The sequence below is a fragment of the Macaca nemestrina genome, chromosome 3, assembly GCF_043159975.1.
Source record: "Macaca nemestrina isolate mMacNem1 chromosome 3, mMacNem.hap1, whole genome shotgun sequence".
In the NCBI taxonomy this organism is placed as follows: Eukaryota; Metazoa; Chordata; class Mammalia; order Primates; family Cercopithecidae; genus Macaca; species Macaca nemestrina.
The window spans coordinates 94,414,211-94,702,568 of record NC_092127.1 but is presented as its reverse complement, the minus strand read 5'-3'; the positions used below and the strand labels follow the sequence as shown (position 1 = coordinate 94,702,568).

The window sequence follows — 288,358 nt, the reverse complement described above, 5'->3', positions numbered from 1 at the left end:
AATGATCAGGGAACACTCCTACACTGCTGTTGGGAATGTAAACTAGTACAGCCACTGTGGAAAACAGTATGGAGATTACCGAAGAACTAAAGTAGAACCACCATTTGATCCAACAATCCCACTCCACTACTGGGTATCTACCTAGAGGAAAAGAAGTCATTATACAAAAAAGGATACTTGCACACACACGTTTATAGCAGCACAGTTCGCAATTACAAAATCATGGAACCAACCCAAATGCCCATCAATCAACCAGTGGATAAAGAAATTGCGATATATATATATGATGGAATACTACTCAGCCATAAAAGGAATGAATGAATGGCATTTGCAGTGACCTGGGTGAGATTGGAGACTATTATTCTTTTTATTTATTTTTATTTTTATTTTTTGAGAGAGTCTCGCTCTGTCACCCAGGCTGGAGTGCAATGGCACAATCTCAGCTCACTGCAACTTCTGCCTCCCAGGTTCAAGTGATTCTTCCACCTCAGTCTCCTGAGTAGCTGGGATTACAGGCACCCGTCATCATGCCCAGCTAATTTTTGTACTTTTGTAGAGACGGGGTTGCACCATGTTGGCCAGGCTGTTCTTGAACTTCCGATCTCAGGTGATCCACCCACCTCAGCCTCCCAAAGTGCTGGGATTACAGGCATGAGCCAAAATGCCCAGTCAGAGACTATTATTTTAAGTTAAGTAACTCAGGAATGGAAAACTAAACACCGTATGTTCTCATTGATATGTGGGAGCTAAGCTATAACGATGCAAAGACATAAGAATGATACAATGGACTTTGGGGACTTGTGGGGAAGGGTGGGAGTGGGATGAGGGATAAGAGACTACAAATAACCTAATACCATAAAAATCCTAGAGGAAAACCTAGGTAGTACCATTCAGGACATAGGCATGGGCAAAGTCTTCATGTCTAAAACGCCAAAAGCAACAGCAGCAAAAGCCAAAATTGACAAATGGGATCTAATTAAACTAAAGAGCTTCTGCACAGCAAAAGAAACTACCATCAGAGTGAACAGGCAACCTACAGAATGGGAGAACATTTTTGCAATCTACTCATCTGACAAAGGGCTAATATCCAGAACCTACAAAGAACTCCAACAAATTTACAAGAAAAAAACAAACAACCCCATCAAAAAGTGGGCAAAGGATATGAACAGACATTTCTCAAAAGAAGACATTCATGTAGCCAACAGACACATGAAAAAATGCTCATCATCACTGGCCATCAGAGAAATGCAAATCAAAACCACAATGAGATACCATCTCACACCAGTTAGAATGGCGATCATTAAAAAGTCAGGAAACAACAGGTGCTGGAGAGGATGTGGAGAAATAGGAACACTTTTACACTGTTGGTGGGATTGTAAACTAGTTCAACCATTATGGAAAACAGTATGGCGATTCCTCAAGGATCTAGAACTAGATGTACCATATGACCCAGCCATCCCATTACTGGGTATATACCCAAAGGATTATAAATTATGCTGCTACAAAGACACATGCACACGTATGTTTATTGCAGCACTATTCACAATAGCAAAGACTTGGAATCAACCCAAATGTCCATCAGTGACAGATTGGATTAAGAAAATGTGGCACATATACACCATGGAATACTATGCAGCCATCAAAAAGGATGAGTTTGTGTCCTTTGTAGGGACATGGATGCAGCTGGAAACCATCATTCTTAGCAAACTATCACAAGAACAGAAAACCAAACACCGCATGTTCTCACTCATAGGTGGGAACTGAACAATGAGATCACTTGGACTCGGGAAGGGGAACATCACACACCGGGGCCTATCATGGGGAGGCGGGGGGGGGAGGGATTGCATTGGGAGTTATACCTGATGTAAATGACGAGTTGATGGGTGCAGCACACCAACATGGCACAAGTATACATATGTAACAAACCTGCACGTTATGCACATGTACCCTACAACTTAAAGTATAATAATAATAAATAAATTAAAAAATAAAATAAAATAAAATAAAGTAGTTTAAACACTAAAAAAAAAAAAAAAAAGAGACTACAAATAGAGTGGAGTGTATACTGCTGGGGTGATGGGTGCACCAAAATTTCACAAATTACCACTAAAGAACTTACTCAAGTAACCAAATACCACCTGTATCCCAATAACCTATGGAAAAATTTAAAAATTAAGTAAAAATAAACTTTATTCTTAAACTTAGGTTTTTAAAGATTTCCTTAAGATGTCTAAATATCCAAATATTATCTATATTTTAACTAAGATTTAGTCGGGAAAATATATTAAATGGTGATTGTATTTTGAAACACAATTGATCAAAGAAAGTTATTTTTCCAAAATATTATTTGGATTCATGCTTTGAACAAAGTTTTCTGTATTAAAACAGTAAAGATTTGGGACTTACAATAGTATTTAACATCATTTAAAATCTACAATTTTTCATTTCTGATTTTGGTTACAGTTGGAGAGAAGAAAATATAAAAACAGCTATTGAAGTTTAGTTTTTCCATATTACTTGGAAAACATGAGGCATATAATTATAACTTTGGATATATTATAGTCCATTTTCAGAATCTTTCAGATATTATTCTGCCATATGAAGTAAATCACTCATAAAAATATTCAAGCCACAATGTTTTCTATGACAAAAGATGGAGCTGACATCTTGCTGTAATCTTACCTAGCATACCCAATATTACATGTAATATTTTGGATAGAAGGCACAGAAATAAAGTTTCCTCATGTTCTAGGCATTATGTTCTTTGATGAAGATCCTCTTGTTCCTCAAAGTTAAGCCTCATTAGAAGATACTCTATCCTGGTTTGAACCCTTGCTGTTTGTTCTGCAGCTCTGGTAGCTTGTCCCAATCATCCAGCGTGGTATTACCCTTCTCAACACATCATGTCTTTTGCAGAGAATAGTTGTCTAATCAGTCATATTCTTGGAACCAGAGAAGATGCAGGTGTTTTCCAGGAATTATGCCTTTAAGTAGATTTATTTTTTCAAGAAACTGAATTATATTTCTCTTTTGGAAGCTTGCTCACAGAATGAAACTCATGAGTCCTCTTTTTATTTTCAAAACAAAGGTTTACATTTCCATGAGTTAGTATTGATTTAAAACATTTTATCTAAATGGAAGTAATAGAATATTTTTCTAACTCATATCTGTACATATCTCTATCGAAGTTAACAACTTGGTTTCTTCTTCAAAATTTAAACCTTTTGTAGAAAACCTATTCCAAGAGAAAACACAGAAATTTTGGAAGAATATAACAAAATTACAGAAAGATAATACAAACTCCACTTGGTGAGTTCTAGGTAGAATAAGATGAACATGATATAAGAAAGTAGAAAGATTAGGCTGGGCGTGGTGGCTCACACCTGTAATCCCAGCACTTCGGTATGCTCAGGCGGGTGGACCACGTGAAGTCAGGGGTTCGAGACCAGCCTGGCCAACATGGTGAAACCCCATCTCTACTAAAAACATAAAAATTAGCCGATCATGGTGGTGCACACCTGTAATCCCCAGGTACTCAGGAGGCTGAGGCAGAGAGCTTGATCCTGGGAGGCAGAGGTTGCAGTGAATGCCAAGATCGAAACTGAGCCACTGCATTCCAGCCTGGGTGACAAAGCGAGACTCTGTCCTATTTCTAGGAAGAGTCATTCATTGTTCCTCACATATTTAAATTTCAAAATGCAGGCAATCTGTATTACTAGAATTTCAATTTTAGTAATGGGAAAACAAAAATACCTTAAAACTTAAAATCACAGACACACACACAAATATATATATATATATATTTTTTTTTTGAGATGAAGTCTCACTCCGTAGCCCAGGTTGGAGTGCAGTGGTGTGATCTCAGCTCACCACAAGCTCCGCCTCCCAGGTTCACACCATTCTCCCACCTCAGCCTCCTGAGTAGCTAGGACTACAGGCCCCTACCACCATGCCTGGCTAATTTTTTTTTTTTTTTAGTAGAGATGGGGTTTCACCATGTGTTAGCCAGAATGGTCTCAATCTTCTGACCTCGTGATCTGCCCACCTCAGCCACCCAAAGTGCTGGTATTACAGGCCTGAGCCACCACTCCCGGCCACAAAAATGATATTTGTTAAACAAAGACTTCTTGAGAATATATACTAAGTTTAAACAAAAATACTAAAGGTTATTATTGAACTAATATTGTAACACATATTATTTTGCAAGAAATTGTTGACTTTCAAAAAATTAATTTTTTAGATTGTCAGGTTAGTACATGTGTATTGCAGAAAGTTTAGCAAGAAAGAAGATAAGAGATGTTCAAGTAGGGGTCAAGGGGAAAGGGAATGCCCTGCAAGTCTAGGGAAGCAATATCTTCAAGGCCTAGGCCATTAATAAGCATGAAGGTAATCCTTGGTGTGCATATTACTTAATCCCATATGATATCAAGATTGGTGACACTGGCTTCAATTGACTTCCTTGGCACCTTAAGTTTTCCTCGTGTCTCTTTAGACATTCCCTCTCAGTTTGTTTTGCAGGTTCATCTTGTGTATTAGGCCATTCTTGCACTGCTGTAAAGAAATACCTGAGACTGGTAATTTATAAGAAAAGAGGTTTAATTGGCTCATGGTTCTGCAGACTGTACAGGAAGCACAACGTTGGTATCTGCTTCTGGGGAGGCCTCAGGATGCTTAAAATCATCTCAGAGGGTGAAGGGGGAGCCAGTGTCTCACATGGTGGGAGCAGGAGCAAGAGACAGATAGCAAGGTACCACATACTTTTAAGCAGTCAGATCTCTTGAGAAGGCATTCTCTATTGTGAGTATGGCACCAAGAGAATGGTGCTAAGGTATTCGTGAAAAATTCACCCCTATGATGCAATCACCTCCCACTAGGTCCCACCTCCAATACTAGAAATTACAATTCAACATGAGATTTGGGTGGAGGCACAGATTCAAACTATATCATCTTATTCAACTCATTATTTTAATGTTGGTCTCTTTTGTGGTTATGTTTTAGGCCTTATTTTCATTCTGCCCATCCTCCTGGATTGTTTGTTTGTTTTGCTTTGAGACGGAGTCTTGGTCTGTCACCCAGGCTGGAGTGCAGTGGCACAATCTTGGCTCACTGAAACCTCTGCCTCCTGGGCACAAGCCTCCCCAATAGCTGGGATTATAGGCGTGTGCCACCAGGCCTGGCTAATTTTTGTATTTTTAATAGAGATAAGGTTTTACCTTGTTGGTCAGGTTGGTCTCGAACTCCTGACCTCAAGTGATCCACCCACCTTGGTCTCCCAAAGTACTGGGATTACAGGCTTGAGCCACCATGTCTGGCCTTCTGGATGGTTTTATTCATGCTCGGGATTTTAATTACAGTCTATATGCTGATGACTTTCAGATCTTTTTCTGGAATCTGAATTTCTCTCCAGTGTGCCATATCCACATATACAAAATAAATCTTGCCACCATCCACTAGTTGGCCTGGAAGGAATTTCGGCATCATCTTTCACTCTCCCCTCTCTCTCTCTTTCCCCAGTAATTGCCTGGTCTTTTAGAGTTCACTTTCCAAATCTCTCTCAAGTCTGTCAACTTCTCTCAATCTCTTGATTTAAATCTCCAGCATTCTTTCTGGGATCATTGCCACAGCTTCTTAGCTATACACCTATCAGTATATCCCTTCTCTGATGTATTTCCAAAGGCAGACAGAGTGATTTTTATACATCCACTCCCTACTTAAAAATCTGCAGTGGCTCCTCATGGTTCCCAGGGTAAAGCTCCAAATCCTAGTGAGGATGAGCATTGCCTTCAATACTTGACATCTCCAACCTCATCTCTTCTCACACCACCCCAGTCTCTAGGCTCACATCATGCTTTCTCTAACCTTTGGGATCTTGTTTATGGTCATGTCTCTCACCAAAATATTTTCCACCTTTCTTTTGCCCCCTCTTCCCTCCTCCATTTCTGATCTTGAACTTTTAACTCCTACTTATCCTTCAGCTCTTAGCTCATATATTACTTTCACTGGAAAGTTTCCTGGGCCCAAAGATTGAGTTGTATGTCTCTCTTATATGCTTCCATAGCGCCTTGCACTTAATCTCATCCTAGAACTGATCATACTCCTGTACTGGGTTTATTATAATTCTCTACACACTTGTTTGTCGTCTACACAAGATATAAAATGCTGCACAGGAGTAAGGATTGTGTGTTTTTTACTGTAACTTCTCTAGTAAATGCCTAGCACATGGCACATAATGAATATTTGTTATATGAATGAATGAATGAATGAATGAATGGTAAAATTCAGAGATCAGCATGAACTTTTAAAAACATATAATCAATTGAAATGAAAGAATCGATATTCTTTCACTTAAAGGATGGCATTCTAAGCCTGGTAATAGGTGAACAAATTCAGACAGGATGATAAATTAACTTTCTTCTTTTCTTTTTAATTGTTAAAACTAAAAAACAAAATTTTAGAGATGGCTCTTGCTACATTGCCCAGGCTGGAGGGCAGTGCTATTCACAGGTGTGATCATAAGGCACTATAGCCTCAAACTCCTGAGCCCGCTATCTCAACCTCCCAAGTAGCTAGGATTACAGGTGTGCACCACTATGTCTAGTCTCTTTCTTCTTATATAATTGTAAAATGTTAAAATTAAATCATTAATGATTGAGGCTGCATCGGGGGTAGAGGGGAAGTTCCCTGAATAACAACAAGAATATAATAAACTTCACTTATTTTGAGTTTTGCAATTATTTAGAAGTTCTTATTTAGTATGTAAGAGAAGATAATTTGCCTTTGCCAGTTTTAAGTACATATATAGTTGATTAATAGAAATGGGTTAACAAAGGAAATAGGAAAGTTAATAAAGAGCCCACTCCTCATTCTTGGCCTGGAGCTCCAGAGTTGAATTTAAACGCTAACTAACATAAGCCCCATCTGTCATTTCTGGTCATCGCCTCAGTTCTATAAATAGGAAGAAACCGGGACATACCTCATTACTTCCAACCAGCAACTGGATGAAGTGCTAAGGAATAACGCTGAACCAGGGACAGTTAAGTGTGTGGGCCCCTGGGCTCTGCTGGAAAGAGTAAGATCTACATTAAAATAACAAGCATTGCAATTTAGTTCTTTTATGTATACAAGGGGGAAAACTGCAAAATCATATAAGAAATTAAATTTTTGAGCATTTCAAGGAAATATTTTCCTCCTCTACCCCAGTTCCAGTTACAGGGTAAATATTTTTTAAATCAAAATGGGAAACACTATTTTTTTTCTTAAGAGAGTTTTCTTTGTATACTTAATCATAGCTTATTCTTATTAGAGCTACATACTTTGGACTTGTCTACGTTAAGAGAGTTTTCATGCAAGTGTGTTCTGATTATGATTTTGATAACTGATGCTGAATAATGATTACAGCACTTTCAAAGCTGTTTGTTTGCCTTTGCGTTCAACACAAGGCGTAGATAGAAAAGGAACAGGAAGGTTTTATCTGATCTGGCTATATTTTGCATCAGCAACTGACAGCATAGCATACTTTTAAAGAAAGTACCATTTTAACTGGAATTTTCTCTCCCTGACCTTTATTTAACCAACAATTTTATTACTGGGCTATACATTTGTCCATTTTCCCCCCAAATTGTGTCAACTGTGGTGAAGCTTAATATTTCTATCTTTTAATTTAATTTTTATATTTAAGAATATCTAGGAAAGAGACTACTATTTCTGAGTCCAGAATACACAAAATTAATTCATCCTTTAAATCTGTACTTCCTGCTAAAATCAATACTTTAAAAAAGATGTTTAAATCAATGCCTAAAACACCTAACATAACCATTCATCCTCTTACAGCATTTGAAACTGAGCATTTGCCTAATTTCAAATTGTTTCGCTTGTTTTCATTGTCTATTTTAATAAAATAGTATTTTTAACAGCTTGTAATTAAAGTTCCTGTAAAACAGAAAATGTTTCTCTTGAAATAGTAAATATCTCAAATTAGTCTGTAGCATTCCAGAGTTTTCCCAGAAAATGGTGTTTTCTTATTTGTACACAAATACAATAGTAATGAAGTCAGAGAATGTCAGATACGTTTTAAGTGAGGACACTGCTATATTCCAGAGGATCCCATAGCTCAGTCAGCAGAGAAAAGTGCTCGTAACAAAGGAGATCACTGAATGGTTTAAATTTAAATTTTGGGTCTCCTACCCCAGGGGAAAAAAAAATTGCAGCACCATTTCCCTCATCTTTTATCACTTACTAATTGCCAAGTAGATAGCTCTCCACTGCAGTGAGACATCATTTTAGAGCAGAATAGTAGGTCAATACTGCACTATTTTTTGAGACAGAGTCTCATTCTGTCATCCATGCTGGAGTGCAGTGGCTCAATCTCGGCTCACCACAAGATCCTCCCACCTCAGCCCCACAGGCACGCGCCACAAGGCCCAGCTAAATTTTGTTTATTTTGCAGAGACGGGGTTTCGCCACGTTGCCCAAGCTGATCTCAGATTCCTGAACTCAAGTGATCTGCCTACCTCGGCCTCCCAACGCAGTGAGATTACAGGGGTGAGCCACTGCACGTGGCCTAACACTACATTATTTCTAAGAATAATATTGGAAATCATTTATTCTTAGAATCTACTTGTAAATGTTGCATGTGTTAGAAAATCTGATAAGCCTAAAGATTCCCACATTCATTGCTGGCTACTCAGTCTACAGCACTCACTGAACACTTCCCTTGCTTTTTCCTCCCTAATACTCCACAGTGAACTGAAGAGTAAATGCTTTCGGTTAATGAATGACAACAGTGGAGTTGATGGAGTAACTGGCAACTCATTCTTGGTGTCCAATAGACCTTTCATTTTGAACAACAGTGACCTAGATCTTTTATAAATGAAATGCTTAAATTACTTGGTGAGTAGTGACTCTTCCTTTTTTTTTTTCTTTTTCTTTTAAATAAAAATTCCAAATAACACTGAGAAGGTGCAAGAATAGCACAACTCATCTTTCATCTTTTACTTAAGATTCACCAGATTCTTAATATTTCATTATAACTGTTCTTTCTCTTTCCTCTCTCCATATATATGTACATATATGTACATATATGTGCACTTAGTAGTAGTAAATTTAGTATGGTATCTTCTTGAACCTTTCTTTTACATCATCATGGTATAATTACAAAATTCAAGAAATTTGACATCAATGAATTACTATTATCTAATATGCATCCCACATTCAGATCTTGCCAATTGTCTCAGTATTGTTCTTTATGCCAACTTCTTAAAAATTGGAGGTCCAATCCAGGATATGCATGTCATGAATTCTATATCTTTTTAAAGAAAAAAAAATTATCTTTTTTTGTTTTTGGCTTTTCTTTTTTAATATTTTAGGTTCAGAGGTACACGTACAGGTTTGTTAGATAGTCAAACTCGTGTCATGGGAGTTTATTGTACAGATTACTTCATCATATACTAAGTCTAGTACCCAATAATTATTTTTTCTGCTCCTCTCCCTCCTCCAACCCTTCATCCTCAAGTAGGCCTAGGTGTCTGTTGTTTCCCTCTTTGTGTCCATGTGTTCTCATCTTTTAGCTACCACTTTTAAGTGAGAACATGCGGTATTTGGTTTTCTGTTCCTGCATTAGTTTGTTAAAGATAATGTCCTCCAGCTCCATCCATGTTCCTACAAAGGACATGATCTTGTTCTTTTTTATGGCTGCATAGTATTCCATGGTGTATATGTACCACATTTTCATTATCAAATCTGCCATTGATGGGCATTTAGATTGATTCCATGTCTTTTCTATTGTGAATAGTGTTGCAATGAACATACGTGTGCATGCGTCTTTATGGTGGAACAGTTAATATCCTTTGGGTACATACCCAGTAATGAGATTGCTGGGTTGAATGGTAGTTCTGTTTTTAGCTCTTTTAGGAATTGCCACACTGCTTCCTACGATGGTGGAACTAATCTACACTTTCACCAATAGTGTATAAGCGTCTCCTTTTCTCTGCAACTTTGCCAGCATCTGTTATTTTGTTTTGACTTTTTAGTAATAGCCAGTTATAGTGAGCAGGCATCTCACTGTGGTTTTGATTTGCAATTCCCTAATGATCAGTGATACTGAGCTTTTTTTCATATGCTTGTTGGCTGCATGTATGTTTTCTTTTGAAAAGTACCTGTTCATGTCCTTTGCCCTCTTCAAAAATATTTATCTTATCTAAAATTAGAAAACGCAGGTGATGGCCAGCCACGGTGGCTCACACCTGTAATCCCAGCACTTTGGGAGGTCAAGGTGAGCAGATTAACTTAGGCTTAGGAGTTTGAGACCACTCTGGGCAACACAGTGAAACCCCATCTCTACAAATAAAAATAAAAATAACTAGCCAGGTGTGGTGGTATGTGCCTGTGATCCCAGCTACTCAGGAGGCTGAGGTGGCAGAATCGCTTGAGCTTGGGAGGCGGAGATTACAGTGAGCTGAAATCATGCCACTGCACTCCAGCCTAGGCAATAGAGTGAGACCCTGTCTCAAAAAAAAGAAAAAAGGAAAGAAAGGAAGAAAGAAAGAAGGAAAGAAAGGAAGGAAGGAAGAAAGAAAGAAAGAAGGAAAGAAAGGAAGAAAGAAAGAAGGAAAGAAAGGAAGAAAGAAAGGAAGAAAGAAAGAAAGAAAGAAAGAAAGAAAGAAAGAAAGAAAAAGAGAAAGAAGGAAAGAAGAAAAGAAAGAAAGGAAGAAAGAAAGAAAGAAAAGAAAAGAAAATTCAGGTGATATTATGTGTAAAGATTGTTAATCTAATCCTCTTGGTACCAAGAAAACAATATTAAAATTATTATTTATCAAATATCAATTTGATAAATAATTTATCAGATGTCAATTGTGAGCCTAGCACTGTCTAAAATCCTGAAATTTTAGAAAAGATGTCATGGTTCTTATCCTCAAATTTCACACAGTATAGAAGCTGAAGCAGATCTAATACCCCAACAAAAACCGGTTAATAAATAACCCTTACATTAGTTATATTTTGCTGCAAAATAAGCCACTCTTAAACTTAGGACTTCAGACAACATTTATTTTTCTAGCTAGCAATTCTGTGAGTTAGCAATGCCAGCTGGCAATATCAGTTGGCCAGTTCTGCTGGTCTTTCCTGGGCTCAGACATTCAGCTGCATCTGCTGGTTCGGTTGGCTGTGGGTTAGTGGTTCTAGGACAGCCCCACTCAAGTCTGGCAATTGATGCTGGCTCTTGGTTAGTATTGGCCCTGAACTGGGAGACAGAGATGGCTGGGCTACATGTTTTCATCAGCTTTTTCATTTAAGTGTCTTAGGGTTCTCACAAGAAGCAAGAGAAGGCAAGCCCCAGTGTATAACACTTTTCAGGTTTTTTGGTATCACATTTGATTGTTGTCTCTTTGGTCAAATTATGTCAAATGGTCAAGTCCAGAGTCATTATAGGAGGATCTATCCAAGTTCATGGATACTAGGAGGCTTGGATAAATTGTGGCCATTACTGCAACAAAATACTCTAAAAGTAAAACATTTGACTAGAATGAGATTGATGTGCAATGTCATGGAATAGGTATTATTTTGTAGTTATATCTTACTAAAAAATCAAGTATTAAAAATTATGGTATGGTCAAAATAGGCTATAGAAATTATGAGACAAAATTATTATGACGATAATAGTTTAAGAAGGCCTGAGGAAAACAATGACATGTGATGGCTCTCCAAGAATAGTCAGGAATTTGATGCATGAAGAGGAATCTCTGGACAGAGGTTTAGAAGTGAGTAGTTAAGGGATACAACCCCGGGAAAAGGCAGAGACTGACAAAGAACATGACAGGTGTGGGATAGTGAAGGAACAAACTTAGAGTAGATAGCCCACCAGGAATTCTAGAAAATAAGACTAAGTAAAATCAGCATCCATTATGAATAAGGACATTTAAAGGTCAGACATAAATTCAAATTATACTTTCATGATATCAAGAATATTTTAGGAAGATCATTTAGTATCAGAATTAAAGCTGGATGAGGGCAGAGATGAGCAGTAAAAACCAGATATACATTTAATACAGTAATCCAAATTAAAGTACGAACATTGAAAATAGGGGGACTGGGACAAATATATGAAACATATTACATGAGAGGAATGGAAAGAAACAAATTCAAGACAAATTACACATAGAAAATGATGAAACTTTAGGCCGGGCGCGGTGGCTCACGCCTGTAATCCCAGCACTTCGGGAGGCCGAGGCGGGCGGATCACGAGGTCAGGAGATCAAGACGATTCTGGCCAACACAGTGAAACCCCGTCTCTACTAAAAACACAAAAAAATTAGCCGGGCGCGGTGGTGGGCACCCGTAGTCCCAGCTACTCGGGAGCTTGAGGCAGGAGAATGGCGTGAACCCGGGAGGCGGAGCTTGCAGTGAGCAGAGATAGCGCCACTGCACTCCAGCCTGGGCGACAGAGCAAGACTCCGTCTCAAAAAAAAAAAAAAAAAAAAACAAAAAAAACCTGAAACTTTAAAACGATAGATTTAGACTCAATACCTGTTTCCTCCCACATCCCGTTTCCCTTTCCAGCACAGTCTTTCATATATTTGAAAAGAGCTAAAGCATCACTACATCTTTAGTATTTTAGAAGTAATTTCCCCAGTTTAAGTATTCTCCATATGGCTTCCCACATTTCCTGCTACTGAATACTATGTAGTTTGTCGATATCATTAAACTCTGATGCCCAGAATAGAGAACAGTATTTCACATGTGTCTGACCAGGGTAGAGTACAGCACTGATCTAAATACCATACTTATATTAATGCGGGCAATGTCTACATTGAATTTTTTCCCTGTAATATCACACAATCAGTTCATATTTATCCTATAAAATCAACTAACTTCCTCAGAAACTTTATGAGGTCTTTCAAAGTCAGACCATATTCTAAGTCAGTTTACCTTTAAATATTTTTCCCAGTCCAGGCTCTAAAAATATTTAAAATTAAGTGTGTGTGTGTGTATGTGTATATATATATAAATTTTAAAAAGACTCACTCTAGACGTGGGCCAAATGTTTTAAATGTTTAGGGATATTTTGAAATCTGTTAGAGTGACTTGTTTTAGGATTCTCTTGCCGCCATTATGCAGGCCTGTCATATGTGGATACGCAAAGGAATGTGGTATTTAGCACAATGATGCTCTTTCACTTACACAATGAGAATTTACTGATCTTGGTTATAGAAACAATTCTAAAACCTCTATTCCTGTTCCTAGCATACACTTCACCCTTACAGATCAAGGACTTTGAAGTCATAAGATATAAATCGACTGGAAATCCAGACATTTTTCTGGACACTCATGTACATGACAGCAGGCTCGTTAATAATTAGGTCATTACACTGACAATTAGTCATGTAATGTCATTTTAATAACATGGAAAATAAATTAAACCTATCAGTGACAGCTTAACCACCTTTCATCTTCTTACAAGCAAGGTAATAAGTAAATATGACAGTTTAAGAACAGGTGTAAATAAGGGACACGGCTCAGACAGGAATCTTCTCCTCCCCCTTTGCCAACCTCCCTCATCACACACACCTATGCTAGTTTTATTTAACACCGTAACTCCTCTCACATTATGATTTTCTTTTTAAAAAATTGCAGCTGAAAGAACTGAAAATCATCCCAATAACCAGTGAGTCAAGCATGTAAGATCAAATGATTATTTTTCTACTAAATAAGATATAATTACTGGCCAGGCACAGCAGCTCATGCCTGTAATTCCAGCACTTTGGGAGGCCAAGGTGGCAGGATTGCTTGAGGCCTACAGTTCAAGACCAGCCTGGGCAACATAGCGAGACCCCATCTCAACAAAAGTTTTAAAAATTAGCCAGATGTGGTGGCACGTGTCTGTAGCCCTGCCTACTCAGGAGGCTGAGGTGGGAGGATCACTTGTTACCCCGGGAGGTTGAGGCTGCAGAGAGCCAAGATCATGCCACTGCACTCCAGCCTGGGTGACAGAATGAGACTCTGTCTCAATATATATATATAATTACTCTTTGACCTTGATGGGAAAATATGTACCATAAATTTTATCTTTGAACTTATCGTCACCTATATTGCAGGCTTCTTTGGGAGTAATAACTAGAACTATCTTACTACTTTTTATATTTTGTTAAATGTAAAAATTTTTTATAGCAACGAACACAACCCACCAATATACAAAAATACAATGAGAGTATGTGCCTTTTAACAAAGGAGATGAAAGCCTTTTGTGATATGAAGATGGGATTGGCAATAGATGGTAAACTTTATAAAAAAAAAAAAAATAAGTAAAAGAGGCAACTTCTCAGGGATATGCTGAAGTACCTGAGGTGAAAAGTGGAAAGGACACCACTAGAGGGTGGTAGCCTCCTCACTTGCCATTACTAGTTTCTCTTATGCGAAACTTCCTATACCTAAAGTTGTTCAGTATTTTGTCCAGCTAATACTTGATTATTTTCATCCTCCCACAACAAATATCTGTTATGTTGTTTCACTAACCTTGAAATCCCAGTGATTCAGAGGTATAATATAATGCCTAGGAGTGTGAGCTTGAATAGAACATTTAGAATCTATTGTATTTTTATTGCTGTTTTAGCCAAATAACTTTGAAACGAGCTGACACCTGAGATTTGGGAGAGATGTCATTTCTCACACCAAGTACTATGCACACAAGTAAAATTAATCTGTGGCCTGGCAAACGCTAGTTAAGATTGCTTCTTCTCAAGTCACACTTTGCCCTTTATCTTAGCACACAGGCAGCTGCGACAAGAGAGCCCCTTTGCCCAAAATAGCTTTCCGGCAGCCTGTCACTTTACCCGAATCCATTAAGACAGTGGTTCCCAACCTTTCAAAATGAGGACCCTTTACAAACAAAGTTTCACAGACATCTATGTGATAATTCTTGAGCTCTTAAAATTGGAGGTTAATATATCTATAACATCAAAAAGACTAAAAAAGATACTGTAATTTCAGTACCACCTTTTAATGAATTAGTATTGTATTAACCACAACAGCATACATTTAAAAGATAGATAGAAGTACAAATATACAAAATATAGTATTTAGCCAGTTAACAGTTGAGGCTCATTGCCTAAGCAGGTTCATGAACCCCTGATGTAAACTCATGGGCTACCTTTTACGTACCCCACAAGGCCGGGGGTGTGCAAAGAGGGAATGGTTGAATTTGTGTATTATCCCACCAGACCTCCAGTTTTAAGAGGGAACCATCCTATTTTCTCATTTGACTTTTTAAAAATAATCTCACTAACTCTCAGAAATGGAAAATGTGTATCTTTCTGCATACAATTAAGAAAGACCACAGTTTCTGGCATTCGTCAGTTAACAAACCTATGTTTGTGTGTAGCTGCTTACATAGGATCTTTTTGTGAAGATTTACCAGGGTTCACGTTTTTAAAATATCCATGAAAGTTTGATCTCTCAAAGACGTCAATTCCACATACAGTGTGTCAGTATGACCTGAGAAAATTTCTCTGGTGTCCTAATGAGTACGTAACATGCATTCTTTAGCTTGAATTTCCTGCAAGTTTTGACATCATAGATTAAATATCTCCTGGCATACTGAAAGAGTATCTGGAGTCATGTAGCTCTGAAAAGAGCCAAGATTCCACAGCTCATGTTAGCTGACAGTGAAACTCTACCACTTAATTCTGGGAAAAGTCAAATTCTATCTTGTACCAAAGTCACTTACTGTACATACACTCTGCTCCTGCTTCTCATTGGAAGTGATCAACTGAAGGACAAAATTTTAATTAAATAAAATAAAATGATTATGTGTTTTATTTAATTAAACATTCATGCTAGTTTAACTGTTATCAAGGTAAGCTTAAATATAATAGGATCCTATACAGTACTAAACTGAAGAAAATAAACTTACTCAAAAGACATCATTCAATTCCTATGTCAGTTGAGAAGCCATCATATAAGATAGGGAAAATTCATTATACTTTTCTATGTGTTGCTACTTTTCCATAAAATAGAAGTGATTGTTCTTATCCTTGTTAAATATATATATTCTTGTCAAATACAGAAGAGGGGTCTATGAGTCAAAGGCTGACAGAGAGATATAGAAGCTTGTCCGGAACCTACATCAATGCTTCCCATCTTTTTAGGTACAAGGTCCTCTTTTGAACATGCTAACTCCACAGTCTTTCACACTGGCAAGTCTGGTTTACATATGTATCTATGGGCCCTCCGCAGTAAGTAGAACTCTCTGGAATTTGGAGGCCAGAGTTGGGAAGTGCTGATCTGGACTAACCTTCATTATCTGAGGTCAGGAGAAATTAAGTGATTTGCACAAAATTACACAATTAACTAGGGTAAGCTACAGTTAAACTACAAGTCTCTTCAAGCTCTGTCTCATACAATTTCCACCACTCTCTAAATTATAGATGAAAGCACACAGAGTCACAGAAAGAAGATTCCTATGCTAATCCAGAGCACTGTATTTTCAGGCAAATTTTTCAGCTAAGTGCTGAGAGTGCTACTACACTTTAGATCTGGAAATGCAGAAGGGTGCTCAGGAAACTTATAAATAGAAGGGTTACAGAGAGTTTGATGTCAGCCTCAGGACATAAATAATGTTTAGCAGGTGTAAAATCAAGGCTTGATTCTGTCTGACATTTTCATCAGTGACCTAGATAAGACATTGGCAATCTATGGAGCTAAAGTCTCTCAAAAGAATTTTACATTTTAGGAATCCTTCCGCTGTCTCCTGCCCACAACCTGCCACTCCTTCTCTTCTCCCATAATCGAGCCCCATGCCATTCCCACAGCTCAACTGATCTCAATGAGTAGTTAAATTATTTAATTAATTACTACTAAGTTGTCAGTGACTAATATAACAGTCTTTCCAAACATCTTAGAGGCCTTTAATTTTTAAAAATTAGTCTATTTATCCAAAATAATAATACTCTTTAGTGGGTGACACATGTATCTCTGCGCTGACTGGACTATTTCTTCCTGCCAAGCATGACCATAACTCCTCTAAATTCATTTTTTTCAATTCTTGAAAATGTTGAAAGGATGGCATTTTTTTCTACCTGAAACTGAACTAAACCTCTGAACTTTTCTCAATATGATGCTTCAGACAGCTACTAGCAATTAATCAGTGAAGATCATTTGGCACTTGCCATGAAACTTAATTTGCCATTTCTGATGTATATGGTATAAATACATTCCTGTTTAGAGGTACAGAATAATATTTTATAACCTTTCAAAAACACCCCCCATAGCTCATTTTATTTGAAAAAGATAAGGCTACACTTCTTTTTGTTGTTGTTGCTCTCCACTTCTTGCACAGAAACCGTGCTAAAGCTTGCAGAAAAAGAAGATGTCTACAACTTCAATTTTATCAAAGTGACGGCAAACCCTTCCCTGAGGATCACTTAGATATAACAGTTATTTCGGCCGGGCGCGGTGGCTCACGCCTGTAATCCCAGCACTTTGGGAGGCCGAGGCGGGCGGATCACAAGGTCAGGAGATCGAGACCACGGTGAAACCCCGTCTCTACTAAAAATTACAAAAAATTAGCCGGGCGCGGTTGTGGGCGCCTGTAGTCCCAGCTACTCGGGAGGCTGAGGCAGGAGAATGGCGTGAACCCGGGAGGCGGAGCTTGCAGTGAGCCGAGATCGCGCCACTGCACTCCAGCCTGGGCGACAGAGCGAGACTCCGTCTCAAAAAAAAAAAAAAAAAAAAAAAAAGAAACAGTTATTTCTGGAGGTAACAAAAATGCCTGCAGTGGCATGGAATTTTGTAAAGTGGAATTCTAGCCGTAGGTAGTGTATTCTTAATGAATATACCACTACATTTTTAAAAATAAAAATGACACCAATTGGACAAAAACCCACAAGGCCTTACAAATGAGGCTACTTAGAAACAGCCATGAGTATCTGACAGGTCAGGAAAGCAGACCGTCTCACACAGACTTAGCTGTTAAAAATACTCCAGTGATGTGTTTTTATAGGCAGGCAAGGGAAAATGTCCATAAATAACTCCGGAAAGTTTAGCCAAGAATTTAAGTTGCCAGTAAAAATATTAAATTGACCATCAATAGAAATATGTCAAATTTAGTGAATACTTAAAAAGGCAAAAATAAGAAGAAACGGAATTATAACAATATTTAAATTTGTAGAATTATTTTCTCTTTGCTATATTCTGTATTTTTCTAATATTTCAATGTTTCTTTCCCTATTTTCATATCCTATGATTTTCTTCATCCCAATTTATATTTTCATTCATCATTGATTTAAATGCTTTAGTTCTTTTTTGTTCCTGAAGGTGGATTTTTTTAACCTTATTCCGGAAACTTTCCCAACTGAATTTCAAATCATCGTTGCTTAACAGTCAATTTATTTTCAAGGGATGGGGGGTTACTTTTTAACGAGTGTGAGGGGTTGGGAGGGAAAACTGCACCTTTCCAACACTGTAAATTCAAATCAGTAAGATGTCCTTCATCCCGATACACGCTTTCTTGGGTGTTTACTGTCGGCACTCAACCATGAACTATGACTTGGCAGCTGTAGTCTCTAATCCTAACTCAGGTTTGTGAAGTTTCACAATTTTTCCCCTAGAGAACAGCCAATGCTGAGCTGGCGCAATACCACGGAGCACAGACCTTTGAGGAGCACACTACTGGCATCCATATAAGGAATACAGGACTTAGTCATGGCAGCCCAGGGCAGCGGGAGGAGTGCACCCAGCTCTTCGTAATTCCGTGCAACCACGCAAGTGAGTTCGAGGCTGTCCAGCCCTCTCTGATTACCTTCTCCCGCATTAGTTTGAGAAGGAGGCCTTGGACAGCACATACACTAAAATTTGAACAATGCAGAGAAGATCAACATGAAGTGTAAATTAAAAAAATAAAAATAAATAAATAAATAAATAAAAGGAAAAGAAACAGATGTTGGTCGGCAATATTTCAGAATGATAGTCTGATTCATGGTAACTTCTAACTTATTAATAAAGAATAAATATTTTCTTGAAAAAGCAATTCAGTGGACAGTTACTTAACTAGTTATACATTTTAAAGTTGAAAAGCTTCTTAAATCAAAGTCTTAATATGTTTCATCTCTCTCCTCTGATGAATTTAGAAGAGTTACTGTAACTCTTAAGCTATGCCTGAGTCCGAATTCAGAAGCAGGATCAGGGCTTAGCTTGAATCATTTGTCTAGGCTTTTTGATTTGGGGAAGCCATTTCATTTTTATTTCCTTTAGACACAGAAAATGTTTTCCCTTGTGTTAAAGTGGACATTTTTGTCCTCACTAATATTTTTCTTTTCTTTTTACTTTTATTTATTTATTTATTTATTTTGAGACGAAGTCACCCAGGCTGGTGTGCAATGATGTGATCTTGGCTCACTGCAATCTCCACCTCCAGTGTTCAAGTGATTCTCCTGCCTCAGCCTCCCGAGTAGCTGGAATTACAGGTGTATAATCTGCTAATATTTATATTTTTAGTAAAGACAGGGTTTCACCATGTTGGCCAGGCTGGTCTCAAACTCCTGACCTCAAGTGATCTGCCCACCTCAGCCTCCCAAAATGTTGGAATTATAGGCGTGAGCCACCATGCCCACCCTAATATCATTTTTAATATTGTAAACTTGTCAGTTCTCTCTTATATTCCAATTTTCTTCACGCTTCTACTCTCATTGTTTCTTGCCAGTTACCATAGTAGGGGTAATCTTATCTAGCAATTGTAGACAATGCATTAAATTTTAATGTTAAAAACATTCTTCTTAAAATTCTCAACAAATGACCTGTGTTATTACTTCTGATACTCCGCCACTGAAAGCTACAAAAGAGGGTAAGTGTCTACAAAAGCCCGCTTTTTCTGTTTTCCTCAGTTATTGCAATTCCAAATTTTTACTGGGAATTTTAATGTAAACAAGTTTGCAATGATTTTCATACCATCCTTGAAACCTCTGAGTCTCGTAAATATCTCTAGGGTTATGTAGAGGTAGGTAGAATGATCGCACATGGATTGAATTTGTCTTCCCCATTTCTTCTATAGCCTAAGTTAACGTGACTGAGGTTCAAGGATATGGAAAATTAACCTTACAGTTTGGAAACACAGATCGAGTGACATAGACTCAGTTTAAGAAGGTCGTTTCATGACTCACTGATAATTATTTCAGGACAGATTTGATAACTGAGAGTGAGCCATGTTAGTTTTCACAACAAAGTAAGAAAAAGTTACTGCTTTGCTTTTGGAAGAGCATATTCATCTTACGTAGGTAATGGGAAGGAAAATGGTGAGGCTCTTCGGGATTGCTTATTTTTTTATGTTTGCCTTTGGCAAGTATATCATAGGTTAATAAAGCCTTTTGGAATTTTGATTTTTGAAACACTAACACACATAAACTTAAAAGCACTACCAGTTGATTAGGAGGTGGTACTTTTGGGTGTGAATGCTGTCTGTTTCACATGCAAACTGCGTCCGGCAAACAATACTGGGAACAGAGCCAAGAAATGTCATTTCTGTCACTTCGTACTTCCATAATAAGTCTTCATCCCCAAATGCTTTCCCCTGTTCTGTCTGCTGACTAATCCACCCACTCAAAATCTTTCCTGTTTACACTGTAAAAGAATGATATTTTTAAAACCTTTACCTCTTTAGCAAAACCACCCAACATACAGACTTTCTCACAGACACACGTAATAAATGTCATTTTGAAAATCTTTTAAAATAGATATCCCTTTATGAACTTCACAGATCATGCAAAGGAATAAGTCAAAGCTAAACCCAGCAACTTCACTCTCCTTTCCAAATACATTACCATCAGAAAACACTAGAATCTGAGTGCAAGACTGAAACTCTGAAAGATTCTACCTTATTTAGCATGCACGTTAATCCTCTAATATGTAGAATCAATATCAACTCTTCAGAAGGATCTGTCCTGATTTGGCACAACATTTGATTTTTCTTAGCTTGTGAAATTGATCCTCTCCCTAACCTAGATTGTTAAACCTGACAGAAGACATTATTAGACATGAGCAACAGTTTATTTCTGAAATCTGAACAAAAAATAGACATTTACTCACACAGTAGGTGACAATCCATGGCCATTTCCCTCATGTAAACAAACTGCTCTCAACTAAGTCCAGAAACCTCTTTTAATGATAGTTCTTGCAAAAGGCCAACTAAAGTTTATTTTACTTTCTTGCCTTTGTTGGAATTTTAGAAAACATGTTATCTTTTTAAAAAAGATTTTATGTAGCTCTCCATAAATCAGAACTGTTTGGCCATCTCTTCAGAGGCACAGCACTGAAGCAATTATAGTGTTTTCACTTTTCTCTACCGAGGGAACATTCTCATCCTGTGGTTTAAGAGAACATTTAGAAAGATAATCAAACAAATCTGCTTGTCTTCTTTTCTGCCTCCAACATAGACCCAATTTTGCAACATATCCCCATCATTGGGTCAAACTGACCATGGCAAACACAAATTTTGTTGAATCAGTTTTAGTCTCCACCAAATCTACCACCCTCTGCCATCATTCATTCTCGACAGTTATGCCACTGTCCTGCCATTACACATTGTAAAATCTTACAACAGTCCTATTTCTTACAAAAGTCCTATTTTGCCTCCCCACTTACCTTTGTGGTTACCAGACCTTGCTGGTTCTCTTTATAGGTATCTTTCTGACACACCAATTTCCATTTGGAGCCATTCCTATTATAAGCCTTTGTAATTCACCACTTGACTAATATTTTGCCCTCTCACCTTTAATCATCCTAAACGCTATTTGTCTTATAGTAAGATACCAGAAAATAATTGTAACTGTAAGCCACAGGTAACAATACATATAAGATATCATTACTGTACAAACTTATCAAGTAATTAACATCAACTAAGCTTTGTTCTTACTCTAACACTCAGCACACCTGAGGCCAGGGCTTGGGAGGTGAGGCCTGGGTGCTCTGCTCCCAGCTCAGGCTTCTAGCATTGTTGGGGTGGGGGGTCACATGAGGAAGGTCATTTCTGAAGACATACCAGAGTTGGTTCATTCAATAACAGAGATCAGTGACTGTACCAAGCCAGGAGGGAATCTAGCTGTAAGTCTGTTCAAAGAAATGAGGGGACAAATGCAAGTACAGCAAGGCGCCAAAGCTTGAACTCACACTTCAGCAAAATCAAAGGCAGTAGGATAAAGCAGGAGGGGAGCCCAAATCAGGAAAAGATGAGATGAAGTGTGAAGAACAGGCCAGCCTACCCCAAGTAGTACCCCTACACTTTGCAGATCCTCTAGACCTTCGTTTCCCCACGACTCACTCAACCTGGATACTTGGTTCAAAAAATTTTGTTTTTCCCTCACTTCTTTTCTTTCTCTCCCTCTTCTTGCACATTTGCTTGACTTGATATAAGCAAAACCCAAAATCCAGTTTTCCAAATACATAGTTTTTCTTACATGGAAAGGAGAAAGGAAGGCTGGGACTAATAATTTCTTTTCCTTTGAATAGATACCCAGCAGTGAGATTGCTGTGTCAAATGGTAGCTCTATTTTTAGTCCTTTGAGAAACTCCAAACTGTTTTCCATAGAGATTTAACTAACTTACATTCCCACCAACAATGTATAAACATTACCTGTTCTCCCCGTCTACACCAACATCTATTATTTTTTAACTTTTTAATAACGGCCATGCTGACTAACGTGAAATAGTATCTCATTAGCGGGTTTAATTTATATTTCTCTGATAATTAGTGATGTTCAGCATTTTTTCATGCGGTTGGTGGTCACTTGTAGTCTTCTTTTGAGAAATGTCTGTCACTGTCCTTTGCCCAGTTTTTAATGGGGTTGTTTGTTTTTTTCTTGTTGAGTGATTTGGGTTCCGTGTAGATTTTTGGATATTAGTCCATTGTTAGAAGCACAATTTGCAAATATTTTCTCCCATTCTGTAAGTTGTCCATTTACTCTGTTGATTATTTCTTTTGCTGTGTAAAGCTTTTTTTTTTTTTTTTTTTTTTTTTTTTTGAGATGGAGTCTTGGTCTGTTGCCCAGGCTGGAGTGCAGTGGTGCAATCTCGGCTCACTGCAAGCTCCACTTCCCAGGTTCACACCATTCTCCTGCTTCAGCCTCCCGAGTAGCTGGGACTACAGGTGCCCACCACCACACCCGCCTAATTTTTTGTATTTTTAGTAGAGACGGGGTTTCACCGTGTTAGCCAGGATAGTCTGTATCTCCTGAACTCGTGATCTGCCCACCTTGGCCTCCCAAATGTGCAAAAGCTTTTTAGTTTAAGTCCAATTAGTCAATTCTTTTTTTTTGTTGTTTCTTTTGCTTTTGGGATCTTCATCATAAATTATTTCCCTAGGTCAATGTCCACAAGAGTTTTTTCCAGGTTTTCTTCTAGGATTTTTATAGTTTTGGGTCTTACATTTAACTTTTTAATCCATCTTGCATTAATTTTTGCATATGGTGAGAGATAAGGGTCCAATTTCATTCTTCTGCATATGGCTAGCCAATTTTCCCAACATCATTTATTGAATAGGCTATCATTTCCCCATTGTTTATTTTTGTTGACTTTGTAAAGATCAGTTGGTTGTAGGTAAGCGGCTTTATTTCTGTGGTCTCTATTTTGTTTCATTGATCTATAGGTCTATTTTTGTACCAGTACCATGCTGTTGTAGTAATTATAGCCTTGTAGTATAATTTGAAGAGGGACAATGTGATGCTTCCAGCTTCATTATTTTTGCTTAGGATTGCTTTGGCTATTCAAGCCCTTTTTTGGTTCTTCATGAGCTTTCGGATTTGTTTTCTTCTGTGAAAAATGACATTGGTATTTTGTTAAGGATTGCATTGACTCTGCACATTGCTTTGAGCAGTATGGTCATTTTAACAATATCAGTTCTTTCAAGCCATGAGCATCGGATGTTTTTCCATTTGTTTGTGTCATCTATGGTTTCTTTTATCAGCATTTTGTAGTTCTCCTTGTAGAGATCTTTCACCTCTTTGGTTAAATGTATTCTTAGGTATTTTATTGAGTGTCTGTATGTCCATTGTAAGTGAGATTGAGTTACTTATTTTGTTCTCAGGTCGAAAGTTATTCATTTATAGAAATGCTTCCGATTTTTGGATATTAATTTTGTATTCTGAAACTTGATTGATGTCATATATCAAATCTTTGGAGAAGGCTTTAGGGTTTTCTAGGTATACGGTCATGTCATCAGCAAACATATAATTTGACTTCCTCTTTTTCAATTTGGATATTATTTATTTCTTTCTCTTGCCTGATTGCTCTGGCTAGGATTTTCAGTACTGTGTTGAATAGGTGTGGTGAGAGTGAACATTCTTGTCTTATTCTGGTTCTTAAGAGGGAGTGCTTTCAACTTTTCCCCATCCAGTAGGATATTGGCTGTGGGTTTGTCATATATGGTTCTTATTATTTTGAAGCAATGATTTTTAAAGGCAGGAGAATATGTTGAAGCAACAATTTTTGAAAAGAATTTTATTTCAATGAATTTTGTGAACTATAATGCATTATTGGGGAATTCATACTATGTTCTAGGTATTCTTCTAGGTGCTTTATATGTAATGTCTTATTTATGCTTCACAACATTAATAACAGTATGAGGTAGGACCCATTGTTATCCATAATTTACTAATCAAGAATCAGAAACACATAGCAAAAACTTGTCCAAGATCACCATGAATAAGTTAAGGAGACAGGATTCAAACACAGGCAGTTTGACAACTTAGACCATGTTGTAACTATCCCTCCCCCTGTGCTACTGCTACTGCTTCAATGCAATGGACATGTGAGTGGAGAAAGTGTGATCAGTTACTCCAGTCATCATACTTGTTATGGCTGATTTTATGTGTCAACTTGACTGGTCAGATATTTGATCAGACATTACTCTGGGTGTGTCTGTCAGGATGTTTTGAGGTGAGATTAGTTTAAATCAGTAGATTGTGTAAAGCAAATTACCCTCCCTAATGTGAGTGGGCCTCATCCAATCAGTTGAATATAACAAAAGACCAACCCTCTCCTTAGTAGGAAAATTTCCTGCCTACCTATCTTCAAATTGAAACATCAGTTCTTTCTGTTTCTCCAGCCTCTCAGTCTTCAGATTGGATGACACCATCAGCTTTTTTGGTCCTCAGGCTTTTGGACTCAAACTAGAACTGCAACATCAACTCTCCTGGGTATCCAACTTGCCATCTCACCCTGCAGATCTTGGGACTTGTCAGCTTCCATAATCTTGTGAAGCAATTCCTTATAATAAGTCTCTTTCTATATACATATACATTCTATTGGTTCTATTTCTTTGGAGAACCCTGACTAATACAATACTTCATCTATGTATGCCATGGGGAATAGAGGTTATTTTTTCAGATTCTTGAACTTTCTCTTGAAGAAAATTGGGAGACTATGACATTATTATCCCCTTAAAGTCATTATTTTTAGTACCTTATACTATAACTCACTGTTCTAAGTTACAGGTCTTAGATGTTCACATGAAAAATGACCTTGGTTTTCTGTTCTTCACTCATAGGTGGGAACTGAACAGTGAGATCACTTGGACTCGGGAAGGGGAACATCACACACCGGGGCCTATCATGGGGAGGGGGGAGGGGGGAGGGATTGCATTGGGAGTTATACCTGATGTAAATGACGAGTTGATGGGTGCTGACGAGTTGATGGGTGCAGCACAGCAACATGGCACAAGTATACATATGTAACAAACCTGCACGTTATGCACATGTACCCTAGAGCTTAAAGTATAATAATAATAAAAATAAGAAAAAAAAAGTAAAAAAAAAAAAAAAAGAAAAATGACCTTGAACTTCAATTTTCAAGTGATCAACTTAAATACTTAGGAGCTCAGCAACTGACATTCATATGTCAATTTAGTCATTTAATTAACACTCTAGAAGTGTAGTTCTAGTACTGATCTGTTGTGATCTGCTTAAGTCTACGAAAATGTGGAAATAATTTAGGATTTTTAGCTCTTAATTGTAGTCCATTTTAAAGGAAAAACTTATTTTTTCACTATTTATAATGTTCTGCCTCTAAAATATTTAATCTATTTATCTATACCTTGATTTTGCTCTTAGTCTCAAATGGAAATACTGCGTTCAGGTTTTTCTTCTTAAACAAGTCTCAAGTATTTCTCACACACTTTGCAGTTTTTATTTGTGCATTTGATTGCCATATGAGCTTTTGATTTTTCAAATTAAAATTTTTACACTTGGGAGATGTGCATTCATGTAGTTAATTGATCAAGTATATTTGAAACAGCATTCTAATTTCAATAACCTGTGATTTAATTCCTTTTATCAAGATATTAGTTCCCTGCTATCGATGAGCAACTTTTGACATGAAACTTGTTCTTTCATTGTTAACATTCTGAAGTCTAATTTAGGTAAAAGGCTAATTATTTCCTTTGCTTTATGGTCTCTTAAAGATTGCTATTTGGAAAGGAAGACTAGATAAATCTGAATCAAAAAATTATGCTGTGCACTGTGACTCATGTCTGCTAATCCCAGCACTTTGGAAGCCTAAGGCTGGAGGATCACTTGAGGCCGGGAGTTTGAGGTTACAGTGAGCTCTGATCCAGTCACTGCACTCCAGCTTGGGCAACAGAGCGAGACACTGTCTCAAAAAATAAAAATATAAAATAGAACTCCTTGGGAATACAAACTAATATGTTTATGTTTTCCTAAAGCTATTATTCCTCTAACACAATAATATTTATAAACTGGAACCTCATTAGCTCTAATTACTCTCATCTTTGTCTTTTTAAAACATTAAATCAACTTAAAGCCTTTTCTTAGATTTTGAAACATTTAGATCCCCTCCCCCAATAACAGGAGTTCAAAGCAAAAGCATTGCTTGGCAGTATAAAGTAGAAGTTAAAACAATTAGAGTTAGTCAATAGAATTGTTTACTCACTGTAATATCTGAAAAAGTAGAAAGAAAAAGTTTTCTGTTTCCATGACACTAAACAGTAACATTCTGTGTGGTTGGTTGGCCCACGATGGATTTGTGGTTTTTAAACCTTATATTCACCTCTCTGAACTTCTTTATAAAATTATAAATACATACAACTGATTAATAGTTAAACATAGCTAGTCTAATAAAAAAGTAACTATGAAAATTTAAATGTCTTCTATTTAACTGCTAATTTATTTGAATAATTCCCACAATTATTTGGGGGAAGGGAATATCTACATAAATTAGAGTAGACTCTTATTCAGCCTTGCTAATTATTGTACACCACAAAGTCATCCAAATTACATAAATTTCTAGAATCACTAGTTGATTACTCTAGTATTTCAGTCTCTTCACATGAGAGTTATAATGATATTGTGTTCAATATCAAGGATATAATCTTAGCATGCTCTTACTTTTCTTCAGTCATAGATTTTTCAAGATGCGGTCCCCTTATAATTCATTCCTATTCTTTCTCTCTTTCTCCTCCCACTCCCAACTTTCCTGCCTGCCCCCAACCACTACCCCAAAAGCCACATCCTAAACTTATGCTTTGCTTCAGACCATATATTTTTCCAAATGAGTATTTTCTTTCAGGTGCAATTTGTTTATTTTATAACTTCTGTAACTAAGTTGTTTTTCATTTGCAAAACCCAAGTATTAGCCAGATAAAAACTTTATAGCAACATGTAAAATCATAGAGGTGCATATATGTGTGCTAAGAATACAGCTGCAGTTTTCTTTCAAGTTGTTCTGTGCAGAGTAGAGTCTACAAGAGAAAGAAGTTGAAATATTAATCCAGTGTCTATTCATTACTCTAGAACTGGATCCCTCCTCAAGTCACAAAGGAATAGTTCTGGTACTGAAAATGAAACTAGGATTTTACTTCGTGATTAACAGGAACAGAATGATATGCTTGACTATTTTAAAAATTCTTTTTTAATGCAGGAAGGGAGATCTAGACTCAGTCATGTGAAGTTCAATTCGAGAAATAGTTTGGAAAAATTACTAGCATAGCTTGACTATAATCTGAAGTTTTTCAACATTCCATAGGACTTTAACCTTAATGACTAGCCTCTCTGACAATTTGTAAGATAAGACCCATTAGTAGTGTTACAGCCTAAAGGCGAAAACACAGAGAACCTTTCCTTACTCTGGTTTTCTATTCTCTGACAAGATTAGGTGGGTCATTGGGACCTCAGCAATCCTCTGTATTGAACTACAAATCAGATTGCAAAACACAGGACTATGAATACCTCCTCTGAGTTTTCCTTTTTGTTTCAAAATTGAGAGATTTGTATGGAAAGAAGAATTTTTTTTTTTTTTACTTTGTTAAGTTTATCAAAATTTACTAATGTAATCTGTGTAGAAAATATTCTGATATATCTTCAGAAAGAAATTATTACTAAAAAATGTTAAAACTACCATTACTCTTCAGAGATGTTGCATTGGAGGTATAATAGCACGTTTTTAAAACCATTAAATGGATTGCGTCAATAACATATGTACGAGATCGAGTAATAGTACTTGCTGCTAGTCATTCTTACTGGGTCAGGTGCTAAGCAAGGTACTTTATATGGTATCTTATGCAAGCCTTATAAAAACTTCTAATAAAAAGTACTAATAAAGTACTTTATATGGTGTCTTATGCAAGCCTTATAAAAACTTCTAACTAAAATTCTGATTGTACCAATAAGAAAACTATGTTTTGGTCACACTGTTAGTATTTGGTTGATCAGGGACTCAAACCAAGGTCTGATTAACCCCCAAGCCCATGTCTATAACTTTGCCCTGCACTGCCTCATCACATTAAATGTTGCCATCATCAGACTCGTAAAGAAACACAAATAAAAGAAAAAATACAAATATTTTTGGTTTTTAAATATATATCATTTGTGTGAGTGGTTGAAAAAGTACTAGGAGTTTGGGAGGGAAGAACAGTGTGTTGAAGAATTAATAATATTTGCTAAGGTACCAGATAAATTCCCCCAAATCAGTGGTTTTCACATGATTTTTTGTTTTTAATTTCTTCCTCACATTCAAAACAGGAATTTCTGATAAGTAAGCAGCTTTAGTACAAGTAGTCCTTCAGTTCACTCCTTATCATGGCATTGTCATCTTCAATATGTGATTTTCAAGGGCGTCAAAATAGTTTCAGTAAAAACTGAAAGTGTAGTGGATTGTGAGTTGGAGGTTTTTATGGGCCAAGCTTGGTGGTGTCACCCATCTCTTCTGCTTGTTTCCATTGGCAAAAATTTAGTCGCATCACCTAACTTTGAAAAAATTTAGTTGCATCACCTAACTTTGAAAAAATTTAGTTGCATAAACCTAACTTCAAAGGAGGCTGAGATATAATCTAGTTAAGTGCTATGGTCTGAATGTGCCTAAAATTCATATGTTGAAACTTAATCACTGATATTATAGTATTAAGAGATGGGGCCTTTAGGAGGTGATAAAGTGATGAATGGAATTAGAGACCTTATAAAAGAGGTATGAGGAAGCTGTTTGTCCCTTTTGCCCCTTCCACTATGAGAGGACACACAAGAAGGTGCAAGCCATCTCCAGATGCAGAATCTGCTGCATCCTTGATCTTGAACTTCCCAGTCTCCAGAACTATGAGAAATAAATTTCTATTATGTATAAATTAGTCAGTTTAAGGCATTTTGTTATAGAAGCAGGAATGGACTTAGACACTTCGTGACCATAAAAAGGGGGAAAAGGGATCAAGTTTGATGCTATGGCATGGTGTTCTGGAGATTAGAACTACTGAAGTAAAAACTGCAATTTGATCATATTAAAAAATTGCTGACCACTCGCAGAGTTGAGAAACCATTATCTTTAATTTTTTTCTTTATTTATTTTTGTTAATATGTTCCTCTTTAGTCTTTGATTTTTATTTTTTAGTTATGGAGAGGGACCCACAAATAGCTATTTCAACACCATAAAATGCATAAGGACCATGTATATGTGTACACATTTGTGCATTTGAGTTTGTCAGAGTTGCATGAATAGTATAAAGACCTGTTTTGCATTTTGATTATTGCAGTTTTTTTCTTTCCCACATGACTTGTAAATATACTACTTCTATTGAATATTGAATTATTATGTTATACCAATATAAGTATTAATGGGACTTTCACTTCTGCTATGGTGGAATATCAGGGGCCAAATTTGTCTTCCACCTTAAACAATTAAAAACTGGACAGTATATATAACATTATGCCTTTTCAGACACTGAATAACTGGCAATGTAGCACTGTTTTCCCCAATAGAAGAAAAACAAAAAGGCAAGGTTTATAATTGCCCCATCTTAATGTCTGGAGGTATTTTCCAAAACCACAGCACAGGGAAGTGAGTCCCTAACCGAGCCCAGAGACATCAATGCATTGAGGAGGCAGAGATCAGAGTCCTGGGAGGCTAAAGCAGCTAATTTTGTAAGATAGGAGTCAGCGTGGCCGGGCGCGGTGGCTCAAGCCTGTAATCCCAGCACTTTGGGAGGCCGAGATGGGCGGATCACGAGGTCAGGAGATCGAGACCATCCTGGCTAACACGGTGAAACCCCGTCTCTACTAAGAAATACAAAAAATAGCCGGGCGAGGTGGCAGCGCCTGTAGTCCCAGCTACTCGGGAGGCTGAGGCCGGAGAATGGCGTGAACCCGGGAGGCGGAGCTTGCAGTGAGCTGAGATCCGGCCACTGCACTCCAGCCCGGGCGACAGAGCCAGACTCCGTCTCAAAAAAAAAAAAAAAAAAAAAAAAAGATAGGAGTCAGCTGCACAGAGGGAGAGCAGCCATCAGCGATCAGAAGAAGGCTTTCCTGAACTTTCTAGCTGAGAACTGATCTGAACATGTATGTGAAGAAACTACTGACACATAGCTTGGGGAAAAAGCTATCAGAAAACAATAAACCAAACAATTCCTGGGGTTCTCATAGAGCTAGGAATAGTTTGTGTTCCCAACAGCCAGAGTGAAAAAAGCCTTCTATTACACAGTTATTGGGTAGAATCCTCAGGAAGAGGTCACCTTAATAGTGGAGATAACTTAGACTTAGAATAAAGGCTGCTCTCTATGTATCTTAACAAAGTTAAAAGCAAGCTTGAAAGAATCAAACTACTTCCAAGTAAATTAACTGTTCTCAAATTTCTATATGATTTACAGGAGTACAATAAAATATAGCACCCAACAGTATAAAATTCACAATCTTCTGCAGTCAAGCAAAATTTACTAGGCTTACAAAGAAACAGGAAAATATGACCCATAGCCAGGAGAACACTCAATCAATAGAAACAGACCTAGAAATTATAGAGATGATAGTATTAGGAGATAAGGACATTAAAAGAGCTGCTATATGGTCTATATGCTCAAGAAGGTAAAAGAAAACAAGAATATGATGCAGAGAGAAATGGAAGACACACAAAAGATTCAAAAACACCTCTGGAGATTAAAAACACAGTATCTTAAATTAAAAATACACTAGATGTGATTAATTGCAGATTACACACTGCAGAAAAGATCAGTGAACTTGAAGACACAGGAATAAAAACTATCCAAAATGAAAAACTGAGAAAAAAATTAGAAAAAAAATGAACAGAGTATCATGACATGAAGATCAGTATCAGTATTCCAACATATATTTAGATGGGGGTCCCAAATGGGAAGAGAAGCACAGAAAACTATTTATGGAAGCATTGGCTGAAATTTTTCCAAATTTAATGAAAAATATAAATCTATGAAACAAAAAATATCAACACACCCCAAGCAAAATAAAGATGAAACCCTCCAAAGCACATCATAAATGCATTGCTGAATCAGATACAACAAAGGTGACATCACAGCCAATCCCACAGAAATACAAAACATCCTCAGAGACTATGATGAACACCTCTATGCACACAAACTAAAAATTCTAGAGGAAATGGATAAATTCCTAGAAACACATTACCTCCCAAAATTGAAAAAGGAAGAAATTGAAACCCTGAAGAGACCAATCCTGAGTTCCAAAATTGAATCAGTAATTAAAAAAACAACCAATCAAAAAAAGCCCTGGACCAGATGGGTTTGCAGCCAAATTCTACCAGATATACAAAGAAGAGCTGGTACCAGTCCTACTGAAACTATTCCAAAAAATTGAGGAAGAAGGATTCCTCCCTAACTCATTCTGCAAACCTAGTCAATACCAAAATGTGGCAAAGACACAACAAAAAAGAAAACTACAGCCCAATATCCCTGCTGAACACAAATGCAAATATCCTCAACAAAATACTAGCAAAGCAAATCCAGCAGCACACCAAAAAGTTAATTCACCACAGTCAAGTGGGCTTTATTCCTAGGATGCAAAGTTGTTTAAACATACACAAATCAATAGATGTGTATTAAAAAACAGAATTAAAAACAAAAAACATGATCATCTCAATAGATGCAGAAAAAGAATTCAATAAAATCCAATATCTCTTCATAATAATAACAAACTAGGCATTGAAGGAGCATACCTCAAAATAACAAGACATGGGGTCTTGTTATTCAAACCCAGTTCAAACTCACAGCCAACATCATACTTAATGGGTGAAAGCTGGAAGCATTTGCCCTAAGAACTGGAACAAGACAAGGGTTTCCCATTCAGCATAGTACTGGAAGTCCTAGCAAAAGCAATCAGGCAAAAGAAAGAAAGAAAAGGTATCCAAATTGGAAAAGAAGAAGTCAAATTATCTCTCTTCACTGATGATATGATTCTATACTTAGAAAACCCTAAAGACTTCTTTAAAAGACTCCTAGACTTGATAAACAACTTCAGTAAAGTCTCAGGATACAAAATCCACATAAAAATCATTAGCATTTTACACAGCAATAATATTCAAGTTAACAGCCAAATCATGAATACAATCCCATTTGCAATAACCACACACAAAAAATAAAATACATAGAGATATGTCTAACCAAAGAGATGAAAGATCTCTACAAGGAGAACTACAAAACACTGATGAAAGAAATCATAAATGACACAAACAAATGGAATAGTATCTGATGCTGATGGATTGGAAGAATTAATATCATTAAAATGTCCACATTGCACAAAGCCGTCTACAGATTCAATGCAATTCCTAACAAAATACCAGTGTCATTTTTCACAGAAGTAGAAAAAAAAGATCCTAAATTTGGAAACAAAATGGGGCCTGAATAGCCAAAGCAATCCTAAGCAAAAAGAACAAATCTGGAGGCATCACATTGCTCCTCTTCAAATTATACCACAGGGCTATGATAACTAAAATAGCATGGCACTAGTACAAAAATAGACACATAGATCAATGGAACACAATAGAAAATCCAGAAATAAAGCCACACACCTACAACCAAATGATCTTCAACAGATTTGACAAAAATAAACAACCCAAAAAAGGCACCTTATTCACAAAATGGTGCTGGGGAAACTGGGTAGACACAAACAGAAGGACAAAACTGAACCCCTATCTCTCACCATATACAAAAATTAACTCAAGATGGATTAAAGATTTAAATGTAAAACCTTAAGGTATAAAAATTTTAGAAGAAAACACAGAAAATACTCTTCTGGACTTCAGTCTAAGTGAAGAATTTATGATCATGACCCCAAAAGCAAATGCAATAAAACAAAAAATGACAATTGGAACCTAATTAATCTAAAGAATATATGCAGGCCAGGCACGATGGCTCACACCTCTAATCCCAGCATTTTGGGAGGCCAAGGCAGGAGGATCACTTGAGGCCAGGAGTTCAAGACCAGCCTAGGCAAAATAATGAGATCCTATCTATAAAAAAATTTAAAAATTAGCTGGGCATGGTGGCATTTGTCTGTAGTCCCAACTACTAAGGGGGCTGAGGTGAAAGGATCACTGAGCCTACGAGTTTGAGGCTGCAGTGAGCCATCGTCTTACCACTACACTCTAGCCTGGGCAACAAAGTGAGACCCTGTCTCAGAAAAAAAGAGACAATAATATATACACAGCAAAAGAAGCTGTCAACAGAGTAAACAGACAGCCTACAGAATGGGAGAAAATATTTGCAAAGCACATATTTGACAAAGGACTAATATCCAGAATTAACAAGTAATTTAAACAAACCAACGAGAACGAGAGAGAAAAAAAAAAAAAAAACAGCTCCATTAAAAACTAGGCAAAGGGCTGAGCACAGTGGCTCATGCCTAATCCCACCACTTTAGGAGGCTGAAGTGGGTGATCACTTGAGGCCAGGAGTTTGAGACCAGCCTGGCCAACATAGCAAAACCCCATCTCTACTAAAAATACAAAAATTAGCTGGGTGTGATGGTTTACACCTGCAGTCCCAGCTACTCAGGAGGCAGAGGCAGGAGAATCGCTTGAACACGGGTGATGGAAGTTGCAGTGAACCAAGATTGCTCCACTACACTCCAGCCTGGATGACAGAGCGAGACTCCATCTCAAAAAGACAAAACAAAACAGGTCAAAGGACATGAACAGACAATTCTCAAAAGAAGACATACATGTAGCCAACAAGCATGCAAAATGCTGAACATCATTAAGCATCAGAGAAATGCAAATTAAAACCACAATGAGATACCATCTCACACCCGTCAGAATGGCTATTATTAAAAAGTCAAAAAGCAATAAATGTTGGCATGGATGTGGAGAAAAGGGAATGCTTATATGCTGTTGGTGAGAGTGTAAGTTAGTTAAATCTCTATGGAAAACAGTTTCGGTATTTCTCAAAAGACTAAAATTAGGACTATCATTTGGCTCAGCAATCCCATTACTGGGTATATATCCAAAGGAAAATAAACTATTCTACCAAAAACACAACTGTAGTTATATGATTATGATTTACACAATTATATATGCACTATTTATGCTAGCAATGACAGGAATCAACCTAGATGCCCATCAATGGTAGATTGGATAAAGAAAATGTGGTAGATACACACTATGGAAAACTACACAGCCATAAAAAGCAAAATCATGTTCTTTGCAGTAGAATATCCTAAGTGATTTAACACAGAATCAAAAACCAAATATTGCATATTCTCACTTATAAGCAGGAACTACTCATTGGGTACAACAGACATGAGGATGGGAATAAGACACTGGGGGCTCCAAAAGCAGGGAGCCAGGGAGGGAGAAAGGATTGAAAAACTTCCTAATGGATACTGTGCTTGCTATTTGGGTGATGGGATCAATAGAAGCCCAACCCTCAGCATCACACAACATACACTTGTAACAAATCTGCACATGCACCCCATGAATCTAAAATGAAATAATAAATAAATAAATAAATGTATTACTGAAAACTACTGATGAAGACAAAAATCTTAAAGGTAGCCTGAGTGAAAAAAAATACAAGGGTACAAAGATAAGAATAACATCAGACTTCTTGTCAGAAACTGTATAAGCCAGAAGACATGGAACAGCATCCGTAAAGTACTGAAAAGGAAAACAACGAAAACAAAATAAAATCTGCCAACCTAGGATTCATACTGAGTGTAAATATCTTTCAAAAATGAAGATGAGCTGGGCATAGTGGCACACACCTGTAGTCCCAGCTGCTTGGGAGGCTGAGGTTGGAGGATAGCTTGAGCCCAGGAGTGTGAGTCCAGCCTAAGCATAAAGTAAGACCCTGTCTTTTGAAGAAAACAAAATGGAAGATAAATAAAGACTTTTTTAGGCAAATAAAAGCCAAGCCACCTTAACACCAACAGACCCACCTTAAAAAAAAGACATTAGAGGAAGTTTATCAGGCAAGAAGAAAATGATACCAGATGGAAATTTGTTTCTACACAAAGAATGATGCCTCCCTGATCCAAGCAATGGTTAAAATAACAGGATGTTATTGAGATGGAGTCTGACTATGTTGCCCAGGCTGATCTCAAACTCCTGGGCTCAAGCAATCCTCCACCTCAGCCTCCTGAGTAGCTGTGATTACAGGTGCATGCCACTGTGCCTGGCTGGAAATCCTTTTAAACTTAATTAAAGATGATTGGCTAAATTGTGGTGTTTATAATACATGTGAAGTATTGCATAGGACAAAAATAGCACAAAGATGATGGGAAATGGAAGACTATTGTTATCTATTTTAATATTATGTGTGAAGCAATATTACATTATTTGAATAAATACTGTGTAGTGTCTCATGCCTGTAATCCCAGCACTTTGGGAGGCAGAGTTGGAAGGATTGCTTGAGCCCAGGAGTTGAAGACCAGCCTAGACAACAAAGTGAGACTCTGTCTCTACAAAAAATTAAAAATTAGTCAGGTGTGATTGTGCACACCATAGTCCCATCTACTTGGGAGGCTGAGGTCGGGCGATAGCCTGAGCCCAGGAGGTTGAAGCTACAGTGAGCCATGACCTCACCACTGCACTCCAGCCTGGGCAACAGAGCGAGACCTTGTCTCAACAAAAGTATATTGTAGATCTTTGGAGAAACCAAGAAAAAAATAAAACAAAGAGCTGAAGCTAATACACTATTAGTGGAGACAAAATGAAATACTAAATGTAATTAAACCAGAAGAATGCAGGAAAATAGGCCAAAAAAGGACCAGAAAACAGATGGGAGAAATAGAAAATAAATAATAAGATGGTAGATTTAAACTCAACCCTGCAATCCTACTTCTTAATTCACACAAAAACTCATAAGCAAACTTATGTAAACTATAAACAAATATCAATCAACTGGTGAATGGATGGACAAAATGTGGGATAGTCATACAATGAAATATTACACAGCAATAAAAAGGAACAAACTACATATACACACAAGACAGGGATGAATCTCAAAATTATTATGTGAAGGTAAAGAAGCCATCCACAAAACTCTTGTGATTCCATTTATGTGAAGTTGTAGAAAAGGCAAAACTACAGCAACAGATAGATCAGCAGTCGCCAGAATCTGAGTGTGTGTGTGTTAGGGAGAGAGGATTAACTACAAAGGGGCAATGAAGAAACTCTTTGGGGTGATGGAATTGTTCTATTTCTTGACTATGAGGGGAGTTGCACAGCTGTATACATTTGTCAAGACTCATTGAATTGTACATTTAAAATTACCCTTCAATAAAGCTGACATTAAAATGAATTAATGATTTAATAATCACATCTTTAAAAATAGCAAGTTGACATTATAAGTGAGCTAGTAAACACCCTTGAAATAAGACCCCAGTATGGGGAGATAAAGGGTAATTCATTGGAAGAATGTGAGGGAAAAAAAATCAGTAGAATAGCCCATGTTCCAGGAATCCCAGGACTGAGTATATTAATAGAGACCCTAATCCCTTCTCTATAGGAGCCTGTGAAAGTGTCCCTGAGAGCTTTGGCTACTGTCTTATATAAACAGAAAGAGTGACTTCATTACAGCCACTGTGCTAACTGATTTCATGTTGAAGGCATCAGGTAATATGGCAAGTTGGAATACCCTTGTATTTGCTACCTAGTTCCAAAGAGCAAACAAACAGGCCTCATTGAGCTAATCAAGGCCAACTGGTTTGGGTCTGAAGCAGTCACTGGATTAGGGACAGATGACACATGCTTTTGAGAGAGATGTGTATAAACCATTTTAGAGCCTGAGGCAGGGCATATCATACTACAAGTGGAGCTGTGTAAAGCATAGCTGGGAAAATGAAGCAAACTTTAAACTAAGGAACAAGTTGGAGTTTATGTCAAATGTAAAGTTAGAAGGAAGCTCTGAAGACACACTTGTCTTCTTGTAAGGCTCATGAAAGAGTTTAGAGGTTAGATAGTTTTAAAACCAGTAAAGCAGGTAAATGCAGTTGACTTTTCATTCTATCTGCTTTTATAGGATCTCTCATTTAACTTATTAATTCTTACTACCTTGTAATTTGTATATTGAATTTTTAAAATAAGAGTAATTCATAAACAAGATAACAATCCTATCTGCTTACATAACATCTCTCATTTAACTATTAATTCTTATTACCTTGTTATCGCTACATTAAAACATTTTTAAATGAAAGTGATGCATGAACAAAATTTTTAAAAACTTGAACAGGCACTGAAATGTATAAGAAGGAAAAGTTAAAGCATCTCTGCCCACACTTATCCCCCTTCTAGAAACATGAATAATATTAAAGTCTCCTGACATTTGCATAAATATGATCTTTATGTTGTAGCACCTAAAATTTTGACATTTCTTATTGAGTTTTTATATATGTTTATATCATCAGGCATCACTCTGCTTTTCTCTTAGAAACCTTTGCTCTCTCATTTGCCTTGATTGCTATCTACATTCCAGTAAATGACACCCCATTCATTCATATGCTCAAGGCCAAAATGTTGGGATCATTCCTGGTTCTTCTTTTTGTTTTAATTACTCTCTACACTTAAGCCATCAGCAACTCTTTTCAAATCAACTCACAAAATATTTGCAATATTCTACAGCTTCTTACCATATCTGATGCTACCACAGCTAGATCAGAGCCACCATCCCTCTCCTAACTGATCTCTCTGATTCCACTTTTGCCTTTTAAAGCCTTCATATATGAAATTATGTCCTACTCATGTCAAAAACCCTCTAATAACTTTCTGTTGCACTACAGTGAAATTCAAGGACTTTTTCATAGTCTACAAAGCCCGCAATCATCTGGCCTTTGTCTACTTCTCTGACTTCCAACTTTTCTCTAGTTCGTTTTAGCAAAACCTGCCTCCGTACTATACTAAAAACAGCTTCAATACATTTGCTTCTCAAGATATTTTTTAGCTTTTGTTTGTTTTTTGCTTTTTATTCTGCCTGAAGTGCTCTTCCTCAAATTCTTGCGAAGCTCACTCTTTTATATCACTCAGTAGTCTGCTTAAATGTCACCTCCTCAGAAATCTCTTGCCCTAAATGTCATCTCATCCCATCACACGATTACTCACGATTCCCTTGCCGTGCTTTATCAGTCTTTCTAGCATTTATCATCACTCGAAAATAATGTATATACGTGTTTTATTGCCTGTGATACACATCAAAATGTTAACTTCCTGAGGGCAAGGACATTTTTTAAATCACTAGAGTCACATTCCTAAAGCAGCGCTGGGGTTGGGTGTGGTGGCTCATCCCTGTAGTCCCAGCACTTTGGGAGGCAGAAGCCAGAGGATCATTTGAGCCCAAGAGTTTGAGACCTGGTCTCTACAGAAAGTTTAAAACTTAGCTGAGCATGGCAGCATGTGTCTGTAGTCCCAGCTACATAGGAGGCTGGGAGGCAGAGGTTGCAGTGAACCAAGATCGTATCACTGCACTTCAGCAGCCTGAGTAACAGGGTGAGACGCTATCTCAAGACAAATAAACAAACAACACAATGCCTATCATAAAGCAGGTGCTTAATAAATATTTTTTGAATGAATGAAGCTTGAGCATCTCTACCTATCTAGATAATTTAACGAAGTGTTTCCTACCATTCGTTTTCCTATAATCTTTCTAGACCCTATTACGCTTAACTACCAATAGTCAAATGTTTGGAGACACCCATTGTTTTTCCCTAGCAGAGGCACAAAGAAAGAGCTAATCAGAAATAATTGGACTAGCTCTAGTACTGGTTTTTAAAATATTGCCAACAATCTAACACACTAGAATAGGTGCTTAATTATGTGTTGTAAAAACTTTATCTCGATGTAGGTAAAGAGAAAAACAAAACAAAATATTGTTAATATTTGTATTGTTTGATGTATTCTTTTTAGATGCACAATGCTTTTCTTTCTTTCTCTCTCTCTCTCTCTCTCTCTTTTTTTTTTTGAGACAGAGTCTCACTCTGTCACCCAGGCAAGAGTGCAGTGGTAAAATCATAGCTCACTACAACCTTGACCTCACTGGCTTAGGTGATTTTCTCACCTTAGCCCCGCAGATAGCAGTGACTATGGTGCATGCCACTACACCCAGCTAATTTTTTGTGTTTTTAGTAGAAATTGGGGTCTTGCTATATTGGCTAGACTGGTCTTGAACTCCTGGGCTCAAATCATCTGCCCACCTCAGCCTCCCAAAGTGCTGGTATTACAGGCGTGAGCCACCTCTCCCAGCAGTACAACTCATTTCTAAGGAAATCCTGACAAGTGTCTCCCAGTGGAAGGCTGGGCCTATTTGTATTAACCACACATTTGGTTGCTCCAGACAATATCATGGCTTTCACGACTTCAGGGCTGCGGCATTATGGATTAAGTGGGATCACTCTGATCCACTGGATCGCTCGGCTGCTTCTGGAACACTGCCAAAGCTACAAACATCTTCAAAGGCCTTTTTAAAATTACAAGGTGAAACCATTTTCTGAGTGCTTATTCATGTTTTTCATGATATAAATGATGATCTTTTCTTCAGACATTATTGCTAATAGATCATTTCAATCCATTTGCATCTGTAAGAATCCATCATACAACCCTTAGAGAAAAATCTTAACCACTTTTTACATTCTCCAATGTGAGCAAATAAGATATGAGATTCAAAATCACCCTTAAGATATTCCATCTTTCTCCCAGGGTTATGTGACAATTTAATTCATTGCCCTGGCTCCATCATTTATTTGGCTTGATGATACCTAGTAATCAAGTAAGACAGCTAATTAAGAAAAAAAAATGTTTCAAGACCATCCTGACTGACACGGTGAAACCCCGTCTCTACTAAAAAATAGAAAAAATTAGCCGGGTGTGGTGGTCAGCACCCATAGTCCCAGCTGCTCGAGAGGCTGAGGCAGGAGAATGGCATGAACCCGGGAGGCGGAGCTTGCGGTGAGCCGAGATGGCATCAGGGCATTCCAGCCTGGGTGACAGAGTGAGACTCCGTCTCACAAAAAAAAAAAAAGAAAAGAAAAAAAGAAAAAAAAATGCTACTCTGTTCATGGTTTCCACTGAAATATAGACAATTTAAAAGAATTTAGGACTTCAGTTAAAATATCTATAAGATTTGGGGTTAACAAAATATATGTTAATTTGGACGTTGCTTGCAGGTTTCACACAATAAAGTGATTCTCACTTAACAAGGAAGACAACATAAATTCCTACAAATATTGTAGTAATTGAATGCTAGTAATCACATCTTTACATATAATGCATAATATGCAATATTTTGAAATGCCTGGGTAAAAAGGGGCTAGGACAGCAAGAATGGACACACCAAAGCTGAGTTGTAAACTTCTGCCTTAAGTTTAAAGCATAATGAAATCTGCCTAAAATTGCAATCGCAATAGTACTGGAAGGAAGCAAGTGACGCAGTTGAGAATTCATGGAGATTATTTGTAATAGGTTTAAAACCTAATAAAAAAAAACCCAGACTATTTTATTCATATACCTGTTATATCTGGAGACTTGTCAACCGATCCATGTCAAAATTCATGTAATAAATAGGACTTATTAAAGCTAAGCTCTAATGTACTTATGCAATACTCTCATTTGATGTGAGATTAGCTTGGATGTCTGCTTTAATCCTTCTTTCTCCTGGTTGTGGCCCATGCAGACCACTCCTTAAGCCTGAGAGTGTTCTGGGAGCTTGCTGAAACTGTGTGATAAAACTAGGGGCTTCCTTCTGAGCTAGGTACACAACAGGGACTCTATAAATCCTATTCTCTTTCATTATAAATCCCATTCTCTTTCATTTTATATGCCATATAATTCTGTTTCTGAAGTCATGCTTGCATTCAAATTTGGGTGCGGTATTGTCTAATAGTTGCTAGAAAGTGCCTTGAGATAAACAGAACATAGCCAGGTTCAGTGGCTCACACCTGTAATCCTGACACTTTGGGAGGCTGAGGTGGGCAGATCACTTGAGCCCAGGAGTTCAAGACCAGCCTGGGCAACATTGTAAAACCCTGTCTCCACTAAAAATACAAAAAAAAAAAAAAAAGAAAATTAGCCTGACATGGTTCTAGACACCTGTAGTCTCAGCTACTCAGGAGGTTGAGGTGGGAGGATTGCTTGAGCCTGGGAGGTAGAGGCTGCAGTGAGCCAAGGTTGCGCCACTGCACTCCAGCCTGGACAATAGAGCAAAACCCTGTCTCAAAAATAAATAAATAAATAATTTAATTAAAAAAATAGAGCAGATAGAAAAGTTTCTACCCTTGGGTATTTCTTTTGCCTCATATATATTATAGCTTTCATTAAGAACTTGTTTTTAACTTTCAAAGGAAATAGGGAAAAGTAGCGAGTAGTGGAATAAAAAGATTCTTGGCAACGTTATTTTGAAGAACGAGTAATTCCATACTAAAAATTCATCAGGTTTGGCCAAATATATAGCTTCTTTCCACTATATAGCACATTACTTCTCTTTCAATAAGGTTCTATTGTTTTTCTTATGTTAAGGGATTTCACAGTTTAGAGAGATTAAGTAGTGAGTCCCACTTGTAATTCTTGGACAGGCCCCAAAAGAAGTAATCTATCTGAAGGAAAAAGAAAAGTTTTGTTTTGTTGATCCATGATTGTATTTATTTAACATTTATTTAAGGATCTATGGGCAAATGTAAACATCACTTCTCTCCTTTTATAAATAAATGTAATTGCACTATATCCCCTCTTATTACTTCGTTCCCTATTTTTCTTTGCACTCTTAGGAAAAATAAACATCAAAAATATCATTTATCTCTTTGAATGTACAGAAATACAGACACCATTTTAAATACTTAGGTAGATGATATATGAAAATGGGAAAGAGAGGTTTGAAATCTTTGGCTTTTACCCATAGACATAAAAGCCAAAGTGCTTGCTATGGTTTGAATGTGTCCTCTAAAACAGAGGTGCCCAGCCCCCTAGCCTCTGACGGATACCAATCAGAGGCGTATTGGAGCCAGGCCACAGAGCAGGAGGTAAGGGGAGGCCAGAGAGCATTACCACCTGAGCTCTGCCTCCTTTCAGATCAGCAGCAACATTAGATTCTCACAGAAACACAATCCCTATCATGAACTGAGCATGCAAAGGATATAGGTTGCATGCTCCTTATGAGAATCTATCTAATGCCTGATGATCTGAGGAGGAAGAGTTTCATTGGAAACCATCCCTCCCCTCATTCTACTCCACCCCATCCCCATACCCTCGTCACCACTGCCCCCACTCAACCCTCACTGTCTGTGGAAAAATTATCTTCCATGAAATGGGTCCCTGGTGCCAAAAAGGTTGGGGACTGCTCCTCTAAAAAGCATATTTTGAAAACTTAATCCCCAATGCAAAAGTGTTCAAAGGTAGGACCTTTAAGAAATGATTAGGGCATGAGGGCTCTACCCTCATGAATGATTAGTGTCACTATCAAGGGACTGCGTTCATTATCCAAACAGTAGATTTGTTATAACTGTGAGTTAGACCCTCTCTTGCACTCTCTCTTTGCCCGTCCACTATGGCGTGATGCACAAAGGCCCTCAGAAGGCCCTCAGCAGATGTGGCCCCACTTCTTGGACTTCACAGCCTCCAAAACCATAAGCCAAATACATTCCTATTTAATCTAAATGACCCAGTCTCAGGTATTCTGTTACAGCAGTAGAAAATGGACTAAGACAGTGCTATAGTTGGAATCTGTAACACAGGAGTCAAAATGAAAGAGTTTGACTCTGGGTGATTATACGGTAAAGTGGTGGTTTCATTTTCCTACCTTTTATCCAGTATGAAAAGACAGGAGAGATTACTCTTTGAATAAAGAAAACTATATTTTTCTTGCATTTAGAAAATTTCCTAAATTCCTACAGCAATCAAACTCCAGTCACTAGTCAGGTAACCTTGGATAAATTACCTAATCTTCCTAAACTTCAGTGTTCTCATTTGTAAGTATGAACAAAATGTATAGCTACTTCATAGGCTTATTGTGAGAATACACATGTAAAACACCTAGCCTAGTGTATTGGACAGAGTAGGTATACAATGAAGAGGACTATTATTCTTTATTATTTCTCTTAAGCCAGCTATGCGAAAGCTTATGTAGTTACCCTGAGAAACACATATGTTTGCTTATTACATAAATATTTAGTGAATACCTACCACGTGTCCATCACTTCCTGATGCTGGGGACATATTAGTGAACAAGACAAACAAATTCTGCCTTCACAGTGCTTATGATCTGAAAGGTAACTTGACATTAAACAATAATTACTCAAATTACCATGTATTTACTAACATAACAAGGGCTGTGAAGGAAAAGTGCAGGTGCTATAAAAGTATAAATACAGTGTGTGGAAATAAGTTTTTCTGAAAACTCAGAGAAGCCTGCCACAGGGAAATGACATTTATACTAAGATCTAAGATCAACAAGACAAATTTATAGGGGTGGCACTGATGGAATATAGTGAAGTAATTAAAATGTATAAATAAAACCACACAAAGGATCTGATTTTCCTGAAGACATTTTTATTTTTTGAAAATGGTAAGGATTATTTGTAAAAATTTCTAAGGGTTCTTACAGATTGAAACTATTATAGGAGTTACTGAGTTGTTAGATTCAATATAAAAATTTTAAAAATTAATCTTACTAAACTTTAGCTTCAATGATGTAATTTACGATATGGAAATGGATAAGGTATTACTTTCTTTGGAGAGTTTTTAAAATTCATTTATATTTTTAGGCATCGTTGTGAAGTGGAAAGAGCATTGAATCACATGTCAGGAGGTCTGGGTTCTATTTTTGACTGTCATTGGTTCACTGGGAAACCACAGGCAAGGCATTTAAACTACAGTTTCCTGTTTCGTAAAAGAGGGTATTACTTTCAAAAGCCTGACTTACAGAAGCTAGGTAGAGAAGCACTGACTGCTTAGGTGACAATAGAGTGGGTTGGGGTCAGAGGGTTCCTGATACCTCATTCTTTCACCTAAATATTTGTTTGCTCTTCTTTTCCGGTTTTGTGACAAAAAAAGGACCAGGAGTCTCATTAAGATTGAAAAGAAAGAAAAGAAAAGAAAAGATCAGTAACTTTTTGTTGATAATAATGGGACAAATTAAAACCAAAGTGAACAAAACAACCAAAGCAAAGATCTATCATAATAAAAGCCTTAAAAATAGCCTTAAAATTGTAATCAGTTGTTATAACAATGTAGTGCAATAGCAAATTTACCAACAAATAACACCCAGAGTTTCTTCCTCATGTCAGTTAGTACTACTTGCAGGGTTTCATTTGTTAGAAAGTAATATGCTAACCACTCAGATGTTTGTACTTACAATTTTTTCAATGGAAACATTATAAAGAATGATAAGCATTGCATATATGTTCAATGTGTAGGCCACTCTGAGCTAAATATATCATGCTATGATATTGTCAGATAATTTTATTGTCACTTTGTAGGTGGGCTCTACAAAGAAAGTACTTTTCAATTGACTTAGCCAAAGAATTCATGACTAAGACCCCAAAAGCAAGGGCAACAAAAAAATAAATAAATGGGACCTAATTAAACTTAAAAGCTTCTGCACAACAAAAGAAATAATCAGCAGAGTAAACAGAGAACCCACAGAGTGTGAGAAAATCTTCGCAAACTATGCATCCAACAAAGGACTAATATCCAGAATCTACAGGGAACTCAAATCATCAAGCAAAAAACAAATAATCTCATCAAAAAGTGGGCAAAGGACATGAACAGACAATTCTCAAAAGAAGATATATAAACAGCCAACAAACACATTTAAAAATGCTCAACATCATTAATTATCAGGGAAATGCAAATTAAAACCACAATGAGATACCACCTTACTTCTGCAAGAATGGCCATAATTAAAAAGTCAACAAACACTAGATGTTGGCATGGATATGGTGAAAAGGGAACACTTTTACACTGCTGATGAGAATGTAAACTGTTATAACCACTATGGAAAACAGTATGGAGATTCCTTAAAGAACTAAAAGTAGATCTACCATTTGATCCAGGAACTGTACTACTGGGTATCTACCCAAAGGAAAGAAGTCTTTATATGAAAAAGATACAGGCACATGCATGTTTATAGCAGCACAATTCACAATTGCAAAGATATAGAACCAACCTAAGTGCCCATCAACCAACAAGTGGATAAAGAAAATGTTATGTATACACACACACACACACACACACACACACACACACACACACACACCATGGAATACTACTCAGCCACAAAAACAAATGAAATAATGTATTTTGCAGCAACATGGATAGAGCTGGAGGCCATTATTCTATGTGAAGTAACTCGGGAATGGAAAACCAAATATCGTATGTTCTTACTTTTAAGTGGGAGCTAAGCTATTAGGATCCAAAGGCATAAGAATGATATAATGGATTTGGGGACTCGGGGAAGAGGAAGAGGTTGGGGGGTAAGGAATAAAAAAGTTACATATTGAGTACAGTGCACACTGCTCGGGTGAGGGGTGCATCAAAATCTCAGAAACCATCACTAAAGAATTTATTCATGTCTAACATTTAAGTCTCTAATCCATCTTGAATTAATTTTCGTATAAGGAGTAAGGAAAGGATCCAGTTTCAGCTTTCTACTTATGGCTAGCCAATTTTCCCAGCACCATTTATTAAATAGGGAATCCTTTCCCCATTTCTTGTTTCTCTCAGGTTTGTCAAAGATCAGATGGCTGTAGATGTGTGGTATTATTTCTGAGGACTCTGTTCTGTTCCATTGGTCTATATCTCTGTTTTGGTACCAGTACCATGCTGTTTTGGTTACTGTAGCCTTGTAGTATAGTTTGAAGTCAGGTAGCGTGATGCCTCCAGCTTTGTCCTTTTGACTTAGGATTGTCTTGGAGATGCGGGCTCTTTTTTGGTTCCATACCATAAAAATCCTAGAGGAAAACCTAGGTAGTACCATTCAGGACATAGGCATGGGCAAAGACTTCATGTCTAAAACACCAAAAGCAATGGCAGCAAAAGCCAAAATTGACAAATGGGATCTCATTAAACTAAAGAGCTTCTGCACAGCAAAAGAAACTACCAACAGAGTGAACAGGCAACCTACAGAATGGGAGAACATTTTTGCAATCTACTCATCTGACAAAGGGCTAATATCCAGAACCTACAAAGAACTCCAACAAATTTACAAGAAAAAAACAAACAACCCCATCAAAAAGTGGGCAAAGGATATGAACAGACATTTCTCAAAAGAAGACATTCATACAGCCAACAGACACATGAAAAAATGCTCATCATCACTGGCCATCAGAGAAATGCAAATCAAAACCACAATGAGATACCATCTCACACCAGTTAGAATGGCGATCATTAAAAAGTCAGGAAACAACAGGTGCTGGAGAGGATGTGGAGAAATAGGAACACTTTTACACTGTTGGTGGGATTGTAAACTAGTTCAACCATTATGGAAAACAGTATGGCGATTCCTCAAGGATCTAGAACTAGATGTACCATATGACCCAGCCATCCCATTACTGGGTATATACCCAAAGGATTATAAATTATGCTGCTACAAAGACACATGCACACGTATGTTTATTGCAGCACTATTCACAATAGCAAAGACTTGGAATCAACCCAAATGTCCATCAGTGACAGATTGGATTAAGAAAATGTGGCGCATATACACCATGGAATACTATGCAGCCATCAAAAAGGATGAGTTTGTGTCCTTTGTAGGGACATGGATGCAGCTGGAAACCATCATTCTTAGCAAACTATCACAAGAACAAAAAACCAAACACTGCATGTTCTCACTCATAGGTGGGAACTGAACAATGAGATCACTTGGACTCAGGAAGGGGAACATCACACACCGGGGCCTATCATGGGGAGGGGGGCGGGGGGAGGGATTGCATTGGGAGTTATACCTGATGTAAATGACGAGTTGATGGGTGCAGCACACCAACATGGCACAAGTATACATATGTAACAAACCTGCACGTTATGCACATGTACCCTACAACTTAAAGTATAATAATAATAAATAAAGTAAAATAAAATAAAATAAAATAAAATAAAATAAAAAAAGAATTTATTCATGTAACCAGGCTGGGCACAGTGGCTCACATCTGTAATCTCACCACTTTGGGAGGCCGAAGTGGGCAGATCATTTGAGGTCAGGAGTTTGAGACCAGCCTGGCCAACATGGTGAGACCTCTATCTCTACTAAAAATACAAAAATTAGCTGGGCATGATGGCACATGCCTGTCGTCCCAGCTACTCAAGAGGTAGGAGAATTGCTTGCCGAGATTGTGCTGCTGCACTCCAGCCTTGGTGGCAGAATGAGACTCCATCTAAAAAAAAAGAACTTATCCATGTAACCAAAACCACCTTCTTTAATCCCAAAATCTGTTGAAATAAACATAAAAAATTAATTATAAAAGAAGGAAGTACTTGTCAATCCATAATGATAGTTATTATGTAGATAAGAAAACAGGCCCAGCAGGGTGGCTTACACCTGTAATCACAACACTTTGGGAGGCCAAGGTGGAATAACTGGAAGGATGTCCTGAGTACAGGAGTTTGAGACCAGCCTGCACATGGTAGCGAGAACTAGTCTCTCTCAAAAGAAAAGAAAAGAAAAGAAAAGAAAAGAAAAGAAAAGAAAAGAAAAGAAAAGAAAAAAAATTAGCTGGACAGGATGGCCATACCTGTAATCTCAGCTATTAGGCGGAAGAGTGAGGGGTTAGGGAAAGGGTATTAAGACTGGAGGATCTCTTTGAGCCCAGGAGATTAGGGCTGCAGTAGCTGTAATATCACCACTCTGCTCCAGTCTGGGTGACAGAGCAAGACCCTATATCAATCAATCAATCAGTCAATCAACCAACAAACAAACAGGTAAATCAGAATTTAAAAAAAAGAAGATTGCTAATCTCAGTCTATTTTGTGCTGCTTTTATAACATATACTTATAGATATATAATATAATAACAGAATATCTGAGACTGAGTAATTTATACTGAACAGATATTTATTTGGCTCACAGTTCTGGAGGCTGAGAACTCTAAGACTGGAGGGCCAGATCTAGTGAGAGCCTTCTTGCTGCATCATCACATGGCTGAAAGCAGAAGGGCGAGAGAGCTCACGAGAGAAAGAGAAGGGAAGGGAATCATGCTCATCTTTTTATCAGGAACCCAGTCCCTTGATAATAATATTAATTCATTCATAAGAGCAGAGCCCTCATGACTTAATAATCTACGTCCCACCTCTCAGCACTGCTGGATTGGGCATTGTTTCAACATTTGGGCTTCGGGGAACACATTGAAACCATAGCAATTGCCTTAGAATTTGTGGAACTAACCAGTGGATTTTTTAACTTCAAAGCTAAAAAGTGAATTATTTTTGGTGAGATTATTTATTTCCAACATTATATTTGTAAATAAGATAACCAAATGTCATTATTTCAGAGATGTTACTAATACCTAAATTCTACAGCAAGAAAATTCTTCCACACCCCCACGATTCTGTCACTACATAGTCTTCAGTCAACTGTCTTGGAACACACAAGCAGAAGAGGAAGCTATTCTTTACAAATGCGAGAATCAAAATGCGTTGGCAATCAATAAGGGTATAATAAAATGATCTCTAGTATTATTCCTTTGGATAAAATTAATTTTTAAGAATTTGTGTTAGTAGACAGTGATGGAGTTCAAGACACAGTATCCCAGTATATGGCACCTTGGCATTTAAGAAAGCAGCAGAAGCAGGAAGGACTCCTTGATCTTCTCCACACTCTTCTCCCATGAAGCAAGCCATAAAAGAATTATCTGACCTTCCTCTGAAGCAGGTTATAAGACCCTTTTGTGAGACGTGCCCTCCCTAAACCTAGAGGAAAGGAATGTCCTTATCTCTGAAGACACAGGGACACAGAGAAGAATCTGAACAAACAGGCCTTGCTAAGTTTCCCCCAGTTTATTACCATTGTATCATACCCCTTTTGTGCAGTCATCCTTCTCTACAACTATCCACTCTTTCATCAAACTTATCAAAAAAATACACTGATTTCCCTTTTTCTTTGGTTCTTCATTTCTGAAGGCTCTTGAGTCACGTAAAACTTAAATAAATTTGAATGCTTCTCTCTTGATAATTTGCTTTTTGTTATAGGTGCTTCAGTCATATTTTAGCCACTGGTGGGAAAAGAAATCTTTTCTCCTTCAGAACAGAGTGGTTGATCAGGTCAAATTCTTATGAATTGGTGAGGGTTTGGCTAGAAAGGAAGCCACATAGAACAAATGAAGGAAGTCATGAAACCTCCGGGCCTGTTGAAAGCTTCTCATTTATTCCTGTTCACAGTATGAGAGAGACCTAATGAAACAGAAATTTTAATACTATGAGAAGTCTTGAAATTGTTTCAATTTTCAATCCTTTGATAAAGAAAAGCTAATACATAATAATAAATTGATAACATACGCATGCACAAAGGAAAGACAGAATCTGTTTTTTTAATCTTACAGAGAAACAAATATTAATAGAGTCAACAAGCCCGGAAAAGATGAAAATGTGTTTTTCTGGTGTTCAACCTGAAAATCTAAGGAAGAACTTTGATTCTTTGGGAAGCCATCCCTTAGAAATTGGGTTACAGCCTAGTCTTTCTTTAACCATCTCATTAAAAACAAACAATCAAACAACTGTGATCTTTTCTCTGAAATCTGGAAAAACAGGAAAAATCTGCGTTTGTGTTTTGCCAGTGTTCAAATCTAAATGACCTGAGGTGTGGTAGATAGCACACCAGAGAGTCAATAGTTGCTCAGTCGTTTGCTTCCTAACCTTCAGGAAGGGGCCTGGGAGTTTCCCTGAAGATGGACGACATTAATTTAAAATGCTACTCGTGTAGGTAAGCTACAACCTTGGAAATGGTATCTCTGGCGGGGCGCGGAGGTTCATGCCTGTAAGCCCAGTACTTTGGAAGGCCGAGGCGGATCACGAGGTCAGGAGATGGAAACCATCCTGGCTAACACGGTGAAACCCCGTGTCTACTAAAACTACAGAAATTAGCCAGGCGTGGTGGCGGGCGCCTGTAGTCCCAGCTACTCGGGAGGCTGAGGCAGGAGAATGGAGTGAACCCGGGAGGCGGAGGTTGCAGTGAGCCGAGATGGCGCCACTGTACTCCAGCCTGGGAGACAAAGCAAGACTCTGTCTCACAAAAAAAGAAAAGAAAAAGAAATGGTATCTCTTCACAATAAGGTGTTTTATTAATAGAAAGAAATAGAAATTAGGCATTTCGACAAGGAAGAGTTTGAAACAGCCCTTGTTAGTGTTCTCCAACTGCAGCCTGTGGAAGGTGTGTTAGCAGCATCCTAAATCACTTGCTGAAGTCATCACCCTACAAGGGAATAGTCTATTTGGTTATCCAATGGGATGAGGCTTCTCCTTAACTTCTTGCGCCTCCTTTTACTCTGATTCTATACTCACCGAGCAAACTTCTGACCTAAATTTTAGTTTTCAACTAGACTTCCCTCCTGGAAGTAAAATGACATGAAGATTCAGATTGCTTCACAGGTAACCTTTTAGTGTAAATTAACAAATTCAACTTCTGGGTTTTGTTGTTGTTGTTGTTGTGACAGAGCCTTGCTCTGTCAGCCAGGCTGGAGTGCAGTGGTGTGATCTCGGCTCACTGCAACCTCCGCCTCTCGGGCTCAAGAAATTCTCCTGCCTCAGCCTCCCCAGCAGCTGGGATTACAGGCGTGTGCCATCACTCCTGGCTAATTTTCGTATTTTTAGTAGAGACAGGGTTTCACTATGTTGGCCAGGCTGGTCTCGAACTCCTGACCTCAGGTAATCCTCCTGCCTCAGCCACCCAATATTCTGGGATTACAGGCGTGAGCCACCGCGCCTAACCATCTCTGGGTTTTTTACAAGCTTCTATCTAGCAAGTTTGATTTTTAACATAAATGAGTCCCTGAACATCTGTCTATTTAGTAGTTGGACTAATAAAAGTGAATTTCTGAGCATACTCAGTTTTAAACTGATGGAACTTCACCAAGATTTACTTGCCCTGAGAGTTTCCATTTGGAAAAAAAAAAAAACAACCTGCCAAACATTTTTTTTAAAACCAACTTTTGAACTTCAATATGGATGAACTGAAACTCACATTCTTTCATTTAACCTGAAAAATAGTTTGTGAAATCTTGACATGTGTAATACTTACGTTTGTTTAAAACTATGTTTAAAACTTTAGTTTAAAGTAATACCAGCACGATCACTTGAAGCCAGGAGTCTGAGAGTAGCCTGGGCAACATAGTGAGACCTTGTCTCAACAACAAAAAATAAATAAAACAAAAATAGCTGGGTGTGGTGTTCCATGCCTGCAATTCTAGCTACTTGGGAGTCTGAGGTGGGAGGATCATTTGACCCCAGGAGATCGAGGCTGCAGTGAGCTATGATCACACCATTGCACTCCAGCCAGGGTGATAGAGCAAGATCCTGTCTCAAAAAAAAAAAAAAAGAAACCAAACAACAATAACAAAAACCCAAAAGTAAATTATATTAATGATGGTAATTATTGAGGCTATTCATTATATTATTCTTAGGTGTTCATTATATTATTCTATTTTGTGTACTTTTGAAAATTTAAAAAGTAAAACCAAAACAAAAAACAAACAAGAAGACATACCAGGAGACTTAAAATCCATCTTCAAAATACTTTCTAAAATGGAGGTAATGTGATTTGTTCTCTGCCTGGATTTTCGGTGTATTTGTCTCCACAACAAGTAAAACTTTAGCTCCAGTTACTTGGGTAATGCTATCAGGTGTCCACCAGCTCTGCCTCTGGCTCTGAGTTCTTTCTGTGCCAGAAGGCACTATATTTGGATCTGGGTATAACAGTTGATACTTTGGCTCCAGTTGTAATGAACCAACTCATTTCTTTTCTAGGAGGGATTGTTACTCATTTGCCCTTGCTAATCATATTGAAGTATTTTTAAAGAGATAGCATTTTTATTTTCCTAGGGGGAATGTGTTTCTGCTGTATTGATGAAAGAATAAGAAGCTGGATTTTTTTTTTTTTTTTTTTTTTTTTTTTATGCAAGGCCTGTATCCCCTTGCATGCCAAGGGGATCTCTTGTTCAAAATGTATATATATTTCCATCTTTGGGCTAGAAACACTTTAGTGTTACAGGGTCTAAGTTCCAAAATGATAACACACTGATTTAATTGCCACTATATATATACATTTAATAATACATTTCTAAATAACAAATTTACTAAATAATATAAATTATAAATTATATAAAACTATATTAAATATAACAAGACAACAAGAATTTGTCAAGCAATCTGACCAGATAAATATAAGGAAAACTAGAAATGTCTTTAGTTTTTTTCCCCCCTAAAGATTAAATCTTCCAGAGAGACTTATCAGTCCAATACATGTTTCAATTGATGTTAATTTGGAAAATGTGGTATTTATTTTGCCTATGTTTTTCACAGTACTCTTTTTGTATTACTTTAACTGGTGTGTTCAGGGTGTTTGTTTAAAAAATTATCAAAATTATCTTTTACCATTTAATATAACTGATTAAGACTGCTCTATGAAGACTAATTAAGGTGTGTCTATATCAAGTACTCAGGTTAAATTTTAAAATAAAATAAAATTACATAATTAAAATGTCTTGTAGTTTGGTTTTACCTAGACCAAACTTGTAAATATTTTATTTTTTAGATTTAATTCGGATGATTGGTATTAATGGAACAACCATATATATGTCCTCGTATTTTCCTTCCTAGAAGAAATTCATAGAGAAAACCAAACATTCTGTGAAGATTTAAATTTGGTTTTCCTGCTTTTTCACATACTGAAAAATAAGTTATTATTATCAAGAGCCCCCTTTCTGTAGGAAAGGCTATAAATCTTAAAAGAAATAATGATTTCAGCTTAAACTATTTGAGGAAATATTTTTCACAATCAGGTTTGGGGATTTATCTCCCAATCCTGAAGTGACTTTTATTATAATTAATCATTTTACCCTATTTTAGTTTACCTAATGCTGTGTGTCACTTATGCAAAACATAAAAACAGTCAAGAAAGTTTATGATCCTGAATTAGATCCTGAATCAGCTACTCGGGAGGATGAGGCAGGAGAATCGCTTGAACCCGGGAAGCAGAGGTTTCAGTGAGCTGTGATAGCGCCACTGCATTCGGGCCCGGTGACAGAGCGAGACTGCGTCTAAAAAAAAAAAAAAAAAAAAGAGAGCGAGAGAGAATTCCAGAGATACAAACTTCCATAATATACTCTGTAACAGCAGCCATGTATTTTAGTTAAGTTCATATTCATATAGGCAGATTGTCTGGTTTTAAAACCTGGCTTTGCCTATACTAGCTAGATGTACAACTGTGGGCAAGTTACATTAACGCTGTGTCTTCATTTTCTTATCTGAAGAAACTTTAATAGTAAGTACCTAGGTTGCTGTGAGGTTGAAATAAGTCAATATATATGAAGGATTCGGAAGAGTGTTTAGCTTTTATTAAATGTTATAAGAAATTGTTATGATTCAAAATTCCCATTTGTTCCACAGGTATTTGTTATGTGTATATGAATGTATATAACCAAAGTATGTGTATAAAACAACATTATGTGTATTGATATGTACTAATACTGCTACTCCTAATTTTTAGTTTATTATAAAAGTAAAATATTTTCATAGAAAATTTGGAAAGTATAAAAAGCAAATAGAAGTATAATAAAATGACAGCAAGCTTCACCAACTACAGGACAACTATTGATAACATTTATAGTTGCATTTTTCCATGAATTTTAAAATATAAGCATTAATGAGTAAGATAATATTTAACTGAAAATGGTTATATTTTGTTATTCATACCTAGTAAAACTCCTGTTATTTTGTTCATACCTTTAAATTCTGAGAAGAAGCAGGCATCAAACTTTGGCTAGAGTATTGCTTAGAAAACATTTTGTCATGTGGAATAATCAGATCGTGAAAATATTTAGATTCCAGTTTCATATCCCATAGTTTAAAAAATTGTCTTGCTTACTTCCTTCATCTGTTAACCTTTTCACAGTTGAGAGAAAGTGGCTTTGAGAATATTCCCAGAATTAATTTTACGAAATTAAATGTTGATAGGTATGTGCATATTGCACAGACTGGCAGAATTTGCTGTGATGTGTAAATTAAATCTTATCAGTGGGATAGTCTAGTTTTAGTATATGTTATTGATCCACAATCATTCTTTCATAGTATTCCTGATTTTAGAAACAATTCTATGCTTTAATCAGATTTTTAATGCATTGATTCATCACTCTTAGGACTATATCCCTTACATTTTGGCTAGGAATGACATGCCTTAATGCATTCCACTATGACTATAAATGTGGGTACCTTCCAACCAAAATATTGGTTTCCTTGCTTTCCCAGAGTATATAAATGGATTTTAAAACCTTCAGGTAGAGAGATTTTCCTGTAAATAAAGCATGTTAAGATTAGGTTTCTCCAAGGATCTTTCTAATCCAAAATGCCACTTTCTTTAAGACCTCATTTGTACATTTGTCTTGTTAATGATGATGTCCTCATAGCCCTGCTATTGATGGAAAGATTCACGGAAAAGCTTCAGAAATTCTAAACCCAGACATGAGAAAGACTATCTAATGAATCAGCAGAGATTAGATCAGTAGTTCAGGACCAAATACCAAATTGAGATTTAAAAGCCAATTAATGGCTGGACGTGTGGTACCTCACGCCTTTAATCCCAGCACTTTGGGAGGGTGAGGCAGGCAGATCACAAGGTCAAGAGATCAAGACCATCCTGGCCAACATGATGAAACCCTGTCTTTACTAAAAATAGAAAAATTAGCTGGGCGTGGTGGCACACATCTGTAGTCACAGCTACTTGGAAGGCTGAGGCAGGAGAATTGCTTGAACCCGGGAGGTGGAGGTTGCAGTGAGCTGAGATTGCGCCACTGCACTCCAGTCTGGCGGCAGATTGAGACTGTCTCAAAAAAACAAATTTGCGATTCAGAATATTCACAGTCGGTACTAGCTCTTTTATTGGTTAGAAAGTTGATGATGCAAAAAAAGAGAAGACATTTATTTCAAGATTTTAAATGATGGTGGCTTATACCATACCACTTTAATGAAAACGCTTCTAAAAACAATAAAGTGCCTAATTTTAAAAGTCAGCCATTTAAAAAATCCAAAAAGCAAAAATTTCAATATTTTTCCAAAAGATGAATTTGCTTTTGACATCACTTATATCTTTGGTGCATGATAGACATTAAATGAGAGTGCATAGCATTTTAGTGATTTATGAAAAGGTGTTGATAATTAAAAGAATCACCCATAATGTGTTAGTCACGGTCTTCAGAGGAAAGCAATGGTATACTCAAATGTGTTTAATTGAAAATAATTTAATAAAGGACTCTGTATAGTGGTATGGGCAGGGTGTTTTCTATTACTACCTTTTATGAGTAAGATCTTTCTAACTGAGCATTATCACAGTGAGCATTCTCTCTGGCCTTTTCTTTCACGTTTTCCTTAACTCCTTAGTAGAAATGTCCAAGGCATTATGATGAGTACATAATGCTAATGAGATAAATGAAAAGCTAATGATCTTCTCATTTGTCTCTTTTTGATATACTAATACAGTGCTTCTCAACTCTTTTCACACCAAGGCAAACTTGGAAACTGGGGAAATGGATGAGGCTTCCAATTCCAGTCTGCCCCACCTCCCAGGTTGAGAAGATTAATTTCTTGGCACAACCAACTAATTAGGAAATTCTGCTCCAGGTCCATTTCTTACTTTAACGTTCTTAAAATACAGTAGTCCCCCCTTATCCGTGTTTTTACTTTCTGCAGTTTCAGTTACTCAGAGTCAACTGCAGTCCAAAAATATTCAATGGAAAAATTCCATTAGAAAAATTCATGTTTTAAATTGCATGCTGTTCTGTGTAGTGTGATGAAATCTCACACCGTCCTGCTCCATCCCACCCAGGACATGAATCATTCCTTTGTCCAGCATATTCATGCTGCATAGACTACCCACGCTGTTAGTCACTTAGCAGCCATCTTGGTTATTAGTTCTACTGTCCCTGTATGGCAGTGCTTATGTTCAAGTAATCCTTATTTTACTTCACAGTGGCCCCAAAGCATAAGAGCAGTGATGCTGGCATTTCAGACATACCAAAGAGAAACCATAAACCGCTTTCTTCAAGTGAAAAGGTGAAAGTTCCCGACTTAATAAGGAAATAAAAAAATTGTGTGCTGATGTTACTAAGATGCATGAAATTATGAAGGAAAAGGAAACTCATGCATAGTATATGTAGGGTTAGGTACTATTCTGGTTATACGTGTCTACTGGGGGTCTTGAAATGTGTCTTCTGAAGATAAGGGAGGGGTTACTGTAATGTCTTCACATAACAGATTTTTACAATTATTGACACGCATGTTAGTTTCCATCTCATCTCCAAAATTATTCCCACATATTCTCTATCCTCTCAGCCACTCACCAGACTCCTCAGTGAACTGACTTTATTTGAGTAAAACATCTTATGAGGAATATTCCTTTACTTCTGAAATCTCAAGTTTGGGACTCTCTGATACCTTTTTTCAGTGTCCACCCTATGTATCCTTCTTTATTTATACCCCTCACTAACCAACCAATTGCCTTTTTTTTTCTTACTAGAAACTGCCAGTAAAATGCATAGTTCCTTGCTCCTCTTCATTCAATCAATATCAGTTATGAATACCACCCACCAAACTGAGACTTGAATCCCTGAGACTAGTTTAAACTTTGCCTTCTTCCTCAATTACACATTTACTCAGTTGCCCTAGGCTTCATGGATCTGCTCTTACAGTCTTTCTCATCCATTTCTCCTTTCCACTCTCTCCGTGCCTGATTTAGTTCTGCCCTTCTCCCAGGTTTCTTTAGTAAACTTTAGAATGACACTGTGCCTTCTATCTTTTCTCCCTAAATTATGAAATGTTTCTTTAGTTATTAGAATAGTTAATGCTTCCTTTCCATTCTAGATTTTAAACTTTAAATGCTCATGAGTGGTTTATTTACCTTCCAGGATTAGGACTTAAAAGATAAATTGACATAGTAATATAGGAACTTTAAAAAGACTGGCACTTTATAGTTTATTGGGTGCAACTGTAAAAACTTGTCACAGCCATGCCATGTTGTAATTAAGTTTCTGTTATTTTTGAAGTGCTACAAGAGGTTCTGAGTCATAGATTGGATAATAAAATGTTAGAGAAAACATTTATGTGCTTAGGTAAATACTGTGTTTAGATGGAATATTCTTAAAAACTCTTTTTGCTAAATAAGTTAATCTTTTGATCTCCTCCCGCCCGCTCCCCACCCCCCAGATTTTCTTTTCCTGGTTACGATAAAATGAAACTTTTCATATGGTTTCCTTTGTGTTCAGTGCCTCATTACTTAGCCCTGTAGCGTTAATGAGGCCAAGGACATTGGTTTGATTTCCCAATGAACCAGTAACTTCTGATCGTCTGTAGTCACAGGCTGTCCTTCAAACATGGCCTACCATTTCATAAATGTTAGTTATGAAGGAAACAGACAAGGGGAGTGAGAATGGCCCCGTGGCAATTTGTTATAAAACAAGTTAAGGCACATGCCCTCCTGGAAGTGGCTCAGGAGTTTCATCTTCCCTTATATACAAATTACTCAGCAGTTATTTTATTTCCATAATTTGGTATGGCTTACACCTCTATGGCCCTCAGCAGTGTTAGTTTCGAAAACATTCCATCTTCCTCAGGTCTTTGAGCTGGATGGCTTACTGAATTTACCAAGAGACAGTGTGTTGCGATGAAAATAACATGGTTTTTGGACTCAGACCTTTTGCTCTGCTACCATCACTGATTAGTTGTGTGCCCTTGGTTAAATTTCTTAATCTCCAAGTTTCTATTTCTTCCTTTGAAAAAACATCTACTTTATATAGTTGTAAGAATTAAGTAGAATAATGTACATAGGACACTAAGAACATAGTACTTGCATAATGAATGTCAAAGTTCTCTACTTGTTTTTTATAATACATAAATAAATCTAATCAATTGGTTAGGGAAGTTTTCATATGGCTACCATTTATTTAATCCTTACTTGGTGCCAAGCATGCTGTGCAGTGTTTTATATATATTATCTCTATTCCTCATGATAATCTCACAAGGTTATTTACAATTATCATTTCCTTTAAGATGAGGAAACTGAGATAAGTTGCTGCCATCTGTAATGCATGGTTCTTACCTGAGCACAGTTCACAGTAAACCAGAGACACAGCACTATCTCTAGGGAAGTAGTTTTTAAGCATTGCAGTTTAATAATTACCTGGAGGTGGGGAGGGAGTGTTTGTTAAAAATATTCCAAGGGCTCATCTACAAGGATTCTGAGTCCAGAGGGGACCCAGGAAAATGCAATTTTAACCAGCTGTCCATGTCATTTTTATGCAATCGGTCCTTTAGAGGACACTTGGATAAATATCAGTCTACGAAAGACACCTTAATTTGGTTAATTTACTGTATAGCCCAGGATTTAAACTGCAGTAGTAGGAGGAGTTTCAGAGACAGGCTAGCAATTGTGGGGTAAAGTAGAATTTGCATAAGTAAGCAACAGTCTGCCCATTCTCAACTCTTCCTCATCACCTCAAGAGGCTTTTCCTCCGGTGATAACTCCATAGGCTATCTGCAGTTGATGTATTTAAATTAATCTTTTTTGATCCAAGCTCAATTTAACTGTATCAACAGCAAACAGAAGAGGAGGGGCAGAGTTGGGACTCCTAGAGGTTAACTCGAGCCATGGCCCTGTGGAACTGGCGCAAGCTGTAATTGCTTGCAACCTAAATTTTATTATCTATAAATGAGGATGGCATTCATTTTATAAAGTTATTGTAAGGACTACCACATTTCATAGCACATGGTAGGTATTTGTAAATGTTAGCTATTGTTTTTTTTTTATTTTTGGGTGAGATGTCAAACATGATAACATATATGAGACTCTCTAAATCAGCTCTCACACTAGGAAATACTTTTCCCCAAAGCCATCTTTTGAAAAATGTGGTGAAAGCTATGGACTGGTGCTGTCCAATGAAAATATAATGTAAAGCACATATGTAATTTTACTTATTTTTTTTTTTAGAGACAGGATCTTGCTTTGTCACCCAGGCTGGAGTGCAAAGGCAAGATCATAGTTCATTGCAGCCTTGAACTTCTGGGCTCAGCAATATGAATAGCTGGGACGTGGGACTACAGGCGTATGCCCAGCTAATTTTTTGAATTTTTTGTAGAGATGGGTCTTGCTATGTTGCCCAGGGTAACCTCAAACTCCTGCCCTCAAGCCATCCTCTCACCTCAGCCTCCCAAAGGCTGATTATAGGTGTCAGCCACTGCACCCTGCTCACATAAGTAATTTTAAATTATCTAGTAGTCACATTTTTAAAAAAAAGGTGAAATTAATTTTAATCAAATCTTATTATTATTACTTTTTTTTTTTTGGATGCGGAGTCTTGCTCTGTTGCCCAGGCTGGAGTGCAGTGGCACAGTCTCAGCTCACTGCAATCTCCACCTCCCAGGTTCAAGTGATTCTCCTGCCTCAGCCTCCCAAGTAGCTGGGATAACAGGCATGCACCACCGCCCAGCTAATTTTTGTATTTTTAGTAGAGACAGGGTTTCACCATGTTGGTCAGGCTGATCTTGAACTACTGCCCTCAGCTGACCCACCCGCGTCAGCCTCCCAAAGTGCTGGGATTATAGGCGATAGCCACCGAGCCGGGTCATAATCATGTATCATTTAACCAAACGTAAAATATGATGATTTCAGCATATAATCAATATAAAAATTATTGAGGCATTTTACATTTTTTTTCATACCAAGTCTTCTAAAATCCAGTGTGCATTTTATACTTTCAATGTATTTCAATTTGGGCATTACATTTTCAACGGTAAAGTGAAATGTAGTCCTACATTTCACTTCACTTTAGTCCTTAAATGTAGTGCTTAAAAGAAATGTTAACGGCCTGGCGCGGTGGCTTACGCCCCTAATCCGAGCACTTTGGGGGGGCCGAGGCAGGTTGGTCACGTGAGGTCAGGAGTTCGAGATCAGGCTGGCCAACATGGTGAAACCCCATCTCTACTAAAAATACAAAAAATTGGCCGGGCTTGGTGGCGCACGCCTGTAATCCCAGCTACTCAGGAGGCTGAGGCAGGGGAATCGCTTGAACCCGGGAGGTGGAGTGGGGCCGAGATCGCACCACTGACTCCAGCCTGGGAGACAGAGCAAGATTCCATCTCAAAAAAAAAAAAAAAAAAAAGTAAAGAAATGTTACCCTGCTTCAGTTTTAAATGTTAAATTACTTAAAATTACGTAAAACAAAAAAAATCATGGTCTCAGTTACGGTAGCTACATTTCAACTGTTTGATAGCCACATGTGGCCAGTGGCTACCGTTAGGGAAAGAGCAGCTTTGGATCTTCACCTTTAGAATTTTGCTTGCACTTCCGGGGGCCGGGGGACTCACAGACCTCATTAAGTTCATCCTTGCTTTATATGCTCCTTGGTTAAGAATTGTCCTTTTCACGTTTTATAAGCCAATTCATAGTGTAAGAGTCTAGTTACTTTCCGTATGTTCACGGAACATTATTCAAGTTTTCTGATGAATGAATTCCTCAGGCGTATCAAGCAACCCTATAGAAGGCTGGAAGGTGGACTATTGATTTGGATTTAGAAAAATAAACTGAAGATACAGTGGTTGAATCACTTTTGGCCGCTGTTATCACTGTCTTCTGGTGTGATGTGTTAACTTCCATCTGTTAGGGTTACCGGTTTTCATCTTCCTGACAGGTAAACTTCTGGGTCTGCACTTTTCAGAGCATGTAAAGCTCTTTCAAAAATAAATAAACAAACAAACAAACAAACAAACAAACGCAGGCAGTAACCACTGAACTTGCATAGATAGAGATTTATCCAAAGTCCCCTTCTATTTTTAGGCAGAACAACTGCTTGCCAATTCAAATTTCTGGAGAGAAAAATGCACCCACTACAAAACGGACGCGCGGAGCCTTAGACCTTTGCCAGGTGGCGCTCAAAATCCGCTACGACTACTCCCACCGAAACTCGGTAGCGCAATTGTCTTTCCGCAGCTGCTTCAGCCAGCCCCAGCAAGCCCGTGCGCCCGGCTCCGCCGCCGCCTTCCCCGCCCTGGCGCGGCTCTGCTAGGAAGGGCCCAGAGGCGTGACCGGGAGCGGAGGGGCGTGTCCCGGGCCGGGGGTGGGGCGAGGGAGAGCCAGGAGGCGGAAGTTCCCGCGGGCGGTGGGGACGGCGCCCGCACCGCGAGTCACTTGTCAGCCCTTGTCTGAGGCGGAGGCAGCTCCGCGCCGGACCCGAGGTGAGTGGCGGCCGGCCGGCGATGCGCCTCTCGGATCTCGGGAGGGAAGAGGGAAAGAACCGGCCGCTGTGCGCCGAGCGCGAGGAGGGAAGCCAGGTTGGGGACGAGAAGGGAGCGCTCCTCGCGCAGGGATGGCTCCTCAGGTGCTTTCTGGGCGCGGAGCGGTTGAGGTGGGAGAGCGGCTTGGGAAAAGGAGCGCCCGGGAAAGGGCAGCGCTGGAGTCCGCGTGAGGCCAGAGGGCGAGCCCTGGGATCCCCGCAGCCTGGGCCGACCAGGACCAGCGTAGCGGAGACGGGGACGCGGGAGGGCGCCCGGGGGTAGTGAGGGCCGGCGAGGACTGGCTCCCGGGCACTGCCGCTCCCACCCACCCGGCTGCCGGCGTCGCCGGGCACCACCGTGGCGTCTGGGTGCCCCGTCCTGCGCCAGGCTCTTGGAGGGTAGGAAGCGGGACTCAACGGAAAAGGCGTGTTAGTTTTTCTTTGCTCTCAGGCTACTGAGAAGCATTTATTTCTCTCCCAGATATTTACAGTTTTGTGTAACCTGTTTGGAGGAAACTTCTGCGCGTCCAGAAATAAAGCTTGTTTAAAAAACACATCTGTCATGAACACGAGTTTTGTTAACACTTGAGTACTTGTTGGGGTTTTTGTAAGACTGTGCCTTCGGTGCGTTTGACAATAAGTGGAAAAAGGAAGGGCGTGTGGACAGGGCAGAGCTTGGAAAGAAAATTCGTGGCGGCGCTGGGCAGGGCAGATTTAGGGTGTGATCGCCAGATCCTATCCCAAGTCCGCCTTCCTGACGGGGAGGACGTCTGAACCCGCCTGCCACGGAAACGGCCCGTTCGGTAGCCTTATTTGGCAAACAAGGCTAGGCGTGAATCGCTCCTGGAAAACTGTCCTGTCGGCTGCTTTCATCCTGTGCCTGTGGCTTTAGTTCTTCAGCTCTACCTACATTCTCTCTCCATTGCGGGGAAAGAGAATCTCAAGATATTTCTCTTTAATTTCAGGCCTTTTTTTGGTCACTCTCTGTAGTTCATCTTGAGTTCTCCCCCCCCCCCCCCCCCCCCACTAAAGGAGCTGAGATACAAGTATGGGAAATACCAAGCTTCCTTCCCTAGTACTAGAGCAAAGACATTGTTTAGACTTTTCCTAAAAGAAAATCCATAACTATACAGAAATTCCAACCTTTTCTACGTGTTTGAAAGAGTATGCTGCTATTTCCTGCCTGCTTGGTATTTGAGGAAGGGCTTGGGCACTAATAACCAGTTGGAGGAGTCTTGGAAAGGCCAATAAAAATATTGCCATTGCTTGGGGCACAGACTGTTTTAAGCCAAATGAATTCCAAATGAAGCTAGCAGAAGAAGGATCTAGAAATGAACGAACAGTGACTAAAAATGAAATGACACTGGTTTTGTAGTGTGGCTGTGACCTTGCCAGTGCTAGGAATTTTAATAACAAATGAGAGAAGTTAGGAAGGGAATTCCCAAGTAAAGGGAAGTTGCATGTACATGGGTTGATAATCTAAATGAAATACATTTTCTCGTAGGGAAGAATGGGGTCAGAGGAAGTTGAGCCTAACTTTCATATCCTTCCCCAGACACAAGTTAAAGATTAATAAAGGAGGGCAGGTTGGCTGTGAAATATCAGTGGTTTTACACGCTTCTGATTTGTATTGTGTCAATATCAGGACAGTCCTTCTATTAGTTTTCTGAAAATCTTCTCTTTTTATAGCGGGAAAGCAATTGAATGATGTGTGGCTCATTATTAGCTTCCCACTAGTAGTTTTTCACCTATATATACAGTTTGACTTCCGGTTTGGCCTTTGGATCTTTTTTAGTGCTCTGTGCCTGTTACTTCAATGCTTGAGTAATGTGTTGTTGCCTTGTAGTTCAGTATACTACCACGCCAGTAGAAAAGCTGTTTCGGTTTCTGATACAATTTTCTGTAATTTTTATTTTCCCTGACATAATTTTTCTTTAAAAACCAGGTTTATTTGAAACTTTTGCCCCATTTTCCCTTTGTGAGAAGAAGGAATGTTTGCTTTAAATATACCTATGGCTCAAATATCTACATCTGCGACTATGAATTTGGGGTGATGGGCTAGAAATCTGAATGGGTTGAAAAAATTTTAAGACAGGTAATATTAGGTGGTGATTTGGTTGAATAGCTTAGATTTTTCCAAGGAAGCATGTTTTTAAAATTATAAAATTACATATCTGTTATGTTTTTAATATTTCTTAAAGAGAGAGAATTATTGTTTCTTAGTATTCCATTAAAACAAAATAAAACTTCATTCCTCTCCTGCCATTATAACAACCAATAGGAAACTCGAAGTTTTTTTTTTTTTTTTTTGCTTTTTAAAAATTATATGAAAGTGCTACTAGGAGAGTCATCACGCACACACAGCAAAACAGGCAAAAGAAAGCACCGAAGCACTGGTTCTTTTCTAAACTGCCAATTCCATTTGAATGCATTAAGGTTAACCCTGCACTTCTGCCGTATTTAGTCATAATCTTATTCACAGAGTAGCAAATGCTTACTCTCTGCCTGGTGAGGTGTGTGTATAAAATAAAAAGCAGATTGTGACTGACATATCACTGTACTAGAGTATTGCCTATCTTTGACTATCTGAAGGAAAAGTAGATATCACTTTAAGTGTGGAAAATACCATGTCCCTATAAGAGGAAATACAAGTTGTAGTTCTTGATTGGAGAGAATAGTTTTGTGCATTGAAAAACAGCTTCTCATTGTAAATAATTTAGTATTTGGAAAGCATGAATGGGAGCCTACTGGTTTGCAGTCTCTTTCACATGTTGGAGTAACTTAGAATTTAAGTAAGTGCGGTTGAAAGACTCTTGTCAATTACAGACACAAGAATACATGAAGTGGAGGGAAGGAGAAAATCATTTTGAATTCAACCTGAAATAAAATCTTGCTACATTAGTGAAGTATTATAAAGTACTTTGAGTTAAAGTTTGCAGGCAAGAAGCTGCAAAATTGGATTGTAGCAAGTTGTGAAACAGGTTAAGTATCTAGAAATGTATTCTGATACGGAATTTTTAGACCATGGAAATTGCCATGAGTGTAGAAATTTTAATATTAGCTCACAGATTGCTGTTCTTAAACTGAAATTAATGAAGAACTTAATTGAGACTTATTTTCTATATCCTCTCAGCCCCCCAACAAAATACTAAACATAATTTATGTTCTAGGGTTTCAAGTGAACATTTTTGCTAATCATCTGATTTTCTTTCACAGCATATTTCATTTTCTGTCATTGGACTTTGAGCCATTAGAACCATGAGCAACTACAGTGTGTCACTTGTTGGCCCAGCTCCTTGGGGTTTCCGGCTGCAAGGCGGCAAGGATTTCAACATGCCTCTGACAATCTCTAGTGTAAGTAAACTTTACAGATTTTGTTATAGATGTTCATTCAGTGCTTAGTCCTCGGGCTGAGTTGTTTAGTTCTCCGTTGACCTGTACTCTACTTACTGTCATTGTTCCTGGGATGTGATCTTGGCAAATTTGGTTATCTATAATAAAGGATGAGGGGAGTGGATTTAGCAAGGATAACTGATTTCAATTTAACTTCTTTTCTGTTTTCCCCCATGTTATCAATAATACAATGGAAAAAGCATTTAACTAGGAACAGACTGTAAATTTTTGAGCTGTCCCTAATTTGGGGAATTCTCTGAATCTTAGTTTTTTCATATATAATTTTCGAAGGTCGTGCTATGGGATTTTAATAATCTCTTTCAGTTCCAAAAGCTGTTTATTAAAAACTGTTGATCAAAATTGAATAAAATGATTGTTTTGGAATTATTTCCTCAGCTCACTTTCTAGTGGAGGTGATAGCCAACGGTAAGTTGGCCAAAAGCTACTTACCCTTGAAGAGGAAATGAAGGACTTAGAGCTCCAACTAGATAGTCAGCCTATGAATAATTGAGATTTGTTTTTTTACCTCATGGATTTAGTTTGAATGTATTCTGTGTATATATTTTAAGGATGTGTTTTCATGATGATGATGATAGCACTAATGAGAGGAGTAATTACAGCTTCTATTTATTGAGACTTGACTGTATGTCAGGTACTGTTTCGCTTTCATCACCAGTAGGTAATTATTACTATTAATTACTTATATAAGTTTCTAAAAGGTTTGTTTTTGCAGATTCACATAAATATGAATTTCCACTCTTCTTTTACTCAAATGGTAGCATATTATACACACTGTTTTTTTTTGTTTTTTTTTTTTGAGATGAAGTTTTGCTGTGTTGCCCAGGCTGGAGTGCAATGACTTAATCTCGGGTCACCACAACTTCTACCTCCCGGGTTCAAGCAGTTCTCCTGCCTCAGCCTCCTGAGTAGCTGGGATTACAGGCATGTGCCACCACACCTGGCTAATTTTGTATTTTTGATAGAGACAAGGTTTCTCTATGTTGGTCAGGCTGGTCTCGAACTCCTGACCTCAGGTAATCTGCCCACCTCGGCCTCCCAAAGTGCTAGGATTACAGGCGTGAGCCACCACACCTGGCCCACACTGTTTTATACTTTGCTTTTTTTGCAATAATTCACCCTGGAGATCATTCTCTATTAATATATAAGGAGGTGTGTGTGTGTTTTTAAACAACTGTATAGTTTTCTTTTATAGGGAAAGTGACATTTAACCAATCCCCTACTGAAGAGTATTTATGTCATTTCCATATTACTGTTACAGTGGTGCAGTGAATACCAAATATAAGTACATACATATATATGTGAATATATGTATCTATATCATTTTGAAAGGTTGTGCCAGTTTACACTTTTGTGCAATGCATGAAAATACTATTTTTGTGCCAGTCTTACCAACAAACTTTTGGATTTTTATCAAGTGTTATGAATGCATCATCTCATTTAATTACCATACCAACCTACAAAATAGTGATATTATTCCCATTGTATATAACTGTGCTGTGAGCTCACATGGCTGGTATGGAAGAGCTGGCTTTCCAGCAGTTATGCTGTGCTGCCTCTTTAATAATTCACTTTACCTTAAATTTAGTTAGGTTGTTTCTTTAATCAGATATTTAGAAGATTGTCATTTTGGTTAATAATATACATGTATGTATAAATATATATACACACACATACTTCTGCATCTTATATGTGTATCCAACTTCATTTTGAAAGATTAAAAATAAGTTTTTAATGCCTAACTATCCTCATTAAAATACTGCAGATCCCATTTTACTAATGGAGTTTCCTTTGTTTCTTGGCTGTGGATTTTTTGAAGGTATCTTTAATTTATCATCAATTTCTGCCTTGATTTCAGTTAATTAGATTTTATAAGGAAATATGTATGTATAATCCAGCCTGCAAGTTTTAACACCTTTCATGGTTGGATGAAATTTTAAATGTAAAGCATCCATGCGAAAATGTGTCATGTGATTTATTCCTGTTTGAGTGAGTTGGTATTTTATTCCTTCTACTGATGATCTATTATGGGAACAGAAGCAATCTTTATTATTGGTTTTTATGTTTTGTTAGCATTTTATATTTTAAATATTCTACTTTAGTTATCTAAATCAAGTTATTATTTAGTTTAAATGCTTACTTTTTAGCAGAAAAAAAGTTCAGAAACAAATTGACACCTAAATGAGCCAAACTTAATTATCACTTTGTTGTGTGGTAATAGAAATGCAAATAGAGTATGTATGTGAATTTTGTGGTACCGTGCCTTTAAAAAAGTTTCATGTGCTTCAGTTTCCTGGCAGACAGTTTGAGGTACTAGCTCCATGTTGTGATGCTGATACAACAGAACACTGTGTACATACATACGTGCCCTCCCCTGGCACAGAAGAAATGCTTTCCTTGTGTAGACAGAGTGCTAATTAAAGGATTTTGAACATACTGATTAAAAGAGACTATGGTAACAAAGCTGCTGAGTTATTTCTGTTCTCTTACAAAAGTCTCTGCCATCTACTGTGACCTTTTTGGGCCTTGTGCAGTGGGGCATGCAATTCATTCTGGACTGGAGAGGATTGGAAGGGGAGGGGGAGGAGAGAAGGGAATGTTGGCTCAATTGGGCTGCTAGGCTCTTGGCCTTTCATTATAGTTATTTTTAACCCCTTGTGTGGTTTAAATATGCCTGGTAACATTGCCTAATAAAGGTTTGTGTTTAATAACTAATTTATATTGTGGTAAGATTGTTAATGTTATAAATTTTTAACTTACTCTCAATTAGTTCTTTGGTTATACTTTTTCTGCCTTAATTATGTAAAATTACTGGGATATTACTGGTCATTGGGTTATTTAATTAATAGTATCAAGAAACAATTAAAACCTGAAAGTGTGCTTAAAACATGTAATTTAATGATTCACTTACTTTAATAATGCATATGAAATTCCTAGCAAGGTCTGGCAGTCTCTCAATTATCTTTTATAATAATATTATAAACTTTAAAAAGAAAACTATTTAGAGACTTAAAACATTAAGTATTTAACCCCCATAGTTGTAGGGAACATAGCAGTTATGTTTTTTTTTTTTTTAACTTACTGTCCATTAAAATTAAGAAAGGAAAAAAAAATCAGAAGTTTGTACTTAGCTAGGAATCTGCATCTTTAGAGTTCAAAACTACAATTTGTCCTCTGATTAGGTATTATTATGTTGAACTCCAAAGGGTCATTTACATTCCTTTGTAACATTGGAGCTCTGGTGTATCGAATTGTGTTTTGAGATAAATAAGCCACTAGCAGGGACTTGAACATTCCATTTTCTTTAGATTTTGTTGTATCAGCACGTGAATATGCTGAATACAACTTGTGTCCTAAAACATTACAAGCTATAACATTTTCACGTTGTACTCAAATTTCTTCATCATCTGTATTGTATGAATTTTGTGTACTGTTTTGTGGGTGGATTTCTAAGATAAGATTGGCAGTTCCTACTAGCTTTTTAAAAAGATCCTCAGGTTGCTGTAGCTGGATGATCACATGTCATTTAATTTCCGATCCTTAAAATGGAGTGCTGGCTACATAAGTTTGCAGACTGTCTTTTTATGACCCTGTATTTATGGAATTGCCCTGAAGCCATGGAATGTGAGGATGGGTTTCATTGTAGCAGTGTGGGTTTGTTGAGTTTTGCCAGTGTATTTTATAACAAGAAATAGGAGACTTGTTGGATAATTCAAGGCTACATTTTGGCCAGTTGATACTCTTCATGATGGAATTATAAGAAAGATTATATATTTGTGAGTAACATCTTTTAAGTTGTTATATCCTAAAGTTGAAATACTCTGCTGTGTGTTACTTTCTCATTATGTTTGGTCTCTTTTCTTCACTGTCAATATTTGGATTACCTGAAGATGGTCTCCCAATTCTCTGTAAACACATTTTAGATGTTTCTTTAAGAGATAAGAATTAGGTCAAACTTTTTAACATCTAAATAACAATGACTTTGATTCTCAAGAGTTAGGGGAGGATAAATTGTTATAAGCTTGGACAAAATTCTAATTGGATTTGAAAAGCAGAAGAAACTTATCATTGCTTGGATTATGGAGCCCTGTTTGGGAGTCTAACACAGAACAAAGAAAGACAGAATTGTGAAACACTTTGCTGTGAATTCATTGATTCAGTAGTTATAGTAATACTTCCTAGAAGCCACTGAAGAAGATACAAAGTGGGGAGTACAAAGGTTGGATGGAAAAGAAATAAGCACAGTGCGGTAGAACTAGACAGTGTTGTAAGACCTGTCACAAGTCAATATTCTATGAAATGACAGATTCTGATAAGTGTTTCTCAGTTTCAGTGGGTGTAAATCTATTGTTCATGGGGGTTGGTTTCCTCTAGGAGAAGTTAATTGAACTGATGCTCAAAGGATGAAATTTAAACACCTCAAAGTCAGCATTTCTCCGTGTTGTCCAGTGCATAGTGAAGATGAAGACTTTTCTTGCCATCGCTTGACTCCAAGTAAAGCTGTGAATATAGTTGAGTGATTCTCCAGACCTGCCAGCTGCAGAGTTTCCCTCCTAGAGGAAGACAGAAAGACTTTCAGTCCTTTCAAGCTGAAATGAGAGAGCCATCCTACCTTGAATAAATGGGCCCATTGTTAATTTTAAGCTCGAGTATTTTCTTTTATATTCCCTCCCAGCTACCCTGTCATTATGCCAAGTTAGAAAATTAGTTTGTACGACTATATGATGTATATTTCATATGTGTGTTCACTTTACTTTAAAAATATTAATTACTTTTTGTGTAAGGTTCAGAGACCTGTCTTTTCCCATGTGGTAGTTTTATATGTTTTGTGGTCACAAATGCTAGGAATCTCAGTATAATTCTGGATAAATTTTTCCGCTCTATGATTTGTAAAGAAATGAAAATCTTATATTTTTTAAATTGAAAATTAGTAGTTTTAGAAAATAGGGGCTTATTTGATTTTAGTAAATGTTGGGCATTTTGAAAAGTTATTAAGAGAAATGTTACTGGTAGGCAGGACTTTTGTATCTTGATGGAGAAAAACGCTGTAGGGTTAGGCTGGGTGCAGTGGCTCACACCTGTAATCTCAGCATTTGGGGAGGACAGGGTAGGAGGATTACTTGATACCAAGAGTTCAAGGTTACAGTGAGCTGTAATCATGCCATTGTACTCCGGTGTGTGCGACAGAACCAGACCCTGTCTCAAAAAAAAAAAGAAAGAAAAAAATAGCACTTTAGACCTTGGGAAAGAACATTTTCGTATAACCTATTCATCTACTCATGAGTTAGATATATCTACCTACTTAAGAATAGATGGACAATAGATAATGTACAGCTATATATTGGAATGACCTGGATTTAAATATTAGCTTGAAAATCAGTTCATTAATTTGAGCTTCTGATTTTCTTTGATGTATGGGAATGCTTTGTAAATTAAAAAGTATTGTATAGGTAGATATGATTGTTATTAATAATTTGGAGCCTATGAGTTTTCAATTTTTTTTAGAATTTTTGAGGCAAAGAGCTTTTCTTTATGATAGTTGCTAGTCACACTACATTTGAATACACAGTTGAGCAGTGGTCTTTCTCTGTGACATCCTGTTAGCAGTAGTTCTTACCCAGATTCCCCTGTACCACAGGACCAGTTATGTCTTTTTCCCCCAGTTACAACTGTATGGAGGACAAATCAGTTATTATTAAGTTATTTCTAGAAGCAAACGTTGCTTTAGACAAAAAAGGAGTTATTACTTTGACATCTTATGAGAGATAATTATGTTTCAGCTTTGGTAGATGAGACTCTAGGCCTTTATTTCAGTATCTGAGATGCAAAATATATTGAGTATTTGATATAAAATTTGACAAAACTAGATATTAGCATGTGAAATAACAATATGTGGATCTATTTGCAAATAAATGACCTAATGGGAATGAAAAGAGAAAACATTAAATAACTAAAGAGCAGTGACCATAGTGTCTACTGATTCTTTAGGTATTCTGTGTGTTGGGCCACTGTGTAGTCTTGTTGAGAATGCAGGTTTGGTTCCTTAATTAACAGAGAGGGAAAAATCACTTTTCTAGCATACTTTGTTTTTATTAAGAGGTTTTTTAAAAAGGTAATAAACTAAGAATGAACAAAGCAGAGAATATTGAATGAGTATTCCCTTATTCCTTCACCTTCTTTCTTATTTTTTTCTTTCCCGTTGTTTAAGTGTAGTTATCAACCCTTCTGTAAATACTTAGATTTCTTTTATAGCTGATGTTGTCACCCATTTTTTATGATAATTACTAAAACAAAGTTCACCAACCTTGTTGACATTTAGTAACCGGGCTCCCAACTGGGCTAAGCAGTTGTAGTAAATGTCCCTAATAGGTATAAATAGAGGAGAGTAAAATGAACTGGAAAAGTTAATAGGAGGGAATGAGAAAGAAAAAGATGAGAGAAGAAAATAAGGAGGACATTTTTAAAAGTCTGCAGCGTTTCAGATTTGTTACTTAAGAAATCTTCTTGATTAAGCCTTCACAAGCTCTCTTCCCTTTTAAAGTTTCTTTACTTTTTCTTTTTCTTTTCTTTTTTTTTTTTTTTGAGATGTAGTCTCACTGTCGGCCAGGCTGGAGTGTAGTGGCGTGATCTTGGCTCACTGCAACCTCTGCCTCCTGGGTTCAAGCAATTCTCTGCCTCAGCCTCCTGAGTAGCTGGAATTACAGGCATTCGCCACCACGCCTGGCTAATTTTTTCATATTTTTATTAGAGATGAGGTTTCACCATGTTGGCCAGGCTGGTCTCGAACTCCTGACCTTGTGATCCATCTACTTCAGCCTCCCAAAGTGCTGGGATTATAGGCATGAGTCACTGTACCCGGCCTAATTTTCTTTAGGTAAGACATTCATATGGTTCGAAATTTAAAAGATACACGAGCATATAGGGGGAAATGTCTCCTGGTGCCCTACTGTTCATTTCCTCTTCCTGGAAGCAACCTGTGTTAGTAGTATACTTCCAGAGATAATCTGTATAGGTATATCTCCTCCACACCCTCCTTTTAACACAAATAGTATGCTTAACAGAAATACTTATTTTTTTGGCGTTTTGTTCACTGAACCCAACATCAGTAAATATATCTTCATTCCTATTCTACTGCCTCACTGTGTTTGGATTTGTCATAATTTTTTAAATCAGTTCCTATTGATAGACAGTTAGATTTTTTCTAGTCTTGTGCTTTCACTGACACCAAAGTGTAAGTTTTGCTCGTGTGTGTGTGTATATATATATGTAAACATTTAGATTTTTTTCTAGTCTTTTTGCTTTTACTGACGTTGAATTTAAGTTTTGCTGATATGTGTGTGTATGTATGTATATTTGTCACATAAATTGCTTGAAATGGAATTGCTGAGTCAGAGTGTGTACATTTGTAATTTTGACTGATATTGCCATCTTTATAGAGACACTCGTGCTCACAGTATGCTAGCCTGAGTTTCAACAGACCTTGATCATTTCCAATCAGATAGGCCGGTTTCCACCTGTTTTCTTTTTACAGGGCTCGGTCACAAGTATTTTACAAAGGATTTTTTGTGTTTTTAAGTGGTTTGTTTTCCATTTTGCAAGGGAATCTAGGAAATAAAAACATGCTGCTCTTCTTTAAATGATACCATTTAATTTCTTAGAGATGCCATTTTCTGAATTCTTTCATCCAGAGCTTTTATTAGTAATTATCTCTATCATTTGTTTCCCATTTCCAAACTAACTTCCTCTGTATCTTAACCTGTTACTCCCAATTACGTGGCAAAAGATTTTGTGTTTTTGGCATAGTGCCCCGTCGTAGACTTTTTGGAAAATTAAGCAAATCACATTTAATAGATTCAAAGTTGTTACCTTTGGAGTCTGCTCAGTAGGCTGATACACAGTCGACCCTTGAACAACACAGGGTTTAGGGGCACCAACCCCCTGTGCAGTCAAAAATCCATGTTATAACTTTTGACTTCCCCAGAACTTAGCTACTGATAGCCTACTGTTGACCAGAAGCCTTACCCATAATATAAAAAATTGATTAAGGCAAATTTTGTGTGTTATACATATTAAATACTGTATTCTTACAATAAAATAAGCTAGAGAAAACATTATTTAAAAATCATAAGGAAGAGAAAATACATGTACTATTCATTAAGTGGAAGGGAGTCGTCATAAAGGTCTTCATTCTTGTCATCTTCACTTTGAGTAGGCTGAGAAAGAAGAAGAAGAGGAAGGGTTGTTCTTGCTGTCTCAGGGGATGGCAGAGGTAGAATAGGTGGAGGTGGAAGGGAAGCAGGAGAAAGCAGGAGAGGTGGGCACACTTGGTGTAACTTTTATTGAAAAAAAATCTGCCCGTAAGTAGACCCGTGCAGTTCAAATCTGTGTTGTTCAAGGGTCAACTGTATGTATGGTTTTGAATTCCAGTCTTCTCTACCTCCTTTTATATGATGTGACAAGGAGACTGACCATTATGAGGTGTTCACTATGGTCCGAGGAATGACAAATTTCACCCTTATGAGCCTCAGTGTGTTTTTATTATCAACCTTTATTAGCTAATGGAAGTTAACTGAAATCAGGTAGGTTTATAGAGTATTCTGTAGCATGATGAGTCAGGCATTGCGAAAGTATACTAATGTGTGGCACAAGGTAGTTACTCATTTTAGCCCAGTGTGAGCAGTAGAGTGTATGTGTTGGTAACTATAATAACAAAAAGAGTAAGGATGCCAGGGATGTTTATATTTTTTGTGGTAAAGGTGAGGGAAGGAGGAATTTCCCTTTAGTGTGTTGCTGTAAATGTTAAATATGATGAGAAGAGTTCTGAATTAGAGAAGAATTTGCAACACTTGTTATTTGAATTCTGTGAATTGTTAAGCATTTTTTTCCCCAAAGTCCAGAAATTGATTTAACAATGACCACTGTACTTCATGATAATTGTCCTGGCTAAATTTTAATAGAAGAAAAGAGAAAGTAGTTATTGTAATGACATTAACAATTCAATGCTGTTTACCATTGATTGGAAGGGATTTAAGTGTTGTGATTCAGTTCCATTGAGATCTAATTAACAGCCCAATATTTTTCAAATGATTTCTGGGATATTAACTTTTGGAAGTGGTAAAATTAAGAGATTTAGTAAGGTTGTATAACACTAGCCAGAGCAGACTATGAGTATGTTTGTTCTGAAAGTATTTTTCTTCTGAGAAAACAGTAGTGGAGGACAAATGTCCTTTAGAAAACAAATGTTTTGTCCCTTAACTAGGACCCCTTAGAAATGTTCTGGAGAAAGAAATTGTATCTAGCTAGCTAGCTAGCTAGCTATCGTGTTACATGTGTAATTTTCATGATTTTGGTCATTCCTTTGAAGTATCTTTATGCTACTCACTTGCAAATATCCTACAAATGGTTGTTTTGATCTTTTTAGGGTAGACGTCTCTGTTTTGTTTATCTGTACCTCTATCTATTCTGGAAGATTCTGTTTATTTGGTGTCCAGTTCTCTGAATGATTCTTTGATATTTTAGCAGATGAAAGTGTTTCCAAAATTCTTGAATGGCTTATCCTCCTTCAGACTGGTTCCTTATCCTCAGGCTAGCATCTTGACTAGGCAATAATTTTAGAAACCGCTATTTAATATATTACTGCCTTATTTAAGAACTGTATGAGCTTCCCATTATCTTTTGAATTATTACTTAATTTCTCTGGTTGGTTTTCAAGTTCCATATAAATGGGCTCATTTATTATAACTTAAGTTTATAGTCCAGAATGCCAATTTTGAACCCTGAAGTCCTTAGTCTTTTTTTTCTTTTTGCATACTACTTTTGTTTATTCTTACCATCCCTAAAGCCCTATCTCTCCCTCAAGGAACACTCATGTATCCTTTGCTCTTTGAAATGTTTGACTATTCCAGTTCAGTTCTGTCTCCTTTCTTTCCTGTATTAAATAATAACAATGATAATAATGAAAATATGCTAATGTTTATTGAACCCTTGTTACTGTTTAAGTCCTGTTCTAGATGTTTTGTACATGTTCAATTATTTAATTCTCATAACAGCCCCATGGGGAAGTATGATTTTATTTTATTTTATTTTATTTTTTTTTTTTGAGATGGAGTCTCGCTCTGTCACCAAGGCTATAGTGCAGTGGCATGATCTCGGCTCACTGTAACCTCCACGTCCTGAGTTCAAGCGGTTCTCCTGCCTCAGCCTCCCAAGTAGCTGGGACTACAGGCATGTGCCACCACACCTGGCTAATTTTTGTATTTTTTTTTAGTAGACACGAGGTTTCACCATGTTGGCCAGGATGGTCTCAACCTCCTGACTCCCGCCTCAGCTTATCAAAGTGCTGGGATTACAGGCATGAGCCACCTTGTCTGGCTAGGAAGTATGATTTTAAATCTCTGATTTAGAGATGAAGAAACTGAGGGGCAGAGAGGTTAAGTAACATGCCCAAAGTTACACAGCTAGTAATTGGTTAGGCTCAAGATTTGAAATCAGCCAAACTGAGTAGTAATAATGCATTTACCTATTATGCTCTTATTTCCGAGGAATAGATGACAGCTTTCACTAGGGATAGCCAAATTTGTGTGTGTGTGTGTGTGTGTGTGTGGGTGTGTGTCTGTCTTTTTTTATCCCCCCTTTGTTTTAGAGATGGGGTCTTGCCCTGTCGCATGGCCTGGAGTGCAGTGGCACTATCACAGCTTACTACATCCTTGACCTTCTGGGCTCAAGTGATCTTCCTACCTCTACCTCAGCCTCCCAAGTAGCTGGGACTGCAGGTGCATGCCACCATACCTGGCTAAATTTTTAACTTTCTGTGGAAACAGGGTCTCATTATGTTGCCCAGGCAACGAACTCCTGACCTCAAGTGATCCTCCCATCTCAGCCTCCCAAAGTGTTGGTATTATAGGCCTGAGCCACTGGGCCAGGTCTGTGTGTTTCTTAACCAGAGAATAGATCCTAGAGAATCGAAAACTTGTATGTATGGGGGTAACTGAGATTATTAACAAACAAACAAACAAAAAAAACTGGTTTCCAGACTGACGTAGTCAGAATCATCAGTGAGACTTTAAAAGTGCAGATTATAGGACTTTGACCCAGACTTTGAATTTAGGATAATTAGGGATTCATTAGTTTCCACATTTTTAACTTGCTTTCTAGATGTTTCTCCTACACCAGTTGGGCTCCATTTTGTGTACTTATGTTTGAGAACCATATATAGCTTTGTTTTTGTAAAAACAAACAAAACAATTTTATTATAGAGCTTTTGTTATTTAGATCATTTCAGCAAAAAAGTTAAGGGTAAGTTACTTGCAGTCTGAACTGGAGTTGAATAAATAATGTGACAGATCTGCTTTTCTCCAACTGCCAGCCTCTTCCTGGTTTTTCAGAGTTCAGTCACCATAGGTCAAATCTGTTTTAGAAGTAAATGGCAGTTTTAATAATATATGACATCAGGTGTTATGTTTATGATGCTGTAAACACCTTTATGACAAATCAAAGATCTGGAGGACTTTGAAATTGGCATGCTATTTATAATATTTTAATGCTTTAACACTTAATACTGAATGTTAGATTTACCAAAGACTTACAGAGAAATCCTTGGCTATACTAGGTTTTGTTTTATACCTAATGATAAAGTAGTTACATTAAAGTTAAACAAGTTACAGTCTTTTAAGGCCATTGCCAGAGAGAGCAATTCAAATATTTGTACTCCATATTAGATTTCACAGCAGTACAGTTTAAATATAATTAATAGTTCATGTATTTTGTTAGATCATGAGCCTCTCTTATCACTCAAGAAAACCCCCAAGTCTTATTTATTTGAGATTACTTTAGAATTCCTAGTACATGTTCAGTAACTATTGATTACTGATCACAGTGGTAATAGAGGACGAATGGGAAGCTGGATTGTGGTTGCAATCAAGTTTCTTCTAGATTTGTTAAGGTGCCTGATTGATAGAATTACCTGATGAAAGTTGTGTTTTTTTGTTTTGTTTTGTTTTGTTTTTTTTTGAGATGAGGTCTTGCTCTGTTGCCCAGGTTGGAGTGTGGTGGTGCAATGTTGGCTCACTGCAACCTCCGCTTCCCGGGTTCAAGCAGTTCTCTGCCTCAGCCTCCCGAGTAGCTGGGATTACAGGCACCCGCCACCACGCCTGGCTAATTTTTGTATTTTTAGTAGAGACAGAGTTTCATCATCTTGGCCACGCTGGTCTTGAACTCCTGACCTTGTGATCCACCCACGTCAGCCTCCCAAAGTGCTGGGTTTATAGACGTGAGCCACCGCGCCTGGCCTGATGAAACGTTTTAATGAAATGTTTTGGTTTTCCTTGCTTTCAATCCTAATCAGGATTTTAAGTTTCTAGGAAATACCCTAGAGGTTACATTATGTGATAGACCCTCACTTCCCAAGGTAGTCTTCCCATGTGTCAGCCAGGATTTGTTTTTTGTCTTTCTGACCCAACAGTTCTGCTTCTGTTCTTTAGTGCCCTGCACAACAAACATATATGTTTGCATATTACAGCCTTTCAAATAGGTGAATGAGTTATATTTCCCTTTGAGTCTTGTGGATATTCTTTTAAGAAGCCATTTCTTCAGATGTTTCTCTCATGACAGGTTCCCTATCTTCACATCCCTTAGCATTTACCTTTAAAAGTAGTTTAGGTTTTAATTGTCTCTTTAAGTCAGCTCCCAGAACTGAACCTAATAACTCAGATATGTTAAGACCAATGCAAAGTTTTAGTTATAAAGTAAGGAAACTGATTTTTGTATGATTCGGTAAGTGGGATTTAGAAGCTGTTCTGAACAATGGGCTTGATGGAACTTTCACTTTTTTCCCTCTGTGCACTTTTTTTTTTTGGTGATAGGGTCTTGCTCTGCCACTCAGGTTGGAGTGCAGTGGCACAATCAGAGCTCCATGCAGCCTTGAACTCTTGGTCTCCAGTGATCCTTCTGCCTTAGCCTCCCAAGTAGCTGGAGCTACAAATGCGCGCCACTGTGCCCAGCTAATGTTTTACATTTTTTTTGTAGAGATGAGCTCTCGCTTTGTTGCCCAGGCTGGTCTCAAACACCTGGGCTCAAGTAATCCTCTGGGATTACAGGAATGAACTATGGTACCTGGCATCTGTGCACTTTTGTACTGCTTGAAATTTTTACTATTTCTATGTCTTTTGTTTAAGAGAAGACATAAAAAGAGAAAGAAAACTAAACCTAGTTTATGCTCTGTACATGTGCATATTGAGGCTTGTCTGGATATAATATGGAGATTAGGAGAGCCTAAGAGAAGCAGGTGTTTTTGTTTGTTTTGTTTTTAGGTATGTATGTGTGTGTGGTGTGTGTTTGGATGAGAAATCAAAGGCTCATGAGAATAAATTTAGGAAAAAGATAATTGAAGTATAGTCAAACTTAGTCCTTGCAGATTTTACTGTTACTGCTTACTATCTTTTAGGAGAAGTGGGTAAATTCTCAGTATGGCAGGTTATGTCCTGTTGGTATGGTTTTCTGAATGACCCATGTCAGAGCCTTAAGAAGGGGTGTTAGTCAACATGTATTTATTGATCTCTTACCATGTTCTGGGCCTTGGATATAGAGTATGCTTTTCTATTTTCTGACAAAGGCCACATGGAACATGATATGAAATGTAGGAAGGAGACTGGGCATAGGAGAGGACATAAATGTCATCAGATCTAGGAAAGGAAAAGATGAGCGTTGACCACACAGCCTATGTCGAGATTGCTGGGAACTTCTAGACTAGGATTTATAGAACCCATAGGGCAGACACAGAAGTAGTAGTGGCAGACAGAATCATTTATTCTGTGTCTTTATTGAGTGTCAGCTATGTGCTCTGTATTGTTGTATACACTGAAAATACAGCGATAAACAAAACAAAGTTATGTACCTTATAGTCTAGTAAGGGGGAGTGGTAACTCACAAGTAAAAAAGAAAACACACGAGCAATGTAATTTAATAAGGTGATGTGCCAGAGAATAACTGGAGGAAAGGGATGGGTGTTTAGGGGTAAGAGTTTCATTTTAGATTGGTCAGTCAAGACAGGCCCTCTGACGAGGCAGCATTGACCTAAGAATGAGAACTAATCATGCAAAGAGCTGGGAAAACACATTGCAGGCATAGAGATTAGCAAGTGCAGGGGCCTTGAGACAGGAAAGAGCTGAGTGTGTTCAAGAAATAGAAAGGAAGCTAGTGTGGCAGCAATGCCGTGAGCAAGGAGGAAAGTGGAGTGAGAATAGGAAGTATGTCCGGTGCCAGGATGAGAGATAAAGAGGTTCCTGGTAATGAGGAGGATAACACTGGAGGCCATGGTAGGACAACTCCTGGGGATTTTAGATAGATTTTGATTCCTCTGGATTTGAGCTGGGCTAGAGAGAGTGGGTTGCTATTATTGTGATCTTACCATATCTCCAAGGGGCATGTTTCATAAATTGCTTTTGATAGAAATTCCAGGTCAAGAATTAAAAAATTTTTTTTTGAGCAAAGGAATAATTGTATAGCCTTCTGAGGTGACTATTTGGAAGTGAAACACTCATTTTAATATATGTTTGTCTTGAAAATTGTTATAGTTCTAATACATACATGATTATTTGTTGATTAGTTGCACACTGATTACATTTTTCCTATTTTGTGTTCTTTTAATTTTTTTCCTTTTTTTTTTTTTTTTTTTTTTTTATGAGACAGCGTCTCACTCTGTCACCCAGGCTAGAGTGCAGTGGCGTGATCTCGGCTCACTGCAACCTCCACCTCTCGGGTTCAAGCAATTGTCCTGCCTCAGCCTCCCGAGTAGCTGGTACTACAGGCACATGCCACCGCGCCCGGCTGATTTTTTTGTATTTTTAGTAGGGACAGGGTTTCCCCGTGTTAGCCAGGATGGTTTTGATCTCCTGACCTTGTGATCCACCTGCCTTGGCCTCCCAAAGTGCTGGGATTATATGCATGAGCCACTGCGCCTGGCCTAAATTGTGTTATTTTTATTGTAAGATGCAGCTTGTCTCCCAGATGGCTTCTGTTTTCATTTCCTTGTGATGTTATGACCTTTTCTACTTTAATAAAGAAATGTTGCATACACATTCAGGAGTTGTTTACAAATTATGCTGGTAACACATTTATTAGAATTTGCCTCAAAGACAAAGTGAGTGTTAGGGTATTTATTCTAGGTCAGATCTGTTGAGCTGAAAAAAGTTTTACAATATACCTATTTTTAAAAAAAATATTTTAGCCAATTGGTTGGTTAATATAGCCAATGCCAAGAGTTACATTTTGTATCTGTTTTATTATTTCTAGTGGAGGGTGTGTATAAGTTTTAATACGTTTTTCATTTCTGAACTTTCAGAGAGATCACTTGCTTAGAGTTAATGTCTAGTTTCAGTAAATTCAGATTTTCAGCCTGAAACATATTGTAATTGACAAAAATGTCATCAATATCATATAGTTCTTGGTCCTCAGTAGTAGATAATAATGTCTACATTATGAAGTAGTAAATTATATAACTTCATACTTCATATTTGTATTGGTCTGTTCTCACACTGCTAATAATGTACGAGAGAGTGGGTAATTTATAAAGGAAAGAGGTTTAATTGACTCACAGTTCCACATGGCTGGGGAGGCCTCACAATCATGGTGGAAATGAAGGAGGAGCAAAGTCACATCTTAACATGGCAGCAGTCAAGAGAAGAGATCATGTGCAGGGGAACTCCCCTGTATAACCCCATCAGATTTCATGAGACTTATTCACTGTCATGAGAACAGCATGGCAAAGAACCGCCCCCATCATTTGGTTACCTCCCACTGGGTCCCTCCCGTGACATGTGGGAATTACGGGAGCTACAATTCAAGATTTGGGTGAGAACACAGCCAAGCCATATCAATATTCAAGATCAGCTTTTTATAAATTCAGGGTAGCAAGTTTTTCTGTGAGTTTTGGAGTATAGTTGCAAAATACTACTTTAAAACCAACTTATAAATTACATGTTACATTAAACATAACATAATACACCATAAAGTCTACTTGAGCGATAGTTTTGTAAAAGATTTTATCAGATTTAGAGAGTAATCTAATAGTGCTTAACTTTCTAGCCTTAAAAAAAAAAAAAAAAACTTCAGTTAACCATGATTATATAGTGATGAATGGTCAAATATCTATAAACATTATATTATCAAAGCTCATATATTAGTATTGTATTTTGTATTGCTTTTTTTATAGCAGTCTTTTAGGATTTATAGTTTCTTTCAACATACCACTTTAGGATTACATTTTTAGTGAACTATATTCTACATGCTGTTGATTGTAGTTATTACAAGTGCCAGCCCTGGAACAGAATGCCTGTGTGTGTGCATTGTGCCTCTGTAATTTACCAGCTGTAATACCACTGATCAAATTATTGAACAGTGCCCCAAGTTCTTTACCTGTCAAATAAGGGTAAAAATATTTGCACCATAGGATTGTTGAGAAAATTAAATAAATTAACACTTGTAAGGTTTTTAGAAGTGCCTGGTACATGGTAAGTATTCAGTTAAGGTTACCTAATAACAATGTAAGTTACCTTAAAAGTATTTACTTATAAAGTCCTTATAAGTGCTTATACTTATAAAGACCTTATAAGTATTTACTAGTAATATGTAGTTGAAACAGTTTTGAAACTATTACTGAAATAATATTTCTAGATGCCTCGCTTCTTAGATAATACCATCTTCAAAAATAAATTCTGCTCTTCTTTTTTGAATGTTTTTATGTAGGATTTTCTAGAACCAATTTTTTAAACACACACACACACACACACACACACACACACCCTGTACTTTCAATTGAATTAATTAGGAAGTCTCTTCTTTATAGTCAGTACATAGTAAATATTTGTTGAATGAGTGGTCCATTTCCTTCTTCCATCTGTCATGGTCTGGCATAAACTCTCAAAGAGATTTGAAGGAGAGTTGGCACCAGTAGTACCTCCAATTAGACATTCTTTCCACAGTGATTGCCATTCAGTGTAGTGTTTTTTTTGTTTGTTTTTTTTTGTTTGTTTTTTTAGATTCTTTTAAGGTAGCATTATATACAATATTGCTGGTGTTAGGCAGTTGTTGTAGGGAACAGTTTTCTTCTGTAGTGAAGGATGAATTCACAAGAGAGAATATGTAAGTGGAATGAGTGTAGACTAGATGAACTAAGCAATGTATCTGCCATTTGTACTATTGCATTCTAGGTGTTTTTGCAATATCAGCTGCCTCTGGGTAGAGGTCACCATGCTCCTTATCTTGCCATCTTGTATCCCTGGTGGTGGCCAGCTGGACTAGGATGAGTGCCTCCCTAAATGCAGCCTTTATAGATAAAGTTGGGAGATTTGTATGTTGTCACACTAGTTACAACCTCTGTGAATTTTATGAAATAAATTATAAAATTTAGCAACTCTGAGCTTCAGTCATACAAATGTAAATTATTATTGCTCGCTCATTGATTTATTTACTCATTCCGCAAATATTTTTTGAACATTTATTATATGCAGGACATTGTCCTAGGAACTAAAGATACAGCAGTGAATAAAACAAAGTCTGTATCCTCTCAAATCTATGTTTTAGGGAGGTGAAGAAAAGAAAATAAACAAATGGTGATAAAATGGTATGGAGCAAAACAAAGAGGTATAGGGAAAGAGTGACAGTTGCATGGAGGTTACATAATTTGCAGAAGGTGAGCAAATAAGGTCTCACAGATAAGGTGACATTTGAGCAGAGATCTGGATAAAGTCTAGGAATAGTATTCAGGGCAAAGGGTAAAGACCTTGAGGTGAGCATTTGCTTGGCTTGTTCAAGGAACAACAAGGCTCCAATGGCTGGAGTAGACAGAATGAGGGTGAGAATGGCAAGAGATGATTTTATTTTTTGAGACGGAGTCTCACTCTGTCACCCAGGCTGTAGTGCAATGGCGCAGTCTTGGCTCACTGCAAGTTCCGCCTCCCGGTTTCAAGCAATTCTCCTCCCTCAGCCTCCCGAGTAGCTGAGATTACAGGTGTGCGCCACCACGCCAGGCTAATTTTTGTATTTTTAGTAGAGACGGGGTTTCATAATGTTGGTCAAGCTGGTCTCGAACTCCTGACCTCGTGATCCGCCCGCCTCAGCCTCCCAGAGTGCTGGGATTACAGGCATGAGCCCACACCCAGCCCAGATGATTTTAGAGAGCTGAAGGTAGTTACTTCTCAAAATTAGTTGTGTTAAAATCCTGCGCTATGGTTAGTGGATGGGACAGAAGCACTTTTTCCTTGGATTAAAATAAGGTCTTGTCAACATAGTGAGTGTTTTGTTTGTTTTTGGTAAGCGGTAAATATTTTCTCTCAAGTTTGAAGTGTCTGCTGATTGCAATGTTATTTTATTAAGGACTGATGTTAATTATTAATAGTATTTGAAGTTTTAAAAGGTAGTCAGTGGTGATACTTCCATTCTTGGTACTGTTTGATATGTAGGAAGAGTGATTATGAATGAGAAGTGGAGTCACATTAAATACATAGTTCAGTGATAATTTTTATGGAGTGGTGACTAATTTATCTTAATTGCCATCATCCTAACAATAATACTTTAAAAATTAAGGTGAAATAAAATTATTTTTGTCTTTACACCAAGATTTCAGCTTGAAAATGGAGGCTGAGAAATTTTACTATCTTTTGGGTAATCACCAAAGTAACAGGCAGATTATTCTAAGCATATTAGCATGCCGAATGTTTTAGTCTGTTTAGGGATTTGTCAAATAACATTTGAAATTGCTTTTTAAATTTTTCTTTCAGAAGCCTTTCTTGGGAAACTTTGGTGTCATTCAATGGATGATCATTAAAACATTTCATTTACACTTTTTTTATTGTTGTTTTTCTTTTTGTTTGAGACAGAATCTTGCTCTGTCGCCCAAGGTGGAGTGCAGTGGTGTGATCACGGCTCGCTGCTACCTCTGCCTCCTGGGTTCAAGTGATTTTCCTGCCTCAGCCTCCCGAGCGGCTGGGATTACAGGCATGCGCCACCACGCCTGACTAATTTTTGTATTTTTAGTAGAGATGGGGTTTCACCATGTTGGCCAGGCTAGTCTCAAACTCCTGACCTCAGGTGATCTGCCCACCTTGGCCTCCCAAAGTGCTGGGATTGCAGGTGTGAGCCACCATGCCTGGCCCATTTATACCTTTTGAAGACAGCTGATTTGTCTGGTGAACTGGTAGCCACAGACCAATTGTCTTGACTTCTGTGGTAGTCATTAGACTATTTTTATTAAAATTTTATTTCTTATTTTTATTTTTTAGAGACAGGGTCTTGCTCTGTCACCAAGGCAGTCATGACCACAGCTCACTGTAATCTCCATCTCTTGGACTCAAGGGATCCTCCCACCTCAGCCTCCCAGGTAGCTGGGATTACAGGCACATGCCACCAGGCGCGGCTAATTTTTTGAAATTTTTTGTAGAGATAGGGTCTTGGTATTTTGACCAGGCTGGTATTGAACTGTTGGACTCAGGCTATTCTCCTGCTTTGGCCTCTCAGAGTGCTGGGATTACAGGCATGAGCCACCAAAGCCAACTGACATTTTCAGTAAAAATAGCTAAGTATTTTCTTGGGAAGGGGCAGTTTTTCCAAATTATTTTTTTTATCAACTTTGATTCCTTAAGTTTTATTATTGTTAGACAATTATCTAAGTTATCCCATTGAAAAGTTTTATAATCAACTTTATTACCCTTTGGGTCAATGAAACTTCTGCCCTCCCTTGACCTTTTTTTTTTTTACCTAAAAGAGGGGCAAGAAATGCAAGAAATTTTCTCCTCAAAGGAGGTTGCTGTATAAAGGAGGGATTTATTCTAATGGAGAAGTACTTTCTAAATTCAGTTTAATGGTAATGCTCTGAATGCCATGCAGATGATATGCCTCTCTAGAGTTGGTAACAGTTTTAAAACTTAATTTTCAATAATTCTGTTAAAGAAGTACTTTCTTTTTTTTTTTTTTTTTTTAAAGAAGTACTTTCTTCAACACAATTTGGGAGTTGATTTAGCAGGCTTTTTAAGGTCTTGCATTGGGTTTTTAGATAATTCAGGTTTTTTGCAAATAAACAATGGACTCTTGAGTTTCATGGTCAATATGCCCTTCCCTAGAAATGATGATGAGTATTTGCATTAGGGTTAATTCTTTTCAACTTCAAGTTATAATCTTTCTTTAAATGAAAATAAAAATAAAAAGTAGTAGGAAAAATGTAGAATGGTGGTTACCAGGGTTAAGGGGCAGGGGGACACAGGGAGTTGTTTAATGAGTATAGTTTCAGTTTTGCAAGATAAAAAGTTCTGGAGTTCTTTTGCACAACAATATGAATATACTTAACATTACTAACTACACATTTTAAAATGGCGTACATCTAAAAATGGTTAAGATGGTTTAAAAAATAGGAGAAAAAATGGTATCATATTTACCTGGAATTTTACAAATTACCTCGGGGATTTGTTTAATTATGGTAGTATGGTTTCTTAACTAAATTGAACAGATTTACCAGGACATAGCCTCTATATTGCAAGACAGTGTAAAGTTTGTCAGAATTGGCAAATCACCTCCCAGTTCAATAACTATGAGGCAGTTGTGTTATGCCTTCTCTTAAAACATACACAATCACTGTAAAGATTTGGTATAGATTGCTGTTAGGTCGTTTCAGCTGTTAGGTAACTCTTAAAGTTGTATCGTTTCTAAACTAAAAACAAATATGTCATAAATATAATTCATGCCTACATGTCTCATGAGAATAAAGTATGGATGCACTTGATAATTTAGTACTAACTGTTGAACACCCTGAAACCTGATTCTGCACACCCATTATTTCTGATTGTGTATTATTTATAATTACGTACTTTGAATATTTTATCTTGGGTGGATAAGAATGTGACTTTGTTTTTAGTTAACCCAAACCTTTCTGGCCACCTAACAGTAAAGCCTAAAGAATTGTTTTATTTTTATTAAGAGTTAGTTGCTTTCTCTTGCTGTCTCTTTTTGTAAATAATAATTTCTAACTAGAGGAAGAAAATGTAAATTTACTTTTTTGATTATAAAAAATTATACATGTATATATTCCAGTTGAAACTGCATAGGAAACAGTGACAACAAAAATGCTAAAAACAAAACAATAAAACTCCCTGCCAAACCTGAAATCCAACTACTGAAAAAACTACTGTGGACATTTTTGTGAATATTTGTGAAAACACTTTTCTGACGTTCTTTATGTAACAGTACACCTTGGATCTTCCTCCATCATGAGTATATCACGACCTTTATCATCCCTTTTTTGGTTGTATGTTGTTCTACAGTGTTGGTTTCATACCTAAATTTTTCCTGCTTATATGTTGATAGTTTAGAGGAGAGGCAACAAATACAGTGATACAAAGGCAGGATATCCCAACTCTTGAGAGTTTGGATTCTGGAGCCAGCCGTTGTGGGTTCAAATTGCAGTGATGACACTTTCTTGCTGTGTAACCCAGAGTAAGTTATAAAACTCAAGGTCTCAGTTTTCTTATTTCTTATTTGTTAATGGTTATTAATGGTATGCCTATATTATAGAGTTCCTGTGAATATTGAGTTCCTATTTTTGAAGCACTTGGAACATTATCTGACAGACTATGCAATGTAAATATAAACTGCTGTTAATGTTGTTATGGATTCTGTGATTGTTAATATTTTAAGATAGAGATTTAGTGTTTGCTTCAAGCATCTATACATGCCCCTTCCCAGCTTCTGTGTCTTCAAAAGTTTGTGCATGATATTTTTTTTGTGTCTATTGGAAGGAGATGGGGTGAGGGAAGAGTGGTAGAAAGGAAGTATTAGGTTTAGTGATCTGGGTGGAGTTACTGTTGGCAGTTATCCATTCTTTTCTGGCCATATTGCCGTTGGGGTATCTTGGGTGGCCTTTGACTATAGCTGCTCTCAGTAGAGCCAGCCTTGCTATATCCTGGTGTTTAGGAAATAGTTTTAAAGGTTTTCAACCCAGAGGCAGTAAAAGGGCAATTTAAGTTAATATGAGTTAGTAAATTTTGGCATGCAGTCCAGCTTGGAGATACACTTCTGTAACGTTACAGAACATTTTCTTGATTTGTGTGTTTAAATGTTCTTCAAGTATTGAAAGTGACCTGTGTTATCTGGAGAGACACTTCCTTTTTTTGGAATTGGCCTTTTTGACTTCTCTCCATGGTTTTCTTTAAAAGTTGAAACTTGGAGGAAAAGAGTAAGACTGTGGCTTTTATTTTAAAATAGTTTTTAAAATGGTCAGTAATACAAGAAATGTAATGAAACAAAAAAGTTAAGAAATTTTGGCTTATGGTTTTATATATACAGCTGACTCCTGAGCCACGTGGGTTTGAACTACATGGGTCCATTTATATGAGGATTTTTTACAATAAAAGTTACACCTGCTGTGTTTGCCTGTCCTGCCTCCCCTTCCACCTCCTCCACCTCTTTTGCCTCTGCTACCCCTGAGACAGTAAGACCAATCCCTCCTTTCCTCCTTAGCCTACTTCACATGAAGAAAGATGACAAGGATGAAGACCTTTTTGATGATCCAGTTCCACTTAATGAATAGTGAATATTTTTTCTCTTCCTTATGATTTTTTAAAAATAGAATGATTTCTTTAGCTTACTTTAAGAATATAGTATCAGCTGGGCGCAGTGGCTCACGCCTGTAATCCCAGAACTTTGGGAGGCTGAGGCGAGCGGATCATGAGGTCAGGAGTAGACCAGACTGACCAACATGGTGAAACCCTGTCTCTACTAAAAATACAAAAGTTAACCAGGCATGGTGGCTGGCGCCTGTAATCCCAGCTACTTAGGAAGCTGAGGCAGGAGTATTGCTTGAACCCGGGAGGCAGAGTTTGCAGTGAGCCAAGGTCATACCATTGCACTCCAGCCTGGGCAACAGAGCAAGACTCTGTCTCAAAAAAAAAAAGTGTTTGTATATGTAATACAAAATACATGTTAATTGACTGTGTTACCAGTAAGGCTTCTGGTCAGCAGTAGGTCATTAGTGGTTAAGTTTTTAGGGAGTCAAAAGTTATACATGAATTTTCAACTGCATGGGATTGGGGGTCAGCACATCCAATCCCCACATTGTTCAAGAGTCAACTGTATTTATAAAGTTTTATTTTAGTATAGTCTTTCATGAACCTCCTTAAAAGTCAATGTAAAGTTATTAATCAAGGAAATCTATATTCTACTTATGGCATCAATTCTTTTGTAGTATAATTTAAAATAATATTTGATTTTGTGACTGCTAATTTTTATGTCTACTTATTTTACTTTTGATACCAAGTTAGGCACATAAGCTAAGGGAAGTTATTGTGACCAGCAGAAAATGGTTTTTTAAACTACTATTAGAAATGTACAGGTCATAGCTCAGTTATGCTTGAATTAGGTTATTAAGCAGAAATGGTAGGCCACTTGCTGAAATATATAGAATCAGTGATTTTTTAAGACAGTGCTGTTTTTCATTAAAATTATTTTTTTGGTTTAAATGAATCTGGGTTCTGTCCAAAAGAAGGTAGGTGTGCTTGATGTTTTGTTTTTGTTTTTGTTTTTGTTTTTTTAAGACAGGATCTTGCTCTGTCACACAGGCTGGAGTGCATTGGCGCTTTCGCAGCTCATTGCAGCCTTAACCTCCTGAGCTCAAGTGATTTTCCCTCCTCCGCCTTATGAGTAGCTGGGACCACAGGCATGTGCCACCAGGGCTGGATAATTTTTTTTTTTTTTTTTTTTGTAAAGATGGGGGTCTCACCGTGTTGCCCAGGCTGGCCTCAAACTCCTGGGCTCAAGCAATCCTCCCACCTCGGCCTTCCAAAGTGCTAGGATTATAGGCATGAGCCGCTGTGCCCAGCCTGTTTTTCATTTTGTTAAACACACCAAAATCACTATTTCAGTATTTTTTTTTCTTGCTCAATTTATTTCCTATTATTGGTTAGACAAAATGGCCCTTTTAGGAATTTTTGTAAGGAGATCTTTGAGATTTCTTTTTTTCTTTTTTTCTTTTTTTTTTTTTGAGACAGGGTCTCACTCTTGCCCAGACTGGAGTGCAGTGGCACAATCATGGCTCACTGCAGCCTCTACCTTCCAGGGCTCGAGTAATCTTCCCACTTTAGCCTCTCAAGTAGTTGGGACTACAGGCACATGCCACCATGCCCAGCTGATTTTTATATATTTTTTGTAGGGCTGGCATTTTGCCATGTTGCCCAGGCTGGTCTCAAACTGCTGAGCTCCAGCGATCTGCCTGTTTTGGCCTCCCAAAGTGCTAAGATTACAGGCATGAGCCACTGCACCTGGCCAGAGATCTTTGTATATTGGATTGTTTTAAGGCAAACCATGATGAGAAACGAAACCATTCTTTGATTATTCCATTTTAAGATATACGTGAAATATGGACATAGGTAAAATATTCTATCATATCTTGTGATTTTTTTACATGCTGCTTATTTATCTCTTCTCACCCATATTGTCATCATTTTATGTCTTTGCTTCAATCCTGATTTTTAATCTTGGCAGAAGTATACTGGCAAAAGTTGATGTAAATCTAAGTTTCAAAGTTCTGTGTAACATTTTCCACCGCCTTTCACCAGCTTTCAATTATTTTTGCTCCTGAAGAAAATATCACTAGGGGAAGGAGAGAGAAGGAAAAAGTTAAGGGTTTGAGAGGAACCTAGAGCTAAAGCTTATTTAATAGAAGATCACTAAATCAGCAGCTGTCTTTTTTTGATTCTTTGAAAAAATGTTTTAAATATGACTTCTTTTACCATGATTCCTTTTTAGATAAATGTGGACCGTAGAGAATATACATAAGATGGTTAGCGTTAAGTAATTCTAGATCATGGTAATTTACATATCTTAATTTTCTTATTTTTTTCTAAAAAATAAGATGTGGAAAACATTACTTGAGTTACCTGTATTTTCTATTGAAATTTTTATAAGGAGATCTTTGAGACTTTTTCCAAATCAAGGACTTTTCCCAAACCATTAAGGTCTTGATTTGGAAATTAAATGAGTCAGAGTCCAGTTAGGAAAACAAAAACACTAGATGTTTTTAACAGGAAATTTTATTACAAGGCATTGGTAAAATTGGTTTTGGTAGAACAGAGAAATCAAACAGGATATATGGGTATATGGTGGGGCAATCTAGAGATGAGCAACAGCAGGTAACCACTGCCACCCTTAGGGACCCAAAGAGACGATGGGAAGAAGTGGTGTTCCCAGAGCCCAAATGCTGGGTCTTTCTGGCAGGAGTGAAAACTGCAGAGAAGGCATGGGTCTGGAACTGGGTCTACAGAGCCAGGGGCTGATAGACAGGAGGTGAAACCTTGGGGAAGATACCAAAAGGGAGAGAAATATCAAGGCTTTCCCCCTCCTTCTACCCTTCAGACCTCTGCCGTTGCCTCTTATTGGTGGGATGTATCCACAAACCAGAGAGAGGAAGGGAGCCTGAGGAATGTAGTTCTCTGTCATACAGAGAGGGCAGAAAAAAGCAGGGAAAACATGCGAGTGAGGAGACAACTGCCAGCACAGACAATACAAAAAAGGTTTCCTTCCCCCAACCCCAAAACCGATCGGCTTAGTGCTTTTATTTATATCTTCTCTCATGGCTCAAGATCCCTTGTGTAAGAAGGAAATAATTATAATGTATGTGGTTTTGGTTTTTATGAACCTTGATATTAAATGATATTAAGCTGTTATTATGTAGTATTTGCTGTGCATATTTCTGCTGGTATCTGCATTTTTGTTGTTTATGTATTTTTGGATATGCAAAAATTTATTGTTTTCATTTGTTCAAATCTTTTCCTTTACATTTTAAAATATCTTAAAAGATTAGGTAGTCATTTCCATTGAAATAATACCCTGTCATTTGCTTTTTCTAACTTTTCAATATTTTCAAACTCTGGAATTCATCTGGAATTAATTTTTATGTGGGGTTTGATGCATTATCTTGATGCTGATAAAGACAGCTTATTCCTTTTTTTTTTTTTTGATACGGAGTCTTTCTCTGTTGGTAGGCTGGAGTGCAGTGGCAGGATCTCAGCTCACCGCAACCTCCGCCTCCCTGGTTCAAGCAATCTGACTGCCTCAGCCTCCCGAGTAGCTGGGATTAAAGGCATATGCCACCATGCCCAGCTAATTTTTGTATTTTTAATAGAGATGGGGTATCACCATGTTGGCCAGGCTGGTCTTGATCTCCTGACCTTGTGATCGCCTCCAAAAGCACTGGGATTATAGACATGAGTCCCTGTGCCTGGCCATTATTCTAGTTGTTGTTGTTGTTGTTGTTGTTGTTGTTGAGGCAGAGTCTGTCTCTGTCGCCCAGGCTGGAGTGCAGTGCACTCTATTTTTAATAGAGATGGGGTTTCACCGTGTTAGCCAGGATGGTCTCGATCTCCAATCTCCTAACCTCGTGATCCGCCCACCTTGGCCTCTCGTGATCTGCCTACCTTGGGCACAGGCATGAGCCACTGTGCCCAGCCCATTATTCCAGTTTTTAAAGCTTACTTATGCTTTGAGATATCTTGGTCTTTTCTCCGTAATGCCTTGTCTGTGCTGGATTTCTTTAAATTTGGTACCAATCTATAGTAATATTCTAAATTTTATTTAAAGTGTTACATTTTCTACTTCCTTAATAGGGTACTTCTATTTTTAATAATCTGTGAAGTGGCTATCCTAAGATATTTTACCTCCCTTTTTTTTTTTTTTTTTAAATTAAAAAGTCTAGCATGTCATGTTGTGATTTGGGTTATTTTTTATTTTTTTAAGGAGACAAGATCTTGTTCTGTCACTCAGGCTGGAGTGCAGTGGTGCGATTATAGCTCACTGTAGCTTTGAACTTCTGGGGCTCAAGTGATCCTTCTGCTTCAGCCCCAAAGTGCTGGGATTACAGGTGTGAGCCACTGCACCCAGCCCAGTTTTAGTGACATTTAAGGCCTTTTGAGATTAACTAATAAACGTCTCTGAGTTCAATATTGGTTCGTGCATCTCTGTTATTTGCTTTTTATGTGCAAGTCTGCAAAGAGCTGTCATCATTTTCGCTTTATTTACTTTAGTTTTGGGAGAATGAAATGACTGTTGAATAATGAGTATCTAATAATGAGTTTTGGACTTTGCCTTTTAAAATTAGTTACTGTAATTATATTAACCTGGTAATTGTGGTGTGGATCATTGTCTAAATTTAGTAGATGGGCTGGGCATAGTGGCTTGTTCCTGTAGTTCCTTGCACTTTAGAAGGCCGAGGCAAGAGAACTGCTTGAGTTTGAGACCAGCCTGAGCAACATAGTGAGACCCTGCTTCTAAAAAAAATTAAAAATTTTTTTGTAGAAGCTGAGCATGGTAGTGTGCGCCTATAGTCCCAGCTACTCAGGAAGCTGAGGCGGGAGGATCACTTGAGCCCAGGAGGTCAAGGCTGCAGTGAGCCATGACCGTGCCACTGCACTCAAGCCTGGGTGACAGACCAAGACCCTGTCACTAAAATGAAATAAAAGAAAGAAAGAAAAAATGTACTAGACAGGGAAGTGAAAGCCAAAATGTTAAGATTAAAAATTATTAATTCTTTTTTATTCCTTGGTGAATTTATTGACTTGTGTTGAGGGTGTTAGAACTCTGAAAGTATCTAAATTAGAGAGGAAATCACTTTTATTTCCTTCTAAAGTATAGTATATTGTTGTAACAGAATGGTTAACTTAGCCCTTTTAAAAAGTTGAGTTGTGTGGGAGGGTGAGTGAGGAGAGAGGAGGTGTTTAAAAATGGCTTATTTATCACAAAAAGTAGCCCCTCAAAATTAGTTTCAAAATAAGAGACTTGTTTTTAATTTCCTTCTGATCATAATTTTAAATTTTGGTATAATTAGTATTAATTAAAAACATACTAAAACAAACTTAAAAATTTTAATGTGGAAATTTTCAACATTATATAAGTAATATATAATAAACCCAATGTACCTATCACTGAGGTTCGAAAGTGCATGGCCAGTTTTATTTTCCAACATAAGATACTCAGTGTTCTCATTTCCCTGATTGTCATTCATAAGTATATACATGTATATGTTTATAATTATTTTTAAAAGTTTGTTTGAATCAGGACCCAAATAAGGTCCATACTTTTGGATAGTTTGTAAGTTTCTTAAATCCATTTTAATCTATAAATTTCTCTTCCATAGTACTTTATTTCTTGCAGTTTTATGTTAAAGAAACAGTCATTTGAATTAGATAAAATAATTTTCTGAGCGATAATTTTAATGTAGAAAAATAGAGATGGTTCGACATCATGTTTTATAGATTTGTCTTTTGTTTACTCCGTTCATGATTATTGCCATATCCCAGATATGTCATTTGCTTAGCTTACTACTTTCATGATTATTACCCTGCTTTTAAAGTTAAAATTCATACTTGATTATCTTCTAATCTTCACATTTGCAGAATCATGGATTTGATGTCTTTGTTATATTTATCTTAGTACAATTCTTCATTCATGTACCATCTAAAATGATCCTGACCACAAATTAGGATACACTGATTTAATGTTAATGTCTCCTCTTCTTTTTATTCCCTCCACTTACCTCTCATGTTGAAATTTAATCAGTTACCCCAAGAGAGACCAATTTGAAACCTTAGATACGTTTCCTGCATGTCTCCAGAAACAAGGTACATTCTGTGCAAAGTATGGTTTTACTAGCACCCTGTTAGTGAAGTGTGTTGCCAATCTGAGATCATGGTTCGGCCAGCTCAGCATTTTTATCTTTCAGGTTCAAATTCCATTACATGTGACATGTAATTTTACAGGGGAACAAGTAAAAACAGGACCCTGCTTCTGGATTCCCATTGAAATAATCAGTTTTTTGTTGATAAATGGAATTAATAGCTGGAAACATTTTTCTTTCTTTTTTAGAGAAAGTTAAATTTGAAGATGATAAAATTAAGAAGCTAGTGAATTTCTAAGAAGTTTTTAAGAATTTGTGAGGAAGGCATTAAGTTAAATAATTTGAAAATACGAACTTTGGAGGCAAATAGAATTATTAATTTTCATGGATCACTATATATAACTATGTAACGTATGGATTGTCTTTGTTTATATGTCAAAATAAATATACTGAAAATAAGAAAACTCTTTTACTTGCATTCTTGGTTGTATCACATATCACTCTACAAGGAACGATCATCTTCATTTTACAAACTAGGAAACTGAGGGAAGCCCAGAGAAATCATGTGATTTGTCCATAGGTATACAGCCAGTCAGAGGAGATATTAAGAACCATGTAGGGGTTTGTCTTATACTGTAGTAAAAGGACACTGGGTTTGAAGTTGGATGTTCTGGACCTAGTGCTATTTACTACCTTAGCTATATAAGCTTGGATAATTTATTTCAAATCACTGGGCTTCTGTTATGGAAATGCTATAATAAAGGATAATAGAGTACCATGGAAGTTTTGAGGAGAGTAGTTACAATTGTTTGATGTTATATACAGAACAAGACCATATTCCTAATATTTATCTTGACATGCGGAGCCTCTATATTGGAGTAATTGGACAATAAGTTGTCATGGGTAGCTTTATTGAAACCTCATGTGATTAGTCACATGACTACATAAAAGAGAGTGTAGGTGAGTATGAAGGGACTTTCCTCTATCACGTGTGTTTCTGGTATTAAGAGGAGGGGTGTTGGGAAGGAAAGGAGAGGAAGGGGGAAAGAGAAACTGATGTCTTGAGAACAGAGTCACAAGTCAAATACATGCCTAATGGGTATCTGTTACTTGATAGACACTAATGGCAATAGTCTTTATAAGAACAGAAGAAAGTACAGATCTCTACTTTTGTCTGTTTGGCTCTTGCCAAATTCTTCTTTCCTGTTCACCCACCCCTTCTAGTTTCTAAGTTCATTTCTTTTATGCTTTCACCATTTACTCATGTTAGCACTGTAGGAGTCTGACTACAGTATGTCTCTCTTTGGTTATATATTATTATTGTGCTGCAGCTATGTCATCAAGCAATATGATTAGTCTATAAATGAAAGTATTTCACACACTGCATGGCCAATGTAATATATATATAGTTAAGAAATTATGTGAAGTGAGTGAACCACATGGAGTTCTGTTTAGTTCATAAACCTTGTCCATAAGAAATACTATTGGCTGGGCACGGTGGCTCACGCCTATAATCCCAGCATTTGGGAGGCCAAGGCGGGCGGAACACAAGGTCAGGAATTCAAGACCAGCCTGGCCAATGTGGTGAAACCCTGTCTCTACTAAAAATACAAACGAACAAACAAACAAACACCCACTAGCCGGGCATGGTGGCATGTGCCTGTAATCCCAGCTACTCAGGAGTGAGGTAGAAGAATCGCTTGAACCTGGGAGGTGGAAGTTGCAGTGAGCCAATATTGCACCACTGCACTGCAGCCTGGGTGACAGAGTGAGACTCTGTCTCAAAAAAAAAAAAAATCTAATTTCTGCCACCAGGATATTAGTTAAAATTCTTACATTCCAACCACTCAGTACAGACCTGTAGGTTATCGTCTGCGGACATCTAGCTTAGTATTAGCATTTCTTTCCTCAAAATAGTGTACACATTTTTTTTTTTTAATTTGGAGATATAACCAAATAATAAAGGATACTATTAAAAATCCTTTAGCTTTTGGTAAGTTAGGCAAGGTTTTATATGTAGCCTCTACATAAACACTCTCTTCTTATTTATAGGTTTAAGTCTGAGGAGATAAGATAAAGATCTTTCGTGAGTAGGATACATTGAAGTATTAGACTATAAGTGAGCTCTGTAGACTGAAATGCTGAAATGGCTTTTCTCATAAGAAAGTTTTGTGTGACAAACACTGCAATTTGCCTATCAGATACTTTTTATCCCCTTTTTTCTTACTAGAAGTACTGTACTTTTTTGAGCGTGGCAGTGTGCCAGCCTAGGAGATTTGCCTTTGTAGACTCCTTGAGTGCAGTCTTAAGTGGTATTTACTAAGGAATATTTCTATTTCCCTGAGTCAAGTGTTCTTCCATTCCCTTTTGATTTCCTTCTTCCTTTCTGGGAAGTGAACGTGATGCTTGGAATTTCTTGCTACCATATGTGAAAATAAAAAAATAGATAAGGCCAGGCGTGATGGCTCACGCCTGCAATCCCAGCACTTTGGGAGGCTGATTCAGGAGAATTGCTTGGGGCCAGGAATTTGAGACCAACCTGGTCAACAGAGCAAGACCCTATCTCTACAAAAAAAATTTAAAAATTAGCCAGGTGTGGTGATTTATGCCTGTAGTCCCAGCTGCTTGTGAGGCTGAGACAGGAGGATCACTTGAGCCCAGGAGTTCAAGGCTGCAGTGAGCTATAATCATGCCATTGCGCTCCAGCCTGGGCAACAGAGTAAGACCCTCTCTCTCTCTTTTATTTATTTATTTATTTATTTATTATACTTTAAGTTCTAGGGTACATGTGCACAACGTGCAGGTTTGTTACATATGTATAGCTGTGCCATGTTGGTGTGCTGCACCCATTAACTCGTCATTTACATTAGGTATATCTCCTAATGCTATCCCTTCCCCCTCCCCCTCCTCACAATAGGACCCGGTGTGTGTCCAAGTGATCTCATTGTTCCCCTTCCTGTGTCCAAGTGATCTCATTGTTCAGTTCCCATCTGTGAGTGAGAACATGCAGTATTTGGTTTTCTGTTCTTGTGATAGTTTGCTGAGAATGATGGTTTCCAGCTGCATCCATGTCCCTACAAAGGACACAAACTCATCCTTTTTGATGGCTGCATAGTATTCCATGGTGTATATGTGCCACATTTTCTTAATCCAATCTGTCACTGATGGACATTTGGGTTGATTCCAAGTCTTTGCTATTGTGAATAGTGTCGCAATAAACATACGTGTGCATGTGTCTTTATAGCAGCATGACTTATAATCCTTTGGGTATATCCCCAGTAATGGGATGGCTGGGTCAAATGGTATTTCTAGTTCTAGATCCTTGAGGCATCGCCACACTGTTTTCCACAATGGTTGAACTAGTTTACAGTCCTACCAACGGTGTCAAAGTGTTCCTATTTCTCCACATCCTCTCCACCACCTGTTGTTTCCTGATTTTTTTAATGATTGCCATTCTAACTGGTGTGAGATGGTATCTCATTGTGGTTTTGATTTGCATTTCTCTAATGGCAAGTGATGATGAGCATTTTTTCATGTGTCTGTTGGCTGTATGAATGTCTTCTTTTGAGAAGTGTCTGTTCATATCCTTTGCCCACTTTTTGACGAACCTGGTTGTTTGTTTTTTTCTTGTAAATTTGATTGAGTTCTTTGTAGGTTCTGGATATTAGCCCTTTGTCAGATGAGTAGATTGCAAAAATTTTCTCCCATTCTGTAGGATGCCTGTTCACTCTGATCGTAGTTTCTTTTGCTGTGCAGAAGCTCTTTAGTTTAATTAGATACTATTTGTCAATTTTGGCTTTTGTTGCTGTTGCTTTTGGTGTATTAGACATGAAATCCTTGCCCATGCCTATGTCCTGAATGGTATTACCTAGGTTTTCTTCTAGGGTTTTTATGGTTTTAGGTTTAACATTTAAGTCTCTAATCCATCTTGAATTAATGTTCGTGTAAGAAGTAAGGAAAGGATCCAGTTTCAGCTTTCTACTTATGGCTAGCCAATTTTCCCAGCACCGTTTATTAAATAGGGAATCCTTTCCCCATTTCTTGTCTTTGTCAGGTTTGTCAAAGATCAGATGGCTGTAGATGACCCTCTCTCTTAAAAAAATAAAATAAAATAAAAAGTAGATGAAATCTATGTACATGGGTGGCTGAATAGAAAGAAGGGAGTCTGTGACAATAATGTCATTGTGGAGGTGCCCTGAGCTGGTTTCTTTTATTTATACTTCTCTTTACTTGAAGAAAATAACAACTATTCTTTTTTTGGGTTTTTTTGCTATGGGCAGCTGAATGTAGCCCTAATTTTGCTGCCTAAAAAAATTTTGTTACATTATCTCATATCACAGCCTTGTTATTAAAAGGTATCAGTACTGCCCCTCAGCCCCCAATATAGATTTTGTCAGTAGACTTGACCAGTGAAGAACTTGACCAGCTGGAATGAAGAAGTTATGAGAAAAACGCATAATTTCAATGTAATCTGAGCATAAGATATCATCAAGAATCAAGTGATTCAAGACCTCTGTCCTCCTGAGCAGTAAGTTGAAGAAAACCTTGCATCCAGATATGTTCTTACATTTACAGTTAGGTTTCTGTGTATAGTTAGCAACTTTCACACCTATTGCAGCCTGGCCATTCCTTAAGAGATGAAAGGCATTGAGAAAGATGGCATATACATATATCCAAAAAGTCGCTGTGTTTCTCCTTGACAGTGTTAGCGTCCCTGTACTCCCTGTAAAATATTCATTAGGAATGGAGACTCCATTGTGCTTATTGGTAACATGTTACAAGTGTTCAAGAACTGCTTTCTTGACTTGTGTAGCACAGAATCATTCCTACAGTGGTGGTGGGAGTATTCAGGCATTTGTGTGCTTGTGGATAGGCCATTTGTGTTTCTTACGAAACTTGAGAAGGTGTAGAGGAGTCTCTGCAACAGCGTTGCTTGGTTTACCTGTATCGGAATTACCTGAATATCTTAGTAAAAACACAGATTCTTGTGTCTTATTCAAGATTTACCTAATTAGCATATTAGGACTAGGGAGTGGGTCTTAACAAGCAGTACACATGATTTAAGGACAAATGTTTGAGAAATACTGTTTTTGAGCCTTCCTAGATTCCCTCAACTTCCCACCGAAGTTCTTTAAGTTGTGTGTTTGTGTTAATATTATGGTGTTGAATTAACCTATTCCTTTTGGTGAGTGCATCTTTCACTACAGGCATTTGTTGTTGACACTGATGCAGTCTAGCTTGCTGAATGGCGGTTCTGCTTGTGAAATCAACATTTAGATTGATTTTATGTGAGTGTTTAATGTTTGTGGAAAGTACTTTTCTTGGATTAGTTAATATTGTTGAATTGAAATGATCTGTTTTTTAATAAATAGCCAAAGAGCTGTTGTTCCCTTAATGGTGCTTATGTGACTTATAAGATTCATATTCAAGCTCTCCAGCAATTTTTGTTACTTCCATTTTATTGGGAAAATCTTTTTTTCTCCTTTCATTGGTATTAATTTTTTAGTCACACTTTCCTAAAGTTCTTTATAAATGGAAAAATAATTTTTGAAAGTAAACTATGATATTCTTAAAATAACTTGCTTCTACTTTGAATAGATTTTAAAAAATGAGTGTCACTTCTAAACCATACCTTTGTGTTTAAATGCATACCATAAGTAGCCATGGAACAAACATCGTTTGTTATTTTTTGTTACAAAAATTTCACTTCCAAGTAAAATACATGAGAAAACACATATTTATATTAGCCTAATTCTGTACCTATTTAAAATAGAACACTTAACACATTTTAAAGTGTTTCTACTTTTCGAGTCAGTTCTTTAGCAATGCCAGTTGCAGTTTAGCCTGAAGGTGTTTTTGAGGGTTCCTGGTTGAGCATGTGTTTTGCATTTTCCCTCTCCACCCTCTTTGTTTATTGGACTATTTTAGTCATCATAAAGTGCTTCAATCTTTACTAAAGCAAATGCCATAAAGGATCTGCCTTACAGGCAATTATTTCTCCATGAGTAAGGTGAGGTAGCAGTACTATGGAAGTGAAGTCATTGGGGAGTACAGCTCATCTCCTTTTATGGAAGGTAATTTTGCAGGAAGAATTACTTTGTACGCCACCCATTAACAGGCATTCCAGAAGATACTCCTTTTGGAATGGTCATAAAGGTGTGTTTTCTTCTTTTGATGAACTATAAGTAGCCCTAGAAGATTTGGCACTTCTTCATTCTTGGGTAGTATATGGGCCCTCTTTAATAGTATATTGTCCCTCTTTAGTCGTGGGGGAATAGAATGGCTAATTGAGACAAGTAGCTGTCTTAGCAGCTGTGAACCAGGCCTATGTCAGTCTGGAACACTCTGTCTCCGGTTCTGGAACTTTATAGGGTATGGGAATGTCTGATGAATTATCTTAGGTTACACAATATGCAGCTCTTTTGAATGCATATACATGTATATTATAAATACTTTGGATAGACACTTGTATTTGAATAATGAGTAGTATATAAATGATGAAGTCATTTTAGAGTTTGACTGCCAGGCAGTTAAAATTTGTTGCTTTATGGTTTTGTCATAATATGATCCTTATTAATTAGGTACAGAATATTCAGAATATTGAGTAGTATCTGGTAACATCTCTTTTATGACATATATATAAATATAAAAATATTTATCTAAAACTTAAGGTTTAATGATATTTATACAATATTAAAACAGTATAGGAGTATACAAAATACAAGGCCTGGCACAGTGGCTCACACTTACAAACCAAGCACTTTGGAAGGCCGAAGTGGAAGAATTGCTTGAGCCCAGGAGTTCAAGAACAGCCTGGGCAACATAGGGAGACCCCATCTCTACAAAATTAAAAAAATAAAATAAAACAAAAACAAAAAATAAAATTTCCTCAGCCTCTTCCAGCCTTCTTCCTTCCCGTATGTAATCTTTCCAGCATTTTTGTCTTCATTTGGATGCTCTAATGTGCACCAACTTCCCCCACTAATACCTGTTGTTCTGCAGCTTTCTTTTTTTTTCTTGAATATATATCATGGGTATGTGTCCAAGTCAGTATATATAGACATTTATCATATTGATGTAACATATTTTATACATCAAAATTTCTACTGATATTGTAATTATTCTTTATATCCAGAAATTTTTAAATGAATGTTTTTGTGGGGTTTTTTTTGCCTAATATATATCTTTATGTGGCTGTAAATAAAAAATCAAATATGAACTGTGGTATAATCTTATTGAGTGTAATAATTTATCTGTAAATTTTAGTTAAAATTAATAAACAATTTGAAAATAACCTAAACATTTTTGTCAACAGTGACTAAAATATTGTAAACTCTGTTTATGAATTTTTTATATACTTGTTTCTGTATAAAATAAATTCTAATGATTTTAGATTGCATTATAAATATTTTAACCCTTGACATCTGTAAATGTGCTTTCTATTCAATTCTTCTCAAAGTTAAAATAAAAATAAGCTTATTAAAGACTTATAAGTAAAAGAACTAGAATTATATTCCATATACTATATATTATTTATTCATATTACTGAAAATTACTGACTATATCCTTCCATATAACAGTGGAAAAAGAATTGGTTTGGTGACTCAAAGGACTTCATGGTCAAATTAATTGATTTTGGATATTGCATGTATTACCATTTTAAAACTTTTCTTTAGTTTCTTATTTATTATCCTGTTTTATGTAGACTGATATTAAAATAAGTCAGCATTTCTGATGATTGTGTAAATGTTAAATGATAGCAGAAGCCAATTTAGGATTAAACAAAAATTGTTGTGGCTGATCTGCTAATCACATAATCCAAATGTGAATTGAGAGATGATTCAAGAAGTGATGATTCAAGAAGTTAAATAATACTTTTAAATGATGATTTTTATAAATTGCAATGTTAAGTAATTCAATAAATTAATTTGGGTTTACCCAGAAGAGAGTAGGAGTGCTTTCTTAATATGCCTTTCGGTTCCATGACTGGTTATTTTTATACTGTTATGTGAATGTGAATTTTATACTATAATATAAAATGACTATATACCATTGTTTCTTACAAACTTTATTTGTCAAAAAGCTCATTATACCCTACCTCTATCGTAAAGCAACATATCTATTCCCACTGGGAATTCTCATATGCTAGTGTGGACCTTGTTTGTGTTTACTAACAGAGGGAATCAGGAAGCTCATTATGGTGGGTGTGCAGCTCAGCGCTTAGATAAGATTCCTCAGAGGTTTTAGTTGCTCTTCATTTATTTTAATCTTTGATATATTAATTGAGAGATACAGTCACTGTTTCATTGTGGGAAAACTGGTGATCATCACCTTATGCAGAGCAAGGCCAAACACTGATTCTGACTGCTAAGGGGATTGATTTAACTGGCACCTAACATTTGTACTTTAGAGAAGAAACTTAACCTTCTTCTAAGCTTTTGAGGTATTCAGGTGTTTGATTAAATCATTTCTTTACAGAGATTTTTATCTCTGACATTGATTATCCTTATCTAATGTTTTAGAGTTGACATTATCATATTATAGAACCTTTACTATTTCCAGTTCTATTTAAATCCCGGGACAGTTTCCTTTTCTTTTTGGACTGAGAACAAATTGAATAGTGAATAATCTCTTTGGAATGTATCTTTAGGGCCTTGTTAACTTGATGAATTCATCACTTTTATATTATATTGTTATTCTTTCATGCCTTTGGAGATTTTCAGTGAAAAGTAAGTTTCACAACCTTTACAACTGAGAAGCGTCAGCTGTGTTTATTTTTTTTTACAGCATTGGTAAGGTGAATGTGCATTTTATCACCTCTGACTCATTGAAGTTAGGGGTTTCTTGTGCCAGAATCAGATAAAGGAAGGAATATCATTTTTATAATAGGATAGAAATCTTTAGCCTACTATAAAATATTCTCACTTTATTTTTAAATAATATTTTTAATTGAGATATCATAATTCTATACTTATGGGGTACAATGTGATGTTTTGATATATGTAAACAATCTGGAATGATTAATGCTATCTAATTAACATATGCCTCTACCTCAATTACTTTTTTTTGTGGTGAAACATTTGAAGTTTATTTTAGTTTTTTCAAATGTACATTATTAATATTGTAGTCATCCTGCTGTGCTATAGGTCTCAAACTTACTTCTCCTGTCTGTCTGAAACTGTATCCTTTGACCAATAACTTCCTATTCTCTCCCCTCAATGTCCTCCTTTAAATGTAATTTGTATGATAGTCAATGCTGATACACTGTTTTCAGCTTTAAAATTTGTTTTTCTTTTCCTATTTCCCATTAGTTAATGGATAAGAGAGAGGACAAATTTAAATTGATGAAGCAGGATCTTCAATGTGTTTGCTAGCTTGAAAGGTACTCCATATTTTTATTATAAGAGAATGTGTTGGAATTAACTGAGTTTGTGTTGAATTATGCTTTCTCTCTTTTTTTTCTGTCTCCCCATCCTACTTTCTCTCTCTTTTTTTTTTTTTTTTTAATTATTATTATACTTTAAGTTCTAGGCTACATGTGCATAACGTGCAGGTTTGTTACATATGTATACTTGTGCCATGTTGGTGTGCTGCACCCATCAACTCGTCATTTAAATCAGGTATAACTCCCAATGCAATCCCTCCCTCCTCTCCCCTCCCCATGATAGGCCCCGGTGTGTGATGTTCCCCTTCCCATGTCCAAGTGATCTCATTGTTCAGTTCCCACCTACGAGTGAGAACATGCGGTGTTTGGTTTTCTGTTCTTGCGATAGTTTGCTGAGAATGATGGTTTCCAGCTGCATCCATGTCCCTACAAAGGACACAAACTCATCCTTTTTTATGGCTGCATAGTATTCCATGGTATATATGTGCTACATTTTCTTAATCCAGTCTGTCACTGGTGGACATTTGGGTTGATTCCAAGTCTTTGCTATTGTGAATAGTGTCGAAATAAACATACGTGTGCATGTATCTTTATAGCAGCATGACTTATAACCCTTTGGGTATATCCCCAGTAATGGGATGACTGGGTCGTATGGTACTTCTAGTTCTAGATCCTTGAGGAATCGCCATACTGTTTTCCATAATGGTCGAACTAGTTTACAATCCCACCAACCGTGTAAAAGTGTTCCTATTTCTCCACATCCTCTCCACTCTCTCTTGTTGATTGAAATGAATTTATTAGGATCTTCCACATGCAGTGTGTACGCATTGTGGTAGTTTTTAAAATTTAGGTGAAGTTTACATAACATAAAATTAACCATTTTAGTGTGTATAATTCGGTGGCATTTTGGGATTTTCAGTATTGTGCGACCACCTCTATCTAATTACAAAACATTTTCATTACTCCAAGAAGAAACTTGGTACCTATTGAGCATTTACTCCCCATTTCTTCTGGCAAACATCAATCTGTTTTCTGTCTTTATGGATTTACCTATTCTGGGTATTTTGTGTAGATGGAATGGTAGGTGTCCTTTTATGTCTGGCCTTTTTCACTTGCCATAAGGTTTTTGCGGTTCATCTTTATTACAGCATAATACCAGTTTCTTACTCCTTTTTATTGCAGAATAATTTTCCATTGTGTTATCATATGTTTATTAATTCATCAGTTGGTGGTCATTTAGGGAGTTTCCACTTTTTTCCTGCTGCCATGAACATTTGTGCACAATTTTTTGTGTGGACAGATATTTTCATTGCTCTTAGGTATAGACCTAGGAGAATTATTGGGTCATATGGTAATTCTATATTTAACTATTTAAGGAACTGTGAGACTGTTTTCCAAAGTGGATGCACCATTTTACTTCCCACCAGCAGTGTATGAGGATTGCACTTTCTCCATATAAAATGGCAACACTTGTTATGTCTGTAGTCATCTTGGTGAGCATGAAGTGGTATCATTGTGTTTTTGTTTGCATTTTCCTGATGGCTAATGATATTGAGCATCTTTTTATGTGCTTATTGAACATTTGTATATCTTGTTTGGAGAAATTGCTATTCGGATCTTTTGCCTATTTAAAAATTATGATTTTTTTTATTATAGAGTGGTTTTTAAAAACTGTATTCTAGATATAAGTCCCTTTTCATGTACGTGATTTTCTTTCATCCTATGGATTATCTTTTCATTTTCTTGATGGATTTTTTTTTTTTTTTTTTTTTTTTTGAGGTACAGTCTCTCTCTGTCACCCAGGCTAGAGTACAGTGGCAAGATCTCGGCTCACTGCAACCTCTGTCTCTGGGCTTACGTGATCCTGCCACCTCAGCCTGCCGAGTAGCTGGGACTACAGGTGTGTACCACCATGCCTGGATAATTTTTTTTTTTTTAACTTTTTGGTGGTGATAGAGTTTCGTCATGTTGCCCAGGTTAGTCTCAATGATCCTTTTAATCACTGAATAATAATTTCTTGAATGTATGATAATTTTTAAAACTCTATACCATAAAGATGATAATTTAGTATTATAAAAGCTGCTGCTTTAGGTATTCTGCAGTCTTATTTGTTAATTTCCTTAGGGTAAACCAAGTGGTATAACTATTGGGGCCAAAAGTTTATGTATTTTTATGTTTTTTGATAATTATTGCTAAAATGCCCTCAAGAAAGATTATACTCCAACAGTGGGAGCATTTGAGAGTCAGAAAAATGTTTAGAAGTATACATTTTTCATAGACTACTGTAATCTGCTTTCTCACTGTATACATTAGGTTTTGACTACATACTTGACTCCAGACTACTTTTTTTTTTTTTTTTTGAGACGGGGTCTTGCTCTATCGCCCAGGCTGGAGTGCAGTGGCGCGATCTCGGCTCACTGCAAGCTCCGCCTCCCGGGTTCACGCCATCCTCCTGCCTCAGCCTCCTGAGTAGCTGCGACTACAGGCGCCCACCACCACGCCCGGCTAATTTTTTTGTATTTTTAGTAAAGACGGGGTTTCACCATGTTAGCCAGGATGGTCTCTATCTCCTGACCTTGTGATCTGCCCACTCGGCCTCCCGAAGTGCTGGGATTACAGGCATTGAGCCACCGTGCCCGGCCACACTACTTTCAAATCTTGCAGGTTGGTGTAATTTTTCTCTCCCTGTAATACATGTTCCTTGTGTATTGCTAAGCCTTTTTTTTTTCCTTTTTGCAGACAGGATCTCACTGTGTCACCCAGGCTGGAGTGCAGTGGTGTAATTGTAGCTCACTGTAGCCTCTACTTCCTGGGTTCAAGTGATCCTCCCACTTCAGCCTCCCGAGCAGTAGGGACTATCGGCATGCACCACCATGCGTGGTTAATTTTTGTTTTTGTTATTTTTTTGTGGAGATGGGGTCTTGCTCTGTTAGCCAGGCTGGTCTCCAACTCTCAGCCTCAAGCACTCCTCCCATTTCAGCCTCCCAAAGTGTTGGCATTATGGGCTTGAGGCGCTGTGCCCAGCCAAGACTTCTATAGCTGCATTTCTTCATGCTTTTCTGCACATATACCTTGAAATTTCTATTTATTTTTTAAGGCTTCAATCAATATGGCCCTTGTGAATGAAATCTTTCTCAATTTCAACATCTAAATACAAGTTTATCCTGAGCATTCACGAATTTTTTCTTTTTTTTTTTTTTGTTTGTTTTTTGAGATGGAGTTTCACTCTGGTCACCCAGCTTGGAGTGCAATGGTATGATCTTGGCTCACTGCAACCCCTTCCTTCTGGGTTCAAGCGATTCTCCTTCCTCAGCTTCTTGAGTAGCTTTGATTACAGGCTCCTGCCAGCATGTCAGGCTAATTTTTGTATTTTTAATAGAGATAGGGTTTTACCATGTTGGCCAGGCTAGTCTCAAACTCCTGACCTCAAGTGATCCACCTGCTTCGGCCTCTCAAAGTGCTGGGATTACAGGTGTGAGCCACCGTGCCTGACCACATTTTTTTTTTTTGTCGTTGTTTTTTGAGGTGGAGTCTCATTCTCTCACCTAGGCTGGAGTGCAGTGGTGCAATCTTGGCTCACTGCAACCTCCACTTTCCTAGTTCAAGCGATTCTCCTGGCTCAGTCTCCCGAGTAGCTGGGATTACAGGTGCACGTCTCCACGCCTGGATAATTTTTTTTGTATTTTGGTACAGATGAGGTTTCACTGCGTTGCCCAGGCTGGTCTTGAACTCCTGAGCAATCCACCCGCATTGGCCTCCCAAAATGTTAGGATTACAGGTGTGAGCCACCGTGCCCTGCCAGACCACATTTTATATATTCGTCACTGAATTCTAGAACTGACCACTGTTTCTGACATATAATAGTGGTTCTCCTTAACACTGACTTAATTATGCTTGGACCTAATCAGATTTCCCGTCAGTATTATATTCTACAGTATATCTTTCATAGTAATACTGTATTAAACTATTAAAAGCTTATTAATTGTGATCCTGTTCCTACTAGGATTATATTAAAGGTTCTACTTATGTTTGTGATTGTACATGACAACAACACACATATTAAAATAATTTATTTGTTTCCGAGTTTTATAATATCTAATGACACAACTGTATAAGCATGGTATTTTACTGTTTAAAATTGTAAAGTATCCTGTTAAACTTTACTTTTAAATTTTTCTTAAGAATTCTTAAGTTGCAGTAACTGTCTATCATAAATTGACCTTAACAACATCTCCTGTTAGGTAGAATGACAAAATTAAAATGGAGCTTAGTTAAAAAGAAAAAAAGGTTTGGCCACTTTGAAGATGAAGTTGCATATGCTAGGAACAGGGATGGTATACTCTATGGTCAGGAAAGGCCTCCCTGCAGAAGTGACTTTTGAGCTGTAACTGGAATGGTAAGAAGATCATGATGCATATTACTAAGGACAGAGTCCCACTCCCTTAAACCATTCCAGGAAGGGAGGAGGTCCTCAGTGTGGAATGGTTCATGCTTTCCAGGGGGGTACACCCCAGAAGCAAGGCTTGCAGGTGCAGAAGTTCCTCACCTCATATGTGATGTAGTTGCAGAGAATTTCCAATTTTCCTGGAGCTGTGTGAGCTTGAAAGATGACAGTCAATTTGAAAGATGACCATGGACCAATTGCCAGAGGGGTCTTCCTGAATAGCCTGCTATGCGGAGAAACTTCAGGATTTTTGCCTGTCCTGGGGAGAGGGAAGAGAGGAAAGAAAACTCTAACAATGGCTAAAATTGAATTTCCCTCAATTCAGAGGAATGGGGATTTCAGTCAGCTTCATTAAATAATATGTGATATTTCTTGCCAAAAAACAAAAAAAAGGTTTGGCATTGTAGTTATTTGTCTATCTACCCTAGGTTTACAGATTCATTCATCAAGCAGCAAAAACAGATGATTTACATATAACCAGTTGTCTAGGAAATTTTTAAAAATTTGAGTCATTTGGACTGTTAAGTAGAAATGAGGTGAATGTATTACTTACTTTGTAGGTAAAAACAAAAATAATTTTGGAATTCTTCTGGAAGTCTTATTAAATTGATGAATATATTAGAGGTCATTTTAATGATGATCAGTACAACTTTTTTTCCAAGTGAAATCTGGGGATTGCTTTATTCCTCTTGCACCTTGAATAGCACTAATACATTAGGTTGAATCATTTAGGGGCTGCTTTGGCTGGCAGACTAATGCCCAGGAAATATCTGGGTGAACAGTTTGCCAGATGCACACTTTATTTATTTATTTGGAGACACGGTCTCACTCTGTTGCCCAGGCTAGGGTGCAGTGGTAGATCTCTGTTCACTGCAGCCTCTGCCGCCCAGGCTCAAGCAGTCCTCCCACCTCTACCTCCCAAGTAGCTGGGACCACAGGTGTGTACTACCATGCCTGGCTAATTTTTATATTTTTTGTAGAGACAGGGTTTTGCCATGTTTCCCAGGCTAGCCTAGAACTCCCAGGCTCACGTTCCAATCTGCTCGCCTTGGCCTTCCAAAGTGCTGGGATTACAGGCATGAGCCTCCCCGCCCAGCCCAGATGCACATTTGACCTAATGAACTGATAATTCACTGCCAGTTTTAGGTTCCATTTGACTTAATCCTAAAAATGAGAGCGTAAGTAGATAACAGCTTGTACACTGAAGTAGTTCCAGAAATATTGGATTTATCTAAAGTTATTTTTTATCATAGTGTAGTTGCCCTGTAAATTTTTATTGATGATAGTACATAAAAAGGCATTAAAGTTTGAGACTTACTGATTTTAGAAGGTTTATGCCAAGCAAGTTTGACACTTATAAGCTCATACCAAGTGGGTGAATTGTAATCTAAGAATTGCTTAAGACTGTACTTGGGTGCAGTTTTCATTTTTTGTAGGCTGCTTTATGTATGATTCTTTGTCCTATGTATTGTCTATCTCAAAAGAAGGCATTGTAAATGGATGGAATTAAATTAACACTTTTCCTTGATGGCTTTTGTATCCCTAATGATGTTGCTCAGCATTATGAGGGCATGTCTTAACAGTAATATACTTACGATCAGTAAAATCTTTCTGCTTAGTATTTTAATTTTTTTTTTTTTTTTTTTTGAGACGGAGTCTCGCTCTGTCGCCCAGGCTGGAGTGCAGTGGCCGGATCTCAGCTCACTGCAAGCTCCGCTTCCTGGGTTTACGCCATTCTCCTGCCTCAGCCTCCCGAGTAGCTGGGACTACAGGCGCCGCCACCTCGCCCGGCTAGTTTTTTGTATTATTTTTAGTAGACACGGGGTTTCACCGTGTTAGCCAGGATGGTCTCGATCTCCTGACCTTGTGATCCGCCCGTCTCGGCCTCCCAAAGTGCTGGGATTACAGGCTTGAGCCACCGCGCCCGGCCCTCTGCTTAGTATTTTAAAGTTGAGAAGATAATTAATTGGTTTTTCATCCTAATAATAATGACTACTTTTTATTTAAAGAGGTGAAAATAATAATTCAGACACCTAATATAAGTATCCTAATAGAGGTAAAAAGTAGAGGAAGGACTTATACTCACTGAACTATATAAAACATGATATAATTATTGATTTTATAATACAAAATTCATTTCCGAAAAGTAAATTGATTATGCTCATCTTTTAAGATATCTTTTTGAGGCTTCCTTGACATTGCTATTGCAGAGAGAAAGGGAAAAAACATCTACATGAAATATTCTATCTTAAAGCCTGTTTGTAGTTTGGTTTGTCTTATGTGCATATCATCAAAAAGATTTATATAGACAGAGTGAAACAGCTTCATTTAAAAAACTGAAATGTTTTGTGTTGACTGTGTGTGAACAATATATTGCCCATTAGAATGTATATCTATCTAATGGGCCATCCTGTAGTTCAAATCTTAGAAGATTTTGGGCCACTGTGAGCTACCAACATTTTTCTCTTTAAAACTACGAGATCAAATGGGTAGCTACGTGCTGGACAGCATCCTTTCTCATCCAAAGCTGAGAAAGCTTTGGATGCTGAGAGAAGGAACTCAGGATACCTGTTTGTAAGGGAAGTTTTAACTTGTTCTGTGTCCTGAGAGGAAAAGCTACACTGTTATATTTGTTGTTGGAAAATCCTTTCTGAAGAACCAAAAGAGTTATTTTCCCACTCCTTAGCTAAACCTAGATATTCAACCAGTAATCCAAATGAGGAAAAGCAGGCTCCTTTGGATTGTACCTGCTGAGGGACACAGGTGTAACATTTATTCCTCATTCAAATTCAGTGGCTAAATTTACATATACTTCCCCAGGAGTGATTGCAGAAGTCTTTCACCCATGGCTGAAAATGAAAAATAAATATATTTAATAGAGATGCTTTTGTGTTTTCATATATTTCATTTACAAAAATTTTCCTGTCATAATGACATATTCACAATTCAGGACCTTCACACATATGTATCTTCTTTTTGAAATTCTTTCTACCTAGCTAACACTTGGACTTTCTGAGGAACTAGACTGGTTGACTCCTAGACTAATTGAGATATACATGTCACTTCTCAAAATACCTTGCATTAAAGAAGTAGCACATTTATGAGAATTGTATTTATATACTGAAATTTTATTATTTCTTTCATTTACTAGTGTTATCACAGTCTAATAGAAAAGTATTTTAGTATTTTCTTTTGAAAATAAGTTTATTATTCATTTTAATAATATAAATCCAGGCTCCTATTAACTAGATTGAAGCTCACATTTCATTTTATAGCATTTTTCACCAAAAAGCAAAAAAATGTTTGTGATCTGATTGAAATCACTATGATGTGTAATGAGAATCAGAACTTCACGGTTGTACGACTTTTGTTGTTGTTTTTTTTGAGACAGAGTGTCACTCTGTCATCAGGCTGGCGTGCAGGCTCACTGCAACCTCTGCCTCCCAGGTTCAAGCAGTTCTCCTGCCTCAGCCTTCCAAGTAGCTGGAATTACAGGTGTGCACCACCATGCCCGGCTAATTTTTGTATTTTTAGTAGGGATGGGGTTTCGCCTTGTTGGCCAGGATGGTCTCCATCTCTTGACCTCGTGATCTGCCTGTCTCAACCTCCCAAAGTGCTGGGATTACAGGCGTGAGCCACTGCACCCGGCCCGTTATACTGTTTTCATGGAGTAAGACTACCATACATAGTTGAAATTGTGTAATGGTGCTCTTGTGTCTGGTCATTTGTGCACCAGTAACTTGTTAAGTACATAATCTGTTTCTCATTTTCAGATTCATATGTCTCCTATTCAGTACGCAGGGCTTGTGGTTGTCTGCCTTGTGTTTAGACATACCCAGTAATCTCATTACTTTACAGTGAAGACATTTTATTTTTGGAATGTTCTGAATGTTTCCAAACTCTGAACTGTGCTGAGTATTGAAATCTTCCTTTCTGGAACTTGCACTCATGGACCATTGTTCTTACCTAGAGGATTATTAGATTCCTGGATCCTCACTGAGACTTTCTAAACCAGGATTCTTGCAATGAGTTTGCATATCCATTTTATAACAGTGCCCTGAGAGATTTTAAAGAGATGGGCAGTGGGGTGGTGGGGACAAAAGCAAAATGTTTTTCCTATTTTCACACCATTCAGCACAACACTTCTGACACTAGATGTGTGGGATATTTCCCCACACACCAAGCAGTCATTTCTCCAGTGGACACCAGCTGGGTGTGCTGCAATTCAATTCTGACACTGCCTACCTGGGGATAGCTTTAGATCTTACATATTGAGGGTTCAGTTCCACAAGACTGCTCCACATTTCAGATGCCAGTCTTAAGTCACTTCTATTTTTTCCTTTTGGAAACAATCTTGCTCCGTCACCCAGGCTGGAGTGCAGTGGCGTGATCTCAGCTCACTGCAACCCCTACCTCCTGGGTTCAGGCGATTCTCGTGCCTCAACCACCCAAGTAGCTGGGATTACAGTTGTGCGCCACCACCATGCCCAGCTAATTTTTGAATTTTTAGTAGAAATAGGGTTTTGTCCTATAGGCCAGGTTGATCTCGAACTCCTAGCCTCAAGTGATCTGCCCACGTCAGCTTCCCAAAGTGCTGGGATTACAGACAGGCATGAGCCATCATGCATGACTGGAAGTCACCTATATTTCTGATCAACTGGCTATCAACTGGTGGATCCCACGACTCCTTCCTTGGGTTCGATTAATTTTCTAGAGATGCTTACAAAACTCAGGGCAACACTTTGTTTACATTTACCGGTTTATTGTAAAAGATATTACAAAACAGTACAGACGAACAGCCAGATGGGAGAGATGCACGGGGCAAGGCACATGAAAAGGGGAACAGCGCTTCTATGCCCTTTCTGGGAGCCACCCTCCAGGTACCTCCATGTGTTCAGCTGTCCAAAAGATCTCCGAATCTAGTCCTTGTGGGTTTTTAAGGAGGCTTCATTATGTAGTTATGATTGCTTAGATCATTGGCCATTGGTGATCAACTCAAACTTCAGTCCCCTTCCCTTCCTGGAGGTTGGAGGTGGGGCTGAAAGTCCCAATTGTCTCATCATACCTTGGTCTTTCTGGTGACCAGCCTCCATCCTGAAGCTACCTGGGGCCCCCAGCCACTATCATCTCATTAGCATACAAAAGACACTTATCATTAAGGGATTTCAAGGATTTTAGGAGCTGTAAGCTAGGAAAGTGGACCAAACATAGTATCACAAATTTTGATCAGCCAAATGTGGGAAGTACTGCTCTGTAAAACACAGTATTTCAGTCTTTTCAACACCATCATATTTAAAGTAATTCCTAGTATGATATAATTTATGGATCTTTCTGTGTTTTGATGGTGATTGCTTCTCTGGTACTGAATTGCAGATAGTATTCTTGATGTCTCAGCTAAATGATTGACAAAATACCTTAGACTGGGTAATTTATACATGACATTATTTTATGGCTCACAGTTCTGGAGACTGGGAACTCCAAGATCAATTTGCCAGCAGATTCAGTGTCTCATGAGGGCTCACTTTGCTTCAAGATGGTACCTGTTAGCTGTGCCTCACATGGAGGAAGGGCAAAGAGGCTAACAAGCTTCCTCAGGCCTCTTTTATAAAAATTACTAATTTTATTCATGGGGATGGAGCCCTCATGACCTGATCACCTCCTAAAGGTCCCATGTCTAAATACCAAATTTAAGATTAAGTTTGAATTATGAATTTTGGGGGGAATAAACGTTCAGAACATAGCATTCTGTCCCTGTGTGATGGTTAATATTAGGTGTCAACTTGATAGGATTGAAGGATGCCTAGATAGCTGGTAAAGCATTGTTTCTGCATATGTTTGTGAGGGTGTTGGCCAGAGGAGACTGACATTTGAATCAGTGGACTGGAAGAGGAAGATCCACCCTCATTGTAGGTGGGCACCATCCAGTAGGCTGCCAGCACCACTAGAACAAAGCAGGCAGAAGAAGACGAGATTACCTGTCTTGCTGAGGCTTCTGGCTTTCATCTTTCTCCCATGCTGGATGCTTCCTTCTGTTCCTCCTGCCCTTGGACCTCAGACTTCAGGTTCTTGGACCTTTGGACTCTTGGACTTAACACCAGTGGTTTGCTGGGGCTCTTGGGCTTTTGGCCACAGACTGAAGGCTGCTCTGTAGGCTTCTCTGCTTTTGAGGCTTTTGAACTCTGACTGAGCCACTACTGGCCTCTTTCTTCCCCAGCTTTCAGATGGCCTATCGTGGGACTTCATCTTGTGGTCATGTGAGCCAGTTCTCCCCAGTAAACTCCCTTTCACACACACATATGTGTGTGTGTGTGTGTATATATATATATATTTTTTGTTTTGTTTTGTTTTGTTTTGTTTTGTTTTTCCTGTCCCTCTGGAGAACCCTGACTAATACACCCTCGTCTCCCAAAATTCATGTCCTTGTCACATGCAAAATACATTCATTTTATCCTGGTAGCCCCAAAAGTCTTAACTTGTTCCAGCATCAACTCAAAAATCTGAAATGCAGTCTCATTTAAATATCTAAATCGGGTATGGGTGAGACTCAAGGTATGATTCACCTTGAGGCAAATTGCTCTCCAGCTGTGAACCTGTGAGATCAAACAGGTAATATGCTCGTATATATAATGCAGTCATTATAACCATTTGCTGAAAGAATGGAACCTCATGGCAAACTAATCTAATTCAGACTTTTAAGATTACAGTAAAATATTGGTCTCAGCATTCAATAATTATCAATAGTTGGTAGTACTGATCATTTTTGGTATACACAAGGAAAGCCCTGTATGGATTCTAGATTTACCTGCAACTTCTGGTAGCCATTCTAACAGAAATGGCTTTAGCCTTATCGTTACATTTGAGTGCTTCTGGGCTGTTACTTTGAAGGGCAGAGGTGATTTGATTCATCAAAGCACTAACGTAATGAGTGGGAGAGGATGAATCAGCAGACAGTGTGCTGGAGAAATACTCTGCCAGGCAAACCAAAATCTTGCTCCTCTGCTCCTTCACTCCCTCCTTGGTATGGACTTTGCTCAACTGGAAACAGTGACATTGCTTAATAGATTTTCCCTAACTGCTGTCAGCACCCTGCCCTCTGCCAAGCCTAGCATTACCCAGAGCACAGGAACACATGGTCCACCACTTCAGTAGAACAAGAATCTTCAGTATTGCTTCAATTTATTTTACTCTTCGTTTTAAAAAAGAAAAATTAAAAAAAGGGGCACTGACATAAGAACATTTCCTTTCCATTTCTAGCTGCTGTTTGTGATTGTGCATTTGGTTTCTGTAGGGGAAGTAAAACAGCTAGAGTTAAATCAATGCTTTGTGGCAAGAGACCAGAGAGCTAGAAGTGATCTACTAACATTTGGTGCTGTCTTGATAAAAGCCAATTGTGTAGGCTGGCTTATTGGGCAAAAAATAAATAAACTTAGGATTGCAAAAAAAGGTACAGGAAACTTATAAGTGGTATTGGTGGAAGTTCTAAGCTAAACAAAGAGCTGGAAGGAAAAGGCTTCCTTGGAGGTGAGAAACTTGGCTCCTTGGGTCAAGTGATGATGAACCTTGGTTTTGAAAGGCTACAGCTATATAAAGGAGTCTGATGCCATACGTCCTGGGGCTGGAATGGGCTGAAGACTTCCTCATCTTCTCTAAGGGCTAGAAGAACACACTTAGTAGAAAATGCACTGATAGGAGGAACCAGAAGTTGGCAAGCACGGATTTCTTGGAAACAACCTGGCATCCAGGAGTAATAGCACATAATATATACAATCTGTTGTAAAGAATAAAATCACACTAGTTGATGTGGAAGCAGATTATAAACTTAGATTGTTCAGAAGTTATTTATCGTCCTATACTGTGCTCTTTATCATTACTTTAATTGGCAAAAACTGGTTACTTTTGCACCAACCTAATATGACTTTTGGCAGCCTTGCTATCCTTGACTCTCAGTTTTCTTGTTACTTTCTCCCTATGCTGTAGACAGCTTTAATTGCCTGCCATTCCCTGGAAATGGTAGTGTTTTCATATCGACATGTCTTTCACATGGTTTTTGTTTTTGCTTATAGTACATACTTCTTTCCTTTTTTGTTTCTTCAAATTCCAACCCATATTTTATTACTCAAAGCAGTTGTCATCATCTCTTGAGAAACCGTCTTCATGCCTCCAAAGTATATTAGTTGTTCCAGTCTTTGTGTTGATAGCTTGTATACATTTCATCATTATATCATAATGGCCCAGGTTATCTTTTCTCTTTGCTTGTCCCTCTGCCTGGAATGCCTTCTTTCTGGATATCTGTGTTGCACTCTCCTTTACTTTGTTTTGGTCTCTGGTCTCTGTTCAAATGTCACCCCTGCCAGAAGTCTTCCCTGACTACCCAAACTTAAAATAGCATTTCTTGGCATTTTCAGTACCCTTTCTCTGCTCTATTTTTCTTCTGTAGTACATCTTTTACTTCCAGACATTTTATTACATATTTATGTTTATTTGTTGATTTTCTCTTTCCCCCTACTGAATTTAGGTTCCATGAATGCAGGGACCTCATTTTGTTCATTGCTGTATGACGCCATGCCTAGAACAGCCTAGCACATAGTAGATACTTAGCAAGTATTTGTTGAATGATAGAATGAATGAATATTTTATTTCTCCATGTATTAGGTTCTCTAGAGGGACAGAACTAATGGAATATAAATATAAATATAAATATATATATACACACATATATATAAAGGCGAGTGTATTAAGTATTAACTCACACGATCACAAGATCCCACAATAGGCTGTCTACAAGCTGAGGAGCAAGGAGAGCCAGTCCGAGTCCCAAAAATGAAGAACTTGGAGTCTGATGTTTGAGCGCAGGAAGCATCCAGCATGGGAGAAAGATGTAGGCTGGAAGGCTAGGCCAGTCTCTCCTTTTCACGTTTTTCTAGCTGTGCTGGCAGCTGATTAGATGGTGCCCAGCCAGATGAAGCGTGAGTCTGCCTTTCCCGTACCACTGACTCAAATGTTAATCTCCTTTGGCAACACCCTCACAGATACACCTAGGATCAATACTTTGAATACTCTGTATCCTTCAGTCCAGTGAAGTTGACACCCAGTATTAACCATCACACCCCACTAGTCTAATAGATCATTCTTATAGTCATCAGCATCTGGTACTTATGTAATCACTCAGTAAATATATAGTAAATGAATAAATGTGTAGTTCAGTATTACATGTAAGAGGGCTCAACTGCTACCAGTGGAAAGAAGATTCTTGCCCTTTAGATGAATTCTTTCTAAAGAAAAAATAAGGTCTGAAAAAGTAGGAAAGCTAGATTATTTCCACTCCTGGTTTTATCTGGAATTTTCCACTCCAGTTTTTGGGTTTCTACTGGTGATGTGGTTTTACGTTTTTGAGAAATACCCATGTTTGCTGGAAAAGACAAGAGGAAATTATTTGTAAGATCTGTATAAGTATTTGCACACCATGGTTTTTTTTTTTTTTTTCCAAATAAATTCTTTGATGACATCCTAGATTTTTTTTTTTGTCTGTCTTCATGTGTTTGGAATGGTTCCCCAATCTGCATTCTTAGTGATGTCTGTCTGAAACGTAGTTTACCATGCCCTTTTTTTTTCCTTCCTGTGTATTAGATTATTATACCAAAACCTAGACCTTTTAGTAGTTTTCAGTTTTACTTCTGTATGTTCAAATTTGATTATTGTTCATCTGATAGTCCTAATTTTGTTGCTGTTTTAATCAGTTTTGCAATGATCTTGTCTTTTTCATGTTAGACCTAGAACTGATTTTAACCATTTAATGCTAATCTCAAGAATTCTCTCAGTTATTTTAATATTTTAAAACAAAATAGGGAAATAGGCCGGCCGCGGTGGCTCACACCTGTAATCCTAGCACTTTGGGAGACTGAGGGAGGTGGCTCACTTGAGGTCAGGAGTTCGAGACCAGCCTGACCAACATGGTGAAACCCCATCTCTACTAAAAAAATACAAAAATTAACTGGGTGTGGTGGTGCAAATAAAATAAAATAAGGAAATAAAAATAATATTTCTGTAGCAACTGGAGAAGAGTACAAATTTATTGCCCATATGAAAAATGAGTATTAGTGTTAATAACTGTTTAGACTAATGAAAAATTGTAAAGTCTATGTAAATATTTATCACCTCTTAGAATTGAAAAGGACGCTAGAAACATTTGATCTAACCATCTTGTACAGCTAAGCAGAATGAGGCCACAGATATAAATGGCTTGCCCAAAGTCACTAGGTTTGTTAGTGGTAATAGTGCTAGAATTGCCCTTAGGTTTCCTTTATAATACTAAGGGTTGCAAGGGCATGGACTGTCAGGCACTTGCATACATAGTTTGTGAAACTATAAATGGCCACAAATATTCTGGCTAGCCACCTAGTATCATAGAACAGAAATTTTAGTGTGCATACCTTTTTATTTTTTTATTTTTTTATTTTTGTGGGTACATAGTAGGTGTATATATTTATCAAGTACCTGAGATGTTTTCGTACAGGCATGAAATGTATAATATTCATATCATGGAGAATCGGGTCTCCATCTCCTGAAGCATTTACCCTTTGTGTTACAAATAATCCAGGAACACTCTTATTTTAAAATGTACAATTATTATTAACTATAGCTACCCTGTTGTACTATGAAGTTGTCTCATACATTCATTTAAACTGTTTACCCATCAACCATCCCCCCCAACACACACACACACACACACACACACACACACACACTCACTCTCTCACTCCTCCACTACCTTTCCCAGCCGCTGGTAACCATCCTTCTACTCTCTCTGTCAATGAATTCAATTATTTTGGCTTTTTTCATTCCACAGGTAAGTGAAAATGTGTTTAGCTTTCTGTGCCTGGTTTTTTAAAACTTAACATAATGATCTCTACTTCCATTCATGTGGTTGCAAATGACAGGATCTCATTCCTTTTTATGGCTGAATAGTACTCCAAAATGTGTATGTATCACATTTTCTTTGTCCATTCACCTGTTGATGGACACTTAGGTTGCCTCCAAATCTTGGCTGTTGTGAATACTGCTGCAACAAACATGAAAGAGTAGATATCTCTTCAATATACTGATTTCCTTTCTTTTAAGTATATACCCAGCAGTGGGATTGCTGGATCATATAGTGGCTCTATTTTTGTTTTTTTTTTTTAGATGGAGTCTTGCTGTGTCACCCAGGCTGAAGTGCAGTGGTGCGATCTCAGCTCACTGCAGCCTCCACCTCCCAGGTTCAAGCAATTCTCCTGTCTCAGCCTCCTGAGTAGCTGGGACTACAGGCATGCCCCACCACACCCGGCTAATTTTTGTAATTTTAGTAGAGATGGGGTTTCACCATGTTGGCCCAGATGGTCTCAATCTTCTGACCTCATGATCCACCTGCCTTGGCCTCCCAAAGTTCTGGGATTACAGGCGTGACCCACTGTGCCTGGCCAGTAGCTCTATTTGTAATTTTGAGGAGCCTTTGAACTGTTCTCCATAGTGTTGTACTAATTTACATTCCCACCAACAGTGTACAAGGGTTCCCTTTTCTTGTATTTTGAAGCGTTTGTTATTGCCTGTATTTTGGATAAAAGCCATTTTAACTGGGATGAGATGATATCTCATAGTTTTGATTTGCCTTTCTCTGATGATCAGTGTTGAGCACCTTTTCATATGCTTGTTTGCCATTTGAGAAATGTCTATTCAAATCTTTTGCCAGTTTTTTAATTGGATTTTTAGATTTTTTTTTCCATACAGAGTTGTTTGTCAGAAGGGTAGATTGCAATTTTTTTTCTCCTGTTCTGTGTTTTGTCTCTTCACTTTGTTGATGGTTTCCTTTGTTGTGTAGAAACTTTTAAAGTTGATGCGTCCCATTTGTCCATTGCCTATGCTAGTAGGGTATTGCTGAAGAAATTTTTGCCCAGACCAATGTCCTGGAGAGTTTCTCCAGTGTTTTCTTGTAGTAGTTTCATAGTTTGAGGTGTTAGAGTTAAGTCTTTAATCCATTTTGGTTTGATTTTTGTATATGATAAGAGATAGAGGTCTAGTTTCATTCTTCTGCATGTGGATATTCAGTTTTCTCGGCACCATTTATTAAAGAGACTGTCTTTTCCTCAGTGTATGGTGTTGGCAATTCTGTTGAAAATGAGTTTCTTGCAGGTGTGTGGATTTTCTTCTGGGTTCTGTATTCTATTGGTTTTTATTTCTGTTTTTTATCAGTACCATGCTGTTTTGGTTACTATAACGCTGTAGTGTAATTTGAAATAAGATAATGTGATTCCTCCAGTTTTGTTCTTTGTGCTAAGGATAACTTTAGCTATTATGGATCTTTTATGGTTTCATATAAATTTTAGGATTGCTTTTTCTGTTTCTGTGAAGAATGTCATTGGTATTTTGATAGAGATTCTATTGAATTTATAGATTGCTTTGGGTAATATGGACATTTTAACAGTATTGATTCTTTCAATCCATGAACATGGACTATCTTTCCATTTGTTCCTGTCCTCTTCCTTTTCTTTCATCAGCATTTTATAGTTTTCATTGTAGAGATCTTCTTTGGATAAGTTAATTCTGAGGTACTTAATTTAATTTGTGGCTATTGTAAATGGGATTACTTTTTTGGATTGTTCATTTTTGGCATATAGAAATGCTACTGATTTTTGTATGTTGATTTTGTATCCTGCAACTTTACTGAATTTGTTTATTAGTTCTAAATGCTTTTTGTGTGTGTGTGTGGGTTCTACAGGTTTTTCCAAATATAAGATCATATCATCTGCAAATAAGGATAATTTGACTTCTTCCACTCCAATTTGGATATACTTTATATCTTTTTTGTTTGTTTGATTGTTTTAGCTAGGACTTCCAGTACTGTGTTGAGTAAGAGTGATGAAAATGGCCATTCTTGTTATGTTCCAGATTTTAGAGGAAAAATTTTCAGTTTTTCCCCATTCAATATGATACTAGCTGTGGATCTGTCATATATGGCTTTTATTATATTGTGGTATGTTCTTTCTATTCCCAGTTTTTTGAGGGTTTATATCTTGAAGGAATGTTGAATTTTATCAAATGCTTTTTCAGCATCAATTGAAATGATCATATGGTTTTTGTCCTTCATCTTGTTGATATGATGCATCACACTGATTAATTTCCATATGTTTAACCATCCTTGCATCCCAGGGATAAATCCCACTTCGTCAGGATGAATGATATTTCTAATGTATTGTTGAATTCAGTGTGCTAGTATTTTCTTTTTCTTTTTCTTTTTTTTTTTTTTTGAGACGGAGTCTCGCCCGGTCACCAAGGCTAGAGTGCAGTGGCATGATCTCGGCTCACTGCAAGCTCCACCTCCCGGGTCCACGCCATTCTCCTGCCTTAGCCTCCTGAGTAGCTGGGACTACAGGTGCCCGCCACCAAGCCTGGCTAATTTTTTGTGTTTTTAGTAGAGGCGAGGTTTCACCATGTTGGCCAGGATGTTCTCAATCTCCTGACTTCGTGATCTGCCCTCCTCAGCCTCCCAAAGTTCTGGGATTACAGGCGTGAGCCAATGTGCCCAGCCTCAGTTTGCTAGTATTTTCTTGAGGATTTTTGCATCAATGTTCATCAGAGATATTGGCCTGCAGTTTTCATTTTTTGATGTGTCTTTGTCTGGTTTTGGAATCAGGGTAATACTGGCCTCATATAATGAATTTGAAAATATTCTCTCCTTTTTTACTTTTCAGAACAGTTTAAGTAGGATTGTATTAGTTCTTCAAATGTTTGGTAGACTTCAGCAGCAATGAAGCCACTGGGTCCCAGGCTTCTCTTTACTGGGAGACTTTCTGTTATGGCTTCGGTCTTATTATTATTGGTCTGTTCAGGTTTTGGATTTCTTCCTGGTTCAGTCTTGGTAAGTTATATGTGTCTAGGAATTTGTCCCTTCTTCTAGATTTTCCAATTTATTGGCTTACAGTTGCTCATAGTAGCCACTAATGATCCTTTGGATTTCTGCATTATCAGTAGTAATGTCTCCTTTTTAATTTCTGATTTTATTTTTAAATGTGCATACCTTTTAAGAAAGAATTTCTAAAGAAACAGATACATATGCCAAAATAGAAGTATAATATTATTCATTACTTTATGTATAAGAACAAAAAAATTAGGAAGTAACTTAAAAGACTAAATAGTAGCCTGCAAACTTTGATTTGCAGTGTGATAGTTCATCAGATGTTTATTGTGTTTTGTGTTTACATCTGTGTACAATATACCTAAATAGAAATATAAGATACAGTTAGTTTGAGGAGCATTGTATTATGGAGAGTTGTGTACACATTTGAAAAGTGAAATAGTGTAAAACAGTAGATGAGAGAAACAACTTTGCCTCTTCTTTAATCTTTTCTTAGAATTGAAGGTAATGCCTTGTTGGAATAGGCCCTTGTTAAATGTTAATGATTAACATTTTGAAGATTATAGAGGTTTTTAAAAAGCGAATCCCTGTTTTTATAAGCTATACTTACCTTAACATGTGAAATCATGATTTTGCACCATTTGGAAGAAGCATTCTGTTTTAAAAGTTCTGAAATTTTCTTGAGCTTTTGTTTCGAAAATCTTTAGCTTATGGGTTTTGAAAGGCCTGTGATTTTTCCTCCTATCATAGAAGTATGCTGGCGTGGTGGTTACCAACCACACTTAGAGAAACTCTGTTCTCACATTTCATTAAATCGTAAGTTCTTAACATTTTTTTGGTTATAGACGCCTTTGAGAATTTGTGGAAAGTTGTGGTCCCACTCAATGGAAAATACATGCATGCTTGCACAGAATTTGCATACAATTTCAGAAGATTTGTCTCATCATTGAGGGAGAGTTGAAATGTATGATTATCATTGTTAATCCATTCCCAGATATAGTAGATTTGACTAATTTGCTTTTAGTCTTTATAATTATTTGTGACATTTCCTATCATTTCTCTCACTATTCCAGAGTAGACTACATAGAAACACTGATTTCTCTGTAATTAACAAATTTGATTTTCAGATGTTTATGGATGTGTTCTTTTTACAGACTATCATACTTTCACATTTCTAGTAGGATATTCACACATAAACACTTTGGATTTAGACATATATAGATTAGCTGTAAGTCAAAATTGTTAATGAGGCATCTCAGTAGTAAATCACAGTTGATGAAGACGTGTTTCTATTTGTTTGGCCTTTGGTAGAGTAGAGTAAGATGCTGTTTTACTAAATAAGGGCTCATCATAGGAAAGAGACTAGTAGAACAGACCGTGCCATATTGGCAAAAGCCCTGTGTTTGAACTAGATAGCTCCATGACTACATAAGGAAAGAGACATAATTGCCCTCTTCTGTTTGGTTTTATAAGGAATGATGACACATACTTTGAGGTATTCTCCTCATTGCTACCATATAAGGTGTATTCTCTAACTTTTGAGTAAAATTGGCATAACCAAAAGAAGACCCACTGTAAAAGTAAGTACTGCTCATATGAGTCAGGATTACACATTTGCTCACAGAAAGACATCAGTGATTGCTTGTTTTATTTCCCTACCATTCTAATCTACAAAAAGGCATATCATTTTATTTCACAGAAAAAGGTAATAAATCCAAAGCAGTCTCTCTCTCTCTCTCTCTCTGTCTCTCTCTCTTTCTGCTTTTTTAAAAAATTGATATGAGGTCTCGTTTGTTACCCAGACTGGAGTATGGTAGTGCAATCATGGCTCACTGCAGCCTCGATCTCCTGGGCTCAGGTCATCCTCCTGCCTCAGCCTCCTGAGTAGCTGGGACTACAGGTGCACATACCATGCCCGTCTAAATTTTTAAATTTTTTGTAGAGATAGGGTCTCACTATGCTGCCCAGGCTGGTCTCAAACTCCTGGGCTCAAGCGATCCTCCCACCTCAGTCTCCCAAAGTGCTAGTATTACAGGCATGAACAACTGTGCCCACCCCAGCCTTAGATTTTAAGAGGGATGTTTACATTAGACATCTAAACCGGAGATTGACATTTTAAATGTAGTTGAATAGCATTTGTAGACTGGTCAAAGTGCCAACATTATATAACAACAAATAGTGCAGGACAGAACAATGTTCAGTGCTGAAGTGTAGTATTATAAGGTAGATTAACAAGCACTAGGAAGGTAATAAACCAATTAGGATTTGAAAAAAGCTTTAATGCATACATTGGGGGTGAAAATCAGCACTTCACACATTTTCTTTACTTCTGCTCGCTTCACTAGTCCCTCAGTTGCTAGTAAAAATTTCACTGGGATTTTCTTTATGTGTGTTATTGAGTGGGTTGAGTAGTACCTATTGTTGGTAGGAAAGCAAGTTACGTGAAAGTTCTCTGTCATAGGTGTAATGCCCACACATTCTTATGTAGGTGTTTTGCAAGGGGATGGTGATGTAAAAAAAACGTCATGTAGTCATGTTTATGGTATCCTGGGAAATATGTGGGAGATAGATAACTAGAAACTGTCAACAATAGTCTCATATGTCCAGATTCAAATTTTTTATTTAACAGCAGGTACTGGAAAATACATTTTAAAACAAAATTCAAGATTGCTTATTAATTAGATCTTAAGAAAAATAACACTTTTCTCCGTACTTTTTCTGACTCAAGAAAGTCTTGTTTTTCAGATTGATGTAATTTTATTAGCATAATTCTTCAAATTTTGGTAACAGCACTGTTAGAAAAACAACAGCTTCCATTTTCCCATGGTTTGGTTCCCAGGGTTTTTGGACATGGGAAATTTCTGTTAGTGTTTCTTTCTGTAGCTCTCATGTTTATATGTTCCTTTTTTACATTTACTGTGTCTGACGGCATTCCTGCCATACCCATGGTGTTAGGGTCATGTGTTTCCAAGCATTCCATATTTGTTGAAAATATGCAGAAGATTGAAACTTGCCCTTTGATAGTGGCTCATTATATAGGTACACGTCTCCTACTTGTTGCCTGTAGTACATTATAGGATAATCACCAAAGTAAATTTCTTTCGAATCAGCATAAATTGTTCTACTTAGTAAATATCTGACTATTAAAATGGTGTTACCTGTCTATATTATAAATAATTTCTATTGCTGATGCCTATTTTCTTAATTTGGCAACTGCTGGCTTATTTCCAAGGAAAAGCAAATAGAGGTTTTTGTGTACATTTTGAGTATTTCCTGCGATTTAGAAGGATAAATTTCATATATAGAGAATTCTAAGACCCTGGAGTCACTGTTACGGTTAAACATTGTGCCTCTTTATGGAAAAGCTTAGGGCATATAGGAGCTACATTGAATGATCATATTAAAGAGAAATCTTAGACTTATTTAAAATGATACCTGCCATAATGGATTATAATTTTTAAAACTGAAAGCTCTATTGGTTTGTTTGTGATGGAAGTGCTCTCAAGAGGTAATAGCTAAGGGGAAGAGTTAGTGTAGCAGATATATCTAACTCCTTATAAATCCTAAATAACATATTGTTTGTGGATAAGTTTTCCATTTAGTGCACTTTTGAGTTCCTTGTCTAAGTGATCTGCTGTCTTGAGATACTAATATTTTATTTTCAGTATAATTTTATAGAGACACAGTACTACTTTTTCTCTTATTGTTAAAATGATTAGGAACAAATACTGGAACACTGTATTTGGTGGCTAAGCATTTTGGGTAATTTTAGTTATAAATTTTTTTTGACAACAATAAATTAATGAGATGTTTAACACACAAGTATTACGGTGAGAAAATTTACTCGAAATCATAGTTACTAATAATATTCGTGTATATTATTTTAAATGCAAATCAGAACATAGAATCTTCTCTCTTCTCTAATTGTTATTTTGATGTTCTGTTCAGTTTAAATATTATTTTGTGCATATGTACTTGGATATATATCACACCTAGAGTTAAAGCCTGGATCTTGCTTTCTAACACCTGGGACATCTTTCTTTCCTCATGGTCTTGGTTCCCTCCTCTACCTTCTATACCAATACTCTCGTTTGTTTCCCTCTCTTCTTTTTTTCTTTTATTCCTGTCCTTCTCTGACCTCCAGCTCAAGAGTTCTTCACCAACATTACTTTATTGATTTTTATCCTTTGGCCTTTTGGTACAGTGGCAACACCTAATGCTTCTGAGAAGTGACAAGAGGCTACCATTCTTTAGGAATGGATTTTGGGAAACTCGTAATTGGATAGTAGTAAGCAGGGAAGGGAGATGCAGTGAATTATGCTCTGAATGTGTGGCATATTCATTTCTGTTGCTGAGTGAGGGGAAAGTTAGGCTTAGAGAAGCAGAAGGAAGTTTAAGGAAGGAAGTGAAAAGCCAGAAGGAGGTCTGACCAGTCAGTTTGAAACGCTGTCTTCCCTGCCCTGTATTACCTTGAAGTAGGCTTCCCGCCTATGTGAATTTGTGACATCATGTAAGAATAAACAATAATACTGAACATTTCCAGTGCATTTTGTGGTACATGCTGTCCTGGTATTTTATTTAACCTGCTCAGCGGCTCTGTGAGGCAGGTGGAATTCTAGTCCTCATTTTCAAAGAGCGGAAACTGGGACTTAGAGAGGTCAACTAATTCAGGTCACACAACTAGTAAATGGCAGAGCATGAATATGAACTCCTATTTGCCTGACCTCAAAGCCTGTGCTCAGTATTGTGGTCTTATTGTTGTATGGACATAGACAAGTTATTTGATCACATTGAAGCTCTGTTTTCCCATCTGTAAAACAGACTACAACTACCTTACAAAAGAGAGGAATGATGAAGCATCCCCAAAGTCCCCGATTTACTGTTCATGCTTGGTAAATATAGTACTGATTACTTCTTCTGGGTCATTTCTTTCTTAGGACAGTAAAACACTATGTGAGAGGAGCTACCTTCCTAAACTGAAAAAAATTTACCTTTGGGTCTTTCCTAGTAAACTAAGATGGGCAAGCTCAAGGCTCTTATTCCATTTTCTTTTACATTCTCCCCCAAACTCCCACAATCTTTCCTATCTGCTTGCTGAAGACTGGACTTCCTTTTCAAGAGAAGACTTCTTGTAATCCATGGTTACAGATAAAAGGGTTAAAATGCAGCTGTTCCTAGGGATGAGTTTTAATCTGAGTACAGATAACTGATATTAGATCCTTTTGTACTGAAGTGAATGGGGAGGCTTAGTAAAGATAACACTCTCTTCAGAAGCATACAGTTTTCTGGTTTTCCTTCATTTCAGCATCAGTGAACAAACCGGAACTCAGAGGCAGTTCCAACATGTACAGCCGTGTGTGCTTGCAACTAAAGTGAGACCACAAAGTAATGTTTTTGAAGAAGCACACCGCTGCAATTAAGTCTGTGGAAAATTGGATAGCAGTACTGAAAAATGCATTTAAAGATCAAAAAGGAAGCATTTGCTTGTGATTAGTTTGATTTATACTGAGCTCGACCCAGGAGCCTCCCACAACTGCTTCCTTCCTACGCTGTGCATTTATGAAATACATACACACTTACAGCTGCCGTGTACAAGATGTACTGATGACAGAAAGTTACTACTGCTTTAAACAAATGCAAGCTATTCAGACTTGAAAAACAGTGAAACAAACAAACAAAGAAAGAGCTGTGCAAATAATGAATGACTTTGTAGTCTCTCCTTGGCTGCTTAGATTGATAATGCTACATCCTACCCAATTAAGAGAAAGGCAACATTTATCTTTCTAATGAGTGAACAGATTGAGGAAGTGGTTCTGGAGATAAATGAAGCTCATAGGAGTATTTAGTTAAGTGTTCCTTTTTACAAGTCCTAAATTTGTTTTTCTGTGTATTGGGCATTTCCCACTATATATAGCATTAGTTCAAGCTCATCATGCCCTTAAGTTTACATCATATGAGTAGGAAACCTGGGTAGAGAATAGTGAAGATGGTTAGAGATTCCAAAAAGACATCAGTGTCAAAAACTCAAGATGATTCATGTTACCAAGCTGAAAAACTGTAAACAAAAAGGAGTTTGTATGGCATTTTAAATATATGTTAAGCCCATGATGGACTTTTGTTTCCATTTGTGGTAATTGGTTGAGAAAGAATTAAGATTCAGTACAGTTAAGTTCTTCCTAATACTTGTTAACAAAGTTACCAAGGAAGCTGTGAAAGTTTTAGAAAACCTACAATATTCAAGGCTCTCGGAGAAGAACAAATTATAAAACATGATCCCTGACCTTATGGAACTTGTTTTGAAGCTAAAAACAGATTGGTGACAAATTATAGCTGGCTTGTATTTTCTTTACATTATAGGAAGCAGAAGACATTTGCAATTTTTCTACTCTCATTTTATAAATAGGGAGTTGATATGATTAGAACTTTCCAGTGCAAGAGGTAATGGGGCCACCATTCGGGAATGTTAAAATGGAAGAAAAGGAGACAAATATGGAGATGTGAAGGTAGGAAAGGTCTGTAGAAAACTCTAGTGGAAGGCAAGTACGCAAGAGCAAGGTGAAAGATGATCAAGACTTGGACTATCATAGGAGAGGAATGGAAGGATGGACAGATCACATTTACATTGTTACATTTAGTAATTTTCCTAGATGTGGTACTTAAGAGGCAGAATCCATGTGGCTATAGGATTCCTGTGCTCCATGATTTGAAAATAAGGGTGACAGAATAAAAGCAGTCCTAGAAAGGAAGGTAATTCTAAGAAATTGGTTTTGAACATCTTGAGATGATAGACTCTCAAGAGATCTAGTATGTAAAGGGAGCAGAATAAGAAAAGTTATCTGGTTATGACATTGTCTTTGATTCCATTATTTTGTTTCTACATTGTTCATTACCTTTATATTACTACTGAACTAGGAGTATTTAAGTTGTTTCTGTTGGGCACATTTAGAACAAATGCCCATAGATTTCCGTGTTTCTGTTTTAAGGCTACTTTATGTGAGGGTGGTGAGGTAATTTAACTGCTTTCTATTTCTAGTTAATTTTTTGTTTAATGCCTGTCCTTCTTTGCTAAAATAAAATCTAGGATGACTTATGTTTACTTTCTCCCTTTACAAAGATGTCAAATTTTAATTCATTTGTGGATTTTAGTAGGGAATAGATGTCCCTTTGTCTCACAGAAGCCTTCCAGATTTCACTTTTATTGTAGGATCAAACCTGTAACTTTGTATAGGTAGCAGCTCACAGATAAACTTTTAAAACTGGCGGGGACCTTAGAAGTCCTCTTAGATCGTCTGGTGCAGGCCCCACATTTCTCAGATCAGTAATCTGAGATCAAGGGAATGATAATACAGTGATAGCTAACATTTATCCAACTATATTATCTATGTATAATCATTATGATAACCTGATAGCGTAAGTGGAACAACCTTCCCAAAGTCCCAAAGAAAGTGGTGTGTAGCTCGCTTGCTTTCAGAACTGTTTTCTTTAAATGTTTTCTAAAATCATTGGTGTTTTTTTAAACTGTGATAAAATATACATAACATAGAAGTTAACCATGTTTATCATTTTATTTTATTTTTTATTTTTGGGGGGGATGGAGTCTTGCTCTGTTGCCTAAGCCGGAGTGCCGTGGTGCGATCTTGGCCCACTGCAACCTCTGCCTCCCACGTTCAATCTATTCTCCTGTCTCAGCCTCCTGAGTAGCTGGGAGTACAGGTGTGCACCACCACGCCTGGCTAATTTTTGTATTTTTGGTTGAGATGGGGTTTCACCATGTTGGCCAGGCTAGTCTGAAACTCCTCACCTCAAGGGATCTGCCTGCCTTGGCCTCCCAAAGTGGTTTATCATTTTAAAATGTGTAATTCAGTTGCATTCACTGAATACAGTCACGGTGTTGTGCAACCTTCTGACTTATCTATTTCTAGAACTTTTTCATCATCTCAAACAGAAACTCTGTATAAGATTTTAGTTTCAAGTACTAGATGAATACTGGTTATTTACTTGCTTTTTCAGGCCTAGTATCTCCCATCCTCCAGCAACTCAGTATTCAGTATGATCTATTGTACTTATTGAATGCTGAGTTGTCATTTGAATTTGAATGGTTTCTTTAATTTGTACTTGTTTCATATTTCTAGGTATCTATGAAAAGTTCACTGTCACTTATCCCAGCATAATATATGTGCTTCTTTTGGGGCAATGAAATATATACACACGAAATTTGGAGAAGATCAAACTAAATAATGTAAACACATAGACGATTTTATTGAGCAGGAGAAGAAAGACTAAGGATTAAGGACTGTGACACACGCAAAAAAGTCAAGTTGTCTCAGATGCAAAGAGTTTCCCTTCTGCAAATGCCTACAGCAGGAAGCACACCTAGTATAAAAGATATTTGGGCTTGGAATCTGAAAGAATTCAGTCCCCAAACGCTGCATGTGAACTGGACTCGACAGGAAGGATTGTTTAGCAGATCTTCCCTCTCTATTCGTCTTTGTGCTCAAACAAAAATACAGCTGTTAAGAGTTTTAAAAAATTATTTCCAAAAGAGTATAAAAACCCCATTCAGATTGCATTCTTTTTATTCTGCTAAAATGTGAAGTTTCCTTGGCTGCTTCTCTTCCTGATTCATAAAAATCACACAACTACTGTTGCACAATAAAGAAATGGAGAAATGATCAGGGAATCTTTCTCAGAAAATTCGTTGTTTTTTTTTTTATATAGAACAAATAAGAATTTAAGAAAATAAACATTTAAATCATTTGAATTTTAACTTTACATGCTAAAATTCTTTACATGTTGAACAAGATAGTTTTGTGTTACTTAGTGTATTAATATGCTTTTGGTATAAGCAAAAGTATAATTTTTATCAGCATTTATTATTATTTTTCAGAATGACACTCCTAATGAAATGTATTTATTACAGCTAAAAGATGGCGGCAAGGCATCCCAGGCAAATGTAAGAATAGGCGATGTGGTTCTCAGCATTGATGGAATAAGTGCACAAGGAATGACTCATCTTGAAGCCCAGAATAAGATTAAGGGTTGTACAGGCTCTTTGAATATGACTCTGCAAAGGTAAGTTGCTTTCTGTTTGTCCTGAAAGAGAAACCAACATTGAGGAATGTGTTTTTGTGTGTCTGACTCATGGTGTTAACTAAGACTCAGTTTCTGCTGCCATTGTTTCAGGTAAATAAAAAATATAATGGCTCTTAAATTGGATAATTGAGCAGCATGAGAATTGCTGAAAGCTATGAGTTATTTCCCCATCAAAAGTCATGTATTTCCATACTAAGAAAAATTGTGTGGGCCTGTAATCTCGGCACTTTGGGAGGCCAAGGTGGGAGGATTGGTTGAGCTAAGGGGTTTGAGACCAGCTGGGCCAATATAATGAGTGCTTGCCTCTACAAAACATAAAAAAATTAGCCAGGCATGGTGTCATGGGCCTGTAGTCCCAGCTACCCAGGAGGCTGAGGCAGGAGGATTGCTTGAGCCCGGAGGTCAAGGTTGCATGAAGCTCTGATTGTGCCACTGCACTCCAGCCTGGGTGACAGAACAAGATCCTGTCTCAAAAAAAAAAAAAAGAAAAAGAAATTGTGTATACAGCTTCAGAGAATTCAGGAATTCTTGAAATTTCTCAATGGAGTGCAAGCTAAGAGTTCTTTCTGTTAGGTAAAATTCTGAGCAGTATATTAAAGGATATTCTTTTAGGATATGATTTCGCTTTCGTTAGTTTGTCTTTTTCTCTCTTTTTTTCTGAGTAGAAAAATAATTTTTAATACAGTCCTTTGAAGGCTGGACTTTTTGAACTTACTGCTTTCTAAAGTCACTCTGGCCTCAAATTATAAAATAATTAATCATCACATTGTTTATAATATATCAGGTATTTTGAGGATCCCATCATTTGAAACCTGCACCAAAATCACCTGGAGTGCTTGTTAAAAATACTGATGTCTATACTGAATCCGAATTTCTGGGAGGAAAGACCAGGAGTTATATTTGTTGAAGTTCTCTGTGGTTATTATGACTTATAAAGTTTGATCACTGTAGTATCCTGGGCCGAAGGCAAGGGAGGAGAAAGAGGGAATGGAGAGTGATAGAAGGGTAGCTGTGAACCTTCAGCTTTATAATGAAGGTAGTTTGATCATATACGAGGTAGTTGTGGAGGGTTTTAAGCAAATCTTGTTTTTGATGATTACAAAAAGTATTCTGAATTCTATCAGATTTGGAAAACACCACTTTTTCTGCCTCCCCAATCTCTTCCATAATTATATTGCATATAATTATCTAAGTCTTCCATAAATTATCATGTATATTATGAATCTTTAAGAGGGAAATAGGCTGGGCGCTGTGGCTCACACTTGTAATCCCAGGACTTTGGGAGGTCGAGGTGGGTGGATCACCTGAGGTCAGGAGTTTGAGACCAGCCTAGCCGACATGGTAAAACCCAGTCTCTACTATAAATACAAAAATTAGATGGGTGTGGTGGCACATGCCTGTAAACCCAGCTACTTGGGGGCTGAGGCAGGAAAATCACTTGAACTCTAGAGGCAGAGATTGTAGTGAGCCGAGATCATGCCGCTGTACTCCAACCTGGGCAATGGAGCGATACTCTGTCGCCGCCGCCCCCCCCCCAAAAAAAGTAAAATTGAAAAGAAAGAGGGAAATAAAACCTGGTACCTTCCCAAAGTATTTGTCTATGGAAGCTTTTTCTTGGAGCCCCTCCTAGGAGTCGTGTTTTGTGAAAAACACTTAGGCAGTGCTCTGTGTTTTGCTACTGCTGTCCTAGGGATTGCTAGTGAAAGAATTTCTACAGGGTAAATTATATTTACCTGTCTGAGTGAATATCAATTTGGTATTAAAACTGAAAAGGAAATTGTTTTTACAAACTTAGACTGACTTGGACATACAGATCTATTTTGAGGTATCATGACTTTCTAACCAGTTTCCTCTTTAGGGTCTTTTTAAAAAACTTAAGAGAAATTCTTTTCAGTGGGACTGCTGAATCAATGTTTATATGTATTTTAAATTTTGATAGGCTATTAGCTATACATTTTAATGCATAGGAAAGTAGTCAATAAGAAAAGTCATTGGTTATAAAAAAATTTGTTTCATTAGTATTCTTCTGTTCTCTATATTGAGACATGTAACATGAAAGTTGTTCCTAATCAAATGGAAGTAGTCATTTTTAATTTACCAAGTATGAATTTTGAAGGGAAATCAGGAGGTCAAGAAACTTAACTTGTTTGAGATACCAAGAAAGCACAACAAATAGAGATGATGACAGGCTGTTTTACACATTCTAAAACTGAAAGTTTATGAGCTCTTTCATGGGCTGCGTACAATTTCTTTCATACCAGCCTGCTTGTTTCCACATTGTGCTGCTTATTTTATGACTCAGGAACCAGTATCTTATTTTCTATTGAAAACACTTTGGGCCCCATAAGAATAGATAAAAACCAGATGTTGTCCTGTTTGAATGCCTTTCCAATTTATGTAGTCTGCTACTGATTCTAATAAAGATTCTTTTAGGCTGCTTATACAGAACCTAACAAACCAACTTACAAAATCGACTTGTTATAAACATTTGAGTATACTACTTAATCGTATCTTTGTATTTCTAAATAATAGACATTCAAGGACCCAAACTGTTGGGGAGTATTTTAGAGTCATTGTTATTCATTGACATTCTCTTCAAGTTTTTGAACACTTCTTAGGTAATGTCAGCCTGCTTAGATAGTGTGTATAGTTAACAAAATTCATAGTATAATATTGACAGTGCTACTGAAGAAATACTTCTGCCTTTTAAGGAAAAAATACAACTTTGAAGAGTTATCTGTGATTCTTCTCTACACCAGGACCATTCTCTCCTCAAATTTTCTCTCTTATATCAAAGTAAGTATGTTTTCCGAGTTTTAACAGCTTTTTTTTTTTTTTTTTTTTTTTGAGACTGAATCTTGCTCTGTCGCCCAGGCTGGAGTGCAGTGGCACCATCTCCTCAGCTCACTGCAGCCTCTACCTCCCGGGTTCAAGGGATTCTCCTACCTCAGCCTCCCGAATAGCTGGGATTACAGGCGCGTGTCACTGTGCCTGGCTGATTTTTTTTTGTATTTTCAGTAGAGATGGGGTTTCATCATGTTATCCAGGCTAGCCTCGAGCTCCTGACCTCAAGTGATCCGCCTGTCTCGGCCTCCCAAACTGCTGGAATTACAGGCATGAGCCACTGCGCCTGGCCTGAACAGCATTCTTTTTTTTTTTTTTTTTTTTTTGAGACACCCGGGCTGGAGTGCAATGGCACAATCTCAGCTCACTGCACCCTCCACTTCCCAGGTTCAAGCAATTCTCCTACCTCAGCCTCCCAATTAGCTGGGACTACAGGCGCGTGCCACCATACCCAGCTAATTTTTGTATTTTTAGTAGAGATGGGGTTTCACCATGTTGGCCAGGATGGTCTTGATCTCTTGACCTCGTGATCTGTCTGCCTGCCTTCTCCTCCCAAAGTGCTGGGATTATAGGTGTGAGCCACCGTGCCCAGCCCTGAACAGCATTCTTAATTGTCCTCTGGTCACTTCTTCATTCCACTTCTCACCAATCAGACTACTCTGAATTCTTCCAAACTGAGTTACCTACAAGAATACTTTCTCAGTGAACTCTTTCCTTCAAAAACTTGAAGTTTTCTGCATGAATATGTACTACCGTCATTTACAGACTTGTCTTAGTCCAATTTCCTAGAGCAGAGTCTGAGATGGGGATTCTTGTCCAAGTGATACAGTAAGGGATTCCTTTAAGTAAGGGAGTGAGTGAAACAGGCTTGGGAAGCAGAAGAAACTGAGATGAGCAAAGGTATGATTTCAGGGGATATCCAGCTTCACTTGATCCAGCAGGAAACCTGGGAACAAAATTGCACCACAGAGTGAGTCTGTCTTGCCTTGAGGCAACGAAACTGTGCTTTTGTTCCCCCTTCCTTGTATTTGTTAGTTATTAGCTGTCAGCTGTCCTGGAAGTATGTTGTGTGAGTAAACAGAGACGAGGGCTAGGAGGTAGCTTATATTGCTTCCAAAGAAAGTTACTGGTGTGAACCATTAGCAGCAATGGAAGAAACACCTGGGGAATGGGTGTAACAAGCTGTTAGAAGGGTTCCAGGAGATCTAAGCTGGGCATAGACAACAGCACATGCTATGAGATTCTATCGAGACTAATCCCTCTGCTCAGAAGGTCATGTTCTTTGTAATCGAGTCCTCCTCATATTGTCCTCTCCAGATCACCACCACTCATCACTGAATGCCCTCTCTTCCATTTAGGATAGGCTTCTCACTGTCCTTCTCTTGCCTTTAAGCCGTGTCATGAAATTCACTTCATCTGAAATGCCTACCACCTGTTCACTGCCAGTGCATGCCTTCACATCCACTAAACCCAAATCGAGTGTCTCCTGCCCACAGTCTGTTCCTACTATTGCACCTCATTCCTTTTTCCCCTTCTGAACTTGTATGAAATAGTTTATGCCATTCAGTTCAGTGTTTAATTATATACTAGGTATAATCAGGAATAACAAGGGCAATTCCATGAGTCTTATACAAATAAACCTAATTAGCTAATAGTCATACCTAGCACTGCCTATGTTATTTACTAATCACTCCGTGTATTATTAGTCCTGGTTCTTCAAGAAGACTCTTTAAGAGCAAAGACTATGTTTTTTTACTCTATTTGTATTTGACAGCATCTTGTATAGTAGTCTATTTTTGATAGGCACTGGTATTATTTCCCAAACTGGGAATCATTTATCTATTTCACTAATACTTCCTGAACTCTTACTATGTGCCAGTCACTCTTGTAGATGCTAGGGACATAGCAGTGAACAAACCAAACAAAAATCTCTGCTTTCATAGTACTGACATTTTAGAGGACTGAGACAGATAATAAACAAGTGAACAGAATATGTAATATATCTTGTGTGGATAAGTGTTATAGGGAAAAATAAAGCATATGAGGGACATAGGGAGCACCTTCTCACTTGGGGTACTCATGCCCCAGATATCCAATAACCTCACTGTGACTTTCCTTACCACCCCATTTTAAACTGCATTTCCCCAGGGAATTGCATGAGTATCCCAAGCAGAGGGAAGAGCCAGTGTGGTGGCCCTCTGTCAGGGAGGCTGGTATAGCCAAACAGAGTGAGTGAAGGCAGACCGGTTAGAAGTAAGGTCAGAGAGGCAGCAGGAAGGGAGTAGAAGTGGCAAGAACTTGTAGAGCCTTGTGGGTCATTGCCTTGTTTGTAATCAAATTTAAGTTTTCCTGGGCCTATTAAAACATTGTGAGAAAGCTCTGGGAAGTTATAGCTGGTTGGCCAGGGATCTAGATTAGGGTTTGGGAGATAAATAACTTACAGTTACGGAAAGGAAGGCCAGAGGAAGGAACAGACCAAGTCTCTCCCCACTCAATAGTGGTGGTGCTGCTGTTTCCTGCTAGCACTATAGAAACACTGGATGAGGACCACTGCTGCCAAATTCTGCTCTCCTCCACCTAAGAATTCCCAGGGAGAGAACATAAGAGAGAAAACTCATTTTTTATTTTCGAAAAGAAAATTGCCAGTAATTTTGTTTTGTTAATTTTTTTGCATTGAATATTGTTATATATCTACTAATTTTTAAGAAAATGTATGTGTATATTCAAAATTTGGTTTCATTTTTAGACCCAACCTCAATATCTTAAAATAGGATTTAGATAAGAAAAAGTAAGATAAAGATACTTGCTTGAGTCAGGTGGTTTTGTAACTGTTATTTATGTCTACTTTAATTTGGGGGCATATAATAAAGCAAACACATTTTCTTTCTATGATATCCTAAAAAATAAGACTTGACTCAGTATACTCTGGGTTTCTAATGAATATAGAAGTGTGAATGACTTTATTTTGTCTTTTATCATTGAAAAAAAAATGGAAAATATATAATTTTTTCTGCACCTGAAACTAATTCTAGGAGTACTGCAACTGGACTATAAAAAATTCTACTTAAAATTATTTTTACTCTTCAGGAAGTCAGGCAAATAGCAATGCTAATTTTTAAATGTCAAATATATTTTGCCTGTGATTTTGATCCAAGTCAAAGTGGATCATTTTAAAAATTATTTCAGTTGATACAAGAAGAAAATTACTTTCAAAAGCTTTGATGTCTAATAAATATTAACCATATTAGAACTGGTTTCTGTGAATAAGGGTTTTTTTTATTATTATTAGACTTTAAGTTCTAGGGTACATGTGCGCAACGTGCAGGTTTGTTACATATGTATACATATGCCATGTTGATGTGCTGCACCCATTAACTCGTCATTTACATTAGGTATATTTCCTAATGCTATTCCTCCCCCCTCCCCCCTCCCCACAGTAGGACCTGGTGTGTGATGATCCCCTTCCTGTGTCCAAGTGATCTCATTGTTCAATTGCCACCTATGAGTGAGAACATGCGGTATTTGGTTGTCTGTTCTTGCGATAGTTTGCTGAGAATGATGGTTTCCAGCTGCATCCATGTCCCTACAAAGGACACGAACTCATCCTTTTTTATGGCTGCATCATATTCCATGGTGTATATGTGCCACATTTTCTTAATCCAGTCTGTCACTGGTGGACATTTGGGTTGATTCCAAGTCTTTGCTATTGTGAATAGTGCCGCAATAAATATAATGTGTGCATGTGTTTTTATAGCAGCATGACTTATAATCCTTTGGGTATATCCCCAGTAATGGGATGGCTGGGTCAAATGATATTTCTAGTTCTAGATCCTTGAGGAATCGCCACACTGTTTTCCACAATGGTTAAACTACTTTACAGTCCCACCAACCATGTAAAAGTGTTACTATTTCTCCACATCCTCTCCAGCACCTGTTGTTTCCTGATTTTTTAATGTTAGACCTAAAACCATACAAACCCTAGAAGAAAACCTAGGTAATACCATTCAGGACATAGGCATGGGTAAGGACTTCATGTGTAAAACACCAAAAGCAATGGCAACAAAAGCCAAAATTGACCAATGGGATCTAATTAAACTAAAGAGCTTCTGCACAGCAAAAGAAACTACCATCAGAGTGAACAGGCAACCTACAGAATGGGAGAAAATTTTTGCAATCTACTCATCCGACAAAGGGCTAATATGCAGAACCTATAAAGAACTCAATCAAATTTACAAGAAAAAAAACAACCCCTTCAAAAAGTGGGCAAAGGATATGAACAGACACTTCTCAAAAGAAGACATTCAGACAGCCAACAGACACATGAAAAAATGCTCATCATCACTCGCCATCAGATGAATAAGGTTTTTAACTGTTCCATTTATTTCAGTAGTTAGCTACGTAGTAGGACATAAATACACTTGTTACATGCTTATTGTATGATTTAGGGCTGGTGGCTAAACTACTGGGCCTTAATTTTCTAGACTATAAAATGAGGTCATAGGTGATTTATAAATTCCCTTTTTGTAATAAAAATAGTGGTTCTTATTCTGGTTTTTCAACTGTAAATAGATAAGTTCCCTAGAGTTGCTGTTAGATCAAACCAACTTAAGTTTGCTTATTTTGGCTGAGAGAATCAGGAAATTGGACTTTCTTCATTGGAGTTATCTTAAACTGTGCCAGGTTAACAAAGTGACTTGTACTGTTCTGCTCACTTTAAGGTGAAAGGTAGATCAGATGGATATGCAAGCATCATTTATTCATCAGAAAATATAGTACTATGTATTTTTATTCTTATTTTATATTGTTAAATTAATCCTCTTAGAATCACAGAATATATATAGTTTTTCTACCCTTCCTTGTTTTTATATTACTAGTAGTGGCATGTTGTGGTTTTTTTAAATTTTTGTTTCTTGTTCTTCAAACTTCATTTATTGTATAACTTGTTATGATTGGAAGTGAGAGACCGAGAAGAATTGAGTTTTGAAAAATATTGATGTATTACTCTTTCTGCTTTCCCCTTCTTCTTCATCCTTCAAACAACAAAAAGATTGCCAGAGGTCCAAATACTACTGCTAATAAATGACAGATTGGAGTAATTTAATAGTTACATTGGATTATAAGAGAAAAGAAGAAATAGCTGTTGTACCAGACTGAAGCTATTAGCCATCTTTTGTCTCATTTTAATGGATTGTTTAATATCCCATTACTGTTAGCTTTATGAGTTCAACTCTGATGTTTCTTTCACCAATAGAGTAGAGACAGGAGTTTAGAAAGTATTTTTTTCAATCGAAGTTTTCAGTTCTCTGTCTGGGATATTTCAGTTCATGTGAATTAAGATATTTAGTTGGATTTTTTTTTCTTTTAACAATTGGAGTTTCACATCATCCTATTTGAAGTTACTTTTTTTTCTCTTTGGTATTTCATGTACTTTTCTAGTGTTTATTCTTCAGTTTAGCTTTTACTACTACTACTTTGCTTATTTGTTTTTAATTCTTAGGTTGGAGGATGACAGTTTTTCAGAAGGACTAAGTCTGATTGATTATATCCCCCATCCATCATTAAAATTAGAAATGCTGCTTAGGAAAGGGAAAGAGGACAAACATGTATTGGCATGCTTTGTGAATTTTTTTTTTTTACATATATCATTAAATCCTTGTATCAATTCATTGAAGAAGAAGTTAGCCTATTTCAGGTGAATATATAATGGCTTAGAGATATCCAATCTTTTGGCTTCCCTGGGCCACATTGGAAGAATAATTGTCTTGGGCCATACATACAATACACTAATACTAGCGATAGCTGATGAGGTTAAAAAAAAATCACCAAAAAAATCTCATAATGTTTTAAGAAAGTTTTCAAATTTGTGTTGGGCTGCATTCAAAGCCATCCTGGGCCACATGCAGCCTGTGGGCCACGGGTTGGACAAGCTTGGCCTAGAGAGTTTATGTGACTTGCCTAACAAACTCAGATCAGTTCAAAGCTTATGCCCTCCTTACTTTCTTTCCTGTGGCAAAGGACTTAATGACTAGTTTCCTTGTATATATTTGATAAGATGGGATAGATGCATAATAGGGGTGACTCTTCCTCTACTTATAAGGAACTGCATCTCTGTTAAAAAGTACTTTTCATTTTTTACTCTCCCCTGTCAGTACTTTGTAATAAAAATTATACCTAAAATTCTTCTGTGTGCTTTAAAAAGACCCTGTATATTAGAGTGAAAGGAAAAGGGGGGAAAAGCTAATAGGTTAATGAGCCACTAGATAGAAACATTCATTTGGATGCTGACTTGTGTATATGGTTTCCCTAAGTCAGAAAGTCATCTTTTATTTTTCTCTCCCAAATTTATAACCCTGTTAACTGCATTTGCTAGTTCATTCCTATGCTTCTATGTATGCATTCTGTGAGTAACTAAAGATTCAGGAATTAAACAAAAATATGTTTTATGTGGCTGACTGCCACAACTACTACTCGAGATCATCATTACAGCAGTTACTACTGTTACTACTTGAGACCTTCATTACAACAGTTACTACTGTTATTCCTTTAGACCATCATTACCAGACTGAATGAAGGGACAGACAAACCTAGAAATGAAAACTTTAGACAAAAGTAACTGTTTTAAAGGAAAGGCTACAATGGAGAAGAAGAGAGAAGAAAAGGGTTCCCTGCTTTTAGTGAGCGAAGGCAGCCGCCTAAGCTTCTACAGTCCTTGGTTTTTATTGGGTAACAAGAGTAGGCAGGAGGAGGTATCAATTGGTGAGCTACTTAATTGATCACAGGTTTATATTGTTACTAACAGGCTTCAATTATGCCTAATCATAAGAAACACTTGCGCCTGGGTCGTGACTGCCCTCAGCAGCCCTTCTGGGTGGCAGACACAGTTTGTCAGTTTGCCAACATTCTGCATTTATGAGAAACAGTTTGCTGCTTATTCATATGGCCTCCGGTGGTATACTGACTTGATCACGACCTAACTCTTTCGGCCTCCAACAGTTTTAGGGACGAGGCACTGTGGCTCATGCCTGTAATTCCAGAATTTTGGGAGGCTGAGGTGGGCAGATCATTTGAGGTCAGGAGTTGAAGACCAGCCTGACCAACATGGTGAAACCCCTGTCTCTACTAAAAATACAAAAAAATATTTAGCCAGATGCGGTGGTACGCTCCTGTATTCTCAGCTACTTGGGAGGCTGAGGCAGGAGAATTACTTGAACCTGGGAGGCAGAGGTTGCAGTGAGCCAAGATCACACCACTGCACTCCAGCCTGGGTGACAGAGTGAGACTCCATCTAAAAAAAAAAAAAAAAAGAAAATATGTTTTAGGGACTGTTTAGTCAACATCACACTCACTGGAAGAGACCATAATTGTCAATCAACAAATCAATCAGCAGACATAGAAAAGAAGTATTTATCTTATATATCTCTTTTTCTTCAATTCAGTAGGGATAAAGATTGTTGGAAATGGACTGGAAGGCTCATTTTAATTCTGAATAGTCTGTGGTAGTTTGACCATAAACAGATCTGATAAATATGGGTTGGTTAGGGTGTATTTTGTATTGTGAAATTCTTCACTTTCACTTTACATCTTGAAAGTTTTTTTTTTTTTTTTTTTTTTTTAACATATGAAAGTCTTATTTATTTCTCTGAAGGAAAACTTACTTCAATCTATAGTCCTTTGGGAAAGCAATCCCAGGAATAATATGTTTAAACACCTGTTTAGTTTTAAATCTTAAAAATTTTTTTGGGATCACACCTAAAATAGTCTTTGCAAAAGAAAATTTTAATATGTTAAATTTTTAAGGTCCATGAAATAGAGATGTAAAGAAGGTGAATGGCACCGGCATTGGCTTTGAAATTAGGCAAACTTGGTCCAAATCCTGGTTTCACCATTTCCTGGCTATGTCACCTTAGGCAGGTTATGTACCTGAGTTTCAGTTAACCACTTGTAAATGGGCACAGTAATACCTGCCTTCCAGGGCTTTTACACAGGTTGAATGAAATAGCCTATGTAAAGAACCTAGGACATAATAAAGATGAGTTTTCTCTCTTCCTGTTTCTCTCCTCAGTTAGTAAGTGAGTATTAGTATGGTATCCATTGTAAAGTACTTCTAGAAGATCATATTTGTTTTGTTTCCTGGCAACAAAAATGGGTGTGACTGAGGGAAACAGGGAGAAACAGAGAGAGGGAAGTCAGTAGGTCATTACCTGACAAAGTCAGAAAGATAATGATGCAAGTTTTAGATGAGAGGACTGCTTAGTCAAATGAGTGATTTTGGGTCATGTAAATGTAATTAAAGCTTTTTCAAAGAGTATAGTGGATGCAAACATGTTTACTGCCAGCTAATTACTGCTTTGGTTCAAAATTATTGTCTAAACCAATAATTTATGGCCCATATGGCAGGAAAGATAGTAGCAGCAAAGAGAAACCAGTACACACCTAGTCTTGTTTATTCTGCTAACTTCTCATGTTCATCTTAGAGGAACAATGCAAATGTAATTCTTCTTTGCTGTGGGTTAAGTCAGAAAGAGAAGCAAAAATGTGAGTTTTTCTCTCATTTTATTTTCGTGTATATTCCCTTTAAAGTAATTTTCTGAGTAACATTAAAATCAAGTAAAATTACTAATTTTTTGAACGTGTTTTTCTGATACTTTTAGAAGAAATTTTCTTTTAAAACCCTTCCTCCGTACTATCATTAATTACTGAGGTTTAAAATTTCATAATGTTCATTAAATTTAAACATTTGGACTTTTCCTTCAGATTTACCTTATGACTAGCAGCCATAAGAGGTGGATATGAAGAGATTTATAATCTTTGCCTTTAAATTATTTATAATATCTTCATTGGGATCAGATGAGACAGAATATGCTACAGGGGTTCAAAGGAGAGTTAAAGATCCCATTCTAATGGAAAGCCTTTGTGGAGATGCAGAAACCTGGACTAGGCTTTGAAGAATGAAGTTAAATGAAGTAGCATATGTAAAGAACCTAGGACGTAATAAAGATAAGTTTTCTCTCCTTTCTTCCTGTTTCCCTCCTCAGTTGATAAGTATTAGTATGGTATCTATTGTAAAGTACTTCTAGAAGATCATATTTGTTTTGTTTCTTGGCAACAAAATGGGTGTGACTGAGGAAAAGAGGGAGAAACTGAGAGAGGGAAGTCAGACTTCCCTCTCTGTTTCATACTCAGATGGAGGAATATCCTCTGAAGTAGTATGGAGATGACAGATCCCCAGGCAGATGTTGGGATAACCATGTTGACCAACTGGAAATAGAGAAAAGAATGAAAGAAAAGTGAGGTCAGAATACTAAGCCTTGAAGGGTCTTAGACGCTGAGGTGTTATCGAAAGCTTTATCAGAAAAGTGACATTTTCAGGACCATATTTTGTGAGACTGCTTGGAAGGAGGTGGAGAGAAACAAGAGGCAGGGAGACTAGTCAGGCAAGTATTGCAGTAACCTGGCTTAGTGAGGGCTTGAAAAAGAAAACAGGAGAAATTAGAGAAGTGAGAACTGACCAGTACTTCTGTAAGCCACAGTTGTGTTCTGGATAGATTGTAGAATGAAGAAAGAGTCAGAAGTATCTCAGGATTTTATCCTGCTTAGGCCCAGGCTCAGTGTTCTGTCCCTTTCACCTTCCTCTTGCTCTTCTGCTCGCTGAAGTCTGGCTTTGCTCCTGTCATGTTACTGAAACTGTTTCTCACTAAAATGTATTACAGATTCTGCAAGTTCAATGTGGTCAAAAGTAAGCTCTATGCCTTGTCTTACAAATTTGTGTCTCCTGCCGCTGCACGTGTCTTGGTGAATGGCCCCACCATCCACCCCATTACCCAGAAGATACCTTCCTCACCTGAACCTCCCGCTTTCATCTGTAGCCACCTGTTCATTAGCCTTTGTATATATGTCTCAAAACAGACTAGGAATAGAGTAGAGGAAATTAGTGTGGCATCACAGCATGGTGGTGGAGAGAGGCCCAGCTCCTAGTCATTATGCTTATATCTTGAACGAAAATGTTTAAGATTCGTGTTTCAGCATATACTAATTAAACATTTGCTGTGTAGATCACTGGGGATAGAAAGGAAGTTCTCATACCTGCTCTAGGGCTCACAGTGCTGGGCACTGCTTTGTAACCTTACATAAGGTCCTCTATTTTTTTTTTTTTTTAAATGTCAGGTGTTTTATGGACAACCCTTCTCCCATCACATTAAGATAATAATTGTATTTTTAGTAGCTGGAGATTTTATAAATGTTGTATTGCAGTTTTAAATGAAGATGTAGATTTTCTACTTTGATAGACAAGAATCTACATTTATTTAAAAATCCAAATATATTGAAGATTTATTCAGACTTTGTTCATGGATCACTGGTAAACACTTAAAACCATGTGCCAGTTACCTCCAGCTGCCTCAGGTGTGACTTTATATGAGTTGGGATGCACAGACCAAAAATATTTTAAGCCATCTGGGAGTAGAGACAGGGAAGCAGAGATACTCGCAGGGAGGGAGAGACTGAGGAGAGACAGCAAGAGGGCGAGGAGTGTAGCAGAGATAGAAAAATCCCAGGCCGGAAGACAGCTGAAGGAGTAACATGAGAAGATTCTCCTGGCCATATCTGCGTATTAGCAGATTAAAAGGAGCATGATTCTATAACATTGGGTTCCACCAAGTTAACCTCACCTTTATTGTCATTTTAAAAATAAAAATAGCTTAATTTCAGTTTTAAAGTGAGAATTACTCCATATTTCCTTGATGAAAAGGAATAGCTGAATAAAATGCGGCGTGCTCACTAATTCAGTGGTAACACAGTCATACCCAACTCTTCAAAAGCAGAAACAGTGTGTATTTATTTGTTACCTACTCCAGTGCCTACCACCATGGCTTGGATGTAGTCATAGAAGATACCAAATATGTATTTATTACCTTGAGTTGTAGAGAATGCTGCTTTTATAAATACAGCACTTTTTACTACTTTTGCCTGGTAAATTTAGAAATCATTAACAAGCTATTAGTGAGGTAAATAGTGACAAGCTGGTCATTGTCCTGTAGTTAATGGCAGCAGTCTCCTTAGAGTTCCACATAAACATTTTTGTCCATAACTCCAGACATTTTTGAAAGGATTGAAATTCAAGTCATTCCCAACTGTTTTCCAGTGGCTGTTGTTGCTATTATAGTCTCAAAGACTGAAATAGCTTAGGCTTTATGTGAGTTGAAAAGTACATGGGAGTGGTTGGCCGTGCAAAACACGGCAGAGTATTTACACTGTCAAACTCTTTTGTTTAATGTATTTTAAAGCCTGTGTTTTCACAGTAAATCAGCTTTAAAATAGATTTTCAAATGTTACTGGTCCTACCTAATAAATTTATTTTTACCTGCAGTGATCCCTATTAATACTCTTTCTCTGAAATTGAAATGCAGATGAAAAATGGTCTCTCATTCATTTTTGTTTGTTTGTTTATGAACTTTTAATTTCTTGGGTAATACAGTAAGGGTTCATTTCCACATCACAGTGAAATTCACAGGGAATAATCCTGCATTCAGATACCTCTCTTACAGTCAAGTCTGCCTTTATCTTGGCTATTTTGGCTGAAATTTATAGCACTTTTTCCTGTTACAATGAATGTGAGGGACTTTCCAGATTCTTTTGTTTTACTGGAATTAGGCTTTGAAATAATAGGTTATTTGTTAGTCCAGAATGTTTTCTTATCCTGAGAATGTTTCTGGTTCCCAAATTATTCTTAAAACAGAAAAGTATTTTTATGTTTTGAAAGAAATATTTTACCTTTGAAGAGGATTTACACAAATAAATAAATTATAACAATATTCTTGATTCTAAGAACTTTAGATAATAGTATTTCTTCTGAGATATGAGGGAAAAAGTGTTCAAGTTGTTAGGGAAGCAGCTTGTTTTTTAGTATATAGTAGGAATTTAGTAAGTAAAGCATATTAAAGAAAAAATAACTTAAACACTTTAAATTGTTACCTCTAAGAAGTTACTGAGGTAGGAACTTTATATCCATTAGTCATTTAATCTTAATAGCAACTGATTATGGCAGATATTATTGTCCTACTTTACAGAGTTAAGTAAGTAGTTCAGAGTCACACAACTTATAATAAGAGTTCAATCTTATTTAAACTTCAAACTCTTATTTACTTGTAAGTAAATAAGAGTTCAGAGTTCAATCTCAGATTTGTTTCTCTCAATGTAATGATTTGTCTGCATATATCTTTTTAAGTACAGAAATTTAAAAATATTTTTGTTGCTCAGTAATTATAAATACTTCTTCTCTAAAAGTTGTTTTGCTTTTCCAAATACAACACAGTAAGAATTTTCGCCATTAAATGTATTTCATAGGAGGCAGAGAAAGAGGCAGTTATGAAGACATTTGTTTGATATTCCAGTAATTTCAAATGCCATGGAAACTTCTAGCAAGGAGTCAATGTTCTTTGAAAATTTTTGCTTTATTAGTAGCTTACAAAATATTCCAGTATCAGTATTACCTCATTCGTTTCCTTAGCAGCTTCAGTGTGTGCATTCTCTGCACACTAATACTAATTAAAGTAGCTTTAATACGATCTTCATCTGTGAAATAGTTTGTTAGTTGAATTAAAATACATGGTTAAGTTTGAGTATTGATAACAAACTTCATAAATTCATAGCATTTTAGAGTTTGAAGCAACTCCAGCTATTTACCAGCAGAGCCCTTTGTCTTTTTTTATGATTCAGACTTTCATTTTGATTTGTGTAAAAGGTTGCCTACTGTGACAGCTCTGTGACAACTCTGTCACAGTAGTGACCCAGAAATTGGAGTTGTGTGGTAGAGGAGGGAAGGAAGAACAGATTGGTATTAACCTGTGATCTTAACCTTTCCACCCTGTTGACCTTGCTTTACTGCTTTCTCCATCTATTTTGTGGACTAATTACAATATTCTTTTAGGTATCCCATCAGTCAGTATCTTATGCTGAGAATGGGAAATTCTGGATTTAGTGGTAAATTGGTTTATAGCAAATACCATAACTGTTAAAGAAACCAGCATGTTTTCCATTTGCTGTAACCTTTTCTTATACTTTCTTTAAGTTGCTTATTTTCCTGAATTTCTTCTTTCTTTAGAGCCTCAAAATCCCTCCACTTGATTCTAGGGTACCAAAATGTCCTCTCTCAACTATGTATATGTAGAGCTTGAATAAACCTTATGTAACTGAATTACAGAAATTGGAAAAGTGTTAATGTAACAACAGATTGGGATGAATGATGATGGTAGGAGAGAGCAGAGTAGCATTGTTTAGTCACTTCAAGTTTGAGATTCTGAAAAGAATTTTCAAAACTAAGGACAGTGATAAAGTTTGCTGGGATCTTCAAGAAGAGAGATCCTAGTTTAGAGGGATTCCATGATTAAAAGACAGGGCAAGTAATAAGTTAGTAGAGTACTCAGTTTTCCCAGGAATCACATGAGATGAACTGGACTGGAGGTTGGGATCAAGCATAGATTAGGAAAAGAAGCATGAAAGGATTGTACAAACCTTAGTAATATGTGAATAAGTAACAAGATGAACAGAGTTCCCCATTACTTGTACTTATATATATCTATGTATAATATATAATTCATACCCCAGAATTCATTTGTAGTGTAGAAAATCTGTCACATGTGCTTTAGGCTGAACTTGTTGGCTAAAGAGGACTTATATGGGAAATGGAAGAATGCAGAAGAGGATTGGGGCCACCCATGATATATAAAGGAAAAAAACACCCTCTTTCCCTCATTTCTTTTCTTTCTCTCTTCTGTAGGCATTTATTTCACTGTAGTAGTATGCCAGGTCTACGCTAGGATTAGGGAATAGGTAGATAAAAGAAATGCACCTCTCAGTTCAAGAAGCTCCTAATGGAAAGAAACAGACATATAAAGTGACAATATTTATAATACAGGTGGATGATTCTCAGAAGGTAGGTATGTACAAGAAGCAACTGGAGCAGAGAGAAAGGAGTGTGGAGAAGTCAGCATGTTCCAGGAGACAATGCATAAACTGAAACTTGAATACAGAATTTTCTAGGTGGTTGATAGGAGGAAGGAGGCCATCCTAGGCAGAGAGGACAGTTTAAGCAAAGATGCACTCAGTTCTGAGAACTTATCAGTAGTTCAGTGGGGCAAAAATACAGATTTTTTGAGGGGGCAGGAAGAGTTGGGAGATGGTTAGAGGGTTGGGAGGGTTCAGATTATAAAAAGTCTTAGCTGACATAAGGAAAATTTTGAATTTTGTTTCTAAGTTAGTGGGAAACTGTGGGAGAGTTTTTTATAAGGCAATAATAAAATATATAATAATACTAACAATAATAATACTTATAGAGCAGGTAACGTGTGTCAGACATTCTTTTAAATGCTTAAATATGACTCACTTAATCCTTTCAAGAACTCTGTGAGGCATAGATACTACTATTATTCTTTTAATAAAAATGAGGAAGTAGAGGAGCAGTGTCTAAATAATTTGCCAAAGGTCACACAGCCGGGATGAAAAACACAGGTATTCTGGCTGTGTAATATGTGTAGGGAGGGAAAAAAGAGACCAATCAGAGGAGACTGTTTCACAAGTGTAGATGGGAACTAATGAAGGCCTGGGCGCTAGGAGAGAGTTGGGGTGGAGGAATGAGAGTTCCAGTGATGAGTGTTGAAAGTCCTAAAACTGGTTGAGTGACTTTATTTTGAGCAGCTGTGCTGATCCGTGTCTTATTGTCTCCTTTCCATTGCTTACCTTCCATTTAAAACTCTGTTCTGCTCCTTTTGTTTAGTATTTCCCTTTTCTTGCCTCCCATTAGCAACATAAATATACTCATTCATTTAAAACTTACTTGTCAGTTTTCGGTTGGTATGAGTCTGCATTAATTGTTGTGCAGTTACAAAAAGAAAAAGATACAGAGTACTCATCTTTCAGGAGTATTTGCTATAGTATGACAGCTAAGTCAAAACCTGTAACAGAAGTCAGTATAAGAGAGGTCATCAGAATGATACAAACTTCTAGGAGAACTGTGTGTCATTTGCTTGCATACTTCATCTTCCTTTGTATGTCTAAAACTGTTTGAGACAAATTCGTGTGGGCTGGTGAGATCCCCAGCTTCCTGGTTTCTCTAAGGTCAGAGCTGGAGCCTCGTATGCCATTATACTTTCTCTCTTAGGGATGTAGAATACTTAGTATCTCCTAACATACACCACCGCTTCCCAATTTTCCAATGTCTTGGCCTTAGGAGGAAAAAAAAAAATGTCATCCATGTAAAACCTCATTCACACCTGCCACTGGACTGTAAGTTCCCTAAGGCCAAAGGCCATTCCTCTTTTGCTTTCAGTAGTATGCCCTGACATTTTCTGCAAACTTACCACTTGATGTGTGCTAAAATATGTGTTAAACTGAGTGTTGCACCCAATGGATGAAAACTTTGTAAAAGTGCTTTTATCAAGAATTAGGAAACCAAAGTATAGAAATAAATGAAGTTGATAAGCATAAGTTAAAATAAATGAGAAAAAATATTAAAACAAAATTACTTCCTAAAAACAAAGTTTAATGATTATAATTACTAATTTAAAAAAATATACTTACTAAGGCACTAAGTATATTTTTGTAATTCATTTCACAAGGAAGAAAGAACTATGTGACGTTTTCCACCCTGGGAAAATGCAAAAGTGGACAGAATGGTCAGCCCCTCATATATTTTCATTCACTAGTAGTCATTACTCCGATGAAGGTGCTTTGCATACACTGTTTTATCAGATCCTTTTAAAACTCTTTTTGGGTACAATACTAGTTTCCTGTGACTGCTGTATAAATTACCACAAACTGGGGGATTTAAAACAACAGAAATTTATTCTCTCCCAGTTTTGGAGGCAAGTCCCAAATCAAGGTGCTAGCAAGATCACATTCCCTCTAGGAGAATCCTTCTTTCCTTCCTCCATCTTCAGGTGGCTGTTGGCAGTTCTTTTTTTTTTTTTTTTTTCCTAATTTTTAAAATTTATAAATAAAAGTTGTATATGTTTATCATGTACAACATGATGTTTTGAAATATGTATATATTGTGGGATGCAAAACCTAGCTAATTAACATATGTATTATCCCACATACCAATTTTTTGGGGTGAGAGCACTTAATATCTATTCTCTCAGCAATTTTTAAGAATATACTACATTGTTATTAAGTATAATCACCATGTTTTACAATGTCTTCTGAACTTACTCCTCCTAACTGAAATTTTATATCCTTTGACCAACATCTCCCCAGCCCACCTCCATCAGTGACCACCGTTCTATTCTGCGCTTCCGTGAGTTCAACTTTGTTAGATTCCACATAGGAGATCATGCGTTATTTGTCCGTGTCTGACTTATTTCACTTAACATAACGTCCTCCAGGTTCATGCACGTTTTCACAAATGACATGATTTCCTTCATTTTTAAGGCTGAATAGTATTCCATTGTGTTTGTGTGTGTGTCTGTGTGTGTGTGTTTTCTTTATCCTTGCATTTATTGATGGACACTTAGGTTGATTCCATATTATGGGAGTATAGATATCTCTTCAACATGCTGACTTCATTTCCTTTGAATATATACCAAAGAGTGGGATTGTTGGGTCATATGGTAGTTCTACTTCTAATTTTTTAAAGAACCTCCACACAGTTTTCCGTAATGGTTGTACTAGTTTACATTCCCACTAACAATACATCAAGGGTTTCCTTTTCCTCACATCCTCGCCAACACTTGTGATCATTTTGGCATTCCTTGCAGTTGCATCACTCCGGCCTCTGCCTCTTTGGTCAGCTTGTCTCTTCCTCTTAGTTGGTCTGTGTCCTCTCCTCTTTTGTTTCTTATAAGGACATTCGTCATTGGATTTAGGGTCTACCTGAGTATAATCTGGGATGATCCCATCTCAAGGTTTTAAACTTAATTACATCTGCAAAGACCCTTTTCCCGAATAGGTAACATTCATAGGATCTGGGTATTGGGATATGGACACATCTCTTTGGGGGACCACCATTCAACCCATATAGGTACATATTCTTTTTTGTTTTGTTTTGAAGACAAAAGCATAGATTTATTGAAGCAAAAGTACACTCCACAGAGTGGGAGTGGGCTCGAGCAAGTGGCTCAAGAGTGGTACATATTCTTATTTTCCCAATTTTATAGGGATACGTTGAGTAAGCGGTGAAGCTGGCACTGGCCAGGCATTATGACTAGGAGCTATGCATCTCCACCACCACACTGTTATGCCATGCTGATTTATTCTGATTTGTAGAGGGTCTGTTTTGAGGCATTTTCTGTATGAAATCTAGTCCTTTATTTAATTAAGGATGAATTCACTCACTCTGTTGCCCAGGCTGGAGTGCAGTGGCGCAATCTCAGCTCACTACAACCTCCGCCTCTCAGGCTCAAGTGATTCTCATGCCTTAGCCTCCTTAGTAGCTGGAATTACAGGTATGTACCACAACAGCCAGTTAATATCTGGTCAGTTTTGCTACTGCTTAGGTAACCTCTGTTTTGGGAAGTATGTGCGTAAGATTTATTGATGAATCTCTTGATGCAAAGATTAGCAGTACCTTGCCATGGTTAAATTGAGCAGAAGAAAAGTCAGTTCACTACTTTGACAACAGCATAGACCTGTTTTTCTGGTTAATGAGACGAATCAGAAATATCAGAGTTCTAAACCTGACTTCATCACTTACTGGCTATGAGGAAGCTACTTCAATTCTGTGGGTTTATCTACCCATAAATTAGGAATTCCTATTTTGTAGTTAGTTTACTTTAAAAAGTTAAGCCTCAGAATTTGAGAGTTTGCCTAAATTAAGCATGTAAATATTTTTAAAAATATAACTCGAATGTCTATGATTTTCTTCAGGCTTATGTATACCTCTAATGTAGCAATAAAACTCTTGGGACCGTTTTTTACATCACAAATGATGGTGCTTGCTCCTTTAAATTTTTACACCTCTAATATGTCAGCATCTTTTGTTAACCGTATACTCATATGATATCTTTTTAGAAGCCCAAATAATATTTGCTTTGCCTGTTTGTGGTATCTCTCTCAACACACAGTAGTTTCACTGTTTGTGTATGTTTTTCTGGGGGGGGGAAGGATCATTTCTCTTACTTAGTGCCTGACACACATACCAAAAATGGGAAAATTATGAGAAAGAATGTTGCTCAGATCACAACATTGGATTATTGTACTTTTGGCATTTTGTGGCTGATAGCCCCTTCCTAAGAAGATATTTTTGTTAAGGTTGGAGGTCACTGTTTCTTCTTAAGAGCACTGTGTTCCAATTGTGAATAATATTTCCTAGACAGGAAACACAATCATCTTTCATTTTTATAGTCATTTTTTAGTAGATGATTGTTGAGATGGCTGGATGCTGAATAAAACAAACTGCCCTAGTCTAGTTGTTCTCTTATTCTTGTATGCATTTCACACTTGTGTAAGTCTGTTTGTTAAGATCATGGTAGTCAGATGTATTTTTCATCTAATTTCTCATGAAAGGCCTAATATTTTTTCCCAATATATTGTGTTTTCTTGTCCTGTTAAATCATTGACAACTGAGCAGCCTTCAAAAGTGTATTTTCATAAAAGTGTTTTTTGAAATATGTCTTATTTCACGACATTTTATAACAACTCTTAGACTATTGTCTATTCTATTTGTCTTAAGTGGAGCTATTGATTATATAATGCAAAAAGCTGTGAGGTTGTAACTCAGTTCAATACTATTTATAAATATTTGTTTTCCACTTTTGTGCAGATTATACAAATGATGGATATGAAATTTGTTTTGACCATTTATGATGCTTGCTTTGGGAAGAGGATATCCTCATAGAACTGAACATTATGATGGATTTTTAAAATATTCTGACCCAAATGATACTGCATGGTCAGTACTGTCCCTGGTATTAATTTCTCCTGGAGTAGAAAATGCTTTGTTCCTTACTATATCCCATTTAAACCTTACCGCCTACCTCACCCCACCCGGCCCCACACATCTATATACACACAACCTCACTTCTGTTCCAAGCAGAATAGTTTTGCATTGGAAGTAACAGTAAAAAAAAAAAAAGGTAAACTTTATCTGGAGAAGCAAATGTAAGTAGTTTTTTTTCCTCTTTACATTCACTTCTAAATTGTTATCAAACAAAAGCTATCAGGAAATCTTTGGAATTTATTACTTTCAAGAAGTTCCAAACAGATTCTTTTTCCTAATACTCTTTAGGGAAATACTTTAATGTGGCTTAATTATCTGTCTGATACTAAATACAAATTAAATTTGCTGTCATCAATAGAAGATATTTTTATTCATAGGTGTTCTTGATTTTTACAATACCTCTTCTATCAACTTGAAGTATTTTTTAAAATATAAAGCTAAATCTACAGTAAGTGGTGCAAAAACACCAGCGATATTAAATTTTTTAACATTAGTGTTTTAATATATATATATTATTTAAAATTTTTACTTAATATGTTCAACCCTAGCACTCTTTTGACATTAGACCCCCCTCCCCAACCTTTTTCAACCTGAATATTCAAGGGATTTAAGGTATTTGAAATTGCATGTGAATTATTTTGTGGTTATATTAATTAACATTGTAACATCTAGGTTTTACACTTAACTGTTAATGATCTTAGGGCTTAAGGAAAAAATAAATATATATCTAAAGTGGCAAAACTTCAGTTATCCCCGAAACCCCAGGACATGGTTAATTCTGAATAACTGAATTTGCTAGGTAAATTGACATCAATTAAAAAAATGCTTACTATAACATTTTCATAAAAGTTTTCCAAAAATTATTTACCTGTGTATTAGTTTCTTTTTCCTGCTGTAACAAATTACCAACTTAGTTGCCAAATCGCACCCCCCAAACCCCCAAGTTTATTGGTTTACAGTTTTGGAGGTTACAGGTCTGAAATGGGCTTCACTAGGCTAAAATTAAGGGGTCGACCTTCCTTCTGAAGGTTCTTGGGGAGAATCATTTCTCTTGCCATTTCCAGTTTCTGGAGACTACCTGCATTCCTTGACTTGCATTCATTTTGTCTTCAAAGGCAACAGTGACTAAGGGGTCTGTCTCACATCACGTCTAACAGTGACTCTTCTTTCTCCCTCTTCCACATTTGAGGGCCCTTGTGATTACAGTAGGCCCACTGGATAATCTAGGATAATCTTCCTATTTTAAGATCATCTAATTAGCAGCCTTAATTCCATCTGGTACCCTAAATTCCCTTCTGCATGTTAATGTAACATATTCATAGGTTCTGGGGATTAGGACAGGGACATCTTTGGGAAGCCATTATTCTATCTAACACATTTTGTCTTCTGAAAGGGTAAATTATGCATACTGAACTGACTATAACAGTGTAGATTATGTGAGATAGGAGGTCTGACTGATGTATTTTGTTACCACCTGTTTGCCAGAATTATATTCAGACTCCTTTCCAGACTTCTCATGTTGGTTGATTGGTTGGTCTTGTAGTTTCCTAGTACTTTATGCAGGTAACTGTACTCCTACATTGTAGAGATTTTCTGTACCAGAGTCATTCAGGACTATTATTGAGAAAATGTCAGTGTTTGCCATCTCTTCTCACTCCTGGTAAGCACAGTGCTATTAAGTGATCTTTTGGTTGTTTGTTTTTTACCAAAAAAAGGCCTGTTCCCATCCTTATCTATCATCAAGTCTCTCACCATTATCGTAGTTGATATATCTTAACATCTACTCACTGAGGGTGCTTTTATGACACTTTTAATTTTACCCTGATTTTCTTGATGCTGACTGTACTCTTTGTTCTTTCACACGTTGTTGTGTGTGCTAGAGAACTTTTTTTTTTCTTAATAAAGAAATGGAAGGTTGAGTAACTTACACAAGGTTACTCATCAATAACTGATTCAGCATTTGAACCCAGGCTACTTAATCCAGAAGAGCCCATACCTACCACTCAAATGGAGTGCCATCCAACATTCATTCTAAACTCTAAGCCTTTACTTTTGAAATCCATTTGTCCTGACATTTTTGAAAAGAGGTCTTTAAGACTAGAAGGAAAATACTTTGAACATAAATTTATTTACTAGCAGGAAGATAGGAGTTAGATGAAATATTTTCATTTTGCCTCACCCTCTTAGAGGTCTACAGCAGGAAATTGGAGAGCTATTGCTGATGTTTTAGTAGATTCAGTAGAAAGTTCATATACATCCAATTTTCAATTTAGAAAGAGATAAGGAATTGGATTGTTTTCATGACATTTTTCTAAGGGAAGATAAGAGAGGAAATAAAGGGGTGAACCAAAAGACATCAGATATAAAGTGCCTGTTTACTCCCTCTGACTGACTCACATTATTCTACTTTAAAAACATGTTAGGAATTCATCTAATCTTCTTTAGGGCACACCCACTTCCCTCTAAGCTTAGTATAGTTCACAGATAAATTGGTCTTTCTCAGCTCACCACTTTTGCTATGTAGTTACCTTGCCAGTGGTGATTTGATGTCCCGTGGCTGGCCATGCTCTTCCTCTTCTGTCTCAGTTTCTTCCTTATATGTATAAATAAATACCTGACTCACAAGTGTTTTGCCTAACCCTATGCTTTCCATTGCCTTAGCAATATTTCTTGAGTTGAAAAAGCCATCTAAGGTGCTAAGTTAAAAGAAAAAAAAAAAGCCATATAAGGTACTCAGTATCTACATGAGGTTGTTAATTCATGTTTTGCTTTAATTGGTTACTCTTAAGTTTCCTACATCCTTGGTTTCTAATACTTGTTTGTAGAAAACATCAGTTTTGTGTGTATTTGCTCTTGGTCCTAAAGTTAAGAACACTATACGCAGAGTTAATTGACCTTCATTTGTGTGCTAGCATTCTGGGGTAACATAATGCCTGCCAAGCGTCATATTCTTATATGTGAGGAGGTTCTATATGGAGTAGAGGGTTAGTTGCTAATTAACCTCTGTACCCTTTTTTCTCTGTCTTGATGTATGCATTCTCATTCTCCTGTAGATTGCCTATTTGTATGCATTCCTAGAAAAGGCCTTTGATGGGCAGGATGTCTGTAGGGTTGTTCCCTTCTGAAGGGAATGGTTATACCCTCTGACCTATCCATTCCATTTCTATAAATGTATTGGATAGATATACTCACAAATGTGTAAAATGAAGTATATTTGAAGTAAATTATTAAAGGATTAACAGCAAGCTAAATGTTCATCAGCAGGAAATGGAGTCAATATGTCTTCGTCTGTCTGTATAATGGAACAATATGTATTATTTTTTAAATGAACAGTTTTTGAGCAAATAAAAATAAGCTAAAGTTTAAAATGTTGAGTTAAAAAAGCATAATGTAAAACAGTATGCGTAGTATTTGTGTACATTTGTAGATACTGTACACACATGTTAGAGTGCAATTTGGATGAAGTATTCTGTGCTCAATTAACATAATTTCCCTTTGTCTCACTGGCTCTACTGGCTTTTTTACCAGTAGCAGTTACTTGGGAGTTACCCAACTGCTCAGGAGGCTGAGGCAGGAGAATCACTTGAACCCAAGAAGCAGAGGTTGCAGTGAGCTGAGATTACGCCACTGCACTCCAGCCTGGGTGACAGAACGAGACTCCCGTCTCAAGAAAAAAAAATTCTTATGTTCTGTATAAAATCTTCAATAAAATGATGATACCAGTACCTCATATTTGTATAATGATTTACAGAATAGAAAGCTTCATTTTATATACTTCCTTACATAAGTCAGTGGTATAGTATCCAGCATACACATAAATACACATATTAAGTATATGGAAGTTATATGGTAATGTAATTTTATATAATTACATAATAATTCAGTAGAATTGTCATCTGAATACATTTTTGTTGTTTGCTCACTTTATAAGGTTTGCTTCAAGACATCTCCCTTGTCTTAAATATTCTTCTCCTAAGCTATGATTGCATATGGATTATTTTTCTATATAAAATATGTTTTATTCTCACTTTTTAGATTCAAGGTTAGGACATTTCTGAAAGATTTATGTATTATCTATTTAGTAGAAATCTTTCAATTACTTCCCAATGTGTACAGAGTAAGTGAATAACAGAAAATGAGAAATTTCAAAGACTTAGTCTCAAGCATTTAGCAAATGCCATTGTCCTTGTAAAATTATTTTAAGCTCTATCTGTTGTCACACACTGAATGATGCAAGCAAACAGTGTGGCTTTGGCTAGAGCTTATCATCACTTCTCAGAATAACTTTGGTGTATTATCTCTAGTAGCATTTTAGCTTAGTTGATACAATTCAAAGTACCCATTAGACACACCACAGATTGACTTAAGCTTTGATGACTTGCAAGTCTATAAATAACTCATTTTGGAACTCTAAAAGTTTGGAATTCTGAAACTCCAATTTTGGAATTTTGTGGTGGTCAACTGTAATTCTCCATACTTGAGGAGCAGAAGGGAACAGTTCTGATATCTGCAGTTAATGGTGGTTTTATTTTTCATATTGAAAATTACTGAATATAGTATTTTGGCATCTTCTTGTACAAGCATTGCTAGAAAGAAGGTCATGAAAATAGTATGTAACTTTTCTTTGAAATATACTCACCTGAACTGAGGTTGAGGTCCTTATGGCAATAAAAGTAAATAGATGCAGAAAGAAGTAAGAGAATAGGAAACATGCTAAGAAAAAAGAATAACAGCTTGAACTTAATATACCAATTTAAAATTCAAAAGGAAAGGCAGAGGCCCAAGAAGAGTTTAGAAAATTTTGAAGAACAAGACGAAAAGATATCCAATTATGTATCAAAGTATAAAGCTAAGGACAGTATATAACTGGTGACATGAGGCTATAATCATTGTAATGCCTCTGCTAAAAAAGATCATTTCTATCTCAGGGTTTTATAGCCAGTCTGGTTCTAACTCAGTTAAATCCACAGTTATTTTCAGTGAAGCGATATTATTTATTAACATTATTTAACAAACTTAGCTTGTTGTATACCTGTTTAATGCCAATAGTGCTGCCAAAGGCTAAGGACAGAAAAATTAGTAGTCTGAAACTACTAGATTGACTCTGTTTGCAAAGAGCCCCATAAATGACTTGTGCTAAAGCTGGACCTTAATAACTTTGTAAGTTTTCAGTAAATCAAAGGGTATCTCTTGGATTCTCCCAAATCAAGACCCTGAGAGTTTATTGAGTTTGAAACGCATGAAACAGATTACTGGGTTTCATTGTCAGAGATTTTTAATTCTAGAGTCAAATTTTTTTCACTTCATAGCCCATGTTTTTAACCACAGCCCTGTATTGCTTATTCATTTCATCTCCCCAAATAAATGTTAAGATCTTTGGAAGAAGGAGTCACTTTTTATTCAGCTATGTAGTATCTCTTTCAGTACACGAAAAACTCTTGACACACAGGCAATGCTAAAATATACATAAACATGAGAAATTAAATTGAGGCAAAATAATAATTACCTAACCAGCTACTGTGTCTGGTATATGACGCATAAAGGAAACAAGTGGTCACAACTGAGGTCATCTCAGAAAGAATAGTTTTCCTGTGCAGTTGAGTATAAATTGTTCTCAAAGATGATATGGAGAGGTGGAAGAATGTCTTTTTTTTTTTTTTTTTGGCTTTAGGAAATACATTATTCATTCTCTACAGAAGGACTGATTGACTTTTTTCCTGTATATGATGAGCTGATTATTAGGCAAAGATATTATGTAGTAAAGTTTACTTAAACTAAGGTAAGATTTTGGACTGTGCCTAATGATTTTGAAGCTTACTTAATCACTGTTCTCAATAGCTACTTAATGCCTAATAAGAGTGTGATTTTGTAGCTAGGATGAGCTGTGGATATATATACAAATTTTTATTACTGTGGTTGTAAAACAAAGACTTTGATGGCTATTTTTTATATATCATCACAGTTAACTATTTTCAGAATCTTGAGAAGTTTAATCTCCTAAGTCTTCTATTCCATTTAGTGACAACTGTTTTTTGACAATGTAATATATACTCTAGCATAATTTAAAAATATCTACAAGTTATCAAGTTGAGTGGCTGAGGGATTTGTTTAAAGAAATGTGGGCAACATTCTTGTGGTTGGAAAAATAAGGGAAAAATGAAAGTATTGCTTAAAAGCTGTTTTCAAAGCTTGTGTTAGGAAAGGGATTATATGTGAGATTTAGAGTCTTTTTAAAATAAAAAAGCAATAGATTAAATTCCAACTCTATAAATATTGTCTTTATGTTTAAGAGCTTGTAAGAGGCTGCATTAAAATTAATTTCTGATTATGCATATGATCCCAATAGAGAATTCATTGACCAATTGAATGCAGATAAATATAAAAATCTCTTTATAGCAAAGTCTACTCTTGGTAAAATTATATATACTAATATATAAATATAAAGCCCGAATATGAAATTTTTCATAAGAAAAAAATATAAGAAAGTAGAATCATAGAGAAGGAAAAGATCTTTTCCCCTTAGATTTTGCTTCATAAAATTATAGTAGTAGAAATTGATTAAAAAAGAGTGATCTAGTTTTATATGGTGGCAGCAGAAAAAAATATGCATGTCAGGATAATATCAGGCACATCTATGACATGGTCAGAAACTCTAGAAGGGGCAGGGCAAGATAAACGTGACTTTGGTAGTCTATGTTGATTACTGCATCTGAAGCAGGAGAAGAATAGCTAGAAATATAGTGTCAACTAATACAAGAAAAACCCCAGTCACTTCTTTTTTGCTCCTCCCCTTACCTGGTCTCTTTTAGCAGAGGCAACCAATGACTTCTCCTAGTATTTACCTTTATATTTCTAAATACTAACCATCTGCTAACTTTTAAGTTATCAGTTTTATTATTATTATTATTATTATTATTATTTTGATACAGAGTCTCACTCTGATGCCCAGGCTGGAGTGCAGTGGTAAGATCTCCGCCTCCCAGGTTGAAGCAATTCTCCTGCCGCAGCCTCCTGAGTAGCTGGGATTACAGGTGTATGCCACGATGCCCAACTAATTTTTGCATTTTTAATAGAGACAGCATTTAGCCATCTTGGTCAGGCTGGTCTTGAACATCTGACCTCAAGTGATCTGCCTGCTTCGGCCTCCCAAAGTGCTGGGATTACAGGCGTGAGCCACTGCACCTGGCCAAATGATCAGTTTTGGTTATTAGCCTCTGACTTCCTTTTGTGATACGTGAAGATTTTACCTTATAATTCTACTTCTCTTGCTATCTTCTCAGTATCATCATTATTTAACAATAAATTTTAAAAATCCATAGTCAACTTTTTTATTCTTATGGCAGTGTAAATATTCAGTGCTGAGCCAAATTATGGGAGAATCCAGTGTATCAGAATTCAATAGAGAATCCACAGGGTCCATAAAGAGCACTTGTGGTTATTGTGGGCCCTAAAGAAGTGTGTGAACCACTGCCCCACTCACTATTTGGATTACCTTAGTGTGTCGTGTGGATGGTCCTGCAGCCCATCCCTCCTTGCCAGATTACAGAGGTCTCCATGTGTTATGTTTACCACCTGCATGTTTGAAATCCATTTCTTATCAAGAAATTCAGCTTTCCACAGAGAGTATTATATGGCCATGTCATTGGAGGATGAATAAATTCGGTAAGCTTGTGGGAAATGTGAAAATATTTTCTGAAAATACATTTTTAAAAAATCTCTTCTTTCACATTGTCAGTATATTTATTTACATTGTTCCAGTGTTATCTCCACAGATAATTTGTCTTTGAAAAATGACTATCATAAAAGTCTTTGCCAAGAACGAGCTATTCATCCTGTCTTTTGTTGTTGGACTTTATAATCTTTTGTTGTCTTCATATAATTTTAATTTTATTATTTAAAACTAGTTAATTGGTTTTCTTTACATTGTGCTTTTCCTGAGTACATGGAGTAATCCCTTTTGAGGCCATCTTCAATCCAGAGACAATGAAATCATTTGAGTTTAAGTAACTTTTCAAGCTAATGCTGTTGTTTTCCTTATTCCTTGTTACCTTTTAATAACATTTCTCTTTAAGAAAATATTTAATAGCTATTTTCTGTTTGCGAAACAGTTACACATATATTGAAAAACATTTGGAAGATACAGAAAAAAAGAAATTCATCTGCCCTTTAGAGAAAATAAGCATATTTTGGTAGATATCCATCTAGCCGTTTTTTTCTTCATATATACTCATTTATATATGTATATACACTCATACATACATACATTCATACATATGTATATATAAAGGCACAGATTATACATTCTTTCAAAACATGCTTCAGGAAGATAGGTGTGAACAAGAGAGAAATGGTACCTGCTGCCACGCAACTGCCACACTAGCTAATAAAGGAGCTATTCAGTATACAATCACATAATTCTAATTTTGACAAATGCATATAAGAACATGAACAGTTTTAAGGAAGGAGTAGCATTATCAAATTTGTGAAGAGGTTTTATCAATTGTTTTTAAAGTTTACTTTAAAATATAATAAAATACCTTTGGTATATGCAATGTGTGTGTATAGATACATTTTGTATCTATATATACCTGTATCTATGTCTACCAAATGGTCCTCAATTTACAAAGGTTGACTTATGAATTTTTGACTTTACGATGGTGTGAAACCATTTTGTTTTTCACTTTCAGTACAGTGTTCATTAAATAACATGAGGTATTCAATACTTTATTATAAAATAGGCTTTTTGTTAGATGATTTTACCTAACTGTAGGCTAATGTGAGCACATTTCAGGTAGGCTAAGCTAAGCTTTGATGTTTTGTAAGTTAGGTGTGTTAAATGCATTTTTCTTTATCTTTTTCTTTTTTTTTTTTTTTTTTTGAGATGGAGTCTCGCTCTGTTGCCCCAGCTGGAGTGCGGTGGCAGAGATCTCTGCTCACTGCAACCTCCGTCTCTCAGGTTCAAGTGATTCTCCCGCCTCAGCCTCTTGAGTAGCTGGGATTACAGGCACGCGCCACTATGCCTGGCTAATTTTTGTATTTTTAGTAGAGATGGGGTTTCGCCATGTTGGCCAGGCTGGTCTTGAACTCCTGACCTTAGGTGATGCGCCTGCTTTGGCTTCTGAAAGTGCTGGAATTACAGGCATGAGCCACCACACCAGCCTAAATGCATTTTTTACTTATGATATTTCCAAGTAAAAATGGGTTTATTGGGACATAACCCCATCGTTAGCCTAGAAGCATCTGTATATAAATGGAGAAAAACTTACTCTGCGATGTATGTAAATTTGTCAATTGTTATTTCATTATAGAATTGTGGTCTGATAGAATTGAATATTAGTGTGAAGAATCCTTGTGCTTTTAACTTTAGTTTATAACCTTTTTCATTTAAATCTTTTATTTCAGCCACTACTGAAGTGCCAGAATAGTGAGATAAATTGTTAATAATGAATTTCCCCATGAAAGTACCATATAATGATTGTAACATTGAAAAGATTCATATTGTAAATACATGGATATCCTGTACCAATTCTATGTTATTTTATTAACTACAAGGTATAGGTATAGGGTAAGATAATTTTCATAGATTTCTTCATTTAATCTTTGGGATAACCCTGTGAGGTAGGTGGTATTAACCTCTTTATAGATGAGGAAACTAATTTAAAGAAGTTAACTAACTTGGGCAAGTTAATTGTTGAGACCTAAGTCTTGCTTGGCTCTAAGTAAAATTCATGCTGTTCTTTATTTTCTTGATATTATGCTGTCTCTTTGTAATGGTGAAGTAGATGCATGGAAATCATTATAGCCATCTCTCAAATGAGCAGACCTAGGCATAGAAAAAAAAAGGCTAGCATTTAAGTGTGGTAGAATGGGCAATAAAATAATAGTCAACCTATTCTTGCTGAATTTCTGTTTTCCTGTCTATATATGAGTGTTCAACTATATCAGAGTCTGTCTTGAGGTATCCTAAGGTGGTGGTACAGCAGCCTAGTAGAGTACATTCTGAGTTTTCTGCCTATACTTGTATTTTAACCAGAGAAGCTTTGCTTTTATTTGTGTTATATACTGAACCTTGAATTATAGTCAAATATGACTAAGAATTATAATACTAACATTGTTGGGGGATAAAAATGTGGGCTTTCTGGTTTTTCTTGTTGCTTTATTTTTTATTCTAGGTGAATTAATAAATCAGTTCCTTATTCCACTGTTCTGTAAAATGAACTGTCATGGTCTTTTTTGTGTGTGTGTTGGGGAGGGGTGGTTAGTAAAAAATTTAATCAGAACTAAGTTATGTTAAGTAGATGTTGATCTTAAATGTTTTTAATGAAACCGTGTGTTGGGTCACCTCTGAAAGTAGTTATGATAATTTTTTTTGTCTAAAGCATTTCAGCTATAGGAATGATAAATTTAAGTTGACTAAGTTTTTATGCTCATTATTTTTGGTAAACTAAAGAAAATATAGGATAAGGATTTTGATTAGCCTAGTAAGAAATTGTGATTAGTTTCACATCGACCAACTTACTGTTTTCTATCATGAAACCTGAAAAAAATAAAAAAGATTTTATTATGATCCTTTGATTTCTCAAGCCTTTTCTGAGAATTTTGTGAAATTTCAGAAACTAGTCTAGTTTTCTTAGTATCCAATTTTATTGAACATAGGCTACAGCAAGTATCTAGGTTATAACAGATGTTTTTGGTGGCTCTGAGATGGAAAGTTGTAATTATCTGAACCCGACCTTCTATCTAGTGCTATTTTTACAAGACTGCTTTACTGTCAAACATTTCTTCTATAACTCTGTCTTCTACCCATACTCATCAATATTCTAGCACATTTAACTGCTGATCTCTTTAGAACTCACATAAGGCACAGATTCAACAAGAAGAGCAGCGAATCATGCTTCATCTTGTTTTCATTGGAACACTGAAGCATCAGCATATGCCAGTGTTTGCTTTGGGGTAGTTTCCCTAGAAAACAGATCAGTGAGATGCTAAATTGAAATTTTATGTGACAGACGGCTGAAAACAAGGCCATGGTTGAAAGCCAAACTCTTAGATGTTGTGCATGTCGAAACAGGAACAAAGATTATAATGCAAGTCCAATTTTCCTCAAATATGGATCTCAACATTAATTGTGGTATGCAGCTCACCCACAGCCTTGGGTGTGGTCCATGAATGCAGCTGCTACTCTGTTCTGTAATTATTGTATTTTATTGCCATTATGACTAGGCCTTTGGGTTATAACCATTGATGCAAATGAAAAAGGAAGAAACATGTTGGATACACAGTAATATATGTGTTTTTGGCACTGGCTATTTGTGTCATCATAACTATTTTTATTCATAGAGCTTAATAGTTGGAAGCACTTGTAGAGAAAATTTTAATATGTTGGATTTTTTTGTGGGGACTAGGAGCAAAGCTTCTTCTCTGGCCAGACTGTGACTGTTTCTTATCTACGTGGACTCCATTGCCAATCATTGTGATGGCTCAGAAGCATCCAAGGCCTACATTGTCCCCCAAACATTGCCTTTGGGGACAAATGCATGTAATTCTAGGTTATGGTGATCCTAGGTGTTGTCCTTGTACCTAGGATTCAGTGAAGGGCCTGGGAGGAATTCAGAAAAGGAGTCATTTAGTTCACCTTGGTGACTCAGCATATAACTGCTTTCTCTTTGATTGAACTTTACAGAAACTAATGTAGCTGCCACCAAGCCCTGGTTGTTGCTAATTGGGAAAACTGTTTAGAAGACAGGTGGACTTTAGTTTCACTCTAGGAACTTAGGGGTGATTTTATATATTATGGATAATTTGGACCTGAGTTATTTCATTTCTCATTATTCCCATACTCTCCCATTATTATGGCAGCCAAGAACTGACATTTTTTGAAATAAGTCTGGTGAGGTGGCTTTCACAAAACAGTATTGGGTTTAGTGTCCTAAGTACCTTATTATTATTCTTATAAATACCTTGTTATTACTGTTCCCATCTTACAGACAAGGAAACTGAGAGAGGTTAAGTAACTTGCCCCAGGTTGAACAACTAGTAAATGGAGGAGCTAGGGTTAGAATCTGGGCAGTCTGTTTTTAGCTCTGGAATACTAGACATTTTTGAGGCTGTGTTATACTTCATATCAAATTAACCTGGCTAAGACTTAGGTGTTTGTTTTGTTTTGTTTTGTTTTGTTTTGTTTTGTTTTGAGTCTTGGTGTTGCCCTGGCTGGAGTGCTCACTGCAAGCTCTGCCTCCTGGGTTCATACCATTCTCCTGCCTCAGCCTCCTGAGTAGCTGGGACTACAGTCGCCTACCACCACGCCCGGCTAATTTTTTGTATTTTTAGTAGAGACGGGGTTTACATCGTGTTAGCCAGGATGGTCTTGATCTCCTGAACTCGTGATCTGCCCGCCTCGGCCTCCCAAAGTGCTGGGTTTACAGGCATGAGCCACCGCGCCCGGCTGACTTAGATGATTTTTTAAAAATGTACCTATGATTTGCTTGTCTTTGAAGTCAGTATTAGTGTCAGGTTTATTTGCCAGTCTGTGCTGAGTTCCTTCCACCTTGTTACAAATAATAGGCTCCTGAGAAAAATAAAATAATTAACTAATATAGACAGATTTTCAGAATGAGGAAGAACACTGCATGATACAGGCTGTGTGGTAGTGCTATTATTCAAGTTCCCTTGGGCTTGAAGAGATCTTGTGGGCCAATTCATCCTTCCCCCTCCTCAAGAACCCCTGATACAGTGATACAGCTTATTCCAGTTAGACGATGCTAATTAAGGGAAAGTTTTTTGAATTAAAAACTCACCATTGGTATTCAGCAAGAACATTTTAGAAAAGCAGCCAAAAGAGTTACAAAATAATTCTGGGAGAAACGGATCATTATCTTGAAAGGAGTCAGTAACTTTGATGCTAGAGTTATATACGTGCTTTTTCGTTTATCATAATTTTTTTAAAGATCACAGCATGGAACATGTGTTTTTTTCTATGCACTGGTTATTATCCTTTGCAACGTCTCAGATCTTTCCGTGACTCTAATAAAAGAGGAAATTAATATGACAGGAATCTGCTATTCCCATTCTCTGGCAGTCTTTTAGGGGATCCTTAGAGCCAAAGTAAGGAAGACTCGGATTAGAGGGTATGTTTTTCTCCTACCAAGGAATCTAATACTTTTCAGATTATTTATCTTAAGAGATAGGCATCAGTGTCTTCACATTTTTACTCATGGCCAAATAGGGGAAATCTCTCTTGTCTAGTTCAGTTTTATAAGCACTTGCTACAGGATGTTATTGTTGGCACAACACATACAGTAATCTATGGTCAGCATTTCTATTCTTCTCAGTAATTTTGATTATGTCAAAAGCAAATTTGGTGACGATGAGCTTTACAGACATGTCCTAGCCAGAGCTCTGTGTTAATTATTGTGTTGTTGGTAGATCTGCTTATTTTATGTCTTTGAGGTATTATTGCATGCAGAATTTTTTAAAAGTTAAAATAGTTTAAAAATAGTTTAATAGTATTTTATGAATGGGCTTTTTCACTGCAATTCGTTTGTGACCCCTATTAGCCAGTCATCATGTTTATTATGTGACCTTTGAGGCCTCCAGACCTTTCTGAGATCTCCACCTTTGAGTCAAGGTTGGTGTTTATTAAACTGAGGCTTACATATTCAGGTTTTTTTTGGGTCAAGATCAGCATCCTCTCCCCCAGCTAGTTTGTTTTGTTTTGTAAATAAAAATAATATACTTTAACGGGTTCCACAGGAAAATATGTATGTTATTGCTTCATACTTGTATTAGGTAGATAAATGATACAAAATGTATTTCTGATACTTGCTGTGATAAAAGTGTGAAAACAGTTTTCTAGGTCAGTGCTGTTTAATCTGTGGGTCCTGGACAGCTACCAGTCTGAACTGTTTGTTCCTGGTCTGCAGGGAGATAAGCACTGAAATTGAGAATAAGCATTTAGGAACTTTTGTAGCAATTTCACATTGCCACAGTTTTCAAGCTTTTTGCTTAGTGGATTTGTCCCATTGAATAAGTATAGTCCAGTTTGGGTGTTGAGCTTCCATGATGAGTAGTAACATACGTTGTGACTTGTGTATGTTTAGCAGCATTTTAGGTCATTTCCTAATCTATTAGACTCAAAGAGTGGTGGAGAGAGGGTGCATTAATTCTCTTGGGAATTTAAGAAGCTTACCTTTTGGTAAATTAGACATAATGTGTTGCTAATTGGCTGTGGTTTCAGATTTTTTTAACTGTAACATAGAAAAGGTATTAGAAGAAGAAGAATATAATTTATGTTTTCTGTGGTTCCCTTGTTAGAGAAAAAGGTACTAATACTTTGTTAATATTGAAAAGCTTTGGAATTCTAATTTAGCTTAAATTTTCAACAAAATCCATTAAATTATCAACAGTAATATAAAAAAGTCTTCTATTATAAACAAAATTCAGTTTTCTATAAACAAAAATAAAGAATATTAATAAACAGTTGAATGAGTTTCAGTTCTGTGGTGGTATAAATGTGAGATAAATCACAAATAATATAAGAAGTAGTAAAAATAAATATTTGAAAATTTAGCTGGCTTTTAAATTCCTGTTTTTAGATGTAGATATTATTATCACTTTGAATGCCTTGACTTAATTTAATAATATGAGATTTAGTGATAAGGATGTTGGACAAGATTCTACTTTTTAATGAAGGTGAAATTAAAGGCTCATCTTGAAGTTATTAAACAAGGATAGACTTGGCCTATCTATGGCTAAAATAACCACATTTGATCACTAATTTTTAAATTCCTTGACTCTGAATACATCCAGATTTTTAAAAATATCTAAACTCACCCAAAATTATTTTTTAAGTGTTACGTAACTGGAAAAAGCTAAGTTGAGATTATGAAGAATCCTCATTTCATGTGTTTGACACACAAGATAGCAGACTGACTTTGTTTTCCTAATAAGGCTGTGTTGAGTGCTGGAATACTTATCCCCTTAAATTTTATTGAAATACTTAAAAATACTCACTTTACAAAAAAGGTTTGCCATTTAACATGTTTAGCCTGGACAGGAATAGAAAAGAGATGTGCCTCTGGTATTAGCATAGGACAGGGTGCATATAAAGGTGGACATCAAATAGCATGTCTCATACTTTGAAAAGATGGAAGACAAATTAGATATTTTGTTGTTTTCTATTTGTTCATCACAATACATTTAAGATTTGGGGCAGTTTTTATTCCTTCTCTCTTCCTTTCTTTTAGTAAGTAGGCTTTTACAGATCATATATATATGTATGTGTGTATGTATATGTGTGTGTATATATATATAGGCTAATTTATTGCTTAACACTGAGATTTGGATTTAACCTTCTTCCAAAATGAAGTACTGCATTTAGCAATACTTTCCTCTTTTTTTCTTTCTTTTTTCTTCTCTTTTTTATTTTTTTATTTTTTATTTTGCGACAGAGTCTCACTCTTGTCGCCCAGGCTGGAATGCAGTGGTGCAATCTCGGCTCACTGCAGTCTCCACCTCCCGGGTTCAAGCGATTCTCCTGCTCAGCCTCCTGGGTAGCTGGGACTACAGGTGTGCGCCACCACACCCGGCTAATTTTTGTATTTTTAGTAGAGACAGGGTTTCATCATGTTGGCCAGGATGGTCTAGATCTCCTGACCTTGTGATCTGCCCACCTCAGCCTCCCATAGTGCTGGGATTACAGGCGTGAGCCATCGCACCCGGCCTTAGAAATACTTTTCTATCTTACTCAGAATAAAAGACCAAGTTCTTGTAATGGGTTCATGTACTTTATGTCTTCTGGCCCCCGGCCATCTCTGCAGCTTTATCTCTCACTGCTTTCCCCAGCTTTTCCTGGAACCATTCTAGCCCCACTAGTACATTCCTGCCTCAGGACTTTGCACTCGATATTTGGACTGCCAGGAATTCCATACTTCAGGTTTCTGTTCAGAGTTCACCTCATTAGAGAGGCCTTCTCTGACCCTTTTGTATAAAGTAGTGTGTCCTTTCCTGTGTCTTGCTTTATTATGCCCCATGGCACTTGCTACCATGTGAAATATTTTGCTTGTTAGTCTGCGTCTCTCAAATGGATGATAAGCACCGTCAAAGGAGGAATTTTGTCCCTTTTTTTTTGAGATGGAGTCTTGCTCTGTCGCCCAGGCGGGAGTGCAGTGACGCCATCTCGGCTCACTGCAACCTCCACCTCCCAGGTTCAAGCGATTCTCCTGCCTCAGCCTCCCAGGTAGCTAGGACTACAGGTGCATGCTGCCATGCCTGGCTAATTTTTTTGTATTTTTAGTAGAGACGGGGTTTCACCGTGCTAGCCAGGATGGTCTTGATCTCCTGGCCTCGTGATCCGCCTGCCTCGGCCTCCCAAAGTGCTGGGATTACAGGCATGAGCCACCGCGCCCAGCCCATCTGTTTTATTACTGTTGCCCCACCTCCTACAATAGAGCCTTCTGTATCATGGGTTTAATAAATATTTGTGGAACTAATTAATAAATTAATGAAATAATAAATTATTTTAAGGAAAAGAGACAGCACGAGTGTTGCCCTTGAACTTAAAGTGATGATGCTGAGTAAAATAATTATCAGTCAGGAATGATAAGTTGATTGGTTAAATAGTTTCTGGTAATGTAGAAGGCCGTAGTAATCCTTAAGGATTAACAGGTTGACAGGAGCTGGATTCTGACTATAACATAAGAGTGTTTGTTTATATGTTTATAAAAGTACAGGCCGATTCAAAAAGAGCTGAACAAAATAAAAAATGTATTATTCAGTGATTAGGTATATACGCAGTTATATGAATGTGTAGTCAAAACAAAATTAGAAAGGAACCATCGTAGTTATTTCTGTCAATCTTGCATGCTCAGTATGCAACGCCCTGTATCATGGGGCACACATTGGTCCTGAAATCTAATTTTATTCTGTTATTGGTAGCATGTCACCATCGATAGTTGTAATGGGGACCATGATGCCACTTCCTTTATTTTCTCAAGACCCACAAGAAGATTATGTGATGTGGTGTCTTGTGATCTGCATCACTACTAATGTCAGAAGCTGGTTACTATATCAAATAGAACACCCAATTTAGCACCAGAGCAGATACTCACTAAGGAACCTCCAACCCCATCCCGCTGAAAAATGAAATTATTAGAGATTTCCCGTTGCTGTGGGGAAAAAGTACTCCTCTTTTCCAGAAAAGTAAAGAACAATGGACTGAAACCAGTTCTTTGTTTTTGCATCTACTTACTGAGCTTTCATTGGGAATTTTCTGAAGAACTTACTCTCTTATTTATATGCATGTTGTACAGTCTGTAAAATGTTCAGTCTATAGAGAGGTAGATATATTATGTATCTGTATATATTGACGACACAAAGACATATATATATTATATACAATGAGTAACTTCTGTGTTTACTTGAATTAAACTGAAAATGACATTCTGTAAACATGTCATTGAAAATGAATAGCTGTTTGTTAATAGAAAGTAGTTATTCATTGTTTGAAGCCATTACTCTCTGAAGTTCTTTACCAAAGTTATATTATAACTTTCTCTTTGATGTTATTCCGGAAGGCAGCTAGAAGGTGGAATGTTAGGGCTGCATATAGGCTTCGGACGACTTGGGTTCTAATCCGGCTTCTGTCACTTTCATATTCTAAGTTTTGGTCAAATTAGCGTATTTGAGCTTCTGTTTCCTATATTTAAAATGAGAACATACTACTTTGTCAGGAAAAATAAATGAGATAACTTATATAATGGGTCAAGTGAAATTATTGACATTTGGTAGGTACTCTTTAAGTGATATTTTCTTGCTTATCTCTAGGTTTTTTTGTTGTTATTGTTTTCCTTGAAATTGATCCAGTTAGTAATTTGATTCTAACAGTATATAATCAGCCACAGAATAATTTCCAGAACTCCAGAGTCAGGTCATCTGCTTACAGGGAAGGTGCCATCTATCACTGCTTACTTTGTGTCAAGCACTCTACTAGATATGTTACATAAATTACCTCATTCCATCCTCAAAAAGGTTCTGCAAGGGAGGTAACAAATAAACTCGTGTCAACAAATAAACTATGTGGTGCCTAATGCAACCTTTATTCAGCTATTTGTTCTGTTCCTCAAAGAATTCCTGTATCAACAAAGAGTTTCATAAGAGAAGGCCTGAATATGAAAGGCAGGAACTCTATGTCTCTTTAGGGCTCTAAGCTTTTCTGGAAAGGAAGAAAAAAATAAGTAGTCAAACTTGAGGTTATGAACTGTGCTTACTTATACTACACTTATCCTGTATATGACCGTCATTCAACATCTGACCTTTATCAAGGTTTTCCTGAAGCAGTTAATTTTATATACATTGTTTAAAGCCCGTGAAATAGAATTTTGAATATGGTTCTGTTATTGATGCTTAGTCTCCTAATATGAATCTTAACTATATGTTTTAAGGGCATTTTAGTAGTGTTACGAAAAGGCCAATAAAATGTAGACTTTTAGTTTTTCAGAGGCAGATAATTTGCTTTGCAAGTTTTATTATTTTTATATTAGTAATGAAGTACTATGTTGGTAAAAATGTATTTTTTATCTACTTGATTGAAGTTGGAAGAGAAAATCTATCAAGTGGAAGTAATTACCTACCATTGGACCTTAGTAAGTTTTCAGAGAGTGCAATTCTAGTACAGTTTCCTGCTTCTTTTTTTTTTTTTTTTTTTTCATTCCTAAAGGTACTATAATTCATGACTGTTAAAAAATAGAGAGTTTTGGTAGAAAAGAATGGGAGAGAAGGGAATTATACTTGTCAGTCTCTTCCCTTGCGTAAAAATGCAGGGTGCATCCTTTTCACTTGTTCTTTTAGGATTTTAAAAAAAATCATTACTAGTAGCTCCATTTATAGTATGTAGAAGCAGGGATAAAAGACGTTTTTAGCGCTCTTTATCATTTATTAGCAAATGAACTGCAGTGCTGACTAGCAGAGTTACAAATAGTGCTTAAAATATTATTCTAGTCCAATAATATTAAATCTGACCCTTCACCAAACTTCAATATCAGTGCTGTGTGGTATGAATTTCATTTGAATGGGTGATATGGAAGTTCAGATGGATCATCTAAACAGTTATAAACAGTGTAAACATTTTAGGTAGAGGAGATAAGAAGAATTTAAAGGTAGTGTCCTGCAACCACAGAAGGAATAATACATTTCACTTTCATTTCTTATATCAGTATCTGAACATATTATAATTAGGGCTTTGCATTGTGCAGAATGATTACGAGGTTTAGAGACCAAAAGAGCCATGATCATGTAGAATTACTTACTAGAAAGTTTGTTATAATCGAAACTAGAGGCTGTCAAATGATGGCTTACAGGCCAAATCCTGCCCACCACTTGTTTTTACTGAAGTTTTGTTGGAACACAACCATGGTCACTTATTTAGGTTTTGTCTGTGTCTCTCTACAGTGACAGAGCTGAATAGTTGAGATCATTTGACACACAAAGACTAAAATATTTACTCTCTGGCCCTGTATAATAAAATTTGCCATTTCTTAACAGTGGGACATATAAAATAGATTGTTTGTAGAAAACTCTTTATTGAAATGCTATTTTCACTGTAATGAATTTTTTTCCATAGTAATAATGAATTACTCTTAAATTTGAAATTTCTTTTATTCTTGAATACATCTAAAATTATGCAGTCTCTTCATTCTTTTGATGTAAAAATTTTACAAATACTCTTTAGAAAAATGGGTTTTTTTCTTTAAAAGATTCTGAAGTTATTTTTGAGTGTGGAAATGAGGCACAATGGGCAAATGAAATTTTTTTTTCCCTCATAAAACTGTTACTATGGAAATAAATGTAGAATTACAACAATAAATTTTCTCCCTCTGAAATCAAGTAAAATATTGTGAAATTTTGCACATAATTTGAAAACAGCTTTAAGAAAGATGTATGGAAATAAATTATGGGATATATAAAACACTTATTCTTAAAAATATGTCATATACTAATATTTTAAAATAAATATACCTACGGAGATAACAAATTGTCGTATTTTTGTTGGAATACTTTAGAAGATTGAGGCTTTGACCAAATGAATTTACATGGAATATCACCAGTTCACGAAGTCAATTTGGGGTGTGCCCACAGTGAATTTTGTTTTGGACTTCTTTTTTGGCACATTGAGTGAAATGACATCTTTGTTGATTCTTTTTCTTCTATGACACGATTCTGTATAATTTTGGATTGTGGTTACCTTTAGAGATGACCTGTACCCATATGGAATAAGTGCCCTTCCCACAAAATGGCCCCCTCCATGGTGAGGGGTTAGAAGAGAGGGTGATACTGGAAAGCCATTTTGCTTGGGTTGACACTGATTTTAGAAATTCAAACAATTTGTGCTGAAGAGCAAAGTCTTTGGAGAACATTTGGGATGTTAACTAGTCTCCCACTCCAAACTGGATGGGTGACTTGATAAAGTCATTTTACCCCTTCATTTGTTCGTTTTTCCATTTATTTGTTTTTTGAGATGGAGTCTTGTTAGAGTGCAGTGGCACGATCTCAGCTCACTGCAACCTCTGCCTTCCAGGTTCAAGCAGTTCTCCTGCCTCAGCCTCCTAAGTAGCTGAGACTACAGGCACACACCACCACGTCCAGCTAATTTTTGTATGTTTAGTAGAGATGAGATTTCACCATGTTGGCCAGGCTGGTCTCAAACTCCTGACCTCAGGTGATCTACCCACCTCAGCCTCCCAAAGTGGTGGATTGATTACAGGCACGAGCCAGCATGCCTGTCAATTTTACCCCTTTGCGTTTGAGTTTCTTATCTGTAAAATGAGAAAATGATGCCTAAGTCATGAGATTATCATAAATGAAAAATATAGTATATGGGTATGTGGTTGAGTGCCTGGCACATAGAGTAAATCTAAGACAGCTGTTAGTCTTTGTTTCCACTTACACTACTTAAATTTAAATTTGCTTGAATTGCTTGCTGCTTGACAAAATGCTTGCTTTCTTAGTGATTTACAGGTATTTAAGTATTAATCATTTGAACTTTAAAATAACAAATTGGGGTGATATCACTCATACTCTGCCCTAATACCCTCTTATTTCTCTCTTTGGTTCTCTGGCTTGACTTATATCTGGTTGATGAAAATTTCTTCTCAAACCCTAATAAACTTGCATGGCCACCTGAAAAGGATTATTACAAGAAAAGCACTCACCCTACTTACAGAATTATTATAATTATAATTCTTAGAGAATTATTATAATTAGGTATACTTAGAGAAGTATTATAATTATGAAATGGTAACTGCCTGTTCTGGATATGTATTGGAGTCACACTCAATTTAAAATCAAGCACAGGCACAGAGGGCCACTGGTACTCACGTGGGCTAAAGCAATTCTGCTGCTTTGTCTTTTTTCCTTCTTTCTTTGATTCTTCAAAAAGCCTGACCAGCTATGGGTTGTTTCTATCTCTCTGTAGGAAAAAAAAATGTACATATTAGTTCCTATAGTAAGATAGAGAAGATGCAAAGATGGAGCAAAGGAGTGAGAGTATGTGTGAGTGCGTGTGTATGTGAAGAGCACAGTCTTTATAAGCCACAGAGTGTTATGCTGGTATTTAACTATTTAGTACTTTTGTTTATAGGAAATAGAATCTTTACTAATCTCAAACCGTTTAGAAAAACCTACTAATACATTGCCATAGTGATTAAATGTTTAAGGTTTGAGTATTTGGGACAGTAGACTAGCTGAGTATGCAAGAAAGTGTGAGGAAACTGTTTAGAAAGACATCCTTCTGCACTCGAGTGCTCACTTTTTTCCTTCTAGCGTTGCTTTGTTATTACAGATTGACAACTTTGCAATTAAAGTGATTAATGATGTACCCTAGTGTTTATGGGTCCCAAGGTCAGTGGATCCAAAGATGGCCATGCTGTGGGAAACTTAGATAAGAGCTCATCTCATAGCAGATGAACCAAACACCCTCCTTTTCTTCTGTATGATTGTTTATGAGTTAAGTATATTAGATGCTTGAGGGAGTCACCAAGACATAATGAGTAATGTGCATAATCTTTATCATTCTAGTTCTGTTGTCTAGTTCCTCATTCTTAAACACTAATGTGAACATTCAGAACCTTATTAACTAAAAAACGTTATTTTATAAAGCAGTTTTAGGAAACTACATTAATTAGTTAAAAACATAACTTAAGTATAACACTGCATTGGGTATTCAAAAGATGCAGTTTAGCTTGATTCATTTGCATCTAATTCTTGATAAGACTGCAGTTTATTCATGGCATAATTTTTCCTATGTGTTATTCTAACTGGTACATCACAATTTTAGTTTTTGATATAGTCAGTTATCACTTAAAACTCCCTTCAACTGTTCAGGTAGAGTTTCTGAAACTGGTTATAATGTATCAGGGATTTTTATTTTGGATACTACTTTTACAGAAGTCAATCAACTTCAGATAGATTGTTCTAGCCACATTGATGGCTTTGTTCTTTGAATTTCATGAACTGAGGATACTACTGGGCTTAAGGCGCTGGTATCTCACCATCATGGCTTACTCCTGAACAGTGGCTTCACACCAGGAGAGTGAACAGTAAGCAAATTGTTGAGCCCATAGCACAAAGCCATTGACAAGATCTCTCTCTGCTGGTTTGAAGCTCACACTACACAAAAGTGACTTGTGATGAACACTGTAGTTCAAAGGGGGTCTGTCATCCCATTGTATATTTGCCAGGATTTGAAGAGAAAAATGTAGGAAGAATTTTTTTCATGGTTATACCTCAATTTTTTAAACATCCTTTAAAAATTTTTGTTTTTATGTAATCTATGATATTGTTAAAGTAAAAGATGCTCAATATTTGAAAAGAAAAGGAAGACAATTACAACAATTCTAATTTTGAGAAATAAGTTTCCTTATTCACATATTAGGATTTTCTCCCCAAGGAATATTAGAAATAGATATATTTCACTTCGGTGAAGGAAATAGGATTTTCCTCCTTAAGCATTGATTAAATTATGCTCTTGGTCTTTTAAACATAAAGTTCAAGAAAGTACTAGTTTGATAAGAAAGATAATTCATATAAGAAAAGGGTTTGAGAATTTTAAAGATTATAATATTTCTTTCCCTTAATTTTAGCCACTTGTAGGAGACTTAATAAACATTTCAGACTTTACAAAGATTTACTCTTTCTTTAAATATTTTTTTAAAATGACATTTCCCGGAGGGTTTTTCTTCTCCTCCTAACTCTAGTCTGGAGAAATGTTTCCTAAATAATGAGTTCTCCTTCAAATGAGCATGGGCAACAATCCACAGTATTTTCTTCTTTAGGCATTTAAAGACTTTGAGAAGGCCTGTTAGCTAAGATGCTTTTAACTTTAATTCCATATTTTCCAGATATGTTTGATAACAGAATCTTTTACGTTTTTGGAAAGTACTTTTCCATGAAATATACTTTGAGAAATACTCTTTTGTATTATAAATGTAGTACACATACATTGTTTTATATAAAATATGGAAAACACACACAAAAGAGAAAAAAATAGCTTTTCAGAGAGAACCTCTCCTAAATGTTCGTGTGTTTCCATCCGTTTTTTTTCCATTTACCAATTATGTATATATGTCATTTTATATATTTTTTTACTTGATATCATAAAGTAAGCATTTTCTCATTCAAGGCAGAATTCTAAGAATTATTTTAATTATTGCATAATGTTTCAGCGTATTATATTAAAATTAATCATTTCCTCTTTGCTGTATATTTAATAGGTGTTTCTAATTTTGCACTATTATAAATTATACTGTGGCAAATGAATACCTTTATACATTGTATTTTTCATATTTCAGATTATTTCCTTCTAATAGATTCCCAGAAGTTATTGTGTCAAAGGACATGATCTTTTTTCAGGGCTTTTAACCAACAAATACCATTTTCCAAAAGAGCTGTATTAATATATAGTTCTTCCCCAATACTGGAAGAAGAATACATTTAGAAGTATTCACAAGCATTATGTATTAACATTAACAAAATCTGTACACAGTTGTTAAGGAAAAGGTGGTATATTTTTATATTTTGTTTCTTGAGAGTTAGTAACAATTGCTTTTTAAAACTAGTGTCTTTGTTATTCATCTGTTTTATAGATTTCATTTGTTATGTATGCTAAATTACCTGAACCACAGTAGTCGTAGTCTCATAAGAATATGTAATTAAATATAAGATTTTTGTAGCTTACTGATCTTTTAAAGTGTAACTAGTACACGTTATAGATTTTTTTTTTTTTTGAAATGGAGCTTCACTCTTGTCACCCAGGCTGGAGTGCAGTGGCACCATCTCGGCTCACTGCAACTTCCACCTCCCAGGTTCAAGCGATTTTCCTGCCTCAGCCTCCTGAGTAGTTGGGATTACAAGCGCCTGCCCCCATGCCTGGCTAATTTTTGTATTTTTAGTAGAGATAGGGTTTTGCCATGTTGGCCAGGCTTTTCTTGAACACTTGACCTCAGGTGATCCACCTGCCTCAGCCTCCCAAAGTGCTGGGATTGCAGACGTGAGCCACCACACCTGGCCTAGATTTTATATACATATACTGTGTGTTATAAATGTTTTTCCCAGTTTTTTTAATGTAATGTGGATAATTTGATTTCTTCTGTTTACTTCAGTAAGCAAATAGCACACTAAGATGAAGACCATTTAAGCAGAAGTTTCAAAATTTATGTGGCCAAAATTATGAGCTTCTATAAATATTCAAACAGAAGTCAGACAACCCCCTGATTAGCATATAATAAAGTAACTCTAAGGAACCTTCTTTTTTAAGTTTCAAATGATTTTTGACTCATTTGGTGGTTAAACTAGAAGAACCAATTTTTATTGCATCTAATGTCAGTTATTTTATCTGACATTTAATTATAAGCCAGTCCATTTTTTTTTTCTCTGCAAAAAGGTGTTTGCGATTTTAATGTGTAATGGACTCAACCTTGGGATTTTGAAGGCATGTTGCCCCTCTTTCCCTGCTTGCTTGTCTTAGTTCATGTCATTGCACTTCTGAGACTTTATCAGAAGGCAAGCAGGATAAACATTCAAATTTTAGATTTAGATTTTTATGTGTGAATTGAAAATTTCCAGTAGTATTTTTATAGAGCTTTCAGTTAGTAAAATATATTGGGACTCATTTTATGATTTCTCAACAAAATAAAAGGTTAGACTCCAAAATTAATGAAAACTAATCATTCTAATGCTTTTGTTATTGCTAACACTCTAAATTAGCCTGACACCTATAAAAAACTAAGGGGTTTGTTTTTAGAAACACAGAATATATGCATTTTATCTAAGTTTAGTAGCCCAATGACTGTTAAACATCATGTCCTGTTTTTACAAATTGCTTTTATTTTACAAGAAGCACCCCTTGCACCTTGGGGTGCAGATGGAAAATGGATACCATCATCCCTATTGGCAAACTTTCTGTAATGTCTTGGTGGTTTTAATGAGTAGATCCTTGTCTTACTATGAAATTTCACTGTGAAAGGAGGATTCCACTGTTCTTTACTTGAACTTGTTTCCTTTGCTCCTTATAATAACCCTACAAGCTAAAAGAGAAATTGTCTATTAAATAGTACACATGGAAGGTTAGGCAACTTCACAGAGTGTAATCTGTATTGCAGTAACTGAATATTAACATCCATTACTACCTCTCATTAGGTTAGCCAATTCTCAGTGCTTGCCATAGCTAACCAAATTAACTGTTTTTGGAAAATTCAGTTGCTAAAAATGTTGATCAGAGTTCATTATTAGGTGATGCTCATAGAAACCGAATATCCTGTGCTAGTGTATTCTGTTTGTGATCTGTTGTCTTTAAAGTAAAACAAGCTCATGGTTTATAGCTTAAAATTATCATCACTTAGTATTTACCTGCTATGCTTCTATTTCTTGAATTCTGTGCTTGATGTGTTATCCTCCAGCTGGTGTGGTATGAAAGGAATCAAATTGCTACTGGCATATTAAACGTAACATATACCTTAACACTAAGTAAATAGGCTTTAAAACGTTAGAGGCTTTCCCAGTCATTTAGTTCCTGTCCTTGAATACAACCAGTATATTGTTATATTTAACAATTGTGGACCTCAGCTCCATCTTAAGTAATTTACCTACACTTCTTTTGAGGTTTCTTCTCTGAAAAATTAGGAATAACGATAGCTTTTACTTGGGTATAGTTAAGATTATAAGAGATAATTTCTCCAAATTAATTATTGTTACTGTTGAGCCCATGCTAACCAAAGGCACAATAATAACATAATACAAAAGCATATATTTAAAATAAAAATTAATTTGAATTTGGAAATATATACATAAATTTTTGTCTTTTTCTTCACTCTCTCTTTTACATACTCATCACTGATGACCTATTACATTCCAGACACTATGCTGATACATATACAGATGGGACATGGTCATTGCCTTTACTGAAATTATAGCCTAGTAGAAGAACTTACAGTTTACTTTTAGCAAAATAAATGTATTAACTTGCATAAACACTTAAGAATAGGAATACAGAATAAATATTCATTCATTGACCCAATTCAACCAGAATGTATTCAGCATCTTCACAGAGACCCAATATCCTGTGGATGTTGTTCATGGATGTTAGGAGAAAAGACAGATACTATTGGAGATAGGAGTCAGATTAGATGGTTGAGGAGCCACTCAAAGATCAGAAGGTCATGTTTATTATACTTTACCCTTTTAGATGGGGGATAGCCTTAACGATTAAACATGGGTGCACTCACAAACAGGATTGATGTTTGTCATTCCTCAGTTGAATGCGTAGAGAACCAGAGACTGCTATTGAATACCTAGTGTGTAAAATGTTGAATCTTGCAGCATTTGATTTACACGAACAAATTGGAAGATTGTGAATAGTAAAAACTATGAATTATGAAACTATAAATTCCAATGATTCAGTATATTAAGGCTTATAATAGTAAAAATTCCATTAAGAAGTCTGCAAGTTTATAAAAATTCATTTTTTTTTTCTTTTTCTTTCTTTTTTCCCCAGAGCATCTGCTACACCCAAGCCTGAGCCGGTTCCTGTTCAAAAGGTATGTTTCTAAGCTAGCATCCAGGGTATCATTTGATTGTCCTTGCTGAGCTACTGTAATTCCCATTTCTGTCTCAGACCATACTGACATTCATTTAATTTATAGTCTCAGTGCAATTTTCCTTGTAGTTCTTTTCCTTCAGGGATGAGGAGGAAAATGGAGATCAGCACATACCATTTGTAATTATACATGTTATAAAACATTATTTCCAAAGCCATATATTACAATAACTTATGTCAGATTTCCTACATTTCTGTTCATTTTGATGTGCCCATCTTTATCAATATCCATATATTTTCTAAAGAGAATAAATAAGTGGTTACTGAAAATTATTATCACAATAAGTCTTTAATAACATTTTATTAATAAGTGCTTAATTACATTTCAGAGTATTCTTAGGTTATTGGCAAGTATCCATTTTCTTGCATATATGTCTTCAAAATAATTTCAAACTACTATTCATATATATCTGTTTTATGCTTCTGGGTGCTTTCTCCCTAATTTTGTTTGTGCCCATTTATTGAACTACTCATTATACAGATTGAGCATCCCTAATTAGAAAATCCAAAATGCTCCAAAATCCCAAACTTTCTGTGTACTGACATGCTCACATGACCATTGGAGCATTTCAGATTTTGGATTCTTGGATTAGGGATGCTCCTGCATTCTACAAAGATTCAAAAATCTGAGAATATCTGAAATCTGAATGCTTCTGGTCCCAAGCTGTCTACACAAGGGATACTCAACCTGTATTGATTCGTGTGGGCACTAAGCTACTTATTCTTCTCAATTAGTTTTCTTCTTTCTGTAAGATGAATTGAGGCTGCACACGGTGGCTCACGCCCGTAATCCCAGCACTTTGGGAGGCCGAGGCGGGCGGATCACGAGGTCAGGAGTTTGAGACCAGCCTGGCTAACACAGTGAAACCCCGTCTCTACTAAAAATATGAAAAAATTAGCCGGGCATGGTGGCACGCACCTGTAGTCCCAGCTAGCCAGGAGGCTAGGTGGGAGAATCGCTTGAACCCGGGAGGTGGAAATTGCAGTGAGCTGAGATCTCACCACTGTACTCCAGCCTCAGCGACAGAGCAAGAATCCATCTCAAAAAAAAAGGATGAATTGAGATTACCTTTTTTCTTAAAATTAAACAGAGAACCACCATTCTGTGATTTTTCAAAAATTTGATTGATTTTCTTTTGATATGGTAGGGTAGAGTAGGGATTTATTCTTGATCCGAAGTCTAATGCTCTACCTTGGAGTTATCCCCGCTCCTGGGATTTATTCTTGAATGTTGTAGAAGCTTAGTCTGATTTTAACTTTAAATATGTTTTAGAATAAGGATTTGCAAATACAAATTCTGGTAATTTTAGGAGGAGCTGACCTTTCTTACTAGTTGTTTTTTCTTTGGCTGCTGACAATGAGGAAATATTGAAGATTTTTTTTTTCTTCATGTAACTATTAGATATTTATTTTGGAAAAGGAAAAGAATTTTATTCTGTCTCTGAATTGTATCTTAAAACATTCAGAGAGAGAAACGGAGGTGGATTACAGGAAAGAAATGATTTTGTTTTGTTTATTTGCTTGCTTTTTAAAGTTTTTTTTTTCACATTCTTTAAGATTATTAATTAGAGCTTGCACATTACTGAGTTAGGTGAAACTTATTCCCTGTTGTTTCTTTTGTTTTGTTTTGTTTTTGTTTGTTTTGTTTTTTAACTTAAAGAGTTATAAATGTGCTGATTCTCCTGCATGAAACAAATAATTCCACTCTGGAGAGAAATTAAACATGTTTGAAAAATGGAACTATGGGCTTTGAAAGATGGAAAGATGGGCTTTGGATATTTTAAAATAAAAAACCACCTCAGTTAGCAATGCTTTTTTTATCGTAGGGTATTTAAAATTTTTTTCTTTGGAGTATACCTAGGTTGAAACTGATGATGGGCTTTACGCTTTCTGATAGTTTTCCTGCTGTATTTCCGAAATATTTTGAAACTACTTTCATTTTTATTTTTAAAAATTATACTTAGTGTGTGCATCTGTGTTATGCATGTTGGGACTAGTTAGCATGCATGCTATGCTTTATCAGCCCATTGTTTTTATTTGGAAATGTGATGTTTGAGCTGCTAACCTGATTGTGTTTGTCTTTTAAAAAATCAGCTCTGTGTTCTTTTTAGTGAAATATATTTTGCATGTGTTTGGTGTGGTTTTGTGTATGTTTATTTTTGTTTTACATAGGGAGAACCTAAAGAAGTAGTTAAACCTGTGCCCATTACATCTCCTGCTGTGTCCAAAGTCACTTCCACAAACAACATGGCCTACAATAAGGCACCACGGCCTTTTGGTTCTGTGTCTTCACCAAAAGTCACATCCATCCCATCACCATCGTCTGCCTTCACCCCAGCCCATGCGACCACTTCATCACATGCTTCCCCTTCACCCGTGGCTGCCGTCACTCCTCCCCTGTTTGCTGCATCTGGACTGCATGCTAATGCCAATCTTAGTGCTGACCAGTCTCCATCTGCACTGAGCGCTGGTAAAACTGCAGTTAATGTCCCACGGCAGCCCACAGTCACCAGCGTGTGTTCCGAGACTTCTCAGGAGCTAGCAGAGGGACAGAGAAGAGGATCCCAGGGTGACAGTAAACAGCAAAATGGGTAGGTGGCTAAGGGTGCTTTCTGCTCTTACCAGAACTCTTCTTTCAGGTAATTTCCAGGAAATAATCTACATTCCCCTCCCCCAAAACCAGCTTTCTTTGAAGGGAGATGAAGTGTTATTTGCCTCATTAACATATGGCTTTTATATACATAGGGTACTTTCTGCAAAGCAATTATCACTTATTCAAAACCTACTTGTGCATTTTGACATGTTCTGAACCATGTAACATCTCTGTAACTCATTTTCTGCAAGTCCTGACACAGCATTGAGCAGCTGGCAGTTATAATGCAAGGCAAATCATGAATCTTTCTTCCTCAATTTTTTCATCCTTTTAAACAGGCCACCAAAAGTTCAAACAGTGATTACAGTTGTTGTCACCTTATGCAGCTCATCCTAAGGAGAGGGTAAATCATGAATTTGTAAGTGATTTTTTTTCTAGAAAGTAATCTTAGGAAAACCAGTCTACTTTTGACTCATGTCTGTATATGAAGCATTAGCTTAGAGCAGAGAGCTAACAACATTGTTTTCAGATAAGTTTAAGTTAGAATTTATTCTTTAAAAGCAGACAGTAATGAAACAAGGCATGCTTAGAAAGCATTAGAAGCAAATTATAAAATTATAAAAATACAATGAATATAAAAATTATATTCATTGTAAAGGTTTTTTAAAATGAGTAAATTTAAACTATTGGACACTAAATATATAATGTTAGCAGAACATTTTGAAAATCTGTTTCATATTGTTTTTCCCTTTTGGGGGTATGTATTTATTTAAAAAATTGGTTGAAGTTATTAACTTATTTGAACTACACATAGTTATAAGATCACACATCTCTCAGCAACCTTTAATTATTTGTTTATTTATTTTTTTAACACTTCCAGTTCAAATGTAATGTTATCAGATAGGAATTTATGTTGAGGAGCAAGGATTTAAGTTGGCCATGAGAGGTCATGTACAGTATCTTTTTAAAAAATAATTCTTTTCTATAATATAATCCTACTTGCAAAGTAAAAACTAAAGAAGGAAAGAGAGAAAATAATGATGGTCTTTCTGTTCCTTTTGGAATTCAGGGGTGATACTTTAAGGCAGTCATTTATTTAAAATCATTTTGATCAGATTTATTGTGACAAAAATGTACCTTAAAAGGAAAACAAAGGAAAATAGTCTACAGGACTGATGATTTTTACCAATGCCAGTTCCCAGGAAAATATAATTAAAATAATTGTGTGGATAGGTCCATTCTCTGAGATAATCCCTTCCAAATGTTAATTCCTGTAATGAAGAGGCTGTGCTTTCTGTAGCACTGCTGCCATGGCAACTTTGGGGCTTTGAAAGAGAAGGTGGCAAAACTCCAGGCTGCTGCTGAGAGAAGGGAGAGCAGGAGCTCTGGAAGAACAGCTCCTGGGCTGTACATACGGTCTCGAGGTTGTGGGTGGCTTTCTAAAGTCCTCTCTCTCTCTCTCTCTCTCTCTCTATATATATATATATATATATAAAGTCCTCTCTCTCTCTCTCTATATATATATATATATATATAGAGAGAGAGAGAGAGAGAGATTTAAATATATACTTATATATATTTAAATATATATATATATTTAGAGAGAGAAAGAGAGAGGAAAACTAGTATCCTTCAAAACAGAATGTTATTTTTTCTTTCATGTGAGGAAGAGAAACAGTACGGAGTGTTCAGGTGTAATTTTTTTTTTTTTAAGTATGTTTAAGACAATATATTTTCGAGTAATCAGGGTAGATACCCTGCAAAGAAAGATGCTGTCTGTTAAATGCAAACCACACAGAAGACTAAAACAGAAGTTTATTACGTTTATTAAATTCCAAGTTCAGTAGAAAAACATCCATTGAAGTAAGTGTCTTAACTAAAATCTTTTCTACTAGCACTTCTTGAAATCTCATAAAAAACTCTTCTTAATGGAAAGTTGTAGAGTTAAAAGCAAACTGAGGTTATGGAAAAGTACTGCTTTTAAAACATCTGAAAATACCAAGCTTAAGTTTTGTGTTTTGTAAGCACGGCTTTGGTGATAAAACTTGAAATGATTTAAAGCTTATTATTTTTAAACTGAAACTAGGCAGTATTATAGAGCCTTTATGATGGCTTCTTAATCAATTGACCATGTTTATTAAGCACATGCCTGCTGTCCAGCACTGTGCAAAATTCAGGAGAAAAGAGATTACTACATATTTTGCATCATTTTCAGGCAAGTTACTGCTTTGCATTTGCAAACTGCATATATTTAAAAATAGCTTGATTTTTAAATGTCTAGATGTTAGGACAATAAAAACTTGATTACTCTGAAACTAAAGTGTGTTGTCTGTGAAACTCTGAGACACATTCATTGGTAGTGCCCTTTCTCTCACAATATTTAGATTGTAGAAATAAAAATAAATTACATGCTTTACTAGTCAGTGATGTGTCATTTTGAAGAGTGGGTGTTCTGTGCTGTTAATGGATGCATTTTTTGCATAAGTTGTGAAACTTTTTCTGGAGTCAGTGTCAAACTTGTTACTATTATATTTCCCAGATTTTTATAATGTTGCAAAATACCTACAACAAAACTCTTTTAAAGTCGAGAGTTGTTACTTAATATTAGTTACTTTTTAATTAAAAAAAAAATACATACCAGTGACCAAAAATGGTAAGAGTTCAGAAGGATGTAAAGTTAAATGCTTAGGTTGTCTTTTTCCTCAAAGCACCAGGAGGACTATCAGTTTTTAGTTTTTAAGCTAATTTGATAGCTATTCCACACAGATTTGTATAACATTGATAAACATAAGACATAAACAGATGCGTATTAATGAAGCATCATTACTAAGAAATAATTAGATGTTCATCCTAATAGCATGAAATCTGTACATAATGTTGATATTTTTAGAATATTTTAAATTAATAGTATGTAAGCATTCCTGTTTCTTCCTATGAGTAAGGATTAAGGCATGTTAAGAAACTTTAAACCTTTCTTCTGTATGTACAAATTATTGGTCATGACTGGCTGCTTTCTTTACTACTCTCCTTACTCTACTAAGAGCAAAGTGGGACTTTATATTTCAAACTGGAAGGATTGCTGTTTTGCATCAAGTAGTTTAAGTGATTTACGTTTTCCTTTTCCATATATCCTTGCATTATAATGTGCCACTGCTTTCAAGAGGTAAGTCTTTTAGTCTGTTATAATAATTTTAATTTTGTTGGACTGAAATTTCTTCTAACAGCTCCTGTGTGGTATTTTGAAGAACCTGGCCTTGGAAGATTAAAAAAATAATGATAGTGTAGTAATATTTTAAAATACTTTTCTCTTTGCAGAAAACACAAGTGACAAAGTTAGTATCCACATTACTGGAGAGGAAATATGGTGATTTATATATGAGTAAACAGCATGAATGCCTGATTTTTGCAAAATTAAGTTAAATTTTGCAAAAGAGCCATAATTTAGAATAACCGCATTTAGTATTTTCAGTAAGCTTGGTTTGTATTGCTATGTTGTGGTGAATTGCTTTATAGTAATAAATAGTAGTGTTTAACATAAGTCATAAAATGTGTGTGGGTTTTGCTATGTATTGGCTTAAAAGAAACAGTGCTTGGGAGAATGTAATTTATATTAGTCGAGACTGGTAGAACACAAAGACAGAAGAGAAAGCATAAACATTTATACAACTAGTGAATAACATGTAAAACTGAGTTGATGTCCAAATCAGTGTCAAAAGCCAATGGTAAGGTCTCTTAAGAACTTTTATGATTTTTCTAGAGACTTTTAATTCAATGTTGCTGACAGGTTCAGACCTCTATAGGTACAGTTGTGTGTCAGTGGATAGTAGAAAGTCCACATACTTTTGAAATTTGTTAAGAGAGATAAATACCAACTGATTAAATGTCACTATTGGTGTAGATGTTGGGAATCACTATGGTATAACTTTCAAACCTCACTTTTGTGTTCCATTGGTATTGACACTACACTGGCTGATGATTACTAGCTTTAAAAATAGGTAAAAATCGGCCGGGCGCAGTGGCTCAAGCCTGTAATCCCAGCACTTTGGGAGGCCGAGACGGGCGGATCACAAGGTCAGGAGATCGAGACCATCCTGGCTAACACGGTGAAACCCCGTCTCTACTAAAAAATACAAAAACCTAGCTGGGCGAGGTGGCGGGCGTCTGTAGTCCCAGCTACTCGGGAGGCTGAGGCAGGAGAATGGCGTAAACCCGGGAGGCGGAGCTTGCAGTGAGCTGAGATCCGGCCACTGCACTCCAGTCTGGGCGACAAAGTGAGACTCTGTCTCAACAACAACAACAACAACAAAAAATAGGTAAAAATCACATTAGATAAGAACCTAAAATAATTTTTATTAGTTAACTTATAGTTATTCTGAACGTGTACTAAATTTTTTTTTTTTTTTACCATCATCCTATAAAGTAGAATTGGACATACGAAGTATCTCTCCTGGGACACATCCAAGAGAATCAACTACTGAATTATCAGAGCAACTTCATTCCAGTGTGGCTATGGTCTCACTAATTGAACAGTTTTACGTTTTATATATATAGGAGTATTGCATACCAGTGTAAACATCCCCAAACCCTGTTCTATTTTATGTCCATTTAAAGTTAAATTCTTCTGGATGGAGATTTAGGCTAGTTACTAGATTCCAGTGTAAAAATGTTTGACTTGTAAAGGGGGAGAATGGGATTTGGAAAAACAAGCATTTAGGTTAGATAGAATTTTTTTTAAATTCAAGATTAAGATTCATTAATCTGTTAGGTATTACTATGCATTGTTCTAGGTGTTTCTAAATGCATTATGTGATTTGGTTCTTTAAACTCTGATGCCAAGAGATTACATACTTTTCTCAAGTCACGCATCTTATAAGTAATAGAGCTAAGATTTGAGCCTAGGTCTTTTGAAGCCAAATTTTGATGTGTGTTTCCCTATGTCACCTGCTTGTGATTGGGCTTATTTCTGTAACTTTGGATTCGTATTTATTCTTAATGATTATAGAATTGAATTGAAGCTATATGAATCAGTTGATGTACATATACTACAATTGGGTTAGATTTCCCCCCCCCCTTTTTTTTGTGAGCAGTTGGGTAATCTTTTCCAACAGTAAACCTGTATTTGTGTAGTTTTCAAAGTGTCTTCAAATATGCTAAACATCAACCCTTAGAGGAAGTCTGAAACACAGAGAAATTGTCATTGATTTCACTGTTGAGGAAAATGAGGCTTCTGTAGATTGCAGTTTGCCCAGGGCATGGGGGAAAGTGGGCAGCACAGCCAGAATGAGAAACCAGATCACCTGACTATCATGTTAGCACATTTGCCACTGCTGTGTATTTTGGACTGTTCCATTTGGGCATTTTTTCTAAAATATGTAAAAATATTTGTTTGGCATACTCAAATTGTCACCTTTAGGTTGAAATCAGTCAACCCTGCACTTGCTGCCCCTCCACCACACCATTGAACATTTACCCCCACTTAATTTCACATTAATATAAAACATTTTTCCTAAACTTTAAAATGTTTAAATATACATCTAAAACTCACCTCTGTTCAGGATGAGATTATTTTGCAAACCTATTTCCCTGCTACTTAAAATAACAAGGCAGAGGAGAGAATACTGTGCATTGTGGCTACAGAAGAGTAAATGCAAGCAAACTATTGAGATCAACTTTATCCTGCATCTCACACTCACTCAGTGTAACTCAACCCTCTCTTGAGTTTATGAAACTGATTTTGATATGTGGAAATATAGCAACACTGACCAGCCTTAGCATTAAAACTGGTAGGCAGTTTTTCTTACTATGTTTGTAGTGAATTGTCACTTACTCTGACTAAACGTCATTGCAGAATTGAAAAATGCTACAGTGTGTTATTTGGCAAACTATACAGTTTATACTTTAGTCTTTTCTATCCCTACTGTAATATGAATGTGTTGTTAATGATTCTGTACTGAAAAGATAGGCTATGTGAATGAATTATGTTTTGAGGTTCTCCTGCTTCAGGTGTTACTAACTTAGTTCCTTTACCGTGTCTTACCAGACATGCCTTCTGGGCAATAATTGTGTCACTGATAATGCAGAACTATGGAATTCCCACAAATCACTTCTAAAGTTACTGGAACTTGCTTGTGAATGAGGGTGGTATTAATGAGGGACAGGAGAGAGTAAGAAAATTGAGCGATAGCTCATTATTTGTGATCCATTGTGCTTCCTACATTTTTCATCATAGAAACAAGAAAAAATTCAAATAACAAATTATTCTTCTATAACATATGATTCAAGATAATTCATGTGAGAAATTACACTTGCTATTAATATATACTTCTATTACGTGAGACTGAAAGATTTTTCTCTTACTCTTTTCTGATTTTAAAAGTGATTCTAAAATGATCTGTTTCTGTATTTTACATCTGATTGTTTTCTGTCCTTTGTTAAGAACATAAGAATTTGGATTCATGTTTAAATGATTTTTATAAAACCTTGTGCATTAAAAAAATAGTGGATCTTTCAGTCACTTGATACTTGAAGTAGCATTAATATGTAAAATAGTTTTCAGTGTTTTGTGGGATGGGGGAACAAAAGTGTTGTCTTGATTATAACAGTGTAGTAGAATTTTTACTAACATTTGTTCATTTTTTGTCTATGTTTACATGATTATTTTGAAGCATGATGTTTGTGTAACATCTTCACTGAAAATCATTGTGTTATGAATTTCATTTTATTTTCTTTTTCTTCTTTTTTCCCCTCTTTGTCTGTTGGTCATCTTCCGGGGAACATCAATGTCTTCTCTTCTCTATCACATCTTTTTTGTGTGTATTATTCTTCCCTCAGTAACCCTGGCACTGTGTAAGTACTTAACCAATGATTCAGTTTGTAATTGTCTCTGTAACTTTCCTTCTTGCTTTCAATTTAATACTACCAGCAAATTTTGTTAGGATTTTCTCATAAGAATTTTCAAAAATGTTAAGGAGCATAAGAAGCATTTTTTTTTTTATGCTAGAGAATTTCGTATGCATCAGTGGTATGTTTAGAACACCCACACTTCTGTAACTAAAAACTTAGTAAGTTAACCTTCATTGAGATAGATGAGTATTATGGACAGTGTATACCGGAGTTAGAACTGTAGTTTGGGCTTTCCTTTAGTTTATTATTTTTTTTTAATGTTCATATTTTGAACAGTAATTAATGTTCATAAATTACTTGCCCCTGAGAGTAAATTTTACATTCTATACCAAATGTATTTTTTAAAATAAAATTATTGAAATTTTTCTTTTCTTTCATCATAGTTATCACACTCTGGAGTTTCAGAACCAGAAAGCACTAAATGTTTAGAAACTTCATATCATTTGACATAAGACCTTAAGGTGTGGTAAACAACACAAAGAATCTAAGGGGTAGTGTACTTTTTACAAGTGTGTCATAGCTAAAAATGCTACTTAGGTAGTGTCGTTCTATTATTCGTGATATCTTAGCTTGACACCATTGTTTTGTTTTTAGATTTCAAACCTTTTATAGAGGATAAAATAGTCTTACACTTGAAATTAACATCATTTAAGAGCAAACTACACTCAATACTTGTGGAGAAATTTAAAACTATAATAAGTTTAATAGCTGAATATAAAATTTTTCAAGTACTTGCATTAGATAAAGAGTTGTCTGTTTTATGTCTGCCAAAGGCAGTGTGTTTATGAAGAAATCTATGCTTGTTTCCTAATTTTAAAACATTTTGTTCATTTTTAAAAGAACTAGGTTTTGTTCAATATTAGTGGAAGGTCTTTTAGATATTTTATTTGTGGAATCATATGATATTAGCATATTACCACAAGTTATAGTATTTTTTATGATTTTTTGCATAAATATTACTGATTTGTTATTTTGTATATGCAGATTATTCATAGTCTTAAACATGTATTGCAGTTGATTTTCTAGTAATCATAAAAGAATACATTATGATGATCATTACCTCATGTTATATACTGCAGAAAGCACCTTACATACATTATCTATCTTATTTGTTCTTAAATAACCCCTTAAGATGCAAGTCTTATTTCTCAAATGAGGAAATTGAGCTTAGGGAAATGACTTGCATAAAGCACACACTGAATCTGACTTTAAAGCCAGTGTTACTAACTGTAATTCTATCCTGTTCTTCACTGGAGAAAAGCTTTTCCAGTGTGCTGAGACAGTTTTGGTTATGTAGCTATTAAAATGATAACAGTCATGTGGCCTGCGGATAGCACTATTGTTTTCTCATGGTGAGTTGAACCTAGCAGGTGTTGCCACTCACATCTGACCACATTTATAACACTTTCTGTACTCAGATCTTGTGCCAATAGTCTCCTAGTCCAGACTCATGTTCCTTTTTCTCTTGAAATTAAACTCATAGCCTCCAAAAATTTGCATTTGCCCTGTTTTGAGGGGGGAGAAGTGGAGACTATTCATTATGCTCAGTATATCATACAGTGTTAAAATACACATTGCAAATTCCTTTGTATTTATGCCCTTTTAAAATAAAAATGAATGTTCATAGCAAACTCAAAGTTCTTGAACTCTGTAGTTTACACATCCTCAGAACACTATTTTGTGTGTGATATTCAAGAGACTGACTTTCTAAAGAGTCTTAGAGCCAAGCTTTAAATTCTGATCTTTTAATACCTATTTCAGTAGTTGCTCATATGCCGTACTTCTTCTTCACTGTGCTGATCCCACACATAGCTATCTTTAGGATAAGGAATACCTGTACATATGAATGAGAAAACTGTGGAAAGGAATAGTTTGGACTCTTTTCAAAATTGTATTTGGAATTGCTAGTTTAGCCTCTACTAAACCATACTTGGCTCCTGGGCCTAGTGAAGATTTGATCATTTAATTTCATGAAAGCCAGTACATTCTAGCAGCATATTGATATTAATGGTCGTTGTGAATATAGTCCACATCTATGTTTCATGTGGCATACAATGAACAATACAAATAATTTCAGGAAGTTTGATTTTGACTACTATGGACTTTCATTTTCTAGTTGTTTTCTTTTTTTCTTATCATTTTCCTTTCCTTTTTCTTCATGTTGGAAATCTTTCTTCTGCTGCCTTCCTCTGTCAATTAAAAGGAAAATCCCACCTAAACGGTAATCTTTCTGTTGAATACATTCTAATAGCGTTATTTTATATTAACATTGTAAGTGCAGTTTTTTACTTATAATTTAAAAGGTTTTTTTTGTTTTCTTTTGTTTTTTTTTTTTTTGTGAGACAGAGTCTCGCTCTGTTGCCCAGGGTGGAGTGCAGGGGCACGATCTTGGCTCACTGCACCCTCCACCTACCAGGTTCAAGCGATTCTCCTGCCTCAACCTCTCCAGTAGCTGGGACTACAGGCACATGCCACCATGCCCAACTAATTTTTTGTACTTTTAGCAGAGATGGGGTTTCACTGTGTTAAGGTCTCAATCTCCTGACCTCATGATCCGCCCACCTTGGCCTCCCAAAGTGCTGGGATTACAGGCATGAGCCACCATGCCCAGCCTATTTTAGATAGATCTTTTAAAAAATTGAGACTGAATATACTTGCAAAGCAAACTGTTTATATAAAAGGAACATTGAAGATTAATCATATAAATTATAAATAATTTACTAGAAGATATTTTATCCTTTTAATATAATTTTACAATTAAATTTTTTTTTTTTTCTCTCCTTAACCCTAGCCCACCAAGAAAACACATTGTGGAGCGCAATACAGAGTTTTATCATATACCCACTCACAGTGATGCCAGCAAGAAGAGACTGATTGAGGATACTGAAGACTGGCGTCCAAGGACTGGAACAACTCAGTCTCGCTCTTTCCGAATCCTTGCCCAGATTACTGGGACTGAACATTGTAAGTGAACTTCTAGGTGTCCTAATGGATGAGTGTTTTTTTGCCACAGAGAGTAGCATTGAGACTGATTGGTAGTTGTTAGAAAACAACCCCGAGACAGTTTGCTTTTAAATTATGCTGTGCATAACATGGGTAATATAAATAAGACCCCAGGCCGGGCGCAGTGGCTCATTCCTGTAATCCCAGCACTTTGGGAGGCCGAGGCAGGAGGATCATGAGGTCATGAGTTGAGACCAGACTAGCCAACATGATGAAACCCTGCCTCTACTAAAAATACAAAAATTAGCCAGGCATCGTGGCAGACACCTGTAATCCCAGCTACTTGGTAGCCTGAGGTAGGAGAATCGTTTGAACCGGGGAGGCAGAGAATGCAGTGAGCTGAGATCATGCCACTGTACTCCAGACTGAGCTACGGAGGGAGGGGCTCTGTCTCATAAATCAATCAATCAATCAATCAATCAATCAATCACCAGCCCATGAAAAGTATAGACGTAATAGTAGTTGTACTAACTATAGTTTATAGCCAACAACAGGCTACTGTGGAATTCGTTTTAGTGGCTCCATGGAAGTTGAACATTTGATATTGATTGGTGCAGGTAATTGCTTAAGTGATTTTGAAGTTAAACAAAACAAACTAATATTTGGATATTGCTTATTATATTTCAGTGAAAGAATCTGAAGCTGATAATACAAAGAAGGCAAAGTAAGTTCTCTATCTTTTTGTCAATTGAATGTTTTCCTTTCATGAATGGTCTCAATTTGGTTTTTCAGATTGTCAAGTGTAATGGTATGGCATTTCGTCTTTGCAGCTAGAAGCTAAGCATTTAACTTTGGTGCCTTTTGTGTGACCTAAATGTACAACTTGCAGATTTTTAAAGTAGTGGGTATTGTCTGGGTTTTAAGGCGTGTTTTCCTTAGTATTGAAATAAGAAGTGGGCAGAAGGGTGTATTTTGGGGTGCTTTGCTAACAATACATATGTCTGTGAATGTGCTTGTGTGTTGTCTTGCAGTCACTTTATTTTGAGCATAAAAATATATGTTTCCAAGAGGGATCTATGGATTAATTTCTGTATTTCTAAAAATGCTCCACCCTTAAAATCTTTGCCACTTAATAAAGTAGCTATGTGAAATTAAGCTTTTATAAGGCATGTTTTCTGCATGATGGAATTAGTCTAGAACCTTTTTCCTTCTATTTCTTATGACTCTTCTATCACTCTTTTTTTTTTTTTTTTTTTTTTTCTCCACAGGGAAAAGATACCCCTTCACGTCTTTAGTCCCAAATACACAAAATTACGTGACTGGCACCATGAAGTTTCAGCACGTGCTCTTAACGTACAGTGATTTATGAGCCTTGTCCCCCAAGCAGCCAGCACATACCTTTTCATTTACTTTTTTTCAACTTCATAGCAAAATCTGTATTAAATTTGCCTTACGAAAAAATAGAACTTTTTCTATACTTTTCTAACAATTTCCTATTGTTGTGAGAAAAGGAAGATGAACATGTTTTATGCTAGCTGGTAGCTCACAAATGTAAAACCAAAAAAAAGAAAGAAAGAAAGAAAGAAAGAAAGAATATTAAGGGACTAGATCTGTTCAGTGGATTTGTATCTGTTTTTGTTGTTATTAGGGTAGTAACCTTGGAAAATGAATTATTTTCATAAGTTGAATTTGGTTGGTTGGTTGTAGCAGAGGATAATGAGCAAATAATGTCCTTGTCTAATTTGGAAAATACTTCCTTTATGTTATTAACATTTCCCAAGATTACTTTTTAAGTTTATTATTATGTAACATTCAAGGTTGATTGTAAATTATTCTAAATAAGTAAATATAAGGAGGCAAGAATAAACAGAGAAGACTTTATTAAAGAAGAGTGCACGCAGTGTAGATTTAGGTATCTTTTAAAGTAGGTACTATTCAGGATGGCTCTATGAAGAGGAGGAGGTCCAGATTTGGCTCCTGGAAAAGGAAAGAAGAGAATTTTACCCCATGTGCAATGGAGAAATACAGTATTCTTTGGTTTGGTTGGATTTTCAAATCCTATTTCCTATCAAAGGAAATATCTCTAAGCTAGTGGATGTTTTTAGAGTATAGACAATTTCTAGGTATTAACTAATAAGATATAGAAAAGATAGCTTTGCTTTTTTTAATCAGAAGAACATAAATTATAATATGAATGATTATGAGACATCAGAGAAATATTTTACTTAGTGATATAAACTACTGTGCACTGCTGCTATTCCTAGGAAGCTGTGTTTTGGGCAATACATGGAAGCTAAATATATGACCAGAAATGCTTTCTGCCTTGTAATATAGTGTATTATATATTAGAGCTACATTTAGTAATAAATGCATTTTGAAGTTTGGAAAAGTATTGTAATAAAGTTGCCTTTAACTTAGCTTTGTACTGGTTCTGTTTCCTTGAGGCTAGACACAGTGCCATGCAGGAGTTGTTACAGTATAACTGGGTAAAATAAACAGTTCTCTGACATTTCATTTGGAAAACACTTTTAACTTTGTGAGGTTACTAAAATATGGGTATAAAACATGGCAGGCCAGGCGCAGTGGCTCACGCCTGTAATCCCAGCATTTTGGGAGGCCGAGGCGGGCAAATCACCTGAGGTCGGGAGTTCAAGACCAGACTGACCAACATAGAGAAACCCTGTCTCTACTAAAAATACAAGATTAGCCGGGCGTGTTGGCGCATGTCTGTAATCCCAGGTACTCGGGAGGCTGATGCAGGAAAATCGCTTGAACCTGGGAGGTTCACTAGCAGAGGTTGCGGTGAGCCAAGATCGCACCATTGCATTCCAGTATGGGCAACAAGAGCGAAACTCTATCTCTAAATAAATAAATAAATAAATAAATAAATAAAACATGGTAAAGGATCATGTTTGATTTTTCCCCCTGAATTACTACAATATGTAGTATCCTATGTGAGTAACATAAGATCAGTTGACTGTTGTGCAATATAGAATTATTATTTGTGTGAAACTACTGCTGAAGGACCTTGCCTGCATTCAAGGGTCTATTTTTATTTTTCCAGGTATTCTTTCACTTTAGTGACATAATAGTCTAGTACAACTGCCTGAGAACTTGGAGAAACTAACATTAATTTTAGATAGTGATTGATAAAATTTGGCCTGCCAAATGCATTTTAAAAATAATTCTAGGATTTATCTATGCTCATTTCTAGTATACCTCATGATATATAAGACATCTTTCTTTTGTCATATTAGTTCTTCTTCAGATACTAAGACAGATGTCCTGCCTGCTTGTGTTTTTATGATGCTGACATCAATCCCAGTTATAACTGTGTCTCTGGCCTCTGTAAGAAATTCTACTTTCTTAGACCAGGCTTTCCTATACCCAGTAATTCTTCCAGGATCCCAAAAGATGATGTTTGAGAAACTATAGAATTAAAACCTCATAAAAATAAATGGTGTGGTTGAGTAAACGTGGTATTTTCCACCAATAATCCAATTTCTAGAATAACTACAGAGTGGACAGAAAGAACGACTCAAAAGAACTTTAGGTAAATGGGAAAAATTTTCCCTAATACAGACAAGAGAACCTGTATAGAGTTACAACTTAAAACAGATGTAATTAAAATAAAACTTTAATACCTTGCTTAATTAAAAATGAAGTATTTAGTATTTCATTGAAAGCACAGACTTAGATAATGGAATGATCCATACTTGAGTATGAGGACAAATATTCAGCCAGGATCATAAAGGACATTCCATTTGACCCTGTCAGAAGATGAATTCCTGAGCTCAGTGAATCTCCTGGGACATCTTATATTCCTAGCTTAAACACTAGCCAAAAATTATAAAAGCTTCTTGCAAAAATATTATTGTAAATCTGGTGACCTAATTTATGACTTGTTTTTGTTTGTCTCTCTTATACAGACTCTTCATTATAGGCCTGTTTTTAAAGTGAAATTGGGAAGTTGCTCTTAAGAATGTTTTCAACATTTTTTTCTTTCTTTCTTTCTTTCTTTTTTTTAATTTAAGACAGAGCTGTGCTCTGTCACCCAGGCTGGAGTGCAGTGGCGCGATATTGGCTCACTGTAGCTTCACCTCCCAGGTTTGAGTGATTCTTCTGCCTCAGCCTCCTGAGTAGCTGGGATTACAGGCATGCACCTCCATGCCCAGCTAATTTTCATATATTTTTTAGTAGAGACAGGGTTTCGTCATGTTGGCCAGGCTGGTGTCGAACTTCTGACCTCCAGTTATCCGCCTGCCTCGGCCTCCCAAAGTGCTGGGATTACAGACGTGAGCCACCATACCCGGCCTCAACATTTTTTTCTTATAGTGTTTTATTCACAAGACTGAGTGTCTCACACATGGTCCAATGTATTTTTGTTACCTCAAAAATTATAGTATTTGTGGAAACAAAAGCATTCTTTCATGCATCATTGTGCCCTTTAGGAAGGCTCAGATATATAGACATCTTAGAGTTTATTTAATACAAATTGTGGTGTTAGGACACAGAGTAGCAGTTCCTTCTTTTTTTCAAAATTATTCAAAAATATAGAATGAATTGATTTTCCCTCCAGGTATGTAATTTTGTAATTATTGTGTTTCTGATGTGTATTTAAAAATCATATAAATCATAAATATTTACTCATTGCCAGCATTCATTGTTTCAAATGCATAATTGCTATATATGTAAATGCCAGGCACTAATCAATGTACTAGGGATACAGTAATGAATAACAGATAAATGTATAAGCAAGATGAGCTAAGGTAATTGTGTTACCAAGATAATAAGTTAATATAAAATAAGTATGGCTTAGTCAGGGAAGGATTACTTTAGATTATGTGGACCTCTGAAGAGACAACCTTAATGCCAGCAGCTGGGAGAAAAAAGGAGTCAGCCATGTGATGACTGGAAGGTGGGGAGACAAGTGTGGAAAGGAGCATGCAAGAACACAGAACAGAAAGGTCATTGTGACTGGAGTCCAGGCTAGGCAGGGAAGCGTGCTAGAACTCCTGTACATAGACAAAACACTTATGTTCCCATTCCTATCCATAACGTTTTAAATGGGAAATTATGATATCATATCTAACTGCTTGCAAATAAAATTAGAAAATGAAGAAGCAGGGAGGGTTCCTGTCAGGCGGCTAATTGCAGTGCACTCACCTAGTTGGTGCCAGCCCTGATTATTAACAATTTAATATTTTTCCTGTTGAGACCCAATGAAGACCTAGAAAAGAGAGGCATAAATATATGTTGATAACATGTATGTAGGGAACACAAACAGAATATCCTACAGAGCATACATAAAACCATACAGAAAATACGAAAACACTTTGATGTATTAAATTTGACATATGATGCTCTTCATAATAGTGATGAATTTGAGGATTTAGCTGCTCTGTAAAATCTTGGCTAGAATTGGCTGGACACTTTCCTTTTGTTTATCCCATTCCAGAAAATTCCTTAAAGCAAGTAAATATTTCCTTGCACATTCTTTCCAAAGTAGGAATTATAGTTTTTTTTTCTTGGTTAGAAGTAGTAAGAAGCAGCAAGTGATAAATTCTGAGTTTTAGACTGAGATTTGTAACTCACTGATTACTTTCTGCCCCCAAGTTTCCACTTCTCTGGAGTTAGAATCTATGGTAGACACTGTGCTGCCCACTCAGATATCACTTCAGTGGAGGACTTGATACCACTGCTGATGGGAGTGTGGTAGGCAAACAGCCTTCATGTGCCAGCCCCTTCACAAATCACCTCAGCTGCAGACAGTCCCTCTTCAAGACCCTAGGCTTGGTGGGTCTGCCCACATGCAGTGAACTGATTGATAAGTGGGAAGAGAGGGAAGTAAAAAACCTGGTTATTTCATCCCAATTAAGACCAACTTGAAGGGACCGTTCTAGCTCCAGAGCTGCTGTGGAGTCAGCTGAGGCTGTCCTAAGTTTTGTTTGGCAACTCCACCTCTCCTGCCCATTCCTGCTTCCTTTTCTGTCCTTTCCCCTTCACAGTTATTGACCCTAGAGACATTTCTTAATAAGCATCCTACATGCTAAGCTCTGCTTTCTGGAGAACCTGATCTGCAAAAGAATCATATTTTTGTAGACCCCAGTTTAGACCTCAGTTGCACAGGTTCTCTTTTATTCATCTTCTCGTCACTTTCTTCATCTTGGCCACTTCTTATCTTTTCTCCTTAAATCTTCAACCCAGATCACAAACACAGCATCTAGAAGTCTTCAAAGAAAAGATCAGTTAAGGGAAGACTGAAAGGCATGTGAAAGTCAAAAGGAACATGCATTTACTTTATTTTTTTTGCCTCAAGTTAAGGATGTTTATTTGTTGACTTCATCACAGGCAGCCTAAGAGTAATGAGCCAGCAAATGTATTTAGAAATCAAATATAATCAGAGATATGTGAATGAAGCAATGAAATGAGAAGCTTCAAAATGGGAAATTAGGATTTACCAATTAAATATAATGAACACTTAAAACAGGAAAGCAGAACTTAGAATATTATGATTTTACGTGTTCTAGTCTTCCATATATAGCATTTGGAATCTTATGTATTAGCCATTTAATTTCACTTAATGAATTTTGTGTGAACACACCTGCTGTTTTCTTCACATCCTTAAAAGTTTACTTCTGGTTCTCTTCTGGGGAGATTCTGTTGCCTTTGGAAATGTGTAGGGTAATGTACAGATGTTAAAAGGAAGGAGGATGCTAATGGTGGCTAAATATCTTGTAATGCACTGAAGAATCCCACAGACGGAAGAATCATCCAGCCCAATATACCAGTTGTGTGCTACTGAGAATGACTGGATTGAGTTTAAATATTCCCTTTTCCAAGTTGGTTTTTTGTTGTTGTTGTTGTTGTTTTTCTTTTTCCTTTTTTTTTTTTTTTTTTTTTTTGAGACAGAGTCTCGCTTTGTCACCCAGCCTAGAGTGCAGTGGCGCTATCATGGCTCACTGCACCTCGACCTCCCAGGCTCAAGTGATCATCCCACCTCAGTCTCCCAAGTAGCTGGAACTATAGGCACACACCACCACACCTGGCTAATTTTTTGTAGAGGCAGAATTTTGCCATGTTGCCCAAGCTGATCTTGAACTCTTGGCAATCTGCCTGCCTCAGCCTCCCAAAGTCCTGGGATCATAGGTGTGAGCCATCACATCTGGCCTAGATTTTCTTATTCCTTCCCACAATCATACATTCTCACCTATAGAGCGCCCTCTTCACTGCCCCACCCCACAGTAGAAATAATCTTCTCACCTCTGAACTTACATGCTATATAATTTTTACCTCTCATTTGACACTTACTTTTGTAATTTGTCTTATGGATATTTGTCTACATGTCTTAAGTTTCCAACTAAAGTTTGAGCTCTTTAAAAATGAGAATCTTAGTGTAATAGTATAAATTGGAAGGAAAAGGGATTCTAATAGTCATGGTATTTCTTCCTGGATGCAACTGTAGCTGTGTAAGTAAAGGCCTAGCTATTCAATGAAATGACTCATCTTGAAGATGGTTGTTAAGATTATAAAATTCATCTCTGGTAAACTGTTTCTTCAATTAGAAATACACTGTTGTCAGTCAGCTTAGGCTGCCACAACAAGATACACAGATTGGTTAGTTGGGACAGTAGAAACTTATTATCTCATAGTTCTGGAGACTCTTAAGTTCTAGGTCAAGGTGCCAGCAGAGTTGGTGTCTGTTGAGGCTTCTCCTCATGGTTGTAGATGGCCACTGTCTCACTGTGTCTCCTCACGTGGCTTTTCCTCTGTGGGGGCACAGAGAAAGAGTGAAAGCTCTGGGGTCGCTTTTTCTCATGAGGACATGGTCCCACTTGTATGACCTCATTTAACCTTAATTACCTCTTAAAAGGACCGATCTCAAAATAGTCACATTGCGGGTTAGGGCTCCAACATATGAATACTGGAGGGATACAGTTCGGTCCATAACATACACCAACTGTCTTTGTATACTAATCCTCATTTTGACAGATTATCATTTAAGAAAAAGTTATTCTTAAGTAGAATAATTGACTTGAACCCAATTGGAAGTATTGTTGTCACCTCTCTTTTGGTGCTTCCTTTTTTCCTTTGGATGACCGGTATCTGTCTCCATGTTCTCTTTCCTCAACTAGAGTATATGCTCTTTGAATATAAGAATTTTAGTATGCCCCACCATGTTTGGTACTAAAAGTTACTAATTACATATAATTGCGTATTTCTCCAATTCTCTAATTGTTGAATTTTAGGGAAATTGTTTACAGCATGGCACACACTATCTCTAATGGAATATAAGTTCAATAAAAATATCAAGACATTAAAATATCAAAACATTGATACCTATATTGAAAGTAAAGTGAAACCATACCTAAGTCACTTGAAAGGGGAGTTGTCCTTTGTTGGAGTGATCTAATTGCCAAAAGTTGACATTTTTATCTTGATATTTTCTGTTTGTTAATTAGTTGTGAAAGACTTTTTTTCATTAAATGAACATTTGTTTTTTAATGTCTTCCTTTGTGTTTTTGGTGTGTTTCAACATGAAGAGCATGGTGATTCCTGTGAGGAGAGAATAACAATTTTAAAAATAGGTACATGAAATGCTTAGTTTGTACTCTGAATAGAAATACTAATTGAGAAAATTTTATCATTAATAAGGAAATGTTTAAATTTAAGAATCTAATCTACAACATTGATTTAAAAGAGGCAACAGCCATCTTATCAGTAACATATTAATAATAGAAAGTTATTAATATATGGCCTACCAGAATAGAGAATTATAGGAGGCCATAGAAAATTTTATTTAGAGATAATTATGTTACACACGCGCGCGCGCACACACACACACACACACGTTTATGCCGAAAAATCATATTGTCAAAGTGCAATTTAAGTTAAAAAATATTTTTCTTGATCTCACCACGTTCTCATTTTCTACTGTATTATAATATTAATATCAACCTATGTAGTTTCAAATTTTTAATGCTATATATAAATAAAGTGGCATTTTAGTTTAGCAAAAGGATATCTAAAATAATGATCAAAACATATTTTTATCAGTCGTTCCTTTATCTCCCTTGCTTAAAGAATGATGGGTTCTGATTTTTCACATATTTATTATGGTTGTATTAGTCTGTTCTCATACTGCTATAAAGAACTACCTGAGACTGGGTAATTTATGAGGAAAAGAGGTTTAATTGACTCATAGTTCCACAGGCTTAGCAGGAATCATGGGTTGGGAGGCCTCAGGAAACTTACAATCATGGTGGAAGGTGAAGGGGAAACTGTACATCTTCACAATGGTGAGCAGGAGAGAGCGAGAAGGGGGAGGTGCCACACACTTTTAAACAACCGGATCTCGTGAGAACAAACTCACTGTCATGAGAATAGCATGGGAAAACCACCCCAATGATCCAGTCACCTCCTGCCAGGTCCCTCCCTCAACACGTGGGGGTTATAATTTGACAGGTGATTTGCGTGGGGACACAGAGCCAAACCATATCAATGGTTAAGCATTATAAGGTATGATATGGCTTCCCAATTGTCAAAGAATTAAAATGTTCATTAGGAGAAGAGTGACTGCTTCTCCCTTTAGTAGAAAAACAATTCAAACTCAGGTTACCAGTTACAATACACAACTGAAACAGTTATGTTGAGGGGGGGAAACCATCTTCTTATAGACTATCTTCTAGCACCAAATAATGTCCACATGATTTCTGGCTGAAGGCCATCAGAATGAAATTTTAGAACTGGAAGAATAGAGTTAAAGTTACTTTATAAGGAGAAACCTATTGCCTTTGTACATTCATTGAAAATTTAGGAAGCATAAATTACATATTTCTGAACATACTGTTTTGTAAGTTTTTTAAGAAAACTTTGTTTGTTAATATTCATTGACCCACACTAAATAGATTAATGAAGAAACAGTTTGCTGACCCATCCCATGTCTTCATTATTGCTGTGTTTCACAAACATACTGGTCTCTTGTGACATGTCCTTATTAAGTAAGACAACATTAGTTGAGTATATTACCTAAAGCTGCTATTCTTAATAAGCTATGCGAAGAAAGCAGGAATTATTCCCTAGCCTAATACTTGCACATATTTTCATGAAGTAAGAATTAACAATTGAATTTACCCCAAAATATAGTACAGCAAGATACATTTCCACAAAATATGTTTGCCAACCTGTAAAAAAAGACCACGGGTCAAAAAAATGGGTATATGATCAAGTAGTTTTTGTCTCTTGCAAAATAATGGAATATTTCTAATTGATCTTTGATTTTCTGCTGGTTGAGTATACTGTTTTATGCAAATACTGTTTTGCTGACTACAATGTAAAGGTCGCCATCTATTGAACATAAGTAATTACTACACTTCAGTTCCTTGTGAGACTAGTACTTAAAAATTATTGAGGCAAGAAACATAGTTCCTATGTATTTTCATATACAAATTGTTTAATTCTCTGTTAATGCTGGAAATATCTGTTGTTGTTGTTTACCAAATTAAACTTGTACTATTAGCACTTACAATGATCTGTTATTTATAAAAGTGTTCGTAATATGCACAGTTGGCCTTCATAATCCCAGAATATTCACCAAGTTCCTTAGAGGCAGAATTTTGTCAGACCGGTAATTCTTCTCTTGTAATGCTGTTTGGATAAGTTGTTTTCCTCACCTTTAGAGAAGTAAATTACACAGAAAATTATTTTATTGAATTAAACCAGAAAATTAAAGAAACTTATCTTTACTAAAACTCAGTATTGAAGAAGACTTCTGCACTTTAGTTTTTTTTTGTTTTTTTTTTTTACTTCAAAAGAAATCACAACTTTAAAAATTAATTACGAGCATTGATAAAAGGCAGTCTTCAAAATCATGGAAGGCTTAATTTCTATCTTTTGCTGTTATTCTATTTTATGTATTTCAGTCACATTGAAGGTTTAAGAGGTCTGAGTTTTTCTACTTTTATATTATGTGAAGGTTTGTTTATTAGAATGATATGATTTTATAAAAGAAAATTGAACCAATATATTACATAATATAGTATAAAGCATATGACAGATAAGGATATTTGGACATCTTCATTTTCCTTTTGGTCAAATTAAAGAACTATCTACAAATTGCATTTATCTTAAAATTAGTCTCACGTGTCCATGTATTCTCTTTTGTGTTTCTCTATTTTTGTATGTATTAAAGGGTATTGTTTGAATGCTACTCCTGTGTCCAACTCAGTAATAAGTGTTCATCTCACAGATGCACCTAACTGACTACTCCCAAAGATTCTGAATTTATATCTTTGAACAGAAGAATGTGTTAAAACTAAGGTGACACCTGTTGCATAATTTTCAAGTTAGTGGTACACACTTATTTTGCCTCTTCACATACTTCATTCTTTATCCTGAAATGCTAGTACTTTTTAAGAAGAAAAAAATTGAGAAGAAATTTCTGAAAGATTTTAATGTCTTCAGGTAGTTGCATATCATTGGTTAGACAGTGAGTGAACTTGAAGCTTTAATACAGAGAAGCAACACTTAAACAAATTTGATGGAATCAAGTTTAGCCTTGGCTTACAACAGTGGAATCACATACTTGTTAAAATCAGCAAAGCTCTCAGCAGGGATGTTGGAGCAGAATCACAGGTATGTTTTAAAAAAGTACACCCACCAACAGTAAAACCAAAAATCCTTTATATATGAAAGGTAAAACAATCAGATAGCATCTATTCAAGGGATAAGTAAAAAAAAGAAGTGATGTTGTCAAGGGTGATTGTGAAACTAATAAATGCTCTGTGTCGAAAGACATAGCAAATAAAAATAACCGAAATCCAGACGTTTATTTACATCCTGGAGGGATTTGAAGCCCCAGATAGAAAGTGATTCTAAATGGTTCTCGCTAGACTCTTTTCCCTAATGACTTACAGTTCAGTGTATGTAGACGACTTACAGATGAGATTCACTGAGTACTATCTGCGTTTGTTTCAAATCCTGTAGGGGAAAGAAAATAGAAGAGTGGTAAAAGGAAAATATAGTACTGATTTTCAAAAAAGAAAAAAAAAAGTGAACGTTTAACCATAAACTAATTTGAACTTGAGATCACCTGGAAAAAAGTCAAGCAGGCATTCTGAAAAGCATGGCTAGTGAGCACTGAGAAGAGGAGGGCAGAATTGCCAAGACCCAGAATAAGTTCTCAAGAAACACATCACATCCAACTTAACACATTTTGGATAGATTGGGGGGAGATGTTAATTTTAACAATTAATCAAAGAAAGGCCCTTAAAATTCTTTTGAATTTAATAATGAATTGAGGTTGATAAGTATCATGTTTGTAAATGCATAAAAGGTTGAAGGAGTTTAGCCAAAGAATATTGTTTAAAGGATTAGTGACTTGGATGAGGAGGTCCACAATTTGCTGCCCATATTTGTGAGTACCATGAAGCAGGGAGATACAGCATACATGTTCAGTAACCAGTAAGGTTGGCAAAACTAAATATTAAAGAAGGATTTTTAAAAGAAAATAAACCCAGTAAGAGTGAGTCATGTCGTATGGCTCCTAAAATGATAAGCAATAGTTCTGTTTTGCACTAGTAAATCCCACCTGGTGGCATATTATGCTAGTCCTTGACATTAATCTCTGACAATTACATAGATAATCCCAAGAAAATCAACTGAAGACTCACTGAGACAATTAAGCTGTCTTTGGGTGAAAAGCAGTTATATGAGAAGTTGATACTAGATGATAATCTGGGCTGGTTATTTGACCTAAATCCAAGCGGGTCTTTTTCCCTAAACATTCTAGTTTAGTCTCAGGCCTCACTTATTAGCAGTGGCCCCTGCTCATGTTTAGCATATATTATATATAATAAATACATCCAACAAATGTTTATCAGGCACTTATTTGTGCTGGTTTCTAGGAAAATGAAGGTGCTATTATGAACTTAGTCTAGTAGAGCAGACATGCAATGAAAAAGCAAAATAAGGAAAAATACAGTTTTAGGTTATGATATATTCTATAAAGTAATATAGTATAACATCAATATAATGAGGGGAGGGGAAGAGTAAGGTCATTAGACTCTAGTTAGAGAAAAAGATAATTTGAGCTGAAATGTGAGTGCCCTGAAGGAGTCAGTCATAAGGATATGGAGATGTCCTCTCCAGGCAGAAGGAAGAACAAATGCAGAGTCCCTGAGACAGGAGTCAGTTGGTGTGTTTAAGGAACTGAAAAAGAGCCATTTTGAATGGGGCATAGTAAATAAGAGAGAAAATGATAAGAGAGTACATGAAGTAGTCAGGGGCCAGATTATTGATTGCCTTGTAGGTTGTGTTAAGGAGTTTAGATTATTTTCCTAATTAAATGAGAGGCCCAATATAGGATTGTAGTCATAGGAGTAACATCTGATGTGTATTTTTAACAGATCACCCTGAATACTATGGAAAATTCATTGTAAGGGAGAAATAATGAAAGCAGGAGACTCTCATGAGTATCCCCATAGTTCAGGCAAGCATTGTAGTGGCTGTGGAGATAGAGAGCATTGGATAGGTTTGTATTTTAGAGGAAGAGCTGATAGGTGTGTAGAAATATTGAGGTGGAGGGTAATGGAGAGTGGAAAATTGGTAAGTCAGTGAATTTGTAAAGAGCTAGTTCAGTTGATAAGAGTTAATGAGAATGGTCAGAGTCAATTTGGTACAGTAAAAAAAGCTAATAGAATCAAGAGATAGCAGACTGAGAAAAAAAGGGTCCTTAAAATTTAAATTTCAGAGATGTTGTACTTGTTGATGAAAAATTAAAGGTTATGAATTTTGGAGTGCATGCTGATGTATTCCAGGTGTAAGACTTAGCCTTAGAGGAATATATCATTGAAGTGAAGAAGTCAAAGAATTTAATAGTAATATTATTTATTCAGTGATTGTACATGATTATTGAAATAATCATGAGAGATTGTTGGAATGGGGTAAAGAGGAAGGCAGTCAGTAGCTAAAACAAACAGTGGGTGAAGTAGAGACAAGACAGTAGGAAGGCCATATAGTGAATGGTATAGTGAGTCTCCAAGGACTTGGGATTTTAGAGGATCGAAGATGACTGATAGTAGTTAAAACAGTAACGAGGAGCACACTTGCTCTATCTCCAGGTTTATAAGAATAAGGCATATGAAAGAAAAAGCAACCTCTGTTTGAAGAGACTGCAAAGAAGGTATAGTAAAACAGTAAAGGGTTTATGAGGGCTGTGATAGATGGTGAAGTGATTAGATTAGGAGATGAACAAAGCAGTAAAGAAGTAAGAGTCCAGGAGATGCTCGATGACCCAAGGGATTTGACCTTCTGGTTGTGGCAGGTAAACAAGGTTAAGTGGGAAGATTGATGGGATTAATCCTCAGAGTCCATTACAGGAAAATGGATACTGGAATGTAAGCTTCATGAAGGCAGGAAATTAAAGTGGACAATAGGATGTGTGAAGGTGCCTGACACAAAGTGGGAATTCAAGTAATTGTTTTTTGTTATTGAATGAATGAGTGAACGCAATGAGTGATTGAATGGGTGCGTTCAGGACATATGATCCAGAATATTTGGTTAGTGAGTGTGTAGCCACTTGGCTATTGTTCTGTAATGCCAACAGGACACTTTCACTGGAGCGTGAGGTACTGTGGTGGCTTTCTCAAGAAATGTGGCCTCTTTAAGGATTCACTGTGGGTGGCTGTTCAGTGGTACACATTCAGACATATTCTTTTATATTTTCAAACAGCTAACTTGTCTCAACACTATTCATTAAATAATACATGCCTTTCTCCTCTTTATCCCGAATCTGAAAAATACCTTTATTGTTTATAAATTCTTTTTCTAATATTAGGATTATGTTAAAACTACAAAATGGCAGATTTTTGTTGCATATAAGAAGCTATTTCTAACTAGTATAAATTTTTGAAGTCATGGATCAGAATGATCCAGTGAAGAAATTGGTGATGGAAAGTGAGAGGGCCTAAAGTTAGTGATAAGTGCCCTGCAGTTACTGAGGAAGTCAGGCTTTTATCAGGGGATTGCTCCAAGTGACTTTTAAGTTGTCATTACACCTTAAAATCTTCATATTATATTTGCATTTTGTATAGATATAATACATGCTCATTCTTTACCTGGCTTTAGACCCTATAGAACATTTTCTATGTAGAGATCAAAGAATACTCTAGATAACTAAAGAATTTACAAAACACTAAGTACTGAACACTTAATAATGATAAAATCCGTTATGGGGTGGCAACAGCAGAGAAATGTGTACAAGTTAAGGCAGAGTTTGAAAGATGTGAGAAAATGGAAATTGTCATCAAAGAGCAAACTCTTCCCCTAACACAAATGTCTTAGTTCAAGCTGTTAGAAAAAAAATATCATGGACTGGGTGGCTTAAACAACGGTTATTTCTCATAGTTCTGGAGTCTGGGAAGTCAAGATCCAGGCACCTGTATACTCAGTGTCTGGTGAGGGACTGCTGCTTAGTTCATAGATGATGCCTTCTCACTGTGTCCTCACATGGTAGGGGAGAGGGAGCTCTCTAAGGTATCTCTTATAAGGGACCCCATTCATGAGCGCTGTCTGCCTGTGTGACCTAATCATCTCCCAAAGGCCTCACCTAATACTATCACATAGGGGGTTAGGATTTTGACATATGATTTGGGGGTGGGGGGACACAAACATTCACTGTATAGCAACAAATGGTAAGTTCCAATTCCTTCAGCAATATCCCTTTTTTGTTTCCTTATCTTTTCCTTGCTTAAGTAAGTGGGAAGCTCCTAGAAAAATTATTTCTTTGAGTTAGTCCTTGTTTGCTCTTACAAAAAATCAACCTCATTTATATTTTTTTTAGTAGGGACGGGGTTTTGCCATGTTGACCAGGCTGGTCTCGAACTCCTGACCTCAGGTGATCCACCTGCCTTGGCCTCCCAAAGTGCTGGGATTATAGATGTGAGCCACCGTGCCAGGCCCCTGCAGCCTGGTTTCTGTTCTCCTCATTCCACTGAAGTTATTCTAACCATGGGTGCTAGTACAGTAGCTCCACCATATACCAAACTACTGACTTTAGCATATTACCAAGGATAATTTTAATACCAGCGTTGTAAGATTATTGGGAAGGATTAAATATGATGATACATATTAAGTGATGAAAAAATATATGCTTTTATTATTATAAATTATCATTAATGACCAAGAGCCTGAATTATGGAAGAACTTAGTTTGTTCAAGACATTGAACAGGTAGTCTAATGTGACTGGAGTTCAGTGAACAAAGGGAAAATTGATGTGGAAAGGTACTTGAGAGGTTGATCATAACAGGTCATTTGGGGATTTGTAGAGCATGTTAAGCATTTTGGGTATTATCCTAACTGCGGTAGGAATTCATTGCAAGGTTTTAATCAAAAGAATGATTTGATAAAATGTGTTTTGTTTTTTCTTAAGGCATGTGGGCTATACTAAACCATGCCAGAAAACACAGGGGCTGGATGGGACAGGATTTGGCAAGAGAGGAAGCAAGAGAGCAGTTAGACAGTTCTTAAATCACTAGTATAAGTTAGTGCTTATCATAGTCTAGATGAGAAAGGGTGGTAGCAGAGAAGTGGGATAGATGGATGGTGTAATGAGAAAAACTTGGGACTATAATGCCCCCCCCAACCCCTGCAAACTGGGAAAACTGGGAAGTTGCCAAGAGACTAAAGAATGACTCAGACAAGTCCAGCTTGATGAGTAGATGAGTTTATGAGGACTTACATACAGGTCACTACTAGACAGCAGCAGTATGGCTCCAAGAGACCCACAGCACCTCCCATCTCTAGGCTGCTTTTAAGCTAATTTTCTGGCTCTTTGCCATGTGTGTGTATGTGTGTGTTTGTGTGTACGCCGTGTGTGTGTGTGTGTGTGTGTACGCCCACACATGTGCGTGTGTGCATATAATAGGACTGTTTTCCTTGGTATATTCCCAGCCATGCCTCAGGATGTTTGGGTTCTCAGGGACACCTGCTCCTTGGCTAGGCACCATGGCCGTAGCTAACTGCCTGGCCCTCAAGGTTCAAGCATTGAATATAATACCCTTAAGTAACCTGGTAGGGGACCCGTCACACCACCGATGGATTAAAAATATAAATTTGGAAGTAGAGTCACTGGGACATGGTGAAAGATGATTTGAGATAGAGAGATATTAGAGGTACTAATAACTAAAGGGCAATTCAAAATATGGGCTACTGCTCATAGGGGAGAGCTGGGCTAGATATAAATCTGGACATTAGGTGGTATTGAAGCTACAGGAGAGAGTAATGTCACTAAGAGTACAGTGAAATAAAGCCTAGGACAGAGAACTCTCAGGAAACGGAATAGCCAGTGAAAGAATAATAAAAACAGGCAGGTGAATAGGGTTGAGGCACAGATGACAGGAAAAGAGAAGCAGTAGTCAGTTGAGCCAGACACTAAGTAAAATGAGGAATGCACACAAAACGACAAATACTGTATGATTCCACTGATAGGAAGTATCTAATGTAGTCATCTTTGGGCCAGGTGCGGTGGCTCACGCCTGTAATCCCAGCACTTTGGGAGGTTGGGACTTTGAGACCAGCCTGACTAACATGGAGAAACCCCGTCTCTACTAAAAATACAAAAATTAACCAGGCGTGGTGGCACGTGCCTGTAATCCCAGCTACTTGGGAGGCTGAGGCAGGAGAATCCTTTGAACCAGGGAGGTGGAGGTTGCAGTGAGCCGGAATCGCGCCACTGTACTCCAGCCTGGGTGACAGAGTGCGACTCTTGTCTCCAAAAAAGAATTAAAATAAAGTAGTCATCTTCATAGAAACAGTAGAATGGTGGTGGTTACCACGGGCTAGGTGGAAAATGTAGGGGTAGTTGTTCAATGGGTATAGAGTTTCGAATATGCAAGATGAAAAACTTTTGGAGATCTCTTCCACAATAATGTGAACATACCTCACACTACTGACTGTGCAATTGAAAATGGTTAAGATAGTAAGTTTCATGTTATGTATTTTTTACCACAGTTTTTAAAATGAGGAATGCACATTGTCCATTGAATTTAGCCACAAAAAGGTCATCAGTGACCTTAGCAAGATGCAGTTTCATAGAGTGTTGGGGATTGGAGTCTAGTTGAGATGACTGAAGACTGACAGTCAAGTGAGTGTACTGTTATTTCAGAGTCTGGCTGGTAAGGGGAATAGGAAAATAGAAGGTAAAGATAGTCTGTTGTTTTTAAGAGAAACTACAGCATTTTAAAAGAGGACTCAAAGCATCCAGTAGAGGAGGAGAGATGGAATAATTGAGGCCACTGAGATTAAGGGAGGAGATGGAGTACACAGCATAAGAATGTTGCTATTGGGCAGTTGTCAGGACTAGGGTATAGAAAAAGAATTCTTCTTACTGGTCCTACAGGATGGTAAGGATGGTAAATTAGTAGATGGACAACTCACACCTGATTTGCTGGACAGATTGTTCACAAGGGTCCTTATTGAACAAGTGCAGAGATTGTGCAGAAAAAGACACATTGCATCAATAGCTTTTTGTTCTTGTATCCTGAGAAAAGCAAGCCAAAAGGGAAAGACTTTATCTGGGAAAGAGAAAGTCTTCATACCTCTCTGTGGTGAGAAATGAAAACTCATTTAAGCAAGACAAGGCCAAAAATTTGGCTGCTGCAGATATGCTGTTAATCAGAGCTTCTTCCAACCTAAAAGGAGTAAACATTGGGGAATGTCAGAGTGAGAACGGACACTGATATTTGTTCCATAGTAAATAAGGTAGTTTAAGATTTTGTCTTAAGTCAGGTTTTAAGAGTTTGGCTAAGCAACGAAGAGATAATCAATATGTGTAACACATGGGAAACCTCCCAAGTGCATTTGCTTGGAAGCATGGAGATCATCTCCAAAGGTGTTTCATGATTTATGTGAAATTTATTCTCAAATGGCACTCAGCTTTTTCCAGTCAGCATATTTCATGGAGATGTTGGAAGACTCAACTTCTCCAAATCCTTTTTCTTTTTTTCTTTTTAATCTGTCCTGTGGTAATATGTAGATATTGATAATAATTCATACGCATATTTTCTTTTTTCCTGAAATATTTGTAATATTTTAATATCATAAAGGACATTTCTTTAAAGGTATTTTTGGAACACTATCCATTCCTTTGAAGTTATCATGTGTCCACTTATGCAAAAATCTGTTTAGTCAGAATTGTGACACAGTCTTTAGAAGGTACAAATGTGTTTCAATATACAAATATTGTGAATTCATTATTGGGAAAAAATAAATTTCAAGCTTTTATTCACAAATATTTGTTAACCTTATGGTAAGCATTTTGTTACACTTCATGTATAATAGTAACTATTGATGTCAGGGAACTTCTAATCTACTGAGATTGTCTGGATTTAAATAACGACACAAATTGTATAATAATAACAAATTCTATGAGTAAAAAGTACAGACTGCTATGACAGCACATGACAGGGGCAGCTAAGGTGGCTTGGGGAATCAGGGAGGCTTCTGGGAGGAGGTGACGTTTAAACTGAGGCCAGGAGGATGCTTAGGAGTTATCCCAGTGAAGGTGTGGTAGAGCGAGGGCTGTAGACAGTGAGGAGTAGGAGACTGTGCAGAGGCCAGGAGGGGGAAAGAAGCAGGGCCTTTTTCAAAAAGAAAGGAAGGCCCAGTGGACTGGAGCAAGCCAAAGAGAGTGGACAAGCTTCATGACATAATACTGAAGAACAGGTAGCCCAGGATCACTTAGAGCAGGGCTAGACTAAGCAACAGACATGATCACATTTGTATTTTTCAGAGTTCACTCTGGTAGCTATGTGGAGAAGTTATTTTCTAGGACAGGGGTCGCAAATTTTTTTCTGTAAAGGTCCAGATAGGAAATGTACTGGATTTTTCAGGCCATATGGTCTGTCACAATTGGTCAGTTCTCATATCATATGAAAGTAGCCATAGACATATGAAGAATGAACCTGGCTGTGTTCCAGTAAAGTTTCAATAAAACCTTATTTATGGATGCTGAAATTTGAATTTTATATAATTTTTGTGTGTCATCATATTATTATTTTGATTTTCTTAACCATTAACCATTTAAAAATATGAAAACTATTCTTAGGCCATACAAAGACAGGCAGGGCCTGAATTTGGCCAGCATGCCATGGTTTGCTGACCCATGTTATGGTTCTTATGTTTCTTATTCTCTTAACCTTTCTGCTCTATCTCTTAAATAATGTTTTAGTTCTATCATAACATTTTTCTTCAACTGTCTACATTTTTTCAACACTCTGGTAAAGGTATGACTAATGTGGAATAAAAAACAGGAATAGAACCTCTCCTTTTCTATTTTTTAATTCATTTGAAAATCAGTGTAAAATGACTGACCATTCTATTTTTTTATCCGCAGACTGTTTTTTTTTTTTTAATGGCTAATTTTGTATTTTTCCTGTTTTATTTTTCTTCCCAAAGCTTTATACTTGATGCTTTCTTTTTATTGAACTTAACATTGAGTTTTTCATTTTTTCTTTACCTGGCAATAGTTCTTCTAAAATTTAATTCTGGCATTCTAAATAAAAAATAGTACAGATAACAAAAAATCAAAGTAAAGAATACTCAAAACAAAGCCCTGCGATTGCATGCCACCATCTGTTGTACGAGCAGATAAAATAGTTTGTTTACATCAAGACAAACAACATCCATATAACTTCAGATCTACAAACACAACATTCTGATGTGAACTTTTTGGTTGCTTTCTTATAGGACACTTTTAGGCAGCTGCCTCACAATGTGCTGGAAAACATTATATAGTGGAAATAGTACAGGCAGACCTGGTCCAAATTCCACCTGACCCTTACTAGATGTATGGTATTGGGCAACTTAATTAACTTCTTGGAGCCTAAGTTTTTTTAAAGCATTCAAAATACATAGTCAGTGAATGGGAATTTCCACTTTCTTTTCGCCTGTAAGCATAATATTTTATTACATAGAAGTAGTCATGTTAAAGAATTTGGGGGAAAACAGCCCATATTTTGTGGTGGCAGAACTGTTGGTTTTTGTTTTAACCATTTGTAGATGTGAAGTAAAAAAAAAAAAAACAAATAGTGTTCCCAAAATTGAACTAATAGACATTTAAAAGATGGTATAGATGATAAATGTCTTTTGTACTTTTCATTACTATTTCCTTTGCCTTATATATTTTACTTCTGAAAACTTAGGTTTGACAGTTCTCTGGGAGACCTGCCTAAGAGTGGACCTCACCCACCTGCAACTCCTCAGGTGTTAACCATTGGTAGCCAAGTGGCCATACTTTCTAAAGTAGCAACTACTTATTCTAGGTAGACTTTTCCTTCTTGTTTCTAAATTTCAAAACTGGTAGTGAATTTAAGTATACTAAACTGTTTGAAAAAGAAAAGATGATTGTCGATTACAGAACTGACATCATTAACATATAGACGAGAAAGTTTAGCACTCAGCCTCAAAACAGCACTTCTCACTGCTTTTGTATTTTTATTTTGGTTTAGTTTATAACTTCTAATATAGAATCAAGAAATCTCTTTTATTTATTCACTTTGTGATTGGAAAAGTTAACTTGCTGGCTTTGTCATAAGTCTCCTTTTCTGAATTAGAGCATTTGCCTCAAAGACAGGTAAAGATCATACACAATATGTTACCAGGTGCCCAGCCATTTTCTTAAGATATTCAGATAAGTAACTGCTTATGAGATATCACTAGATTCTGCTGATACTAAATCCTTTTCTATTATTTGTGATACACTATGATGAAAGAAGTTCATTACTGTTTCCTTCCTGGAGCAGAATAAATTAGCTGAATTATTTTTTTAAGTGATTTTTAATAGACTAAAATTTTCTAATTTCTAATTAGATTTTCTAATTCTTATTATTCACCACTACGTCTCCAAATAGTAACCATTGTCTCAAAGATGCAGAGTAATTCAGAAACTCAGAAGTGGAATCACATGATAACTTTATTCTTCCCTTTGACATTCATGCTACCTACCCTGCTCTGCCATTGATAGCATCTTTCTTTTCTCTTTCCAGCCCCTGACGTTTTCTTTTCTAACCATTCACGACAGTTGTCAAAACTTAGCCATACAGTTTAGTTTAATGGATAGACTTAGATAGATCAAAAAAATTACTTAATTCTGTGTCATTTTGAAAACATAGCTTGCAACTATTAATTTTTTTTCTAATGGTTTTTGTAAAGTTATAGCCTATAGAACTTGGAAGAATGACTTATCAAATTCTTGTGATAGGAAAAAGAGACTTATGTCAACCCTCATAGTTTCAGACATCTAAGCTCACTTTAACCAGAGGTTGAGTTTGCTACGTAATTACTTTGTGTTGGAGGTGGCCATTGAAAAAAGTGGTCATACTGTAGTGATGATGCTCATTGATAACTTGCACCTATAATGAAGAAGAGAGACTACAAGTTTCACACTATGCATTTTAGACTCTTTTTATTTTACTTAATAACCAATTTGAAAATCATTACAGTCGTAATGATAGGATATTCATTCCTGTCTAGGCATTTGATCTTTTCTGAAAGGCCAAGGGAGAATTATTATTTTAAGTAATAAATACTTATTAGTTCTGAAGATAAAATGCTATGCCTGCATTTAAAAATGCTTACAGAACTAACTGAAAATAGAAATATGAAACTCAGCAAAAAAGGTGATGTTTTGATCATATTCACTGGAACATCTGTTTATTTTTGCAAAGGTCCTTTCCCTCCTTAAATAGCTTTACTCTCAATATTTTAAACAATTATCTCTTTTCATGTTAATACATATTGCTGCTTCTCAATAAGCAGTCAGTTGTACCTGCTTCTCCTGAAAACATAAGCCTTATTAAAATGTCATGTTGTCAGTGTATATCGTCTCTAACATAAAGCTCGTTATATAGAGGCTTTTTGGGAAAAAACAATTTTTCTTCTTTCTATGCTTATAGAAATTCAAACTTCATGTTTAGATTTATTTTCTGCTAAGTTGTTGGCAAGTCAGTCTTCAAATGTGTGATACAAGGTAATTTTAAATAGGAATACAGTTAGTGAACTTAAATACATTCAAAAGTATTTGTATGTCAAAATCAGCTTTATGGAGGATTGTACATCAGCTTTTATCTTCTGAGAGAAATCATAGCAGCAGTAACTAAATGACCTGAACTCCTATTACACTTCTGACACTTCACACTTTTATAATGCCTAGATATTAATATGGAATGGTTACTCTCTTGTATTTATTATGCTACCCTTTCTCACTTTCCTTTTTGTTCCTCTCCTGTTTTTCTTTCCCTACCTGTCAGTTTAAGCAGCTCCACAGGAAATGTGGAAGATTCTTTCGAAGGTTTTCGAAACTTTTCTACCTTCTCTTCTCCTGCTAGATACAGTGCTGCAGTTCTGAGCAGTGCAGCTGCTACTGTGTCTGCTGTTATTGCTGCAAAAACCAGGTAGAACTACACGTGCAGCGTCTGTCTGATGCAATCTCAGTGCTCTTCATTGTCTTACAATTCACCTCAAAGAAAACATATCTGTTTGAAGCAATCATAGCTCTATTGTGAGCTCTTAATTGTGTAGTGGATATTTTAGGTTGTGGATGAATCTCACAGTATTTGTTACTGTTTATTTCTTAAAAATCACCTTTTAATCTCTCCATTGCTGCTATTTATGTATGGTATTTCTCAGTTGCGTGGATTATTACATGTTGTGTGCTTATTGGCACTTGGATTTTTACGATTTTCAGGTTTTATATTTGAAACAATAAAGTATTAATGAGTATTTTAAGTTTCTATTGATTTTATCTTCTCCCACGACCTTTAAAGGGTGATCTGAAGACTACTGTCCCCTAAAAAAATAAAATTGCATCCTTTCCCAAAAAGAAATAAATTGGTTTTATTTTCGTGGTTTGGGGGTTTTAGATAATTTCTATAGTCTTTAGAGCTTCAAATGCTTTCTAAATGATGGCTGTGACCATTTTGGTGAAAATCTAATCAATGTTATATTAATGAGTAAAGCGATAGAATAAACTCTTGGTGCTTCTTTTATCCTCCTTTGCTGCTTTGTGCTTCCCCTCCGTCCTCCTCTCTCTCCCCACCCTCTTTCTCATAAAGGAAATGTTTCAAATCACAGACCTTAAAAACTACTGTCGTCTATTGGTAGTGCGATTTTTGACTTAAAACTCTTTCTAAATGCTTACCAGGCTCTACACTCCTGAAAGATATCACTCGCTCTTGGATGCACTTTGCATCAGTCCTGTCTCCAAGCCTTTAGCTTTTTCCTATCTGCAGTCCTCAAGGAAATCAACTGGCTCTATCCATGTTAAGAAAACAAGGTACTGTGGGAGCAGATATGGCAAGTGGTGGTTTGCTCTTAAGGATACTGCTTTCTCTAACACGTCACCACTGTATTAACAGGCCGGGTGACAACATGCTAGAGCTCTAGGGATTTGCGCCCAATTTTGAATTAACTGTAATGTCAATGCCATGCTAATGCACAAGCACAGTATGTCCTATGATTATTAACTCACCTTTTAACCTTTTGTGACATCTTTCCTTAGCATACTTGATGTTTGGTGTGCAATTCCACGTAATTGTACAAGTATTTAAATTGCAGTAGAATTTCTGTCTTTTATTGCATAGATATAGCTGTATTAGAATCTTCAAATGTTTAGTAAGACATACCTTTTGGAAAAACGAAAAATAATAATGATCAATTTTGATTGACTACATATTCTAGTTCTTAAATATGAAGGTTTTGCTTGGAAAAGCAACTTAATTTCCACTATTTGGGAAATGCTAAACACCAAAATAGATTTTTCTATTAAGCTTAAGGATTAAGCCAGAAATTTTTAGGCATAATATAAAAATAAAAATATCACAAGTGTTTACTAAAGATATAAACTCAGTGAAATAACTGTATACAATGATTTTCGACAGAACATAAAATCAGTGGCAAAGTATACAACATACTTAGTGAAAACCTGATATAACTAGGCTATATAACTGATATAACTGATATTGATTAGATGTTTGTATTCTAACCACTGTTATAGAGATTTTTCAATATATTTACCTGGGCCAGGTGCAGTGGCTCATACCTGTAATCCCAGCACTTTGGGAGGCCGAGGCGGACGGATCACGAGGTCAGGAGTTCGAGACCAGCCTGGCCAACATGGTGAAACCCTGTCTCTACTAAAGATACAAAAAATTAGCTGGGTGTGGAGGTGGGTGCCTGTAATCCCAGCTACTCGGAGACTGAGGCAGGAGAATCACTTGAACCCAGGAGGCAGAGGTTGCAGTGAACCGAAATCGTGCCATTGCACTCCAGCCTGGGCGACAGGGCAAGACTCTGTCTCAAAACAACAACAACAAAATATACATATGTTTATTCTGGGTAACTTTTAAGGGAGGTGTTTAAACAAGGGAGAAAGATGATAGTACATTTTTCTCTAAGACAGCACCTGAAATTATATATTTGCAGAATTGTAAGTGTTCAGGGAGCAGAAGTCTTTCATTGTCAGGGCTGAGATTGTACAGAGGCAGGTTACTGACGTTGCTTAGAGTACGCTTTGAGTACTTGAGTACACTTATACCACATTTTTAGAACCTGGTAAAAGCTATAGATCCTCTCTCCAGAAAAGTACCTGTGTGCATATACATGCAAAAGTGTGCATGCATTTATGGACTGACTGTGCTATCTGTGGCCCCACCTCTAGAGCAAGTATTAGTAGTCATCACCATTGCTTATTAACAGTAGGACACAGACAAAATATAGTTTGATATTGAGAGAGGGAAATGGTTTCTAAAAAGATAGTCTAGTTGGCATTCTGGGGTTTCCTGAGGAGACCCTTGCTAACTTAGTGAGAGGGGTACCCAAAAGACCAGATACATTTTATCTTGTATGAGAGTAATCATAAAATGTGTCAGAGACATTTTATCTTGATTTTTACTTTTGTGTGATAGTAATCTTTAAAAGTATAAATATAGTATAATACCAAATTTATTTTTTCCATTAAAATATATTTTTCCATTAAAATATATTTCCATTATAATATATGTTAGTACATCATATTTTAAATTTTGGTTTACAAACTCTAAGTTAAAGAATTTTGCTTAGGAAAATATTAAAAATTTTCTTCTAAATATGGAATTCTGGAAGGAAGGACACTCGTTACTCTCTCTACATGTCCAGGTCCTTTAAAGGAGTCCTGACAGAGGAATTCTATAAAATAAACAATTGCTCGTAACTAAGGCCTTTCCAGAAATACTCCTTTCCTGCCATTTCAGAATCTGTATATTAGTATACCATTTTTTGGTAAGACTTTAGCCAAAAACTGTTTAACTTAAACATCGATAATTAAACCTGTGATGTACAGTTGTCTTCTTTAAAATGTAAACATGTAATTAGAATAAGTTACTCTCAAAAGTATTCTTCAAGCAGAGTTTTTCTTTTGAAAATAGACTTAAAATTCCCAAGTGTTCTTAATCTGTATCTGAGCTTTATTTGTTGTAATAGTTAAACAAATGTGGGAAAGGAATGTAAACTCAAGATAAATCAGGTTGCTGACACTGAGAGTTAGCTTTTCTTCCTTTTCTTTTTCCTCATTAGCTCCATCTTGAAAATAAACTTTTGCTCTATTAGTGTATTTGTCTCTATTTTCAGTTTTTGAAAAAATGAAACAAAAATCTTGGTATTCTTAAGATAGAAGTCATATCAATTTATTATTTCATTTCAGTCCTTGTTTATTTGGCAGATTAGTTAAAATAACCATATTTTAATATCAGTATCTGTGGTATCAGCCCAGGGTATTTATGGACTTACACCAATTTCCTCATTAGAATTATTTAGAAAACATTTAAATTTTATTTAGGATTTAGGTACACCTTAAACTATTTAGATTCAGAAAAAACATTTGAATCATGAGTTCAGAAATAAAATAGCAATCTAAGTAACAATGCCGTACTATATTAATACATTAATCATTAATTTTAGAAATGTGTTGCTAGTGATTATTGATAATATTTTATTCCCACATATAAAATAATATGGCCAGTGACTTTTAATCCTTTCTTTTTTTTTTTTTTTTTTTTTTGAGATGGAGTCTTGCTCTTTCACCCGGCTGGAGAGCAGTGGCGCGATCTCAGCTCACTGCAACCTCCGGGTTCAAGTGATTCTCCTGCCTCAGCCTCCCAAATAGCTGGGACTTCAGGCATGCGCCACCATGCCCAGCTAATTTTTGTATTTTTAGTAGAGATGGGGTTTCACCATATTGTCCAGGATGCTCTCCATCTCTTGACCTCGTGATCCACCCACCTCAGCCTCCCAAAGTGCTAGGATTACAGGCAGGAGCCAATGCGCCCAGCCAATCCTTTCATCTTTAGTACAATGTTTGTTTTTTTACAGAGACGAGGTCTTGCTGTGTTGCCCAGGCTGGTCTCGAACTCCTGGGCTCAAGCAATCCTTCTGCCTTGGCCTCCTAAAGTGCTAGGATTACAGGCATGAACTACTGTGCCAGCCAATACCACATGTTTATGTGTTCTCTTTAAATAGTAGCTAATCGTTAAAATTAGGGGAAAAATGTTTGGTTTTTAGAGGATTGGGCATCATATATTCAGATATGTGATTGTCTAGATAAACCCTAATAGTCTTCCATTACAACATTAAATGGTTCAATTAAATTCTGTCCTCAGAGGAAATTGAACTTCAGATCAATTCTGGATTTAAGCATAAATGGAAAAACTGCCTTAGTAATAACTTAGATTTCTATGAATTCTTTATAGTCTACTCCAAGCCCTTTGTAACTAAAGTACTGTTTAAGATTTAAACATCTTAGGCCTCTGAAAGAGAATGTATACAAACCTCTGTGCAAAAGATATCAAAAACTGAAATTTATTTAGCTTGTATGATACTTACCCTGTGGGAACTTTAAGAAGTATTGTGTGTTTTTAAAACTGAACTGAGGAAGCAAGATTTTGTCTGGGGTCAATACCCTGCCCCCAAATGATCCACAGTACATCCAAGAAGCAAATTTCTGAGTGCAGATGAAGGATGCTTGTTTAGTAAATGTACTTATAGCTAATTTTATTATCACCAAACCAGATATTACAGGATGTAGAAGTAAGAATCTCTTTTATTTCCTGAGCATATACTCTGTGCTGGGTACTGCGCTAAGTAATTTGTATGTATTATCTCATCTCTTATTTAATTATTAACGGTAACCTTGGGATAAAGGTGGTATTTTTATACCATTTTACAGGTGAGGAAATTTGCCAAATTTAAATAATTTACCTACAGTCACAGTAAAGTCCCCAACCTCAGGTACTTTATAATGTAGAGGAGGAGACAAGATGCATAAAGAAGTGACTATTAATAGTAATTTTAAAACAACTATTACAAATCAATGTAAAATTATATGCCATGCAGGTAACAAATGTCCAGAATTAAAAGGAGTGTCTCTACTGCTGGAGGCTTGAATAATTAAACAAAATAATATATGTTAATTTGAACACAGTGCATGATGCATATTATATTTACTTCTATTATTATTATGGATAAGATGTGGATGGGTGTAGAGAGAGAGTAGGAAGATGTACTTCGTATGTAGAATCTGGAAAAAAAATGTAGAATTGTGGACAGACAGTAGGGGTGGCCAGAATATAGTTTGTATAGCATAGTGATACAATCTAGACTGGTAGATTGTAGTTTTATCTTAGAAGGCTTTGTGTGTCATGCTGAAACATAACTGAGCCTCCCACAGGCTAAATGGCTAAATTCGTTCTGCAGCATTCCATCCTCTGCTTAAGTAGCTTCTGGTGACAGGGCTCTCACAGAAAGCCTCATTAGGCACAGATTTTTTTCCTTTGGAAGATTTTTTATATTAGGAAGCACCTTTTATTGAAGCAAATCCATCTCACTGTAGATTTCACTCCTTGAAATTAGGCAAACAATGTAGTCACATAGAGTGAATCTGCATGTCAGACATTAGAGGATGGCTGTCATGCTTCTCTAGGTTTTTTCATAACCTGGGCTACTATTACCAGTTCCTTCACCCAAACTATATTAAGCTTGACACTGAATTCCTCTTTTGTAAGTCAGTTTGTCTGGCAGCTCTCCTGGAATTAAATTTTAATTCTTTCAGATGACTACACATTAAATGGTGATGGATTGGGTTTTGTTCTTTCCAGACTATATATTTTTGTTTCATCGATAATTCCTAGCATTGCTTGGTCATAATTTTTTTTTCTTAGAACCATGATTATATACATTATTAATTAGTTTTAAAAATCAAATCTGCAAGAGTAATTTAATCCTAGAATGAAAATGACCTATATATAAGTATTTCAAAAATCATTTATTTGTGATGAGTAAAAATGTTGAAAATAAGGCTTACTTTTATTTTTTAATACGGTAATTATCCTTTTCATATGTTAAGGTTATATTCTGTGCCTTGGACTTTATGCATAATTATCATATTTAAGTCTCATAGAAATCTTATGAGCAAAATGTTACTCCCACTTAAAGTATAGGTAACTGAGGCTTAGAGAAGTAAAATAATTTGTAAAAGATGCTCATAACCACTATACTATAATGTTCGAACCCTGATTCCATTAATGCTTTTTGTTGTGTTGCCTTTACTGATAATCGTGTTCAATATTCCCATGAGGGAGGCAGTCTTTGACTTTTTATTTATGATCAAGATTATTAAAGTGCTTAAAGTTTTTTATTATATAGCGTGTTTTATTATCAAGCAGGTTTTCGTTTTTTTAATTAAACTGATCAAAAATAATAAAAGCTGATGGCTCTATGACGCTTGATTTAAGAGAACAAGAATAGGGAGCAATATTTCAAGAAAATCATTCGTATAGTTTTTCAAAACTGTTTAGTGTCAGAGGTGCCCCAAGACTACTCCCAGGTTTATTGTTTCACTAGAAGGACTTACAGGGCTCAGCGTATAGTTGCACTCATGACTAAAATTTATTATAGCAAAAGAATACAAAGCAAGATCAGCAAAGGAAAAAGGTGCATGGGACCAAATCTGGAGGAAATGAGGCTCAAGTTTCCAAGAGGCCTCTCCCAGTAGAGTCACATAGGGAGTGCACAATTCCTCCAGCAGCAAGTGTGGCAAGACATGCCAAGCGTTGCTGCCATAGAAGCTCAGTAGAGACCACATACCCAAGGTTTCTTAAGGGCTTATTACATAGGCACCTCGTAGTGAGTTTCTACCAAGATTCTAGACTCTCAAAAGGAAAGCAGATGTTCAACATCAACCGTATTGTTTATCCAAACAGTTAAGGCACAGAGAGCTACTCTTAGCATTTAGAGAAACTTTTTTTTTTTTTTTTTAGATGGAGTCTCACTCTGTTGCCCAGGCTGGAGTGCAGTGGCATGACCTCGGCTCACTGCAAGTTCCGCCTCCCTGGTTCAAGCGATTCTCCTGCCTCAGCCTCCTAGTAGCTGGGACTACAGGCATCCACCACCACACCCAGCTAATTTTTTTGTATTTTTAGTAGAGACGGGGTTTCACCGTGTTAGCCAGGATGGTCTCAATCTCCTGACCTCGTGATCCTCCAGCCTTGGCCTCCCAAAGTGCTGGGATTACAGGTGTGAGCCACCGCTCCCAGCCAGCATTTAGAGAAACTTTTATGTCACTGTTGGCCACAGCTTACCAGCTAAGTTCCTAGATGCCAGTCAAGGGCCAATTTTGCAACTAAGTCTTCTATGGATGGGCAGTCTGGGGCTTACTATGTTAGGTTTTACATAAGATTTAAGAGTTACTGGGGAAATTATAAACTACTGTTCACTTGATAATATGGACAATATTTAATTTGAAATTTATTTTTATTAAAATAATTTCTACTTAATTAAGGGTATTTTACTGAATTTGTTAATATATTACCCTGTCTTTATCAGTCTGTTCCTCCAGCTATTGATTTCAGGTATTGAAATAATTTGAATTTCTGTGTATGGAATTTTTTAAGCAACCAGCATTGAAAAGTTAAGTAGTAGAAAGGTTTTGTTTGTTTGTTTTTTGTGTTTTTTTTGTTTTGTTTTGAGATGGAGTTTCGCTCTGTCAATGACACGATCTCAGCTCACTGCAGCCTCCGCCTCCCAGGTTCAAGCCGTTCTCCTGCCTCAACCTCCCAGGTAGCTGGGACTACAGGCGTCCACCACCATGCCTAGCTAATTTTTGTAGTTTTAGTAGAGATAGGTGATCTGCCAGACCCGGCTTCACAAAGTGCTGGGATTATAGGTGTGAGCCACCACGCCCAGCCTGAAAGTATTACTTTTAAGTATTATTGTTATACTTTACTTGATAGAAATAACCACTGCTATATATTATATCATACCAAAGCATATATTTTATAATTTAGGCTACCTATAATTATTATTTTTTGGAAATGATGTTATATATAATTATAAATAACAAATGACTTGGTAATAAAGGCCATATGATCTTCAAAACCAAACTGGAACTAGCATAGATAAGCCCTCCTGTTTAAACAGGTAACTCTGGTTGAAAGAAGGTAATGGCAGTCTTGTCTCTTTTTTCCCTTTATTATGAATGCATAACATTGGATGTTCTGTTAGGCAAGGGATGTTGTTTCTTGTTTCTTGTTTTGTGGCCAGTGCATAGCACAACCAACATTTGGCATATAATAGGTGCTTAAATATTTATGAACGAGTGAGTATGTGAGTAGAAGGAGTAACTGGCCTGGGCATGGTGGCTCACACCTGTAATCCCAGTGCTTTGGGAGGCTGAAGTGGGATGATTGCTTGAGGCCAGGAGTTGAAGACCAGCCTGAGGAACATAGTGAGACCCCTGTATCTAAAAAAAAAAGAAGAAGAAGAAGCAGCGTAACTGGGAAGGGGTGAGGTATCAGGGAAACTTTTATCATTTAAAAGATTAATTGTGTAAATTTTCAATAGTCTAATTTCTCGTGGTAGACCTTTTAGAATTTTCAAAGCATAAAACAAATGCAATCTGACTCCCTTTTCTTTTTTTCTGTTTTAAAGAGAGGCAGTCCTTCAGTCATGACTTTAAAGATTTTCTTTTCTAAAACATCAATTAACCAATGGATTTTGATTGATTCATGGATTTTGAAAAGAAAGGATTGTTGCTAAGTTATGTTGCTACCGCTTCACCAAAGATGTTTATTTCCTTTACAGTAACTCTCAGGAGCCTTCTCCACAGTTGACTTCCTCAGTAGCTTCCACACGGAGCATGCCCGAAAGCCTGGACAGCCCAGCCTCCGGCAGACCAGGAGTAGCCAGCCTCACAACTGCAGCTGCCTTCAAGCCTGTAGGATCCACCGGTGTCATCAAGTCACCAAGCTGGCAACGGCCAAACCAAGCAGGTAGCCCAAAAAAATCTCTTAGTTCTTGCTTTTCATAATGAGTGTCATTATGAAAATGTGTTCTGGGATATATGGTAGAATTCACTGGTAAAACCCATTCTCAATAATCTAAGATTTAGAAAGGACTGTCAAGATTAACTATAGCTATTTTTCTCTCTGAGACATCTCATAAACATTCTTTGTGTGTATTTGATACAGTTGCATTTGCTATTCATAATTGTAGGATTGGGCATTTCCTTGTTTCCTAGAATACTCAGGAAGCATGTGTTGAATTGTAAATTTGGGTCTTATTTAATAACAAAATATATTGTTGTAAGGTTATGCTTAGAAATACAACATTTTAGTTTTGATGATACGTACAAATAACCACAGAAACATTATTGCCATCAAACAATTACTGAAGAAAGCATCTTCCAATTCTTGTTCTCACAATTTATGTAGCATAGGGGAAGAAGGACACAGCACTAGAAAGAGCATTTGAGCAGCAGGATGGAACATCTTGGCCTCAGTCTGGAAACCTGAGTTGTCATTGACTTCTACAGATTAACGGCTTTAAATAAAGTCACATAGCCTCTTTGATACCCTCAGTTTTCTGATCTACAAAATGAAGAAAGACTAGCCAGGTGCAGTGGCTCACACCTGTACTCCCAGGACTTTGGGACGCCAAGGCGGGCGGATCACGAGGTCAGGAGATCGAGACCATTCTGGCTAACATAGTGAAACCCCATCTCTACTAAAAATACAAGAAATATTAGCTGGGTGTGGTGGTGGGCGCCTGTAGTCCCAGCTACTCGGGAGGCTGAGGCAGGAGAATCACTTGAACCCACGAGGCAAAGGTTGCAGTGAGCCGAGTTCACGCCACTGCACTCTAGCCTGGGTGGCGAGTAAGACTCCGTCTCAAAAAAAAAAAAAAAGAAGTAAGAAATATTTCTGTTGTGTTGGAAAGAAGACAGGCCATGGCATATGAGTTAGACTATTTTAGAGGAAAGACTTTTATTACTTCTAAAAACTTAAAATATTTAGTCTAATATTATTAGTCTCTGAAATTTCTGGACTATTAACTGACTTAGCATAACCTATTCTCTTGGGGAAAAAATGCCAAGCTCAGCCCCATACATTTTTGAGTTATTTCTATTTATTTAAAGCCTATGTATGATGATGAAGATTTTCTGTAATTATTTTGTGCATTTGAATACAGAAAATAATTTTCAGAAAAATGCTATTGGTATGGTAATTGGAAGCTAACAGGAGAATGTTTTGTAAAAAGCAACGAAAAGACTAAATTTCTGAGGTAGGAACTGAAGAGAAGGCGCAAAGTATATGGACAGTGGAGGACAGAAAGTTTATGTACGGCTTTTGGAAGTTCAGAAGTTTATGGTTAAAATACTGCTCTGCCTCTTAAGTGGAAAGAAAAAATTCATTTCTTTTGAACTCTTGGTGAATATAGAGTACAGCAAAATTACCACAAGAGGGCGATGGAGTGCTTTCTCCAAGCCTAATTAAATTTGTGAGAATAATCAAAGTAGGCCAATATTAGCAAATATAATAATGAGTCACATGGTTAGTATTTAAAACATTATGCTTTTTCTAGAAAATATAAATGAATTTTATATGAGCAAAACTACAACAGTATAAAACATTATACATTATATAACATTATAAAGCAAAATTATAAAAAGATTGTTTTCCTGTTGTGAAGTCACAGTTGAATTACATCATAATTCTTAGCTCAATTTTGAAAATATTTACTGAGCTCTTATTTAATTTATCTTGCTCCAGGTGCTATAAGCAGGCATTTTATCAGTTATTATGTTGTGGCAAAGTTAACTTATTTTGTACTATTTTGGACAATTTAAAAATAAATACAAAATTCCCAGCCACTCAAATTCTGCTGCCCTACACAATGGAATACCATATTTTGAAGGCAATAACAACAAAATCATCTCAAAATGTACTGTTAGTCTTAGATAAATAGTTTCAAAAGCTTCCTGATGCAAATGAAAAAGTCTTGATTTAGAAGATGATAGCGGATTCATCATGTGTTCATGCGTTCCTGTTTAAGTTATGGATACCAGCTTAGGTAAATTTGGTTCATTAGATACAAATATATGTATAAAATATTACTATCTTACAAATGTAATGAAATGTTTTTCAAAAATTCAGTCATAAAGTCATGAAGAGCCTTTGTATGTTAGAACACATCAGTTTTCTAATTTTAGTTTAATCATATACAAAATGAGAATGATTAATTCATTAGAATATAAGCAACGCTTTGAAAGATCTGGACCCATTGTTAATTGAGCCAGTTTTCTGACTGGTGGTGGCCCCCCAAAATAGAAATGCCTACCCTTTGCGGGTATGAATTTCAGAAGGTTAGCATTTTTGTGAGCCTTTTCCCTCTCTCCCTCCCTCCTTTTCACCCTTCCCTCCTTTTTTCCCTCCCTCCCTCACTGTCGCCCAGGCTGGAGTACAGTGGCGGGATCTCAGCTCACTGCAACCTCCGGCCCCCTGGGTTCAAGCAATTCTCCTGCCTCAGCCTCCTGAGTAGCTGGGGCTACAGGCACCTGCCACCACACCCAGCTAATTTTTGTATTTTTAGTAGAGACGGGGTTTCACCATGTTGGCCAGGCTCAATCTCCTGACCTCATGATCCACCCACCCTGGCCTTCCAAAGTACCGGGATTACAGGCATGAGCCACCACGCCTGGCCTCCATTTCTTTAACTATTAAAATAAAGACCTTAAAAACTTCTCCTATAGCATTCTTGTGAAATCAAATGATATAACTAGGCTGCAGATACTTAGAGGATACTCAGAGGTTAACTTTCTATGCCTTTATTCCTTTTCTTAATGGCATTAATAACTTACATTGTTACCGTCCAAAAACTGGTTCTCATATGACATCCCTGCTTGAAAATGTTTGGGGCTGTCTGCTGCCCACAGTCAAAATGCTTAGCTTCTTAACAGAACTTTTGGTCCTCTTGCAATCTCAGGCCAACCTTCTCCTCCAGCTTCATTTTATAATACTGTTCCCCATAGTCCACTCACACTGAAGTTCATGAGTTCATATCATTCCTTGGCACACACTTTTCTGCCTTGTACAAGCTGCTCCTTTGGTTTGAAATGCTTTTCCATCCCTTCTACTCCTGACAAACTTCTCTTTATCCTTTAAGACCAGTTGTTCCCCCTTTGTGAAGCTTTCTTGAGCCCTCTTGTTACCTGTTCTTTTTCAGTGCTCCTACAAAATTTCAATAGTCTTTATTATAGCATTCATCTTGTTCATTTTAATTGTTTACATAGGTGTCTTTTATGACTGTTTTTAGATTCCTTTGAGGACAGGGACCAACTCATACTGATCTCTGTTTTATGGCACCTAAACAATGCCTGGCACAGTTTATAGGCCCTCAGTAAATGTCCCCGAGAAAGTGAGTGGGTAGAGAAGTCAGTTGTCTTATTTAGGACATCATACGATCTGAAGGATGCAGAATTCATCTGCCAAGATATTGTTCTGTCCTCTTACCAAACTTGAAATTCCCACAACAGTCATTGAAAAGGTGGGAGCACTGTCTGCCAAAGGCTGCTATTAGAAAATAAGCATGTTGCTAAGGAAAAGGGAGCTCCACTCTCCTTGAAGCATTTAACTCTCTTCAGAATTAAGATTGTGAACATGAGCAGTACTATAACTAGTAATACATTATTTATTTTCAGAAATTAAAAAATTATAATAGTTGTAAAGCCCTATGATAGGAATTTTTTTTTTCTCAAAAGTATGAGGGCTGGGCACTGTGGCTCACACCTGTAATCCCAATACTGTGGGAGGTTAAGGCAGGAGGATTGCTTGAGGTCAGGAGTTTGAGACCAGCCTGGGTAACATAGTGGGACTCCCATTTCCACAAATTAAAAAAAAAAAAAAAAGTTGGCTGGGCATGTTGGTGCACGCCCATGGTCTCAGCCACTCGGGAGACTGAGATAGGAAGACCTCTTGAGCCTAGGAGGCAAAGGATGCAGTGAGCCAGGATTGTGCCACTGCACTCCAACCTGGGTAACAGAGCTGGACCCCCATCTAAAAAAATGTGATAATTTACTGCATATAAGGAACCAAGCAGTGGAATACAGAGGAAATATTAGGAATGTGGAATCGCCTATTTTGTCATTGTGGACGAATTAACTCGGATGCATAGCACCAGTATATAATATAGAAATTATCAAAAAGGTGCAAAGAAGAGTCAAATCAGACTATGAGTCCCAGGTCAGAGGCATGGAGGTGTGGATCAGTGGAAAGGGAAGAAAAAGACTTAAAGTTCTGAGGATACAATCTTGAGGTAAAGTATGTGTTTGTTTATAATGAAGTCCTATTTTATGCAGGAATAATATTTTAATGTTTGTGCCTAAAACAAAATCGCATGTAGTCAACGACGCTTGAACATTTTTAGGAAGAGGCCAATTTGTAGAGGGAGCAACATAGGCGAAAACTGAGAGAATTTGGCTTCGGGTAGGAAAGGCAAGTAGTTCGGTATGTTCAAGACTGTCTAGTGGCCCAGAGAGAAGATTGGGTGGATTAATGGGGGCTTTGAATGTAAGAGTGTGGACTTGATGCTGAAAGGAAACTATTAAAAGATTTATAGGCCGGAAGTGGCAAAATCAGACTTGCATTATTAAAAGATTATTATAGCATTAATGTGTTTAAAAGATCATCATGACTTCATTGTAGAGATTAAGATTGCAGTCCTGGAGACCATTTAAGAAGTTATTCAGGTAATCCAATCTGGAGATATGATAATGAATATTGCACTGGGCAGTGGCAGTGGCAGTGTTTTGGAGACAATTCCCTGGACAGGGTGACTGCAGGGTATTTATACTTTAACCTAACTGGGCTGCTGGTTTTAACCATTGCCCTCCCTGGGAGCTTGACTCCCTATAGAGTACCTATGTATCCTCTGTTAAAACACCAGTGGAGTATTATATTCAGTTTATAGCATATTAGAATGCTACCTTCATACTTTCTTTAATTATGTGTACACACAACTCCCAGTTGAGGCCTGTTTACTCTCATGTCCCTGGTGTTGACAAGAAATTAGTGGATTTCTTCTTATTATTAAAGGTGTCCATGGAGGCAGGCATTCTACTGAGGAAAATAAAAGCGTATATTGATATTAGTTGATATGATATTATGGCGACATACTCAAGGCAGTAGTGTTTTATCATTTAATATTAGACTTTTTTTTTTTTTTTGAGACAGAGTCTCGCTCTGTCGCCCAGGCTGGAGTGCAGTGGCTCAATCCCGGCTTGCTGCAAGCTCTGCCTCCCGGGTTCATGCCATTCTCCTGCCTCAGCCTCCCAAGTAGCTGGGACTACAGGCGCCCGCCCACACGCCCGGCTAATTTTTTTGTATTTTTAGTAGAGACAGGGTTTCACTGTGTTAGCCAGGATGGTCTCGATCTCTTGACCTCGTGATCTGTCCGCCTCGGCCTCCTAGAGTGATGGGATTATAGACGTAAACCACCACGCCCGGCCAATATTAGACATTCTTAACCTCTGATAGTCTGTATTGAACAAATACCAATTTCCCTACAGTCTTGTTAAGGCACCATTCCCTTTATGTGAATTAGGTGATAGTATGTAAGCTTTATCTTAGTGATTTGCTTTTCTCTATGAAACAGTTTGGATATGTAGTAAAGACAAAGGCTCTTAATTGACAAGAATGTAAAAACAAAAGTTTATTCTTTTTTAGAATACAATTTGTTTTGTGTTTTGAAGAAGCATGATACAAGTAAGCTATAAATATAAAAGTTGTGACCATTTGAAGGTCTTTTGGGGACAGTGTAAATTTCTTTTGATCTAGCGAAAAGGGGGAAAAACACAAACTTGCTTTTCAAAATAAATAGTTAGTTAATTTTTGCTTCTGTTGTACCTCATCTGAGGGGTTCCCACCATCCCTATTTGAGGATTGGGAACTCATGAATACAATGGGTGGCCTAAAAGGAACAAACCTTTGACATTTCACAGTAGAATGATGACTATCATTGATTAGTAGTAATCATTGTTTTTATAATACTTTCAGTTGTAACAGATATTTTTATAAGAATGCACAATAAGGTAATGTCATTAAAATTTAAAATGTAAATGGGCATTATTTATCTAATGAGGTAACAGCCTCTGAGAAAAGTCAGAAGAATTGTTTACAGTTCTGTAGTGACTTGAACCCAGCTGTTTTGACTCTGAATACTGTATTTTCCTGAGTCACAAGACAATATCAGTGAACATATTTAAGGAGGACTATATCTGTTAGGGATGGGATAGAAAGGATTCTTGCCTTGGATAATAGGGAGCTTCAAGTGACTGGCAACTGCTAAGATCTGTTTCAAGTAACATTTTCTTTGCATCTAAACTCCATTTTTGAAATTTAGATCATTTGGCTAAGATTCTAGTTAATATGCTTTTTTTTTTTGTTTTTGATCATACCCTGCTTCTGGTATGTGCTACATTTAGCAATAAAGAAAAGCTTATTTACTTCATTATGGACTGAGCTTTGGAGAGATCTGATATGTTGTTTTGGTGTTTTTTAATTTTTTTTTTTTTGAGAAAGACTCAAATATATTTGTGAGATTTGATTAGATCAAAGACTGAATGATGTGCATCTCAGTTATAAGTGGATATAAATTCTATCTTTTATTTGAAGTCTAAGGGAGATAGGGGTGAGAAAGGAAATTACTGTTTCTACAACCATCCCAAATTTCATTGTAGGCTTTGCACTACAGTAATAAATCGAGATAACTAGATTTGCTTAGCTAAGATGGATAGATTTATTGGTTCCATTTTAAAATTTTTATATGAATAAGTAAACTGCTACCAGTTGCGTGTATTTCAGCTCTTCTAATAATGTTTTATTGCCATCTGCTCCCCTGCATTTTGACATCATTAAACTAAACATCCCACTTGCCATAAAGCCCTGACTGGAGCTGTCCATTGTCAAAACTGGGGTGTGAAACATGTAAATATGCCCATCTCCTTACATAACAAGTAGATTTTTGTTTCTGATTCTCGGGAAAAAATAAAAGTTACAACCATTAATTGCCTGTTTTCTTTTCTTCTAATTGTTCCTTCATTGAAATTTATTTCCGTGTTGGAAGCTTTCCAGTGCTGATGCAAGGCATCATCTGTGAAAGCTATTCTTTCTCCCCGTTTTCTTCTCATTCTGAGACTAAAATATTAAACCTTTTATAAGGCAGACATCTATATTTGTTCATATATGCTTTTCATAAAGAATTGTTATTATTAATTGATGCATATGGTCTAAACCAAGGTTTGGCAAACAGTGTTCCTTGGTCACATCTGGCCCACCACTGATTTTTGTGAATGAAGTTTTGTTGGAAAACAGCTACAGTACAGTTGTTTACATATTGTTTATGGCTGATTTCATGCCACAGTGGCAGAGGTGAATAGTTGCAAGAGTCTGTAAGGCCCACGAAGCCTAAAATATTTACTCTCTGGCTCTTTACGGAAAAAGTTTTGTTAACCCTGGTTTTCAAACGCATGAATAAGAATAATGATACTTGATAATTCCGCATAGTAGTTGCAGACTTTATTGACAGCCATCAACACCCTTGGTAGCACTAGTCCTGAGATACTATGATTGCCTATTTGCTTGTCTGTAGTGCCTTTAAGAAGATAAACTCTTTCTGGGCAGATATCTTATCCTTAAATGTATCTTCCGCACCAGAAGACTTCTTACATCTAAAACGTTGTATGTACTAAGTAGTTGTTGAATGAGTGGATGTTTTATTTTTTAACTATGTAAGATCTTATGTCAGAGTGTAATAATAATTGACTCTTATAAAGCATTTCTTACCGATTCAAGGAAGTGTAAGTAAACCCTTTTACTACTTTATTTAATCCTCTCACCTTTTGAGGTAGTTATTATTGCTGTTTTACAAATGAGGTAACTTAAGACCCAGAATGCTGACATATTAACATCACAGCTAGAAAGCCCAGAACTAGGAGCCTGTGTATCTTGAAATTTAGATTTTATGCTAGATGTACTTCTTCTTCCACCATAAAATAGCTGACCTACCAACTCTGCTTTTAAAAGATACTAAATTAAAACATAACTTTGAAAAATGATAAAGTATCATTTATTTTGGAGACCTAATGACTTTAATTGAGAGATGTCTTAGGGAATTAGTGATAGTAATAGAAATGTAAGGTGTATCCCAGTTTTTATATTTTGCAATAATTTGTATTCATCATTGGAGACGTTGTGGATATTGACATGGAGAAATCTTAAAATTTCTCTCTTTTTTTTTCCCTGCTTCATTTTTTCCCCCTACATGATTAGAACTCTATATGGTCAACTTAAACCATAGGTACCTTTCTCCTTCATTTCTGAAATTAGGCTGCTTTCTCATTTATATCAATGGTTGAAAATTGGTGGGAAAATGGTAAAAGCCAAACCCATTTAGCTTTCATGTGACTTTGGAAGTAAGACATGTCAGAACTCTAGACATAATATGAGTATAAAATGAGTTTAATGTATGTCCTTATGGTTTTCTCATCCAAATATGAGCAAAATTGTACAAATTTAATATTTTAAATATATTCTAAGCTTACAAAGTCTATATGAGTTTACCATTGATCTTTAGTATTCCTGAGGTCATGAATTATTTCTCAGTTTTGTTTTTGTTTTTTTAAAAATATTTTAATTTTATTCTTTATTTCTTTTTTTTTTTTTTAAGAAAATGAAACACATTGGCCTCCTACAATAAAAGCATAGACTTGTCTTCCCACTCTAAGTGGAAAATGGAACAGTGATATTAAGATGATTTAGAAAATTCTGGGCCAGGCACAGTGGTCCATGCCTGTAATCCCAGCACTTTGGCAGGCCGAGACCGGCGGATCATTAGGTCAGGAGATTGAGACCATTCTGGCTAACATGGTGAAACCCTGTCTCTACTAAAAATACAAAAATAAGCTGGGCGTGGCGCATGCCTGTAGTCCCAGCTACTTGGGAGGCTGAGGCAGGAGGATTGCTTGAACCCGGGAGGCGGAGGTCGCAGTGAGCCAAGGTCGTGCCACTGCACTGAGCAAGACTTAGTTTCAAAAAAAAAAAAAGAAAGAAAGAAAATTCTGTGTACATTGTGATAAATAATTTGTTGACTTAATTGAATGCTGGTAGAACCAGATATGTTAAGATCTCATATCTTTATCTTCAAGGTACATACTGGGTCTCTTTTACTTGTGTCTCTGACCAAATGGAAGTTTTCTATATAAGATCAGCTAGGACAAAAAGGCAAGTCGATGTGTACTGAATTTTGATTATGTGTGGTATAAGAAATTAAAAAGAGAACTGAACATAATCCAAGTCCCCACACTCACTTTAATTAAGATATTGTAGATCCAGCTTAATCTGGGTTCTTAAAGTTGAAAGGCTGGTTCGCTAATGGAAGAAGCTAGCCTCCTGAAGCCTCCTGAAGATGTGGACATATTTGATACTTAGCCTTGGTTGCACCTGTTCCAGTGCTTTCTAGTGTGCATACCAGCATTCTCCACTGCTTAGAGAAATGGTAATAGTTTAATCTGTCCAATTTGCTTTTAATCACTGAGTAAAGAAAAAAAGTCCTTGATTTCATTTTTTAAAAATTGCACAAACGTCTCCAGAATGTGCTTTCCTCTGATCCCAGATCTTGGCTTAACTTTCTCCATTTCTGTTGGATATGATTTCATGCCTGGATTATGAAGAGTAGACTGTTGTTTAGGCTTTCAACATAAGGAGCTTGACAGACAAAATGCACATATTCTATGCTTCTCTTGGCCACCATCTGTTTGAGATGGCTGGGGAAGGGGCAGAGAAGAAAGCACTTGCTGCACACAATAGTATGCAAGCATGTTGCCGTGACTGCTACCCAATTTAGTATGTGTAAAATTGCTACCATACCATTGAGAACATATTTCCTGAGATGTTGAATTATAATACTTTATCTCCCCAAGAGTGCCACTTTGATGTAGCCCAGTTATTTATACAAGCACAACATTAGCCTCAGTGTTTTTAACAAGAACATCTCTTGCAGTTGAGCCAGTTGTTTTTCACACCAGAAAATCTCACGTATGATCTCTGCCTTGTTGGGGCTGTCAACATTTGTCTTTTATCAGGGGGACTATTAGTATCCGTTGATTTTTTTTTTTTTTTTTTTTTTTTTTTTTTTTTTTTTTTGAGACGGAATCTCCCTCTGTCACTCAGGCTAGAGTCCAGTGGTGCGATCTGGGCTCACTGCAACCTCTGCCTCCTGGGTTCAAGCGATTCTCCTGCCTCAGCCTTCTGGTAGCTAGGATTACAGATGCACACCACCACGTCCGGCTAATTTTTGTATTTTTTCATAGACATAGAGTTTTGCCATGTTGTCCAGGCTGGTCTCAAACTCCTGACCTCAAGTGATACGCCCACCTCAGCCTACCAAAGTGCTGGGATAATAGGAGTGAGCTACTGCGCCCAACCTAGTATCCATTGATATTTTCAGTATCAGCCTTTCTTCTGATTTAATGAGAACGAAGTATTATAGGATTTTTAAAATAAGGAATCAAAAAGTTTTTTATGGTTATTTGTAGATTTGTCCCCATAACTTTCTTTGCTGCTTTACCTTAATCCAAATGTAGTAGTTGAAGTATTCACACCGATATGAAGTTTATACAATAAAATAGATTTAGTACTTTAAGGCTGTTTGTCCTTAGCAAAAGTATTACATCTGTAATTATGTTTCTCGTTCTGTTACCCAGGCTGAGGTGCAGTGATGTGATCACAGCCCACTGCAACCTTGAGCTCCTGGACTCAAGTTATCCTCCTGCCTCACACCCCTGAGTAGCTAGGACTATAGGTGCATGCCACCATGCCAAAGTTTTTTTTTGTTTTTTGTTTTTTTTTGGTAGAGATGGGGGTCTCACTGTGTTGCTGGTCTCAAACTCCAAGCTTCAAGTGAGCCTCCTGCCTCAGTTTCCCAAGGTGCAGGGATTGCAGATGTGAGCCACCACACCTGGCCACATTTCTCTTCTAAAGCAATTTATATAAATTCTCCTAAATGTTTCTCAAAACGTGAAGAATGCAGCCTTTTATCCATATGTTTTATTTCAGGAACTTTGCAGCCATTAATTATAATGGCTAAAAACTTTGGGCAGTCAGGTTTATGGAAATAAGTAGTATTTCTCTAAGAAACTCATATTTTACAGAATACATGAAGGGCTTAAAAGTGATAATCTAAGCTGTTAGAGACTTCAAGGAAAATAAAAAAATAACGCCTTCATACATTTTTCCTACATTTGTCCTAGCAGGCTCAGTAAGGAAATTAAAATAGCAGAAATAAATTACCTCAACTATCACTAACCCCTCCTCCAAACTGGTCCAGAAGTGAGTACTACCAGATTTAGATAACATTTAAGGAGCTCTGACTTCATATTTTAATGGATCAAGACATTAACTGGAAAAGAGCTTAGCACACAGTAGGTACATAATAATTATTGATGAATTAATGCATAAGGACATAGTGTTTGGAGTCAAATAGACATGGTTTTGGATCTCGTATTCTCTGCTCCCCTCCACTGGCTTCCATGACATACTCTCCTGGTTTTTCTCCTGCCTCTCTATCAGTCCCTAAGGTATTTGTGTTACTTGCTTTCTGCCTACAGAGCTCTTCTGTTTTTATGCTGTACTTTCCCTGAAATAGTCTCGTTCACCCCCACAGACTCAAATGTCGTCAATATGTTGGTGACTCTTGAATCAATTCTTCTAGCTTAGGTACTTCTCCTGAGTTCTCATATTCAATAAATGATCTGTACTGGGTGGACCACAGGCGCCTCCAACTTGAACATACATGTGCTGTCCTCCACTGTGAATACATGCTTAGCGTAGCATCTGCCTCATTACAGGCTCTTAGCATAAACTTGTGAGTGAAAGATATCTATATCTTTCTATATCTAGGTAAAGTCAGCATTTTTCCACCTTTCTAGCAGTTATCCCACTATAACATAATTGACTGTTTACTGGCTTATAACCCTCTTTAAACTCAGTAAGGGCAGAAACCATGTTTGTCTTGTTCATATTGGTAGAGCCAGTGCATTGTTTGGTATATAGTAGTTGTTCAGAAAACATTTGCCTTATTTCATGATTCTGCATGTTTTGGGCAAGTTAGTTATCCTTTCAGAGGTTTATATTCTTGATCTGTTAAATAGTTGACAGTACCTCGAAATGTTGTAAAGATGAAACAATTCAGTTATTCACTTTTCAAAACTTTTTATTATAGAAAAATATTCAAATATATGTATCTGCACTCCAGCCTGGGCCACAGAGTGAGACCTTGTCTCTAAAAAAAAAAAAAAAAAAAAAAAAAAAATTAAAGTAGAAACAAACAAAAAAATTACTGTGTTGGGAGATGTGTGGTAGGCAGAATAATGCCCCCTCTACAGATGTCCACGAACACAGAACTTGTGACTATGTTATGTTATATGGCAAAAACGAATTAAGTTTGCAAATGGAGTTAAGATTGCTTATCAATTGATCTTAAAAATGGGGAGATTATCCTGGTTTGACCCAGTGTGATCACAAGGGCCTTCAAAAGTGGAAGAGCAGGGAGGCGGAAGAGAGGATCAGAGTGATACTAGGTGAAAACAATGCAACCCGTGCTTGCTGGCTTTGAAGATGGTGGAAGGGGCTTTGAACCAGAGAACTAGGTAGGCTTAGTTTCCCTAGAGCCTTCAGAAGGAAAAACAGTCCTACCAACACCTTGATTTTGACCCAGTTATATATGTGTAGGATAACTGTTAGGTTTAGGTAATAAACTTGTGTTGTTTTTAAGCCAGTAAGTTATTAGTAATTTGTTACAGTGGCAATAGAAAACTGATGATCAGATAATCAGAAAAAAATTGGAAATTGGGTGTTTTGTGATATTAGGGAATATTTTTAAGTGTGATAATGGTATTATGATTATGTTTTTTAAAAGAGTACTCTTTTAGAGATTATTTTACAGTATAGATTAAATGGCATATCTTGAATTTGCTTCATAATAGTTCAGAGATGGCAGGGGAGCAAGTGGGATATTAGGGAAACGTGACTAATTATGAAGCAATGATTAACAAAGCTTGATTCTTCCATTTATTAAGTTGTACTAGTTTTTCAAATAATGAATTGGTTCCTTAGCATCCTCTACACATAAGCAATGTGGATTTAAAAAAAAATCCTAGAATCATTGTAAACTCATAGATTTAGCTATATGTGAAGTATTTCAATCCATTGTAGTTCTTATTTTTATTTTTCTTAATGCTCAAACTGTCCCATCTACTTATTCAAGTTATTTTGATGCAACTCTGTGAGTCTTGAACATTTTCCTTGCTTTCTAATTTGACAGGACATTCCAGACTCTCCTTATTCATTTTTTGCTCCAATCCTAGAATCAGCAATTTCCCTAAGACTTCTGGTTCCCTTTAGTAGAAAGACAATAATTCTGGTGCAGGAGTCATTTTTTCTCTGAATAAAGACTTATTGAGCAATATGCCAGGGAATGCTGGGTGCTAGGGATAGAGCAATGAACGAAATAGATGGTATCCCTGACCTCAAGGTATGAGAAGACAGAATAAACAATAAAAAGAATATAACATGAGTGCTGTAGATAAAGAGAAACTGCTGAGGAATATAGGAACTGCTGCTTTGTGGGGAATGGGGTGCTGTTTTGTATAGGATGGTCCAGGAAAGGTACATTGATAATATAGCCTTTGAGTAGAGACCAGAAGGAAGTAAGGGAGCAAGCCATGTGAACAACTGGGGAAAAGATTTCCAGGCAGAGGGAACAGAAAGTACAAAGGCCCTGAATCAGAACCACGCTGGCCAGTACAGAGGAATAATCAGGAGGCCAGCGTGTCTAGGATATAATGGGCCAGGGATAGAGTGGCAGGAGATCAGGTCAGACAGATAGCAGAGGTCAGATTTTCTAAGACCTTTGGTTTTAGTGCTGGGTTAAACGGTCACTATTGGAGAGTTTTGAACAGAGGAGTATCTGTTCAAAACCCTCCAATTATATACTGACTTCATTTTTACTGACTTTTGGTTGGTGGCAAGGGTAGAAGCAAGATCTATAGGCAGTCACTGCTCTAATCCAAGCACGAAATGAAGATGGTGGCTTGGACCAAGATGTGCTATGGAGGTGGTGAGACGTCATTATGTGATGTGGTTTTTGTATTATCATGAGCAGTTCATCTCCGAACACCAAACTTTCTCTCCTACTGCTTATGTTTAGCAATACAGAAGCACTACTTCTAATAAGAGTAAGCTGCCTTAGAAGACACTAGCAACATCTGTTATTGTTTAAGTTTATTCTTTGGGATATCATCCCCCATTCCCAGCTGACTTATGTTAAGTTTTCAAGTATAGTTTGACAGAATGTAGTATTTTTTTTCACATAGTGTATGCCGGTAGTAAGAATATTTTACTGGTAGTTGGATAATTTTATTTGAACCAAAGAATCAACTGATTAATTTCATGCCTATTCAGGTACAGTCTGGCCAGGTGCTTAATCTATGCATTATAATCCTCACTACTGTCTTTTAAGTGTGTCGGTTTAGAATTAACAGCCGTTATGAACAGGAACAGAGACCAAAAATATCAAATAACCCCCACTTTATTCTTAATCCAGTGAGAAAACATCTGTTTTCAAAAAATTCACACATGTACTACCAGGAACTTGATGGATTTTAATTAATATTTTCTCACTGGAAACTCTAGCAACTCTGTATATTGTGGATTAGGTATATTTTACTGGATTAACTTAACAAATTTATATACTGTATGCTGAGAAAGTTTTCTAATATGTTGCTAGGTTTTCCAGTAAATTTATGTTTATTTATTTAATGATAATTATTGTAATCTTAGGTTTGACTATCATAGTGTTGAAAATCCAAAGAAAAGATTAAATATGAATGTTATCATTCTGAACCTTTAGAAGACTCATAAATAGCAATTCTAAAGTTAACAAAAGAGATTCTTACCAACACTATTGGTTTGGAGAGAAGCTAATGGATTTGAATTTCTAGTTTTCTGGTGGTGAAATGTATTTGGTACAAAAGAAAAAAAAAGTAATTTTCAAACAAACTCCCAGGGAGTAGAGATTAGCCATAAAAGAAGCCAATATTTAATGAAAGTTGCTCAAGTTTAAGGTTAAAAAGGAAATCTTGAGTCAAGAACCAATTTCCTCCTAATGTTCTCATTGTGACAGTTTCCTGACTTGCTTATTATTCAGTTCAAATAAGTCACAGATTTTGTGACTTACATTCCTAGATTGTGAAATAGGGCTGATTCAATGCTCCTGTTTAATGTTATCATTAGAACTTAAAAGAAAAAAAAAAAAACTGTATTACAAACAAGTAGATTGTCATCCTTAAGCTATCTCTAAAGAGGTGTATTTTTTTTTTTTTTCTACATAGAAGTAGATGGTTTTTGCAATGGGTTCAATGCATTTGGAGCATTTTAGAGGCCAATGTACTACCCATGGAAGACTGGTTTTCTTTGTATGGTAGTGTAGTTCTCTACAAAATTATAATGGAAGCAGGGCTCATTTATGGTGCTTCCCCTCTCCCAAGACCTCACCCTGTTACACTTCCCTCTTCCCCATAAGCCAAGTGAGCAGAGACTAGGAGGCTGGCACTTGACTGCTCAAAGGTTGCCCATTCCTGTGCTAGAGCGGTGAGAAATTCAGTCTGAAGAAATGAAACATCACTTTATTCATACAGGAAATAACTGTGCCTTGGAAATGTTCAGGACTTGGTAATTAATAGAGCTTGTGTAGCTTTGTGTGCGGGCCAATGTGCTAGCAACGCAGAAACAAATGGAGGTGTGAGAATTTGTTTCATATCCAAAGTGGTTAAAATGGGGCAGTAACAGAAAGCAAGGCTTTTCTTCCCAAGAAAGGAATAGTGGTAGAGCTTAGAGCCTTTTTATGTGTGTGTGAGATACAGTCACATGTTTCACGTTTAAGAATGGCTTCTCATGCTAAATAAGTTAGTTCCCCATATACCTTCTCCTTGAGGCATGGGCCAGATGGATTATGTCCCATTTTACAATGACTGATGGAGAATTACCACACTCTTTTATTGCTAATAGTATCTCAGTGACTTAGTACTTTAGAGCTTATGCATAGATAGTGTGATAAAATAAAGGCATGTGGTAGATGAAAGAGTTTAGCTTTCTTTGAGGTCCGATTTTCAGATTTTCCAATTGGTTACTTTCCCATTCTTTGAAATCCTGAACTTAATCCATATTTTTAAAGTATCCATCTCTATAGTCTTCTTTAAAAAGGCAAAAAAAAAAAAAAAAGAAAGAGATTGGGAATATTCATTTTTTCATTTAATTTCATCATTTATTTGTAAGGTAATTTTTGGCTTGGATATAAAGAAGTATATAAAGTTTGTACTCATTTTTAAATAATTAATAATTAACTTAGGGAGGAAAAGATATTGACAGGATATTGATAAATAGCTGATAAATTATACATGTGAGGGGTGTTACTTCTAGCTGGGGTGGTCAGAGAAGACTTGGGAGAAGAAAATGAAACTTCTGTGGGCCTTACAGAATGGGAAAACTATGAGTAGCAGTAGAAAAAGGGACACTTCCTTGGCTGAGGGTCACAGAGGCAATGTCTGGTGTGGCATGTTCAAGGGATAGTGAATAAGCTATAGCATAGTTTAAGAGCAGACTCTGGAGCCAGACAGCCCAAGTTCAAGACTTTTACTTGCTATGTGACTTTGGGCAGATTTTTAAACTTCTCTTTGCCTCAGATTCCTCATAAATTTAAAAAGTAGTACTAATACCAAAATCATACGGCTATTGTAAGGATTTAAGAATAGTACCTTCAAGACCAGGCTCATGCCTGTGGTCCTAGCACTTTGGGAGACTGAGACGGGCAGATCACGAGGTCAGGAGTTCAAGACCAGCCTGGCCAACATGGTGAAACCCCATTTCTACTAAAAATACAAAAATTAGCCCAGCGTGGTGGCAGGCGCCTGTAATCCCAGCTACTTGGGAGGCTGAGGCAGGAGAATCGTTTGTACCCTGGAGGCAGAGCTTGCAGTGAGCAGAGATCATACCGTTGCACTCCAGACTGGGCGACAGGGCGAGACTCCGTCTCAAAATAAATAAATAAATAAATACGAGTGCCTTCAAATAGGATTAAATAATTGCACAAGTTAGATATTAAATAACTCTAATTTAGTCTAAAGATGATGGCAGTGATATGTGGGGAAACAGCAAGGACAAGGTTTTACAGAAGATTAGAGTGGGCTCATTGAGGGACTCGACTTTCAGGACTACATATAGTTTGTAATGAGTTACAGAGGCTTTATTTTAGAAGCAGGAACATATGATCAGAGTAGTGTTTTTGGAAAAATAATCTAGCAGAATAGGTAGAAGAGGAGGCTGGCCGCAGAGAGTGGTTAGGAGACTTGCAATAGTCCAGATTTGAGGAATTCAAGACCAGAATTCAAAAGATAGAGGATGGGTTTGAATTAGAAAGGAAGGACAGACCTGAGAAAGAAACATTTTCTATGAAACAGTTGTTAGAGTCTAGGGAGTAACCCTTGGGGACATAGGAGGCCGAGTTCTGTGCCTGCGTGAGTGGGAGAATGCAAGCATCCAAGGAGTTCTTGGCAAGAGCTGGTCGTATGTACAAGAAGAAGAAATATATTTTACATGTCTTGAATTTAAAGATAATAACTGGTGTTAGAGTTGAAAATGCCCTTGAGAATATGTATTTGGTGCTCCAGAAGAAATCAGGCCTGGATATAGAAATTAAAGATGCACAGAGGTAAGAGTTGGGCTGTTTTGGCAAATTAGGTAACAAGAAAGAAAGTAGTGTACTAAGTGAATATTACAACACTTTTCTTCCCCATTTCTATAAGAGAAAGTGTGGGTCTAAGAGAATGGAAGCGTGTTCCTAGTCCAGTTGACTTACTTGAAACATGGGCAATAGTAGAGCTCCCTGGCCTGAAAGTGCCGTTTCATAGATCAAGTGCCAGGCAACGCACTGTAGAAGATGTGTGAAGTGTCTATAAACGCTGGGTTTCTGGATCTGTAATTGCACATTATTGCAAACAGGCTTTATTCTAGTGAGGGAGAATTATCATATCAATTATCCTAATTAATCTTTCCCAATTCCAACTACACTTTAATATACTGTCAATGTGTTTTTACATATATATGTATATTTATGTAAATACATTCATCTGTATAAATATACTCTTAATTTGTATTATTTGTATGCTTTTCTTAAAAGCTGTTCCTTTTAGGCTACTTTCATGTGCACCTTTTCTCTTCCACTAGATTTTAATAGGCCGTGTGTTGGTTTCAATCCTCACTGTTATCTCATTCATTCACTTCTGTATTGATTCCAGTTTATTTATTCATTCATTCGTTCTCTCCGGGCACTGTTAAGTTGCTAGGGTGCTGAATAAGACATAATTTCTGCCCTCAAGGAGTATACTATCTAGTTAGGGGAAGGAAAGGCACAGAAATAATATAGCAGAAACAGTAATAAAGACATTAGCAGAAAATTATGAGAACACAGAAGAGAAACATTTAATCCAGATTATATGGAAAGGGTTGGGGAGAAATGTAGTTCAGGGAGAGTTTTTGTAGTAGTCAACTTCTGGGCTGAGACTTAAACAATGAAGTAGTGGTTACTAGGTAAATAGGAGGAAGGGTAGAAAATGCCATTACTGATGGTGAAAACAGCCTGAGCATACACAGACCCATTCACAAGAAAAAGTGAGGCAGTTTAGTGTTACTGGAGCATAAAGTGAAAGGCAAAGAGCGGTTAAGATGAATTTGTGGGGCAAGCAGAGACGGGGCATTTGTATGCAGCACATATAAGCAGAGACTACATTCAGGGGTCAAATAGGGAGATCCTTAAATGCTATTGGGTCAGATTTCAGTCTTAGGTGGCAGCTGGGAGGATGAATATAAGGAGGACAAGACATTTTTGGTAGCTGGTCGAGGTTGGTGACATTGAGGATCTAAATTAAGACAGTATTATAGGAATAGGGAAGAGGAGGCAAAGTTAAGAACAGTGTGGAATATCAAAGCAGCAGGACCTATTACTACAAATGTGAGGGAGGAAGGACCAAGGATGCTTCTTATGTAGCTGCCTTCTATTCCTGGGTGACTGGTTGCACAGTCTACTTAGAGAATCCAGGAACAGAGAATATAGTGAGTTAATTTTTGGTTTTGTTATCTTCAACACATTGGGATTTTTAATATATCTATGACTATATTTGGAATTAAATCTAATTAATGGTTAGTAGAGATGTCTAGATCATTAGAAATAACTCACCTTCAATATTTACCTTAACTATATCTCCTCATAGAAGCAGAGGTATGGGTCACCTGAGGTCAGGAGTTCAAGACCAGCCTGACCAACATGGAGAAACCCCGTGTCTACTAAAAATACAAAATTAGCTGGGTGTGGTGGCACATGCCTGTAATCCCAGCTACTCGGGAGGCTGAGGCACGAGAATCGCTTAAACCCAGGAGACGGAGGATGCGGTGAGCCAAGATCGTGCCATTGAACTCCAGCCTGGGCAACAAGAGCGAAACTCTGTCTCAAAAAAAAAAAAAAAAAAAAAAAATGCAGAGGTAACTCTGCTTTTCTTAAAGCATTCTGTGCATATATCTGTCATAATTCTTTTACTTTGTTGGAATCTTTGGTTTTCTTTCCTATTCACCTACATAGTCACAGCCTAGTGTTTGATTCATAACCTCACTGTAAATGTGAGTGAGTGAATAGCAAGTGAATAGATTATTGTTAAAATAATAATTTCTATTATTTGATTGTTAGGAAAAGTTTATATGTGGCTTATTCTCATTCTGATTCTCTGTTTTAACTCCTAGTGCCTTCCACTGGAAGAATCTCAAACAGCGCCACTTCCTCAGGATCAGTGGCACCAGCCAGCTCAGCTTTGGGACAACCCCAGCCAAGTGCCCAGGACACTTTAGTGCAAAGAGCTGAGCACATTCCAGCAGGGAAACGAACTCCAATGTGCGCCCACTGTAACCAGGTCATCAGGTTGGTTGTTTTTTGAAATTTTCTTGAAAGTACTTAATATCAATATTAGGGTTTTTTGGTTTTTTTTTTTTTGCATTTTGAAATATGTGTAATGTAATTAGTGAAAATTTTCTTGCCATAATCCTATAGAGTACTAATTATTGAGTAGATAAATATGAATATCTATCCATTAGAATCTATTTTAATGAAAGGTAATACAGAGGTCTGTGAAAATAAAAGTACTAATTGCATTCGTTGTCAGTTATCAATTCCTATTAGAACTAAGGAAAAAGTGATTAATGTGGCCTTTCAGAGAATAATAACATTTTAAGACTCAAAGGGACCCTGAAAGTCATTTATCCTAATTTTATTATTCTACAAATTATAGAACTGAGGACATTCATTTAGATGAAAAATAACTAGTGACATTAAATAACTTTGAGCCTTAGAGAAAAAGAAGATTGGATTTTTGAGTACACAAGCACTGAAAGGTACCTTCAGACCTGTTCATAAATGTTTTGAATGTTAGATTAGGTAATGACCTGCTTCTTTAAAGTATGTTTTATCCAAATCTATTTATTGTCTCTTAATTACAAGAAGAAAAAGTCTCAGAGATCTTAAGAATGCACTGTACTGCACCTTATTGGATCTCTCAGTATTTCTGAATAAGGGGCTTTTAGAATGTTAGGCAGTGTAGGCACCAATGCTGATTGCAGACATCCCACCCAAAGGACCTTGTTGCACTTCATGAGTTGCCTTGTTGGCAGAAACAAATCATCCTTTGAAGTGATTTCTCAAGCTCTCTTCTTTTAAAATTTATCCTACTTTGAAATAATTGAAACAGTGACTTCTCTAAAGTTGAATAAGGTTAAAACTTAATTGCATTTTCATCTCTTCTATTACATAATTATAGCATAATGTTTCTAGGTAATATTTAAAATGGAGTCAGGAAACCTCAATACTTCATTTAAGAGTCAAATATAAACACCCCTCTCTTTAGCCTACTATTAATTGAATAATATATGTGTCAAGAACATAGCACACAGTATGCCATTCAAAATTGAATAGTTTTTGTTTTATTTTAAAGGTAGTCAATGTTCATTGTGACATTTAAAAAACATAGAAACACAAAAAACAAAAAACAAAGTTTGCACATAATCGCACCTCCCAAGGTAACCGCTATTACTATTTTCTTTCAGACTTTTAAAACATTCACACATAAGGACAGATACTATTTTACAAAAATGGAATCTTAATACAGTATTTTGTAAGCTGTTATTTTTCCTTTAAATAGTATTTTTCAGAGTGAGTACCTGCTTAGTAAGAATTAGCCAGCAGCCGTGGTAGTGGTAATAGTGGGTTTGGGGAGAAAGGGAAAATCAGTAAAGGTTTCCAAAGTCTAGAGCAGTATTCAACACACAGAAGGCATTCAGGAAATATTTAACTACATAGATCATACATGACTCTAGACCCATTCATTCATCATTTAGGCCATAATGTCAATTTGGTTAGTCATTTTCCTGAAAGTACTAGTATGGGGTCCTGTCTTATAGAAATATTTAAACTAATATAAGATCTAGTATGTTGCTCCTTTATCCTAATAAAGAAAACAATGTTTTAATACTACCTGCATTTAGCTGTTATATTTTTGGTTTAATATCGATAAAATAGAAACAAACTCTGACTTGTAACATGGCTTCTGTAAGTTATAGTACTTTGGTTGCCTAGACTTATGCTTGGGGATACTGTATTCTGGATAAAAACACCCTTTGTGGAGACAGGAGTCACTGCTGTTATTTGTATGCTATTGTAAGCAAGTAATTACTGGGTGAGTTAACAAAATGTCATACCACATCAGTTGCTGATTCATGTTGTCTAGTTATCAAATTCCATGATATCATGTAATCACCACTTCTGGCACTTCTAAAAAACTTAGTATGGAGAAAATGTGAAGATCAAAGTAGAAATTACATTCACCACCCCTACCTGCCTTGGTTTTAAATTTAACGCCAGGCCAGGATGCAATTTTAATGCACAATCAGCCTGCCGTGTAAAATAAATATGTGTTATGTTAACATGAGTAGCCATCACTTATTGCTCCCTCATCTGTTAAATGTTATATTGTTCTGGATTATCCAGTACTTGTTATCAGTTAAGCATTAAAGCATCATTTACTAAGGAAGTTAATAGGAATGGGGATTAGTTCATGTCAAGATCATGTAACAGTAATTAACATAGCACATTTGCCTGGTGCTCAAATGCTTAAGCAGCTTGAATCAATTGTGGTCAGTTCAGAGGCCTAGTCAAAGCATAATTCTAGTTATTGGCCTCAGTGTCACTATTACTTACCAAAGCAAGAAGGCTTTAGATCAAGTGACATTTTCTTGGACACCTGTTTTTAAAACAAGCTGCAGTTTCAGGCTTGATACCTTCAGTGTAGACTATTATACCCTGGCAAGCTTGGAGAAGTTTAAATTTATAATTTATATTGTGAGTTTTCTACCATATAATTTATATTGTTTGTACTAATTTATATTGTTTTGTTTTATATTTACTTTTCAATATTTCAAATTTGCCAAAAACCTTTTTTTATGTAAAGGCAAACTAAAGCACATTTTATGTTGTATTTTATTTATTTTTTTTTTTTCAGCAGAGTTGATTGTTTTAGAAAACCTCAGCAATCTGAATGTTAGAACTGAACTGGTTGTCTCTTTATAGAACACATTCAGTTTAAAATTCCGTAATCTTATTTGGATCTAAAGTTTGAAAATTTTTTGGTTTATTTGAATTGTGAAAAGTTTATGGATATTTTGCCTAAATTGTATTATGGAGACATCACTTTAGCTACAAATGAATAGGAAGTTACATTTTAGGAACTTCTGTTAAAGCTTTAAGTTTGCTATGGGACATTTTCAGTCAAATTATGATAGAAGCATCATTTATTTGACTCATACTTGTGAATAGATTGACTGTTGGAGTGCTAGGATAATAGAGAATCATAGAAAATCAGGCAGTTGTAGCCAAAACCATATTTCAGTTTCCCTGGTAGAATGGGGTTTTGAACAATCTAGCTTATTTCTTTAAGTGTTACATGACCATTTGTATTACATGGAGTTAACTGAACTATTTATGTTCAGCTTCTTGACATCTTTGTGAAAGAAGTAAGGGGCTTATAGTGCTTGAATTTATTCTTAAATATGGAATGCTTAAATAGCCACATTACTATTGTTTTGTCTTGGCCTACAGTACATCACCAGAAAAACCATATACAGCCAGTCCATTGTTTGTTCCAGTGAGAGAAAAAAAATTTAACATTATTGATTTGTTTTTTGCTCAGTGGTTTTCAGACCTGCTCTGAGGAGCACCATCTCAGTTTACCAAGGAAAAACATGCAGAATTTTTTGCTTGTTTTACTATTTATTTCAGTCTCTGAGCACCCCTTTATTTATAGGTTTTATTTATCATCCCCACTGATTAAGATTTGACTTGAAAATAAAAGGCCTCCTGGCAATGTATTAGCCCTTGTATTTAAGGAAACAACTAAAGACATTGATTAAGACTCATAAGCAAGGCAGAGACCAAGATTTCACTATTTACTGTTGTGAAAGATTAGAAAGAACATAAATGTGCAGCATCTATATAATGTAATTTTCAGATAATAGTTAATGTTAAATGTGTTTTTAGCATATTCCAAATATTGCACTAAGAATTTTGCCTGAATTTTCATGACAACCCTGTGAGACAGTTGCTATGATTATTCGACTTCAAGGTTGAGAAAATTGAGGCACAGAGAAGTTATGTATTTGTTTGAAGTTACATATATAGTAAATAATAGAATCTGAATTTGAGCCCAGATTTGTCTAACTTTAATTTTTTTCATGCTTTTCACTACCACTACATAGGAAATGTTTATAGTATCACATTAATATGGCAAAAATGAAATAAGGAACTCTAAAGTATGATTCCAATTTTGTGTAAAGAAACTATACACCAAGATATGTATTTAAGCCTGATAACAATAAAAATAACTACTATATATTGAACATGATTGGTATCATACCACGAACTTTTGTTTTGTTTCGTTTGTTTTTTTTGAGACGGAGTCTCCCTCTGACACCCAGGCTGGAGTACAGTGGTGCGATCTTGGCTCACTGCAACCTCCAACTCCCGGGTTCAAGTGATTCTGCTGCGTCAGCCTCCCAAGTAGCTGGGACTACAGGCGCTGCCACCATGCCTGGCTAATTTTTTGTATTTTTAGTAGAGATGGGGTTTCACCGTGTTAGCCAGGATGGTCTCGATCTCCTGACCTCATGATCCGCCCACCTCGGCCTCCCAAAGTGCTGGGATTACAGGCATGAGCCACCGCAACTGGCCCATTCCAAGAACTTTATTAGTATCATTCTACTGGATCCCCAAAATACCTCCAGAGAATTGACATTATTCTTTTAAAAAAATTTTTTATGTCCATAGGTTTTTGGGGAACAGGTGGTATTTGGTTACATGAGTAAGTTCTTTAGAGGTGATTTGTGAGATTTTGGTGCACCCATCGCCTGAGCAGTATACACTGAACCTAATTTGTAGTCTTTTATCCCTCACCCCCTTCCCATCCTTTCCGCCCGAGTCCTCAAAGTCCATTGTATCATTTTTATGCCTTTGCTTCCTCATAGCTTAGCTCCTACTTACGAGTGAGAACATACGATGTTTGGTTTTCTATTCCTTAGTTACATCACTTAGAATAGTAGTTTCCAGTTCCATCCAGGTTGCTGTGAATGCCATTAATTTACTCTTTTTTATGGCTGAGTAGTATTCCATTGTATTTATATACCACAGTTTCTTTATTCATTGATTGGTGGGCATTTGGGCTGATTCCATATTTTTGCAGTTGTGAATTGTGCTGCTGTAAACATGCATGTGCAAGTATCTTTTTCATATACTGACTTATTTTTCCTGTTAGTAGATATATTCTTATGCCTGTTTTACAGATGGGAATACAGAGACTTAGATTGATTTGCCCAAAGTCACAAAGCTGGTTAAATAGTAGAGCCAGGGCTGCAACCCATCTGTTTGATTTTGAAATACATTCATTAATTCATTAAATATTTATTGAGGGTCCTATAATGAACCAGACACTGTTTTATCCCACTGATTTTAGAAATATAATAGTAAACAATACATATAGCCAGTGTGCTTTAGAAAAAGACCAAAAGAGAACTATACCCCAAAATTAAGAGTTATAATCCCCAGATAACTGGATTTGATGTGATGTTTATTTTCTTCTCTCTCTGACTTCAGTCTTTCTAATTTATTGCACAGGGGTGTGTGTGTTTGTGTGTTTGTGATTAGTAAATATACACACAATGATATATATTACTGTATTAAATCAGAAAAACACCCTCAGTAAACCTGCCATAACTGAAGAGTAAGGCAATGTACTTTTATTCATAGTGTTTGAATGAGAAAGAAGAGAATAGATAATAAACAAGTTGAACAGTTAAATATTCTCATCTCCCCTCTAAAATTATTTTGTACCACATGTAAGTATTCTTAAACTCATATAGGTGACCTAGGGCTCACTTTTCTAGTTTCTCATCTAATACAAGAGTATAAGCAACATTCATTGAGTATTTTGTGTGTCGCTTTCCTTAGGTATCACTGGCACAGAAATCAAAGACATGCTCTTTTTCCTTAAGAAGGTTACTGTTATCAACTGAATTGTCTTCCCAAAACTCATTTGCTGAAATCCCAAATTCCAGTACCTCAGAATGGGACTATATTTGAAGAGGGCATTTGGTCTTTAAAGAGGTAAAATGAGATCAGTAGGGTGGGCCTTAATTAAATTTAACTGGTGTCATTATAAGAGGAAATTGAGACACTGGCACATGCTGAGGGAAGACCATGCGAAGACACATGGAGAAGGTGGCCATCTATACACTAAGGGGAGAGGCCCTCTTGACATCTTGATCTTGAACTTCTAGCTTCCAGAACTGTGAGAAAATAAATTCTTGTTGTTGAAGTCACCCAGTCTGTGGTACTTTGCTAAGGCAGTCCTGGCAAACTAATTCAGTTTATAGTCTAATCAAAAATACAGACAAGCAAATCAACTAACAAATTAATATGCTAAGTCGAATAGAGATACATCTAGGATTACATCGGTGCAAAAAGGAGAGGTGAGGATTATCCAACTTCAACAAACCAATTTATTTTATTTGAAAAGAATGGAAAGCAGTAAGGTTCAGAAGTCTATTCATAATCAAATCAATATTTTGTACAACAAATGTCCATTGAAAACTTCTATGCAAGTTACCATACTGGCACCATGGTATATATTTCTAGCATACCCCAGGCTCACACCCGAACAGATGGGTGTGATTGGAAGGAATCCCACAATCACACTTACCAGTCTCCTTTTAAATTCATCACTACTAATCTCAGGTATGTTCCTTCTTTTCCCTGGGTATATTCTTAATAGTAACGAAAGACTGCTGTTTCTCTAATATGCTTACTTTCCCCCAAAAACCCATTTCACATCTTCTTTCTCCTCAAACTTCTAAAATCTCCTTTCCCATCTTCACTATTAGCTGATGACTTTGATTCCTCTTTCACTTTTTTATGTAGGAAAGGGAACAAAAAAGACATACAACATAGAGAAAATGAATAGCAAAATGCCACTAATAAATCCTACTTTATCAGTAGGTTACATTAAACATAAATAAATCACACACTCCAGCTAAAAGAGAGAGTGAAAGGGTAGATAAAATTACGATCTAACTATAAGTTGTCTGCAAGAGAAACAGTTTAAAATAAAAGATACAAATATGTTACAAGTAAAAGTATAGAAAAAAATTATGCAATTAGTAATCGTAAGAGAGTTAGAATGACTATACTAATATCAGATAAAATCGATGTTAAGACAAAAAAAATTACTAGAGACAGAGTAGTACATTTTATGATAAAAAGTTCAATCCATCAAGAAAATGTGAGTTATAAACATATATTTACCTAACAGCATCAAAATAAGTGAAATAAAAACTGTCAGAATGGAAGGGAGTAATATATATAATTCAGTAGTAATGGCTGGAAACTTCAACACTCCACATTAATTAATGGATATAATTGATGACTGGTCAGAATAGCAAAAAGAATTAGAAAACTTGAACAACACTAAATACCAAGTAGACTTTAACAGGTATCTATAGAACATTCCACTCAGCAACAGCAGAATCCAGCAGAATTATATATTCTTCTGACGTGTATGTGGAATATTCTCTAGAATAGACCATATGTTAAAACATAAAACAAGTTTCAATAAATTTAAAAGGACTGAAGACATACAAAGTATGCTCTCTGACCAGAATGGAATGAAATTAGAAATCAGTAACAGAAGAAAATATGGGAAATTCACAAATATGTAGAAATTAAAAAACACACTCCTTAAACTGTCAATGGGTCAGAAAAGAAATCACAAGGGAAACTAGAAAATACTTTAAGCTGAATGAAAATGAAAATATAATATACTAAAACTTATTGAATGCAGCTAAAGCAGTGGTTAGAGGGAAATTGATAGCTGGCAAATGTCTGCATTTAGAAGGAAGAATGATCTCAAATCAGTAATATTGCCTTCTACCTTAAGACTCTAGAGAAATATCAAACTAAATCCAAAACATAGAAGGAAGGCAAGAACAAAGATTACAGCAGAAATGAATGAAATCGAGAATTTAAAAAAATCAATGAAACTACAATTTGGTTCCTTGGAAGGATCAACAAAATTGACAAACATTGGCTAAACTACCAAGAAAAAAAAAAGAAGACTCAAATCACTAAAAATAACACTAAGGTGTCTCACAGGTTTTTGTTTTTTGTTTTTTGTTGTGAGGCCGAGTCTCACTGTGTTTCCCAGGCTGGAATGCAGTGGCGGGATCTCAGCTCACTACAGCCTCCGCCTCCCAAGTTCAAGGGATTCTCCTGCCTCAGCCTCCCCAATAGCTGAGTCCACATTAGCCTGCACCACCACGCCCGGCTAATTTTTGTATTTTTAGTAGAGACAGAGTTTCACCATGTTGGCCAGTCTGGCCTCGAACTCCTGGACTCAAGTGATCCGCTCGTCTTGGCCTCCCAAAATGCTGGGATTATGAGCCTCCATGCCCAGCCAGTATCTCACAGTTTCTGTGTCGTGAGCCTATGGGTTATCTGAGTACCCTGCTCAGAATCTCACCAGGCTGAAATAATGGTATCAGCTGAGCTGAAGTTATCATCTAGAGATCCAGATCTTTTTCCAAGCTCACTCAGGTTGTTGGGCAAATTCAGTTCTTTGCAGCTCTGGGACTGACGTCCTTATAGGCCGTCCCCACCTTAGACAGTTCACAACATAATTGCTTTCTTCCTCAGGGCCAGCAGTAGAGCCTCTCCTGTTGCTTTTTAACTTCTTTTAAGGGCTTACCTGATTAGGTCAGGCCCATCCAGGATGATCTGTCTTTTGATTAACTCAGTATCCACTGATTAGGGGATGTAATTGTTTTTTTGGTTTTGGTTTTGTTTTTTTGTTTTTGTTTTTTTGAGACAGATTCTCACTCTGTCACCCATGCTGGAGTGCAGTGGCGCAATCTTCGTTCACTGCAACCTCCGCCTCCTGGGTTCAAGCTATTCCCCTGCCTCAGCCTGCCAAATAGCTGAGACCTCAGGCACGCGCCACCATGCCTGGCTAATTTTTGTATTTTTGGTAAAGACGAGGTTTTACCATGTTGGCCAGGCTGGTCTCGAACTCCTGGCCTCAAGTGATCCGCCCATCTCAGCCTCCCAAACTGCTGGGATTACAGGCGTGAGCCACCATGCCTAACCTAGGGGATGTAATTGTATCTGCAAAATCCTTTTTGCCATTCAAAGTTATCTAATCACAGAAGTGATACCCCATCATGGTCACAGGTTCTTACCCACACTCATGGAGAGGGTCTTTACTCAAATATCAGAGTGTTCCTGGTCACCTATTTAAATTCTCTGGTTTCATCCCTACTTACCACATATACCATCTTCCTCTCTGCCCTCCCTGCTTTATTTTTCTTGTCAGTCTTTAATATCTAACGTGCCATATATTTTATTTATCTTACGTCATCTCCCTGTCCTATGTTAGCATATAATAAGTTCCATGCAATCAGGGATTTTTTTGGCTTTGTTCCCTGCCAGATTTCCTGTTTCTAGAACAGTGCCTAGCACATACTGCATTTAGTAATTTTTTTCAGTTGATGAACTTTTAAATATTTGTAGAACGTATATTAATGTTGCCAAATTGAAATTATATCTCACTTGTCTTATTATTGAATTACATTTATCCTGCTTTGCAGATTTTTATTATAATCTCAATAAAAAGAATTGACTGTAGTTGTCTCCAGTAGACTTTTAAAAAATTTTCAATTAAGGTTACCTCCTTTAGAACTTGTTCTCTGTATTCATTATTATGTTTAAACTGATGTTACCTGTGCATTTATTTTTGAGAAGCAAGTCATTTATGCTTTTCAGATATAAAACTATAGGTGGCCTCACAATGCTTTAAATGTAGTATGTTAAAGGACCAAAAGTTAAAGTTGACATTCAATGAAAGAATTATTTTTTTAATGTTCCAAATTGGAAAGTTTGCGTATAATCCACTGGAAATGAAGAATTAAGAGTGACAAATACAGTGTTTCCAAATTTTAGGAAGGATTGTTATTGTCTGCAGTTTTGAATATTCTAAGACGATAGTCACTGTGTGTTTAATTCTCTTTTACTCTCTTCCTGCTTGTGTCTTTGTGTGTAAATGTTTGTGAATGTATATATGTGCAGTTTCTCCCAATTATCTTATTTCTATTTCACTCTATTCCTGTGGCTGTGTTGTTCTTTTGCTCATGCCAGGCCCTTCCTAATGTTGGCAAGAACAAAACAAAACAAAAACATAAAAGTGGTTTGTACATTTGTATTAGTATATTTAACTAAGTAGAATATCAGATTCTGTTTTTATTCTTGAGCATGTCAATTTTTTATAGCTTTGGGAAACTTTTGTTTTTGACTTCTATTGATACAGTAATTTTCAGTCGAATAAAATCTGTTGTGGTTGGGCTTTGAAAAATTCCAGTTTTACAGTTAGTTCGTCATCCATATGATCTTAGGAAAGTTGGCTGATTTCTCTGATGTTTCCTTATCTGCATGTGTATGAAAAAGTTAATTTCTATCACTGGGGTTTTTGTGAGAATTAAATAACAAAGGGAAGCAAAAAATAAGCATCGGATTTTGAAGCTAAATCCCAGTTAGGTTGTGCCTGTTGAAATCTGAGTTCCTTTCACCTTTGTATTTGTAAGCTTTCCTTTTTCTCTGAACTCTTCCTTGGCATCCTTCCCTACCTTTCCTTTCTTCTCCCCAGCTGCCCCCGCTTTTTGGATAGGTCTCACAGAAGATAAACAGGGTGAAAAGTTTCATGCCGTAGCTCTTCTCTGTCAGCCAACCAAATGCTTTAAATCCCTCCTCGCCCTCCATTTGTCAGTCAACATGTACTTAGTAAGGGCTCACAGGACATCGAGTATTAGAAGAGATAGCTGAATACTTAATTCCACTTTGCAGTTATCCAGGTCTGTCATTCCTGTTCACAAATGGAAACCCAATCCTACCTGGAACAAGAAGAACTTATTTAGTGTTAATCCTGTGTTAATGAATTTGTTAAATTAGTCTTTGCTGACACAGAGAAGAGAACACTTTGCTGTATGTAAAAGCTTCATTTTATTGTTTAATCTATGCTTAATTTCAAGGGCATTGATGGGGAAAGATGCTCTTTCAGGACAGTCAAGAAGTATCAAGTTAGGCCAGTAGTTGCCCTGAGCATGCTTGTTTAAGAGAGCAGATCTGACATGAGCAAGCGTCATTTTCAACTTGTTTTTTAAAGGTGCAATGGGAATTTCTTTACTGTCTAAAATTCCTTTTGCTATTTGAAGGGAACTAATGAAATACTTTAAAATCATCCTTTTAATTGACTATAGTTTTAATTTATGTATTTATAGTGAACTATATCCCAGCAAGTTTGTAGAAAGACTTTTACAGGTATGTGAAATATAATCTTATAAATTACAAAAGGGGAAAAAGAATTAAATTCATGGATAGGCTCATTAAAAATGAAGCTAATGTCCAGACTGGACAACACTAAAATAATGACTTGCCCACTTACCTCTGGTTGGACTGTAAATTTGACTTTAGGCCTTCTAGTAGTCTACCAAAAATAAAAGGTAGTTTTGCAATTTACAATAAGATAAAAATAAGACTATTGCTGAGAAAAAGTATAATAGTTCTTGCTACAAAAATCAGAGAGGAATTTTTCTGAATGAGTCCATGTGAAAATGATGCTGGGTGATCTAACAACACTCCAGCAACAACTTGCAGGAAGAGCAAGGGTGAATTTCATAGAGCTGTGTCCTGTAACAACTGTCAGTACAGGCTCATGTATCACAACAAGCACTGTTCCTAAAAGGAATAATCCTGTGGGGTGCAGCAGGCCCAATATGCTGTGATTCACAGAACCCAGTTTTCTGATGATCTGACTTGAATTCAGCACATATTTTAGAAAATCTGGCAAATGGAATGTATTTTCCTTGGTCAGTTATTCTTAAATGTCTTTTTTTCTTCTCAGATGAACTTTGTCAAATATTTGATAGCATTGATAGACATGTTCCAGGAGCAGAGCTTTTCATTTTGTTCCAGGTACATACCAACACTTATGCTTTAACAGAATGCAGTTTGAAGTTGGATTGACTTCTTTGAAAACTGAGAAGCCAAATAAGAATACTAGCCTTGGCCGGGCGCGGTGGCTCAAGCCTGTAATCCCAGCACTTTGGGAGGCCGAGACGGGCGGATCACAAGGTCAGGAGATCGAGACCATCCTGGCTAACACGGTGAAACCCCGTCTCTACTAAAAAATACAAAAAACTAGCCGGGCGAGGTGGCGGGCGCCTGTAGTCCCAGCTACTCGGGAGGCTGAGGCAGGAGAATGGCGTAAACCCGGGAGGCGGAGCTTGCAGTGAGCCGAGATCCGACCACTGCGCTCCAGCCTGGGCGACAGAGCAAGACTCTGTCTCAAAAAAAAAAAAAAAAAAAAAAAAAAGAATACTAGCCTCAAGAGTCCTTCAGCCTTATGGATGAGCTGAAGATGTGCCCTAGTAAAAAACTCACCCTAGTAAATGGTTTTGAATCTGTTTTAATGTGCACCTAGAGAGTAGCATGAAACCCCAAGGCTCTACCATGCTCTGTGTTATGGTCACAGTAAATTGAGCATGGAAGATTTTTCTTTTTTTTTTTTTTTTTTTCATACATATATAACCAGTTACCCACCTGGTGGAAAAACACAGGACACTCATCAAACTTTGTCTGGCTTTGAGCAGTGTGATTCCTGGTTTATCTTTGTTGATAAACTACTTGCCAAACATACACTGAGAAAATCAGATGAAGGAACTCGTTGAGTAGGACTGTTATTTTATAAGTCAGTTAAAAATGACGGACCACTTACCAAAAGTAATATATTCGATTACAGAATCGGTGATCTTTAGCCCTTATTTTCTGGCAGGAATTAGTAAACAAAGGCATTCCTTATTAGTCATAACAAAATTATGGTACCCTAAAGTTTTAAAAATAATGATAATTAACTGCCTATCTCAAACTTAAGAGAATGATATGTACTAGTTTATACAAAATGGCATCATGTTATTAATAAGAAACAAGTTAACAAAAAGTAGGGCTAGAAAATACCCTCTTACATCCCACTTAAAATTTTTAATCACTCATCAAGAGCCTTTCTCCTTTTGTGACTCTTGCAGAATTAGGTGCTGATTCTGAGTAAACATCAATCTGTTGACAAAGAATTTGCAGTGGGAGATAATTATTGAATAGCAAGGTTTATGTTATTGTCAGAATTTTAAAACTGCTCTGACTTTGTGATACTCATTGCTATGACTTCTCCTGTTAATAATCTGCCTAGAAGTCTGGTATCTGATGCTTACTAACAATTACCATGTGGTCGCTTAGGGATGATAAGTGATGTTAATGAGGTCAAAGGCAGAATATCAGTTGACTAGAGTGGCATACTAGAAATCAGGAAATTCAGCTTCTAGCCTTGGCTCGGTCAGTGATTTTATGATATTTGTCATATCTTGTGAACATTCTGTACCTTGGCTTCTCCATCTGTTAAACTGAATTCATAATAACTGTCCTGGTCTATCTCACAGGAATGTTGCATGGACAAATTAGATAAGTATAAAAGTGCCTTGGAGGTAAAGCTGCTCTATGAATATAAATTAGTGTGATATAGCTACTGAAAAGTATGTTGCAGAGGCTAGAATGGTTAGTCTCTGCAGGCTTCATGACTAGATAAGGGTTCATAATGGATTCCTGCCAAGCAAACCAAGCCCATCTTATCAGTTCATGACCATAAAGTATTTAATGGGGAAAAAAAAATCTCTTTACAAACATTTGTTACCTTGATACAAATGTGTGTTAAAAATCAGTCATGGTGGGGAGGGGGAAAAGGGAATTTGGTGCACAGTGGGTATAAAATTTCAATTATGCAAGATGAATAAGTTCTAGGGATCTGCTGTACAACATTGTGCCCATAATTAACAATACTACATTGTACTCTTAAAAATCTGTTAAGAGAGTGGATCTCATTGTAAGGGTTCTTACCACAATAAAATTAAATTTTTGAAATAAATCAGTTATATTTGAATGAAATGAAATCTTTCCGAGTAGTTTCAGACAATCGATAATATCTAGTTTACACTTTCTGTAGTCATTTTGGAGGGTGAGGATTTGATGTGTTTAGTAAAGTTGAGAAATAAGTATATGAAAGAATGTGTGGGGAAGAGAAATGATTGTGGGGAAGAGAAATTGTCTCAGGTAATAGTTACTACTATTTTTAGCACTTTTGACTTACCAAATTGAGATTTTTGTTTGTTTCTTTTATAGAAATGTCAAAGTCTCATCTCTGCCTAAACCATGTATTTTTTTCTGGTTGCCTCATGTTCTGTCACAGTCACAGTTAGCATCCTCATTCTCAATCCTACCCATGGTGCAGACAGATTGCCTCATTTCAGCTCAATAAAACATATCACCAAATTCCCTTAGACAGAAAAAGGGGTGGGGAGTGCCCTTTCTTGAAGGAATCCCTGAAGTACGCCTCTCCCCTTTTCCCTTCACATCAATGCAGAGTCCCACTGTGAATTTACAACACCCAACGCCCATGAGTTCAGTCCTTAGGAAGGAAAATTGAGCAAGTATTTAATTGGTTGGACATTGCATAAAAGAGGTCCTATCTAGGCTAACCCTAGAAACTTTTATTCTCAAACTTGGCCTCTTTTTCTTCTGTCAGAGGACCATTCTTAGTGGCACTGGGGAAATCTTGGCACCCAGAAGAATTCAACTGTGCTCACTGCAAAAATACAATGGCCTATGTTGGATTTGTAGAGGAGAAAGGAGCCCTGTATTGTGAGCTGTGCTATGAGAAATTCTTTGCTCCTGAATGTGGTCGATGCCAAAGGAAGATCCTTGGAGTAAGTAATGGAAACGTTTTTATTCTCAATGAGTTTTAAAGTAGAATAATTTTTTGATATGAAACTCTTCTATCATTTTAACTTTTTATTTTCTTCTTGCTTTATGCCTTCTCTGCTTTCATCACTATTTATTATTGTAAAGCAAAACTAAATAGACCTCTGTGGAAATATATCGGACTCCTGGGGTTAGGTTGTCTTTGGTTTTGTCTCACTGAGTGCTGGCTTGTCTGGTGAAAGTCTAGCCACTGTGGGGAAAAAATAATTTACTGTGGGTGTGCTTCCTCAACAGGAGCCTGTTTGCTCAGGAATGAAGAGGTCGCATAGGACCACACACATCTGAGTTCTCAGAACTGACACCTTCACTGTTTTAAATTAAATTCCATAGCTTTTATAAGAGCAGTATTTCCCCACTTGTCAGAGTTCAAGCACAGGACACTGATTTCATGAAATATATAAAACGTGAGGTTTATAAATGATATATTTTTCTTGAATACATACAATGTTTAAAAATATAATCTCAGTTTTATGAGAGTACACATGTGATGGAAAATATTTTTTTTCCTTTTTTCGCAAAAAAAGGAGTAATTTAGGAATCAGATACAGTACATAATAAATAATGGTGAATACATGAATTTCTTGCTCTGGAATACCTGGTTTCTAATGAAAAAGTAAGGGCCAGGCATACTTTATGGGTGACTAGGAGCTGGAATCTGATTTCAGAAGAAGCCAAAGTACCTGGCTTCACACAAAAGTTGGAAATGGCCCTGCTGAACTCTAATATACTCTCAGTGTGGAAATATGATAATGAAACTCTAATTATTGTTAATTGAGAGAATAGGTAATGTGAATTATTGAGTAGTCTTAAGATATCTCTTAGGATATCCTTAAATATATCTAAAACATTGAAGACACTTAAAATTATATATATGCCACCTGAAATATTTCTAGATTATTAATTTGCGTAATATGTTGGGAACAAAGAAGTGGAAATGGTTCAGACTGTACCTTCCCAAATGATAACAAATAATTAATAGAATATTCATTAATACGGTTTTAGTGTCTCCGGGTATTCTGTGAATGCTAGAATAATAAAACAAAGTGAAGTTAGAGTCTTAGACCCAAATAAAGTTCTAGGAAATGGAAATCTCATACTCATTGCTTTGGAGATGGGCCAGAACTGCGAAAGCTTGTCTAGATTGGTTTTTAGTTATTTGATTACCTGTTAAAGACTTGTCTCAAGGATGGAAAGTGAAGAATATTTTGGAAGACTTGGGAGATAGTTTGATTCAATGTACATCTTCTACAGATGTTCATGGTGAATTTTTTGGATCTAAATGTCTGTTTCTTCCCATTGTCCTTCAGTGGTGAACTGTGACAATTTCTATGGCTAATAATTCTGTATTATTTCATTTTATTTTGATATTTTTTATAAAAGAAAGTAGTTCACGCAAGAACAATTAGAAAACACAAAAAATTTAAATAATAAATTTAAATGACCTAAATATTTACCAGTCACAGATAATTACTGTTAACCGTATGATGTGTTTTTTTCCAGTTTGCTCTTTATCAGTAATTTGTTTACAAAATTGTAACCGTGCTTTATGTATAATATTCTTTTTTGTGATAAATATTATGAAAGAATATTCACTATTCATCAGAAATTATTTTAATGGCTCCATCTGTCTCTCAATACAAAGAAATGATTTCTTGTAAAACCAACACCCCAAAACATCTTTTACTAATTAATAGCTGGCCCAAATCTTTTTAACTTGGTATATTTAACCATTGGGCCATTGCTGTCTAGAATATGGTCCAAATTTTAGACATTCGAGTCTGTGCTTAGTGCCATCTTAGCTGATTTCCAAAAGCCTAAATACGTGTTAAACTGATTGGATTATATTATATTTTTATTATATTTTATTACATTGTATACATTTATATACATTATGTACACATAATATATATACAATTTTATATAATTATATACATTTTATTTTATTTTATTTTGTATTTTTTTTTTTTTGAGACTGAGTCTTGCTCTGTCGCCCAGGCTGGAGTGCAGTGGCTGGATCTCGGCTCACTGCAAGCTCCACCTCATGGGTTCACGCTATTCTCCTACCTCAGCCTCCCGAGTAGCTGGGACTACAGGCATCCACCACCACGCCCAGCTAATTTTTTGTATTTTTAGCAGAGACAAGGTTTCATCATGTTAGCCAGGGTGGTCTCTATCTCCTGACCTTGTGATCCGCCCGCCTCGGCCTCCCAAAGTGCTGGGATTACAGGTGTGAGCCACTGCGCCTGGCCCCATTATGTTTTATTGTTATATTATATATAATATTATTGCTTCTAGAAGGCACCAAAGTATAGGTTTGTTTTAATTTTTAAATGCTTCCTCCTTCCCCCAGAACTTTTGCAGATAATACCATAAAACCTTTGTAAGTTAATGTTTCCTGACACCCTTTGAGAAGAAGCAGAAAGTTTTGTAGGAAGCATTTATGAAATGCTTACTTTATTCACTGTACATATAATGTATAAATAACATAGTGATCGTTGTTTAAATTTACTGATTGGCATTTGTAAAGAACACACATCTAAACATGCATCCGTTTAGATGATTTGTGAGTCTGTTCTTAAGTATCTCCTGTTACTTTGAGGGAAAGCTCAAGACAAAAATGAAGTACGTGTGCCTACTTTGGATTAGCTTTACAGGGATTTACTGGTACAGATATTAGAGTAAACATTTATGTATTTATTGTCATCTTCTTTTTTTACATCCAATTATCTTTCTGTAACAGGAAGTCATCAATGCATTGAAACAAACTTGGCATGTTTCCTGTTTTGTGTGTGTAGCCTGTGGAAAGCCCATTCGGAACAATGTTTTTCACTTGGAGGATGGTGAACCCTATTGTGAGACTGGTAAGATCAGGGAGCCATTTGTTTCTTGAATTTTGAATAAAGGTAAAGCATTAACCCTTATATTACTATAAAGCTCATGAAAATATTAGGCAAAGTTATTTTCTTAATTGTTTTGGGAGCATTTAGTGTTACTCTAAACATATAGAGAAAACTATGTAGATTTTTTTTTTTTCTTTTGAGACAGAGTCTTACCCTTGTTGCCCAGGCTGGAGTGCAATGGCGTAATCTCGGCTCACTGTAGCTTCCGCCTCCCAGGTTCAAGCAATTCTCCTGCCTCAGCCTCCCAAGTAGCTGGGAATACAGCCATGTGCCACTATGCCCAGCTAATTTTGTATTTTTATTAGAGACAGGGTTCCATCATGTGGGCCAGGCTGGTCTCGAGCTCCTGACCTCAGGTGATCTACCAGCCTCAGCCTCCCAAAGTGCCGGGATTACAGGCATTAGCCACTGTGCCCAGCCCTATATAGACTTTTTAATGTGACTTTGTCAAAACAGATATTCCTAACTTTATTATTAGAATTGAGAATGTAAGCATTACTTAGTAGGAAAAATATTTTGCTTGAATTCCCAATAATTTGTGGATGTAAATTCTACTAAATCATGTACCTTAAGGCCACTTCTTATAGTCCAGTAGTGAATTTTGTAAACATCAGAAATGTTCCACTTTAGAATATGATATTGATTTGCCCTTTAAGGCAACTGCCTTGAAAATAAACTTGAGATCCTTTTTTACTTTTACTGAATGAGAAGGTAATCCTGACTTGGATTGTTCCCTTGGTAAAATGATTTTTAATAAACTAGGCTCTAAGGACCTATCTACTACATTTGTCTTATCACACAAACTCAGAACGTTTCCTTTTCCTTCCCAAAGTCTGTCAGTGAACTTTAATAACATTTATTTATTAATATTGCCCTTACTTAGATATTACTACCACATACAGATTTCAAAATGTAGAACATGTTTCCTTTATCATGCTCTATTCACTACCACTGCATTCTCACTACTTTTATTGTTATTCTACCTCACAGTTCAAAGCTCTGTGCTGAAAGAAGGGGTTATTCCAGAATAATGGAGTTAAAGGAGCAGTCAGCTTCTAAGTTGAAGCTGTACCATAATCTTTCAGCCCTTCTTTGCCCACTCAGTATTCTCTTATTTTCATCTTCCTTTCAGTTCCTTAGTTTGAACCAACCTGGATATATTCCAGACTGTCTCCCAGGAACCCCAGAAATTCCAGTGAAGTACCCCATGGGCTGTTTGGGGACAGGTTGGCCACAAGCTGCCTTCCTCGATTCAACCAGAATACTCCACATTTTGTAATTCCACTTAATTTTTCTGAAGAAGGAGTTGGGTTTTTTTGTTTGGTTTTTAGTTTGATTTGTTTGTTTTAGCAGCTTTGGAAGACATTTTGACTAACTGGCAGGTAGCCCCTGTCTAGCCAAAACACAAAACAGTCTAGCCTTAATACCATATTTAATGTATTTGAAGTCAAATTTTAAAAGCCAAATAATTATAGAAAAGGAAAAACATTATTGAATATTTATTTAAATGTCACATCTAATGAACTTGGTCTATTTTTGTTCTTTTTCTTCTTTTAACCCCCAGACGATTTCTTAACCCAGTCTCCTCCATCTCAATAAATAGCCCCACCATCCACTATCCAAAACCCTGCAGGCCATGTTGGATTCTGCTTTTTCCCCTGTTCTTTCCTTATCCAATCTAAATAGTAAATCCTGGAAGCTCTACCTCCAATGTATATCATATTCATTTATTTCTCTCCATCTCAGCTGTCACTAAACCTAACTTGCTTTCACCCTTTGGGCATTGTAATTGGCACTTAAATGGAATAGCCCCTCCCCTTTCTTCCAACCTCCAAACAGCAGGCACAGAGCAGCTATAGAAATATTTTTTGAAATGTGAATTAGATCAAACTTAAACCCTTTAGTGGCTTCCACTAGAAAAAAATTACACTTTTTTTTTTTTTTTTTTTTGAGATGGAGTCTCACTCTGTCACCCAGGCTGGAGTGCAGTGGCCAGATCTCCGCTCACTACAACCTTCACCTCCCGAGTTCAGGTGATTCTTCTGCCTCATCTCCTGAGTAGCTGGGATTACAGGCACCTGCCACCACACCCGGCTAATATTTTTGTATTTTTAGTAGAGATGGGGTTTCACCATGTTGGCCAGGGTAGTGTAGAACTCCTGACCTCAAGTGATCCGCCTGCCTCGGCCTCCTGAAGCGCTGGGATTACAGGTGTGAGCCACCGCGCCCGGCCAGTTACACTCAGAGGGCCTGTTTTGCCATCCTCATCTCCTCTCACCTTACCTTCTGTCACCAGATTCTACCCATACCCAGCCCCAGGGCCTTTTTTTTGAACATGCCGAGACCCTTCCTTCTTTGGAGCTTTTGTGCTTACTGTTTCTTCTAACTTGAATGTTCTTCGTCAGCTTTTCTGTGGCGATTCCTCTTTATTCACATTTCATTGCAACTATTAACCTCTTCAGAAAGGCCTTTTCTAATTTTCCTTAATAGTGTAGTGACCCCCAATTATTTTATATTAAATTACTATTTTCTTTCCTTCATAGTACTTATCATACTCTGAAATGATTTATTATTTATTTTTTAAATTCAATAAATCATGACATCCTCTTTCCAGTGAGAATATGAGCCCCATGAGGAAAGCAACCTCAACTGTCTTCTTCACCACTGTACCCCTGCAGTGCCTTGAACAATGCCTGGCCCACAGTAGACTGCATGGATTTATGCTGAGCAAATGGTGCTAAGGAATACTAAACATTGACAGTTGCTAAGTAAGGTTAATCAAATTGCAAATTATAGCCGCCTTCCTGTCCAGCTGAGGTTGGATTGACAATGTCAGAGGCCAAAGGCTGAACCATGAGACAACACAGTAGTGAGAGGAGCTGCATAAAAGAAAATTAGGGCAACCAGCCTGGGCAACATGGTGACACCCTGTCTCTACTAAAAATTCAAAAAAATTAGCCAGGTGTGGTGGTGGGCGCCTGTAATCCCGACTGAGGCAGGAGAATCACTTGAACCCGAGAGGTGGACGTTCCAGTGAGCCAAGATCGTGCCACTACACTCCAACCTGGGCGAGAGGGTGAGACTGTGTCTCAAAAAGACAAAAAAGAAAAGAGAATTAGAGCCAGGCACAGTGACTCAATGCCCTTAATCCCAGCTCTTTGGGAGGCGAGGCAGGAGGATCACTTGAGGCCATGAGTTCAAAACCACCAGGGGCAGCCTACCAAGACCCTGTCTCTACAAAAAAAAATTTTTTTTTAATTAGTTGGACTTGGTGGCTTGTACATGTAGTCTCAGCTAGTCGGGAGACAGTGGCAGGAGGATGGCTTGAGCCCAGGAGGTGGAGGCTGCAGTGAACTATGATCATACCACTACACTCAAGCCTAGGTGACAGAGCAAGACCCTGTCTCTCCAATGAAAAAAAAAAAAAGAAAAGAAAATTCTAATTTAGTAGTAGAGAAACATCTTTTCAAAACTGCTTTCATTAGAAGGAAATCCTGTTAGTGTTCTTGTAACTGTAATCTATGTCAAGTAAATGGTCTTTTCTGGCTAAGAGTTTTCAACATGAAGTCATAAAATTGAAAGGAAAATACAGCAAAATAAATTGTGGCTAATATTGTTGTGATACAGTCTAGCTAGAAACTCAGTCATAGCACTTGTTCATGATAGTTTCCTGTAACATTTCTTTTTTCTTCCTTGACCAAGTCAGATACGCTATGAAGTTTGCCAATATCAGATTTTATTTTTGATCTCTGTTCATTAGTCTTATTGTTGCTAGTTATTAGAAGTCCTTTGTATTTCTTCAGAACAGTCTTGTCTACTGCTAACTGGACACAGAACAGTTCTTTTTTTTTTTTTTTTTTTTCCTTTGAGACAGAGTCTCACTCTTGTCACGAGGCTGGAGTGCAGTGGCGCGATCTTGGCTCACTGCAACCTCCGCCTCCCGGGTTTAAGTGATTCTCATGCGTCAGCCTCCCAAGTAGCTGGGACTACAGGCACGTGCCACCGCGCCCAGCTAATTTTTGTATTTTTTGTAGAGATGGGGTTTCACCATGTTAGCCAGGATGGTCTCAATCTCTTGACCTCGTGGTCTGCCCACCTCAGCCTCCCAAAGTGCTGGGATTACAGGCGTGAGCAACCACGCCCAGCCAGAACATTTCTTTATATGTATTTAGGCAATTAAGTAGTTGGTGAGAAGTGAGAAGTATTACATGGAAAATTATAATCAAGAATGTTAGGTTTATAAATAATATTTATACCAAGGGAATCCTAAAACATGCTAAACATATCTTTCAAGCCAAATGTTATACCATCTCCTGAAATTTTTCAAATTCCTAATATCTTTGTCTTCAGCATCTCATCTAATCCTGATTTTGTTGCTGCCATCTAGGAACGATCATTCTAAAACTTCATCGTATTTAACTTATGTCTCTCTGCCCTGCCTCAATACAGATTATTATGCCCTCTTCGGTACTATATGCCATGGATGTGAATTTCCCATAGAAGCTGGTGACATGTTCCTGGAAGCTCTGGGCTACACCTGGCATGACACTTGCTTTGTATGCTCAGTAAGTAATGTCTTATTTCCTAATTAGAGGAGTAAAGTATGGCCAATTCTAGCTTTAGTATTTAATGGAAACATCAGCTCTTGTGTCTTTCAGTCCTTCAAACCTAAAGAAAAATTATTTTTACTTTTTTGTAAATTTCAAAAGTTGTTTATTAAATTTTTTGGCATTTTTGAAATTATTTGGCACACAGTGAGATCCTTAGCCCTTAGAGAAAATATAATTTAATATATTTTTGTCTATAAGGAGAAGCTATGTATTTCTTAAAACAGTAAGATTCCTTTACTTTAAAAAAAAAAAAAAAAAAACCTCTGTTACTGGAGTGTTTGTTGTAGTTTTTGGAAATGTTAAGTACTTCTTAAAATATAAATAAATAATTATAAAAATCGATTCTTGGATTAACACTGGGAATAAACTATATGTTGAGTCATTTCTTAACAATTGCCCCTGGGTATTCTTTTCTTTTTGAGACTATGGTCCAATAAACATGTAATAAAGTATTTGCCTATTCATTTGATATTTTAATATGTTTGGTTTTATGTTTAATGATTAGGATGGATTCAAAGATCAAAATATATAGTTTCTAAATGTAGGAAGTAAATATCCAGTAAACGTGCTCTGTTCAGGTGTTTGATTTTTTTAAAATTAGATTTAACATATCTACAGTTTTCAATACCCACTGTACAAAGGGGGCAAAAGTAATGTTAATCGATGCCTAATGATTTCCCCAAACATTACCATTGAACTTTTTATTGTTTACCTCATCCATCTCTTAGACTTCATAAAGTCTATAAAAAGCAAAACTTTTAGCAGATTTACCTTTTCTGTTCTAATAAAGCTGTTCATTCTAATTAACAAAGGCAATAGGAAGAACAAGGAGCTATAAATGTAGATAGTGGACTGACTGTATAATCCTCAGCAGCCAGATATTGGCCTGGTTTTTTGCTATAAGAAACAAACAAAAGATATCTCAGCTTGAACACAAGGCAGCCCTTAAAAAAAAGGTCTCAGGTATGCTGTGCCTGTGTTAACTGGGGGCAAGCTAACGTTGGGCTTGAGAGGATTTGGTAAAGCAAATGAGTCTCTACAACACGAAGCAAAATTAAGATGTTTATAATTTGGGGAGATAAAATATATTTAACGAGCCCTCTTTCTATATTGATTTTTAAGTTAGGGATAAATCTTCCCTCTGGATAAAGAAAAGTGATGATCAGTGCTTTCTATAAATTAGAATACATTCTAGGAAAAAGCTATTTTTCATTGCTTTTGAAAGATTATATCTAATGTCATAGTAACCGTGAAATATTAGGGAGTCTAACTTAACCAACTAAAGTGTTTTGTCATATTATCCAGTGGGAGAAAAAAATCACTTTCTCCTTCTCCAGCATACTTGATAAAATCCTCTTAATATCCTCTTAAATAATGCATAATATCCTCTTAAATACTGCTTCTTTTTCAGGTGTGTTGTGAAAGTTTAGAAGGTCAGACCTTTTTCTCCAAGAAGGACAAGCCCCTGTGTAAGAAACATGCTCATTCTGTGAATTTTTGAAAGGCAACAGTTCAAGAGAAGAGAAGAAATTTGAAGAGAAAAAGGAAAATTAAAATTACTAATTTTTAGATTCAATATTTATATGGAGTTTTGAAAAATAATAGTGGCCCTGAAGGAATAAATTCCAGCTTTAAAAACCAAGTCTGAGGAAATATTTGGCTTCATAAAGTAAAGAGACAGTTTGGCATTTATTATTACTTTTTCCTGTATTTTATGCCCATAAAATAACTTTTATAAAAACCAATTTCCTGATGGACTATTAAATTCATCTTAGAATAAATTAGTGAAGAATTTAATTTTAGAATAAATAATCCAATCTGAAATAATTATACCTTCTTTCCTTGTTAGGTAGTTATAAGTAAATCTGCAAAAGGCAATGAAAATGCCTTAAATTTTATCAATAAGAGAATCACTGTATTAAAAAAAAAAACTAATACTTATCTTTAAAATAGTAAATAGGATTTTAAACAGAGAATTTTATCAGTAATAGGTGTCAGTTTTTTAAAACTTGCTTGTAGGCCGAGTGTGGTGGCTCACACCTGTAATCCCAGCACTTTGGGAGGCCGAGGTGGGTGGATCACCTGAGAGTCAGGAGTTTGAGACCAGCCTGGCCAACATGGTGAAACCCCATCTCTACTAAAAATACAAAAATTAGCCAGATGCGGTGGCACATGCCTGTAATCCCAGCTACTCAGGAGGCTGAGGCACGAGAATCACTTGAACCCAGGAGGCAGAGGTTGCAGTGAGCCAAGATCGTACCACTGCACTCCAGCCTGGGTGACAGAGTGAGACTCCATCTCATTAAAAAAAAAAAAAAAAAAAAAATTGCTTGTATATTATTTTTGCCTTACAGTGGATCATTCTAGTAGGAAAGGGCAATGAAATTTTTTATGAAAATGTGTCATGCCAGTAAGAGATGTTATATTCTTTTCTCATTTCTTCCCCACTCAAAAATAAGCTACCATATAGCTTATAAGTCTCAAATTTTTACCTTTTACTAAAATGTGATTGTTTCTATTCATTGTGTATGCTTCATCACCTATATTGGGCAGATTCTATTTTTTCCCTTCCCTGTGCTAAGATAAAGATTTAATTAAATAATCTTGGCCTCTAATAGTTTTCTGTCTCTTTAGAGAGAATAAATAGAGGGCTGGGTGTGGTGGCTCACGCCTGTGATCCCAGCACTTTGGGAGGCCAAGGCGGGCGAATCATGAGGTCAAGAGATCAAGATCATCATGGCCAACATGGTGAAACCCCATCTCTACTAAAAATACAAAAATGAGCTGGGCATGGTGGGGCGTGCCTGTAGTCCCACATACTTGGGAGGCTGAGGCAGGAAAATCGCTTGAACCCGGGAAACAGAAGTTGCAGTGAGCTGAGATCGCACCACTGCACTCCAGCCTGGTGACAGAGCAAGACTCGTCTCTTTAAAAAAAAAAAAAAAAAAGAGAGGGAGAGAGAGAGAATAAGTAGAAAGGAATGGGGCTGGGAATTGTGAATCAGAAGATTGTACCCCCCAATTTTTTCAATCCCCTTTTCTCAAATAATAAATTAGTTGAATCAGTTTCTGAATTATGCCACTGGCTGATGAAGAGTTGAGAGCTCTTTGCAGAATAATCTTTTTGTTTCGTTTTGTTTCTTCTTCTACATTTAAAATTTAAAAGATTGGCTTGAGGATGTGATGAAATTGAGACTTATTGTGGTTTTCTCTCAATAATAAGTGAACCAATTTCAAATACGATCACAAAGTTTGAAAGCTCATATTCACAGAGGTTTGGTAGTGTTGGGAGGGGTGTTTAATTACTCAGATTGGCCTGTTATTTTATTTCCTCCTTTGGGAAAAGAATTATGTAGATACCACATGGAGACAGGGAAACAATTGTGGTAAAACTGTGGATCCTGTTGCTATTTGCCCATTGAGAAAACAGATTCTGGTATTTGATTTGGGTTTTCTCCTTGTTTTCTTTTTGTTTCCAGAATGGATGAAAGTCCATGAACCCCCTAAGTTATAATTTAAATTTGGTTGAGGCAAGGTGCTTTTATAGTTGAGACAGAGCCCTAGGTCCTTCCTGCCCCATCACTCACTCACGACATCACTTCCATTGTGTGCATGTTTGTTATAGAGGAGGTTTTAGGCTACAATATTTGTTTAACCTCCCTAAGAACTTTCAAGGCATCTGTCCTGAAAGCTGTTAATTTATGGTCTAGCAGATTTATATTATATGCAGATAATAATTAACTGGGGATAAAAGAATGGCAAGGGGTGACACAAAGTAGCAAACTGAATACTTCTCCAATAGCAACCCCAAGCTACCTCCTCACCCTGCATCTTGGAGGGAGGCAGGAAATTTCTTTTGAAATAAAGTGCTGGAACTGAATTCTGCATTATTTATCGTTGCTGCTGAAACCACCTACAAAAGACTTGCTGGCTAATGTGCATTGTCATATAATGTACAGTGTCACATCTTTACAGTCTTTTATGTTATAGAATACAAAATAAGTTGATGGTTTTGTTTGGTGTGAGCTTTTTTTGTTTGTTTGTTTAGTTTTGCCTTCATAGGTTATATGCCAAGATAGTATTTGGTAAGTGAATGGCATTTGGATGTTTTCTTCAAAGAATTTTATTTGACCCACATTTCTTATAAAGTTATCTTACATTAAGGATGTCATTTTCATTAGACCTTCTTTCTACATATTATTCATGAAGCATAATGTTGCATTTCTACAAATTTTATGCCTGAAAGGGTAGTATTGCTTCCTAAGATATCATGTTGTCTTTGTGCTTTGTCCAGCTCTTCCGTGGCGAAGCTTTATATCTGTTCCTAAAACAGTTAATCCTGTGAAATAAATATTGAACATAATCCAGAAGAATCTCTGTATTTCCAGTAGGGAATGCCGTATTTAATTCACCAGCAGTAATCCTTTAATAACTGGCAGAGCACTTTATTCTTCTGGTGAGCTCCCTGAATATTTATTTTTCTGATTATAAATTTTCTATATTAGTAGCATTTTTTAATTATTACTTCTTCACTATAGAGCATTTACTTTTAGTCTTTCTAGATGTATATTTTGGAATGCTGTACTTGGCATATCATAGATTAAAATCATAATGCATGACTAAAAACTCTTTGGATTTAGTTCCCATTTTAAAATTTTTAGTGATAAGTTTAGATTTATAATCTTTCTCTGGACTTACATGGACTGAATGTTGCCTGCTGAAGTAGCAACCTAAAAAGTAGCCTCTGCTTATGCTTCTACAGTTGGCCCTCCATGTCCATAGGCTTCGCATCTGTGATTCAACCAACTGTGGGTCAAAAATATTTGGGGAAAAAAATGGATGGTTGCGCCTTTACTGAAAATGTACAAACTTTTTTTGTCATTAAGCAATATAGTATAACAACTATATACAAAGCATTTACATTGTATTAGCTATTATAGGTAATCTAGAGATGATTTAAAGTATATGGTAGGATGTGCATAGGTTATATGCAAATACTACACCATTTTCTCTAAGGGACTTGAACATCACGGACTTCAGTATCCTAGGGGGTCCTTGGAACCCATCGCCCATGGGGATACCATAGGACCACTATAGTACCATGTTTATTTCCTATTAAATCAGGTTCCGTTTAGAGTCTAAAACTAAAACCTAATCATTTGGTCACAGTGTAAAAACAAATGGAAATAACAGTTCAGATCTTCAAAATATTAGTGTAGCATTATGTTTAAAATAATCTACAACAAAAATGTACCATTTTCAAGCAGTACTACATTAGGAGCCCTTTTATAGAAAATAATTTCTTCTTTACCCCTGTTCCAGTGTGAATCTAGTATATTCTGTTAACATTTGTGTGGCATTTGAAGTTTGTCATCCCTATTGAAGGGGAGAGACTTTTCAGACATGAAGCAAAAGAAACATACTGAATAGTTTTACACAAATTTGATCTGGCTTCCATTTGTCCCCCTCATTTCCCAAATGTTTAAAGGTATTGGATTTGGATTCTTAATGTATAATTTGCCTTATCTGTTAATCTCTATCTTCTGTCTCTTTAATTTTGTCTATCTGCTGTTTTGCTTTTTGATATATTTTCTAATTAGAAGTCACATGATAAGTATAATCAGTATAGTAATAATACCATAATGTGCACATATTCAATAAATAAATGACTGCATTGTTGTAAATGAACTCTCCTTTTTGTTGTTTTTGGTTGGTGAGTGGTTTCCATCAAGTCATCATGGGAAAAAAATCAAGTTCCATATTCACAGGTTAGGATAGGATGTAATAATTCTCAGAAGAACCCTTCTAGTATGATACTTGCTTATCAAAATGCCTCAGAAACAAAATATTTGAAAACACTGTCACATTTATTGTATTTCTCTCTGTTTTTATGCTGTGCATGTAGAATGTACCCAATGTTTATGAATTAATAGATAAATAAGTTCAATTGTCTTTTTAAAATATTTATTGCTGAAATGATTTATTGGAACAACCTGTCATATCAAACATTATATTAGAACATAATCAAAGAACATAAATCATCCATATTTCCACATTTTGCATTAGATATTGGGATGCTTAATTCATCTCAATCTCATTAGCTGACTGTTCCACAACTAGGTAGGCTCACCTCTTCCTCATTTGTTTATTAGTTTGAGTAAGATTTTTTTCCAACTGTATAAAGACAAATGTTTCTGTTGCACGCTGTATGTTTGGAATAAAAGAGAAATTCAAGTCTATTTGCTCACAGTATATTAAACTCCAGAAGCCAAACTTTTAAGGGCATCAAGTCTGCATCTGACATTTTAATAGCTGCTGTTTGGTTTCTATCAATCACGTCATTGCACATTAAAATGCACCGACAAAATAAGAGATCTGTCATTCCTTCGTTAAGAAACAGTAATCCAGTACAAGATTTATAGGCTTAAGTCTCAACTGTGTGTTCACAATAAATCCCCATTCAGTGCTCAAACCAGAGCAAGCCTCCCTGTCGTTCAGTGTTTTCTAGTCAAAATGTCCCCAATATAAGATTATCAAAGGTTTTCTTACAGAACTACATATAAAATCCTTTTCCCAGCAAAAGCTTAATTTGGGTTGGCGGTTTCACTTTTTGAGTAGTCTCAGACAAGATCTTGGTTATATCAGAAACACATAGGTACTGATGTATTATTAGCAGGCCTGGTGTTAATTAGGGAGAATTACCAGAAATAGTTTGCTTCGTGGAAATTTATTGCAGAATCACACTTGACTGATGGCAGAATAGGAGTTGCTGAGAGAGAGCAGCCCCCACTCATAACCACTAATTAATAGGGTGCCGAAATTCCGCAGAGAAAGTTTCATCCCAAGGGTGGGAGCCTCCCAGGGAAAATGGTTCCTTTGCAGTATTTAAAATTTAACAGAGGAAAGGGGCTAGGACACATGGCTACCTAACAGAAATCTCAGACTGATACGGTTTTGTGCTGTACATATGAATGAGAGGATTTAACTCAGTAAGCACCGAGCCCAAATGTTGCCTGTATATTTATCGTGCTAAGGAGATATGCGTATTATTTTTAATGTGGCAAGTGCCTGATTTGCCAAAGTGTTCATTTTCTGAGGAGAATTTACAGCACTGTATACCATTTGTCTATAGTATTATATTACGGAACTTTTGAGTCTGAGATTTAGAATCTGTCTGGGTAAGTGGCAAGATTGCATCAATGATTAATAAGAAAGGTGTGGCCAGCCTTCATACCTTGAACATGGGGTTGGGGAAAAGTGAGATGAATTTTGTGATTTGCGCCAAAGGCAGAGCACTAGGGAAGCCCCCCCCTTTTTTTTTTTTTTTCTTTTTTTTGAGGTAGAGTCTCCCTCTGTCGCCCAGGCTGGAGTGCAGTGGTGCGATCTCTGCTCACTGCAAGCTCCGCCTCGGGGTTCACGCCATTCTCCTGCCTCAGCCTCCCGAGTAGCTGGGACTACAGGCGCCCGCCACCGCGCCCGGCTAATTTTTTGTATTTTTAGTAGAGACGGGGTTTCACCGTGTTAGCCAGGATGGTCTCTATCTCCTGACCTCGTGATCCGCCCCTCTCGGCCTCCCAAAGTGCTGGGATTACAGGCGTGAGCCACCGCGCCCGGCCGAGAAGCCCTCTTAAACAGAAGTTTGCCAAGAAGGCAATTTTTATTTTGTCCTGTCTGTGACTGCATGTAATAACACACAATAAAGCTTGGAGCTGTTGTTTAGTGTAGAATGGAGTATTTCCATGTCCGAAAACCACTTGTCTGACCTCGGGGGGATAAATAAAGCAATTCAGAATTCTCAGGGAGTATAATTTTTCAATTTCTCAAATATGGTAAATATAGTTCCCAAGGGAAACGACTTCTATGCCGGGTCCTTGAGTTGGTTGACACGGTCTCTTATGCATCTATGTTTCAAAGGACAAAGTTTCTGCTCTTTCTGTCTGAAGTTTCCTGAGTTCCAAATTATTTTTCATCTGAACTGTCATGTTCGCTCTCTAGTTCAAATATAATGGGTTTTTTTTTTCTTTTTTCCTTTTTTCTTTGTTTCTTTTGTTTGCAAAGCACACACAACTGGTGCTATTCTAACTTACTCAAAAATACCATTGTTTCTTTGTTTAAAGTATTTTAGTAGACTATAATACCTTCAGGTGTGTCTTGAATTTTCTACCCTAGCTTAGTACTAATATGCCCATTTGTTCCCTTGGTAAATGAGAAAGTAAATGGAACTCCAGTTACATCACAGCAATATTAGTTTTGGCATAATAAAACTGCTTACTTAACCTATATTGATGTCATCTAACCCCGGAAACTTTCTCTATCCCTGTTTCCTTGAGAATCCTGACAATTTTAGTCTCCTTAATTGAATGAAACGGAGAGCAGAGGAATCCATGGAGCTTTTCAAGTATGAACTTTGAAATATAAGTTAAATTAATTCCAGCTTAATTAACTGGAACTTACCATTCATTCTGCTTTGCTCAATTATTATGCTACTGCTTAGTGATTTTTCTAATACCATTATAAATGCTTTGAATTCTCCTGCCCCTAGAAAAGATAAATTGATCTGAATCTCTTATAGTTTGTTTGCGCCTGTATCTGGGAAGTTCTGGATGACCTTTGACCATATCAACATAGATTATAATCAAGAATATAAATTACAGCTGAGGGGGAAAGGTGGTTACTCCTGGTAGATCAGTCTGAATGCAATCAGGAGGACAGAAATCACAAAATAACTTAGAGTCTAGTATAAGGAATTATTAAGCTGTGATAGGAGAGTAACTAAAAATACAAAGTGACCTCTAAAGGATAGCCTGGGGCTGAGAGAGGACCCAAAGAAGATAAGCTTAGAAGGAGATGCCCTCCTCATGACTGGGGGTAGGACCTTGTTGGAGAAACTGGTTTCAGCCCACTAAATAACCGTTCTCTGGGTTGCTGAGGTTCTGCGGACAAGGCAAGAATCCTCTGGAATGCAGACAAGATTGATGGGTGAGTGCACAAAGAGAGCTGGGTGCTGCTGTGGGCACAGGCCCGGAATACACAGTACCCACGTCATGAAGCAAGGTGATGTGGAGGCCCCAGCCCGGGACGTGAAGTTTCTGAGGGACTGTGCACGCTGGAAGCACAGCTGGGGCAGAGCTCCACCAGTTGTCTCCACATACGTGCGCTCTGATGGTCCACACAGAAAAAAACAAATGCAACACCTAGACCCAGGAAGAGAGGCCCCTTCTGCAGCAGTCCTTCTGCTCCCTCGGGACAAAGCTTCCTCATCACTGTCAAGGAGAAATGATTAATATCACAAAGCTGGTACTGAAGAGTAAAGGGTGCAATTTGGACGTGCAAGTCAGTAAATTGATAATCGGCACTCTTGAATGCAAAATAGAAACTAGATGCTCAACTATATTGAAACTTCCATTATCCAGAATGTCACTGCATATACTTGGTGAATTATAAAGTTAAACAAGAAATTCTTCTAACTTTGTTCTAATCAAAAATCCTCTCATTAATATGCTTTCAGTGTGCAAAGTTAACAATGTTGCATTGGTTGTGTTTTTCAAGGTCTAAATATTCAGTATAACTAAATAGTTCTGAATATTCAAGAGATTTAGTTGGATGTATACTAAGATACGACTGAAGATTTGGGTTTTTTTTTTCTTTTTTAGTTCATTTTCTTTTACTGTAATGCTTTTCCTACAGTTAAAATGAGTAAAACATTCTTAATTGAAGGCTTATGTTAGTTAACTGGGATTTCAGTTTATAGAAGCTTTTCTGTATAAACTCCAATCCTTGTCATATAGAAAAAAATGAATGATTTTCATATTTAGCAATAGAAAGCAAGGAGATAAACAAGTCCCCTTTCTCAATAAACTAAACCATGAAGGGCTCAAGCCCAGCAGATCTATAATAACAGCTTACATTTGTTGTATCGTCTGTGTAATTTGTGTGCTATATTACGTGGTACACTAGTATACTGTAAAGTTCTAAGAATTGGAGAAACTCTGAGAGTCAAGTATTTTTAAATCTACATTTTACAGATGAGAATATGAAAACTCAGCAAAATGAGTCTCTAAAAACAGTTATTAAAGCAAATCTGAGACTTAGACTTTCTAATAGTCCAGGGAGGAAATGTATTACTTTATCCACATTCCCTTAAGGTCCTTCTTATTAATAAGGGACAATTCCCATATATTAAGTTAGTAAAGGATATCGTTAGAAAGTATTTAGTTTTGCTACAGTATGTAAAACTTAAAGACTGTCTCTATATGACTTGTGCAGTTGCCTGCTACACAGATGTCAATATCTGTGAGGTTTGCAATTGGACCATCTGTTCTTCAAGGGTATTTGTGAATTGATAGTCCTCTCTGCAATGCACCATTTGCTGTTCTTTGTGTTTTCACTACATTTCACAGTCTATACACTGGATATAAAACAACCACAGAAATAAGAAGAGAAAGTTTATTTGAAGTGTGCATAATACCAAATGTGGTATCAAACAAATTAGAAGACTATAGGAAATGCAATTAAAATTACTTTCACACAGCAAGGTCAATAATACCTATTTATAAGATGCTGGAAAAACAGGTCAGAATGGTTGACACCCAGTTAATTGTTACCTTTTCTGTTTGATGGATTCAGTTCCAGACTGTGAGTCTGAAAAATGAAGGATGGAGAAGGTGAGACCTCCATGAGAGGGGAAAGAAACTGCATGTATGCCCAATTATATTGACAAGGTTGTATAAGATTCTTGGTTTTATTCAATTGAAATAAAATCTCTCTACTATTTGGTAATGACAGGCACCACTGCTAAGTCCACTGAAGCATAGCTGGAAAATCCAGCTGCCCTCACATCTGTTTTGCATGACCTTTTAATCATCAGCAAATACTTCTGCCACTAGGAATGGAAGTCTGGGTAGGATATGGCTATGTGACTTTCTAAGCTATAGCTATGGAAAACATATTGAAACAAAATTCACGCATGCCATGTACTGTGCCCAGAAATTGTAGACTAGTCTGGGTGGTGTTAAGGATCTGACCTATTGAGAGTACTCACACCTGCTTCTTACATTCAAGTTGTTAATCCTTTGTTCAGAAAATGAGACATATTATGAAATATGTGAATGGACTGCTGTGACTTGAATCTTAAGTGTTTAGGCTCTTAAACTGGTTCAAACTAAAATAACATTGATGAAATAGTGTTTTAGAGTTCTATTACATTTATTATATTTCAGAAACCTGTGTGAGTTGACTTTACTCTCATTTAAGATCTAGGACTTTGTTGGAATGCTTGCCTGAGTTCTAAGTTGTAAAAAAGGGTCCTGAAAATATTTAGTTACCCCAAATTTTAAAAACAAAAAAATCACTAAAGAATCTCTCCTGAAAGCATTGTAATAAAGTTCACTCTCCTACTAATAAATGTCATTCTCACACCAATATGATGGGTAGCCAATGGGATATGTTCAGGGATTACAGTTTATCTCAAGAGCAACTTAAACTGCTATTAAAGTAGAAGCATTAACCAGTAGTAATTGAATATAGCAATTATATGTAAATATAACAGTCAAATTCTTAAAAGGAAAAGATCTTGTTTATGAGGAACACAGGTACTGGCATTTAAAAACCCACCTGAGCATGAATCTTGATGATACTCAGGTTGAATTTATATGTAGGAGTGCCACAGACTGGCTAATAATTTGGATCCCTTTCAAGTCAATTGTGTTGCTTTGTTAAATCATTATTCCACATTTATGTAGAGGGAAGACTGAGCACTTTGTCGTGAGGAGGGAAGAAACAGAGAATAACTGGGAACAAAGATCAGCCTGTTAAATACTCTGATCACCTAGCTGTGTCCCTCACTTACCCCTGCCACTCAGGAAAGCAGCCCTTGGCCAGGAGAGATTCAGGTGTTGCTCCAGAATCTCTCTTAGGAGTCTTCAATCCCTGACTCTAGGCTGCTTATCAGAATAGCACATCCAGCCCCACACAGTTCTCTCACCAAGAGCCACCCTATCGTCTCCATCTTGTAATGTTTCCAGCAATGTCTTAGAGCTTCTCATGGACTGGCACCCCGGGCAATTGTCCAGTTGATCAACTCTAACCAATATTCCTTCACTTAGGAATCTTCTGGCCTTGGAAAAACTACATAACTTGGTTGAACCTTCATTTCTTCATTAGTGTGTTCCCTCATCATCTTAGAGGATAATTCTCAGTCTTGGAGAACCATGTGACACAAATGAGATAGTGTGTGTGACACTACCAGAGCTTCAGACAACATCTTCAGCCCTTTTTCCTAGAATACAGATGAGGTATTACTCAAAAAACAAATTCAAATTTTTAATCTTTTGTTCAGAAAAATGAGACATATTAGGAAATACGTGAATGGATTGCTATTCCTTAAATCTTAAGTGATCTCAAATAAATTGGGGATTACCATCAACTGTCTTATCTCAGAGACTCATAATACATCTTTAAGCTGAATAGTCTTGCACAGTTTTAACTACATATTTCCAAAATATATCTGACCATGGACTCCTTGCTTAAAGAACACCTATTCTACATAATGTAACTTGGGAAACACTGGTTCATCCCTTCTGTTTGTTTAGGGTGAATGTCCTGAGTTGTGCCTCTCTTCACATTTTGGACCAGTGGTTCTCAAACTTTGGTGTACATCAGAATCTTCTGGGGGGCTTCTTAAAATTGGATTGCTGGGCCAACCCCCAGAGTTCCTGATTTAGAAAGTCTGGAGCAAGATGAAACTCTGCAGCTCCAACGAGTGCCCAGGTGAAACTGATCCTGCTGGTCTGGGAGCACTGTTTGGGAAGCACCTGTTCTAGATCTAGACCAACACTTCTCACCTTAGTATGCGAACAAAGGACCTGGGGATTGTGTTCAATGACTCACCTGGGACCCACCTCCAGAGATTCAGATTCAGTGGGAGTGGAGTGGGGCCAATAAGTGTGCATTTCCGACAAGTGTGGTCACACTTGAGGGTCTGGCTTAGATGTCACAAAACAGAATGCTGAGGGACTTTGTGAGCCTGAAGGTAAAGCCCAATGTTTTCTCTCCTCCTCTGTAGTCTAAAATCAGGGAATCATGCTTTGATTTCTGAAAATTAGATACACAGAAAAATATGATCTCCTCTGAAAGCTTTTTAAGGTTTTTTTCATCATTTTTTTTTTCTTTTAGAATTTCTATGACACTGGTGAAAAGTAAAACTGGTACAACAGAGCCTGCATGGGCTGTTGGCAGAGCCAGAACACTAAATGCCAGCAATGGATGTAAGCCCTGCAAGGGAATTTGGAATTCAGTTAATGGTAGATTTTTTTCATCATTCCAGATTAGGAATGCTAATTTCTCTAATATTTAACAATAAACCTCACGGAACTATGGCAGGAGTAAGTTACAGAAGAGCGTACACTGAGCCGGAGGCAATGAATTTGTGTCTTTGGCCGGCTGGTCGCTTAATATTTTTCCGATACTGCAAAAGTCACTTGACCAGGTTTGAGCAGAGCTTTCTTCTCTATACAAATCCACTAGATTGGAGGTCTTCTACAGTTTGCTTTCGTAACTCTGTTTTTAAAATTAGTTTCCTTTTAATTTTAGGGGTTTTTTTCCTTTTTTTTTTTTTTTTCCTGAGACAGTGTCTCACTGTGTTGCCCAGGCTGGACAGCAGTGGGGTAATTTCAGCTCACTGCAACCTCCTCCTCCCGGGTTCAAGCGATTTTCCTGCCTCAGCCTCCTGAGTAGCTGGGGTTACAGGTGTGCTCCACCACACCCAGCTACTTTTTTTGTATTTTTAGTACAGATGGGGCTTCACCATGTTGGCCAGGCTGGTCTCAAACTCCTGACCTCAAGTGATCCGCCTGTCTCGGTCTCCCAAAATGCTAAGATTATAGGTGTGAGCCACCTCACTCGACCTCCTTTTTATTTGTACAAATTTATGGGGTCCATGTGCAGTTTTGTTACATGCATAGTGGTCAAGTTAGGACTTTAAGGGTATCAACTGATTAACATTGCCCCTGTATATAATTCCACATCATTGTCTTCCCCACTCCTACCCTTAGCCCTTCACCCTTCCAAGCCTCCATTACCTAACATTCTACTCTCTATGTCCATGTGAACACATTTCTTTTTAAGCACAGAATGGCTATTATTGAAAAGGCAAAAGTGACTCTTTTAAAAGCCTTGAGAACTCAATACAAGAAACAAGCAGGAAGTAAGCACTGGGCACTTTCATGTCTTCAATTTTTAGGAGGAGATACCTCTAACTTGCAAAACCACTGGAAGGCCTCTGAATTCCTCCAGTTCTCACAAACAAGATTTGTAACTGACTCAGCTGTAAGCTTCCTACATTTCTTCTAATCGCACATTCAACCAGCTGTGGGGGATTGAGGGTCTGTGCTGTTTGATGCACACCCAATCAAACTCCCCACAATGGCTTTGGCTTCTCCTAAAGAAGAGTTTTGTTTTTGTTTTAAATCATAATCCATTTCTTCAATGCTTTCCCCCTTAAAACTAATAGGCAGATTTTTTTTTTTTCTTTTCAAACTATTGAAAACTGCTTCACTCTGGGAGAGGAGGTAAGTGGAAAGGTTGCCTTGCAGCCGCACGGGGAGGTCTGGGAGTTGCTTTGTTTTCTTAGCTGTGCTGTGCAAATGAACTGAAGGTTTAACACTTAGGTGCTGTTTGAAGATATAATACAACAGAACCCAGAGTAGGGAGTCCAGGAACGCCATTGCTGGCCTTGCCCAAGGCCCCTGCTGTACAGCTGTTCTGAGAGCTGCAAAGCTAAAATTTGTTGCCATGGCTTATACCTAAACAAACCCATGCCTGTTCTGGTATGTAGATTATGTTCTCCGAGGGCAGTCCTGCTCACTCATTCCATGTCCATCTGTGGGACGCATGGGTTTCAATCATTCCTCCAGCATCTCCCATTCTAAAGCTGCAGTTTGTTATATGATATAGTGCCTTGTCACTTAGCAGCAGGCTCTGTGGTATTGGGATCAGCCTATTCCTCCTGCCTTCCCCAGCTATACTGGAACCTCTGTCCTCAGGGACCTTGCTGTGGGACCACCTTGCAGGTGTTAATACTTTTCCCACTAAACCTGCTTGGACAGAGGCCAACGTGAATGCTGTACTCCACTGAGTAATGGATATTCCAGGATACCGTTTGGTTAGCTTTGAGGCCATAGCATGCAATCTTCCCCTACTTCTATCAGTACTGGTCCTTCTCTTTTAATTCCCCATTTCTCCCCCTCTCTCTCTCTTTCTCTCTCTCTCTCTCATCTGCCCATGGTCTGGCAGATGGCTCTCCTTTTGGTTTATTCTAGTACAATGATATTTGGTCTTATTTTTTAGTTTCTGCCATCTCAGGGGACTCAGAAGCAATTTCAAAGACCAAGAAGTCTCCTAGGAAACAGCAAAATGACATTACTTCTAATTCTGTATAACATCTTAGAGGTAACAAATACATATACATTCTTCTATCAATATGAAGTCTAAGCAGCAAGTGCAAAAGCACAGGTCATTTTAATTAGAACAGCATCCTGTGCAGGCTCATGCACACACACACACACTTTCCATGACTTAGTAGCAACAGTGGTATTAAATTATTTTCCTGGCAGCTAAGCTAAGAAAAAAGTGCTCTGTGGTCTGCACAGTCAGTTTCAAAAGATGCAAATAAGTGTTACTCTGGAGAAATCGCCAAGCCCTGGATTCTTGAAGGAATTTGTTGTGTTAATCCTTCTGTGAGAGACATTGGGCAACAAAATGGCCCATGTTTTCAAACTCTGAATGGGTAGGGAAGACCGTTATTTACATAAAGTCATGTTTTTTTAATCAACGCTTTCTAAGAGCAGAATACTGTCATCTCACAACACGTTTCTGCAAGGGAGTTGAAAGAATATGAACCACATATGTTGGTGCCTCATTCACCCTTTCACACATTCATTTATTGAACAAAGATATGTGGAGCACCTAGAATTTACCATGCACCATATTTGTCACTGGGGATCTAGCAATAAACAAAGTACAAGTCTCTACCCTCTTAAAGCTGACATCCAGTCAGGAGAGACACATTCTGCTACAATAGTATTTAGTCTTTTTTACGGACCAAGAGGTCTCCTAAAAAACAGCAAAATTACATTACTTCTAATTCCATGTATCATATTAGAGATGTAGCAAATGGATATACATTCCTGTATCAATATAAGGTCTAACCAGCAAATGCAAACGCACAGGCCATTTTAATTGGAACAGCATAAATCAACTAGAATAAACCAACTAGCAACTGAATATACAGAATATCACATGGTAAATGGAGCATGGTGAAGAAGGGTGAGGGACAGAGTATAGGAATGGATAAACCAAAGGAAGTGAGGGAGGGACCCATGTGGCTATTTGGGCGAAGGTTGTTTCAGGCAAAGGAGAAAGCTTGGCATGTTCAAAGAAGAGCAAAGAGCCAGGGTGTCTGGAGGAAGAAAGAGAGCAAGGAGGCTGGGGAGGAGAGGGGCTTGGGGAGGCCAGACAGGGCTTGGTAGGCCATTTTAATGGCTTTCACTTCCCTCTAATGATAAATAGTTTAACAAGGTTTTTAGGTTGGTTCATGTTATTCTCTGTCTGTCTCTCTCTCTCTCCACTTTTGAGGCAGGTCTTTGGCAACGAGTGGACCACATTCCAATGTCTGAATGAATGAAGGCCCAAGTGTCTGTAACATTACTAACCACCTTTGACTTTTACTGTGACTTGCTCACAGGGCAGGGCTTTCTGAACACTCTATTTTTGGCTTGTAAGAAAAATTATGTAGTTCTCATCTTGATGAAATTTCACAAGTCTAAACTCCCTATAATTTCCATAATACAAAATTTACTAGTCTTCAGTTTTCCTTTTCTTGTTTTTTGTTGTTTCTGTGCCCAAAGGGAGTTCATTTCCACAGGGTTAGCAGCACAACAAGATGAGCCTTTGACACACCCTTGCTTAAGTCTGCTCTCAGGCACGGGAAAGGGGCTTTGCAGAGAAGAATTTTTTTTTCTTTTTATTTTTTTGAGGTGGAGTCACCCAGGCTGGAGTACAGTGGCGTGATCTCAGCTCACTGCAACCTCTGCCTCCCAAGTTCAAGCGATTCTTCTGCTTCAGCCTCCCAAGTAGCTGGGACTACAGGCACACACCACCACACCCAGCTAATTTTTGTATTTTTAGTGGAGACGGGGTTTCACCATATTAGCCAGGCTGGTCTCGAACTTCTGACCTCGTGATCCACCTGCCTCAGCCTTCCAAAGTGCTGGGATTACAGGCGTGAGCCACCGCACCCCACCCAGCAGAGAAGAATTCTTACGGGTTGAGATGATCTTGGAAATAGGTGTAAGAACGGGATAGCAAACACGCTGCCAAAGAGCACAGGAGATTGGACCCGCGTCCTCAGATGAAGGGAATCGTCTCTGCCTTTTCCACACAACGCTCCCAAAAGGGCTGTTGTGGAACTTGAGTTGAAGTTGAAAATAGAAAACTCTTATACTTTGTCTATTTGTTTGGTTGATTATCTTAAAGTGATTTTCACCCACTCTAGAAATCTGCAGAGTTTTTGGGAAATCACTGTAATCCTCACCTGACACATTTTTGTCCAGAAAAAGTAATTATCAGGAGCAGTTTAAAAGCAAAAGAGAGTCCTCAAAACATCATGAATGCATTCATGTTGAGTGTGTGGAGACTACGGAGACAACTGCCTTGGTGTGCAGGGCTTGATGGAAATGGAGAAAAGAAACTGAGGGTGTGTGGTGCCCTTTGGGCTTTGCTGGACTCCGTTGATGAAGGGGCCTCCTTGGCTTCCCTCCTCCACCCTGCCCAGTGCTTGTCTTGAGTTGTTGTCCAGCCAGACAACGTTCGCTTTGTTCTTCCAACGACTTTCTGGCCACATAACAAAATTCTCAAAGCTTTACAGACAGTTCCCTCTGAGCACACATAAGGATGCTTTATGGTAGGACAGTATTTGTTCCTTTTGGACTCTAGGTACACCATGTGCACTTGCCAATTTGTGCAGCTAGATTTTATGAGCTTCGAAAGATTATGGACAGTTGGCAGTCAATCATTTATCCCAAGTAAGAAAGGCCTATTAGGATTGTGTTCCCCCTTCACCATCCTCCCGGACCAAACATTTATCAGAATAATTCCCCCAAACACTTCTCTCTAATTCTGTTTCCAGATCACCACCTCTATGTGACATCATGGGAACTTAGTGCAAATAAATCTCCAGAGAAACCTCTGGTGGACAGATATTGAAATGGATTGCTGCAGGAGGGCATTACTTATCTCCCTCCAGAGCGAGGTTTATCACTAAAGCAAGGCTTTGACGAAAAACACTCCTGAGGCTTTTGTGTACCTTAGTGTTTCCAAAGCATTTCACCATCAAGTCCGAACATAGCCCAGAGCAAAATTAGTGCAGGATCTTTTAGCAGCTTAAGACTGAGGCCACAAATTAGGGTACAAGAGGAAGCAGCCGCGATGGTACAGGCTAGTTATTATTATTGATACTATTTTTGTTGTTGTTTAACTAGCAGGATAGAAAAGATGCCTGAAATTGGTCTTTGTTGGCACTGAAAACGAAGCCATCCAAAAGATAACCTTTTCCAAGTCTCTGAATTATCCTGTGTGGAAGTATTATATCACTGTAGAAGGTTATATGATTTTATATATGGGATGGTGTTTAAGACTCATCAACATTTGGAACTTAGACAGTATCTAAGAGTGATTTCTTTTCAAATCACTTCACTCTTCCTAACTCAGGTTAGAATTTGACAATGGGAGTTGATTATTTTCAGTGTATTCCTTGTAATCCCGAATGAGACAAGGGAATGACAGAAAGACTCTGGGTGATGGCAAAACAAATGCTTCTGAGAGGATAAGATGGAGAAGTTGCTTCAGACTGAGCTGGTTTAAAACGGCCGCATATGGGACTAGGATGTAAGTCAGGCCTTGAAGTTTGTGTGGAAACAAGGCAAGTGACAGGCAAAGAACAGTGCAGGTAGAAGACTAAAGACTAAAGATGTATGTATCCAAAGACACAGCCTGGCAAGAGGAAGGGAGAAGAGGGGGAAACCAATTCACAATGTACTGTTTAGGAATTCTGAACTTTACTTATTTAAAGACAGGGTCTTGCTCTGTCACCCAGAGTTAGTGCGGTGGTGCGACCATGGCTCACTACAACCTTGACTGCCCAGGTTCAAGTGATCCTCCTACCTCAGCCTCCCATGCCACCACACACAGTTAATTTTTAATTTTTTGTAGAGACAGGGTCTCTCTATATTGCCCAGGCTGGTCTTGAACTCCTGGGCTCAAGCAGTCCTCCTGACTTGGCCTCTCAAAGTGCTGGGATTACAGGCATAAGCCACTGTACCCAGCCCTGGACTTTATTTTAAAGCTAGGGAGACAGGTTCCAAATAGTTAAGTGTATTTCACCAGGTAGCAAATGGCAAAACTGGAATTTGTATCAAGATCTGTTTTCAAAGTCCATATTTTTTGTTCTCACTTATAAAGTGGGAGCTAAAGCCAGGTGCAGTAGCTCACACCTGTAATCCCAGCACTTTGGGAGCCAGAAGCAGGTGGATCACTTGAGGTGAGGAGTTTGACACCAGCCTGGCCAACATAGTGAAAACCCGTCTGTATTAAAAATACAAAAAAAGGCCGGGCGCGGTGGCTCACGCCTGTAATCCCAGCACTTTGGGAGGCCGAGGCTGGTGGATCACGAGTTCAGCGAGATCGAGACCATCCTGGCTAACACGGTGAAACCCCGTCTCTACTAAAAAATACAAAAAAATTATTCAGGCGTGGTGGCGGGCGCCTGTAGTCCCAGCTACTCGGGAGGCTGAGGCAGGAGAATGACTTGAACCTGGGAGGCAGAGCTTGCAGTGAGCCGAGATCACGCCACTGCACTCCAGCCTGGGTGATAGAGTGAGACTCTCTCTGAAAAAAAATAAAAATAAAAAAATTAGCTGACTGTGGTGGCGCACGCCTGTAATCCCAGCTACTCAGGAGGCTGAGGCAGGAGAATCACTTGACCTCAGTAGGTGGAGGTTGCAGTGAGCCAAGCCGGGCCACTGCACTCCAGCCTGGGTGACAGAGCGAGACTCTGTCTCTAAATAAATAAATAATAAGTGGGATCTAAACATGGGTACACACAGACACGACGACGGGAACGATAAACACTGGAAACTCCAAAATGGGAGAGATGGGGAGGGACAATGGCTGAAAAACTATCGGGTACTACATTCAGTAGGACTGGGGTGACAGGATCATTAGAAGTCCAAACCTCAGCATCACACAAAAAACCTGTACATGTACCCACTGAATAGGAAAAAAAAAAAATAGCCTGTGTTCTGTGCCCTCATCTGAACATTGGGAGTGTTGGACTCAGTTGCTGATTCTAAGAACAAAATGAAAAGAAAAGGTGTGTGTGTTGGAGGCCCAAAGCTAACTCCCAGCTATGTGAAAGAGTCTTCTTGCTTCTCAGAACATTAATCCCGTATCTCAGAAATTCTAAGCAAGTAACCTGTCCACCTGTCATTTGTGATGTTTATATAGCCATCAGGTTTAGGAAATTTTAAACATAATTATTAAATTATGTTTGATATTAAAATTCTGAAGATGATATACCCAAAGGATCAGATTTCTACCTTGTTTCAAGGAAGAGAGAGATTTGGCAACTTTTGGCATCCTTTAGGGTTTGGCCCCCGAGGCTGGAGTTGAGTGGCCACAGTCCATTTTCTTTTTTCTTGCTTTTTTTTTTGAAACGGAGTTTCACTCTTGTTGCCCAGGCTTGAGTGCAGCGGCGCAATCTCTGCTCATTGCAACCTCCACCTCCCAGGTTCAAGCGATTCTCCTGCCTCAGCCTCCCTAGTAGCTGGGATTACAGGCATCCGCCACCACGCCCGGCTCATTTTTGTATTTTTAGTAGAGACGGGGTTTCACCATGTTAGTCAGGCTGGCCTCGATCTCCTGACCTCAGGTGATCCACCCACCTCGGCCTCCCAAAGTGCTGGGATTACAGGCATGAGCCACCACGCCTGGCCCTACAGTCCCTTTTCATGGGCAGGAACGGGCTCATTTGCCTCTGTGTCCCTAGAAGCTCTTCACTAATTTTTTTTTTTTTTTTTTTTTTGAGATGGAGTCTCACTCTGTCGCTCAGGCTAGAGTGCAGGGGCATCATCTCGGCTCACTGCAACCTCCGCCTCTAGGGTTCCAGCGATTCTCCTACCTCAGCCTTTCAAGTAGCTGGGATTACAGGTATGTGCCACCACACCCAGCTAATTTTTTTTTTTTTTGTATTTTTAGTAGAGATGGGGTTTCACCATGTTGGCCAGGCTGTCTCGAACTCCTGAACTCAGGTGATCCACTGGTCTCAACCTCCCAGAGTGCTGGGATTATAGGTGTGAGCCACTGTGCCCAGCCTGCTTCACTAATTTTT

At 37.0% G+C, this 288,358-nt stretch overlaps 2 protein-coding genes and 1 long non-coding RNA gene across 21 annotated transcripts; 2 read left to right on the top strand and 1 right to left on the bottom strand.

Moving 5' to 3' along the window:
• Positions 1-54,035: 54,035 nt before the first annotated feature.
• Positions 54,036-271,742, top strand: LOC105479611 (PDZ and LIM domain 5). 19 transcript variants are annotated; one of them, XM_071093301.1, is made up of 18 exons: positions 54,036-54,171; positions 65,381-65,518; positions 130,858-131,009; positions 179,846-179,888; positions 182,447-182,538; positions 189,372-189,386; positions 191,647-191,664; positions 192,235-192,407; positions 193,074-193,110; positions 213,588-213,707; positions 215,694-215,837; positions 216,587-216,718; positions 224,554-224,741; positions 244,650-244,824; positions 259,172-259,352; positions 262,148-262,268; positions 266,757-266,872; positions 268,329-271,742. In XM_071093301.1, exons 2-18 carry the CDS (start codon positions 65,423-65,425, stop codon positions 268,416-268,418), a joined length of 1,893 nt encoding a protein of 630 aa, XP_070949402.1. In that variant the 5' UTR covers positions 54,036-54,171; positions 65,381-65,422; the 3' UTR covers positions 268,419-271,742. The 19 variants fall into 19 exon arrangements, with proteins under 19 accessions (XP_070949402.1, XP_011735937.2, XP_011735940.2 ...); XM_011737635.3 differs by lacking the exon at positions 54,036-54,171 and adding an exon at positions 61,978-62,126 and having other exon boundaries at positions 182,120-182,538; XM_011737649.3 differs by lacking the exons at positions 54,036-54,171; positions 182,447-182,538 and adding exons at positions 61,979-62,126; positions 185,856-185,872.
• On the bottom strand, positions 65,523-76,974 carry LOC139362369 (uncharacterized). The gene is made up of 3 exons (XR_011621164.1): positions 76,880-76,974; positions 69,994-70,128; positions 65,523-65,655 (listed from the first exon to the last, which is right to left on the bottom strand). It is a non-coding gene; the product is annotated as an uncharacterized lncRNA (long non-coding RNA).
• Positions 66,417-66,691, top strand: LOC139362121 (protein GVQW1-like; the record flags this gene model as incomplete). Its single annotated transcript, XM_071092640.1, has 1 exon — positions 66,417-66,691. A coding segment is annotated over one exon (273 nt), but the record flags the coding sequence as incomplete, so codon positions are not given.
• Positions 271,743-288,358: the final 16,616 nt, after the last annotated feature.

Bases quoted from the DNA above. Each gene is read 5' to 3' on its own strand.
- LOC105479611 (XM_011737635.3), top strand. From the start codon at position 65,423: ATGAGCAACTACAGTGTGTCACTTGTTGGCCCAGCTCCTTGGGGTTTC. The intron at 131,010-179,845 runs GTAAGTTGCTTT...TTTTTTCCCCAG, and splicing joins TTGAATATGACTCTGCAAAG to AGCATCTGCTACACCCAAGC. The intron at 259,353-262,147 runs GTAAGTAATGGA...TTTCTGTAACAG, and splicing joins GCCAAAGGAAGATCCTTGGA to GAAGTCATCAATGCATTGAA.